This window comes from Phoenix dactylifera, chromosome 3, assembly GCF_051530095.1.
Source record: "Phoenix dactylifera cultivar Ajwa chromosome 3, Ajwa_hap1_PhDact_Kaust_v1.1, whole genome shotgun sequence".
In the NCBI taxonomy this organism is placed as follows: Eukaryota; Viridiplantae; Streptophyta; class Magnoliopsida; order Arecales; family Arecaceae; genus Phoenix; species Phoenix dactylifera.
The window spans coordinates 54744369-55009173 of record NC_143192.1 but is presented as its reverse complement, the minus strand read 5'-3'; the positions used below and the strand labels follow the sequence as shown (position 1 = coordinate 55009173).

The 264805-nt window shown below is 39.8% G+C and overlaps 21 protein-coding genes, 4 long non-coding RNA genes, 1 other non-coding gene and 2 pseudogenes across 90 annotated transcripts; 9 read left to right on the top strand and 19 right to left on the bottom strand.

The window, feature by feature from the left end:
* Positions 1–4030: 4030 nt before the first annotated feature.
* Positions 4031–4651, bottom strand: LOC149768163 (uncharacterized). Its single transcript, XM_089929961.1, has one exon. The coding sequence runs from the start codon at positions 4649–4651 to the stop codon at positions 4031–4033; it is 621 nt and encodes a 206-aa protein (XP_089786087.1).
* Positions 4652–7894: 3243 nt separating this feature from the next.
* On the bottom strand, positions 7895–22696 carry LOC103717599 (casein kinase 1-like). Of its 4 annotated transcripts, none has more exons than XM_039116716.3 (14): positions 21802–22679; positions 21641–21681; positions 20439–20508; positions 20205–20353; positions 19974–20069; positions 14846–14916; positions 11418–11479; positions 11261–11324; positions 11071–11155; positions 10799–10925; positions 10595–10668; positions 10442–10505; positions 10210–10346; positions 7895–8600 (listed from the first exon to the last, which is right to left on the bottom strand). In XM_039116716.3, the coding sequence occupies exons 1-14, from the start codon at positions 21875–21877 to the stop codon at positions 8295–8297; spliced, it is 1422 nt and encodes a 473-aa protein (XP_038972644.2). In that variant the 5' UTR covers positions 21878–22679; the 3' UTR covers positions 7895–8294. The 4 variants fall into 4 exon arrangements, with proteins under 4 accessions (XP_038972644.2, XP_038972646.2, XP_038972647.2 ...); XM_039116718.3 differs by having other exon boundaries at positions 10210–10343; XM_039116719.3 differs by lacking the exon at positions 21641–21681 and having other exon boundaries at positions 21802–22696.
* A 4212-nt stretch (positions 22697–26908) lies between these two features.
* LOC103717598 (Tetratricopeptide repeat (TPR)-like superfamily protein) lies at positions 26909–31179 on the bottom strand. 2 transcript variants are annotated; one of them, XM_088719188.2, is made up of 5 exons: positions 28791–31179; positions 28479–28628; positions 27694–27830; positions 27366–27597; positions 26909–27273 (listed from the first exon to the last, which is right to left on the bottom strand). In XM_088719188.2, the coding sequence occupies exon 1, from the start codon at positions 31052–31054 to the stop codon at positions 28865–28867; it is 2190 nt and encodes a 729-aa protein (XP_088575314.2). In that variant the 5' UTR covers positions 31055–31179; the 3' UTR covers positions 26909–27273; positions 27366–27597; positions 27694–27830; positions 28479–28628; positions 28791–28864. The 2 variants fall into 2 exon arrangements, with proteins under 2 accessions (XP_088575314.2, XP_088575315.2); XM_088719189.2 differs by having other exon boundaries at positions 27366–27435; positions 28791–31151.
* An 897-nt stretch (positions 31180–32076) lies between these two features.
* On the bottom strand, positions 32077–48117 carry LOC103717596 (uncharacterized). Of its 5 annotated transcripts, XR_015976821.2 has the most exons (16): positions 47887–47995; positions 47448–47526; positions 46834–47347; positions 44438–44612; positions 42476–42559; positions 42166–42407; positions 41855–42074; positions 39710–39789; positions 39543–39627; positions 38683–38814; positions 38475–38588; positions 38340–38387; positions 37720–37804; positions 35102–35155; positions 32472–32656; positions 32077–32387 (listed from the first exon to the last, which is right to left on the bottom strand). XR_015976821.2 is itself a non-coding variant. In XM_088719190.2 (15 exons), the coding sequence occupies exons 3-15, from the start codon at positions 47034–47036 to the stop codon at positions 32547–32549; spliced, it is 1632 nt and encodes a 543-aa protein (XP_088575316.1). In that variant the 5' UTR covers positions 47037–47347; positions 47448–47526; positions 47887–47995; the 3' UTR covers positions 32077–32546. The 5 variants fall into 5 exon arrangements, 3 of the variants coding, with proteins under 3 accessions (XP_088575316.1, XP_089785991.1, XP_088575318.1); XR_005507213.3 differs by having other exon boundaries at positions 46834–47526; positions 47887–48117; XM_088719190.2 differs by having other exon boundaries at positions 32077–32656.
* A 2992-nt stretch (positions 48118–51109) lies between these two features.
* On the top strand, positions 51110–52387 carry LOC149768162 (uncharacterized). The gene is made up of 2 exons (XM_089929864.1): positions 51110–51336; positions 51445–52387. Exons 1-2 carry the CDS (start codon positions 51241–51243, stop codon positions 52213–52215), a joined length of 867 nt encoding a protein of 288 aa, XP_089785990.1. The 5' UTR covers positions 51110–51240; the 3' UTR covers positions 52216–52387.
* Positions 52388–63711: 11324 nt separating this feature from the next.
* On the top strand, positions 63712–66176 carry LOC103717613 (subtilisin-like protease 4 pseudogene; annotated as a pseudogene). The gene has a single exon (XR_015976820.2). The product of XR_015976820.2 is annotated as a subtilisin-like protease 4 pseudogene (transcript).
* Positions 66177–67125: 949 nt separating this feature from the next.
* On the bottom strand, positions 67126–75258 carry LOC103717594 (uncharacterized protein At1g03900-like). The gene is made up of 4 exons (XM_008806041.5): positions 74911–75258; positions 74269–74789; positions 68068–68349; positions 67126–67541 (listed from the first exon to the last, which is right to left on the bottom strand). The coding sequence occupies exons 2-4, from the start codon at positions 74755–74757 to the stop codon at positions 67476–67478; spliced, it is 837 nt and encodes a 278-aa protein (XP_008804263.3). The 5' UTR covers positions 74758–74789; positions 74911–75258; the 3' UTR covers positions 67126–67475.
* A 1741-nt stretch (positions 75259–76999) lies between these two features.
* LOC149768161 (uncharacterized) lies at positions 77000–78780 on the bottom strand. The gene is made up of 2 exons (XR_016400041.1): positions 78744–78780; positions 77000–78151 (listed from the first exon to the last, which is right to left on the bottom strand). It is a non-coding gene; the product is annotated as an uncharacterized LOC149768161 (long non-coding RNA).
* Positions 78781–78849: 69 nt separating this feature from the next.
* Positions 78850–83531, bottom strand: LOC149768160 (uncharacterized). Its single transcript, XM_089929862.1, has 2 exons — positions 83495–83531; positions 78850–82902 (listed from the first exon to the last, which is right to left on the bottom strand). Exon 2 carries the CDS (start codon positions 80380–80382, stop codon positions 79018–79020), a length of 1365 nt encoding a protein of 454 aa, XP_089785988.1. The 5' UTR covers positions 80383–82902; positions 83495–83531; the 3' UTR covers positions 78850–79017.
* A 69-nt stretch (positions 83532–83600) lies between these two features.
* LOC149768159 (uncharacterized) lies at positions 83601–88298 on the bottom strand. Its single transcript, XM_089929863.1, has 2 exons — positions 88246–88298; positions 83601–87653 (listed from the first exon to the last, which is right to left on the bottom strand). Exon 2 carries the CDS (start codon positions 85131–85133, stop codon positions 83769–83771), a length of 1365 nt encoding a protein of 454 aa, XP_089785989.1. The 5' UTR covers positions 85134–87653; positions 88246–88298; the 3' UTR covers positions 83601–83768.
* Positions 88299–89943: 1645 nt separating this feature from the next.
* On the top strand, positions 89944–99011 carry LOC103717593 (disease resistance protein RPS2-like). 3 transcript variants are annotated; one of them, XM_088719186.2, is made up of 4 exons: positions 89944–90182; positions 90469–90624; positions 91939–92081; positions 92191–99011. In XM_088719186.2, the coding sequence occupies exon 4, from the start codon at positions 95710–95712 to the stop codon at positions 98548–98550; it is 2841 nt and encodes a 946-aa protein (XP_088575312.2). In that variant the 5' UTR covers positions 89944–90182; positions 90469–90624; positions 91939–92081; positions 92191–95709; the 3' UTR covers positions 98551–99011. The 3 variants fall into 3 exon arrangements, with proteins under 3 accessions (XP_088575312.2, XP_088575311.2, XP_088575310.2); XM_088719185.2 differs by having other exon boundaries at positions 90469–91511; XM_088719184.2 differs by lacking the exon at positions 90469–90624.
* Positions 99012–100228: 1217 nt separating this feature from the next.
* On the top strand, positions 100229–103155 carry LOC103717611 (disease resistance protein RPS2-like). The gene has a single exon (XM_008806066.6). It carries the CDS (start codon positions 100355–100357, stop codon positions 102848–102850), a length of 2496 nt encoding a protein of 831 aa, XP_008804288.6. The 5' UTR covers positions 100229–100354; the 3' UTR covers positions 102851–103155.
* Positions 103156–106248: 3093 nt separating this feature from the next.
* On the top strand, positions 106249–108007 carry LOC120104508 (F-box protein SKIP23-like). Its single transcript, XM_088719393.2, has one exon. The coding sequence runs from the start codon at positions 106576–106578 to the stop codon at positions 107740–107742; it is 1167 nt and encodes a 388-aa protein (XP_088575519.1). The 5' UTR covers positions 106249–106575; the 3' UTR covers positions 107743–108007.
* Positions 108008–111948: 3941 nt separating this feature from the next.
* LOC103717592 (coatomer subunit zeta-2) lies at positions 111949–119544 on the bottom strand. Of its 3 annotated transcripts, XM_008806038.5 has the most exons (7): positions 119437–119544; positions 118974–119015; positions 115561–115720; positions 113803–113950; positions 113643–113720; positions 112372–112456; positions 111949–112247 (listed from the first exon to the last, which is right to left on the bottom strand). In XM_008806038.5, exons 2-7 carry the CDS (start codon positions 119001–119003, stop codon positions 112188–112190), a joined length of 561 nt encoding a protein of 186 aa, XP_008804260.1. In that variant the 5' UTR covers positions 119004–119015; positions 119437–119544; the 3' UTR covers positions 111949–112187. The 3 variants fall into 3 exon arrangements, with proteins under 3 accessions (XP_008804260.1, XP_008804258.2, XP_088575308.1); XM_008806036.5 differs by lacking the exon at positions 119437–119544 and having other exon boundaries at positions 113643–113732; positions 118974–119407; XM_088719182.1 differs by lacking the exon at positions 119437–119544 and having other exon boundaries at positions 118974–119407.
* A 4176-nt stretch (positions 119545–123720) lies between these two features.
* LOC103717610 (long-chain-alcohol oxidase FAO2-like) lies at positions 123721–128641 on the top strand. Its single transcript, XM_008806065.6, has 3 exons — positions 123721–124109; positions 124858–125130; positions 126669–128641. Exons 1-3 carry the CDS (start codon positions 123858–123860, stop codon positions 128421–128423), a joined length of 2280 nt encoding a protein of 759 aa, XP_008804287.4. The 5' UTR covers positions 123721–123857; the 3' UTR covers positions 128424–128641.
* Positions 125049–126855, bottom strand: LOC148714472 (uncharacterized). Its single transcript, XR_015976819.1, has 2 exons — positions 126721–126855; positions 125049–125407 (listed from the first exon to the last, which is right to left on the bottom strand). It is a non-coding gene; the product is annotated as an uncharacterized LOC148714472 (long non-coding RNA).
* A 122-nt stretch (positions 128642–128763) lies between the features above and the next one.
* Positions 128764–141735, bottom strand: LOC103717591 (succinate--CoA ligase [ADP-forming] subunit beta, mitochondrial-like; annotated as a pseudogene). Its single transcript, XR_015976818.2, has 12 exons — positions 141521–141735; positions 141071–141181; positions 139875–139976; positions 136133–136197; positions 133317–133394; positions 131540–131614; positions 131231–131383; positions 130973–131107; positions 130593–130756; positions 130165–130288; positions 129300–129371; positions 128764–129182 (listed from the first exon to the last, which is right to left on the bottom strand). The product of XR_015976818.2 is annotated as a succinate--CoA ligase [ADP-forming] subunit beta, mitochondrial-like (transcript).
* Positions 141736–146329: 4594 nt separating this feature from the next.
* LOC149768158 (uncharacterized) lies at positions 146330–147516 on the bottom strand. The gene is made up of 2 exons (XR_016400040.1): positions 147219–147516; positions 146330–146504 (listed from the first exon to the last, which is right to left on the bottom strand). It is a non-coding gene; the product is annotated as an uncharacterized LOC149768158 (long non-coding RNA).
* Positions 147517–147704: 188 nt separating this feature from the next.
* Positions 147705–148573, bottom strand: LOC149768157 (uncharacterized). Its single transcript, XM_089929960.1, has 2 exons — positions 148561–148573; positions 147705–148396 (listed from the first exon to the last, which is right to left on the bottom strand). The coding sequence occupies exons 1-2, from the start codon at positions 148571–148573 to the stop codon at positions 147705–147707; spliced, it is 705 nt and encodes a 234-aa protein (XP_089786086.1).
* A 1017-nt stretch (positions 148574–149590) lies between these two features.
* On the top strand, positions 149591–150834 carry LOC149768156 (uncharacterized). Its single transcript, XR_016400014.1, has 2 exons — positions 149591–149944; positions 150660–150834. It is a non-coding gene; the product is annotated as an uncharacterized LOC149768156 (long non-coding RNA).
* Positions 150835–154791: 3957 nt separating this feature from the next.
* LOC103715438 (beta-glucosidase 18-like) lies at positions 154792–162213 on the top strand. 2 transcript variants are annotated; one of them, XM_039116793.3, is made up of 13 exons: positions 154792–154933; positions 155025–155223; positions 157403–157469; positions 158388–158446; positions 158831–158906; positions 158997–159071; positions 159230–159317; positions 159565–159817; positions 160103–160218; positions 160394–160643; positions 160854–160956; positions 161341–161449; positions 161792–162213. In XM_039116793.3, exons 2-13 carry the CDS (start codon positions 155095–155097, stop codon positions 162006–162008), a joined length of 1542 nt encoding a protein of 513 aa, XP_038972721.3. In that variant the 5' UTR covers positions 154792–154933; positions 155025–155094; the 3' UTR covers positions 162009–162213. The 2 variants fall into 2 exon arrangements, with proteins under 2 accessions (XP_038972721.3, XP_038972724.3); XM_039116796.3 differs by having other exon boundaries at positions 154815–154933; positions 155037–155223.
* A 743-nt stretch (positions 162214–162956) lies between these two features.
* Positions 162957–255270, top strand: LOC103698924 (UDP-glucose:glycoprotein glucosyltransferase-like). Of its 50 annotated transcripts, XR_016400028.1 has the most exons (11): positions 163399–163760; positions 164048–164135; positions 164633–164788; positions 165710–166147; positions 166271–166425; positions 167469–167636; positions 169110–169183; positions 169276–169371; positions 169500–169612; positions 175674–175935; positions 199312–199807. XR_016400028.1 is itself a non-coding variant. In XM_088719170.2 (10 exons), the coding sequence occupies exons 1-4, from the start codon at positions 194692–194694 to the stop codon at positions 248983–248985; spliced, it is 807 nt and encodes a 268-aa protein (XP_088575296.2). In that variant the 5' UTR covers positions 194369–194691; the 3' UTR covers positions 248986–249109; positions 250123–250301; positions 250592–250664; positions 250757–250849; positions 250978–251090; positions 251184–251283; positions 252776–255270. The 50 variants fall into 50 exon arrangements, 6 of the variants coding, with proteins under 6 accessions (XP_088575296.2, XP_088575293.2, XP_088575294.2 ...); XR_016400021.1 differs by having other exon boundaries at positions 162957–163764; positions 169500–175935; XR_016400038.1 differs by lacking the exon at positions 199312–199807 and having other exon boundaries at positions 162958–163764; positions 165924–166147; positions 166240–166425; positions 175674–176389.
* On the bottom strand, positions 180565–185219 carry LOC120104883 (uncharacterized). The gene is made up of 2 exons (XM_089929846.1): positions 181694–185219; positions 180565–181109 (listed from the first exon to the last, which is right to left on the bottom strand). Exons 1-2 carry the CDS (start codon positions 185025–185027, stop codon positions 180751–180753), a joined length of 3693 nt encoding a protein of 1230 aa, XP_089785972.1. The 5' UTR covers positions 185028–185219; the 3' UTR covers positions 180565–180750.
* On the bottom strand, positions 209061–212754 carry LOC103699429 (MDIS1-interacting receptor like kinase 2-like). Its single transcript, XM_089929848.1, has 2 exons — positions 209995–212754; positions 209061–209607 (listed from the first exon to the last, which is right to left on the bottom strand). The coding sequence occupies exons 1-2, from the start codon at positions 211445–211447 to the stop codon at positions 209249–209251; spliced, it is 1812 nt and encodes a 603-aa protein (XP_089785974.1). The 5' UTR covers positions 211448–212754; the 3' UTR covers positions 209061–209248.
* LOC113461659 (small nucleolar RNA Z247) lies at positions 218952–219090 on the bottom strand. Its single transcript, XR_003383954.4, has one exon. It is a non-coding gene; the product is annotated as a small nucleolar RNA Z247 (small nucleolar RNA).
* On the bottom strand, positions 221426–229736 carry LOC149768155 (uncharacterized). The gene is made up of 4 exons (XM_089929353.1): positions 227726–229736; positions 227103–227442; positions 222414–225762; positions 221426–221911 (listed from the first exon to the last, which is right to left on the bottom strand). Exons 1-4 carry the CDS (start codon positions 229474–229476, stop codon positions 221553–221555), a joined length of 5799 nt encoding a protein of 1932 aa, XP_089785479.1. The 5' UTR covers positions 229477–229736; the 3' UTR covers positions 221426–221552.
* On the bottom strand, positions 233090–238306 carry LOC148714470 (uncharacterized). Its single transcript, XM_089929845.1, has 2 exons — positions 234125–238306; positions 233090–233634 (listed from the first exon to the last, which is right to left on the bottom strand). The coding sequence occupies exons 1-2, from the start codon at positions 238185–238187 to the stop codon at positions 233276–233278; spliced, it is 4422 nt and encodes a 1473-aa protein (XP_089785971.1). The 5' UTR covers positions 238188–238306; the 3' UTR covers positions 233090–233275.
* A 5145-nt stretch (positions 255271–260415) lies between the features above and the next one.
* On the bottom strand, positions 260416–264187 carry LOC103699335 (uncharacterized). The gene is made up of 3 exons (XM_089929959.1): positions 261370–264187; positions 260697–260881; positions 260416–260430 (listed from the first exon to the last, which is right to left on the bottom strand). The coding sequence occupies exons 1-3, from the start codon at positions 264185–264187 to the stop codon at positions 260416–260418; spliced, it is 3018 nt and encodes a 1005-aa protein (XP_089786085.1).
* Between the last annotated feature and the right edge of the window lie 618 nt (positions 264188–264805).

Here is a 264805-nt window from a genome sequence, read left to right as displayed (position 1 = left end):
GTTTTCTCCATGCCGAGTAACTGGTGTTTGGCTGACCTTTTGCTAGTTCTGAGTAAAGGGGATCGGAGCTGCCATGACGAGTTCAGTTTTGGCCACATTCGTTTGGCAGACCCTTGCTAGTTCTGAGTAAAGGGTCTCTCTCTCTCTCTCTCTCTCTCTCTCTCTCTCTCTCTCTCTCTCTCTCTCTCTCTCTCTCTATATATATATATATATATATATATATATATATATATATATATATATATATATATATGTGTGTGTGTGTGTGTGTGTGTGTGTGTGTGTCTCTCTCTCTCTCTCAATCTATATAATTTAGAGTTGTTTTATAAAAATAAAATAAAAGAAATACACCAATCCAAGATTATATTCCCTTTGCAGGGCTTGAAAATTGCGCTTCTTTCTCGGTTTGCCTAGCGTGCCTAAGGGTAGTAGCAATCCCTTCATGCATGACAGCCATTCCTTGCGCTTTTTTTTTTTTTTTTTTTTTTTTGCTAATGCGGGTGGATCAGACCTGACGAGACCGGATACACCCAATAAAGTCAGAAAATAAAATACCTCGGAGTGCCAAAGGCAACTCCCCATCGCCACTCCATAAGGTGTCTCCGGAGTGAGAAGCTACATACGCAGCTACCCAATCCGCAGCACCATTACCTTCACGGTAAATATGCTTGGCCCGAAAGGCCCATCCATCCCTCGCCATAACCCAAATGTCACGGAGCAAGGGATGGTCACACCCGCCACGCCTTGGACCCCCCTGGATCCAACTGACAATGGTGGCTGAGTCACCCTCCAGGATAATGGACCTAGCCCGTAAGACACACCGGGCATGGCGAAGGCCTGCCCAGGCTGCTGTCAGCTCCGCGCTGGGAACTGAAGTGTCAAATAACTGACTGCCACTGGCAGCCACAACCCTGGCACACGGGTCCCGGATAACAAAACCCGCGCCTCCCCGCGTGCCACCATCCAAAACAGACCCATCAAAGTTGACCTTGAGGAAACTCGGGGGTGGGGACTCCCAGGTAAAAAACACCGTACGAGAGGCTGCCGAAGCAGAGTGGGAACCCCAGGTGTCCCGAGCTATCAAGGTCCCTCCAACAGGGATAGTGTAACACAGCTCCGCCGCCTGAGCGCGGGCACTCTCGACAACAAATCGCGGCGACATACGTCGTTCGCTGAAGGTACGAGCATTCCTGGCCAACCAGATCTGGTAGGCAATACAGGTAGCTCGGACAGCCTCCTGACGCAGCACCAAGGACTCCGATCCCTGACGCATGGCCTGTAAGAACAGGTCCCTACATCGCCATATCACCGGTGGAACCCCTGCCAACCGCCAAGTGCCCCTAGCCCATGTGCACCGAAACAGGGCATGGTCCACCGTCTCGGCCACACCACAAGCCCCACACACCAATGGGATCCTCACTCCTCGACCTGCGAGTACAGCTCTCGTAGGAAGACGGTCCCAGGCCACCTTCCAGAGGAACAACGCGACCCTCGGGTGGAGCCCCAATCGCCAGATCCAGGCAAAATCCGGGCCAGGCTCATAATCCTGCCGCAGGATATGGGAGAGATCGCCCATCCTGACCCTGGATCTGGTTGAGGAACCCCACACACGTACATCTGGTCCGCCACTCTGTGGTAACGGTAGTGAGCGAACCCGCTCCGCCAAAGATTGCCCGAACAAACGGGCCAACTGAGTCTCATCCCAACCAGCCACCCCGGGGGTCATGAGATCACAAACCTGTAGACCCTCCCCAGCCTCGACACTAACCATAGTCGGCCAAAGCCGCAGCGGGAGGCCGTCGACCCATGGGTCACCAGCTACATCGATGCTACGTCCGTCGCCTATCAGCCATCGGGTGTGACTCGACACCAATGGCAAGTACGTCGCTATCTCACGCCATAGAAAGGAGCATCTCCGCCCTCCTCGGGCCCAGCCCTCCGGGCTTGCCCCCCCATAGCGGATAGTCATAATCCGGCTCCAGAGCCCCTGCGGCTCCAGGATGAGACGGGAAGCATGCTGGGCAAGAAGTAGCTCTCGTCTCTCCAGGAGAGACACCACCCCTAGACCACCTTCCCTGAGGGGAAGGCAGATGCGCTCCCATGCCACCATGTGCACGCCACGACCCCCTCCATGTGAGCCCCATAAGAAGCCCCGAAGAAGTCGCTCAATCTTCAATAAAACAGACCTTGGCACCACCGTATTTGCCATAAGATAGATGGGCATGGAGCCCAGTACAGCTCGAATCAGCATGACTCTGCCCATCATAGACAGGGACGCTGCCCTCCAGCCCTCTAGTCTGCTCTGAACCCGCTGCACCATCCCGGTGCACTCAGAAACTCGCAGTCTCCTGCCCGAGATCGGAACACCCAGATAGGTCCAGGTCCCATCCTGCTCAGGCATCTCCAGAATCCTCCGAATCCCCCGTCGAACCCTGAGTGATGTGCTAGGGCTAAAGGAGATGGAGGATTTCTGGCCATTCACTCTCTGACCGGATACCGTGCAATAGGCACCCAAAACCCTCCTGATAGCCTGAACATCAGCTACGCGAGCCCGGGTCAGGAGGAGACAGTCATCGGCAAATAGTAAGTGTGATATCGGCTGGGCCCCCAGAGCTGGGACATAGGCCCCCAACTCACCGGCAGCACACGCAGCCCGCAATGCCCGAGACAAGACATCAGAGCAAATAATAAATAGATACGGAGATAACGGGCATCCCTGCCGAAGCCCCATAGTAGAACTGAAGAAAGGAGATGGGGAGCCATTGACCAAGATAGAGAACCTCGGTCCCCGGACACACCCCAGAACCCACCCAATCCAAGTCTCATGGAACCCCAGGCTCTCCAAAGCTAGCCTAAGAAAACTCCACCTGATTCTATTATAAGCTCGTTCCATATCTAGCTTGACGGCCATCAAACTCCGCCGCTGCGAGGCCCGTCGAAGATCCCACATCATCTCCTAGGCCACCATAACGTTGTCGGAGATACTCCGACCCCTCACAAAAGCACCCTGCTCCTGACAGATAATGCCGGAGAGGAGGGGCTTCATACGATCCATCAGTATTCTTGCCACAACTTTGTATAAAGTATTACACAAGCTGATCGGCCTAAAATGACTCGGCTCGGCCGCGTCCTGACGCTTTGGTATAAGCGTGACAAATGTGGCTTTCCAATCGTCGGGCATACCTGCCTGATTGAAAAAACACAAGACCGCTTCCACCACTGCAGTCCGAACGATACCCCAGTATCTCCGGAAAAAGAAAGGTGCGAAACCATCTGGACCAGGGGCCCTATCCGCACCGAGTGCCTAGATAGCCTCACGCACCTCCCCCTCCGTCACTGGACGAACCAACATAGCGTTCTCAGTCGTATTGATTTGGGAAACAGCCCTCGGGAGCTGACCGGCAGGATCGGACTCACAATCCTCCGTCCAACGAGAGCGAAAGAAATCAAGCAGGATATGGGTGATGGCCGAATCGCCTTCAACCCGGTGACCCTGCTCATCCCGCAAGGATCGAATCATGTTCCTCTGCCTCCTGATAATCGTAGAGCGGTGAAAGAAACTAGTGTTTCGATCACCCTCTCTGACCCATTGAATTCTGGATTTTTGCCTCCAGAAGATCTCATGTTGCCGCAAGATCGAGTGGTGAGTGGCGAGGAGACCCCGAAGGCTGACCATATCGGCCTCGGGGAGCGCACCCATCTGGTCTTCTCTACTTTGGTGGTCGGCAATCGCAGCCTCCACCTCCTCCAACCTCCTGAAGATATCCCCCACTACCTCACGGTTCCAACGCCGTAACCGACGCTTAGTCAATTCCAATTTACGTGAAACCCTCTGCATGGGGTCACCACAAACCGGCAGACTCCAAGCTCCTCGGACAATGTCCCAGGATTGAGGGAGAGACAACCAAACCTTCTCAAAGCGGAAGGGGCACTGGTGAGAAGAACCAGATACAGTCGAAATCAACAAAGGACAGTGGTCCGAAGCAATCCAGGGTAGATGACTAACCCTGTAGGACGGAAATCTGGTAAGCTAGTCAGAGGAAGCAATAGCCCTATCGAGCCGCTCCCACACCCTGGCTTGGCCAGACTGGTTATTACACCAAGTAAATTGCGGGCCAGAGAATCCTAGATCCACTAGGCCGTTTCGTGAGAGAAAGTCTCTAAACTCCCTCCTATCCACAGTGTCAGAAAAAGCCCTACCTCCACGTTTCTCACTCCCCTCCAAGATACAATTAAAATCACCCACTATCGCCGTTGGAAGACCCTGAGCGATTAAGTGGGTGAGCTCATCCCACAGGACCCTTCTGGTCCGATGGTCAGTGCTAGCATACACACCACTCAGGACCCATGGTGCGGCGTTAGGTGCCGAAATAATCATCAGGACCTGTTGGGAGCAGTTATGGAACACATCGACTGTAGCCCCACCCCGCTTCCACAGAGCCACAATACCCCCGGACAGCCCCTGGGACTCAACTACATATGACTCCCAGTCGACCTCAAACCGGCGTACTACACGATCCAGTCCACTACCGGATAGTCGTGTTTCATAGAGAAGGCAGATCTCTGGACTATGGATCTGAACCAACCGCCTAAAGGAAGACATGAAGGCCGGCTTAGCCGCCCCTCTACAATTCCACGCAAGAATCCTCATGGGGAAAAATCCGAGAGGTCGGCCACAGGTGCATCCACCCTCTGGGCCGCAGGGTCCATCATCAACTCATGATCAGGGTCGTCTCGCAGACCCTCATCGACGCTAGCCCCGGACACGACTCGTAAGACTGCCGCCTTCACCCGTTGAACAACCGTCGAATGATCAGCGGACCTACTAACCGCCCCCTCAAGGCTACTCGAGTCCCCTACCCCTGGCTCCACGAATGCAGGCGCGTCCCGCCCTGCCAGAGGGTCCCTCGCAGGGCAGTCTCCGCAAACAGGGAGTGCACTAGCCATAGTCGCATCGCCCAAATCGGGCCCACTCGCGACCACAACCCCCTGTCCCACCTCCACCTCTAGAGGGCCCAAAGTAATAGGAACCTCAGACGGCGGAACCACCCCCAGGGCCTGGGCCCTAAACTGGAACCCAGACTCACTGGGCCCCGCCAGCAAAGCCAGCGACTCAGGCCCAACAGCAGGCCCCAAGTGGGCCATGAACAGTGGAAAGCCCCCGTCCACAGGGGCCTTCCCTGAGTCCTCTACGCGTGGCCCAGCCAAACTGGGCCACGCTCTCTCCACCGCGCGACGGGCCTGGGAGCCCGTCGCGCGATTCACCGCGTGAACCACACGGTTCACGCGATCTCGATCTCCCGTGGGTCCCGCGCGCCCCTTACCGGGTTGACGGGCCACATCCAGTAGCGGCCCAGCATTTCTGGGCCGCTTCTTGGACAGGTCCATGTGCGGACCCACCCAACCAGCAGCCGGCCCGGCCTGAACCAACTGGCCGGCCCGGACCTCACACAGCCCACTCGAGCTCGAACTCGCCCCTGTTGCCGAGTCAACACGTCCCATGACCGTGTCAACACGGGAGCCCCCTCTCTGCCCACCGGAAGCCGGGGCCTCTACCACCACCGGCGGGGAGTGGCGACGGGCCACTTTGGTCGGCTTTTGCCAACCTTCTAGGTCCGGTGGTGACACCGGAGGCCTAGGCGAGGCGGCCGGCGAGGAGGGCCGAGAAGGGGGAAGCCCACCGGAGGGCTCCGACACCTTCCCCGCTTGCGTCGGCGGCCCACGCGAGGGCTCCGTCGCCTTCCCCGACCGTGGCACTTGCTCCCGTGGCTGCCGGGCGCGAGATGTCACCAACCACGGGCCATAGATCGGCCCGGGAGCCACCTCCCCCGGTAGGCTCACTCCCGTCGTCGCCGGAACCCCAAATGGGCATCCTAGCTCGAGGTGGCCGATCCTACCACATTGCTCGCAGAAATCCGGGATATTCTCGAAGACGAACGGCTGCCAGAGAGCCTTCGTCCTTCCGAGTATCCGGATTCCGGGGAGGAGGGGGGCGGCGGCGTCAATCGCCACCTTGACACGCGCAAACCCCATGGCACGGCGTCCCTCCATGACACCATCCACTGCCAAAGGCCGCCCTGCCTTGGCAGCTATATCCATGATGGTCGAAGTCGACCAGTATTCTGGAGGAAGCCCGGGCAGCCGGAGCCAGACCACCGCCGTGTTCACCGGATTTTCCCTAGGTAAGAAATCCGGCGACCACGGCTCCAGGGCAAGAAGTTGCCCCGCCACCACCCAGGGCCCCTCCACCAGGGCACGGTCCCGGCCCTCCGGCGACCTAAACCGCAGTGCGAAGTGGTCCTCGGCGAGGGAGACCGCCACCACTTCGCCTGCATTCTTGAGCCGGGCGGCCACGTCCTTGGCCACCCACTCGACCGGCACCCGCCGACCGAGGCTCCGGCCAACCACGGTGAGGCCATCCCACTCCCGGCGTGCCGCCTCGATGGGCTCCCCCGGGAGCTCAAAGACTGACGAGAAGTGGTGGCTCAAGCGAGCCACCTCCGACTCCGTCAGCCGGTGAGTAACCCACGGTCCAGGCCGAGCCCGGTCAGCGGGCCGCTCCCCTTTCCCCCCCAATAGCGTACCTTTCCCTTGAGCAGCGACCTGCGCCCACGTCCTCTTCATCGGCTCCGCGGGCAGCTCCGTCGGACCATTTCCTTCCACCATCGGCGCCCCCGACGCCTGCTCCCCTACCGAGCCCGTCGCTCCCACCAACGGCTGCTTCCCCTTCTTCCGGCCCATTCGCACCTGCAAAGAAAAGAACCCTCGAACCAGGGCAGGCAATAGCTAGCCCGCCTCGTTCTCCGCCACCGAACACCGGCCAGCAGCAGAGCACTCCGACCACCGGTGAAGATAGCTGTTACGGAATTTTCTCTCTCCTCAGAGTTTCTCACTCTAAAGAGTCGTTCGCAGTCCTCCAATTTTTGCCATTCCTTGCGCTTCGCCACAAAAAGCTGCCCCTTAAGTTTCAACGGTAACTTTCTGCTTCATCGAGAAGGAATGCATTTTAAAAAATAAGGCCTGTCTGGTATCATTATTGATATTGTGTTGTATTTCTCTACAAATTAGTGAAACACTATATGCAGTTGATGTTGAAGATAGCACGAAACTCCTGCTATTTCTTGCTTTTGTTTCACTTTTTATAGGAGCAATAAATCTTTGCTACCACATGTTCTAATCTCTAAAGATTTCCCAACCAATTTAGAAATTACAAGGGTTTCATCATACACGTTCAGTCTGCTTCATATTTCTTCTCGGATTTTTGGAAGAAAAAAAGAACAGAACACAGAAAGCAACACCAAACGATGATCCACAGCTCCATCGTTGTCATGGCATAGGGCATGTTGATATTGCACGAATATCCAGCCATCCTTAAATTAGCACTCTTATAAACAATTTTCAAGCAAAGAAATGATCGGTTAGCAGTAACAGTCCGTTTACTCTTGAAATGCTGAGTTTCCAATTCATCTTCATCTCCTACCGATCACCCTCTACTTGCTCGCTAGATATCATTGCTTATTGGCGCTTCATCGCCAGAGAGAGAAAGGAAGAGGGAGACATGTTGGCTGCAAGGTTGCCATCGCCACCACTCACCATAAAAGGAATTATGGCTTCAAGATCATTGACGCTGCCAGTTGAGGCTGAATGGATTCTACCATCTTGCAGTTGAAGTCCCCATTCAAGCCTCTTAATCCTTGGATCCCCTCCAACTTGTATCGAAGTTAGCAGGCATGGTGCATAAGTCACAAATGGATAGACCGGCTAACCACTGGATCAGTGACAAACCGGTTTCAGATAATTCTCACCGGCTTATCAAGATGGGATCAATTTGAAGAGTAGATACAAATGTAATCTGTAGATGTTTACAAAGAAAACTTTCTGAGGAACAGCAAAATACCATGAAACATAAGCAGTATTTTATTGGAATATGTCTCATATATAACGCTCTTGCGGGAACACACACATCCTTGTAGTGAGCCTACAACACACAAGGCCCGAGCAGACTCGGAATGAGAACATACTGCTCCTTTGATCCTTAAGAATAAGCAATGACAATAGTCAACCAATTGAAACGCTTTTAAGCACCTTATGACCACCAATTGGGAATTATATATGCCAATGAGAAGGATATTTTTGCCTATTAGGCAGACCTCGTCCCCAATAGGTAGAAAATGATATGAGCAGACAATTAGTATGACATGCTCATGAAAATGTTGATGGAATGCCAAAGAATATTGAGTCCTTTAAAAGGGCAGCAACGCTTCTTATCAATTGACCTCTTGACCGCTTTCTTCTCACTTCCTCCTATCGCCACTGATCGAGAGGAACTCAAAGCTTCGGTGAGGAGGTTCATCACGGGAAACCCTTCCCGTGGCCTTTCGAGCGAGTGACGAGACCCTTGGCTCAGGTCCCGAATGATGGAGCCTCTGGGTGGCGGATGGACGGCTGCTGGTGCTGCTTGAGACCAACCGGCTTGTGCGACTTAATTGCTGATCATTAGGATCTGCAGAAGAACTTGGCCGGCTACTTGAAATGACCGCCCTTTTTGACATGCTGCCATTTCGAGAAGAGGATGCATGGGTTTTGTCTGAATCATGGACCTAGAAGTCAAAGCATACCTTGTTAATCATACTTCATTGAGAAACAAAAAGTATATAGAGAAGAATTCCATTTGTCATAAAAGCAGAAAAAAGGCAACAAAAATCATGTGATTTCCATTAATTGTGCTGTAATAATTCAAATAATAGCTAAATAAAAGGGAAGAAAAGATACTAGACTATGTATGGCATCCAAAAGTGTCAAAATTTCCATGCAATAGATAGATAAATATACATATGTATATGAGTAAGACTAAGTCAAAAAAATGATAGTTTATCACAAATAAAGAATTAATAGTTACCACATGTAAAGAATATTTATAAACATCTTCCCTCGACTGCAGCCATAAGTTGCTCCAAATGACCAAGCAGAGTTGTTGCATATCTAGCATCAAGACTCCTAAATCAATCTAAGATAGTGCTACCCTACTGCTCTTCATTTCTGCAATGTTTTTCAAGGAAAGAATCATATACATTCCTCCCATTTTTACTATCAAATGTTCTCTTAAAGATCACAAAGGGAAACAAATTTAGATCTCAAAAAGGCCATCCATAAGGTCAATCTTTAAAATTCTAATATTTAATAATTCAAGATAACTGCCCCTATAAAAAAGAGATTAACTTCTAAGAGCACTTCTTTAACACAAAAATAAACTAAACTTCAATATTGTACTTCATGGATGGCAAGGTTGTCAAATGACTCAAATTGCCTAGGCGATCCTAGGTTCTTAACCCTTTAAAGGCCCAGCTGCAAACTTAGGCAGCCAGCTGGTGCCTGAGTTACAAAAAAAATAAAAGTTAATACAATTGTATGGCTTCATATATAGAGTCATATAAAGTTCAGAGAAGACATATTAAAGAAAATCATATTGATAAACAGGATAGTTGTCAACTACATAAGTTATGCAATAGTTAAATCTTTGATTTAATTACTTTAGTTTTACTTAATATTTTTTCTATTAGGTGACTTAAAGAATTTAAAGATTCCCAGAATATAACACATTCAAGCAACAATTACTACCATAGCGAACATGTTAGAACTTCTTAAGATTTAGTGCCTTCAAAAAATCAATGAACAAGGCGCCTGCCTAGGAAAAGCGGCCCTAGGCAGCCAGGCGCCTGCCTAGGTGCCATCTAGGTGCTTCGGTGGCCACCTCACCTAAAGGCCCGGAAAGCATTAGGTGCCCAGGTAGTTGGGTTGTCAAAGTGCCGAGGTTGGACCTCCTAGGCACTTGAGCGGATGCATATGACGAACTTGACAGATTGTACATAAAGATGCTTGTAATAAGCTTGGCATGAGATTGCACATAAGATGATCGCAATATGCTTCTACATAAGATGACTGTACATAGATGTGTAGTAATTATGGCACAAAAAAAGGTGCAATACTTTTAATGGAAGATGAGGTTATGGAAATAAATGCTCAGTAAGCTTCAGTCAAGTATGTAATACACAAATATGCAATATAACAGTGGAGCACATAAATCAAAAACAAATACATGGATATCATAACTCTGCTCATTATTTCTACTCAATCAAGCAGGAGGTTCATGGACAATTTTTGATCCATGGAAGAATGAATAATGTCAGAAACTACAACTATATGACTTACAGCCTCTTTGGGTGATAACAATGAATCCTCCAAAGCTTTGTGCTTCAAATTTTCTCCATGTTGACCAGTACCTGAACCATGTCTCCTAGCAAATGCCTCAACTGCACCAGAGAACCTATCACGAACTTCTTGCCCTGCTGAAAAAAAAAGAGAAAGAAATCTTAATCAGAGATTCTGAGATCACGTGCTGGTCCTTCCCAGCTAATAACTTTACCAAAATTAGAAAACCAACCTGAAGTTCTTTCTACCCTTTCTGCAGATGGTACAACAGTTCCACCTGTTCTTCCACTGGGCTGCTGAAAAATAAGAAACAATGCAATATAAGCACAAGAGAGAAGCAATATAGGCCAAATTCAGAACATGTAAGGCATCTTATAGCACATACTCTCACTCTAGGATTGGAACCAATCTGGGGATACTTCAATACGGTCCAGTCAAATACATAATCAAACTGATAACCTGTGTAGCGCTTTTGTCAGGAACTGGGTAGCATATTTTAGAAAAAAAGCAGACAGAACTTCACTGTTTGAGTGCAACTAATATTGGAAAATATTACAAAATCAACATGAAACATATTAACCAGACCAACCTTCTCGAACAAAGAGGTCACGGAAAAGTCTCTTCAAATAAGAATAATCTGGCTTGTCCTCAAAACGCAATGATCGACAATAGTGGAAGTATGAAATAAACTCTGATGGATATGATTTACACAGCACCTGCCTCACAATGTTTTGCAATATATCTATTAACCTCCCCATGATTCCATTGGAAATGCAATCATAGGATCATCAGACTTAAGATCATTAAATACCTTGATGTAATAGAAAGATACAAAAAACACATGAGAACATTTTGAAGTACCTCAACTGGAGTAAGCATTTTCTTTTCACTAATCTTGTCGTATTTCTGCTTTTTAGTGCCAGCTTTTAAACCCTGCCAGGGAAGGCTGAAGTGCGAATACCGAAAAAGTAATAAGAACAAAAAAGAAGCATAACCATATAAGCATCCATCACATGGTAAAAGAAAAAGAAACAGAAATCACAGAACTAACCTTCCTCTTAGGAAATACATAAGCACATAACCAAGAGACTCCAAATCATCTCTCCTGCTTTGTTCTGCAGGAACATAAAGTAAGAACAAAGAGATGCCGAAATATTGGAGGATATGAAACTGGCAGACAGTTAAAATATGCGAGGCATGACACAGACCAACTCCAAGATGAGTATTGACACTAGCATATCTTGCCGTTCCTGTAAGATTCTTGTTCTCCCTGTAAAAGAGGATTTATTACATCTTCAGTAAATGCACCAGAAGGCAAACATTTACTAACAAGTATCTCATGAAAAATGACTTGCACATATGGTGATATGAATTTTGAAAGAAGGCATATTCTCAAAATTATTGTCAATGAGACAAGCATACACATTAAGGAAAATGGTAGCCAAGGTATAACCATAACGAAACTGAATTACAAGGAACCATAACATGTTTCACACATCAAAGTATGAATAACATCGCATGAAACATATCAAACATGCATATATAAATGCATATGTATACTATACTGATACTTTTGCATAAATGGGATCACAAATATAAATGGGAACCTCATATGTATTAGTGTACCAAAAAAACAATAAAAGATGGCATTGGAACTGTTTCAAATTTTAGACAAACAAACTATCAGAAATAAAAATAACAGTTTAATATAGTTCCATGCATAAGGGAAAATTGGCACCATGGATCAAACCAAGTCTCATACTTGAGAAACTTATGTACTTGAGGCCCCAGTCCAACTAAAGCACAAAAATCTATTGGAACCAGGTCTGGGCAAGCCAACCATACATGCCAAGGCTGAAGCCTGGTCCAAATCAAGATCATCTTATTTCATACTCAAGAGAAGCCATTCCAGAAAAAAAATCGGGCCATTCCTTCATGATCCCTGTGTAATAGCCATCAAGAAGCCATGCGTACATGCATGCATGCACACATGCATGTAATTGATACATTCATGCATGTGTCTGTGATGCACGCGTGCATGCATATGTTTCTGTGATGTTTGCTGCTTTGCAACTTAGCCTCGAACCAAACCAAAGAAGAGTTCAAGCTCTAGCTGCTCCCACAGACTTTAGAGGCTGAGATCCATCTAAGAAGAAAATAATGAGGTCTACTAATTTAGTGAATTCTGGGAGACAAAGGATTCAGTCGAGTAATTAGCTAGAAGAGGGTTTTGCTGTGAAGTTGTGAACCTTTTTATCATCTCCTTTTTGTGTTGCATCTCTCAAAGTAATTTGTGTTGTATCGGGGGGTTCCTTAAAAATGGTCATACGAAATATCTGCCAAGTAATTTATACATAATCAGGATCAGAATTGGGTTGACAGGACCCTGTTAGATTCCAGTGTAGCTTTATTTGGGTTATTTAAATATTAGGAATAAACTAGGGGCAAAATGAAGGAATAGGCTACACAAGTTCAGATTAAACTATTCAACCATTTTCACGAAATAGCTTCATCTGAGTTAAAGTGGAGAAAGTCCCTAAACGGCACTTTCAGCTTTTCTGAAATTCCAAAAGTACCCTTCCTTTAACATGCTTTCTTCTGAAGCCAAAAATGTTGCTTAGCAAAACAAAGCTAGATAAGTGGGTTTTATTCAGGCTTATCCCAGTTTATTGCAAAAAAGTTTGTTGGGAGAACAAAGCTGAAAAGGCAGGGTTTTTCCAGGTTTATTCCAGTTTATTCACAAACCAATAATGGCCTAAGTCAACCAAAGTGTAAGTCACGTTGGTGAGCTTCAAGTGGAAAGGTTGGGTAACCTGCCCAACTTGAGACAGACTCAAAGAATTCCTGCTATGGGCTCCCAACACAAAACACCCTAAAGCCGATGGTTAAGGCCTATTTGAAGGGTCCGACCAGACCCTATCCCTACCCAAACCATACAAATATTTGTCAAAATGGATCTTTTCTGAATCAACCTGTTCCAACCTAACCTTAACGAACGTAATCTGTCATTGAGTTCAAGATTATGGAATAAAAAGTGGGATTTCGGTTTTGGTTCTGAGTTTGCTTTCAGGCTGGGTTTGCGCTGGATATTTTCTTGCTTGGGTCAGGTATGGTCTGGCCTAAACCCACCCAGTCCAACGAAGTTGCAGTCATAAATAACAGTATAGGCAAAGTATGAACAATCTATACACTATAGATAACAGGAAGGGCTTGGAAATTTAAAGACCTTGAAAATAGATGATCAGACCACCGTGCGCATATGATCTGACTATTGTTTTATGCTTTAGATACAAAATACAGAGTATTTCGATATAAAGACCCAAGAAAATCCTATATACACTTCCAAAGATCATTTAAAGTATTAATCCAGAGCGAATGATTTTCCTAGTGACAGAGAAACACAAATGAAATACAAGGTCACTTTATCTAAACTACTTTTCTGGTAATCAAAATCTCATTTCCTCAAGCACAAACTTGACAGCGCTGTGTCAATCTCAGAAAACTCCAGAGATAAATTGATATGATTATTGATAACTCACTGTTCAACTTTTGGTTTTAATTGTTCACATAAGTTAAAGGTACACTTGCCACTACAATGTCTAGAAATCTTCATAAATCCCTCTTCAATGCCTCTGCATTTAATTTCTCCTTAAGAGATAACTAAATATAGTGATGATGCATATGAATCAATAAAGGTAATGGACAATGATGAAGAGAGAGCAAGAAAATTGGTACGCACAAAGACTAGTTGTTAGCCCAAGTAAATAGTGTATGATAACTGAAAAGTAACGCAGTATGAACTACACATCTTCAAACAAATTGCTTATTTAACTTGCCGATTCACAAATTAAGTATTGACTGAACCAACTGGTTCACTTCGTGAAGCAGGTTTAACTCAAGGCTGAATTGAATTAATCTACTTCGAGGAACAGGAGAAACAAGGGGTTTGAGCCAGTCACATATGACTGAAGTCACTGAAGCAATTGGTTCACTTCAAAGCAGGCTGAATTAGGGGCTGAATTCAAGTAGTCTAGCATCAAAAACAAGAGAAACAATGGGCTTAAGAGAATCAATCTAGCAAAATGACCCACCGCCATGTCAATCATCAGACCGTTAATTGAAGTTAGCAACCCATGTTTGACCAACTTCAATAAAGTGGTTCACTTGTTTTTGGAGGATTTAAAGAGTTCTAGAGGGTGAAGGAATATGCCTCTGAAATGACTGTGAAGACTAATCAACTCATCTGAAAAATATCTAGTCTAGCTACTAGAGGTTTGCTAGATATCTGAAATTCGTGTAAGTTAACTAGAATGAAAATTTGAGAAGCTAGGCACCTTCATACAAAGGCTAGAAATAGTGTTTATGGAAGAAACCACCTTGACTCCATTTTAGTTCTTTTGCAGCAATTGATCTTGTGCTTTAAAGAATATGTAGCAACATGTATACAGCTCCTTTTCTTATTCCACAGTATCAAACATGACCTTAAACAAAACTACAAGTTGAATGGCGTAATCAAATTCAAGTTCAGCTCATAAATAAATATAAAAATAAGTACAAAATTAAATTCTTTAATACCAGTATGCAGGAAAGGCAACCTTTAATCTGAAAGTGATATAAGAAGTAAATGACTCTTCACCTGTAAGGTATGTGCCTATGAGTTTGCAGGTCTCTATATTTTTTTGCGAGGCCATAGTCTATAATATAAACCTGATATAGAGAGAAAAATGTCAAATTACCATGAAATGATACTGTCAAATTTTGGGTTGGAATATAAAATATAATACATGAAGGTTCATTTATCCAGCGGCACTAGCAATTTAACATCAAATGAAGATGCATATGCAAAACCTTCAACTCTAAATACATAATCAGAATTCTTGATGTACAACTGATGAAAAGTTGAATAGGTAAAGGCAAACAATGCAACAGTGGGAAACCAGCAGAAACTTATATTGCATATATGGCACTAAATCAGAAAAGAAAAAAGCAAACCTAATTTTTCCCACTATCTGGCTTAGCTTGTTTGACATTCATGATGAATATCCTCTTTACTTTTACCAGTCCATTGCGAACAACAATACTGCAACAAATAATCAAATGCTGGTATTCTCTGATGGTTCTTGTTACAGTGCTCAAGTTTCAAGCATAGTTGTCACGAGCGCCCACCTAGGCGCCTGGGCCAGGCCTGCTTAAACAGCCCATAACATGGGCGATCACCAAGCAATCTAGGTGCCTTCCTGGGCACTCTGGTGTTGCCTAGGCCACCCAATTTTAATAGGCAATCAACTAGCCCAGCACAAATAGACTAACAACTAATAGAAAAGAAAGGAGGTAACTTCCTTCAACCTCATCATTCTTTCATTTGAGATCCAACCTACAGCTGGCTCTCTCCTACCCCTTGGATGATGCCAACACTCCACTCTCCACTCTCTTCCAACCATGAACGGTCTCCGACAAGGCTTGCATGATGGCTGGCAAGTTCTTCACAGTAGTTGACAATGACGCTTCATCTCATCCTCTCACCAATAAGTCTCTTGCTTTCTCTTTCATTCTAACTACCTCCCCTCCTCTATTTCTCCATCTGACTCCCTCTCTGTCTCCTTTTTTCTCTCTCATCTTGTTAAGTCCCCAAAGGATGGGGTTGCCTCAAGCCTCCGATCCTTATTTTGCAATGGCTGCTAGGGAGCAAAAGTCACTATTGGTAGTTGTTACCATTGTTCCTTCTCTTAAAATTACTTGAATGATTCTGTTCAAATATTTAGGGTTTAGGGAGTTAGATGAACCTTTTTTGGGGTGCTCCTGATGCTTCGAATTTTATTGTAAATTTTGCCCAATTAGAATTTTTTTTGGTTAAAATTGTTCTGCTCTGTTTATTCTGAAATTTTTTCTCTGTTTTCATATTTGCTGAATAGCAGTATTTGGTAGAAGAAAGAAAGCTTAAAAATTTCTGTTCAAAGGAGGGAAAGGGAGGTTTTCTTCAAAGCCAGAGAAAATTGAATAATCATGCTCTCCTTTATGTTAGAGATCGTTTTATTTTTATTTTCTGTTAGTCCTGTTCTGTTATGCTCTAGACTCTTACAAAAAATCTTACTTTCTTTTCATCTATCTTCGGTAATTGCTACTAGTGTCACAAAGATTGTCATAGTGGAAAGAAATTTTTTTCAACAATAGTATCCTGATGCTTTTATAATTAAAATCATTCTAAGTGCCTGCTCAATCATTTGAGCTAAGACAATAATGGTGTTGCATACTTGTGTTCTGTAAGTTTAGAATAAACAACAAAATTAGGATAGGCTAGGAAATGCCATGTTTTGAGCAAAACTCATGCACTAATTACTACCAATGTATTTATTGGTCAAGTTTATTAAAAACAATGCAAATCTTAATATTTAAAATAGATGAAGGTATAGATTATCTTGTAAATTTTGTACAAATTTTGTCGTCTGAGTGGTCGCCTAATCAGCTAGCATATAGGAGGGTCCATTGCCTACAGTTGCCTGGCCTATTGGACAACTATGGTTGCAAGAGCAGTTGTCTTTCTTGTAATCAACATTTTTTACAAACAACAGATCAGGCACCCACCATACCAGGTGCACTAGAGGTCCAACCGGATTAAAAGGCACTGTCAAGGTTCCAGCAACAATGAGGATGTGGATGCCACTACCAGCTGCCACTTGTGACTGCCACTCACCGACCTGACATTAAGATGCTCCCATCATAGGATGCTTCGGCAATTAAGTAATTAAATATTTATATTGCATGAAGCATCTGACTTATTCATTATAGTTATGAGAGACATACATACCCCTGCAAAGATACAGGGGTATATACCTCAACATGTCATAGTATCACTATTTTAGGAAATTTACTAAGTCAGAACACTCATAATTGTCTGCAACTAATGTCTTATGTGACACCTCAAGGAAAGCATCTCCTCCAACAGAAAATAACCTTTCTTTGTCCTAAATAAGTATGTGAGCGAATATTGATATGTTGTTGAGTCAGCGATGGGTAAGTGCTGGAGATGGTACCTGAAGTTTGGAGGAAAATTAGAATTACCAATAAAAATAAATGAAATATCTCCTATCACTTATCAATCATATTATATATATAATAGAATCATTTAATCTGAAATGCAATTATTTTTTTTAAAACTCAACAATACATAGAAAATGAAGAAAAAATGCAGATCAGTTCAAATTGTGGAAGGCCTTTATGGGATAAGATGACTAAAAAATGATGAATAGGGTTTGACACTAATCACGGGCCATACCGTCCATAATTAGAACACATAGTCAAAGGGTCAAACTTTTAAAGGCAATTAGGCTTTCTACAAGGTGTTGGGACTTCATAAGGTGCGGTGTCATGCCAATTAGCAAAAGATAGTCTAAAACGATGGTGACTCTTTTCTGAACTGATCTGAGGGGAAGGTGGACCTAGGCTTAGAACACCAAATGGCGGGCCATCACACAAGTCTAGTAGCTCCTGGTGTGCCCCACATCATTCCTTTATCTTTGGAGAAGCCTATCATTGTCCAGGTGAAGTGATTTACTCAATCTATTGGACTGTTTGCCCATTGGGATAGAGTCATGATAGGGATGGGCTGCCCATCCAATACGAAGAGTCCTCTAATATAACTATTTCCCAAATCATACTTTGTGGGACGCCTTCACGCGTGACCTGATCTTACTGAGTATGGCCCAAGACTCTAAGGTATGGTATGCTATACAATACTGAACCAGATGGTACGAAACATACAGTACCATACCGGTAAACAATATGGAAGGCATACCGACATTCGGTATGCCAAACCGGCCTCCGTACCGAACGTAACAACACAGTTGCACAATCTGTTGTCTCTTGTTAACTGTCGATGTTTTCTCCTCATATCTCCTTAATTCTTATCTCCAAATGTTATTAGGGATCGAAGACAAAGAGTTAAGGGTGAATTGACCTTTAAAGCCCACGCAGCCTGCCCCACCAAACCAAACTAGGCCCTACCCATCCCACATTCTCTACTCGATTCATTATTTCTACCCGACCAGCAAACAGCCATGCCACATGTATGAGCCACCTAGGCCTATTCAAGTACCTAAGTAATCACTAAGTGGTCCAGCCATCTACCAAAGCCAGCTAGGCCCAAGGGGCATCTCCACACCTATGCATTCATAGAGGCTGCATACATGGGCAGTGGTTCTGTTCTTAGTAAAGTCAGGAGTGAATATTATATGGGGTAAGCTATCTCCAATATATCACCAATACCACACCTATCTGGCAATCATTTTATTTTATGAATATAAAGCACATCAACAACACAGTTCCATCACTTTTGCATGGGAAAAAATTGTACATCCCTGAAAAAATATATAAGAATCTTACACTTACTAAAAGAACATTGGTGTTGTATCTTGTAGTATTATTGCAAAAATATATTTGTCATTTTCCTCTCGGACATCCTCTTGACCCCTTGAGGTTTTCTTCAAGGTTGATCTAAGTAATCACTCCCTGAGATTGTTGAGTCAAGGAAAGGGTCCTATATTTCTCAAATTTATTTTAAGAATTATGGGCACTTCTCCTTATGATGTGATTGCATTCTTGTCTAAATATTTGCTTATTTTTCACCACATTCGTAACAATCAGATTGATCAAATCAAGGGTCAATATTAGGTAATGTAACTTGGCTTACCTAAATCGGGAAGAGGCCAAAAGAAACATGTTATATTTAATTTTGTTTTGTGCGACGGATTCCAAGTCTTTTCTTCATGATGGATACCATTCTATTTCTTCATCTTGCAGCGCTAAAGCATCAATGGGCAAAATTATAAGCTCTTAGCCACTTGAAAGCTCAAATTTACTTGAACATTGGTTATAGTTTGGGGATGGAAAACATTATCATATGCCAAGAGTAGTATAATCAAGTACCATAATCCTGTTGTTGTTAACCATATATGTCCCACTCCATATTATATAAATGTAAACTCACTCTTCATCACTCAAAGAAGTTATTATGAGTTTTTAATTATTGGTGAATATTAATTCTACTGTTCAGAATGCAATGAATTTAGTGCATATAATATAACATGCTAACAGCAAATGGCTCTTGAATAAGCATAACAACAACATCAGGCTGGTGTGATTATTTGCTCTCAATCAAGGATATGAAACATAATGTCCCCACAAAAAAATGAAGAAATCGATCACACCCTCCATTATGTAATTCACTCCAAATCAAGTATATACTAGCTATATATGATAAGAAATGAATGCATTAAAAAAAGGCATTCAATTTGTTATCCATTTAACTCCTAGCCTGAAATCAATATATGCCACGTTATGAGAATATTATTCAATAACACCATTGACATACTAAGAGAACATCTAATCAACAAGAAGCAATAAGCCAACCTTTTAATTTAACACAATGGAAACGTTAAACAACTCTGACAGTAACCAGAAGTCAAGAGAACAAACATTTCATGTAGACAGCTACAAGTGGCATGAAAATCTGAACTCCTAGAATTCCAATAGGCAATCAAGTCTGGTGGAGACAAATATCTAGATATGCTGTTTAAATAGATAAGCCTATGAACTCGTTTTTCCTGGTTACGAAACTCCAGAAGTAATAATTTCAAGGATAAACCAATGTAAAAAAGATTTTTAAAAAAAAACTACATCATTTTCCTTTAGAAGCTAAAATATGGAAGCCGACTATGTAATTTTCACATTAAACTGGTATCACCTCTAGGAATGAGATAGTCACCAACCTGATTTGCTTTACGACCTAAACCCATGAGGAAATTGTCTGGCTTAATATCACGGTGAAGAAAGCCCCTTGAGTGCATATACTCAACTCGGTTAAGCTGTGTACAAATGTCGTTCAGTAAGAAATAATTTTCAATCAGTAGCCAAGGGTTAAAGTTCTCTCTCTGTTTTGATAAATAGTCATCATCATTAAGAACGTAAAATAGTGGACAATGAGAAACTGATGCACTTACTAATTGATCAGCAAGCATAAGTACTGTTTTCAATGAAAATTTCCGGTTGCAATAATTAAACAGATCTTCCAAGCTTGGTCCAAGAAGATCAATGACCATGACATTGTAATCTCCCTCCACACCAAACCACTTCAAGTGGGGAATTCCAGCTTTGTTTAAATAGCATAAAACAAAGAAATCACCAAGGTTGATCATATAAACAAATGAGTCACATATCCAGAGATTAGAACTTACTTCCGCCCTGAAGCAGCATATACAATTTAGACTCGTAGTGAAGCTGGGGATGTTTTGTCTTCACAGATTCCTGATGATTTTAGTATATAAATGGAAATTAGAAAATAAAATTTATCTGTTGACACTAAAGATATAACATGTGAATAAAGACTATTATGTAGAAAAATTTTGAACAGATGTGAGATGAAGGCATAAATAAAGTTCTGTAGTCATGTTATACTCTCCTTCCCGGTTTCATTGTAACCCACATGATACCACAGCTGTATGGATCCTTTAACAATGTCAGAAAACCATACATAAAAATTTACCAAAATCAATTTTCCATGGATCACTTCCATTACATGTAATCTCAGCTCATTCCTGCGAATTCAATATTGCAAAGACCCTTGTCCATGAACCAAGCCAGAAACACTAACTCAGCTTCTCATTCTACTTAAAGAAAATAAGATTTGACTATAACTTCATGCTCTACTAGGAATCTGCATGTTTTACTCTAAGACTACAACTCTAGGAAGCAGAAACCAGAAAGGCAGAGGGAGGAATTGTTCGATCACAAATCAAGTCACATGGTTAAGTAGGGAGAAAAAACTTCCTTCTCAAAAAGACAGTCAGATCCTTATAGGTGAATACCAGGTCAATTACATTTAAGAAGATATATGGAAGTAACTTGTTGCTTCTCATACTGAACCTATATATAATGCAGCACAATATATATAAACAGTAAAATATGAATGATGAAGAATATTGGCAACATAATTGTAGTAGCCAAATATATATATATATATATATATATATATATATATATATATATATATATATATATATATATATATATATATATATATATATATATATATATATATATATTATAAGCAGCCTGCCTAGTGTCACACCAGCATCCCCCGAGTTGCTTAAATTTTAAGAGGAAAGTACTTTTTCCAAAACCAACAGAATGGTTTACTTTAGAATAACATCAGTACCTATCTTGAAGAAGAAAAAAAAAAGCAAAGAAAGAAAGAAAGAAAAACATGAAAAGTTTTGTAAAGAAATTTAGTCACTCCATTCTTAAACATATGGCATGCCACAGAAATGGAACACTCCCGAGAAATTAAGGAAGGAAACAAACATAAAAGAAGAAAAACTTGAAAAGATCTCTAGACTTTATATGACTTCAGATGTGGAAGAAGACTTTCAGCACATACCAATTTGATGGCCACTTCTTCTCCACTCTGTATATTAACACCTATGCCAAATCAACCCAACAAAAAAAAAATTAAACTTTCTCATCAACGTACAATAATGAAAAACGAACTACAAGAAAGCAAATGAATACCAAAAAAAAAAAAATAGCAATTAAAAATACCTAGATAGAGCTCGCCAAAGGAGCCACTCCCGATTTTCCTCCCGAGCTTAAACTTCCCCCCGATGACATGCTCCATGATAATTTATAAAATAAAAGACAAGATCCAAACAAGAAAACAGACAAAAGGCCAATCCAAGAACCCCAAAAAAGCTGCTTCTTGTAGACAAAGAATCCTCGAATATTTCAGAAAAATTTAAAAGAAAAAAGAAACCTTTTAGTGTATGACCAACCGAGAGACTCCTTAAAGATTCAAGAACTACAATCCCAACGGAACCAAAATTAGAAGGATCAGATAAATGCTCCTCCAATCTTTAAAGATTTAGCGCCACCGCCCCCAACACCGAACCCTAGATCACCACCCCCGTAACTTCTCTCCTCGCATTCCCAATATGTTAGGGACCTACATTACCACCGAATCGAAACCCCAATCACCAGACCCTCCGCATTCCGATTCCCGCACCACCAGATTCCAGAATGCAACATCCCGAATCAGAACCCTAAGGATCCCCACCGCGGAAGCCGCCGGGCCCCACGAATCGATCCACATTACCGTGGAAACAACGCGCATGCCATCGATCCGACCCGGACACCCTAGAATCCCCCACCGCCGGCGCGAATCACGCCGTGAGATCGGATTAACGAGTAAGAAGGGGAAATCTGCTCCTCCGATCGAGGAGGAAGATCGAACGCAGCGAACGAGGGCGAGGAAAAAAGATCTTTCGGAGATCGTCGGGGGGCAGGGGAAGCGGGGGAAATTCCCAAATTTGTGAACGGTCGGTCGGTTCAGAGAGACAAAAAGAGAGGGGGAGAAGAGACGGAGGCGGAAAAGGAGGGAGTTGGAGAGGAGGAAAAGAATGCGATAATGCCCAAAAAGGGACAAAAGGCCGCTGGGTTTTTTTATTTTATTTTAATCCATTTTTTTATTCTTTTATTTGCATTTTTAAATATTTTTGTTTATGATATTTCCACCTGGCCCATTTCTTAGGATACACTCCATGAAAGTTCCTGGGGATGGGAGAAACGTGTCGGTTGCAAATTGATAAGAAAGGTTGGGCCACAATTCTTTAGTCCAAGCCATCTAATTCACTAAATTATAATTATCTAATTCACTAAATTTTCCTGGAAAGCAAAATTTATTTAAAAAGAATACATTTATTAATATGGTTCCAATTCTTGATAAGGTATCTGAATTTAGTCTTATTCTTATTTTTTGGTAAATAGTCCAATTTGATTTTACATAGAAAAGTAGCAGGATTTATTCAAATAATTTATCCTATGCTTGAAAATAAAGATAAAATGTGACACTAAATTATATATTTAAAATATTTTTCTAATTTACCGAGAGAACTCTACATGAAAGGATTCTAGACCCAAATGATGAATCGAACCCGTAAAAAACCCAAGCCACATCTTGTAATTAATCAAGCTTGGCACGCGCAAGCAGTTTGGTAAATATTTTAACATGATTAGTTTGATCACTAAATTGCTTTCTCTAAAATATTATTATGGAGCACCTAGGATGATACAAGATTCCCTTTCCCTATAGCATGGCCCATGTTTACCATGCAATCACATAAATTATTGAGCAGGTATGCATAGATATGTTTGTTTGTAGGTTTCTTAGTGTACGACCGATGCTTATTGTACGAGCATGTAACTTATGAAGCAGGCATGCATAGATATGTTATTTTTGGTCCATCAATCATGTTGATTTAAGTGGCTATCTAGTCACTAAACTATTAAATAAAGGTTGATTAAGCTTAAACTGAACCATGAACATCCATTCAATTGCTCATGTTCATAAGCAAATGCTAAACAAAATTTTTGGAGATTACTTAGCCAATCATAATGGGAGCTGATGTGGTCATATATATATATATATATATATATATATATATATATATATATATATATATATATATATATATATATATATATATATATATATATTGATAACTTAGTTAACATGAAATAAAGAAAATGCAATTTTTTCACTAGTGTTATAATTTCTTGGATACATCAAACAATGCAGAAATAAGAAACAATAACATGTTGTATTAACATAACAATCTGCAAAGTATTAGGTCTTTTATGAAGAGATAGTAGCATGAGAGCTTCAAAAACAAGGCTATGAAGTCTTTCTTGAATCAGTTGTGATGATCAACAAATGCATTTTGCATCATAAGCAGTGCAACTAACTAGAAAAATTAAGTTTGTTACCCAACAGTAATTACAGTTGGTGCATCACAATAAAGTTTTCTTTATTTGCTTATCATCAATAAGCCCTGGTCAACTACATTTTACTAAAACAAGTTTTCCATGGTTAACTAAATCTAAATATAGTGCAACTTTCTTTCTACACATAGCTAAGTTTAGTGTAGGTTGGCCATGTTTAGTTTTAAGAGCATTGGGTCATGTTGGCCAAGTTTATCCATATTTGGGGTATGACAATTGAGTTCGCTATAGTTGACCAAGAACAAGTACCACATACATGAGCATCATTTGCTCTCTTTTTTAATATTTTGCTATTGACTAACTATAGTTGACTATCAAATAAGATTTGTAATAATGATACTGGATAGAATGAACAAGAATATAATGAGGAATGAATATGAGGGAAAAAAAACTCGAATCAATCGAGGATGAAAAATTGATAACAATCAATTGACATTATATGAGCATACACATAAGGTCAAGAAAAGGTATTGATATGGTAAGATGCTTGAATTTATATTGAAGTGGTTAAAAACAAGAGTCAAAAAAACTAAGTTTACATGGATGTTTTTTTTTTTTCGATTTTATTTGTTTGCCAAACTTGGACATAGAAATCTGAATGAGTATCAAAGAGAGTGAGAGATCAAACCCAGGTTTCAGGTTATAATATAAGAGACTTTACCAACTTAGCCAGTTAGCACCCCTCCCAACCTGGCTAATATAGATGATAGTTCTAAGAAAGCATTTTTCAAATGTATATGGGATATGCTATTGTATGTTTGGATGGATAGAAAATCGGGCTGCTCACTTTCAAACTAAATGATATAGGCCATCCAAATTCAAGATTCAAATTATTAAACATGATGTACACTAAAAAAATACTTGGAAATAAAAATTCACATATTCTTAGTTGTCTCTAACCTGTACATTAAACTGGTAAAAAAATAGATGGTGTCAATCGTACTAGTAAAATACATGATAAAACATTTAATTTGATATCCACTTTATGAATTATGATCTACATATCTTAAAACTAAGGTAGATTTAAGTTCACCAAGTTTTGATATTTTTTTGAGATGTACTGGATTTTAATGATTAGATCCTAGAATCATGTTGTTAAAATCGTTCATTTTGGCACCTGCTTGATTATTATTAGAGAGCACTAAATATACAAATTTTGGTGTCTAGACATTTTTTATAATATAGATGATATTCAATAATTTGGATATATATATATATATATATATATATATATATATATATATATATATATATATATATATATATATATATATATATATAGACACACATACACACGTATATATGTATGGATATGGTATATGCTATTATGTCCTCAAGTGGACCGGAAATTGGTTTGCTCACCTTGAAGATAAAATGATGGGCCATCCAAATTCAAGATCCAAATCATGGAATATAATTTATTAAAAAAAAAGTCTCTAAATCAAAGTTCATATATTTTAGTAGTTTCTAGAATCTGCATCAAGTTGGGAACAAAATGAATTGCACTAATATAGCAAAATACATGATAAAACACATAAATTAAAATTCTGCTTTATGGATCATTATTTATGCATTTTAAAATATAGATAGATTTAAATTCACTATGTTTCAATAGTTTGATCATAGTAAAATATATTATCGTGCTATAAAAACCATCTATTTTGATACCCGATGATTTGGTTAAAGACTACCAAAATAAATGAATTTTGGTTTCTTGGCCTTTTTAGATATAGATCATTTTCAATAGTTGTATCAAGAATTTGGACAACCTATTATTGATTTTGAAAGTGCACATACTGATTGCCCAATCTACTGAAGTACATAATAGCATCTTCAATCCGATAGCATTTGAATACCTATAGTTGGGAAATGCATCTTTGTAAGCACATTTCTAATGTTTGGTTTAGTGGATTTGTAGTTGCAGTAAAATAAGATTTGTGTATTTGTCTGTAAGCTTTGGTTGTATTTAAAATAGTATTAATTATGTCTTGACAAACCATTGTCCTTTTTTAGGATATAAATTCATTATAAAATATTTTCTAGTTGTATTAGTTTGTCCTGCAACATTTTGGCTGTAAGACAAAAAGACTGCAAAGGGCTCTGATATGGAGTTTGCTTGTAGAATTTTGGCCAACATATAACAATCCAAACACTGGAAAAGAGCCACCTCCTACAACTAGGATTCACTTGTATACCCAGTTATAAATATCAAAAAGCACCATATATGTGGTGTGTCTGCATCTGTACAACACAAACACATACATACATCGGTTTGTGTGTGTGTACACATATATAAAGAATTGCTAGTAAAATCAAAAGTCCCCCATTGCTGGAGCAAGGGTTGATGGATGTTGTTATAGATGTGAGGAACATCATTCAATCATATCTGATCTAGTTTTCTCTTGGTAGACCATGTTTAACTACAATCTGATATCTAAGTATGCTTGATAATGGCAGTTCATGGGTTGGACACTGTGATCCAAATAGGTTACAAAATTGGTTTAAAACAAGCCATAACAAATATTGTTAACAACCAGACAACTTTGTTGGAAAAAAAAAACAATTTCAGAACCTCAAATACTAACATGGTTGGAAAGACACATGTATAAGCATCATTAGGAAAAGAAAAAGGGCACTAGAGAATTACATGCCCCTCTTACTCATGGGACAGCCATCGATCATAGTAACCAGTAAAGTAACATAACATGAGCACATGTAAGAACATCCATCTAATACCCAGAAATATGTCTCCATTATTATTTACTTCATAACAATCTCACAGCCCCCTGCATACAAACATCTGTGACATAAATTACACAACTGGACTGCTTTTATTAATGATATGAATGGAACTGTAGATTAAGAAATCAGATAGCCCACAGAAATGGTATCAAATGTATTTCACTTGCCAAACAATTTCATACATAAGAAAACATGATCATATGATACATGAACTTGCCTATGAAATTGAATAAACTCAGAACAATCACAACTCTCCATGCTGGGAGGATGACAGTAGTTGATAAACTGGTTGAGAAGGATTCAGCTTTGTCACTTTTGCTGCTGCTTTCTTCCAATACAAGCTCTCTCATGGTCATGATGTTTTTTATCGGGAAGCTTTGTTACAATTAAATGCTCGTAATTAAGCTGAACATTTCTCCTCCCCATTTGGAATTGCTCCAATACAAACTGTGGTCACGGCAAGACATACCTAGAAGCCTGTGGCTCAACCAAACTCTGACGAAAACAAAGCTTGGAAACGTAAGCAGTTTAATTGCACTAATAACAAAGACCCATTCACGAACTAAGAGTGCTAGAGTGAAACTTACAATGAGTATTAGTGAAAATGCAAAATATGGGATAACTTGACGACGTCTTCTGCAATCTCAACGAAAGCCACTGCTAATTCAGTTGCACATTAAACACTCACGTCATTAGATCTAAGGCCAGAGAAAAAGGGAAAGAACAGTCTTCTATAGTTTTCTTTTTCATTAGAGGTATTTCTTTTCTTCAATACCATAGACAGTTCGTAAAATGAAAAGTCCCAGATGCTTGTGCATGCTGTTAGGGAAGGGGTTGGCTTAATGGTTAGAGATATGGTTATAGCGAGAATTAATTGAATATACCAAGAAAAAAGGTATGAGATTCAACACTTACTGTTCCCACAAATCTGATGGGAGTAGATATCTAGATGGCGTAAGCTCAGGAACTAAAATGGAAATTTCAGAGCTCAACTGCTTGCAGTTAGCTGATCACGCAGAAAATTGATCACTGATAAAAAGCCAATCAGGTCCCTGTACAGACATGCACAACATGTTACTTAACCTATACCTACACTAAAAATTGATTAAGCAACCTATGCAACCTTTTTTAGTTGAAAGATACATTGTTATTACATTGTTAAAGAGCAACCAGATGTAGTTCTCCATTAGCAACATCCAGTACAGATATGGAAATATTTTTTTATGAAACATGTACACCATTTCCTTCTAAATATGTTCCAAGTGTGAAAGGAAAACAGCAAAGGTGCCAAGAAAATATGTTGGTTAAAATTTATCAAGAAGACAGACTAGAAAAGATGAGACAAACAGCCAGTAATATATTTGAAATCTAGAATATGGGCCCTTTTATGTCATCAAGTAAGGTCACTTTTAGTGAACAAATTACTATTAGTAGAGAAGGCAAAAGATGATAATAAACAGAAGAAGGATACTAGTTAGATAATGCAGTCATTAAGCTACCAGATTTCAACACTCCTACGATTGATAAATCAGCATATGAAAGAAAGGTTCCATTAAAGAAATTCAGAATGCATGTAAATTACTGCATAAATCCAGTGTTGAAGATCGAGCATTCTTATATATAATAGTTATCGACGAATCTAACAGAGCATGACTGAATAGATTGCAGTACAAGAATTCTGAAAGACAATGAGTCTTTACCTGAGGTTTAGCACAAGGGCCATGTTGTAAAATAGAAAATACCACCCTTTGCTGATTCTCGATGAATATATTTAAGCATTTTGAACAGATAATTCTCTAGCAATCTGATTGGTGAAAGCTCAGAAACAAGTCGCTGTTCTAGTTTCCAGTCTGCCCTTGTTTTTTCAGAACAAAAAAAGGAAAGACATTAAGAAATGGAAGAAGAACCTTCGAAAGGGAGTGTCTTCCTTTGAAGCAAAGCTTGACCATCCACTGACTATTCATGAAGTGATGAAATGTGGAAATTTGATGAATAGCTCGAAGATTGTTCACCTTGTAGCACAACACCAACTTGCTGCTCAGAGCAACCTCAGGTTGAATCTGGACTTTCTTTTTCCCCTTGAATCTTACCAATAATCGCCACATGAACACATCCCATCCTTGAAGTGGTGGAAGCGGTTCACATCTCTCACAACTATCTCCCTCCCAACAATCTTTGATATAAACTTTGTAGCAGTGTGACAATCTACACATACTCGAAGGTTCTTTGTCACTCGAATGGTAGTTCCAGGAGGAGTACTTATGATGCCAAATGCATTTGCAAGCCTCTCGCTATGACCACATAATGCATATCTCTTCTGCTCTTCTTCTATGTCATGGAGCACATCCTCCGTGTTGGGTACATATCCTTCCCGTTCCATCTGCTCTGAAAAAACTTCCAGAGCTTCGCTTATCTTATCATAAAATGGATGGGATTTATCATGTGCCACAAATGCATGTACCTTGTTTTTTATTTCAACCCAGCTACAAGCTGGTTGCTTCCTCATCCCTTTGTCCTTCATAGCCATCCTTAACTTTGCTGCTTCTTTCCACTTACCAGCAGCTGAATAAATATTTGACATGAGAACATGAGCTCCCATGTTCTTGGGTTCAAGCTCAAATATTTTCTCAGCTACTTTCTCAGCCAATTTAATATTTTTATGGACCCTGCAAGCACCCAACAATGTGGACCAAACACTAGCAGTTGGTTTTACGTGCATGGTGGAAATGAAGTCATATGCCTCCTCTAACTTGCCTGCTCGGCCAAGAAGGTCAGCAACAGCCGCATAATGCTCCAAACAGGGAATGATCCCATAGTCCTTAGACATACTATTGAAATACTTCCAGGCCTCATCTACCAATCCAGCATGGCTACATGCTGTTAGAATTGCCACGAAGGCAACATAGTTTGGCTTCCCATTCTCCTCCTCCATCCGCTGGAACAAAGCAAGAGCTTCTTCTGCTGGCCCATGCAAGGCATGCCCCATGATCATGGCTGTCCATGACACCATATCAGGTGACTGCATCCCCTCAAAGACCTGCCGGGCAACACGAATATTACCACACTTGGCATACATGTCAACGAGAGAACTTGCTATGAACACGTTGCTATCAAACCCACCTCGGATCACATACCCATGGAGCTGCTTCCCAAGATGCAATGTCGTTAAGTGAGAGCAAGCCGGCATGATGCTCGAAAATGCGACTGGCATAGGCTTTACTTTGGCATGCAGCATCTGACGAAACAATCTTAGGCCCTCATCAAACATGCCATTCTGCACGGACCCTGCAATTATAGAATTCCACGAGATGGCATCAGGTTTTGGTAAAAGATCAAAAACCCGACGTGAATATTCCACTCTGGTGCACTTTGCATACATATCAATCAAGCTACTCCCAATGAATACATCTGAATCAAACATGTGTCTTATTGCAAAACCATGGATCTCCATCCCCTTGCGCACATCCACGAACTCAGCAAAAATAGGAAGCACGCTGGATAGAGTGAAGGAGTCGGGCTTCAAAGCATCTAGTCCCATCTCCCTAACCATCTCAAGAGCATCCCCGTACATTCCATTCTCAGCACAACCTGCAATCAACGTGTTCCATGACACCACATCTCGTTCAGTCATCTCATCAAACACCTTCCTCACTTTCTCGATCGAGGCCACCCGATCAAAATATGCATCATTCTTCGCAGGTTTGCATTCCAAGTGAAAAGAATCAGCGAAAGATCCAAACTTTCTCGAATTCCTGCCATCAAAATCTCTGCTTGACATCCGGGTGTACGAAACCGCGCCATTATTCGAATCGACCAACTTGCAGTACATGTTCATGAGGGCGTTGGCGGTGAAGAGGTCGGAACCTGAGCCCGAACGGACCACGTAACCATGAATTGATTCCCCGAGCTTCGAGTCTCTGAGGGCGGCGCAGGACTTGAGGACGGAAGGGAGGACGTCTCCGTCCGGGGGAGTCCCGGAGGCCCGCATTTGGACGAACAGAGAGACGGAACGGTGGAAGAGGCCGTGGGAGGCGGAGCAGCGGATGACGGATTTCCAGGCGAGTGGGGGACGGGAGGGGAGGGAGGTGAAGGCGTGGAGGGCTTCGTGGAGGAGGCCGAGGGCGGAGTAGATGGGGATGATGGCGGCGGCGGCGGCCGCGGGGCAGCATTTGAGGAGCTGGGCATGGAGTTGCTGGGCGTGGGATTTTTTTCGGATGGAGGAGGGGTTGTGGAGGAGAGATTTGAGAACAGCTGTGCTCGTGGAGGTGGGAAGCATCGAAGGTTGAAAGAAATTTGAAGAGGGCAGCGAGGCTTTCCGAACCAGTATTAACGATAAACGTTCTCGGCAATTCGGATGACGGGACTTGTTCAAATTAGCGCTACCTCAAGATAGAGGAGTTTTCTGTAATTCTAAAAACTAGAACACCTTCTGAATTATATAACATGGGAGGGTGCCTTTGATAATAGTGTCTAAATAAAAAGTTTAAGCTAGTCTCGGCAAGTGCAATGACGGGGTTATGTCAAGTAAATACGAGTCTTATGATATGGGATGTTTTAAGTAATACTTGAAATCGGCAAGTGGAGTGACGGAACTTGTTGGAACTAGTTCAAAGCCGTGTAGGCATTACGTGGACCATGGAGATCCTCTCAGCACGCTGTTTGAAAGTATAGTTCTTTTTTTTTTTTTGCTGTCAGTAAATATAACTTTTTCAGCCAGACAGGGAAAAACCAAGCCTTGCTGATCCAAAACAAGCTTTAATTATTTTTCTGCTATGCTATTTAGGAAACTTGTGCTATATTCTGGAGAGTAGGAAGAAAAGAGAACGAAGTTAAGGGTAACAATCATGAATTAAATCCAAGGAGGACATTCAGTAATGCAAGAAAGTTGGGATCTAAAATTTCAGTCCTTATTTAAGGAAACAACCTGTTGTGAGAGAAGGTTATATGTTGATTCCACATCTTGAATTTGACCTCGGTGGATTGGTTGCGATAACATATAAGGTCACCAGGTTTGAACAAAATTTCAACCCATGCCTGCAGAACAATGAGTGCTAAAATTGTTGTGTAAAAATCATTCATCAGTTTTAACGGTTTCTTCGGGCATCGACCAAGAAGGGTAGACTTGTTCTTTCCATAGCGGAGTTGCCTTCGCAAGGTCAAACCAGAAAATGGTACATGTCCCTCCTGCTAAATCACTAGCCCATGGCATGAGTCCAAAACAGAACATACTTGGCCAAACCACCAATGCTGGCAATATCCCTCAAGTTGATCTAAACAGTCTCAACCAAACACATCTTATGATAAAGATATAACATCTGACGATTTAATCAAAATGACCAATTTACTCCGAGAGCTCCTACTAGGTTTTCCGACAATAAGCTATCCCACGTACAATTATACATGAAGTATGTGGAATATTCTATATACAAATAACAGATTGACAAAGAATACAGAAAAATTGGTTGTATTCGTAAAACGAAAAATTGATATTTGCTTTCACAAGGATAAACTTTACAACTTTCTGATACAATCAGGAACATATGCCTCATGGAAGAAGCATGACTCAACCTCCAACTTCCTCTGATTTCTCCGCTGCTTTAACCATTTCACTGCATGCCATAAAGCTCAATCTCTTGTGCAAATAGTTGCCTCAAGTATACCACCTTAAATAGTTCAATAAGAACTGTACTTACTGAGATGTATGTGTTACTCTTGATGATGATTATTAAAGTCCTTGAGCCACATGATGCCATAGAGATCAACAGGACTTACGGAGATGACAACTTCTGGCTCTTTGAGACTTCTAGCTGAGAAGGTAAAAGACTGAGGAAGCTCCCTTGAACACATTGCCCAGGTTGATCCTCTGTTTCTGAAGATTCTGGAACAATTAATGACATGATAGGTCAGCAAAACAAGTCATAGCAAACTAGACATCTATGCTTGAAAATGCTCCTGAAAAAATTCCTGCTCAGTAATTTGAAAAATAAAGCCTTGTAGCATCCAATCTACTTTGCATCAATAACCCAGTCACCAAAAAATGAGATCAGATTTCTCCCAAGCAATCACATAGGTCCATTACTTCCATTATTGCTGCTAGTAAATGAAACAATCTCTGTAGATATTATTCATGGTTTGCGATTAAGACTCCATCCGTTCACAAACCAGAGTCATTTTATCTCAAAATGCATTCTGCCTTCTCGGTAAATCCTTTATGAGACTCACAATTTAAAAGATCAAAAGAAGCTATGATAGGCAGGAGGGCCTAGCTACGAAAATGCTCTCTCTCTCTCTCTCTCTCTCTCTCTCTCATCAATAAGGGTGTTTGGTTGCCAAGATAGAGAGACTGAGACCATTTTTCTCAATACTTTTTTTCTTTTGAGGAAAATACAGAATTCAGAAAATAAAATCCTTATGTTCTGAAACGATAGATACTTGTTCTCCAAGATCAAACCAGAAAATAAAAACTTCAAGTTTACCAAAGCTTAGAGGTTGTTTTTCCCTCATAGGAACCAACAGATTTTCAGCAAATGAAAGTAGAAAACTAATGTTGTGCCAGGCATTATTTCCAATCTTCTCTTTTCATCTATTATTTATGTTACCATCTGTTCTATTTCTGATATTCTCAAAACAAGAAAACATTTGGTAGTCAGACTTTTTATTATTAAATTAGTAAGAGTTAGAACATGTTTGGTGGTGGCAGCGGCAGCAGAGATGTGGATCAGCAATGGTGCTGGCGGTGGTGGTCAGATTGGTGCTAGAAACTATGGCAGTGATCGTGGAGGTGGAGGCAGCATTTGCCATTGTGGTGGCAGATAGCGGACAGAGGCAGCTAAATGGTGTTAGTGTTGATGGCAGGTGGCAGGCAGTCATAGATTGGCAGTGGTAGTGGTCATGGATAGTTCCATTATCGAAACTGAGACCTCGTCGCCGGAGGGGGAGAAGAAGGGAAAAGAGGAAAAGCCTCTCTTCCTTCCTCTCCCTATCCCTTCCCCCCCCCCCCCCTCTCTCTCTCTCTCTCTTCCACTTTTTCCTTCTCCCTCTCCTCCACCTCTACTGTATCGGTATTGGGCTGGCATGGCACGACGCAGGGCCGTACCAACCCGTGCTGCCGGGTAACCAGTACACAGCCCAGTACCGGCACAATAGATGTTGGTAGTGGTGATAGCAGTAGTAGGATGGTGCAGATGGTGGTGGTAACTATTACCACTGTGATCAAGGTAGTAATCACAACATGGAAGATTGATGGCTGTGGTAGCTGGTGGTTATAGGTATGGCCAAGGTGGTGACGGCAACACCAGAAGGTGATGGTAGTAGTAGTGGAAACAATGGTGATAATAGCCGCAACAATTTTTTGGTGGCGGTGGTGGTGGCAGTTATTATAGTGGTGATGTTGATGGAAGTAGTGATGGCTGTAGTTGTAATAGCAATGCTGATGAAAGTAGTGGTGGTGGTAGCAGTAGGGGGGGGCGGCGGCAGTTGTGGTGGAGAGTAGTGACACTATGGCAATAAAGAATTGGAGGCGACTTATATTCTAATTTTTGTTTGCAAAATATCGAAAGTGAAAATTTTTTACTTCAAAAGGAATTCAATTTCAAAAGAGAAATCATTTATATGAGCAAAAGTTAAAAAACCAACCTAGCATACATATTCTCAGCCTTGAATTCTGTTTTTCTGTTTTTAAAAACAGGGAAAAAAGAAGAAGAAAAGGAAGTAGTACCAAGCATGCCTAAAATTCCTTGTCCAAGGAAAATATTTCCCCCATTTATTCCCACAAGTTCCCTTACAACGAAAGAGACCATAATAAATAACTCCTAAAAATATGGAATAAGAGATCCCTAATATTAAAAAAAAAATTGTTTCACTAACATGTCCAATCAAAAGGTTAAAAATCATGGCAGCAGAGATTCAGAGGGACATATATACTCCTGACATATGGACCCCCGGCCCCAAACCCAAAACACACACACACACACACGCACGCACACACACACACAAATAGGACATCTTGCATAGGAAAATGGTAGCAATTAAATAGTGCATTTTCTACAATAAGTTATTGGATCTAGTATTAAATATATTAATGACAGAAATTTAAAAATAATCAAAGATGTAGTTAGAAGTGCAATTCTAAATAAACTTGTTATGGAAATAGAATTATATAATGAACATAATTGAGCCCTGATGCTCATTTTCCTCCAATATAAAAGCATTGTTCATGGATTGCATGAAGTTTGAGTGAGTTTTCCTCAAATGTCAATGGATGACCTAAACACCAGCAAGGGTGATAAATTATGTCTAAGATGTAAGGAAAAGCAGATGATACCAAAGAGAGACTTGATAGTTGGCCTCTTTGACTTGCTCTTCTTCTTCAATTCAGCTGCAAGAGAAAATGATGTTAATAGTCAGAGATACTGATAAGCAGGGATATGCTGCTCTATCACTCAAAAAGTATTCAGTTGCAATACAATATACAGTTTCTCAAAACTATCCATTGTCCGTTAAACTGATGCAGATCAGAAGAACAATTTCTCAAGGGGCCGACTTGAAGGGTGAAAAATCTTAACCAAGTGGAAAGCTATGTACCTAAGCATCTCCTTCAGTGTTGTTAGTGTTTAAATTTTATGCAATGGAATTTATAAGCAGAAAAGAAAACAAATTAAGATAGGAGCTTAAAGAAGTAAACCACTACTGAATTTTTATACTAAATATTGCTTCTTTGCTAGTTGGCAACTCCTTGAGTAGTTAAAATTCTATCAGGACCCTCAAAATAATGCCAAAGCAACTTCTTATGGTCAGAGCAGAAAACATTTTCACTAATTCATCTTCCAAGAGGTTCTAGAATTTTATCTGCCAACCAGCAGAACCTTTCCAAACTACAGGTAGCTGCTAGTTGATCCCTACCCTGATAATTATAGAAACACCATTAATAACTGGTTACATAAGAGAAACCAAGACAAGTCTTCTTGATCGTAAAACTTTACATTAAACATCCTAAAACTGTAAATTAAGACATTTAAACAAGGACTGCTGTGCCAAAACCGGGGTCCAGACTAGTTGCTTGGCGGCACATGTTGGTACGCCCCCGTGTCGTCTCGTGTCAGGCCTGTATCGACATGTAGAGGTGGTAGGAAAAAGCAAGAATGGGAGAGAAGAAAAGAGAGAGAGAGAAGGGGGAGAGAGGGAGGGAGAAAGAAGGTTGGTGGAGGCTAGTGAGTCGCAAGGAGGAGGGGCTCCATCTCCGGTTTCCTATTTCGAACGAAATAGAAAAACTGGAGCGGCTCGAAATAGGAAAACCGGAGGCAGAACCCCTCCTCCACCTCTCCGCACGACTCCCTAGCCCTCCACAACCCTTTGCCGGCCGACCTCCATCTCCCTCTCGCTTCCTTCCTCTCTCTCTCCCTCCCCTGCTCTCTCTCTCTCTCTCTCTTTTCCTCTCTTTCTTTCTCCTTCTCCCTCTCTGTTACCAATTTCTTATTTTGGTTGCCAGAACCGTCCTAGTTTGCCGTCGGTACGTCTCGAACCGAACGGTTCAGGACGGTTCCACCGACCATGCATTTAAAAGAACTCCCGTTTTATTACAATTCTAATCAAAATATGACAGCGAGATCACGTACTACACTAATTTTGATGCTCCTGGTGACCTAAACTGTAGATCCACCATTATTTACCATCTATTCACATAGTTTCATGATCAAGCCCATGTTAGTTCTTCAGAACAAAGTAGACTCATCATCAAGTTGATGGTTCATATGCTTCACTGTCACCCTTCTCACATGTTCCATGTTTATATACCTAAGTCAACTACAGAATATGCATCTCTCTCTCTCTCTCTGAATCCCGAATAAATCAGCCTGATTTTGGTGCTCAAATGCTTACCTTTGTTCACCCTGACTAAATTGAGCTGATTCTCATATTCAAATTCTCACCCTGTATAGCTGTCAATTTTCAAAGGCTTAAAATAATCTACTTAGCAAGGACATGTTCTAGAAAGAGAATACAAACTTGTTGCCATAGAGAGTCTAAGGCTGTAAAGTTAGGTCCAACAAAATTGAAAACTGCTAGCCAAGGCACTAACAATAAGAATTGCATCTAAATAAATGAACTAAGAAAATCTACTCTCATGAATATTTTGCTTGTTTCATTCCAGAGCAGAAGTATATTTTCCTATACCATTTGAGTGATTTCTCTTTGATTATTCTACAATTCCTCTCCCAAAATAAAGCATAGAAACTGGCAGCATCAAGTGATTCTGCCAATTTCCTGGACCTTAACACAATCCAAGCTATCATAATTAATATCTAGTTAAATTATTCTCCATTTTTGGTTGATTTCAAGCTACCCATGATCATTATCACTCCAGGAAGTACTCTTAATTGCATTCTACTCCATCAGTTAATAGGCCCTTAAGGCTCATTGATGCCACCTAAAGCATCCTACAGTGTTTAAACTTTTATGCTAACATTAGGAAAAAGGGAACTGATTCCTGAATTACATACTCAGGAAGGAGCAGACCTGAGCATCAGCTCTCAAATTTGTAATTTGAGCTATGTATGCATTGAAAAACTATATTTTTTTGCCTGTTATATACTTCATTTTGTCATGTGTTCTCCTTTTCCTGATCATGGATCACTTATTTGCTGGAAAGGTAATGTATCAAAAATAATGATCTGCAAACTTCTATAGGAATAATCTCAAAAATCTCAAGTTATTGATAATAGTAATCAACATAGCAATTAGGTCAGGTGCTTCCAGTCGGCATGTAGTCCTTGCACAGAGTGTTTGCAACTATTGCATCAATAATAGCAATAACACAAGTATAACAGCGCAAAACCTGACACGAGCCACATAATAAGGGGGAACAAGGTGAAGTGAAACATTTTTTAAGCTAGGACAGTAGGGATATGCACAAAGTAAAATACTGTTAAAGATAAACAGGCATACCTATCTCAGTCACTTCATGATCGTTGACAATTTCGAAATTTTTGTATGTATAACCCACAAAATTCAAATCCTTTGAAGAAAGCATCTGAAGGAATTAAAGAGAAGTCACGATAAGTGTTACTTGAAATATCAAAATGGATAACATCAACAAAACATGAAGTTCAGCATCATTAAATCTGAGATAACACAAACTATGCTTCGGCACTCAATACGATGATGAAGGGCTAGCATTACACCCACTTGGGGACTAACAAACTGTGTCAATATGCTATTTTGCAAATTAATCCGATATTATATATTCATCCGCTAAACCTCTAAGATGAGGGGGGAACTCTAAGCATACTAATTCACAGTTTTATGACAAACCTTTTTCTGAGTTCTGAGTCACAATATCAAATATTCTATGATCATAACTAAGCCACTTTTTCATCCTTAAAATTGTGCATCCATATTGCAATTGTGACATATATTTAATGAATACTTTTCAAAATCCTGAAAACTAGAATGAATGAATAGATATATATGATATATGCATCAAGAAAAATGTTGAACAAAGTCTGAAAGCAAAGAATGCAAGCAGCTAACATAAAAAAAAAATAAATCCCTATAAATATATTTACCTTTCTCCATGGGCCTGACTTTGATGAAGTCTGAATCTGATCTCCAGACTGCAATGCACACAGGATAAAAATCAATGCTCTATATTGATTGCTTAAGACTATCAGACAAATGAGCCATTTAGGTAGACACTTTACCTCTTCGAACTTTTCAAAGTTTTGTGTATCCAACTCATCCTTAACCTCAGGTATAAATGCAGCCTCCATTTGGTACAATCTGTCCCACTTAATGTCTTTAAACCAAGAGTGAGCCTAAGATTGCCAGAAAAATTAAGGTAAGCACAAAGACCCTTTGTAGAGACCCCACTTGGACAGGTCCAGAATTAAAAGAAAGCACAATAACAACCTTTATTTCATTGGCACCTTTTGTGCCAAGCCGTTGGTCGACATTGCATAAGAGTTTTCTGATAAGATCTTTCGCTTCTACAGATAGCTTTGCTTCTTCTGGAAACTTTAGGTGCATTCTCCAATTTACTATCTGTATGAATCATTAGAAATAGAGCAAAATAAATTTATTATGGAAAAGAAGGAGATTGTGCTAACAAGATCTGTATAGGTAAAATGATCTTTGATGTCCAATTACTTCGTCGATAAACTTCTGATATCATACCACTACTTATAAAAGATATGTTACAAAAGTTTTTTTTCTAAAAAAGAAACTTCAGTAACTAGAAAATCTCATTAGAGCTGATATAGATAAGTCATAAGAGAATATGGATTAAAACATGATACACATACATACGTATATATATTCTGGTAGGGTGTAGAGTGTAGACAATGGATATATTCAAGGTTTATGCATGAGAACAACACTAAATTACTATATTCATCTAAAGATTCAAGATTCAAACATGAGGGCAGTTCAACTCAAGTATGATAGACGCTTCCACCTTATAACATTTTTATTTCCAAAATGTAATGCCTCAAAAATATAATGAGTCACTGACTCATCATAGGGGTTTAAAAATTTCTGAAAACAGAAAGTGGTCTTTCACGAAAACATGAGGAATTGATAGGTAAATACCCAATTCAAACCATTAGCTATTACAACAATAATAAATAGAAGGAAATAAACTTTTCAGTGACTTATTAGTATATAAAACAACAATCATGATACTTAAATTCAACAGATATTGAATCTTTTTTCAAAACAACATATATGAGCATCAATATTTTTATTAGTATAGTAGTATAAATTCACATTACCTTCCTACATGTTGCCATAGGCTCATCAGAATAAAATGGAGGATAACCCACAAGCATTTCATACATGATGGCTCCAAGCGACCACCTATATAAGAAAAAACATTGTTTCTACCTTAAAGATATCCAATGCCCTGGAATGAATAGTAAATGCCAAAAACAAGACTTACCAATCACATTCCATCCCATAACCCTTCTTCAATAAAACTTCTGGAGCAATATAATCAGGTGTACCGACAGTAGAGTATGCCTGTAGATTTCCAGTGGAAATTTCAGGGAAACAAGATAATGGAAGAAAATTCAGATCCTAGGCACCCGTAAAACCACAAAATTGTACAGTTAACAACAGCTTTTGAAAATACACATACCATATGTACATAATTTTTTCTACTTGAAAATCTGAGTGTGATTTCTGCTCTCTCTCTCTCTCTCTCTCTCTCTCTCTCTCTCTCTCTCTCTCTCTCTATATATATATATATATATATATATATATATATATATATATATATATATCTGAGCATCCCTGAGTCGTCGTCATAATTTGGATGGCTATAGGCTGGAAGAGTTATTTTTGACATGGAATATTGATTCATAATTTGAATGGCTCTAAGTTGGCAGAGATATTTTTGACATGGAAGACTGATACCAAATTAACTGATTATAGAGGGTTAAGGATACAAAATATAGGATTAACTTTGTGTCAGTTTTTAATGAGGAATTTTCCTTATTGATCACCGATCCTCCCAGCTGCTAGATAAAAAGGTGGGCCGCTTTGCTGGACAATTATCTGGCTACATGTCAATGGCTGCCTGTTGTTGACATTAAAATCAATGGGCGGTTTAAGGGGAATCTGTTGTTGTTGTGCCTGCCACTGCTCCCTCAATCATTGCATGCAAGTCTGAGTTCAGTCAAAGTCAATTCTGCACACCAGACCTATGAGCACGTGTCTGAGTTGATAGTTGAGACCTGATCCAACAGGCTGGACTAACCTAAGATGATTGACTCAGGCAAAACTGGTCCAGAAAACCAATACAGGCCTAAAGCACATAGGTCTGACCAGACCAAAACATATCGGAGATGCTGACAAGATCAACCGGCCTAAATCAGTCCATAAGAAGGCCGGTCCAAATATTTCAGACAAACACAGCTAGTCAATGAGAACTGGAAATCTGTAATAAACACTTATCAGGAAATAGTTCAGAAGGGCATGAAGATCAAATTATATGGCATATATATGTTGCTAATTCTGTTTCATAAAGATTGGGACCAAGGTTCGCTGTACCGGTCGGTACCGAGCGTACCGTATCCGTACCGATGGGTACCAGTATCGGTACACCAATGTCGGTATGGTCGGTTCCGAGCGTACGGTACCGTACCGACACTCGGTACGCCTATACTAGTGCGGCACCGGTACGGGGTTCGGTACCGGTACGGCGAACCTTGATTGGGACCATTGGGTGAATGTGATTGAAAATGGCTTGATTCAGTAAATAAGATAAATGTCATGCCATAATGTTTGGAATTTGTGGTGTAACAAATCTGTGATCTTTTGCATGTTTAACAAAATTTGGGTTAGCAATTCAATTTTAAATTGAATAATTTACTGACATATTGCTAGATGGCAACATATTAGCACAATAAAGGCATACACTGAGAAGACAGGTACATGGTAGCTGCCACCCATCTTTCTATGCTCAGCAGTATATGGCATAGTTATGAAGTTAAAAGATCGACACATGATAAAATTTATAATTAAAATCATCAATGATTGAAATGCTTTAAGCAAATCAAAATATATCGGGCCAATTATTTGTTCCATACATGTCTTAGAGATAAAAAGAAGCATAGATTGATGCTATCATGTATTGAATTGGTTGATTAAAATTTAATGAAATACACATTTTCTGTCTCTCATTCTGCATTTATGATTCCATGTGCATACGCAGGTGTGTTCTTAAATATGTAAGCATCAATCATATACATGAGCATATAATACTTTTGATAGCATGTCTCCAATCAAAACTGACAAACTTTACCCAACTATAAAAGAAGCATGCCAGCATAACTGTAACCAACAAGCCGTACCTTAAAAATTTGAATGCCATATCTAGCTATGCAGATGCCTTAAAAATGGCATGTACCAAGGGAGGGAAAAAAGTAGAATTACAAGTTATGGAAACCATTAGATAAGTTGTATTTGTGGTTTGCATGACAAAAACCTTATTCTTTATCACAGAACTTATACTGCAGATTATTTGATTGGAGAAGTTATTTGTTATGCAAATAATCTAATCACATGATGGTAAGAAGTTTACCAATGTCCTTCTATTCCTTTGCCAATGCTCTAATTGTTCCTGTTGTGTGCGCTTTGGTAAAGAAGGACTTTGTAAAGAACCACTATAGCTCTTTCCTAGTGTAATATCCTTTTCTTGTAAATCTGGAAAGTTACTGCAATCTAAAGGTTTACATAGTCCAAAATCTGACAACTTCAGGTGACCATATCTATCGAGTAACAGATTATCAGGCTTGATATCCCTGAATCACACAAAAGAAAAGGTTACCATCTCCAGAAAATTTAAAAGGGCAATGAAGGCTCCAAAGCATATTCGCTGCAAGTTAAGCAAACCTGTGAATGTAGTTGTGTTTGTGGATAGATTCAATAGCAAGAACAGCCTCACCAATGTAAAATCTAGCTTCATCCTCAGTGAGTGTATCCTTCCGCATAAGCAATGTCATCATGTCCCCACCAGGTAGGTACTCCATAATAAGATATAGATACTCATTATCTTGGAAGGAACAATAAAGTTTCACTATGCAATTGCTATCAACCTCCGCAAGGAGATTCCTTTCGGCTTTAACATGCTCGACCTGGACAAAATTTTGATATGAAATTGTAAAGATGAACATTGAGAAATCATGCTCAAAATATGCCAAACCTGGCCTCGACGTAGCATCTCTGATTTCTTAAGCTTCTTCATTGCATATACATTACCAGTTGTCTTCTCCCTACAGATCCTGACCTGCACTACAAAGTTCATATAAGATCAAAATCTTAATGAGTCAAAAGGGATGCCTGATTGTGAAAGATACAACAGAAGGAAAGAATGATATGTAGCAGTATTGACATTGGTTTCATTGTAGCATGAGTGTTGAACTTCATACAAGGAAGAGACTCTTGTAACAGGAAATTATACCAGTACAAGTCAGATTAGTTAATTTCAAGGTTAGCTGGACTAGTACCGGTCGGCTACCAGTTCGGTACAGGGTGAACCGTGCAGTTCATCCCGATTCAGCAAACTATATTTCAAGCCTTTTGAAAAGAAAAGGGGGGGGGGGAGGTGAACCGGTTCAAACTAGTGCGAGCTGAGCGATTTGCACCGATTCTGCCCCAAAGGTTTGGAGCTGTTCACGGCATTCTCCAAAAATACTGGTTGAGCCGTGCCGGTTCCGCACTGGTTTGGTCGGTACGGACTGAATTGGGCGGTTCGGCAAACCATGGTTAATTTCCTTTAACATCCAAAAATCCTAGACAATACAAGGCATGGCTTATCGGTGCTGGTTCTGTAATCATGTTCTAGGAGTTCAACTGCAGTGGCACTTTACACACTACATAGTAGTACATTCACCCAACAGCCTCCAGTAAATCATGCATTAAGATCTATACAAACAGAAAAATTTCAAATATGGGAAAAGAATCAATCTTTATAATAGATGAATAAGTCATATAGCATCAAGATGTCAATAAAACACATCCTTAATGGTTATATTGAATTCAAAGGTAAATATTCATTCCGATATTGATGTCTGTGGGAAGAAAGAAAACACATTGCACTATGGAAACATGTAAATATGTAAACAAAGGACAATAGTGAGGCACAGAACCATGGGTAAAATAGTTATAAAGGATGTAGTCATTTGGTAAAACTGTCCCTATAATGTCACAATAGCACATGCCTGCATATGCATGTTCAAGTTTATTCACATATGATACACACAATTGGAGGAGGAGGAGGAGGAGGAGGAGGGGGGGGCAGAGATAGAGACTAAAGCTAAATAAGAAAATCAAATGAAGCACAGTAGGTTTTTTCTTTTTTTTTAAAAAAAAAAAGAAGATACAAACAGCAGCACCACCTTAGGAAGATATAAAGTGAATTAACTGATAGTCTAGATAAAATCCTACTTGTTCTACCTGGAACTTTTTTCTAAATAAGATGCAAACAGTTAAAAACCACAGCCATCAACCCAATGCTCTAACATATATGGCACAATTCTCTTACTTGAGTGCATGTGCCTCTGCATGTTGGCACAGGCATGCATGTTTGTGCAAGTGCCAACATGTCAGCATTCTGATCATGTTTATAGAAGTATCAGAAGCATAAATTATTAACAATCCATCAACATCATGTTTATCGAACTATACTCACATGAATAACTAACATCCACATAACTAGGAGATGATACTAGAGAAAACCATCAAATATTTAACAAGCATGTCAAGGATAACATACAAATCCCACCTTCCTCCACAAATATGTTTTCATTTGCATGAAATCTGGATGCATGACATATCGCAGTTAATGTTGGATTAAATTAACTGCTTTCATTCAGAATACAATGATTTATGCTACAATTTTGTGAACAAGGCTTGAATAACATTTGAAAGGAAAAAGAACTCTTACAAAGAAATTTACTCTTTTCCGATAAACTAATCCTACTAACATACTAATGAAATTTACTCTTGGCTTTTTTCAACCACCAGTTATAAGATGAAATGCTTACAAAAGTAATGTTCTGTCAGAAGAAAAAGAGAGAGTTTGATGAATTTCTAAGACAACAAAAGTGAAACAAAAAATCTGATATACATGACCATATCTCATATAAGCTCTAAAGGGATATACCTCACCAAAAGCACCTTTTCCAATCATTGTCAGTAGTTCAAAATCGTCAACTCCCATTTTATGCCTCTGAAGGCGCATGTATTCTGTTTCCTTTTTCTCCAAATGTTTTAGAATATTGCTGTGCTCTTCTTCAGACAGATCAGCATCTGCTAGCTTCTTCTCCAAATTGTAACGTCTAATGACATAGTATATTTAGTTAGCTCACAACACAGCAAGAATATTTTAATCAGCAGATGATTAATTAAGATTAGTGTGTAATCCTTGTTCTTACTTCTCATAGCATTTACAAACAGTATGATATTGTCAAACTAAATTCGAGCTGCTAAAATGATTATGTATAAAATCCTAATTCTCAACAACGAAATATTATTTTTATGGAAAAAAACACTTCACCATCCACACAGATATCAGTAGCTATCTAAACCACCTTGAGCCAACTAAATGTCTTCTACCCCAGAATTAAATGTCTATTGATCTGTTCTAGGCAAAATTGCAGAATCTTTACACTGTTATTACCTTCTATTGTTTTCTATTCTACTATGGATATGTATTAAAAAGAATTAAAATTTTACTTCAAAAATAATTTGCCCATTTCATGGATCGATGTTGAGCATTAGAATCCAAGCGTTTTAGGTTAAGTAGGACCAAGACGGAATACATGGAATGCAATCTTTGTAAAATTAGAAATTGAGATAAAGGTCATGAGAAAATTTAGGAGTGATCATTTTCGATATTTAGGATTGATTCTTCATAATAAAGAAGTATAGTGGATAAAATAAAGAAGTACAACCGGGATATTATATGATCATAAAATACACGCCAAATTCAAGAAAAAATTTAACAGAATAGCCATACAACTAGTTATGCTTGATAGTATAGAATGTAGTTAGAAAACAATATGTACATAAGATGAGTATCGACAAAATGAGAATGGTGTGATAGATGTGTGGTAATACAAGAAACAATAGAATAAGAAATAAAGTCATTTGTAAAAAGATGGAGCTAGTACCAAATGAGGACAAATTGAGAGAAAGACGACTTAGCTGGTTTGGACACGTATAATATAGGCCGAGAGATGCACCGGTATGAAAGAGTGATATGATACATGCAAAAGAAAAGCAGGGTAGCGGTAGACTGAAAATCGCATAGAAGAAGTAGTAAGGAAGAACTTGATATCTCAATATCTCTCAAAAGTATGATCCTAAACCAAGCGGAATGGAGGAAAAGGATTTATATCGCTGATTCCTAGCTAGTTTCGAACTAAGGCTTAGTTGAGTTGACTTGAGAATTTTATTTTAAGAAAAATAACAACTTACTGATTTGGAGGAAATGTAATATGTTGAGACTTATAATAAAATAATACATATTATTTGACCATTTATTTTATTTATTTCTAGATTATTTTCTACCTTTACCTTTAAAAATACCTTTTCCTATGTTATTTTCTTCTTCCAACAATTTACCAACATAAAGTGGTGGCGGTGGTGGGGGGATGATGGTAAAGAGCAAAATGAATTATAATTTCATCTTTCATGAAAGTTAAGGAATATTAATCTGACCATGACATCTTTTTCAAAATGCAACATACTCGTCTAATACATGTTCTACGATCATGAATGCCCAAATGGGAGCCTTTACAATCAAGTTGATAAATCAAAGTGCTTTTCTTTATTCAAAGAAAGGTTTTTATCAAACTTTTTGAAGCAACTCGTAGTTGTTCAATAGATTCCAGAACAGTACATTGTTATTTAAAATTGAAAGTAAATAATAACTAAGACAAGGTTGCTCTAAAGTTCATAGATTCCCAAATAATACTTCTTGGCTTTTTGGGGCAATTGCAGGGTCACAAAGAAGAGAACCAGATTTATTCAGAAATTGGTGGGATCAAAACCTAGCTTATGGGGTACGTTTCTTATCCGTTCCCAATCAAATAGATATATGGTCCAGAATTGTAGGCAGACCACATATTGATGCTCATCCAAAGCCAGCACTCTCACAGGCTAATTGCCTTCCCTTTTTCTAACTCTCGAGCATTCTCTTTACTCCATAATTTTAATATGACTTCAGTTAACATACTGCTTGTCACATTTTACATCATGACATCATTCCTTGGTCTAAATAGCTCACAAGAAGAACACAGACATGAGAATAAAAATGTATTCGTATATACTGACAAAAATTTTCTTTTTTAAAATTAATCCTTGCACTTTAAAATAAATGTATTAGTATAGCTGTTCTGATCATGATTTTTGTTTAATTTGCAATTTGTAATTCCCCAACAATCATGGAACACTCAATATCCATGAGATAGATAAATAAAAGGAAAGGTCATATTATTATTTACATTGCTTTCAAAATAATAGATTGAAAAACATGTATAGTCTTAGAAGCCATACCGCACTTTACGCTCCTGCAGGTTCTTCATCTGCTCTTTGTAATGATTTTCTATATATTGCTTAGCAGCAGCAACTCTCTGCTTGGTAGCATTTGAAGGTGCTTCATCACTCCCTTCCTTTCCATCGGTTGTCGTGTCTTTCTTCTTGGTTGCAGATTTATCTCTAGGCTGAAACTTATGAAGCCAACTCCTTGCTGAATCCATCAGGCCTCACAAGAAAATAAACTCAGATGACTGACAGTTTAGAAAACCAAGATTCCCAATAGTAATAAATTTCCACGATAATTCTGTTGTGGCCGCAAACCCAAGCTACACGAACAACAAACTCTAGGCATGGAGTATTAATAGAACAAAGAATCTAAATTCCAACCACAATCTTGCAATCTTGGTTCCTCTCTTCATTCCCAACTACCATCCAACTACCAAGCAAACCAATTCAGTTTCCAGGAACAGAAAAAAGGATCTTGAGCTGTCAAACCATCGAACCTCAACTTCCCTTCTGCAAACTCCCGTGCCTGGCGAATAAAATCTTGAATTTTGCCAATCAAATGCTCCAAAAATTCAATCCCAGTATCAGAAGTCAAATCAATTACTGAACCAGAAAGCTTTAAATACCGCAGCAAATCAAAATGCCAATGCTACGGGCAACACCAAATCAACAGAGCAAACCCACTTCGAACGCGAAGCACAAGCCCTTCAAGAAATCAAACACCAAAACCGAATCCAATGAGAATCCAAACCGACACGCTATCCCGACCAAATCAACTAATCCATCTCACCAAACGCAACAAACCAACCAAAATCACAGGCAGCATCAGATCAAATCTTAGAAAAAAGTAAAAAAAAAAAAAAAAAACTAAAAAGAAACCGATACAATGTCACCCATCCCAATTCCCAACAAGAAGGGAGACGGAGGACAAGAAATAGCCTAAACTTGGAGAAGTCATGGGAGGTGAAAACTGAGAAAGGAAAACTTTTGGAGGAATCCCTCCAAGATCGGAGAGGGATTCGGGTCACCGCAAGAATGGGAGAGGGGAGAAGGAGAGCACCGAACCTAAGAAGAAAACCCTAGAAACGGGGCGCAGAGACTCGTCGGAGAGCGCCATTCCCGCTCCATCGAAGCCAACGGCTACTGGTCGCAGCCCGTAGTAACCGGATCCCCCTTTATTTAAAAATTATTTAAATAAAATAAATAAAAACTTTTATAGATTATTATCCCTAGCTCAAGATTTAAACTCAAAAAAAAAAAAAAAAAACCGCCTGCAAGGGCGTACCGTCTTACCGCACGATCTGAAATGATAAACCGTAAAGTTATAACGGCTCCTTGCAGATATTAGTAACGGATAAATAAATAACAGCTAACATTGTCTATTTACGGCTATTAGCCTATTATAGACGGGAAGAATGGGTGACATTTAATAATTTTTTAAAATTCAAAAATTTCGGACCAACTTTTGGAATACATTAGTTTCAATTATTTTATATTACAGTATCAATATATTATTATTATTATTATTATAAATATTTAATATTTGATCACTTAAATTATATAGATTGCATCAAATAATTATTGTTGGAGTCAAGAATTTTATTCGGAGCTCCCTTATATGCAAGCTGTTGCTGGAAATTGGACCCGAGGGCAATCTTCGGTCGAAGAGAGGGAGCGGATGTGAGTCCTCACGGCGGGGCGGTGGTCCGTCGGCGGGCGGCATCCTCTGTCTGGGTGCCTGCACACGAACCGGTGGCCGGGTTTTCCGGCGCCGGCCCTCCGACGGTCAAGTCAGTGAGGGGGGCAAATAGTATGGAGAAGGAAGATAAACAGTGAATTTTTGGGGTACCAATGTTCCTCCCTCTTGAGAGGCCAAGGCTCCCTTTTATATGCGGGGGTCGGTTTACCTGTGATGTAACAGGGAGAGGCCGTAGTATGGCTCGGCATGTTGTTCAGGTCGGTGCTCGGTCAGGCGAATCATTGCACTGATGTTGGCGGTATGGCCGAGATCAGAGACTTATCATAGTCGACTAGACCCTGCTGGGTCGATTTGCCGTGGAGAGCTGGGGATCCGTAGATGTCAGGAGCCACGCGCATTTATTATGGAGTAAGCCGGAGATCCGCATTAATGGTGGAGTAAGCCGGAGATCCGCATTTATTGTTGAGTGTGCCGGAAGATTACAGCGGCCATGCGCAATAAATGCCGGAGGGATGTTAGAGTACGGTCCTCGGACATCGGGGTTTCTCTTAGGTCAGAGGTCTCGGGGTCGGTCGTCTCGTGGCCGAGCGTTCCGAGGTCGGACGCCGACTTCTGCTGTCCGGGGTCGGAGGTTGTACGGCTTCTCTGGGGCATTTATGTCATTTGGGGGGAAACTTTATTCCCCCCAACACTACCCCCCGACTTCCGAGTTCGAGCGGCTTGTGGGGCTCGGACGTGGGAAGTAAAATCTGTCACTAAGGTTGGGGGGAAGGTCTCGCCCGCCCCCTTGTGCTTTCCGGAGTCTTCATGGTGAGATATGCGCCCTCGTCTCGAGGCTGCTTTATTCGGTGAGCTAATGATGGGGCTCGTATCATCATGCTTCTTGAATCGCCAGGATCATTTTACGGCGGATTAATGAGGGGGGACCTCGAGCTCGTCGAGGCGATGTCTCGATTCCGTAATCGACGCTTCTGGCTCATTAATGAGTGTGCCGTTACGGGGTTTGGCGCGACCCGGGGTCGGACGCTTTCGATTTCATGTTACTGGATCACAATTCCGAAGAAGTGGAGGCCTCATCGGGGCTCCACGTGTCCCAGATCTTATTAAACGAGGGGAGCGGGGGTTACGTCCGCTCGTTCCTCAGGACGATTTGATTCTGTGGACCCATGATGAGGCCCCGAGATCCGATGGGACAACGCTTCGATTTCGTATCCGATTTATTAAACCGGAGTGAATACGGTGCCTCGGCTTCCGAGGTCGACACGTGGCGCAACTCAGTCGGGGGGATGAGAACCGACCCCGTCGATCTGGGCCGTCAGGGGGGTCCATATAAATCCCACGAGTCTGCCCTAAAGGTCTTGCTTGGCTGCCTCTTATTTTCGTCGTCTTTCCCCCCTGCTTCCTCCCTCAGCTGAATCTTGCTGGTGGTGCCCGGAGCGATTTCCGGCAATGTCCAGTAGGTTTTCTTCCTGTTTTCACTAGGGTTTCCTCTTTTTTCCTTCTCGTCAACTTCCATTTTCTACTCTTAATTTTTGCTCCACTCTTCCGTGAGAATGGGTTCCAGTCCCGAAGAGGTTGGGTCGAGTCTGTCGGGAGAGGAGCTGGAGTTAATCCGCTCCCGTTTTTTCTTCCAGCCCGGGTTTCGCCTTGAAACCGCAGGGCCGGAAGACAGGGTGACGCAGCCGCCCCCAGGTCGGATCGCGGTCTACCGCGAGACACTTTGGGCGGGCCTGCGTTTTCCTGCCCATGAGTTCGTGAGCGACTTACTGGCCGAGTACCAGCTCGTCCCGGCGCAGTTAGCTCCGAACTCATGGAGGACCATAATCGGGTTTTTATCCCTGTGCCTCGGGCACGGGATCCCGATTTTGGTAGGCCTTTTTCGTCGGTGTTTTCTGTTAAAGAAAAACCCGGCGGACGTAGGGTGGTTGTACTTCGCCTTCCGGGGCGGTATGTCACTCTTCCGGGGCGCCCCTTCCTCGATCCACGAGTGGAAGAGGAAGTTTTTCTTTCTGGCGTCTGTGGCGCCTTGGGGGTTTGAGCCGAGGTGGGGACACCCACGGCTGAAGGCCCTCAACAGACTCTCCGAGCCCACGGGGAGGGAGCTGAGGATCCTAGACTCTGTGCGAGCCCTCGGGAGGGACAACGACCTGACCGAGCTCCTGCGGGAGGACGCCCTGGCGAGCGTGGGTCTGAGCTCGGCGCGCCCCGAGGGTAAGGGCGGCTACATTATTTTCATTCTTTGTCTTTCGCTTTTACTGCCACTGGCCTGACACTTAACAAAATTTTCGATTTCAGATATTCCCCGTATGCCGACCAGTAACACGTCGCTTTTTTCCCGCCTGAGGAGGCGGAAGGCCGGGGGGGCTAATCCCCAGCCTCGGAGGAGGGCGAGGACAGACGGCGCTTCCTCGTCGGCCGGGACGAGTGGCCCCGAGGCGGGGGCCCCTGCGGCCGACCCGAGGCGGGAGCGGGTGGTCAGTGGTGCGGGCCCATCGGCCCCTCCTTGCCCTGCCCCCCTTGCCCGGCGGGGGGAGTCGTCCGCGGCCCGGCCGCAGCAGCCAGGACCCGGGCCCGCCCGAGGCCCCGAGGCGAGCGGCTCCGGGACCTCGGGTTCGATCGTGCCGAGTTCTTCCCGAGCTTTCCGAGAAGAGTCGGTTGAGCCGGACTCTTCCATTCCTGAGGGGAGCTCGGCCTTTCAGGACGCCGAGGTCGCACGCTCCATGTTGCGGCGTGCAGTGCTTCCAGCGGACCGGGCCGTGTTCCGGGGGATTTCGCTGGAGGAGGTCGCCGGCAGTGCTTACTGCAGCACGGCCCGGGTAAGTTCCCTTCTTAATTTTCCGGAGTTATTAGCGTGCATACGTGCCTTTCAACTCACAATACCCTCGCTTCTTCTTCTCTTTTTTTTTTTCTTTTTTTTTTTTCAGCATATTCTCGAGCTCGACACCATGGCGTTCCTCGCCCACGGGTATCGGGAAGAAGTTCGGCAGCTCGGCCAGCAGCTGGAGCCGGCCAAGAAAAGAATCGCCGAGCTAGAAGCGGTGTCGGCCGCTGCCGAGGCTCGGTGGGCGGCCACCGAGGCCGAGCGTCTTGCCGTGGTGGGGGCGCTTGAGGAGGAGAAGGCGGCTCACGCCATGACCAAGGCAACCATGCGCGGCACGGAGGCGCGCTTGGGGGAGGTCCAGGCCAGGGTCGCGGCCCTCGAGTATGAGGAGAGGGCCCTTCGCCTCCGACTCGAGCAACTTGAGGCCCGGGAGAGGAGGGCTCTCGAACGAGCCGAGCACGCCGTGGAGCTCTTCAAAGAGTCGCAAGAGTTCCGCGACATGTTGGAGGAGGAGACGGTCGACGGTTTCCTTCGAGGCTTCGAGAACTTCCGAGAGCAGGTGCGCCTGTACTGCCCTCAGTACGACTTCTCGACGGTCCGTCCGAGGGAGGACCGGGGCTGGGGGTCCGACGTGCGAGCCCTTCCCACCATCCTGACATCCGAGGCGGGAATATATGAGCAAGACCCCGCCGAGCCTTCGACGGGGGTAGCCGAGGCGGACGGTGTCATGGAGGTGGCTCTGGCGGCCGAGACGGACGCTGTCCCGGAGGTGGTGCCCGAAGCTCCTGCTCCCGACCCCGAGCCTGTTCCGGAGGAAGGTCTTGAGGTCATCAATGTGCCGGACGACCCCCCGGATGTGGCTCCCGCCGCTTAGGACTTAGCATATTTTTCTTTTCTTTTTCATTGTATCCGGGGTCGGCCCTTGAGCGGCCGACTTCCAATTTTGTAATTGGCCTTCCGGCCCTTTGTTAATGAAAAAGTATTTTTGCCATTCCGTGTTCATCTTTCCCTCTGTTGTCATGACCGAGGTCAGGGCCTTAGCGAACCGCCTCGATGGCCTAGCTTCGCATTTTAATTTCCGGGCTGCTTAACGAAGTTGTCCTTCTTCCCGGGCTACGTCTTAGCCTTCTCGGGTTCCAGTCATCCCGACGAAGAGGAGCTCCGAGTCTTGAGTTTTTTAGAAAATTTCTCTAAGTCCTATAGCTCGGATTTGGGAGTCGTGGAGGTCATTGCGTTTAGCCTTTAGGGGAGTCCCAAGGCGTCGAGGTCGGGCCTTAGCCCTTTAACTAAGACCGGACTAGGTCTGTGCGTGCCGCTAATCGGGGAGTTTAGTCGGGTCTCCGAACTTAACTCCAAACCCCTCAGAGGGAGCGCGGGCCAATAGGCAGGTTATTACCGACGGTTTTCGTAGTTATTGTTCTCGGACTCTGCCGAGGCTTCGGTGAGCAAGGCTGGGTTTCCAGAGATTGCCTTGGTACCCGCGTTTGGCTGGCACATTCGTGGCCGGGACCACTTTTTCAGCCGGACGTAGGAGTTTACGTCGAAGAGCCGAGTTGGGCACTAATTTATGAAATCCTCTGTACCAGTTTTGGAGGCTTGACGAACGGTGCATGCATAATGTAATTAGGAGGTCGATCCTAAGCCGACCCGTTAGAGAGGCCCGACTTTGGGGCGAGATAAGGCTCCAACATTAAGATTCCGCTCAGTAATATGTAAATAAAATTTGACAAGGAGGGCGTTCAGTTGAATGTACCTCTTTCATTCTCAGAGTTATGCTTCGCATGGTGGAGTAGGCTGCTTCCCTTCCTCGTCGACCTGCGGAGTCATTTTTGACTTTAAGGGGGCTCGGGCTTCTCACGGACCCGACAGCACCCGCCGAGGTTGAGAGGGCTTGGGGAGACTTTATTGATTTGTAGCTCTTTGCGAGGTCGAGGGAGTTTGAGACCCTGTGGTCGGACCTCAGGGCACCTCAACCTTGGTCGAGGGGTCTTGTGTCAGGTCGGCGGGTCTGCGGACGCTTTGCTGACCTGTGGTACCTCCCGAAGTCGAGGGAGTCTGATTCTCTACGGTCGACCCTCGGGGCATCCCGACCTTAGTCGAGGGGGCGCTACGGGGGGCCGCGAAGGTACTACCCCGTTGTTGATGATGAGCGCCACGGGGGGCCGCGAAGGTACTACCCCGTCTTCCCGAAGTGTCGAGGGGTCTGGGTACGCACTGTCGACACTCGGGGCATCTCGACCTTAGTCGAGGGATCGCTCGCTTCGGGGATCGGGGATCGTCGACCGCTCCTGGGGGTCCACTTCGTGGCGCCCCAGGTGGAGCCACCCTTTCCACCCCTCACGGCGCCTTCCCGAGGTCGAGGGAGTCTGGTTCTCTACGGTCGACCCTCGGGGCATCCCGACCTTAGTCGAGGGGGCGCTACGGGGGGCCGCGAAGGTACTACCCCGTTGTTGGTGATGAGCGCCAGGGGGGGCCGCGAAGGTACTACCCCGTCTTCCCGAAGTGTCGAGGGGTCTGGGTACGCACTGTCGACACTCGGGGCATCTCGACCTTAGTCGAGGGATCCTCCTCCATTCCACGTCTCATCGTCTTGCGATTCTTCCCGAGGTCGAGGGAGTTTGGGACTCTACGGTCGAGCCTCGAGGCATCCCGATTTTGGCCGGGGAATCTGAGGATCACAGACGACCCAATATTAAAAGAAGATTACAGTTATCAAGGTGAGAGAAATATTTGCAGAAAAAGGAGCTGAGTCCATTGTCCTGATTGTTTTGAACCCCTTAGGGTTTCATTGGTAATACATCCGTAGATTCTCGGAGTTCCAGCTTCGTGGGATCAGAGTCCCCTCCAGGGACTTCAATTTGTACGCCCCTGGTCGTTGTACCCGGGCGATTTGATACGGCCCTTCCCAATTTGGGGCGAGCTTTCCTTGCTCGGTCGGTTGAGAAGCCTCGGCTCTCCTGAGGACGAGGTCCCCTACTTTGAAGAGCTTGGGCTTGACTCTGGAGTTGTAGTATTGGGCCGTTCGCTGTTGGTATCTCGCCATGCGAACCCGGGCGATCTCTCTCGTTTCTTCGACAAGGTCCAAGTTGCTCCTTAGCTGGGAAGAGTTGGTGTCGGGGTCGTAATGCTCCACTCTGGGAGAAGGCAGGCCGATCTCCAACGGGATGACGGCCTCAGTGCCGTATGCTAGGTTGAAGGGGGTCTCTCCCGTGGGTAGTCGGAACGTGGTCCGGTACGCCCAAAGAACATTGTACAAGTCCTCGACCCACTGTCCTTTGGACCGATCAAGCCTAGCTTTAAGTCCCTGCAAAATAGTTCGGTTAGTTACCTCAGTTTCTCCGTTTGTCTGGGGGTGAGCGACCGAGGTGAAACGGTGATCAATGCCGAGTTCAGAGCAAAATTCCCTGAAATGAACATTGTCAAATTGTCGACCATTGTCAGATATAAGGATACGGGGTAGTCCGAATCTGCAGATTATGGACTTCCACACGAAGTCCCGCATCTTTTGCTCGGTGATCCGGGCGATGGGTTCGGCCTCGACCCATTTGGTGAAGTAGTCGATGGAGACGACCAGGAACTTTCTCTGTCCGGTGGCCAGGGGAAAGGGCCCCAGGATGTCGATCCCCCATTGGGCAAACGGCCAGGGGGCGATGATGGAGGTCAGCAGAGCTGAAGGTCGGCGCTGGATATTGGCGTTTCGTTGGCACCGATCGCACTTGCGGACGAAATCTGTTGCGTCCTTCTGGAGTGTGGGCCAGTAGTATCCCTGCCGCAGGATCTTATGGGCCAAGGCTCGACCCCCTAAGTGATTTCCGCAGATCCCTTCATGGACTTCTCGGAGGGCGTAGTCCGCCTCGGAGGGGCGGAGGCATCTGAGAAGGGGAGAAGTAAATGATTGTCGATAGAGTTTATTCTCGTACAAGACATACCGGGGAGCCTGGCGCTTGATTCGACGAGCCTCCGTCTCGTCATGAGGTAGGGTTCCGTCCTGAAGGTAGCAGATGAGCCCATCGATCCAACTTGGCTCGGAGTCGACGTACATGGTAGGCTCGGGTTCCTCCGTGCTGGGGGTCTGAAGATACTCGAGCGCTGTTCCCTTGGGAAGCTCGCTCATGCGGGAGGTGGCCAGTTTGGATAGCTGGTCTGCCCTGAGGTTTTCCGCTCTGGGAATGTACCGAATATTAAAAGAATTCAGGGCAGATGTGAGTTCCCGCACCTTTTGGAGATACTTTTGCATGGATGGCCCTTTAGCTTCAAAATCTCCTTGGACCTGGTTCACCACCAGCTGGGAGTCGCTGAAGGCCGTCAGATCTCCCACTTTTAGTTCTCTCGCCAGCTTGAGCCCGGCGATGAGAGCCTCATACTCGGCCTCATTGTTCGAGGCCGGGAACTCGAGGCGCAGAGCTTGCTCAGCCACCACTCCATCTGGACTGGTGAGGATAAGTCCGGCCCCGCTGCCCCCCGGGGTCGAAGACCCATCCGAGTGCAGGACCCATGGCTGCTTCGGGGTCTCCTCCACGGACTCAGATGGCAGCTCGGGGTCGTCCGGAAGAGTGCACTCCACGATGAAGTCGGCGAGTATCTGAGCTTTGATAGCCGGCCTGGGCCGATATTCGAGGTCGAATTCCCCGAGCTCGACCGCCCATTTGGCGACCCTCCCCGCACGATCCGACCTCTGCAATATTTGCTTCATGGGCTGGTCGGTCAATATAGTTATCGTGTGGGCTTGGAAGTAAGGCCTGAGTCTCCGAGCCGAGATGATGAGAGCGAAGATGGTCTTCTCAAGTTTAGAATATCGGGTCTCGGCATCCCTGAGAACCCGGCTGGTGTAATAGACCGGCTTTTGGAGCTTGTCCTCTTCCCGGATGAGAACTGAGCTCACTGCGGCTGGGGAGACGGCCAGATATAAGTAAAGGACCTCGCCTTTCCGGGGCTTGGTGAGCAGCGGGGGAGAAGCTAGAAGGCTCCGAAGCTCTTCAAAGGCCTGCTGGCATTCTTCTGTCCACCGGAAATCTTTCGGCCGTTTGAGGCTCTTGAAGAAGGGGAGGCAACGCTCGGCCGACCGAGAGACGAACCTTCCCAGGGCGGCTACCCGCCCCGCAAGCCGCTGCACCTCCTTAATTGTCTTTGGAGGCGACATCTCTTGCAGTGCCCGGATTTTCTCCGGGTTGGCCTCAATTCCGCGCTGGGTCACTATGAAACCCAGGAACTTGCCCGAGGTGACCCCAAACGCGCACTTCGCCGGATTGAGTTTCATTTGATATTTTCTGAGCTTGGCGAACGTCTCGTCGAGATCGGCTATGTGGTGTTCCGCCGCTCGGCTCTTCACCAACATGTCGTCCACGTAGACTTCCATGTTCCGGCCGATCTGGTTTTTAAAAATCTGGCTGACCAGCCTCTGATAGGTGGCCCCAGCGTTTTTCAGGCCAAAGGGCATCACCTTATAGCAGTAGGTGCCCTTGTCGGTGATGAAGGCCGTCTTCTCCTCGTCTTCTGGCGCCATTCGGATTTGATTGTATCCTGAAAAGGCGTCCATAAAAGTTAGCAGTTGGTGTCCCGAGGTGGAGTCGACGAGTTGGTCGATGCTCGGGAGGGGGAAACTGTCTTTTGGGCAGGCCTTGTTCAGGTCGGTGTAGTCCACACACATACGCCATTTTCCGTTGGCCTTCTTTACGAGGACTATGTTGGCGAGCCAGTCCGGGTAGAAGACCTCCCGGATGAAGCCGGCTCCGAGGAGTTTGTCCACCTCCTCGGCCGCAGCTCGTTGTCGCTCGGGGGCGGAGCCTCTTTTCTTCTGCTTTACAGGCTTGCTGGTTGGTTTCACCTGAAGTCGGTGGACCATGACCTCAGGGTCAATTCCTGGCACGTCCGCGGGCAACCAGGCGAAGACGTCGGCATTATCCCGCAGGAAGCTGACGAGGCGATCCCTCTCATGGGCGCCGAGGCCGGAGCCAACCTGCACAGTTAGCTCGGGAAAATTTTCTCGTAGTGGGATTTGAATAAGGAGCTCACCGGGCTCTACTTGCTTCTTCCAGGGGGTGTCCCTCGCATCGAGGGTTTCTATGGGGAGTGAAGGGCGCGTCGGGCGGTCTGGCGCCTCAGCTGGTTGTTTCACTGTGTGGGCCGCCATGTAGCATTGCTTGGCGACCAGTTGGTCTCCGCGGACCTCGCCTACTCCTTGGTCGGTGGGGAACCGCATGAGTAAATGGCGAGTTGAAACCACGGCTCGAAGGGTGTTTAACCCTGGGCGCCCAAGGATGGCGTTGTAGACCGAGGGCAGACGGACCACCAGAAAGTCCATCCTCACAGTGCTCTCCCGGGGGGCGAGGCCAACTGTGACAAGGAAGCTAGCCTCACCTTCAACCGAGACCGCATCTCCGGTAAACCCGACTAGCGGGGCACTGATTCTCCGGAGATGTCCTTCTGTCAACCCCATTTTTTGGTAGGCGTGGTAGTACAAAATATTGGCTGAACTTCCATTGTCAACTAGGACACGCTTTACATCAAACCTATTTACAATCATTGAGATGACCACAGCGTCATCGTGAGGGGTCTCGACCCCTTCTAAGTCCTCGTCCGAGAACGAGATGACTTCATCGGTACGTGGGCGCTTCGGGGGTGTTCCCTGGGCGGCCGTTCCTGCCGAGGCCCGCCCGATCATGTTGATGGTGCCGGCGATGGGCCTGTTGTCGCCTGGATTTTCGGTTGGTGCGACATTCTCCGCCGGCCTTCTTTCCTCAGGTCGATTCCTCACGAACCGGTTGAGTACTCCCCGTCGGATGAGCGCTTCTATCTCGTCCCGGAGTTGGAAGCAGTCCTCCGTGTCGTGCCCACGGTCTCGGTGGAAGCGGCAATACTTCCTGGTATTTCGGGGAAATCCCGTGTCTCGCATAGGAGGCGGGGGTCGGAAGAAGTCCCGACCCTCAATTTCCATCAGGATCTCGGCCCGGGGAGCATTAACGGGTGTATAGTTCTCGTACCTCGCCTGGTACATCCGGGGCCGTGGTGGAGACCTCGGACGAGGAGGTGTCCTCTGCTGAGGTCGCCCCTGCTGACGGGGCGGACTCCTCAGTCTGGGGAGATTTTTCTCTCTGCGGGGCGACCGGCTCCTTTGTCGGCCGCGTTCCTCGCGGCGTTTCTTCTGTTTCTTCGAGGCGGGCTCAATTGCTCCCCGCCTGGAGGCGACTGCCTCCTCGGCCTTGGCGTACTTCCGGGCTCGGGCCAGCATTTCGGTGAAGTCGGCCGGGAAGCTCTTCTCGATGGAGAAGAGGAATCGGTAAGAGCGAACCCCAGTCTTCAAAGCCGACATGGCTATCGACTGGTCTAGCTCGCGAACCTCCCATGTGGCGGCGGTAAAGCGGTCCAGGTACTCTTTGAGGGACTCCCCCTCCTTCTGCTTGATGTCCAGGAGGGAGTCTGATGTCCGTCGCTGGCGCCGGCTGGCAGCAAAGTTGGTGGCGAACTGCCTGCCGAGCTGCTCAAAAGAGGACACCGTGTTCGGCTTCAGTCCAGAAAACCAAAGCCGGGCGGTCCCTCGGAGGGTTGCTGGGAAGGCCTTGCAGAGTATGGCCTCCGAGGACCCTTGTAGGGCCATGAGGGCCCGATAACTCTCCAGGTGGTCAAGGGGGTCGGTGATTCCGCTGTAGGGCTCCACCTGAGGCATTTTGAACCTCGCGGGAACCGGCTCGTCCTCGATCTGGCGGGAGAAGGGGGACTTGGTAGTGAACTCAAAGTCCCCTTCCTGTCTTGCCTTCTTGCTGTGGAGTGCCGCGATCTGGCGCTCCAGATGCTCAACTTTTCGGTCAAGCTCCCCCACCCGTGGGATTGTCGCTGTGGTTTGCGCCAGCCCACGGCGGTCCGGGGCTGACTCCGCCTCAGAGAGTTGGGGTCTCCGGTCGAAACCTTCTCCCGGTGACTCTCTCTGGGGAGAAGCTCGTTCTCCATTGTTGGCTCTGGAGGAGCCATGCAAATTTTGGCTGGGGAGAACCGGGCCGTTGGGGAGACACTCCGGCGGGGCCTGGGCCTGCGGGGGAAGTGAGGGTAAAACCTCCTCGCGCCGTAGACCTTGAACGACGGCGGCCAGGGCCTGGACTTGCTGCTCCAGGGCGTTAAACTGTTCCGGCTGGACCTGAGGAACTGGATCAGCTGGAGTTGGAGAATTCTGGATGGAGTGTCCAGGACTTTGCGGGGGACGCCGGGAGATGTTAGAGGCTCCCTTACTTCTCAACTTCATGACTGCTACTCGGGCCCTTCCTCTAGCGCCAACTGTTGCTGGAAATTGGACCCGGGGGCAATCTTCGGTCGAAGAGAGGGAGCGGATGTGAGTCCTCACGGCGGGGCGGTGGTCCGTCGGCGGGCGGCGTCCTCTGTCTGGGTGCCTGCACACGAACCGGTGGCCGGGTTTTCCGGCGCCGGCCCTCCGACGGTCAAGTCAGTGAGGGGGGCAAATAGTATGGAGAAGGAAGATAAACAGTGAATTTTTGGGGGTACCAATGTTCCTCCCTCTTGAGAGGCCAAGGCTCCCTTTTATATGCGGGGGTCGGTTTACCTGTGATGTAACAGGGAGAGGCCGTAGTATGGCTCGGCATGTTGTTCAGGTCGGTGCTCGGTCAGGCGAATCATTGCACTGATGTTGGCGGTATGGCCGAGATCAGAGACTTATCATAGTCGACTAGACCCTGCTGGGTCGATTTGCCGTGGAGAGCTGGGGATCCGTAGATGTCAGGAGCCACGCGCATTTATTATGGAGTAAGCCGGAGATCCGCATTAATGGTGGAGTAAGCCGGAGATCCGCATTTATTGTTGAGTGTGCCGGAAGATTACAGCGGCCATGCGCAATAAATGCCGGAGGGATGTTAGAGTACGGTCCTCGGACATCGGGGTTTCTCTTAGGTCGGAGGTCTCGGGGTCGGTCGTCTCGTGGCCGAGCGTTCCGAGGTCGGACGTCGACTTCTGCTGTCCGGGGTCGGAGGTTGTACGGCTTCTCTGGGGCATTTATGTCATTTGGGGGGAAACTTTATTCCCCCCAACACAAGCTAATAACTATTGGTATATAGCTCCACATCTTAGGGCTCTCATCTTTTGAAATTGTACTTTTTATCTCGTCCATATGAGAGAATATCCCACTAAATGATGTTATTTACTTATATAGTTTGCATATTGGATAAGAAATTTTACCTTTGTAGTGGCCTCAAGATATTTGATTTATTTTAAAACTATTTTTATTTTACTTATATGAAACTGTTATAATGGTTGTTATATTAAATCTTGCTTGAAATTTAGACAACTATCAAGTCAATAGTAAGGTTTGGGAATAATAGAAACACCAGTACATGTCTCCGTGTTGAGGTTTATGAACCTGAGAAATAATGGCAGTAACAATAAATTCTGATTCTTGAAGAAAGGTGTGCTTGAATAGTTAGTTAAGCTAAATGAGTTTTTTTTGAGAATCAGCAAAATAGTGCTTGAATGCAGATTCCAAATGTTTGTATAGTTAAACCCTTAAATTATTTTAAATAAGTTGCAATGTTATATAAAATAATCAATTCTTTTTCTTTTTGGTAGAAAATTAAAAAAAAGCTTCATTTCATTCTCTAGAACATCTTCCAAAATTTATTTTCAATAATAATTAAAGATATAAATAAGTTCTACATATTTTTAATATTATATATATATATATATTATAAATACCATAGAAAGATCGCATAATCCATTATTATTTCTCATGTATATTATAATTAAAAACCGATATTTAAAGAAAAGTCTACCAAAAAAAATGCATATGTTTTACATCAAGTTTATTTTTAAATTTCTAAAATTTGAATATGTTTTCAATCAAGACTTGTTTGTACCGCTTAACTTTGGGTGGTTGGACCAGAGAACTAGGCCATGTCTACATCATTTTTTGTGCAATTTTTAGTTTGGTTAGATTCAACATTGAATTGGTGGGTTAATCTAACCATGAAACGGTACCCACAATCTTTTTCTTTCATCCATCGTTGCATGTTTTCGATCGATTGGGCGGTGGACCTGGTCCAATAAATAACCACTCATAGCTTTTAGAGCGCCGACATTTCCATAGCAAAGGCTCTAGAAGGCTCTAGAAGGCATTTGAGCGTGTAACTGTTACTTTTGACATGCTATTAGTCGGACACGTGGCAGACAAAATGCTGTTGTCGGCTGTTTTTTTTGTAAGAATTTTTATAGAATTTATCTCCTGTTTTTCGAATCGAAGAGGAACACCATGATGCCATGCAACGTAAAAAAAACCTCCATGAGAGGATGGGTGTAATTCATGGGTGGTGCAATATTGGTCCCTCGCAAGAAAAGCTTCTCCTGCCGTCGCATCAACTAAAGTGGTAAGATGAGAGTGATCGAATACTAAATTGCCGATTGGATCTGAGAAATTTTTTATGTGCAATCACTGATTCTTCCAAGCACTCAAAACCTCACCCTTAATCATGGTGGGTCCCTTGATTAGGTTCAGCTTAATATGAGGCTCACCTAAGTTTGTTCGACTGGAAATAAAGGCCCAATTTGTAATTAGCAAGCCAACATAGTGCCTCTTGTTCCATTAGAAAATGTACCAAAGGCTGAACATGGTTGAGCTTAGGCATGCAACCTTACACCAGGAGGCATCACTTGGACCTACATTGGATTCCACATGCAACAAAACACAGAAGGACTTCATTGTTTTATAGTTCTTTCCTGCATCAGTTTACGTACGTATCGATTTCTCCAAGAGCCTCGGTTGGCCAATAATTAAATCATTCATATATATATATATATATATATATATATATATATATATATATATATTATGGTGGAATCATTGTGGTTTAGTTTGCCCTCCAAGAGATCTCAAGGACAAGCTCATGTGCCATGCGTTCGAGCAATATAATTCCCTGCCTTTGATTAATTATTCCCAACTCATCAACCACCCTCACTCTCCGCCGATCTTTCATTGGTTTCATGGAGAAACAGAGGTGGCCTTTCGACCTGGTTCTCGCTTCTATTTTCTAGGGAGAGAGAGAAAGAGAGAGAAGTTTATAGAGTTAGGTTTATGGCAATCTTATGTTGAGGGCTCCAAAACATAGAATTGTATTACGTGTCCAACAAGAAAAGGTTTAGATTTAGGAACTCTATAAATATGCATCTAAGCCTATGGTGGAGGTTTGTGAGAAAGATTTGTAAGGGGAGTGTGAGAGTTTCACAGATTTGTAGAGAGGTGAGGACGAGAGGGGACACTACCAGCAAGGATAATTGTTTTCCCTACTCCTTATAATTCTCTATGAATAGCGGAGCATCTATTCTCTTCCATGGATTTCTAAGGAGGGTTTTGCCGAACCATGATAAATATTTTCATTATTTCCTATACTATTTATTTTATTGGATATTGGTGTGGGTACGCTTTTGACGTAATAAATGCTATTGAAAAGATGGCTGATCTTTTATAACTCTTAAAGCGATAGAGGTGCTGAAATTGGTAGCTCTATGGTAATATGCTGACCAAGTGGATGTGGCAAATAAATTTAATGGAGCAAGGTGCTGGATTTGAGTGTATGCTCGGGTATGGTTTTTGGAAGAGCAAACATTTTTTATAGTATGGTAAAACCTGGCTGTTATTTAGTAGATGATTCTTGGCTTAAGTAGTAATTAACACAATGCGATGAAATTATAACTGTTAAAAATGGGCTCTTGAACTGGCCAAACGATAATAGATGGTGCACGCAAAAAATATAATTGGATGCGGAGCTTGTTCAGAGAGTGTTGGATTAGATTTCAGGAAAAGTTATTATGGCCTCATGCACGAAGAAGAATATTGTGGAGGATCCTTCACGTATGAGAATTAATTTGCATGGAATAATTAGTAAGGATGAAGAACTGACATAGATAATTGAGCCCGAAACTTAGTTAGCTTGATTGGTTTGGAATAATTAGTGGGTCTATTCCTAACTCTATAAACTCTAATTCTTTCCTTGATAACAGGGGGCATAGCTTCTCTACCTCTCATATACTTTCAAAAAAAAAAGTGTTCCAAGGATTGGAACATATAAATATTTTATCAAACCCTTCGCTCCACTAGCTTCTTCATTGAGGTTTTTGATAAACTAAACATCATCCTGTAACTAGGAAAAAATATTATAGCTAGGAAACTTCTTTGAGAACTATTACATTGGATCCCAAGGGATCCAAGGCGGTGGTGCGCCGTGCTACTTTTCGTTTCCTGGCCTGTCTTTGGCATTGATTCAGATGGAGACATCCAATTTGCCCATTATCAAGAACACCCATCAATGATTGGTCTCACGGCCATTTCTACGTAATTTCCTTTATTCTGGATCTAGGAGACCCGCCCATATGTTCTACGTGCAAAGAGTATCCTCCCTCTCTCTCTACCTTCTTTCTCAGCGCTCCATTGGATCCTAATGGAGAAAAGCAAGTCTGTCTTCTTTTCCTTCGCCTTCCTCTTCTTCTCTTTCTCCGGACCTTCTCCTCACGTTACTTTCGGCCAGCTCTTGCCCATCGTCGAAGACCAAGAAGGCAACGCTAGCCGGATTCAGACCTACATCATTCATGTACAAAGGCCGGCGGGCACCAAGCTCCTCAGCGATGCGGACAGGGAGAATTGGCACAAATCCTTCTTGCCAAACACCACCCTGGACACCGGCGAGCCGCGGTTGGTCTACTCCTACCGCAACGTGATCGGCGGATTCGCCGCAAGGCTAACCCATGATGAAGTGACGGCCATGGCGTCCGTCGATGGATTCTTGCATGCTCACCGGGATGAGAGGCTTCCACTCCTGACCACCTACACACCCGCCTTCCTGGGTCTAAGCGAGCGAGACGGTATTTGGTACGCCAGTTGCTCCGGCAAGGGCGCCATCATCGGCGTACTAGACACCGGGATCTCTCCCACCCACCCATCTTTCGACGACAAGGGAATGCCGCCTCCGCCGCATGAATGGCGGGGGCACTGCGATTTCCGCGAGCCCCTCTGCAACGACAAGCTCGTCGGCGCGGCTGCGTTCCGAGGCGGCAGGCCGGTGCCGGTCGAAACCGACGACAGTGGTCACGGGACTCACGTCGCCGGCGTCGCGGCAGGGAGCTTCGTCGATGGCGCCGCAGTCCTCGGCGATGCCAATGGCACGTCAGCCGGGATGGCTCCTAGAGCTCACCTGGCGATCTACAAGGTGTGCTCCAAAGATGGCTGCGACGACAGCGATATACTTGCAGGTATAGACCAGGCCATCCATGATGGAGTCGACGTGCTCTCCATCTCCATTGGCTCTCGGCCTCGATCATCCATTGCTGGCTCTCAGCCTAGGCCTTTCTATGAGGATAGTATCGCCATTGGCTCGTATGCAGCAACGAGGCATCGAATCCTGACGTGCGTTGCGGCAGGCAATGACGGGCCGTACCAAGGCAAGGTGGTCGGCGATGCCCCATGGATTCTGACGGTCGGAGCGAGCTCCACCGATAGGAGACTAAGGGCGACCGTGAGGCTCGGCAATGGAACGGAGCTCGATGGAGAGTCCGCCTACCAGCCAAGCTCGTTCGATTCAACCCTGCTGCCAATTGCATTCCCAGGATACGATGATCAGGGTGGGCGTAGAGGTTGTAGAAACGACTCGTTCGGTGGTATTGATGTGAAAGGAAAGATGGTGCTGTGCGAGACCGGATACAACGTTAGCAACATCGAGAAGGGTGAGTTTGTGAAGAAGGCTGGGGGGGCCGCCATGATAGTATTGAACCAACGAGAACAAGGTTTCACCACATTTTCTGAAGCTCATGTCCTTCCAGCAGCACATTTGAGCTTCTCCGATGCACTCGTAATTGAATCTTATTTCGATTCATCCACAAATAATACTCCCATGGCAACCATAATATTCAAAGGAACGCAATTTGGATCGCGTCCGTCACCTGCCGTTGCCTCCTTTTCTTCGAGAGGGCCGAGCCTGAACAACGGTGGCATCCTGAAGCCTGACATTATTGGCCCCGGTGTGAACATTTTAGCAGCTTGGCCTCCAAATGTTGCACCAACCAACCAAGTTAGCACTTCAACTTCTACGTTTAATTTTCTAAGTGGTACCTCCGCGGCCACACCTCACCTCTCTGGGATCGCAGCACTGCTCAAGAACACACACCCACATTGGTCGCCTGCTGAAATTAAATCGGCGATAATGACAACAGCCGATAGGGTAGACCGTGATTGGAAGCCGATCGCCGATGAGTACAATGGCGGCACTGCTAGCCTCTTTGCCATGGGTGCAGGACAAGTGAATGCATCAACAGCCAACAATCCGGGACTTGTCTATGAGCTTCATTCGCATCATTACATTCGTTATCTTTGTGGGTTAGGGTACACAGAGCAACAAATTATGGCTATCACCCAACATCAGATCATGTGTTCGAATCACCATGATATCGGCATCGAACGATTGAACTACCCTTCGATATCGGTATCCCTTGGATCCCCTGCAAGGAAGACCATCAGAAGGAAGGTGAAAAATGTAGGGCAAGACAATGCAGTTTACTTTGCTGAGATTGAAGAGCCAGCAGGAGTTGAGGTGGAAGTATCTCCTTACAGACTAGAGTTTGATAGATTGTATGAGAGAAGGCATTTTTATGTCATACTAACTACCAATGGCACGACTCCAGGCAAAGGTCAGGTATCAGAAGGACAACTATCATGGGTTTCTAGCAAACATGTTGTGAGAAGTCCAATCTCTGTTGTCTTCAGCTAAAATTCCATTCTTGGTTTCTATTTCTTGGTGTAACATGCACATTTTCCAACTCTTTGGCAAGAGAATGAAATGAAAGTCGGATCTTTATTCACTGAACTTTTTTTTGGGTAAATTCCTCGGCCCATAGGCTAAGAATGGGCAGTACAACTGGGGCTTGATCTTTGACATAGGCTCTAACCACCAATGCTGCAGAAAGAAGAAAGTACAAGGAACAAAAAGAGAAAAAGAGGAAGAAAATTTAATAAAAATTCTATTGATTGATCAAAAATAATTCTTCTGCAAATTAAATCCTAAGCTGTGTTGTACAGAAGAGCTTTATAAAGTCCTACAAAAAATAGGCAAGTCGATCCAAAAATAAAAGGAAACATGCTAAAAATATTCCACTAGGAAATATAAAAATTCAGTCTCACCGCACAAGAAACATAATAATATTAGGAAAAAGAAAATCTGAATGATATATAGTTGATTAATGCTCTCAGTGTTGCAGAGCCATAATAAGTGCAGCCTATATAGACTAATTTAAAAAAAAGTGTATGCTGTAAATAACTGAGGTTCGACTTCTTTTGTACTTGGATCAAATTGTGATATCGAATTGAGCATAATTTTGCTGGACTTGGTGAGACTCAAAGAATTTATAGATCCACACTCTAAACTCATGCCTACTCTCTGTCTTCTCTCACTTGCCATATCCCCTGCTCCAATCTATCCACCCACCATCCCTGCTACTTGCCTCCATTCTTATACCAACTTCCTCTTCTCCATTCTTCCATTAGTTGCAGAAGGTGATTTACACCCACCCATCTCCTCTACTTTTTCTTTCTCCTGATCTCCTCCTTCTCGCATTGTTTGGGACGAGATTTGTTCTGATGGAAATCACCTTGAAGCATATTTTCAGTCCAAACTATCAAAATTTCCTTTTAGGAAATAGCAATTAAATTCCACAAAAGATAGAAAAAGAAAACAAAACAAATTAAACTATAAGGAAATATTGTAAGATGTAATGAGGATTTTAAATTTTAATTATGGCGGCAAATCAGTTCGGGCAAATTGAAACCAGTATAAAATGACTTTGAAATAGTAATACGGCTTACAGATGTAAGTCATTGTTCACATGGAAAAGAACAAGGAATGTTTTGATAGTCATTCAGCAAGAAAATGACGAAAAACATTTACATCATGTATCCAAAGTTTCCAACTCCTGTCACCTCAAAAAAGTAAAATATTTTGTAAAAAAATTACTTGAGTATATAGAGGAATGCAATTCCACCAACATACCATCTGTTTTTTTTTAAGAAAAAAAGGATGAGAACAAGCGTTTGCATTCTTCTGCTAGAAATGTCTCTCTTTCTCATTGAATGGAAGACTGCATGCAGCGAACACTCCTGGGAACTCAAAATGCTGCCCAACCAGATGCAGTACTCTTTGCTGACCCGGACCCACTTGAAGGTAGGCTCCTCTGAAATCCAAAATGATCGGTCTCAAGTATAAAAACAGAAACATTGAAACATAGCATTTTCATGGATAAGTTGACAAACAATGTAATTAATGCCATACATTTGTCCCAAAAAAACAACTAGAAGTGATGTTTCTTGGCAATTAGTGGGAAATGTTCATAGAACACTTCACTTAGAACATTTCAGTTACACCGGTGAAATTCTCTTCAAAGACCAAGTTTGCATGACTAAGCAGTCAAGCAAACAACTGTCCAAAGAGGCGGTGAAGGGGAATACTCTTTGAGTAATCAGGAAGCCAAACCCACTTGTATTCCAAACTCTGTTAACTAACTAGTGAAGGTTATATAGATGTGTCAAAACCAAATGGGACCTTGTCTTTCACATTCCAAATATCCGAGCTATTAGCTCATAAAATATCCTCGCACACCAGACAACAGGTTATAGTGCACTTTCACATGCATTCCACTAGGTTGCACAAACGAAAAAAAAACAGAACTTTGCAGATGTATGTAGAGGATAGAAACATACCTCAATTGCAGAAAGATCTGCAAGAGGATTAGCAGGATGCCTTGCTGAATCTTTGGGAGCCTTATGTCCAGTGTTGTGATCTGAGGTCATCCTAGCAACTGCAGGGTCATTAGGCGGGGGTGGAAGAGGAGATCTGATCTTTCCGGCTCCACCAGGCGGTGGTGCAAGAATTGTACTTGCTTTTTGTTTGCCAAAAGCCCCTCCCGATAGGCCAGCAGATGAAAGCATGCCACTTGCACTAGATGACTTGTTCTTCACATTTATACGGATGGTTTCTCCTTCCTAAAGTTAGAATCCCCCAAGAGTGGGAGGAAAAAAGAAACATGACTCAAGAAATATAGGAAACAGGTAAGGTTATAGGCATTCTGTAACAAATAATGGTAGATGACTGCAAGGGCAGTAGAAAACCAACTCCATGGTTATGTTCAATAAAAGGAGATGACTGAAAGGAGAAGCTACAAAATCAGGCTGACAAGGAGCATGGTTTTGGTATTGAAAACAGTCATACAATCTCTTGCAATCACAACACTAAGAACACCAAAAAAAAATATAACAAAGAAAAGAGGATTTGATAAACAAAAATGAGGTTGCATGCTTAAAGAAGAATGTAACTAACAGAAATTGCAAAAAGAAAAACATATCCGTGTTTATGACAAAGTCGAATTTAGTTTCCTGAGATACCATTCAGATCTTCTCTGTGGCTATTGGCTAGATGCAGCAAATCTTCTTTCAAATGTTTATTTCAAGATATTGAAAAACATTTCATCATAGAACAAGAAATATGGCATCATCCAATCATGTCTCATTCAAAGAAAAAGGAAAAAAAAAGATTATATATTGATGCTCACTGCACTAAATAATTAATTCTAAATATGATTAAAGAGAAAAAATAATAACTTCAAGACATGATGCTGAGGTCGCATAAATAAGCTATATCTATTAGTAGATATGCATAGATTAGCATTTTATATTTGATTTAGTCCTTCACTTGTAGACATGATTCGCCAAAAAAGAGTAATTCACTCCATCATAAGTACTATTTTAAGGTCTAGTTAAAATAACTCAACTACGAAGATACTAATAAATAAGGTATGAAAGTTTTCTGATTGGCAGATAGCTACAAGAGGCATAATAATAGAGTGCATGAAACTTAAAAGCACGAGCAAAGAAGGAGCCATACGAAATAAATGCAAATATAGGGTAATATTATATGAAATAATTAGAGGGCAATGTATTGGAGGTAGCACAGGAGTTGGACCAATTGAGGAAAAAATAATGGATTGAGAGAGATGTTGTGTGCGAGTGCAACAAAGATCAAAGGAGGCCCATATAAGGAATTATGCATGAAACTACGAAGAAAGAGAGCAAGACCTGACAGCAACATGGATGGAATTTGTGAGGATGGATTTACAAAAGCTTGCAATGATACCAAAGTTGAATCTTAAAAGGAATAAACCACAAATAAGGATAACAAACAGGATACACAGACCTTCACATTGCACCCATGGCTGTTACCAATATGTATTGAATACCTGATAAGCATTGAAAATGTCTCGGATGCATGCCAGACACATATATTTTCAGTATCCCAATTCTAAATTTTGATAAGTGCTCTAAATACTTCCTGCATTCCAGACAGTTTCTAGACATGCCTAGGGATGAGCTTCTTTTTTCACATGTCGTAATTTTAACTGATATATTAATCCTCCTTTCTCAGCCCGATCCCAATATAGTTTCCTTTTTTATAAAAAATGCTCAGGACCTAACTTACTTATATGTGAGACAAAATAGTCCATGTTACTAAGCCTCCTTTCTCAGCCCAATCCCAATATAGTTCAGTTCTCCTTTTAATAAGACGTGACTTACTTACAAATGAGACAAAATAGTCCATGTCGTCTAATTTATTATATATATATCTAAAATGAAGGCTCAGCTTATGCAGAATCCTCCATTTGCCGCGTAGAAACCATATTAATGACAGGTACTCAATGTTCTAGTTGGCTTGAAATTGATTGTGGCATATCTTGTAAACAGATGTTAAAAAACATGATAGATAAAATATGTTGCTTTTTGCCATTAATATCTACATTACTTTTTATGTGGATGAGTAAAAATAAAGATCAAGTTTTCTTGGGATTATGTCGAAAATGATTTAATTATGAATCGTAGTTAACATAGAAATCTTTATGGGAGCTAGGGCGGTTGAGTGAAGAAAGCAATCCGAGGCGTCGATGCTTCAGTGAAGCACCCGGCGCGCTATATGTTAGCATAAGAATTTTTATGAGAACTGGGAATGGGTAATCGAGTGAAGAGAGGGATTTGAGCATTTCAATTCTCCAGCAAAGCACCCAGCACATTCCATGGGATCGGGTCACAAGATAGCAATCCAAAGTGCCAACATTTCACTTCAAGAGAAGGTACACGAAATGTCGATCAGCAAGTGCCGACTAATTTTTGTCCAAATTAGATAAGAGATTAAGAATAGGATGATACATTCATATGGGATGAGTGTATCTTTTTTTGGCATACTCGATCAGATGATCTCGACCATAGGATTAAGAAAACTGTACCCCATGCATCATGTAGGTTATATGCTAGTTAGTAACTAATTCTGTTGATCCTTCATATCTAAGTGATAATTAACCGTAACCTATTCTGCCAATATAATTTAAAACAAGGAGAGTGGAGATGCAGATCAATGGAAAAGTTTATATTTTTATATCAGAAAAAAAACTCAACATTATATTGTCTTATTTAATATAAAGATATTAAGGGAGTTAATCGCTAATTAGACAAGAACGATTATTTTGTCCCATGTATAATAAACTACAGTCTTAATTGTCCTTTTATGAAAAAAAGAGGGCCGTCATGAAATTGGGTTGAAGAAAACCGACTAGTCCATCAAAATCCCTTTTAAAATTTTATATGCTCTAGATACTTCCTGCATCCTAGACAGTTTCTAGATATGCTTAAGGATGAAAGATTTTTTTTTTGGAGGGGCAGGGTGATGATTATTAACCTTTGGTTGGGCATAATAAATGGTGAAATTTAGATTTTGTGATGTTGATTGTATTGTGTAAAGTATGGAGCATGATCAAAGGATATGAATAATGGCTATGTAAATAGAGCTTCTGTGTTTTGATGGTATTATATGGACTCCAGACTATGGAGTATGGACCATGGATTGAGGTGTCCCATGTCCATGCCCATGACATGCCAGCTTAGTACAAGCATTTTACCATGTTGTATTTGACATTTCCTTTTCGTGCACTGAGTCCCTGACACGACTGCATGCCAAGAGCTAGTCAATACTCTGCAAATGTTGAATGCCGCTAAGGCACTAGCATGATATGCATCATGTCTTATCATGCATGCTAAGTAGTGCCTTTGATCTCCTTTCATCAATCCTATTCAAGATTGACCAAACCATAGACCGTACTATTAAAATAACCCATCATGCTTTATGGAATAATCCATATTTATATGAAACAAATGTCATATTCCTAACCTTGTCACATCCTATTTTCCAAGATATGCCATATTGGCATATCCCTCTCTTGCTACATCCATGTCAATGCTTCATAGAACCAAAGCCAATCCCAAATAGTTGGGTCAAGACTGAACGAATATGGTTATGAATTTATGATTGTGTCCTAAGATGCACGGGTCATAATCAAATTATGTGGATCCTTACTTGTATATAAAGTTGTCAAAGGCTCGAGGCACACTAAGGTGCTAAGGCATCTTGGGGGCTAGCTACAAGGTGCAAAGCAAGGCACATGCCATATATTGTATATCTATACATCACCTTAACCTTGGTTTGGTTATGACAAACTTAAGGTAAGGAGACTTGTTGAAGCAATTGGCCTCCTTAGGGGCTTAACTCAGGGTTTAAGGTGCATTGAGAACAATTTAAGGCACCTTCATTCCTAAAGTCCTCGCTCTCTATCAGTTGAAGAAAGCGTGTAACTGGCCTATAGCTTGCAACTTGCACAATATACATCAAATTTGGAAGACTTACTGAAAAATGTGCCTACTCAGCATTAGAAATCATAGAAAATTGATGCATATGATCCGGATAGAGCAACACATATCTAGATAAGTTCATGATTGTTTGGCTATCTAAAAGTAGATGTCTAAATGAGGGATGGCCCCATTGGTTTCAACAAATATGTGCAAAGTCAATAATTGATATCAGTCGAACAAAACCAGAGTCTGCGATGGAGACAAGCTTCACATTAGAGGAAATAAGATCATTCGACATCTCAGCCATGGTAAGATGAGTCTAAATATTGACAAACCTATGAATCCAAGATGTTCACTATGAAGTTGATGATATCGCATAGAGATAGTAGTAAGATGCATTATAGTCTGATGGGCCAAACATGAGGTCAAGTTAAAGCATGTGAAGAAGAATACTGAATGCAGGTATTGTAAATTTATAAATAAAGAGGACAAAGGAGCCTTCCAACACTCAAAAATACTAATAAGTGAGAAAAAAAATAGTAAATGTAAAGTTAAATAAATCTAGGCAAATCAAAAGATAAGGGGTAACTAGATAAAAAAATTATAGTTCCGCTGGAATAGAAAAGAATTTGAAATGTTTCAAAACTCAACGGACAATTGAAATGAGCAATGTTAGAAGAAAGACTTGAGGAAAGACGGGAAGGTTATTTGGAGGTGCAGAAAAAGGAATTAAAAAGAATGTAAGAAGAAACCAAGCTCAATTGACAAGGAAAACTGAACTAGCACCCAGATTTTTGCAGAGAAAAACTCACAGCAGATCCCACCTTAAATCATAGTTAATTAGGACAATATCAACTCAGAGTACGACTGTCTAGGTGGACATCAGGATGATGGTGATATTAAGAGCATGCTATGAATCCTTGCAAGTGGCTGACAACATCACGTAGAGGTGTTGGGCTCAGGCTTCATATTTTAATCATGGCTTTTAATGAGGATTAGAATGCTTACAGGAATGTGCTTCAGGCTGCATGCACAAGGAAAATGATGATGCAATGATATCAGTGGTTCACAAGATCAATTGGAGATATGATGGCCATTTTGGAAACAGACATGAGGGAAACTACCAGAGAAATATTTATGCATGAGAACTTTTCCAACTACCACAAGATCCAGTCACTGAAGTCCAGCAACAGCCAGCTATTTCATCGAAGAAGAGACCACCATTACATGATTGTCAAGGCAGATGGATCCAACAGTGGTTAGCTCAAAGAAATGTAAATTTATGATGGAATTGCATATTATTTGGCTTCTTATGTCCAATAAATGGAAAAATGTAGAAGTTAATGATTGTTCATGATTTCAACTAAGCAGAATCATTTTGTTAAGTAAACTTGTGTATGAAGATGCAGATGCTGCAGAAGGAGAGGCGATTCTTGGAAAACAAATTTAAGAGAAAACAAAAACAAATTTTGAACATTCAACGATTACCTACTATTTATACAATAGATGTCAGAGCATGGTACACAACTAGAAGCAAATTAATGGTGTAAATGTAACAAAGGAATCACTATGTGACAGTCTGGTAAGTGCAGCCAAAGGGTCCAATCATCGTATCATTAAAAGGAATAGCAGGCTAGAAATCACAATAACAGCATTACATTGGTGTAGCTTAACTCAATCCTCAAGTACCAATATAACATAACCTAGTATTAAGGTGGCTAAACAAACTGCACAAGAACAGGAATCATTAACAACATACGGTGATACAAAAATGAGCTGCAAAGCTAGAATCCTTTGACCTGACTAAACAAAAATTTTTCTCTCATAACAATGTATAAACAACAATAAGGATAAACAATTTAACCAACAGTTACTATCCTCCGGGCAAAATTAATTTGCCAAAACAAAATAGTTCTGCCAAATACATCATCAAACTAATGGTCACACAATATTTCTCATACTAAACTTAACACCCCATGAATATGACTTATAGTTATAGTTCTATTGTTAAAAAACTTTAAAACAAAAAAAAACTCCTAAAGCTCAATCTACAATTTATGACAATAAACCAACAAGAGAAGCAGGCCCAAATTTTAGCAAAAAAAAAAAAAAAAAAGCAGGCCCAAAAACATGGATACACTCAGAGAACAAACATTGCTGCTGCTAATTCATGAGCTACAGATCAACAAGATTAGATGCAGTCTGACGAATCTATAATGCAGTCTACTTGGATACCTTCAGCCGATGATTCACTGCAGGATGGATATCAATGTGACTTTCCTCGCTCTCCTCACCCGTCTCCTTCTCGTGCTCCCTCCTCACATACTTTTCGTGGTCAGACAGCGCCACATTGAAATCGAACGCCTCGTTGCGCTCATTGAAGCCGAGGCCGATGAACGCGTGCTTGCCCTGTCCGTCCTCGATCTTGAGCACGAAGTAGCGGGAGGAGTCGAGCACGGTCTCGACCGAGCTCTCGCGCTGACCCGGCTGGACAAAGCAGGCGGCGAAGAGCTCCCCGGAGTTGGGGTCCTCGAGCCGGATCTCGCAGCGCTCCCGGCAGGACACCACCCGGAGGCGGCCCGACCAGATCTTGTCGGACTGGAGCCACTCCCCGCACTTGTACCCGCCGCTCGTGCTCCGCGGCGGGATCTTGTACACCGACACCTCCCGCACCACCAACAACGTGTGTTCGAATGCCTCCTCCTCCTCCTCGAAGGACGACATCGTCGATTATGGATCCAAATCTCGCTCGCTCCCTCAATCGCAAGAAAAACAAGAAAAGATTAGTTTTTTTTTCTTTTTCAAAGAAACGCGATGAATATCGAATCGAATTGGGGCTTTTCTCAAGAATTGGACGGATCGGACATCGAATCTTACTGAAATCGGGTGCTTTCTCCCGAATTTGGCGAGATTTCAATGGTTTCTGGGGATCAAGAAGTGAGTCTTGGAGGAGATTTGTGTGGGATTTCTCAAGAGAAACAGGCCCAGGGAAAGACTAGTTGATGATGTATGAAGATTTGGACTGGAGGTATTGAAGAGAAAGGAAGGGCCGTGGAGCCCGTGGGGAATTTCAAGGATTCCGGCCGGTGAAAATCTAACAGAGAGACGTGGGCTTGAAGGGAGAGAGAAGGGAGTGGGAACCAGGAATGAGATGAATGAAATTACGAGTCTGCCCCGAGGTTTCCAAAGATCATCTTCCCTGTAACCGTTAATATTTTATGCTCTGTTGTACTCTAAGCCCTACCTCGCTTCTTGTATTTTTAATGGCAGCTCATTCGCAACGGGTATAAGTGCAGCAAACAATATAAAAAAAAAAAAATTACATAGCAGCTCAATAAAATTATGCCACAAAAGAGGCAGCTCAGTTCATAACGTCGTTGATCTCTCTATGTGTAACTTAATAGGAGCCACGCTCTCTCAATAATTTACGGATATCACCGAGTAGGGGTTTTTCACAATCAGTGCTACCTTAACCCTAGATCTAGCCGATTATCGTAGTTGAATCCCCCTTGAGGAAAATGTGATCAATACTCAGGATAAGTCTTGTATAGGTGATGTCCTCTCATGCGGCTCTAAATTCCGCGCTGACGATGGAAGTATCAAAGATCCTCCGATCCTCTGTCGCCATTAGTCTGTTTTTTTTTCAAAAATTTCTCATCATATCTAAAAATTTAAATTTTATTAAAAACTTGATGACATCATATTTATAAACTGACCTGGCCGCCAATATTTATTTCTCGTCTTTATATATTTTATTAGACAATAAGACCTGAAAACTTAATTTATTTTTTTATCAATATGAATATAAAGAAGCAAAGCCAGATAGTCTCATTGTATTGTCACGACCCCCGCCCCGTTCCCGGCGGGCCGCCGCGACGGTCCTAGGGTGCGGGTAGGCATAAGGCCACCAGCCACCGCGTAGAACCCTACTACCTATCAATCATCAATAAATCTTGAAAATTTTGGCATGATACATGCACAAAATGATCACCTTTCCTATGGTGACCTGTCAGGATTATCTCATTACATACAACAATGCTACCTGTCAGAGCAGCAATCACATAATCTGTCACATAATGAACCTGGACAATATATATCAATACATCATCTCAGGCATATAACTCATCTATATAAAAATCTGGTTTCCATTTCATCCATGGTCAAACCCATATCCACAACAGGATCTATGACTGTAACTATACACTAAATACAACAGAAGGTTTATAATACACCAAAAGGGGATAAACCTCTATCTACATTATACTATGCTACACTATGGAGCGGCACAGCTAGCAGGCAATCTCTAACCCTGCTCTTCTCTATACAATACCTGCCCTGCAATCAAAAACACCAAACTGGGGAGTGAGTATATAAATACTCAGTGAGTGGAGTAGAGAGTACTATGCACATGAGACAGAATATAATCATGGCTCGAGATGAAATCTCAAGATCAATAACAAGATGAACATGATCTCAACATAGAGAATATGGAGTAAATCATCAATATCACCACAATCAATATCAACTCATCTGAAGCATATATGGAATAATCAAGTAAACATATATGCTACTCATGAATATGCTCAACAGATCATAATGCTGGAACATACAAATCAGGTGTCAATATGCTGAAATCATCACTAGACAGCTATCGGGAGGTGGGTTTTACGCCCCAGGCGAACCAGCAACAACTTCCTACTGCCATATGCATATATCGAATATGACACCACACCAATATGTAAATCATCACTAGACAGCTGTCGGAAGGTGGGTTTTACGCCCCAGGCGAACCAGCAACAACTTCCTACTGTCACATGCATATGCAGGATAAGACACCATACCGATAACATAAATGCTAGACAGCTATCGGGAGGTGGGTTTTACGCCCCAGGCGAACCAGCAACAACTCCCTACTGTCACATGCATATGCAGGATAAGACACCATACCGATAACATAAATGCTAGACAGCTATCGGGAGGTGGGTTTTACGCCCCAGGCGAACCAGCAACAACTCCCTACTGTCACATGCATATGCAGGATAAGACACCACACTGATCATATAAATGCTGGCCAGTATCCAGAACAGAAATCCATCTCACATCTACATACTAAACGGCACCTCGCGGGAATTCTACATCCGCGGAAAGCCATACTGCACCTCGCGGGGTCTTACTATGCCCGGCGGCAAGCAGAATATAAGTCGTAGGACCGGCCGATCCTACGCCTAGGGCCGTGTCCCCCCCTAGGAAGGGACTGGGCTCCGCCCACCCAGAAGGCTACTATGTGCACAAAGGCCGATGTTCAACCCCCATCGACTATAGGTGTCCTGCAGATACTGCCAAGCCATGCATAAATGCCATAATGCACCCTCCCAATACTCTACTAAAAAGGAGTATGATCAAGACTACCACTCACTCGATCATGACCCAATCATAAACTAACATCAGGGTTGGGAGTGAGGAATCACGGGAGTACAATGCAACTCAATATACCATGAGAAGGGCTCTACAAGTCTTTGAAATAGAGAAAATGAAATCAATTTACAAAAGAAGTCATTTCACAATTCGGAATCAATTTGATTACTCATCAACCCCTCGTAATTCCTCTCAATGTTCCCTCACATGCATGTACAGAATAATCAAGCATGGAGAATCAAGATTATAGAGGAATCTACTACAATATCAATCAATATGCTCAAGTGGAATCAATTCACACTTGGCGACATTCATGAAAATGAATTAAGAATGCTCATAGTGCAAAGTACATGACTCCCACTCACAAGTCTTTGAAATAGATGAAATGAAATCACTTTACAAAAGATGTCATTTCCCAATTCAGATCCATCGTAATTCCTCTCAATGTTCCCTCGAATGCATGTACAGAATAATCAAGTATGAAGAACAAAATATAGAGGAATCTACAACAACAATTAATCAATAGGCTTAGGTGGAATCAAGTCACACTGGCAACATTCATGAAAATGAATAAGGAATGCTCATGGTGCAAAGTACATGACTCCCACTCACCTGTCAATCTGGCACAGCCCTGATACGCCTCCAAAAATCTACAGCTGGCAGTGGGGAACTTCTTCTTCTTGCTCTCTAACTTCTTGCCCAACTGTGACATGCATTTATAATACATTTAGTCCTGTATCAAGGGCTATAATCTACGTGCCATTTATAACATAGGGAACTTTAATTGATTCAACTCCCCTGTTCCCTAAATCTTTTCTTTTCTTTCTTCTTTTCCTTTTTAATTAATTAACTCACCATTTATGTGTATTAGGGACTCCTTTGCATGAGTACAAGGTCCCTTTTAGCTTGATCTAGGCTTAATACTCTATTATAGCATGAAATCCCCTATTTTCCACCCGGATAAACAGTAACCCGAACTGACAGTGGGTTACTTCATCCCGGTTTTGATCCACTTTCAGGACTCCAAAATTGATGAAATTTTTACCTAACATTCTACACTCATAGAGGATTCCAAAGAGATAACATGCATCATCATCGGAGGCCGTTTGACCCTCTAAATAATTCGCCGAAGTTGGGACTTCGACACAGTTTTTCCGTAGTGCCGGAAAAATTTGTCAAAATCCGATTCTTCCTCTTTTAACCGCCTCTACAACCCTTATCCGACCCCTCTAGACTATATCCACCCTTTGTATAGCCTAATGTCATCAAAAGACTAGATAGGGATGGATATTTACCTTTTTCTTTTTGGAAATCGAGGTCCTTGCGTAGAGGGGAAGGAGATCTACACTTTTTCCTTCAGCTGGAAGTGCAACCGAGATCTCCTACCTTTTCTTTTTCTTCTTCTTTTAACCACTTCAATGCATCTACAACTATGCCATTATCTTTTGATTCCTTCCAATTTTACCCCTTATATTAATTTTAAAGGACTATTCTATCCCTTTTTATATATAAAAAAAAAATTTGGGGTTATTACATCCTCCCCCCCTTATATAAAATTCGTCCTCGAATTTAAAAGAGTAAATTACCTGTCATAGCTGCATTCGATGTCTGTGCCTCCTGTGGATTTACCGTGAACACCCTTCCTTGCCCTCTGCCTACTGGAGCTGACAGTTGAGATGGTCCAGCACTCTGCTGTGATGTTTGTGCTTGACCTCTACCTCTGCCTACAGGCTCCCTACTACTAGGCATGTCCATCTGCACAGAAGGATAGGATGCCAAAGGCACAAACTGCTGGGTGGCACCCTGCGGGCATTCTCTGACAAAATGACCCGGCTGTCCACATCTGTAGCACACTCCCTGACCCATTCTACATCTGCCAGGGTGCTGCTTCCCACATATGCCACATACTGGCCATGATTGGAACCTAGATTCAGTTCTGGCCATAGTGACTGGAGGACGAGGTACTGATGGTAGAAAAGTATCTTGTGATTGACCTCTTTTCCTCCATTTCCTCTTACGTGGGGCAGGTGGAGCTGAGCGTACAGACTGCTCCATCGGGCCCTCCGAGAGATCTACTCCCTCAGATCTATCTCTACTGCTTTGCCCTTTCCCCATACTCATTTTCCTCTGTTCTCTTTCAGCTCTTTCCTCTTTGTTTCTGGTCTCCCACTGTTTTGCTTTATCTATCAGCCTAGACAAGGTGGGGACCTCTACTGCCAGTACTGCATTATAAAGTGGGGAAATCAGACCTCGCCTGAATCTTTCTATCCTGGCAGCTTCAGTGGGGATGATGTAAGGAGCATACTTCCCCAATCTAGTGAACTCACGAGCGTACTCAGATACGCTCATTCCGGGCATCTGCTTCAGCCTCTCAAACTGAAAAGCCCGATTCTGCCTCTCAGCTGGAGACAAGAACTCATCCATCACTGCTTGCCTGAACTCTTCCCAGGTTGGAGGATTCCTACTGTACAATCTGTCCTCCACGTGCCTCTGGTACCAGCCCCAGGCATCTTCTTTCATTGTGAGCCTTACAAGTTCTATAGCTCTTGCATCAGAACAGGGCAGTCTCTGTATCATCTTTTCAGTCTCCTCCAGAAATCTCTGAGGATCTTCACCTTCTTCCCCCTTAAACTCCGGGGTTCTGAGCCTAAGAAATTCCTGTACAGTAATCCCCTCATCATCTAGAGCCCGCCTGGCCAAACTTCTTGGCACACGTACAGGAGGTGAGATGGATACTACTGACGGGGCAGGAGGTTTCCCCCGAGCAATCTGCTCTCTCAGAGCCTGATTCTTCGTCAGTAACTGTTCCATCAATGCATCTCTATTTCCTACCTCCCCTTGATCATCAACTCTCCGCCTGTCTGCAGGAGGAGATTTTTCTCTTTGGGGCTCGACATGTGCAGAACCCGCATCCAATGCTATATCTGGCTCCATCCTCCTTCCAGGACGAGCAGGTCCTCTCCTTAGAGGTATTCTTTATATCTCTCTAAAAAAGTCAAAAAGAGAGGATGGTCGTTACACACTGAGTCATGATATATTTTACTGAGTTGTAAATGACTCATAAAATAACATACAGAAAAATCCTATGCTCCATAGTATAATCCTATACTTAATCCTGACTCATCCTATTGCTCTGACAGGACTCTTCTTAACCTTTGCTCTGATACCACCTCTGTCACGACCCCCGCCCCGTTCCCGGCGGGCCGCCGCGACGGTCCTAGGGTGCGGGTAGGCATAAGGCCACCAGCCACCGCGTAGAACCCTACTACCTATCAATCATCAATAAATCTTGAAAATTTTGGCATGATACATGCACAAAATGATCACCTTTCCTATGGTGACCTGTCAGGATTATCTCATTACATACAACAATGCTACCTGTCAGAGCAGCAATCACATAATCTGTCACATAATGAACCTGGACAATATATATCAATACATCATCTCAGGCATATAACTCATCTATATAAAAATCTGGTTTCCATTTCATCCATGGTCAAACCCATATCCACAACAGGATCTATGACTGTAACTATACACTAAATACAACAGAAGGTTTATAATACACCAAAAGGGGATAAACCTCTATCTACATTATACTATGCTACACTATGGAGCGGCACAGCTAGCAGGCAATCTCTAACCCTGCTCTTCTCTATACAATACCTGCCCTGCAATCAAAAACACCAAACTGGGGAGTGAGTATATAAATACTCAGTGAGTGGAGTAGAGAGTACTATGCACATGAGACAGAATATAATCATGGCTCGAGATGAAATCTCAAGATCAATAACAAGATGAACATGATCTCAACATAGAGAATATGGAGTAAATCATCAATATCACCACAATCAATATCAACTCATCTGAAGCATATATGGAATAATCAAGTAAACATATATGCTACTCATGAATATGCTCAACAGATCATAATGCTGGAACATACAAATCAGGTGTCAATATGCTGAAATCATCACTAGACAGCTATCGGGAGGTGGGTTTTACGCCCCAGGCGAACCAGCAACAACTTCCTACTGCCATATGCATATATCGAATATGACACCACACCAATATGTAAATCATCACTAGACAGCTGTCGGAAGGTGGGTTTTACGCCCCAGGCGAACCAGCAACAACTTCCTACTGTCACATGCATATGCAGGATAAGACACCATACCGATAACATAAATGCTAGACAGCTATCGGGAGGTGGGTTTTACGCCCCAGGCGAACCAGCAACAACTCCCTACTGTCACATGCATATGCAGGATAAGACACCATACCGATAACATAAATGCTAGACAGCTATCGGGAGGTGGGTTTTACGCCCCAGGCGAACCAGCAACAACTCCCTACTGTCACATGCATATGCAGGATAAGACACCACACTGATCATATAAATGCTGGCCAGTATCCAGAACAGAAATCCATCTCACATCTACATACTAAACGGCACCTCGCGGGAATTCTACATCCGCGGAAAGCCATACTGCACCTCGCGGGGTCTTACTATGCCCGGCGGCAAGCAGAATATAAGTCGTAGGACCGGCCGATCCTACGCCTAGGGCCGTGTCTCCCCCTAGGAAGGGACTGGGCTCCGCCCACCCAGAAGGCTACTATGTGCACAAAGGCCGATGTTCAACCCCCATCGACTATAGGTGTCCTGCAGATACTGCCAAGCCATGCATAAATGCCATAATGCACCCTCCCAATACTCTACTAAAAAGGAGTATGATCAAGACTACCACTCACTCGATCATGACCCAATCATAAACTAACATCAGGGTTGGGAGTGAGGAATCACGGGAGTACAATGCAACTCAATATACCATGAGAAGGGCTCTACAAGTCTTTGAAATAGAGAAAATGAAATCAATTTACAAAAGAAGTCATTTCACAATTCGGAATCAATTTGATTACTCATCAACCCCTCGTAATTCCTCTCAATGTTCCCTCACATGCATGTACAGAATAATCAAGCATGGAGAATCAAGATTATAGAGGAATCTACTACAATATCAATCAATATGCTCAAGTGGAATCAATTCACACTTGGCGACATTCATGAAAATGAATTAAGAATGCTCATAGTGCAAAGTACATGACTCCCACTCACAAGTCTTTGAAATAGATGAAATGAAATCACTTTACAAAAGATGTCATTTCCCAATTCAGATCCATCGTAATTCCTCTCAATGTTCCCTCGAATGCATGTACAGAATAATCAAGTATGAAGAACAAAATATAGAGGAATCTACAACAACAATTAATCAATAGGCTTAGGTGGAATCAAGTCACACTGGCAACATTCATGAAAATGAATAAGGAATGCTCATGGTGCAAAGTACATGACTCCCACTCACCTGTCAATCTGGCACAGCCCTGATACGCCTCCAAAAATCTACAGCTGGCAGTGGGGAACTTCTTCTTCTTGCTCTCTAACTTCTTGCCCAACTGTGACATGCATTTATAATACATTTAGTCCTGTATCAAGGGCTATAATCTACGTGCCATTTATAACATAGGGAACTTTAATTGATTCAACTCCCCTGTTCCCTAAATCTTTTCTTTTCTTTCTTCTTTTCCTTTTTAATTAATTAACTCACCATTTATGTGTATTAGGGACTCCTTTGCATGAGTACAAGGTCCCTTTTAGCTTGATCTAGGCTTAATACTCTATTATAGCATGAAATCCCCTATTTTCCACCCGGATAAACAGTAACCCGAACTGACAGTGGGTTACTTCATCCCGGTTTTGATCCACTTTCAGGACTCCAAAATTGATGAAATTTTTACCTAACATTCTACACTCATAGAGGATTCCAAAGAGATAACATGCATCATCATCGGAGGCCGTTTGACCCTCTAAATAATTCGCCGAAGTTGGGACTTCGACACAGTTTTTCCGTAGTGCCGGAAAAATTTGTCAAAATCCGATTCTTCCTCTTTTAACCGCCTCTACAACCCTTATCCGACCCCTCTAGACTATATCCACCCTTTGTATAGCCTAATGTCATCAAAAGACTAGATAGGGATGGATATTTACCTTTTTCTTTTTGGAAATCGAGGTCCTTGCGTAGAGGGGAAGGAGATCTACACTTTTTCCTTCAGCTGGAAGTGCAACCGAGATCTCCTACCTTTTCTTTTTCTTCTTCTTTTAACCACTTCAATGCATCTACAACTATGCCATTATCTTTTGATTCCTTCCAATTTTACCCCTTATATTAATTTTAAAGGACTATTCTATCCCTTTTTATATATAAAAAAAAAATTTGGGGTTATTACATCCTCCCCCCCTTATATAAAATTCGTCCTCGAATTTAAAAGAGTAAATTACCTGTCATAGCTGCATTCGATGTCTGTGCCTCCTGTGGATTTACCGTGAACACCCTTCCTTGCCCTCTGCCTACTGGAGCTGACAGTTGAGATGGTCCAGCACTCTGCTGTGATGTTTGTGCTTGACCTCTACCTCTGCCTACAGGCTCCCTACTACTAGGCATGTCCATCTGCACAGAAGGATAGGATGCCAAAGGCACAAACTGCTGGGTGGCACCCTGCGGGCATTCTCTGACAAAATGACCCGGCTGTCCACATCTGTAGCACACTCCCTGACCCATTCTACATCTGCCAGGGTGCTGCTTCCCACATATGCCACATACTGGCCATGATTGGAACCTAGATTCAGTTCTGGCCATAGTGACTGGAGGACGAGGTACTGATGGTAGAAAAGTATCTTGTGATTGACCTCTTTTCCTCCATTTCCTCTTACGTGGGGCAGGTGGAGCTGAGCGTACAGACTGCTCCATCGGGCCCTCCGAGAGATCTACTCCCTCAGATCTATCTCTACTGCTTTGCCCTTTCCCCATACTCATTTTCCTCTGTTCTCTTTCAGCTCTTTCCTCTTTGTTTCTGGTCTCCCACTGTTTTGCTTTATCTATCAGCCTAGACAAGGTGGGGACCTCTACTGCCAGTACTGCATTATAAAGTGGGGAAATCAGACCTCGCCTGAATCTTTCTATCCTGGCAGCTTCAGTGGGGATGATGTAAGGAGCATACTTCCCCAATCTAGTGAACTCACGAGCGTACTCAGATACGCTCATTCCGGGCATCTGCTTCAGCCTCTCAAACTGAAAAGCCCGATTCTGCCTCTCAGCTGGAGACAAGAACTCATCCATCACTGCTTGCCTGAACTCTTCCCAGGTTGGAGGATTCCTACTGTACAATCTGTCCTCCACGTGCCTCTGGTACCAGCCCCAGGCATCTTCTTTCATTGTGAGCCTTACAAGTTCTATAGCTCTTGCATCAGAACAGGGCAGTCTCTGTATCATCTTTTCAGTCTCCTCCAGAAATCTCTGAGGATCTTCACCTTCTTCCCCCTTAAACTCCGGGGTTCTGAGCCTAAGAAATTCCTGTACAGTAATCCCCTCATCATCTAGAGCCCGCCTGGCCAAACTTCTTGGCACACGTACAGGAGGTGAGATGGATACTACTGACGGGGCAGGAGGTTTCCCCCGAGCAATCTGCTCTCTCAGAGCCTGATTCTTCGTCAGTAACTGTTCCATCAATGCATCTCTATTTCCTACCTCCCCTTGATCATCAACTCTCCGCCTGTCTGCAGGAGGAGATTTTTCTCTTTGGGGCTCGACATGTGCAGAACCCGCATCCAATGCTATATCTGGCTCCATCCTCCTTCCAGGACGAGCAGGTCCTCTCCTTAGAGGTATTCTTTATATCTCTCTAAAAAAGTCAAAAAGAGAGGATGGTCGTTACACACTGAGTCATGATATATTTTACTGAGTTGTAAATGACTCATAAAATAACATACAGAAAAATCCTATGCTCCATAGTATAATCCTATACTTAATCCTGACTCATCCTATTGCTCTGACAGGACTCTTCTTAACCTTTGCTCTGATACCACCTCTGTCACGACCCCCGCCCCGTTCCCGGCGGGCCGCCGCGACGGTCCTAGGGTGCGGGTAGGCATAAGGCCACCAGCCACCGCGTAGAACCCTACTACCTATCAATCATCAATAAATCTTGAAAATTTTGGCATGATACATGCACAAAATGATCACCTTTCCTATGGTGACCTGTCAGGATTATCTCATTACATACAACAATGCTACCTGTCAGAGCAGCAATCACATAATCTGTCACATAATGAACCTGGACAATATATATCAATACATCATCTCAGGCATATAACTCATCTATATAAAAATCTGGTTTCCATTTCATCCATGGTCAAACCCATATCCACAACAGGATCTATGACTGTAACTATACACTAAATACAACAGAAGGTTTATAATACACCAAAAGGGGATAAACCTCTATCTACATTATACTATGCTACACTATGGAGCGGCACAGCTAGCAGGCAATCTCTAACCCTGCTCTTCTCTATACAATACCTGCCCTGCAATCAAAAACACCAAACTGGGGAGTGAGTATATAAATACTCAGTGAGTGGAGTAGAGAGTACTATGCACATGAGACAGAATATAATCATGGCTCGAGATGAAATCTCAAGATCAATAACAAGATGAACATGATCTCAACATAGAGAATATGGAGTAAATCATCAATATCACCACAATCAATATCAACTCATCTGAAGCATATATGGAATAATCAAGTAAACATATATGCTACTCATGAATATGCTCAACAGATCATAATGCTGGAACATACAAATCAGGTGTCAATATGCTGAAATCATCACTAGACAGCTATCGGGAGGTGGGTTTTACGCCCCAGGCGAACCAGCAACAACTTCCTACTGCCATATGCATATATCGAATATGACACCACACCAATATGTAAATCATCACTAGACAGCTGTCGGAAGGTGGGTTTTACGCCCCAGGCGAACCAGCAACAACTTCCTACTGTCACATGCATATGCAGGATAAGACACCATACCGATAACATAAATGCTAGACAGCTATCGGGAGGTGGGTTTTACGCCCCAGGCGAACCAGCAACAACTCCCTACTGTCACATGCATATGCAGGATAAGACACCATACCGATAACATAAATGCTAGACAGCTATCGGGAGGTGGGTTTTACGCCCCAGGCGAACCAGCAACAACTCCCTACTGTCACATGCATATGCAGGATAAGACACCACACTGATCATATAAATGCTGGCCAGTATCCAGAACAGAAATCCATCTCACATCTACATACTAAACGGCACCTCGCGGGAATTCTACATCCGCGGAAAGCCATACTGCACCTCGCGGGGTCTTACTATGCCCGGCGGCAAGCAGAATATAAGTCGTAGGACCGGCCGATCCTACGCCTAGGGCCGTGTCCCCCCCTAGGAAGGGACTGGGCTCCGCCCACCCAGAAGGCTACTATGTGCACAAAGGCCGATGTTCAACCCCCATCGACTATAGGTGTCCTGCAGATACTGCCAAGCCATGCATAAATGCCATAATGCACCCTCCCAATACTCTACTAAAAAGGAGTATGATCAAGACTACCACTCACTCGATCATGACCCAATCATAAACTAACATCAGGGTTGGGAGTGAGGAATCACGGGAGTACAATGCAACTCAATATACCATGAGAAGGGCTCTACAAGTCTTTGAAATAGAGAAAATGAAATCAATTTACAAAAGAAGTCATTTCACAATTCGGAATCAATTTGATTACTCATCAACCCCTCGTAATTCCTCTCAATGTTCCCTCACATGCATGTACAGAATAATCAAGCATGGAGAATCAAGATTATAGAGGAATCTACTACAATATCAATCAATATGCTCAAGTGGAATCAATTCACACTTGGCGACATTCATGAAAATGAATTAAGAATGCTCATAGTGCAAAGTACATGACTCCCACTCACAAGTCTTTGAAATAGATGAAATGAAATCACTTTACAAAAGATGTCATTTTCCAATTCAGATCCATCGTAATTCCTCTCAATGTTCCCTCGAATGCATGTACAGAATAATCAAGTATGAAGAACAAAATATAGAGGAATCTACAACAACAATTAATCAATAGGCTTAGGTGGAATCAAGTCACACTGGCAACATTCATGAAAATGAATAAGGAATGCTCATGGTGCAAAGTACATGACTCCCACTCACCTGTCAATCTGGCACAGCCCTGATACGCCTCCAAAAATCTACAGCTGGCAGTGGGGAACTTCTTCTTCTTGCTCTCTAACTTCTTGCCCAACTGTGACATGCATTTATAATACATTTAGTCCTGTATCAAGGGCTATAATCTACGTGCCATTTATAACATAGGGAACTTTAATTGATTCAACTCCCCTGTTCCCTAAATCTTTTCTTTTCTTTCTTCTTTTCCTTTTTAATTAATTAACTCACCATTTATGTGTATTAGGGACTCCTTTGCATGAGTACAAGGTCCCTTTTAGCTTGATCTAGGCTTAATACTCTATTATAGCATGAAATCCCCTATTTTCCACCCGGATAAACAGTAACCCGAACTGACAGTGGGTTACTTCATCCCGGTTTTGATCCACTTTCAGGACTCCAAAATTGATGAAATTTTTACCTAACATTCTACACTCATAGAGGATTCCAAAGAGATAACATGCATCATCATCGGAGGCCGTTTGACCCTCTAAATAATTCGCCGAAGTTGGGACTTCGACACAGTTTTTCCGTAGTGCCGGAAAAATTTGTCAAAATCCGATTCTTCCTCTTTTAACCGCCTCTACAACCCTTATCCGACCCCTCTAGACTATATCCACCCTTTGTATAGCCTAATGTCATCAAAAGACTAGATAGGGATGGATATTTACCTTTTTCTTTTTGGAAATCGAGGTCCTTGCGTAGAGGGGAAGGAGATCTACACTTTTCCCTTCAGCTGGAAGTGCAACCGAGATCTCCTACCTTTTCTTTTTCTTCTTCTTTTAACCACTTCAATGCATCTACAACTATGCCATTATCTTTTGATTCCTTCCAATTTTACCCCTTATATTAATTTTAAAGGACTATTCTATCCCTTTTTATATATAAAAAAAAAATTTGGGGTTATTACATGTATCCACTGTAAATCATTCCATTAGTTGCAATGCTCTTTACACACCTATGTCCCTTATTGACTCATAGTTAGAAATATATTTATTAAAGTAATTTTTATTAAAAGTATTTAATTATTTGTTTTGCTAGAAAAATTCAGATTTATTTTATTTTTGCAAAATGATACTTATTGAGGATTTTTAAGATAACTTTACCTTTGTGCCCAAGGGTTTGATAAATGATGCACAAATTTAAAAGCCTAATATGCATAGCTTGAATGTTTGATGTATAGTTAAAGAATCTGGTACTAGGACGATAGAGTAAAATCATTTAAGACTATCATTTTGTAAAGAAATGGATGTAATATGTTTTGAAAACAAAATAATTTTTTTTTGAGGCAATTTTCAAAGTTGCTAGGGTTCAATGAAGAGCAATACTACCGTAATTCAAAAAAATTACTCATAAAAGTGATTGAGGTGCTTGCAATAACAATTCACTGTACTAATACTAGATGACCTTTTGAAATACTCAAGCATTTTAGTTAAATATTTTTTTATGCAAAACTCATTTTATTGAAACTTAGGAGTGGGGTTGCAAACAAGCATGCTTGATATTAATCCAACCTAATTTCATATTTGGGTCATGATTTTGGACCCAACTTCAATTCTTTAGTTTATCGGATCAAGTCAATATGGATCCATGTAAAGCATATTAGATCCAACAAGTTATTTGGGTCCGATTAGGGTCAAATATGAATTGGACACCATTCAATAGAGTGGTTTTGTAGTTCGAGACAAGCATTTAACTATTTTTTAAAAATAAAATATAATAATTGATAATTAAATATATAATCACTAAAAAGGTTAAAGAAAATTAAAAAAGAGCCAGCTAAAACTTGAATTTTCATTCAAAATTTTTTAATTTCTTCCAAATAATGGATCTTTTCTTGTTCAAAATTATAATTTATTAAATATATATTCACATTCGAGGATATTATAGTAAGATTCTACCAAACAAATATTTAAATATAAAATAATTAAATATAAGTACATAAAAATAGATGAGAGGATATGTAATTGTTGATATAAAAAAAAGCGAAATTAATTAAAATAAGAGTTTATTCAATGAATTGATAAAGGTATTTAGAGCGAAGAAAAAGGAGGTTTATATGGTTGGATTTTTCGATCAGATTAGATTAGGTTTGGTTTAGGTTAGACCTATTTTTTGTTGACACAAATTTGACTAAAATATTGTACCGGGTGAGCCATGTCACGCTAGATTGGGTTGAAAAATATAAGATGGAGGCTCAACCTGAGATTTAGATTATGTCCAATTTTTTAATCCAAATATGAGTCGGGTCCGATCTAATCGGATTAGGATCAGATCGGGTCAACCCCGCCAGCCTTGTAAACCCAAACCCGAATCCTCGTTTATAAAATACAGTGTTCGGAATCTTCGGATATAAACATATCGGTGCATACCGGATCGGACTCATATCCGGCCCGTTTACTAAAGCCCTGGAGGCACCCTATCCGATCCATGTTCGCCAAAATCGACCTCATCGAGGTCGGAGAAGCGAGCGGAGAGATGCAGGAGAGGGGCACGTTCGGAAGCACCACCACCGACGGCGCCACTGCTTCCGCCTCCGCCGGCAGCGATTCGGCTGCTTCGGCCTCTTTCCTCGGCCATTCTCTCCAAGTCTCCGGATCCTTTTCGGGTTAGCTTCTCGATCTATTTCCCGTCCCCTCTCTTTCTTCCTTAAAACGCATGCCTCGTATTTTTTATTCAAATAGGAGAGCTAGGCGTTGATGTTCATCTCTTTTCTTGTCATTCTTTACATTTTTTTTGGCAATTAATCAGCGCTAAGACTTACTTAGATTTTGAATTTCCAACGCACTGTGACTCGATTAATTCCAAGTGTTTAATTATCGTTCTTTTTTTTTTCTTGCAATAAAATTTAGAGCTTTTGGGACTGTCTTGTATAATTTTGGGTGTTTTTGCAGGGAAATCTTGGAAACAAAAGTCATGGAGTTGATGATTGTGTTAAATGTGCAAGTGAACACAGTTTCAACTTTCTTTTAGATTTTGATTGTTTGATGTCGTTGAAAGAAGATAGCACTGGGATGTCGCTGCAAATCTTTGTCTTCTCTCATATGGATGTATTGAACTGCACTTTAATTTTTTGATTTGGAATTATTTTGCTGGAATAAGAACGTTAGGTATTTGTAGACTTTCTTGGTCGAGCAAAATTAGGTGGCTGAAGTGGGGAAGAAAAATAGGATGAGAAGTAACTTTGTCTAGTAATATTGGGAGGCTAATTCATGGTGCTTGCGGTCATGCAAGTCGGACACGGGTTGCAGGATTTTAGTCGTTAACCAAACTCTGGGAGTTTCCACTTTCTTGAGTTACATTACTTTCAGCTTGATCTATGTACCGGCAAACAAACCCTGTCAAGCCTTACGGTCTTAGGTCTCTAGATTGTAGGGTGACTCAGCACTATGGTTTTTCTTGTCTTCTATTTGGTCTTTGTTGAACCAAAATTGTGGATCTTGTAGTTGGGCTCGACCATTCTCGTTTCATCTTAGATACTGTTACCTTATGTCTAGGGATGATACCTTGTTTCTCGTTTTCTTATATGTTTCTGAAATACTTCATATTACTGTGAATAAGATGGTTGCTGCATGTTTAGGGAATCCTATGTAATTATGTACTTATAGCTAAATAAAATTTATGCTGAGCAGAAATGGAACTTATAAATGTTAATTTGTGACTCACTTGTTGCTTACCATACTTGTACTAAGCAGAAGTGGAACCAATAGATGTTAATGTGTGACTCCCTTGTTGATTGCTGTGCTTGTTTACTTTCCCATATATCAAAACCATTAGAGGATTGCCTTAGCTTTGGAAAGCGGGTTAAGGAGTCAGCTGACATGGGACTTGAACATGCTTATGTTGCTCTCTTTTAAAGAGAAGGATGACCCCCATAGAGATGCAACACCCCTTGCTAAGATATCTGGACTACTAGATGCTCTCTTTCAAGTTGCAGGTGCTGTTATCTTTTATTTATCTTCTATATTTTACCTAATCTTTTGAACTATTTAATTCTTCTTGATGCATTTGCTGCATTATGCACTTGAAAGCTTTAATTCCTATTACATATATTGGTCAATTTGTCGATAACGAGCGACTTTCTTACCTAAAGTGACATTTGCTCAGTGGTTTTCCTTTGAGAGAAATTTTGTGATTGGTTATAATTTACCAATAAATGTTGACATTTTTTGACCTGCATATTATTCTCAAATTTCGAGAATGCTTTAGAATTTCCCTTCTTCAAGTACTTTGAGTATATTTTTAGTGCTTTTAATATGGTTTAAATATGTCAAATTGAATATTTTACTAGAATCTAGCACACCTCTGGCGATTTTAAATGCATTTAGAGCAATGTGATCATGTCATATGTTTTCATGTCACAGATTGATGGCTGGCATGACATAGCTCTTTCTTGGGACTATACAAAGCCACCAAGAGTAAGAATATTGAGAGCAAATTCTGTGGTTACAGATTTTCGGAACGAGTATGAAACATTAAGCTGGACTGATGCCCTCTTCTCACCAGGGTATGTTGTATTGGTTCTGTCTCTCCTTTCATGCCAACTTATCATGCTCAGGCACCTTTTATTTACATTGACAATTTAAAAGTTCAAAATTGGATTATTTTAATGGCAGTCTTGGAAGTGGTCCATCCAATACAAAGGCTTCTAACTGCAAAAAGCAGCAGTCTGTGGAATGATGGTTTGATGAAGATGGCATATTTAATTTGGATGAAGGGTGAGAAGAAAAGCAACAATGTGCTATTGCTGTGTCTAATATCATCCATAACTTCTCTTTCATGCCAGATAAGGAGGTTATTATGGCTCAACATAGACATGGCTTGGAAGCAGTATCTCAACGCATACAAGATCACAATACAATTGAAAAAATATTCAATTTATTGTATATCTGATTCTTCATTTACTAGCTTGCTTCAACCTGTTTAAGATCTTTGTCAGATGTTGTCTCTTGTTCTCTTCCCATAGTTTTGAAAGGTGAACGGTTATTTTTTCTTATGATTATTGATACGGCGACCTTCATGTTTCAGTTGTCCATAGTCTTGATGGTAGTGTATATATGCATACTTTCTACAGAGATATTGCCTGTTATAAATTGAAGTTCATATTACTACATAGGTTCAGCAAGACAATAACAAGATGCCTTGGCTCTTCTGGGGATTGAGGGCAATGCTTCATTCGATAGGATTATGTTTTGCTGCAATCTTGTGTTAGTAATATTTTGTAAACTACAATAATAACAACAATAATGATAGTAATATTTTTTTTGGATGGATGATAACAATATTAATAACAATTACAACCAGCAATTAGTGTTTATTGCTTGGTACCTAATACCTAATAGCAATAATTATAAAAAAATTAGCACTACTAGTACCCTCAAGCCCACATCTGAAACCTACATTAATCCTAACAATTAGCTTGAACTTGCTTCCCCTGTTAGGGTCCACATAAGAGTGGGTTGTATATGTGGCTCCAGAATGCTGACAGGCTCACTTAATTACAATGATGTGTAACTTTTGAATTGCTTAATATCAAAATGCATTTGAAGCATTAGTGTGAAAAGTAATAACATTTTGGGTCAATAGTATAAACATTAGAAACCCTTGTTATAATATATATAAACGTTGTAGTACATATGCAAATAGAAGTTGATATTTCTTTTGAGCAAGAAGCATCGAGTTAGGTGCGAACCATGGTCTTCATTTAGATGCTTGGTACTGACATCATTCTGCTTGTTTTAATTGAGCAGAAGATGAGGAGCTTATAACTAATGCATTTGAGACATTTAGCACCATTACTGGATCTGTGGATATTCAGCTCGTCCAAACCATCATTTATCTCAAATGATGCAAAAAATCATGTAATCTGGAAACCTCTACTCTATTCATCAAATAGTTAAAAATTAGATAATTTAAATAAACAAAATAATAGATTTTTTTTGACCATTTGTTATATAGATTAGGAATCTTCAAATCACATAGATTTTGGTATATAAGTAGTTTAAAGATAGTAGATCATATCCAATAGTTTGGATTGTCAGTGTGAGACCCACATCATCTGATCTATACTTGACTGAATCCGAGTAGAGATATACTCGAGTATATATGCGTGTGTGTACACACACACATATGTCAATGAGATATGATTGGCTGATGTCAACCAATATTTGGACTAATCTGAAATGCTAATACTCGTATTTGCAAAAGGATTTAATTTTTTTTTTTTTGTTTTCTTTTCTTTTATGTTCGCCTAATACCTCGTACGATATAAAAATATGCAATCCCAAAGCAATCTAATAAGGTATCTTTGAAGTAAATGTAACCAATTCCAACATTCAGATAGAGCATTTACAATTTATTGGAAAAAGTTAAATTTAAATTAATCGATTTTTTTCGGACTATTTCATCTGTTAACATACTTGCACAATCTTTAATATGCCCTTGACAGACTCATTTGCATGAATTATTTAGAAGATTATTTTTTTACGTTCTCTTCAAAATGTGTGCGGTTCCTGCATTTCCACAGTCCAGCTCCCATGATCTTTTGGGCGAGAAAAAGAATCCTGTTTCATTACTTCTGGTCCAGTATGTTCCCTCTGTCCTCTTTCTTCACGATATGAAGAGCTAAGAAACAAACAAAAGAGAAAAGATAGAGAAGAATAAAATTAGGTTCAACAGAAAAGTAGAAAATAAGGGTGTTTAATTTTTTTAATCCTATCTATGAGTTTTCTTGCAATACATTAATCATTCCATAGGCACTTACTTCCTAATCGAGCATATAATTGTTAAATTTTTCCTTCTTTATTATTTAAAGATCTTATACATACCCAAGCTAGCCAAACATTCTCCCTTCTGAGGATGTAACATTTTTTTATAAGCTAGGAGATTAGACTTGCACATGAAAAAAAAAAAGGAAGTATATTAGAACATAAAATTGACTTATATTAATCTTTATGAACCTCTCCACTATCTACAAAAGAATAAAGAAATAAAATAATATCCTGGGCCAGCTGTTAGGCTGCCTCAAACCTTTCACTATCACTGGTAATTGATTTGCTTTGCCTCCAAACTTGTTCTGGCTTTTGCATTTGGGATGAACGGCTCAATGGATGAGCAAGTCTTCCTTCTTGACTATTTCTGCTACATCAACTGCTTCCATGAAGTTGCCTTTGGCTTCTTTTTGTAACTTTCTTTCTGTGATTCATCTTTATCCTTGCTATGTACGTTTTGACATTATTTAGGGATAGATACCTCTGTGTTGGTCTGAGGCATCTACTTCAATAGCCAAGGCTAATCACATATGTACATGATGCAGCCATCTAATTGAGTCACCAAAACTTATCGATCATTTATGAAGCCATTTATTCAGGCCGAAGAAGATAATTAACCACATGTTCTTTATGAAGCCATTTCCATATAATGTTCTTTGTTCAAGATTCAACTAGGCAAATTCATGTGCACATAAGACTGAATATTCAATGAAATGATTGCAACATTTTCACCTTATTTTTAATAAAAGATGGAATGTTATATGGAAATGGGAAATGGACTGTAACATTTTTTTTAAGTACTCGTCCTTTCATTAAAGATGCTATTAACCAGTAGTATTCTGTGGAGACCTGTACATTTTGTCGAAGGACCTGAACATAAGTCATTGTACATCCAGGGACTTGAAAATAAAGGAAAGGAAAAATGATTGTTCTGAAATCTGAAAACCAATGGGCCTGAAAAATAAGTCCTCGTAAATCCAGGGACCTGATGATAAGTTTTCATTATTATAAACTCGATGGATCTTCATTCTGGAAATACGCTTTGACTTGAATTAATTTATCTTTTAACCAGGTCAACTCAACCTCAGTCCATGCACATGTATTGACGGACAGAGGAAGGTAGGCCGTGAGGCTGATGGCAATGAACGACTTGGTCTTGGTAGAGAAGAAGAACAAGTCCATGACCATGAACCTAAGAACAAGTCCTTACACAAGTAAAAACCTTCTTTTTTTTAAAAAAAAAAAAATCTTTAGTTCCCCACATTTACAGGCCGTAGAGTGCACAGCATTGCTTATAAGAACAGCCCCTCCATCATTTAGTTTGTTCAATCTGCCAATCAAACAGTCCTTCATTCATTTATTTGGATGGGGGATCCTTCTGCCATTTGCCTCCTTTGTGAAGGCCTGCAATGCATCTGCCCAACCGTCTGGTCCCATTTAGAGGAACCCTTGGCTGAAGAGATCCGCTCTTTCCTTTGCCTGGAAAAAAATTGGTCCTCCCTTGAAACAGAGACAGATAATTTACAGGCCACACAGAAGGACGTTGATGCAAAGGTGCAAGCAATTCTGGTTCAGCAGAAGGTTCCTTCAGCTAAAGTCTCATTGTGGCAGGAGAGGGCTAAAAACCTCCCACAACAAAGTCCTACTCGCGAGGACTATGAAAACTTGGGGAGATGCCTCTGCCGCTGCACCCCAAATCTTCTCCATCGCTACCGGTTCGGCAGGAAGGTCAACAAGAAGCTGCAGGAGGTGCTTCGCTTAGATGAAGAAGGGAATGGTCTCACTTCGGTAGCCAACGACCCACAGCAGCCTTTCATCGTGGAGCGTCCCAGAAGACCGACCTTTGGCTTGGCTTCGGTTCTGAAGCGGCTCCGGGACTACTTCGACAACGAGGATAACAGCATCATTGGCATCTGGGGGCTGGGGGGAGTTGGGAAGACAACACTTCTCAACGAATTCAACAATGCGTTGGGGACAAAAAGTGACGATTACCATGTTGTGATCAACATCGAAGTGTCCAACTCTGAGACACTGAATGTGGTGGATATCCAGCAGATGATCGCTGATAGGTGGGGTCTTCCATGGAATGACAACGAAAGCGAGATTTTACGAGCTAAGGTGCTGCTGAGGGCCTTGAAAGAGAAGAAGTTTGTGCTCCTCTTGGACGACGTGCGGGAGGAATTCAGCCTGGAGGCTGTGGGAATCCCCACCCCCAGCAGGGAGAACCACTGCAAGCTGATCATCGCCTCGCGGTCAAAGGATGTGTGCATCGCCATGGGTGCCCATCAATGCTTGATCAAGATGCAATGCTTGGAGGAAGCAGAAGCAAGGAAGCTGTTCCTCAGCAATTTGACCAGTACAGCGAAGAGCGTGGTTGAGGAACCTGCTGTAAAAGAACACGCCATGGCTATCGTCCGCAGCTGCGGGGGCCTGCCGCTTGCTCTCAATGTCGTTGGAAGGGCTGTGGCAGGCTTGAAGCACCCCAGGGAGTGGAGACATGCCGCGAGAGCAATGAAGGCATTTCCAGAAAGGATTCCTGGTGTTGATGATCTTGTGTTTGCTAAATTAAAATACAGCTACGACAAGCTCGACCACACGTTGCAGCAATGCTTCCTGTACTGCACCCTCTTCCCGGACTATGGCTCCATCAAGAAAGATCAACTTGTGGATTACTGGATAGCTGAAGGGCTCATTGAACCTGCCGCACTATCAGACGGAGGGCGTCCCACCCACCGTGATCTATCTGATGAAGGGTACTTCATCATACGTAGTCTAATTTCTAAAAGCTTGCTGCAGAGCAGTGACACGGAGAAAGTAAAGATGCATGACATAATCCGGAAGCTGGGCCGCCGGTTGCTCGATCCGGGGAAGTTTCTGGTGCAAGCAGGTCAGGGTTTGGAGGAAGCGCCGGAAGTTGACTGGAAAGGTTTCACGAGGATATCTCTAATGTCCAATGATCTCATCAAGCTCCCTGTCTCACCAAGCTGTGGAAATCTCCTCACCTTGCTGATCCAACACAACCCAAATTTGGAGAAACTCAGCACACAGTTCTTCAGATCCATGTCTAGTCTCAGGGTCCTTGATCTTTCTTACACTTCTATCGCTAGGCTTCCGGAGATTGATGCATTGGCCAACCTGGAGCACCTCAATCTATGTTACACGCGCATCACTGCACTGCCCAAGCGACTATGGGTTCTGAAGCAACTGAGGCACCTGAATTTGAGCAAAACCTCTGCCCTGAAGGAGATTCCTAATGGCACCATATCGAAGCTCGACAAGCTTAGAGTTCTGAACCTTTACAAGAGTAATTATGGAATGTGGGAAGTGGAAGACCTGAATCTAGATAATCTGAGAGAGCTGGATATCCTCGGAATCACCATATATTCAGAAGCAGTTCTTAGGAAGTTAAAGGGGACCGATCCACTTGCGAAATCAACACACCTTCTGAGTCTGAAATACTGCGAAGGCATGGAGTCCATCCTTCTCTCCGGCTTGAAGCATATGGTGCATCTTGAAGAGCTCTCTGTGGACTCCTGCAATGAGTTGAAGGAGCTGACAGCTGACGACAACGAACAGGAACCTTCTTGTCTGAAGGTGCTCACGCTGGCCATTCTTCCAAACCTCGAGAAAGTATTGGTGAGTTCAGCCGGCCTTCACCTTCAGAATCTTTGCAAATTAACTATCCACTCATGTCCCAAATTGGAGGGAGTTACCTGGGTCCTACATCTAGAATCCCTTGAAAGGCTCATTATATCTAATTGCCATGGGATGGAAAGCATTGTAGAAGAGAGGATCAATGGGAAGCAGACAACGAGACCAACTCTTATGACTGGAGACGATGGAATAGAAGGAAAGAAGAAAGAAGGCTATGATGCACTGAATGCCATGTCCGAAAGCGATAAAATAGAGCAAGTGAAAGAAGAGCAGACTGGTGGACCAATGCGCTGCAAGGATCCCTTTTCTAGACTCAAAACAATAATCCTGAACGACCTACCGAAGCTGGAGAGCATCTGTCCTGCAAGGGACTTTCCTTGTCTAGAGAGCATCAGAGTGGAAGCATGTCCAAATCTGAAAGAACTTCCATTGCTCCACAGCTGCAAAGCAAAGAAACTGAAACAGATATGTGGTTCTCGAGTTTGGTGGAATAATCTGGTGTGGGAAGAGAACTCAAAAGCAATTTTCTGTGCCCACTTTACCCCAATCTGATGGAAAAAATGGTTGTCCAATTCGGCCACCAAAGTAGGACAATTATGAGGTACATGAGTTGTTCCTCCATAGAGGTGCTTCCCTGGGCATTTCCATGCGTTTGTTCTTTCAGTCTTTATGCTTTGGCTTTTTGTTGAGTTCTCCATTTTTCTATTACATGAACATGTATTTTGGGATTTTGTGAGACATAAACATTGAAGTTTATGAATTGTGATGTTCGATTTGCGCTTACATAAAGCTCCGCAATAATCCATTTGTAGGAAGCTATATAAACCGTAAGTTTGGATTCTACTAGAGTTTTATTTCTTTTAGAGATTGGATTTCCTTCTATCGACATGTTTGATACCAAGGAAGAGATTGAGGTTATAATAAGTTGTGACCTAAACTGGTTCCAACTTGTAACTGAGATCTCTCATGAAAGGAGCTGAGCTAATAATGGTTGGCATTAAATATCAAAATGTTGTTTAAGATGGAGAGTAAAATATGCAAAAAAAAAAAAAAAGGATGATGCGTGGCCTTCACGAAGTTGCCCTCGTTTACACCACAACCACCACCTCCCACCATTTTTCCTTTCTTCTGACATGGAAAGGTTGAGGAAAATCAATTTTTTATGGCAATTCAACTTAATTTTAGAAAGTCAACTCTACCTTGAGAATCTTGTAACCAATTCATTCTAATATATATATATATATATATATATATATTAATTTATATGATCATCCTATGAAAAGGATTTTTTCCAACTACATCAATTCTATAACAGTAGAACTTCTCGAGGGTGGAAATGGAAGATTAAACCAAAAGAAACACTGCCTTCCAGCACGCAGGAGCAGCAGATTTATCCACCGAGCTCCCACGGTTTTAAGCCCACAGTGCGCACGCAACGTCTTCCCGAGACGAAGGAATCGTTTGAAATGTCATTATGTGGATTTGAGAGTAAAAGGTAAATTATCACTGTCAGCTTCTTTATACATCTAGTCTCAAGTGCTGCCATACAACCTGCGATTGGCTGCTTGTGGTGTAAAGGGGCAGCACTTCAGCCAATCCTAAATGAGTTCCAAAAATAATTAACTTGAGGAATGATGTTCTTAACTTCAGCCATCAGTGAATTTGTTTCTTAAAGTTTTTTGATGGAGAAAATGGAGTTCTTCCATGATAAGACAACAAGTTCTTATAAGAAGGAAATGATATAAGTAAATTACTTAACTAGCCTTGCTTCAGCTATTTGGCAACTCTCCCATTTCACTTGTCCAAGACTGCTCACCAAATTTTCTTTGAAAAGAAAAAAAAAGAAGAGAAAAAAACGTAGGGAATTCCAGCTGATTTGTGGGGGCACGCGTAACATCATTCTATCCGATCACGGCATTTCTCGTTAAATGATTTCTTTATGTGCACGGTTGAAAAGGTCCTCCTTTGAATTTTCTTCAAGTCTCATTCAACAAAATATTTAAAGGAAACAAGATTTCCGTAGTACACCAAGTAAGGAGCTGAATTATTCACTGGTCCCTAATTAATATTACTGTCGCTTAACAATCAGAGCCCGGTCTTCTTCCTTTAACATGTAGCACCCCCATATAATTCTTTTTCGCGATCCATAAAATTAATAGTCCCTTGGGTAATATTACACAGCACGTTTACTCGTTCTTGTTTCTTCCCAGAAATCAAAGGTCGAAAAGAATTGACTTCAAAACAATGGACAGGATACTAAATTTTTGATCCATGGGTATGATTTAGAAAAGTTCCATACAAGATAAACTCTATCGGTCGACACGGTGCAGAGTATTGCAAGCTCTGCCGTCGAGCCATGGGAGAAACCAAGGCGGAGTCTGGGTGCTTCCCATTCCTTCGCAAGCACAGCATCACTAAATTCTGCAACAAGAAGGCAGCATCCGTCGCGTTTCCGGAAGGAAACTTAGCCTCGGGCGGTCCAAATCCTCGTAAGACCACTAGATCATCGACGAGTCACCGTGGCCACCCCATCGATCCAAACGACAGACGGGACCTGCCGACCGTCGTCAGCATTCCTGTCATGGCTCTGGGCGCAGAGCCCAGGTTGAAGGAGCTGGAGACTTACCTGAACGACCAAAGAGCTCAAATAATCGGCATATCGGGCCCGGCAGGAGTTGGCAAGACAACTCTCTTGAAAGCATTCAACAACACCTTCCTCAGCAGCGAGCATGGTTTCGACGTGGTCGTCTTTGCCTCGGCTTCCCTCGATTCCGACGTGGGGCGGCTGCAGGTGGCCATTTCAAAGAGGCTGGGCTTGCCGTGGCAGGCGAATGAGAGCAAAGAGCGAAAAGCTGCACGCATATCGCTCGCACTCGAGAAGAAGAGATACTTGCTCATGCTGGATGATATCTGGAGTAGGTTGGACCTCGACGAGGTCGGGATTCCCCTCCCCGATGGCAGAAACAGATGCAAGGTGCTCTTCGCCACGAGATACCAACAAGTTTGCAGAGATATGGGCGCTACTTTGACTATAGGGGTGGATCCCTTGGAGCTAGAGGTGGCATGGCAGCTATTCCAGAGATTTGCCGGCAAGGCGTCCTCGAGCCCTGAAATAATAGATGTGGCCCGGGACGTAGCCTGTGAGTGCGACGGCTTGCCGCTTGGGCTGATGACGGTCGGACGTTCCATGGCGACGGCGACGAGCAGAGAGGAGTGGATTGAAGGGCTAGCAATGCTGAGGCAATCAAAGGAGGAGCTCCAACAAGGAAAACACGAGATTTTTCCAGGTATGGAACCGGTGCTCTTCCACTTTGACTGCAGCCACAGAAGACTAGCCCCCAAGGAATTGAGAGATTGCATCGCCTATTGTTCCCTCTTTCCTAGAAACCATTCCATCAAGAAGAAAGAACTTGTTAGCTACTGGCTGGGAGAAGGCTTCTTGGACGACTCCTGTGGCACGGACAGAGCCTGTCGGCAGGCAGAGGACTATATGGAGGAGCTGAAGGCCATGGGCATGTTGAAGGACGGCGACAAACCTGATTTGGAGGTGATGATGCACGACATACTTCGCGAACTCATCTTGGACATAAAGAAGAATGAGTTCCTGGTTCAAGCAGGGACTGGGCTGGCCTATGTTCCTAAGGTGCAGAATTCTGCAGAGGCTGAGAAATTATCTCTGATGTGCAACTACATCCATGACCCTGGTGCAGCAGCAAGCAACCCCAAGCTTGGAACGCTCATACTCAAACGGAATTTTCGTTTGAAAAAGCTAGCAGATGATTCATTCACGGATGCAACAGCTCTCAGGCTGGTGGATTTCTCATACACGGGCATGAAAGCAATCCCGAGCAGCATCGGCCGATTGGTCCAATTGAGGCATCTTGATCTATCGTTCACCAAGATCAAGTCACTCCCCAAAGAGATTGGTGAGCTGGTGAATTTGATGCAGCTTCTTCTCGAGGGAACGAATAAGCTCTCTGTGATTAGTGAAAACGTGATATCCAAGCTCTCCAAGTTGGTAGTGCTGAATATGTATGGAAGCTACGGGGATTGGGAAGTCGAAGGCAGAGAAGTCGACGTCAAGAGTCGTGGAGCGAGCATTGAGGAACTTGAGTGTTTGAACCGACTGAGCGATCTGGGAATCACCATTTGCAACACCATGGCTTGGGAAAGGTTCTTGAGGTCCCATACACTATCTAAATCCACTGGCCTGCTGAATCTGAAGGGCTGCGGAGATCTGAATTCTGTGCACCTGTCCTCCAGTCTCGAGAACCTGAGAAAAGTCACCATCTCTGACTGCATCCTCTTACAAGAACTCAAGATTGGGGGTTATGGCAAAGAGATTGATGAAGAAACTTGGCAGCTCCCGCACCTTGAGGTCCTCTGTCTCAAGGCTCTGTATGAAGCAGAGATCGTCTGGTCCGGAGCAATTACTCCTAAATGCCTTCCAATGCTTCGCAAGCTAGACATAAGCTTCTGCCATCGACTGAAAGACATCAGCTGGGTTCTACTACTCGAGCATATGGAGCATATAAACATAGATACCTGCAAGACAATGGAGGAGATGATAGGTGGAGAAAGAGATGTTCATGTGCCTGGCCATCTGCCAAGGCTGAAGACTCTCACACTCCGAAACCTGCCAAAATTAAAGAGCCTTTGTGAGCAGCCACTATCTGTTCCTTCTCTGGAGTACATCAAGGTGTTGGAGTGCCCCCAGCTGACTCTGCCGCATTTAACTGGTGGTTCCATTCCAGGGGTCATTCATGGTGAGAAAGAATGGTGGAATGCTTTGGATATGAAGACTAGCATGCAAGAATTTAGTTCATTCTGGTTTTTCCAAGTAGCAGAGTGAAGTTGGCAGATTATCTCTGTTCCTGCTTTTGGAGAAAAAATAATTATCTGTGCTCGATTCGACAGTATGCTAGCTTTCTTCTCCTCCTCCTTCCTCTTCTTTTTCTTGTCACATATTGCTTGGCTTGATGTTTCCTCAGTAGAATTGAGTGTTGTTCTTACTTCATGTAACTTATGTTCTTCAAAAAGAACAATCAAGTGTGTGACATGGAAACTATAATTACTTCAAGGAGCCTTTCTAGATGAGAAGGCTGTCCAGCTGTGACGAACTTCATGAGTTAGTGAGGCTAGAAGTAGTTTGGATTTGATACTGGTTATTTCCCCCTTCACCTTACAATACTTTTCTCTTGTAGTTAGCTAAGAAACTCTCTTTTTTTGCTTCCAGAATTCCTCCTCTCAGAGCTGTATGTCAAAATTCCTCTTACCTCGTGAAGAATCGCCCTAGAGGGTGAATATCGGATGAAATATTTCAACGTACACAATAATACAAATTCCCTATTTCTAAATGCTGCGGATGAGTTTGTAAATCAAAACCAAGAATGAACTCAGCAAAACCATAGAATAAACTCGATTTAATCGCGTGTCTGTACCATTTACTTTGCTGTTGCTCTCATATGTACTGGAAAGCATGAAAGCACGCCTTCTTGCAGCAGGCTAGCTAAGTATCAATCCTTGCCGTGGAAATTACCATACATAGCAATAGTCGAGTGGATGAATGAATCTTCAATAATACATATGAACACCCATTATGAACGTCGTCCCAGGTAACGGCAATTCAAAAAGCCATAATCCTCGTAGACATTTCGTCAAACACCTTTAATTGTAGCAGCAGGGTATACAATTAATCGATGCCTCCCTTTTACAGCAGGGTATACAATTCATTGACCAATGGATCGAACCCTTACTCTAAACCCTAAACCAATGTTTTATAAAAGTGATTTCTCAAATTCAATTTTTTCTTTTGTCTTCCCCGGATTAGGTGACGCAATTCTACAAGGAGTCGGTGACCCAATAGTACAAGGAGTCCTCCCCGGACTAGGTATCGTAATACTAAAAGGAGAGGAAATCCGAGCGAATTACATGATATAACCCCAACCCAACCCCCCCTTCCTCCCTCAAACTACAAGCTCGATCCTTGTTCAACCATAGAGTTTTGAAGACTTGGATATTTAAATGGCCATAGGTACAATTCGCTGGCATCCAAGAAGAATTTAATCATCAGCAAGCGCTTTTAAACTCGGTTACTCCCAACCAAAATTCAGATCAGCTAATGTGGAAGTTGGAAAGCAAAAAGGTAGTCTCTACTTCATCCTTCTACCAATTTCTAAATTCCTAACATGTCAAATACTAATCTGCTAGTTCTCTTTGGAATCTCACTGTCCCACTAAAAAGCAGATATTTCTTGTGACCATGCTGGACAAAGAAACTAAATGCTAGAGATAATCTTGGGAGGAAGATGAACAAATATCTGGATGAATGTGTACCTTGCAATCATCTGAGTGAAACAATGGATCATCTCTTCTCAACGTGCCATTTTTTCTCTACTATAGGGAAGTTAATTTGTTTATCATTTGGAATTCTTCATCCATAATCAATTTTTGAAGACCTGTGCTTGGATTAGAGGTGTGGATGTTTTTCTAAATCAACCCAACCCATTATTTTTTTATTCTAACGTTATGTGCCGTAATTTGCTGGGCTTGTTGGAAGAAAAGAGATGAAAGAATCTTGCTTAACAAGTATGGTTTTTTTGTTTTTGCTGAAATGGATAATTTATACAGTTCTAGTACGGATACATCTAATAAGATAAAAAAAAACATTAAGTCTCGGAACGCTCTAGGTAGCTCTCTTTTTCCAATCTATAAAGTGCCCTCGGAGTGACTAGCCACATACGAAGCTACCTAGTCCGCGGCCCCATTTACCTCTCAAAAAATATGTTTGGCCTGGAAAGCTCCACCACCACTAAATATAGTCTGAATGTCCCAAAGCAATGGGTGGCCCCCTCCACCGCCGCAACAAGCATGGTTCAATACTATCGGTAGCTACTAGAAGCAATATTCAATAATTGGTCAATATTATGTAGTCAGAATCACCTTCCAGATTTTCTAAGAGCTTGGAACAAAGGAAAAACTAACCCTTCGCAGTTATTCAATGGATAGAGATTCCCGTTTCTTATCAACCTTCAGATTTGAAGAATATAATTGTTGGGAGCTAACACCAGTCTAAAATCTATATTTTCCTTGTAGTTCACTTTTTATGTATATTTATCAATTTATATATTATTTTTTTAAAACAAAATTTAGGTGATCTAGTCTTCCTTTTTCTCAAAAAAAGAAAGAAAAACAAAAAAAAAAAGGCCGCCCTACTAATTTTAAAAAAGGTATTGAAGATAATCCTAAGTTAAAAACCGAACAATGATGGTTCATGAGACATAAAAATTGGCCGGCTCAGGAATTATAATGTACTAAAGTACAGTTGACATTATTAGGTTTCAGCTTCATTTTACAACTGCTCATGAAAATTACAGTTTTAGACAAGAATTATGGGTGTTGTGGATCACAAGCGATTAACATCGAGAATGGTGCTGCATGAGCTCGAGTATCTCCCGGTGAGTGACCCCATTGTAGGAGGAGTCAAATTGGTAATGTGTTCGGAGTCTTTCTCCCTTCTCCGCATTTTCATTATTGGTTGGTACGTGATCTACGGGATCGCTGTGGTTTGGTCATGCATTCGATTGACCACCTATTTGTTCGGAAAAGTTGAATGGCTAAAAAAGAAAGCATCGTGATGGATGAAGCCGCGTTATAGGGATGGGAGCTGCCACGGCTGTAAAAGCATAGGTATAGTGGTTGTTGCCTTTGTAATTGTAGTATTTACTGTTGTGGTCTTCATTCTGCCCATCCTGTCACTTTTATACGGTTGTAAAACATATCTATCTTTTAGATTATTACTCATATTACCTAAAAAGTGTCAAAATCAATACTTATGCACTACTCTGTTATTATATAAGCCGATATTAACTACACATATTGACTTAATCAATTTATCAAGTCGTTGAAGCTCTTCGTACTTGAACTTAGTGATCAGGAATTGAATCTCACCTTTTCCAAGATTTGAAGAATTAGAGAGTATTTGGGAGAGGCCTACCTACCATTCATGAACTTTCGTTTATGTATTTTTTCAAGAAGTTATGCTGCAACAACTTAAATGAAGCTGGATTTGTATTTGGGAGAGGGCTAAACCACAGTTGGCGAACTTTTTTGTGTTTTTTTTTTTCAACGTATAGGACAATAACCGTGCCCCAACTGTATTTGTAAATGAGTTAGTGATGAGAAGGCTTTCTGGATAAACTATAATAACTTCAAGGAGCCTTTCTGGATGATAAGGCTGTCCAGCTGTGACGAACTTCATGAGTCAGGCTGGAAGTGGTTTGGATTTGATACTAGTTGTTTCTCTTGTAGTTAGCTGAAGAAACCGTCTTTTTTTGTCTTCCCAATTCTACAAGGAGTCGGTGACCCAAGGAGAGGAAATCCGAGCTTATCCCAACGTTTTGGATGGGTGTTTGTTCCGATTCTCAAGCCCTCAATCTTATCACTCCATGTTACGTGGCTTGAGATCGGATGGTGTTTCCCTAATATATATAACCCCAACCCCAACCCTTCCTTCCTCCCTCAAACTACAAGCTCGATCCTTGTTCATCGATCTTCTGCGTCCCGAAAAGAGTTAGAGATGGGTTGCTGGTCCGAGGACCTTCCTCTGGACGTGCTCTCGCTCATCTCCACTTTCCTCACCAAAAACTCCGACTACATCCGGTTCCGATCCGTCTGCGTCTGGTGGCGACGCGCAGCAGCAGCCGAGCCCCGCCATCTCCCTCTCCAGCAGCTACTGCTGATCCGTCCCAACATCCGTCCCAACACCGTCAACAGTGCGAATCGAGGCTTCTACAGCCTCTCCACCAAAAAAACCCACTGGATCCAGCTCCCGGAAACCCTCCAGAAGCGGTGCTGCGGCTCCTCCCATGGCTGGCTGGCCTTCGTCGACCGCAGCCCCGACGTTTTCCTCTTCAATCCACTCACCAGAGCTCGGATCGACCTCCCGGCCATAACGACCCTCGACTGCGTGGACCAAGCTTCTAAACGTCGGGACGAGTACCGTGTTCGATACCGAACCGGCCGCGAGGAGGTCCGTTGCTCAACATGGATGCGCGACTACTGCATTGGAAAGATCGTTCTATCCTCGAGTCCGCATGCAGGTGTTCCTTGGACCGCCATGGCCCTTCTCGGTTTAACAGGCGATATCATGCTCTGGAGGCCTGGGGACGCGAATTGGACCGTCATCGTTCGAAGAGCGCCTACACTTGATATCGCTTGCTGCAACGGGCTGTTTTATTCTTTCGACCGCGCCGGAAAACTTGCGGCGGTGGATGCTGATCCCTCCGCCGATGCCAAAGCGACCGACGTCATGGGTGGCTTGTCCGCCTCAATCTGGTACAAGAACTACCTGGTGGAGTCCGGTGGCGAGCTCTTGTTGGCCGTCCGGCATGAATATGATTTGGACGCCCGGCCCGGTTGCAAGACCTGTTGTTTTGACGTTTGCAAGCTGCTCGATCTGAAGGGAAAGCCCAAGCGCTCGATGGTGAAGAGTTTGGGCGACCGAGCATTGTTCCTGGGAAAAAACCATTCCTTCTCCCTGTCCTCCGCCGATATTCCTGGATGCAGAGGAAATTGCATCTACTTCACCGACGACTTGCTGGGCTACGTGCATGGCCACATCCGAGGACATGATTCACGCAGATGCAGCATAGAAGATGATAGCATACGGCCATCGCCATGCCCCCCTATTGCTTCCTGCGAGCTTTGGTCGCCACCTGTTTGGATTACCCCTAATTTGCGCTAGACGTTATCGAGGCTTCGGAATTTCAGTTAGAGTTATACTTTTTTTCTTTTTATCTTAGAGAGAGAGAGAGAGAGAGAGAGAGAGATAGAGAGAGAGAGAGAGAGAGAGAGAGAGATGAATATTTTGTTTTGAATTTAATTGTTTGATTTTATCGTGTGATCTGCAGTAAATAAACGACTTTCAATTTAGAATCTCATTGTCCCACTAAAAATCAGATGTTTCTTACGGCTGTGTTGGAAAAAACGAACCAAATACTATGGATAATCTTGGGAGGAAAATGAACAAATATATGGGTGGATGTGTACTTTACCATCTTCTGAGTGAAACAATGGATCATCTCTTCTCAAAGTGCTATTTTTTCTCCACCATATGGAAGTAAATTTGCTTGTCATTTAGAACTCTTCATCCACAATCAACCTTTGAACACTTGTGCTTATATTGGAGGTGTAGATGTTTTTCTAAATCAGCCCAAACCTTTATTATTTTTAATTCTAATGTTATTTGTAACAATTTGCTGAGCTTGTTGGAAGGAAAGAGATGAAAGAATCTTTTAATTCTAATGTTATTTGCATCAATTGCTAGGCTTGTTGAAAGGAAAGAGATGAAACAATCTTTCTTAACAAGCATGGTGCAGTATAATTAGTAGCTACAAGAGGCATGATACATTATTCAATGATTGGTCCGGTCAGAATCACCATCTAGATTTCTTAAAAGTTTGGAACAAAGTAAAAAATATCCCACCATAATTATCCGATGGATAAAGATTCCCGTGCCTTGTCAACTTTTAGAGTTGAAAAATATCCGAGCCGAGGATGGCTCTTGTCCGATGGCGGGAAAGGTGTGAGGCCCAATAGTTCCAGATCCTAGGCATATGAGGCGGGTGTCTCCATATCCTGCAGATGCATTTTGGATGGAAAACAAAATCGGAGAGAAGTCTCAGCGGCGCGTGCGGGCCCCAGAACAAGACAATATCTAGTAGGAAAGTCCCATGTTCCCCCCTCATGTGGCCCCCATGTGGGCACTGGGTGCCGCACGTGCCCCGCAGAGGCAGGGGCATCCGTAATTGCCATTATTCATGCTTTGAAATCTGTACTTGGCATTATTCATACTTTGAAATCCGTAATCATCATTATTCATGTTTTAAAATCCGTACTCGCCATTATCCATTCTTTGTTTTAAAATATCCCTTCGTAGGTATTTGATAGATAGAGATTCCCATGCCTTATTAACCTTCGGAGTTGAAGAATATAATTGTTGGGAGCTAAACCAGTCTAAAATCTAGATTTTCTTTTTAGTTCTCTCTTTATGTAGATTTATCAATTTATATATTATTTTTTTAAAACAAATTTAGGTGATCTAGTTTTTCTTTTCCTCAAAAAAAGAAAGAAAAATAAGAAAAAAAAAAGGCCGCCCAACTAATTAAAAAAAAGGTATTGAAGATAATCCTAAGTTAGAAACTGAACAATGATGAATCATGAGACATAAAAATTGGCCGGCTCAGAAATTATGAAGTACTAATAGGTTTATTAGGTTCTGCTTCACTTTACCACCTGCTCATAAAATTACAGTTTTAGGCATGAAGCAAGGGTGTTGTGGATCACAAGCGATTAACATGGAGAATGGTATTGCATGAGCTCGAGTCTCTCCCGGTGACCCCATGGTAAGACGAGTAAAATTGGTAATGTGCCCGGTGTCTCTCCCCCTTCTCCGCACTTTCATTGTAGGTTGGTACGTGATCTATGGGATCGCGGTGGTTTCGTTATGCATTAGATTCACTATCTATTTGTTCAGGAAAGCCTGATGGCTAAAAAAGAAAGCATCGTGATGGATGAAGTCGCATTATACGGATGGGAGCTGCCACGGCTGTAAAAGCATAGGTCTAGTGGTTGTTGCCTTTGTAATTGTAGTTTTTACTGTTGTGGTCTTCATTCTACCCACCCTATCATTTTTCTAAGGTTGTAAAACATATCTAATCTTTTAGATTATTACTCATATTACCTAAAAAGTGTCAAAATCAATCCTTATGCACTACTCTGTTATTATATAAGAAGATATTAACTAAATATATTGAGTTAATCAATTTATCAAGTCGGTGAAGCTCTTCGTACTTGAACTTAGTGATCAGGAATTGAATCTCACCTTTACCAAGATTTGGAGAATTAGAGAGTATTTGGGAGAGGCTTACCTACCATTCCATGAACTTTCGTTTATGTATTTTTTTAAGAAGTTATGCTGCCACAACTTAAACAAGCTGGTTTTGTATTTGGGAGAGGGCTAAACGACAGTCTGTGAACTTTTTTGTGTTCTCTTTTTTTCAAAGTAATCTGTCTCCATTATGTAGATTGCTGTCTTCCACACAGCAACTGTATTTGTAAATGCCCCAATGCAATCTGTCCTCGGCCTTCCACCATTACCAACGTTTTCATGACCTGTTGGGCTGCGATCTTACAAATCACCACAACTTGGGCATGCATGCCGTTCATCATAACGTTCAAGTCGGAAGCGGTCGAACTGCTAAAGGAGTTCCAACTGCTATGAAGGTGATTGCAGTTCATACTGTTGTGGCCCTCATAAATATGACAATAATGTGGCAGTTCTGGGACTAAGTCATTAATTTTGAGAAAACACAGCAGTATAAACAAACATGTCATATATTGTTCTCCATTTCCGTTTGGAGAGCGTAAAATCAAGTATACCAAGACACTGCAGGAATTCCTAAACAAGCTCAGCACACCCACACCATGAATCAACATGCAATTCCAAATAGGTAACATAAAATTTTCTAAAAGGACATTTTCTCCTGTCGGTTTTAGTCAAATTTTTGAAGGGTTACTTTAGAAACTTTGAAAAACCAATTGCAATTTCAAATGCCCCTTGGCATAATCTGTCTTCTTGGTGTTTCATTTTCCTCTGAAACATGACTTTGGATAACACCCTAATCTGGGCAGCATTTGATTCATTTATAATATTTGCCGAGGCAAGGTGGATGATAAGAACCATATCAACTCTCGAAAGAGTTTTGGCTGCTACGGTGTCACAGCCGTTCTTCTTCCTAAGTAATTTCACAAAAACATAACAAAATTATGATTTTGTTACATGACAAAATTATGATTTTGCTTTTTCTCTTTGCTCTTCAGACGGCATAAAACCTGGAAAACAGAGGAGGTCCTAAACAATCACAGGTACACCCACGATATGAATCAACAAGCAATTACTCGTAATGAAAAAAATTACTATATGGAGCATTTTCTCCGGTCTAAGCTGAATTTAAAAGATCCCCTTCGAAACTTTGCAAGCTGATTTTAGACTTGATTCAATTCCCAAAGAATGTAGAAATTTTGCCTACCGAGTTCTCTTGAAATAATATGTCAGTTTGTTATCATGTCAGTCCACTCCCAATTGGCTTCCATAGAGGCATACCCAGCATTACAAAGAGGCAACGAGTTCAATCTCTTCAGCCTGGCTTACTCTGATTCTCATGTGGCCATTAAGCTGTTACAATCTATACGATTGAGATCAGTTCATTGGTACGGCATGTCTAAGAACACAAGTTTCTACCCCTTCATGACATATCTAAAGGGTATACATAGCTTATATACAAAGTGAAAAAGATATGTCCAAAACAATGTATAATTCACCCACAGGATGCATCACTACAAACACATCATTACCTAGAACTTTCCTCTGACCCATGATCCATCTTAGTCAACACTAGAACATCCTTTACAAACCTTCGCAAGTCAAATTACAACCTATAAATGGCATACCACATATATGATATCCTTCATGTTAGACCATATGCACCTCTTCAATTTAATTCTTTTTAATTTAGCAGCAAACTTTAATGTCAATTCCTGGTCTCTAGATATATTAAGACTTAACTCACTAAACATCAAAGATTACCATTTTAAACGTCGCAACAAGAAATTCATTGATGGAGACCTATCATCATCATTTATAGCACAAATTTGAGTATTGACTATGCTCCTGGTATACAGATTTACTGCTAGGAACTAGACTATACAAAGCTGAAGGAACCGACCCCCAAGCTTCCAAGAGAAAGTTCATCATCTATTTGAGTTCTGCAATTTTATTTTGATAAAGAGCTTTTCAAGAATACCTCATTATGTTTGAAAAATAAGTTTCTCCGAACCAAAATAATTATAGCATCATTGGTGCAAGAAAGTTACCATTCTTCTCTTCATATGTTTAGAAATTCCCACATATTAGATCTCTAGCCATATCTAAACTTTCCACAATGTTCATTACATGCTTCAATTTAAACACTAATATTGAAGCAGTTCTAGATATAGGCTCATAAGAATAATGAAAAACATGTTCAACCAGAGCCAGGAAAAAAATACAAAATATATATATGAGTATATGGAATACAATACAACTAATACAATCCAAGGGATAAAAAAGAACAGGAAAATGCTGACCCATCATTTCAGAAGAGATCTTGCTAGATGCTCTCTTGCTGTAGCGAGAGCTTGAGTTATCGTCTGGCAGGGGAAGATCAGGCAAAACACAAAGCATTTCATGTAAGTGTAGAAAATACTGAATTAGAGTAGGGTTCAGAATACAAGAAATGATGGATCAATTCTCCGAACTGATCAAACAAATTACCTGCTCAGAAAATGGAACAGCACCATCAACAGCATTGGCGGCAACCTTTCCAGCAATGGTGTTTGCATCTGTTTCCAAGATAATCCTGAAATTGTGCAGAAAAACCTGAGTCTAAACACTACTCATATGCTTAACGGTTTCAAGATTGATGTAACAAGGATAATGCGATAAGCTATAAAATCAATCTTTTATTATCAATTTAGTTTACAATCACATGTGTGTTATCTATTCAAATATATAGTTCTTTGGACATGAATGCATAATACTATCCACCATGAGCAAGTAAAATAGGTCTCGATTTGGCCTATTTTCTATGGTTATTCTACTTACCAAGAACAGGATGATTTGTGAGGAATGTTTCAGGAAACTCAATAGATGACAGAGCATTTTCTGTGGGCAAAGCCACAGCGGCAGTTTATCATTTAAGAGAGAGAGGGAGAGAGGGAGTAGGAAACTCCTGGAGGAAAAGAGGTGGCTAGTTAAATTGGTGGAGATGAAGCCTTACTTACCTAAAGCAGGAGCGGACTCTGTCACAGCTGTAAGGGCTGTGGGTTTCTCAAATAATATAGAATAAGGAGTCACTCAGAAAGCAGGTACATGAATGAGTTTCCAGAGAGAATACAAAGCAGATACATACCCTAGTAGAAATTTGCAACTACTCAATATCAACCAAGGTATGCTATCTCGGTGCCAGACCCTATAGTGGTATCAATCTATTACTGTCAGTATGCCCAACATGGGGGCCGGTTAGGCATACCAATACTTGGTATACCCCCTGTACTGCACACCAATTTAGTACTAGTATGATACGGGTCGGCACGCACCAATACTGACTGGTATAGCATTCCTCGGTACTATGAACACATCACCATCTTAGCCATTTGACAGCCAAGAAATTCATTCACAGCTAATAGAGGTTTGATCCCAACCTTAATTTTGCAAAATCAACCTAGGTAAATTGAACAAAATTGCCACTGAACAACAACTTCCATCATATGGTGCCCAAGCTAATATCTGCTAACTGGAACAAGTAATCTATGTAAAGCAGTAAACCAGAAACAGCCAACTAATCTTTCCATGGAAACCAAACCCTCCCCAAGAATTAGTTGTAAGGACAGTAATCGCATCAAGAAACCATGCTCTTTCCATGAAACAATCTGTGTCAATGCTTAACTTCTATCATGCCCTTTATTTAGTTCACTTTCCTTACAAACCAGAAACAGATGTAAAACTATACAAAGTAACAAGGTCTCAAAGCATAACATCCATACCCTCCATCAACAATTTCATCAATGCAAAGAAGTATCAAATCCAAGTTCTCAAGAGCAGTCCTCTTCTCTACGTCGTTCCTGGAAAAAGGGCTTTCAAACCATGATAAAATTGGCAAAAGAATCAAAACCAGGATATACAACAAGTAATAAGCAAACAGACCTGAGAAGAAGTCCAACTGCATCACAGAAGCCCTGAAGAACAGATGCTAAGATGAGCTCATTCTCATCATCTCCCGCGGTGACAAAAAAGTGCAGGTCATGAACAAACTTATAGACAACAACATAACCGTCAAACATTGTTATCTCCACTGCATATGACAAACAATATCCATATAATGCAGCACTGTGAATATCAGGCCCCAGGTAATCTCGTTGAAAAGGTAGAAATTATAGCAGAATACAGCAAACACCAATCTGAAGTTTTCACACAATGCTTCCAGACTGTAAAGTATCATTTGTAAAGACTAAGTATGTCATATCAAAGGCATTTTAGAGGCCAGCACCAAAAATCAAAAGTATGGCTATTACAGTTTCCTAAATATAATTTCATCAAGAGCATGAAGAAAACATAGTTTGGGAGTCTTTCGTAAGATGACTTCTTCAGCTCCTTGCATAGACACCAGAATTACATCAATGATTAGGATTATGAAGAGAAAATATTTACTTTGGAAAAAGTAACAACAACTACTTGTGTTACATATGAACAGATCAGAATTCATAGTTCAACAGATCAGCTGGCTTAATCATTTGTTCTCCTTACGTCCACCAGCTCTATCAGTAAATCTGAACATACAGTACTTCTCGTATATGTACTCATACACTGAAGGAGTACATTAATCATTCATCCCTTTAATCACTAACCATGCAGATGATATTGTGATGATTCATAGTGATATTGATGCATACCAATGCAATCCCACTTTAAACCTATGCATTTCATAGCTCTTCTTGGGGTTCGTTTTTTCTTTTAGGGTTGGGGGCTTGGGGGGGAGGGGTGGGGGCATGGATGAGTTGGGGGAGTTCCATGAAGTTCTAAAAGCGCAATCAATTGAGAAAGCAAACAATGTTGATTATAAAAAAATGCAGAAACCATTGTTCTACATTGCATAAAGGCTGCAATCATTGTAAGACATCCATGAGTTTCCTGCAATGCCTGACACATAAGCTTCCTATCATACTAGCAGCACATGCATTGCAATTATAATATATAGCATACGGCATAATTATGCATCTGCCAATTTATTTTAAACTTCTTTCTGTTCCAAATATGCAAAAACAATCGTGTAATTTTAGCTTGTAGAGTAGATTACTTAAGCACATATCAACCAGCAATAAGTAGATACTTAGGATGCTAAATTTTAGAGATTGCCAAAAGTTACACTCTGTCTACCTAAAAATGATATATGTAATAAAAAAAGATCAACGCATTAACCTCAGCATGTCCACTGTTAATACATTTTATATCGAATTGTGTAGCAGCCCTTCATTAGTATAAGGGGATAGGCATGATTTGAACTACTTGAATTGTTGGTATAAGGAGCAAGAATGAAAACAACAAGATTATTTATGCACTTAGAATCTACAAGATTACTTTTTTTGCTTGTATTACCATTTAAAAAAATAATATTCACACAATATCAAGGGAAATGGTTTTAATCTGGCAATGTCAAATGGGATATGTTTTATGAATTTTGATTCTCAGCATGAGTTAAACTCAGTAATATAATGATTACCTAAGGTCTCGTGCAACTTGTACAAGCCAATTGTTAAGCAACCACATTCAAAAGTACATTTAAACCACCGCGATAGTTTTGGATCATGTACATAACAACATTGACATGCTTAATTGCGATTGTGGCAGAGGAATGCATATATCAATCTAATCCAATTCTGAAGCATCAAATTGGATATGTATCACCTTCCGAGCGTGCATTTGTCTTCAGAGTTTTAGCAAACACAGATTTCTCAAATGCTAGCTTTGCACTGTGAGTAGGCCAATCATCTGAGAAGTATTTGACAGCCACACGCTTCCCTTCAGAGTCTAAAAGTAGAATGTTCTTCACTGAAGGGCAAGATTCCTGTGTAGCAAAACATACTGGATTACCATCTCAAGGGAAAAGTAACAAATGAAATTAGCATAAGTTTAAATGTGTTTCAGTAAGATTATTGCAATATATTTTGATCAAGGAAGCCTTCATAGATGCTGTCTTATATTGCTGAAGTGTAATATGCTTTATTCTACAATGTTACATCAAATAAATCACATATAGGCAAATCTCAAAATATGTTTTATTGCACTGTCTACAAATGAATGCACCATGATCTTTAGTGCTAGCCGGATAAAGTTACCTATGCTTCAAGGACCCAAATATCCAAGCTTTTGTTCTGGCCACATAATTCATTTCCCAACTTGCAACAATCAAGCAGCTCAACGCACAAGCTGGACTACTACTAAGCACAGCATTTGAGAACGAAGGAAACGAACCCCAAAAAAAACTAATTTATTGAACATAACCAAAACAGAAGATGGCACTTCTTAGATGGTAGAAATTCTGCTTGACAAGCAAATATTTTAGTTCCATCTGAAAACAAATAGAGAACACAGCCTCTACTTTTCTTTTAGTTTTCTGTCAAAAGCCTCAAGTATCGGTTCATATTATCAGATCAAAGTTAATCAAGGAGCCTGAAATTGCTCAACCCAATTATGAAATTTTTAATGTTCTAAAAGTGAAATGCGAGTGAGCAAAGGAAACGATAATTCACCACAAATAGCAAGATAAAATTGTAAAAATGTTTAACCTACTGATCAACAGTATACGGTTGACATCACCATCATCCAAACCTTTCCCCATAAAACATGGAATTGAGCAAACTTTATTACAAAGAGTCGACCGGACAAGAACCTTGTATAAGTTGATGCCAAATTTCTTGGCAAAGCAAAATTAGGCAGGAGAAGGGCCTGCCAGGAAATCTTATTCCTTTGTTTCAACTCATGCAATCAAGAAGCAAGTGTACAAAATTTTCATAGACTTGGGAAAAATTTAAACTAGGAAAAGATGATAAAAATGGCAGCTCAATGCACGAGGCTTCCACCATTATGAGGTCTAAGGATGGTTAGATAACACGGCCTTACCCAACATTCGAACCCGTGACCTGCATGTCACAATGGAGCAACCGTACTGTTGCACTAAGGCTCTCTTTGAACTAGAAAAGATAATAATTTTTGATATATCAGACTGTGATCATCTAAAAAGTATGAGATTTGTCAAATAAATTATTCATAAATTATATATTTTTTTAAAGATATCCTGCACAACTCTGGTGTACAGCGCTTCTCTTAGCATTGGTAAGAGATCGCGGCTCGGGTACGGTGGAGGGGGAGGGGAGGGTGAAGTATCGGTTCGATGAGTTAAACGGGGAGAATTTGAGGGAGGGCCTGCGGAGGGCGCCGCGGATTTTGGTGGCGGCAGGTGCGGTGGAAGTGGGGACGCACCAGAGCGACGAGCAAAGGATGAAATGCAAGGGGATCGAGGAGGAGGACTTGGAGTTTTTGGATGGGATTTCTGCGGTGGGAGGTCCAATGTCTAGGAGAGAATTGTGGACCATCTATGGCTCTGCTCATCAGATGGGGAGTTGCAGGATGGGAGCGACCAAGGAGGAAGGTGGGGTGGATGAGAGGGGGGAGAGTTGGGAGGCGCAGGGGTTGTTTGTGTGCAACGGAAGTGTGCTCCCAAGTGCTGTTGGGATTAATCCTATGATCACCATCCAGTCCGTTGCCTACTGTCTCTCCAAGGGGATTGCAGAATCCTTGAAGAGAGGGTCTGAATGAGAGAGATATTGTTATGGATTGATTTGGTTGTCCAAGACCACATCATTTACTAGTAACCTTTGACAACTACAGGACAATCTATATATGATAGATTTAAAATATCTATCATGGTTACTGTCTCTTGTTATTACCCTCCAAAATATTGAACCTGGAGTAGGTTTGGGTTTTAATATATTCCATATAGTCCCTTCCATCCGTAAAACCACAACTTCTATTACGACTGCGAATACTGCTCCTCAAAAATCTTGAAATCTTTTCGAATTCTGTTGCACGTCAAAGCCTTTATAGATCATTTTCTTTTTCTTTTCTTTTCTCCTTTATTTCTCTTCTTTCCCTATTTTCTTTTTTTCTTTTTCTTTTTTTTGCAGTGTTCGTCTGAAACATAATGTTTTGCCTTTCCCCTCATCTTTCAATATGAAGAAAAATAATTATATTTGGAGAATAAAGAAAAGTTGCATGACCAATAACATCGAAGAGGAGCCACGGCATCCCGATTCAGCCGTGGCCCATGAACTCCTCCGTCGGTCAGCATATTTGGGATGCACCATCAGACTAACGGAATGATCAAGAATAGCTATTGCACATAGCAAACTTGTTCTCAAATGTCAGCAATTCATTTAAAGGAATTGACTTGGTAAATATTACAAAGGACATGCTGATATCTACGAGTAAGTTATTGACACAATGACAGGTATTTAGACTCCTATAGATATTCACCAGAGTCTATATGGCGTAAGGATTAAAATTCAAATGTCACTAAATTATAGCATTGAATTATGCTCCAGCTCCAATTTCTCATGCCAAATAATATTGTGTAAAACATACAATACTCATTTCCCCCTTATAAGTTCATTTTTACTGTCAATCCTGGCTTCTAAGGGAGAGTACCATGTAGGTTGTGGGCCTGGGATCAAGATTCCGACAGATGGGTGGTGTGAAATGTAATAGTTTCTCTTATTGTAACAATGGCACTTGTTTGTTATTTATCCGAAGGCCAGGAGGGTTTGGGAGGTGGGGGGACAGGGAAGCTGGTAGACTCCCAAGTTTACAATGATCAGAAAGTAAAGTTTGAAGCGGATTGCTTGTAATCAGAGCAAAAGACAGTGTTATGTTTATGCAGTTCCTTTGCCAACAGCAATAAAATTGGTAGCTAGCATACGAACTCGAACTGCCATCTAAAATACAACCCTTTTTATCTGATCTAAATTGGGTTGCATCAGTGCATCAAAGTGTTGAATTGGTGATTACAATCAGCTCAGCCACAAAAGCAATTTCAACCGAACGATGTATCATGTCTCTCGCCATATATTATAAATATTAATCTCATCTTAACATAAAACCTACAGACCGAAGAATACAGAATAGAAGCTAATGGACTTTGATAAGCCATTTATTGAGCAAAATTTCAACACAGGATTCACAAAGGAGCATCAAAATCCTTGAAATAAAATATAAGAAACACGAAAATTACTAGGGAACTTAGTAAAGTTACAGTGTCAGACCTTGGAGTAATCTTTGTACTCATGCCCCATGATCTCCGATTTCTGGAAAGAAAAAATAATAAACATAAAACAGTACTCAGAATCAACATCAAAATTATCCAAATATCAACCAGATTCTCGATGCCTGGAGTGGCAATCAAGAACCCCTATGGGAAAATACAAAAAAACTGCAGATCGAAACCCTAGATCCGTATCCATTAACTACACTTGTATGGATCTGGCACTGGAGAGTACTGAAGAAAGAATTAGATCAAAAATGTCCCGGATCGGATGAAATCCAATATCCATAAACTACACTTGTATGGATCTGGCACTGGAGAGTACTGAAGAAAGAATTAGATCAAAAATGTTCGGATCGGATGAAATCCAAGGCAGTCGAACAAAACGTAAAACAACAATCGAGAACGCGAGACTCAAAACGATCATTCTAATATACAAGATCAAGAAAGAGAGAGATGCGTACATGGAATTCAAGGGTTTCCGAGAGAGAGAGAGAGAGAGCGCAGACGCCGAGGAATGGTGGGTGAGGCAGGCCGCTGAAAATGGATCCGATACGGATCAATATCCGTTCGGATATAGATCCGGGTTGGGCTGCAAGGACTCAAATCCAGCCCATAGTTGAACCAGATCAAAAAATTCGAATCCAAAACCTAGTCTAATTTCTTTGAAATTGCATGTTATCAGATTTAATATTAATTTGATCAAGTCATTAAATTTCTCACATCAAATCGGGTAAAGAATAATTCAAACATAAATCATAATGCATATTTAAAAATAATTATCTAATCATATTATACGCATACACTGAATATGTAAATATCGCCAAGATTATATTTTACCTAAATTCTTATATTCAACAAGGGTTTTGAGATATACAACATACTAGTTTTGAAATGGTTTGGGTTCGGATTGAGAATTTAAAGATCCAAATACAATCCAAGTTCCAGACAGGTCATGGGTTTGAATCCGCACATAATCTAAATAGTTTTGGTTTGAGTTGGACCAGATTAATTTCAAATCAGTTTCAAATTGAAAGTTACAACCCTAAATGCAAGTATTAGTCCAATACTGAATTTTATCTTCATATTTTATTTAGATAGATATGGATACAAATTGGATATTAAGTTTATGGATATAGATGTACATATAAATTAGATAGTTAATTTTTTGAACCACCAAATCAAAATTATCTTGAAAGAAAGATAAATAAAATTAAAATCATGTTAATATCATTATTTTCTGAATTCACAAGAGCATATATAAAACTTCATGTATGTTATATATAATATTTATATTTTATATAGACTACTTATTATGTAGGTATATTTTTATCTTCTTAGTTTATGTGTTAGTGCAGCATCCAGATTGATCAATGGTTGAGGTCTCCATCTTAGAAATATTAATCTCATAAAAACTTCTTAAAACTTTTTTCCTTATCTTAAAATTTTTATTCAACTTGATCTAACCTAATTAATGCGATGCACGGAATTTAGTTTAAGATTGGGTTGGGTTCAGTTGAGTTGGGTTAGAGAAACCCTAATCAGGATAGGGATGAGTTAGACTAAAGCTGCCAGATTTAGAAGTAGGATTGGCTAGAGTCTATCTACAACCTTACCCCACTCAAGTTGCATGAATGAGACTTGCTTGCTTGAACATGAAGTAAAACAATAATAATTTAGATATTCAACATATGATTCTTATAACAATTTATTTCCATGATCATCATCAAAGTTACCAGCTTATTATTCACCAAAATCTGCGTCGCATGATCTAATTTGGAAATAAAAAAATGGATACTATAAAAGTTGCTACCTTTATTTTAACGGTATATTAAAATTCCAAGAATGAGTGAGGCTTAAAATCCCTCCTCAAAGAGAAAACCTAGTATATACTACCTGGTGAATAGCCGTAAGTGTAGTTTACATCCATGCAGCTGCGTTGCCCATTGGCCAGCATGGATCCATATCAGAATTATAATTGATACCCTTATATGCTAAAGTAATGTAATTTTCGTAAGACCGAAGGGTTATAATTGATTCATGCTTTAATCCATTCCTAACAGTCCATCCCTTCATCTTCCATATCAGAATGAATGACTCCTTTAGCATTAGCAGTTTTGCCGCAAGTATGATTAAACTTTTATCAATGCTTTCATATAAGGAAGTATTATCTACATCAATTTTTTGACGCCATAATTTCTTAGGGAACGTACAGTTAGGTGGCGGCAAAATATAACCCGATCCGCCAATCCAACTCGTGTTCGACCCGCCATAAACAGGTTTGGATTTGGCCTAAATAGGTTCGGATCATAAATAGGTTGACCCGTTTAACCTGTTTACTAATTGGGTCAGATATATATTTTAGATGTCTGACCCGTTTAACCCATTTAATATATGGGTCGGGTTGGACCTTTTCCTTGTTGGCGATTAAGATTAGGATTTTTCCAACTTCTTTCCTCCTCAAAGATCTAGGGTTTGAACCTTTGAGGGCAGGGGAGGAGAGGCGGGAGAGGGCGAGGGCGAGGGCATGGTCGACTGGGATGGGGAGGGGGAGAGGAAGGGTCGGAGCTTGTCGAGGAGGTTCACGAAGAGAGGGTAGGAGAGGCCGTAGAGGGAGCGCCACCGAGCATCGCGGGCAGCGGGGTCCATGGACCAGATGCGATCCGAGTTCAGAAGAGAGAAGAAGGCGGTGGCGGAGGAGGACGAGGAAGATCGGCGGGGCGAGGAGGAGAAGAGGAGGAGGAACTTGCGTCGTCCTCATCCTCGTCGGAGTAGGAGGAGGAGGAACGGCCGCAGCAGTGTTTGTGGCGCCGGCGGAGGGAGGAGGAGGCGTAGAATTCAAGTTGTAATTCTTGACCTATTTAATAAACATGTTAGGTTCAAAATTATGATTTTCTGATCCGACCTGTATATGACCCGACCTGTTTATGTTTGACCCAACCCGATTGCCACCCCTACGTACAGTCTACCGACTTACTAGTATGTTTGATCAATCCGAGCAAGGTAAGTTAGTGATCTTGTGCAGTACCTTTTATAGATGCCCTCATTTGAGATGAAAAGGTTAAGGACTTTCACATGTGTAGTTAAATCTTTTTGTTCTCAGTGTTGGAATTTCTCATTTGATCTTTGACTCAAGATATCATGAATGTTAAAAAAAACAAAGAAAAAAGAAAAAGGAGATCAATGATGAGTTTACAATTCTATGCTCTTATCTCACAATTCTCTGGTTGCCATCCTTATTTTGGATTTTTTATATATATATAATCTACCCTGTGAAAGGTCATATTATATTTGGAAACCCAAGGAAGCGAGAAGAGAAAAGAAGGAAATTAAAAGGAAAAAAAAAAGATAACAGGAAGTAAGTATTGCTTTCTTGTAGGAACCAGGCATGTGCAATGCATATTCATGGTAAAAGAATATAAATACAAAATTTTGAATTATGAGAGCGAGACTACTAAGAAAAATATTACGATATTTGGATGGAAGGTTCCAAATTGCATAACCCCATGAATAAAAACTTTTGAATTTAGTTATTAGTTGATTTTGAATGCTTTCATTGATTTGAAATTGGATAAAGATGAATGAATCAAGAGATGAAGATAGAAAAAAGAAGGCATTTTTATGACTAGCCTAAAATCTGTTTAGCTAAAATCTAGGATTCAATGAAAGAGAGATCAGTAATTTTGGAAAGTACAGTATATATTAATTGCAGATTAGGAGCTTCGAAGTAGGCAGAGGAATTAAAGCAAATGAATCGAACAACACACAAGGCACCTATTCTTTTCTCTCCGAATATCTCTGCTTTTAAAGCGATTAGAAAAGTGGGCCTGAAGAGAAGTCACCTCTTCTTCTCTGTATTCAATTATCTTGTTTCAAATGGTGTAAAAGAAGTATTGGAAGCAAGCTAAACCATGGACATCCAGCAGTTTGCCTGTCACACGCCTTTCTATGTGTCAAATATCGAGAACACCATAAGAAAATATAAAATATATAAATAAATCTATCTCATCCTATTAGCTTAAGCTTTTGGGATAAGTGGTGATTTCAACATGGTATCAAAGCAGAAGTCCTGAGTTCGAACCCTGTCTCCGCACTCTTTAACCCCATTATTAAAAATTTCACATATTAGGCTCACTCATTAAAGAAAAGTCCAACCCATATGTGAGGAGAAGTGTAAGAAAATATAAAATATATAAATAAATTTACCTCATTCTATTAGCTTAAACTTTTGGGATAAGTGGTGATTTCAACAAACACTAGTTTTAATGTCCAACGAATCCCGTCAGAATCTGCCTATGATCTTGTTAACGAGTCCCTAGGTGCAACTCATTTAGTGCTTTCACTTCCCTATAAAATCCTAATCAAACTGAAAGTCTTAAAAGATGGCAATGAATCCGATAGGCCATTATCCATACTTCTCTCGTACTTGCTTTGGAGCAGAGCAGGACGGGTCGAATTATGGAGCAAAATGGAGCAGATAAAGTTAAATAAAACAAATTGGATGGGTCAGACTGAATAAAATTATATAAATCATTTTTTCAGATATATAAATCAATTTTTTTATTTTAGAAAAAAAATTGTGAAGAAATATATATATTCGGAGCGAGTTTTGCCGGTATCCATCTTGGATCCTTGCGGTTTGGATAAAATATATCCTCATTTGAATTGGATCGGGTGGAGTAAATTGCGGTCTCTACGTAGCCTATAGCCTATAGCCTATCGATCTCTCAATTTTTCCACCAAAGTCGAAAGTCTATCTCTCAACTTTTCCACCAAAGCCGAAAGTCTACAAAGACTTCGTCGCGGTCGCGGTCGCGGTCCCAAAGTGCCGACTCCCACAGGCTCTTTTGTTAGTTTCTACTTTCTACCAGAGAAAAATACATATATGGAAGGAGGAGGAGAAGGGAGGAGGCAAGGCCACCCCCGGCTCAGGGGAGGGAGGAGGACCGAGAAGGGAGGCCACAGCCATGGATTCTCTCCCTCCCAGATCCAATCGCTGGCTGCCATGTGCGAGGCTTTCATACCATCTCTTCCAATGGAAGAGCTCCACGTCAGCAGTGGCAAGGAGGACCCACCCACCAAGAGCCTCCAGGCCTTCTACCTGGCTTCCGGGTCTGAATCCCCAATACCAGATGAGGTGCTTCTTTTTATTTATTTTTTTCCCAAGTATTTCTCTCCACAAATGCTTTTGAGGTGCTTCTTGTTTGGCTTTGTTTTTTGTTTTTTTGGTCCTTTTCCTCTTTGAATACATCATGCATGGATAGTCGTGGGTCAGTATGCAATGGCTGCTTTTTCTCATACTTATTTTGTTTCTCAGTTAAGGTGGTTGATCTATTACTTTCTTCTTCTCCTTTCTGTGACATTTTTCATAAGAAATTTTTGAAGAGCATCATGATGTTTTTGGTTTGCTTTTATAATTTTATGATTAACTTTTTCTTTCTCCTTTGAGCACATTAACCATCTTGCATTACCTCCATATACAATTTTAATATAAAATTATAAGTGACGCTACTAGATTTTAAAGTCAACACGGGTGAATTTGAAAAAGATATAAACAAATTAGATTTGTAGTAGTTTATATGGTCGACTGTTGTTTATCTGTTGCAGTTGTTATCAAGGAGTTTAAATAACTTTCTGTGCTAATACCAGAACCTTCTTTTGTCATAGATATTTCCCGTACTGGGGACCCTATTTTCTGTCCCAATGTGATGTTTTATTCTTTTTTCAAGGAAAACCCACTGTGTTTTCAAAACATTAGCAAGTATTTTACCATTAGCTATTTCTGTTTGCTGTTCTATTTTATTGGCTATTTATATCTGGCCTTTTGTTCTTGTTTTTTTTTTCTAAATAGCAGATATAACTTAACTCCTTTTTTTTTGGAGTAGGTTGCAGAGTTGTTGGTCAAGAGGGGCATGAAAGAGGCTTTACTTTTGGTCAAATTGGTATTATGGCTCCTTGCTACCAAGTTGGGCACACTTGTCCTCTGTAGGTCCTTGAGCCTATGTGGGCGATTCCCATTCATCAACAAGTTCTCAGACATGCCCATAGAGAAGAGGGAAGAAGTTCTTAAGAGATGGAACAAGGAAAAAAATTTTGTACCTTTAAGGATGGTATTTGTCATGGTGAAGATCTTCTGCCTTTACATCTTTTACTCCATGGTAACTTCCCTATAACTCCTTTTTACTTTGTTTTCTTCTGAAGAAAGAGCTACATCAGTTTTTGGCATTCAAATACCACTTCTTCAATATTTTATCCTTCATGACTGCAACTGATGTGTCCTTGGAATTTAAAATTGTATCATGTTGTTTTTTTCTTCTATGTTCTAGAATTCAAGGTTCTTCTTATCTTTTGACATTCTTCCTTTATTTTTGTCTTTTTCATTAAGGTATGGACCAAGCCAGGGTTCAAGAGTGCAATCAACGAATCCAAAATAACCTGAAATGATAATAAATAAATTTGAATAAGTATATCAAAACGTAAGAAGTGAAACACACACACACACACACACACACAAAGTTATATGGGATAAAATTGGGTTCACATAGCTTTTCAGATAACTCGTACAGGGTTCTACTAATGCTAGAAATAAGTCAACAACCAAAAAACATGTGCTCTTTCAGAGTTGCAATAAATTCAAAGACAAAGTTTTAAATAACTCAACTGGGTTGCACTAAAATTTATATGGGACAAAATTGTTGGTGCTGGTCATGGTCATGACTTAATTTCATGTCCAAAGTAGGCCCAAGTTCACACCCTCTAGCAACTTTATTTGTACTACCATGCAGCACACATGTTTTCTATGAACCAGATTATCGTCAAACTTTAATCATGCTGAAATGACCCAATTTTCCCATTCTCTAGATAAATTGAGCAGTTAGGGTGGTTGTGTTTATTGGAACATGATGCTCGTCATACATTTAGTGTGTGCAGTCTAATTTGATGAAACAAAAACTCTACCCTTGCATTATTGAGAAAGCAAGGGTATGTTTTATTATCTATGCTTTATTTTACTACTAAGAGCATTAGATCATCACTTAACTGTTTTGATCTTCTATGTTACTTTCTCTTTCTCAATTATCATTTCCAATTGGCACTTGCTGTAGATTGATAGGAACCTATAAGTTCTTCAAATACCAGTCTTAAGGAGAACATAGAACTGTTTAATGCTCTAAATTGTCTTCTATATCAGAAAAACCAAAATATTGAAGGAATGCTTGCTCACAACTGGTATAACTTCTGTGCTCATGATGCAAAAGATTACCCAATTAGAAAATATGCTTTCTATTTTGCCCCCCTTAAAACTGACTTTATCTATAATAAAGTCGGATCTATGAAGTCATAGAGAAAACTTGTATGATTCAGAAGAAATAAATGTGAACTTATTACACTAGATTGTAATAGCAATAAACTACCATAAAGTAATGTTGGCAGCTAATTAGGAGAAGCAATACTATCAACTTATTAGTTTCCTAGTCTTGTTTATATTTGATAGCAGTAACTGAAGAATTGCAGTTAATGCTCTCAATTAGCGGATTCGTTATTTTTTTTTTTTTGTGGGTGTACTTGTTCTTCTTCAAGAGAAATTCTTCTTCTCTACAGTTTCCTGTGGGGGATTAAATGACTCCTAACATTTTTCAATTTCTTAGAGGACCAAAGATGAGACCTAACATAGATCCGTTCTCTTTTTTCGCTACAGACTAATGAAAACTCTGAGAACCAGTCATGGAATGCCATTGGATATAGCTTACCCACTGAGGAAAAGCCACCAAAATCCCAATCAGAGAGGCCTCTTGAGAAGGGTATCATAGAAACCATGGATCAAACTGATTCATCCCTCCTCCAGTCCCTCACTATGAAAGGCCTGGCAGTCTCCCAAGACCCAAACCAAAACTTGTACGAAATTAAATGCGACGTTGCCATAGTTGGTTCCGGCTGCGGAGGAGGAGTCGCTGCCGCAGTGCTCGCAAGCGCCGGTCGCAAGGTTGTAGTCATTGAGAAGGGCAACTACTTCACATCGGAAGACTACACCTCCATCGAAGCCCCCTCCATGAACGAAATGTACGAGTCCGGCGGAATTCTTAGCACTCTCGACGGGAAGATTATGCTCCTAGCCGGATCCACGGTCGGGGGTGGCTCTGCTGTGAACTGGTCAGCTTGCATCAAGACACCAGACCACGTCCTCAAGGAATGGGCAGGAGAACGTCGGCTTCGTCTCTTCGGGAGCACAGACTATCTCTCAGCAATGGACGCAGTCTGTCGAAGACTTGGAGTCACGGAGAATTGCACTGAAGAAGGATTTCAGAACAAGGTTCTTCGCAAAGGCTGTGAGAATCTTGGTCTTCAAGTAGATTCCGTGCCAAGAAATACCTCGGAAAGACATTTCTGTGGCAGCTGCTGTTATGGCTGTCGAGAAGGAGATAAACGTGGGACTGATACTACTTGGCTGGTCGACGCTGTTAACCATGGCGCCGTGATCATAACCGGATGCAAAGCTGAGAGATTTGTATTCAAAGAGAATGAGCCAGGGAAGAAGAAGAGGAACAAGTGCGTGGGATTGATTACCAAGTCTTTGAGCCGTATGGTGACGAAGAAACTAAGAATCCAAGCCAAAGTAACCATTTCAGCATGCGGTTCTCTCTTGACACCCCCGCTGATGATTTCTAGCGGGCTGACAAATTCAAACATAGGCAGGAACCTGCACCTTCACCCAGTAGTTTTCGCATGGGGTTACTTCCCGGATTCGGCATCGGACCACCACCACCGAGGCAGAGCTTTCGAGGGAGGGATCATCACATCGTTGCACAAAGTGAAAGCGGTGGAGAATTCGGATTCGAGCTTGCGGGCGATCATCGAGGCGCCGGCGATGGGGCCCGCGTCCTTTGCTTCGCTGGTCCCCTGGGTGTCGGGGCAGGACTCGAAGGAGAGGATGGCGAGATACAGCCGGACGGCGCTTCTCTTTGCATTAGTAAGAGATCGCGGCTCGGGGACAGTGGAGGGGGAGGGGAGGGTGAAGTATCGGTTCGATGCGTTGGACAGGGAGAATTTGAGGGAGGGGCTGCGGAGGGCGCTGCGGATTCTGGTGGCGGCGGGTGCGGTGGAAGTGGGGACGCACCGGAGCGACGGGCAGAGGATGAAATGCAAGGGGATCGAGGAGAAGGACTTGGAGGAGTTTTTGGATGGGATTTCTGCGGTGGGAGGTCCGATGTCTAGGAGAGAATTGTGGACCTTGCATGCCTCTGCTCATCAGATAGGGAGTTGCAGGATTGGAGCGAGCGAGGAGGAGGGTGGGGTGGATGAGAGCGGGGAGAGTTGGGAGGCGCAGGGGTTGTTTGTGTGCGACGCAAGTGTGCTTCCAAGTGCTGTTGGGATTAATCCTATGATCACCATCCAGTCCGTTGCCTACTGTCTCTCCAAGGGGATTGCAGAATCCTTGAAGAGAGGTTCTGAATGAGAGAGAGATATTGTTATGGATTGATTTGGTTGTCCAAGACCGCATCATTTACTAGTAACCTTTGACAACTACGGTACAATCTATATATGATAGATTTAAAATATCTATCATGGTTACTGTCTCTCGTTATTACCCTCCAAAATATTGGACCTGGAGAAGGTTTGGGTTTTAATATATTCCATGTAGTCCCTTCCATCCGTAAAAACAACTACTTCTATTATGACTGCCAATACTGCTCCTGAAAAATCTTGAAATCTTTTCGAATTCTGTTGCACGTCAAAGCCTTTACAGATCATTTTCTTTTTCTTTTCCTTTCTCCTTTATTTCTCTTCTTTCCCTCTTTTCTTTTTTTTGTTCAAATTTCCAAACACATTCGATCCCACACGCACGTCTGAAACACAACGTTTTGCCTTTCCCCTCATCTTTCAATATGAAGAAAAATAATTATATTTGGAGAATAAAGAAAAGTTGCATGACCAATAACATCGAAGAGGAGCCACGATTCAGCCGTGGCCCATGAACTCCTCCGTCAGTCAGCTTTGAGAATTGGTAGAAGCAAACCACTCTATTTCAAAGGGTTCGCCCAAAAATTCAGTTGCCCAAAAATGTAGCGAGTGCTCCTGGCAAATCATCAGAGCACCGGGTTTCTTTCTTATCCAAAAAAATTAGTCTTCATAACTCTTAGCTTGAAGCAGCTTGTACGGCTTTTTCTGCAGCATCGTCCAAATCTTCTGCCGCGATCAAGGTCATCCCACTCTCCTACAAATTGTAACACCACCACTCTCAATGTTATATTGGTTTCTTTACAACAGACAACAGAACAAAAAGGAGAAAAGAAAGTAGACAACAAAAAGATCTAAACTTATTGTTGGATACCTTGAGAATTCTCTTCCCCTGATCAACATTGGTTCCTTCTAAACGAACCACCACAGGTACTTTCAGTGAAACCTGGCAATTACAGGGGGAAAAAAAAGGTTTAGTTCACTTCAGACTGCAAATATAAGCATGAAAACAAATATTTATTCATGTCTCAGAAAGGTGGAAAGTAAATACGTGATTCAACTAGCCTCTGGTATCAACTAAAGCTATCCAATGACGAGTATCCATGAACAAGATAACTAGATCCAGCAAAATTTTACGTTCTTAAAATGTTGTCACAGGATGGCTCCTTTGAGAAGAGTACGTTTCCTCATGGTGGAATCAAGTTCAAGTGCAGCAGATATGGTGAATAATCTTAAGGTCCAGTTTTGAATGGAAAACTAATCAAATACAGATCAAGTGCAAATTCATTGATACAAGAATTTTCAGGAAAAATTAGGAGCATGAAGAAATAGGTAAAAGATTTTCTTTTTACCTTGAAAATTAGATAATGATCCTCTCAGTTTACATTTCTTATGACAAAAAAGTATAGTCCACGGGAAGCCATTATGACCCAGGACTTTAACAACATTTTGAGGATTTCTCAAATCAATCATCACAATCTAAATCTGCATCTTTCATAATCAATTCTGTTGAGTAACGTTTCAAATAAAGGAATAAGTTTCTACCACAATCATTTAAATAAAGCAAAGCATATTTTATTAGGAGCATATGTTAGGTTGCCTTCTGATCTTAAGGACTGCATAGCCTCAAGAATAAGGGTGCTCTCACTAACACAGTTACAGATCTACTTGGCATAAAGGGAAGCAAAATATTAGTGCAAAAGTTAAAAAAAAAAAAGAGCGTTTAACAGAAAAGATACCTGTTTGGCTGCATTGACAATTCCACTTGCTATCACATCACATTTCATGATTCCACCAAATATGTTGACCAAAATTGCCTTCACTTTATCATCAGATGTTAATATTTTGAATGCTTCCACCACCAGAAGAACAACTTATCAAGTTAGGCATATCAATAGGAAATGAATCTTAAATGATGCATAAGCATGTTTATAATTAACAGAAAGATGAAGCACATACATATTAATGTGAATTACCATCTTAAAAATAAAAAAGAAAATACTCCATCAAGAAATCTGGTTACCATACTCGTAACCACCAGCCAATAATAGATCTACAAATATTTGTTTCTTCATTTTATCTTCTCAAGTTAAGGATAGATACTTAAAACATTGATTAGGCAGCTTTGCAGCTAAATAACTATAGTTGTTGAACTATTATTTGCACCTGGCCTTCTGAAGCATTTCCACCAACATCAAGAAAATTGGCAGGAGTACCACCATGCAATTTTATTATATCCATCGTAGCCATAGCCAGTCCTGCACCATTAACCATACAACCAATTTCTCCATCTAACCCGATATAGTTCAAATCTGCTTTCGCAGCAGCAACCTGAAATAGAAAAGAGAATTTACGAAAATAAAATGCAAGGAACACAAGGCTATGGTATGTTTCTTTGACAAGCAACGATATTAAATTAGTAAACCAGAATTTTTAGGCTTGTATATGTAGAAAGACTAAATGCTTAGTTCAATCATATCCATCAGGCATTTTTTTTATAAACAGTTTAACAACTTCACACCAAAATGACTAGAACATGTGTTACACCTCTCTAGGATCTTCCTGGGATGAATCACGGAGAGCAAATATCTCCTTCCGACGGAAAGCAGCATTGTCATCAAAGTTCAACTTTGCATCAGCTGCTACTAGCTGGTTATCAGATGTCTCGGCAATTGGATTTATCTAACCAGCAGAAGTATTCAAATGTTAAAATAGGAATGATAGCTAAAGAGTCGAAAGAGCATTAAAATTGACAAAATTCACAAAGAATTTTGCAGCTAGGTCAAAATTCTGTGACTAAGTTACCTCCAACAATGTGCAATCACATTCACAAAAGAGTTTGTAAAGCTTCTTCACTTGTTCTATGGAAGCATTTCTATCTGCTACCTTAGGTGCTAAACCATCAACAACTTTAGCTGCAGCTTCATCTGTGATTCCCTTGAAAACATCAACCGGAACCTTGCCATTGGAAGAAATGAGGTTTAGTATACCACTATACCAACCCAGAATCACTAAATTGTGAAATTAAAAAAAGACCTACATAGAAATAACAAACCAAACCTACTAATCATCTCCGAACAGTACTCTGATAAACAAGAATAGAAATGAGATGACCTTAATGATCATGTCAGGAAATTTTTCTGCGAGGTCCTCAATGCTAGTTCCTCCCTTTCTACAAGCTATGATGAGCTGAAAAGAATGATAACAAGTAAGACGAGCAGAAGATCCATATCTTGATTGGATAGTGCAGCTTAATATGAAGACCACATGAAAGTAAATAAACAAGTGACCAATCAAAAGGAATAAACAATTCCAGCTATATAGATTATTTAACATTATCAGTTCGATTTATGCATATGTATATTTATGATGTTTGTTAGTTTGCCCACAAAATCCACCTAGGTGTCTGCCTAAGTAGCCACCTTCTAACTCAGCACTAGGCAACACCCCAGCAGCGTACATAATGCAACTTACTTCCAAAACACTACTTAAGCCAAAGTTCATGATTGCTATAACCCATGCTATTGAACAACTAACCAGAATGCACTCAAAGATCACATACACATAAAAAAACTCAAATCAAATATTTCAAGTTGAGCATGGACTTGCATAGAAAGAATATTATTTAGCCATTTACAAATTGTAGCTGCCATATATGAGAATGTGTAATATGGAATAAATCAACCATTACCCTAGTAAATAGTTAACGCTTAGCACAAGAAGAGACTAAGACTCCCCTTGCATGAACGCTCCTTCAGCTCCTCCAGATAGCTCATATCTTTTGTCACACACCAGATTTTAAAAACTTAATTTGTCCATATTTTTTTTCTCCAAAGGGACAGGAAGTAAGACTAAAGTTACTAGCAGACGATTCCCAAATGCCTATACATGCTTTGAACAAACACCTTCCAAAAACTTTTTCAAAAAGTTTTTTTTTAAGAAAACATGATTTGTACAAAAAATGGATTAAGGCAGCATAAGGTTTCCATGAAAAGTGATTTCATTTTTTATTTACATGTTTTTCAGGAGTAAAAATGGTGAAAAAATCTTTTTACCAAATATTTGGCAACCTATACAAACTTAAAGTTATCTACTTTTGGCAAAATCATATATGCCACTTATTTTTTTGAGAAGCTTCATAGAAAGGAAACCTAAAATATGATATTTAATTTTTATTATTTAAATGTTGTTTCTGAATTGTAATTGAACAAGTCGCATGCACCAGTGTACTGTGCCCATGATCAAATATCACACTACATGCCATATGGCACACACCAACATGGCCAGGTTCAAGTCCATGTTTTAAAGGATACAAAATCCTTTCTTTCATCATCTCCTTGATTTCAATCTTCTTCCTGAAATAAAGATTGTTGAGTTGTATAGAGCCTACTTGTGTCTGAGAATGAATGTGTGACTGTGTCCTTGTGTTGGAGGGAGGGGGGGAGGGGGGGGGGGGGGGGGGGGGGGGGGGGGGGGTATGTGGGGTGTGTGTGTGTGAGAGAGAGAGAAAGAGAGAGGAGGAGGGGGGGAGCCAGGAGGAGTGGGGCCAGATGAATTAAGTAAACAAAGCACCTAGGATTTTAAAATTTTGCATTGATTTTTTTTCTAGAATTTCGATCATGAAACATGGCTCTGATTGGAGACAATATAGAAGTGCTTCTCTTGAACATTCACCTTCCAAAAGAGAAAAATATTGATAACTTTGAGTTAAAATAGTAATTTTATGTAGCAAAAACCAAACGAAAAAAATCAAAAATAAATATCTGGTGACAAATGAAACATGTAAATACACAATTAAAATTTCAGGTCAATAGATGAAAATGTCTTATAGATCATGCAAAAGAGAACTGAACAGGGTACCAGAAACTTCCAACATGATTGGAGGACATACCGGACCAGCAGTTTTACGGTCAAGGGTGATGGCAAAGTACATCTCATTAACAAGTGATAGCTTCTCACACAAGTACACCTGTGACAAAATAAGGTGTTATTAACATTTTTAATGCCAAAAAAATATCTACAACAATTTCAGTGAAATGGATTAACTTCTATATCTATTAAGAATGCAGCATATGACAAAGTGAGTTCGAGATTCCACCCTCAGTCTCTAGAAAACAAATTTAAATATGTTTAGTGTTTACAAATATGAATCTGGTATAATGATTATGATCATGACCAGAAACCAGTACCACGATATATATTACAATTTTAAAATTTGAATTTAAGACTAAAAATTCCTTTCAGTTCATCTAGCTATCTATAAGACTCGATGTAAGATCTCAAAAGTTGGGGCCCAAATCTTCCTTTGGTCCTTTTATTTTTCTTTCCCTTTTTCCCATTTTACTTTTCTTTTTTTTGTGTGTGTATGGAGTTGGGGGTGAATGGGTTGGGCGGGCATTCTTAGCGACATTAGACTAGGTTCATCACTCATGAGTAGGCTAGCAATCTAGGCAATTAATTGTTCAAATCTTGAAATAAATTATTTATTTTTGTCAAATGCTTAACATTCTGAATAGATCAATACATAATAGCCATGACTTTCTCATCTTTTCTTTTTAATCTGTTTGTTCTCTGATATTTTCATTACTTTGAAATTTAACAGATTGAAGTTCACACTTTCCAAGACTTACGAGGATGGATCTATTGAATTATGTACGATAAATATATGATTAATTTATAAGGCCTACAAAGTCCAAAAATTGCTTGAATGAAATATTCGCATAGATAAGAAATGCTACCACGTGAACCAAGAACCACTCTTTTAACTCAAAATTTGAAAATCAATACTAAAGTGACACTAAATACCAAAAAAAAAAAGAAAGATCACACAATGACATTAAAGAGATAAACAATGGATAAATACAGTGTTTATGCTCAGTTTTTGTCAATTTCCATCAAAACTGACCGAAACAACTGAAAATGGCTTAGTGGACCAAAGCTTGTCGGTTTCGGCCAAAATTGCCTATAATCAGAAAATAACATATTTCAGTTGCAATGAATTGGGTTTAGGCTGAAACTAGAACCTTGATATGCAGATAGCATCAAATCTGGGGAAGGGTTTGAATAGCTTTCATGTCCTTCGCAACTCTTATTCAGAAAGACTAATATAAACAAATAGGTGCTGACACTTATTCATAAATAAAGTGCACATGTTACCTTTACTCACTTTCCATTTTGTTTTCTCAGTTTTGTATTTCTAGTTAATATTTTTTTTGCTTCTACTTAGTTATGTTCCGTATCTCCTTAATTCAATTTATTTATGTATTTTTTTTTGCATTTTTAGTTTAGTTTTAGTTTTGACTTTAATTTTATATATCTTCTATTATTTAATATTTTTTCCTAAAGTGCATTGCACATGTCTATTGGCTCAGTAGAACCTATTTGGATAAGGAGGATCTAAAACCATCTGACCAACTGTGCTTCACAATTTGCCATGCAGTCCATTTTTTCTTAACATGCAAATAATAGAGTTTTGCTTTCTCTTGTTACAAATTCTTGCAAGAAATATACACAATAACAAAGTAATATGATACAAAGCCACGACCTCCAAATAATATGTTTCACATGTCCCAACTAACAATGAAATGTGTTGTTAGAGGAAGATGATTTACAATAGAGAAAAGGAAGAATGTTTTATATAACTACATTCTAAAACCTTGTTTATGAAATCAAAATTTTTTTATGAGTCCTCATCCACATGATTGATATTTGCATGCATCCTTTTATCATAGTCAATTTTACTATAACAATTAAAGCTGCAAGAATTTGTTTATGTGCATCAAAGTTTAATGCTTAAACATCTGCTAGCATAAGAAGGCTGTCTTATATGCAGTCTAATTCAAACTGAGGCAAGCTAGTTGGGTACTTAGCTTTAGTTGGTTGTTATAGATTTTTAACTAATGTAGCCCAAACTTAGGTTCTTCTAGGATGAATGATGCTTTCAAGAGAAAATAAAGGAATCAACTGTGGTGTTATCAATATAAATTATTCAGTGACATCAAATGATCAGTAAACTTAAATTATTTGATGCATTCCACTGTTAAAGCTTAAAAGACTTAGATTTACATACCAAAACCATACTTTACAAAACTTAACACATACTCTATGAATCCTTTTTCATCACCCATTCCTATCACCTGCAATAGTACCTATTATTTATTATTCATTTATAGTGGCTAGAATTACAATCCTATAGACAAAGTAGCAAAAAAAAGTTGATTGCATCCAAATCAAGAACTTACAAGAACATAACTGGCAAGTTATAGTTTCACATTGTATTTCCAATGAGGCAGAAGATTTGAGGGAACCAAAAAAGAGAACACTCTAGGTGGGCATCTTGCTTTCCAACTGCTGAAAAGTAAGCAGGAAAGGACTCAAAACTAAGTATAATTTTATGCACCCCTTAAATATCTCAACTGAACATAGAAACCAGAGAGACTAAAACAGCTTCTATATAGACTGAATCCACCTCTAAACCAGGGCCATGAATAAGACCATGAACTTCAGGAAGTGTATGTCCCATTTAACATATAATTAAGAATATAGAATGAATAGACAATAACACGAAAGACTGTAATGAAGAGACATTATATTACCACTGATCATTGAGCATACAGCAAGAATAGAAAAGTTACCATGGAAATACCAAATTTAAGGTAAGGAACTGACTAATATACAAAGCTGTCTTAATCAGAAGTATTCCCTAACCTTGCTCACAATCTTTCCTTGGGGGCCAGTTTGTTTGGTGACCAGAATCTGGCCAAGCATTTTACCTGCAAAGAATGAGTGCATTCAGTTGAAACATAGAAGAATCCTGAAATGAGAATTAAATGACATATCATGAAATATATTCCAATAAATGTTCTAATCGTTTTATAAAAGCAAGCTCAGTAAACATCCTATTTTAACTGCTCCACAACATTCACCGTCTGCTAGGTGAATGCATCTCCCATCGGGCCTCTCATGTCTACGGAGAAGGCAACAGTGAAGCAGATTGGGTGGCCTCCTATGCGGTTCATCATTCAGGAGACTTCATCTGGGTGGACCAGGCTTATGTCCCGTCTTCCCTGCAGTCTATTTTACTTTCTGACTTTTTGGGCACTGCTCACACCCATTATGTGTGAGCCGCCGATGTACCAAAAAAAAAGCAATACCAAACGAGCCCTTATTTTTCTTTATTTGCCAATTTAAAAATCTTTGCAACTTCGAACTAATAACATGTTTGTAAACTTGGGGAAAAGAAAACAAACTACAATTTTTGTATCTCAAGAGATGGATTTGACCCTCCATGTAGACTGGCTAGAAAAGAAGCAAACCGTTCCTTGACTCATGCATTCCAAAACTCGAATCTCTACTTGCATCTGTATGCTGCATGATAGCAGTCGGCAAATTTACAGCGAGGGAACCAGACGGAGATGTATATATGTTTTACAGTTCTAGCTCTTCTACCATCCTTCTCCTATATGTTAACTTTATCCCTGCAAATCGTTAGTGTTTGTCTCATATATGGTACAGGCATTTGTTTTACATTAACTCATAATTTGCTGCAACCATTAAGCCTCCTTTCCCCTATGTTTTGCAATCTCTATGTTCATGTGTATTGCATACATTTTTCTATCATAACCATCAATGGTCAATACATATAGCTGATTGCGCCAAATGAGTAAATCTTTACAAATATATGGTACAAAATTAATGAGTGCATGAAAAAGCCAGCATCCAGATTTCAAAATTTTAACTTAGTTATCATGAATTCCTGTCATATATAGTGCTTGGGCAGTGTTAATGGTATGTCACATGAGTATGAATTTGTGTTAGAATCCAACATACACAAGATGTTGGATTGTAGACACCTAAGAAAAAAAGTAGGAAATAAATATATGACACAATTTCGCTGGATTTTTTAAAGAAACGTCAAATGGGTCATAACTCAGATTTCATATTTCTTTTCTTCTTCTTTTTTGTTTGGGGGGGCGGGGGGGCTTAAGATTTCAGAAAAATATATATTAACTTGCTGATATAGTGAAGAAATAAAGCAAGACTCTTGGCCATTAAAGGCCAAATTCCTGAAAAGATATGCTCAGTTGTATGGAATCTTACATACAGGTGAAAGATGCAGCTCCTCCCTGCCAAATGGCACACTAGGTCATGACAAGCCTCTGTCTTCCTGAAAACTTGCCTTTCCTGGGAATTTGCTTTGGAGAAAGTTAAGTGAGGTTAAGTTGAGATCCAGTCCTTGAACATTCCCATATTTTTGGAATGGATCATATATCTTGATCTCTAAAGTAGAGAGCATACAAAAGGGTTAAGGCTGGTAGGTTAAGTACAACTGTAACAACTCAGAACCTCACCCAAAATGGCTAGCCGGAAATTATTATTTGGGCTCCTTGATCCTGTATAAGTACTCAAGATCTACCCAGCGAATAACCGATGTGGGACTAAACACACGCCCGCACGGGTCCTTACATACTCCCCCCATTCTTGCCCTGACGTCCTTGTCAGGCTAAGGGTTCATATCCATTCAAATCTAATCACAAACACCACGATTGGCCCGTGGTCAGCCCCAATGGATCCATGCTGCAGGTCCCCTAGTCCACATAGGTTATGGGCCGGGTCCGCTCTGATACCATTTGTAACAACTCAGAACCTCACCCAAAATGGCTAGCCGGAAGGTATTATTTGGGTTCCTTGATCTTGTATAAGTACCCAAGATCTACCCAGCGAATAACCGATGTGGGACTAAACACACGCCCGCACGGGTCCTCACAACAACAAAAGTTGAAATTACATATTGTCAATGAACAAAAACTAGGGTTGGCTTATTTTGTGGTTTTATAGTTATATATGTTTAGAACAAACTCAAGGTTAACAAAATAATTTGTTGTAACCTGACAATTGACAGATGGTCCATCCATAAGAGAGCAAGTACAAAACAGAACAAGATGTATCTAACAATAGCTGAATCTGAGCCTAACTTAACCCATTCCATCCGCTTGCATACAACAGTCTAAGCTGGCAACATTTTTTTGTGGGGATTTAAATCATTTAAGTATCGGATAGATAACTTAAACTCTGGCTTCAATTTCAAGAAACATGCTAAATTCACAGGAGAGTTATTAAGAACAAAGTGACATGAGCGTACACTTACACACTGAAGGGCATAGTATTATCAAAAACATGATTAACTTGTCTTCTTATTCCTACTCCATGTGCAGTGCATGCACGCTGTTACAATATCCTATCTACACTCTATATGCATAAGAAGAAAGGGCATTTGCATCAAATATATTTCATTCATCTTCTTATCTTCATCTGGGTGCATTTCCCTGGAGATCTTATTGTATAATATGGCATAGGTCTTGCCAGGCTTCACCACCATTATATACGTCCCATATCCTTCAGGCAATGTATCAACCTAGTACCAATTATCATCTATCTCTATGCATCATAACCTATCAACAAGCAGGGTCTGAAACACAACAATGCATAGAAAGATGTATCAATACAATCAGTTCTTTTGTACACAAATTTTACTCAAAGTGTGTTTCTTGTAATATTCTTTCCAAAACAAAGTATTGTTATTATTAATTTGGTCGTAGTGTCTTTCTGTTGATACATGTCATCTATCACAATGCATAACCTAGTTGTATTTGTTACATTTATAAAACAAGTAGTTTTATGTATAATATTTTCCTCTTATAATCTTATCATAGAGCTGTCCAAAAAATTACATGTTCAAATTTGTCACATATTTTTGTGTGCTTTAGAGTATGCATCTATAGGGGTTGAGTACTGAATATAGCAGTGCTAGTGCATCCAGCATTGCGTACCTTGCAAGACCCACCTAGAATGAACACGATATACAACATTCCTGTCCTGGATATGTGGTACCTAAAATGTACTCTTCCTTTTTAAGTAACAATTCCCAAATAACTTCAAATAGGTTGTAGTTTTATCATTAAAAGAATGAGGCAGAGAGTTAGGCCTATTTAAAAAATGTAGAAAAGTGACTCTGGCTAGTCTCTATGATAGAAAAGAAAAAAGACTTACTCTAGCCTTCTTTAATATGAGAAGATTGCAAATATTAAAATTCTTATTTTGATGAGGAATGAGAGATGAATGAAGATTCCAAAAGCCCAACAGATATTGATTTCATATCATCAGCCAGCAGCCTAATGTGAGGTGCTTACACATACAATATAATACATCCTATCCCTGAATTTTCTTCCATCAGGGATCCTAATCTATATATTCCATTACCTCCATACAAGATCATGATTCCTAAGCCTTTTCCAGTATCAGAAAAACAAACACTATCAGATTGTCTAATTTATAGATCCAGACAGGCAGGCTTAAATGGTCATCCCATCTTTCCACAATTATACTGATAATAAACATATTATTAAACAAAAATAGAGATGAAAATATAGAATAGAATTATCCCTCATACCAGCCAAATCTTCTGCCTCGTCAATTTTAACAATATGCACTCCACCCTTAAGTCCACTCTTAAAGGTTCCCAAGCCTCAAGAATTTGACTTTTCACAACCACCTGCAGCAACAACGTTGGCATTGTTTAAGATTCATAGATTAGTTCAATTAGGGTAACCAGCATGTTGAGTATTGGCGCAAGAAAACCTGAAACAACGTCAGTGGATCCAGTAATCCATTCAACATACCAAAATAGATAAATGCAAAGAGACATTGCGGACAAAAGTTGTAACAACCCAGAACCTCACCTAAAATAGCTAGCCGGAAATTATTATTTGGATTTCTTGATCCTGTATAAGTACCCAAGATCTACCCAGCGAATAACCAATGTGGGACTAAATACACGCCCGCACGGGTCCTCACATACTCCCTCCGTTCAAGCCTTGACGTCCTCGTTAGGCTAAGGATTCAAATCTATTCAAATATAATCACAAACACCACGATCGGCCCATGGTCAGCCCCAATGGATCTGTACTGCAGTGTCTCTTAGTCCACATAAGTTATGGCCCGGGTCCGCTCTGATACTATTTGTAACAACCCAGGACCTCACCCAAAATGGCTAACCGAAAGGTATTATTTGGGTTTCTTGATCCAGTATAAGTACCTAAGATCTACCCAACGAATAACCGATGTGGGACTAAATACAAGCCCGCATGGGTCCTCACAAAAGTACTAATAACACCATAACAATATACAACACATCTTAGTATTGCCAGTGGCAGAGCATATAGAAAATGCTTCCTTGTCCCACATCAAATGCTCATATTTTAAAGCTGGCATGATAGCAGTGGTAAACCATATCTGGCAACACCATATGATGCTACAGAGTTTCATATGTCTTGCAAATAAGATGATGTCTTGTCCAAATTACTTAATGCTGATTACATATTTGTCATCATTTTTTCTTGAACTTTTGTTTCCATTAATTACTGATGCATCATTAAAAGATTACCATAGCGCATTTTCTATGCTTGCAGAGATTTATATAAAGAACACACAATATACAAACAATCGGAAAATGTTTCAAGAATCACCATGAATGGCATTCAGAGAGTCTCGTCACTAAAAAGGACAGAAGTGGCGGCTATCATTTGAAAAATCCTACACAGAACAGATCAAGAACCTGATATGCTATATACTAAAGAATAACTATACCTCCTTTTCATTGGGGAAAACATCTTTGATGGCCTTTTTCGCCTCCTCGGCAGAGCCAACAGCAACTCCCCTTGGAACATTTATTCCATGCTTTGACATCAATTCAGCGCCCTGCACGATACCAGTATTAGATTCCCAACAGAAAAACAGATCCAACTTAAAGATGAAGGTCATTAAAAGAATACACAGCACTGAAAGAATGAAACAAAGAAAGAAAGAAAGCAGTGAAAATATGCCAACAATAATTTAAAAAAAATATGAATTCTTTGCATGATAGCGAAAATTCTCGAACAAGACTTAAGGTATTGCCAGATCGAATAAAGATAAAAGCCAGTACGCATAAGAAAATCATACATCTTTCTCCTTTTTCTCTGATAATAACACAGACCATCGAAGTAAGATCTAAAGAAAAAACACAGAAAGGAAACACGAGGAGGATGGAATCTTGACCTGGTATTCATGGATGTTGAGGCGCCGGAGCTGTTGCTGCTGCCATCTACCGGCAAACGCGAGAGACCGGGACACGAGCTTTCCAAGCGATCCCCCGACCATTCTTCCCAAGAGCAAACCTTGGAATCGTATAAAACGTAGCGGAAGGAATAAGAGGAAGCGAAGAGGGAAGGAAGAAAAGATGCAACCTTTTATTTTCTTTTATTTTCCTTGGTTTTTTCCTTGTAATGAGGCCTCGATGTCGGAGTGCAAGGATTTTTAGCTGTACCGCCGGTGCAGCATAAATTAAGGTGGGCAGGCGCTGCCTTAGCCAGTCTGGAGCATGCCGACGGCCAATGTCATCCACCTCGAAGAGTCGAAGTTGATTTGGCTACCGGAACTGAGCGTGTATGGGTGCTGCCACCACATACTTCGGAATATCTCTGGTGAGTATCCATACGGATATATGTTTATCTTTACATCGATTATTTATTGAATAGATATTAATATTTATATAAGATTATAAAATCCAAATAATATATATTGACTAGTTTTTTTGAGTAAGATTCTGAATTATGACAAATGGTATCAGAGTAGATCCGGCTCATAATCTATATAAACTAGAAGATATTGCAGTATGGTTTCATTGAAGCTGATTGTAGTGCTTATGATTAGATTTGAATGGATTTAAATAGTTAGCTTGACGATGACGTTGAAGCTTAAACAGCGCGCTCCACGGCTTGTTATATATTCACTTTTTTGAATATATTTATACTAAATTTATATTTTGATTTTTTTATATATTTAAACTAATTTTTTTTTTAGCTTTAGGTTTATACTAAATTTGTATAAGCCATTCGGTACAGCGATATATATATATATATATATATATATATATATATATATATATATAATTTTTTAAAAATTACATAATAGAATGAAAACAAATATGCTGAATTTTGTGCACTGTTGTTCATTTAGTATTAGAGCAGATCCAGCTCATAACCTATACAAACTAGAAGACACTGTCGTACGAATTTATTGGGGCTGATCGTGGTGCTTATGATTAAATTTGAATGGATTTAAATCGTTAGCTTAATGAGGAAGTCGGAACTTAAACGGTGCTCTGCAACTTGTTATATTTTTATTTTTTAAAATATTATACTAAATTTATATTTTTTATTTTTTTAATATATTTCTATTAGATTTGCAGCAATATATATATTAAACTTTTTAAAAATTACATGATAGAAAAAAAAAAACAAAAAAAAAGGTGCTGGATTTTGTGCACGGCTGCCCATTTGCCATGACCTATCATTTTGGTGCACATAAAAAATATATTTTCTAAAAATCACATGATGAACAAAAAAACAAAAAACCGTGCTGAATTTAGCGCACTAGTGCCCATTTGTCATGACCTATCATTTTGGTGTACATAAAAAATATATATTTTTAAAAAATCTATTTTCCAAAAATCGTATGATGAACGAAAAAACAAAAAAAACGTGCTGGCTTTTGTGCACAACTGCCCATTTGTCAAGACCTATCATTTTGGTGCACATATAACAGGCACCTACCATAGTTTCAACTTTCTAGATCATAATATCGCCGTTTGACAACCATTAAGGGTAGGTTGCAATCCAAATCGTAGGACGCAAGCAAGAATTATTGTATGGAGACAAACTGAGTATATATAGTATGCTCATCTATTTTTCCTTTATATCATTTCTACCACATGCCTACACATGAACCATAATAATTTTGATAGAGAATGATTTGATAGATTGATGGTGCACATATCTGTGCTTGGCACACCTCCACTTCTACTTCTCATTTATTTTTTTTTTTTTGTTTAACCAAAAAATTCATACAGATAGTACGAATACATCCAACAAAATCAAAATTTGATACACCTATTTAAGGTACAGCCTTACCCACAAGTGACTACATGGTATAATTCAATACACTAGTATAATTCAGATAAAATCATCATTTCATATGAATTTAATTAACTGTAATACAATGGATGATTTTAAAAGTAATGTTCTAAATTCTGGTAGGATGAGAAGAATCTAGCCATCCGTTCCAGTTTCTGTGAAAGGATGAAAGTGAGACGAGGGCAGGACTTCGAAACATATCCTCGTGGGAAAGAAAGATGAAAGAGAAAAAAAAATAAAAAAAGGAAAGGATAAAAAAACGAAGCGAGAAGAAAAAAATTAAAGAAAAGAAGAAGGAAGGAAAGGAAAGAAAATCAAAACAAAAGAAATAAATGAAGAAAGAAATAAAGAAAAGGAAGAAGAAAGAAACAAAGGAGAGGCGGTGATGCTGAGCAGGATAGTCAGTGAGTGGGACAGAGGGCTACTCTTTCAGTGGAGAAACCGGGATGACTCGTCTCAAGGGATTGAAAGCGAGATTTATAAGTTTTCTACTGTGATGAAGTCATTGGATGTTATGTGGGAGGAATTGTCTGGGATGCAATGCTCGATGGCCATCTACAGAATGGGCAACCACAAGAAGTAATTGTATTGTTTTCTGCCATGAAGGGACTTGGATTTGAGCCTGATGAATTCACTTGTGTCAGCATTTTTGGTGCTTGTGCTTGTTTGGAGAATATAAATTTAGGCAAGAAATTGCATTCTGCTGTAATCAAGAGCAATCTTGAGGTCAGTCTCTTTTAGGAGTTTATGCTGACTTAGATGCTTTGGGAGATGGCAAGGAAGTCCACAGCCTCTTAGTATGCGAGCAGTGCTCTTATATAAGCGCTTCCCTTCAAGTCTTTAAGGCTTGGAATGTAAAGGAGACATGAGCTCATGGAACTCTATGACTTTTGGATTAGCAAAGAATGGGTATGCTGTAGGAGCATTCATGCTCTTCCTAGTGATGGATGAATCACAAGCAAAGCTGATGGTGTCACATTCCTCGGCGTCCGTCCGATGAGTTGATTGACGAGCTACACCCTGAAACTGATGGTGTGATCTGGGCCACATTGCTTGCAGCTTGCAGAATTCATGGGGATGGAATGAGAGGGAATGAGCAGCTGAGAAGCTTATGGAATTGGACTCACATAAGTCTTCTCCTTGTGTGTTGCTCTCTAGTATATATGCTGCATTTGGTAATGAAAGAAAAAACCTTGGTTGATTTGGCAGTTGTAATGAAAGAAGATTGTTATGTTGCTGAACTTGATCAGCTTTTCCTGGATGAAGAGTTTGGATGAGGTCCCCTTGTATGTTCTTTCATGAATCTCAACATGTAAACTGTAAAGAGACCAAGGCCGTGGATATCAATTGGACTTTTTTTTTTTTTTGAGGAAATATCGTTTGGATTTTAAATTACCCAAGGGATACTTGGTTACCACATCCTAAGAAGCTTGCTATTTATGTAGGAAGGTATTGCTTCCTCCTACCTTGGACTGTCTCTGAAAAATTGTAGTTCCAAATCTCATGACAGGAGAATTTGATCTAATTCACTAGCATTGCTTGCAGCTTATCAAAATCATAAAATGTATGGATGGCAGGTTCTTACATCTGACATTGCTTGAGGATCTGCTCAGGTTGGAATTATAGAACAGCTGCAGGAAAATTAATCATCTTCTCTTTCTCTCTCTTGAATTCTCATGTTCAATGAAATGGAAGTGCTATTTGAGCCCTGAAATTAGTCCCCTAAGGGGGCGTTTGGTAACCCCAGCAGGATCACCACGGTGATCTAAGATCCCTGGTGATTCGAATACTGGGGTGATTTGATTCCTAGTGATCTAAGATCAATGTGTTTGGTAGGCTATGGTCCAGTGATTAAAAATCCCTGGGTATCCATGAGTAACTTGTTTGGTATGGTACGGGGATCCAAGATCACCGACCACATAATACCACAAATACCTCTGATATACCTTAGATGGATTTTTTATGTATTTTTAATTCTCATGAATCAAAAATATAAGTCAATATACTAAATTGTTACAACATTGTTCTTTTTATTCTATTAAGACTACCATGACTCGGCCTAATTACCAAAACTTTGTAGTCGTTTTAAACCCAAGTTTCTTTCCACTTGCTCATCATTTTTCATTTTTATTTATTTATTATTTTATTTCTTTTTTTCCTTTCTTTTCTTTTTTCTTTTTTCTTTTCCTTTCTTTTCTTTTCTTTTCTTTCCTTTCTTTTCTTTTTTTCTTTTTTTTTCCTTCCTTTTCTCTTCTTTTTCTTTTCTTTTCTTTTTCTTTCCTTTTCTTTTCTTCTCTTCTTCCTGTTTCTTCCCGAAGCTTCTCCTCTTCTTTCTTCTTTTTGTTTCTCCTCTTCTCCTCCATTTCTTCTTCTCTTCTCCTTCTTCTTTCCAGAACTCCTTCCGACTTCTTCTCCTTCTTTCTTTCTTCTCCTTTCTTCTTCCACGAAGAAAGGAAGGCGAGCTCGGGAGGGAGGCTAGCGGGAGCCCACCCCATCGTGGGGAGCACAGGAAGGGCCTCCGACCAAGGATCGGCGGCGCTACGGCCATGGATCCACCGGTAAGTGGCCATTCCCTCCTCCTTCTTCTCTTCTTTTTCTTCTTTTTTTATTCTTCTTTTCTTCTTCCTCTTCTTTCTTCTTCTTTCCTCTTATCCTTTTTCTTCTTGTTTTTTTTCTTCTTTTCCTTTCCCGATTCATCAGATCTCCCCTCTTTTCCCACGAAGCAAGGGGGAGATCTCCCTGTCAGATCGCTCGGGAGGAGCTGGGCCGAGGCCGACGATGCCCGCGACCGGCTAGCAGTGTCACGCCCCGGATCCGGATCCGTGACACGGCCGTGCTATTGCCGACTACCGCCCACAATAGCACGCAGCCTCATACCTGGGAAATAGGGTAGTCAAACCAACCAAATCTTTTCATGTGTATTCATCTAGTACAACATGCTGGTCAGTACCCAAATACAGAGCTTCTACGTAGTTTATATACACAAAAGTATATACTTGCTTTACCCCAAAAGAAAGAAGCGCTAATACCAAATTAACGTGTCTCTGGCAGCTATCAGTGGTGAGGATCTAAAAAAAAAGTAAATAAACGGATATGAGCTACACGGCTCAGTAAGTAATCCTGCATAATCCTACCGGATCAACCAGTAGACTAAACATGTAAATCAGGGTTTTGAGAAGCTGACATGCATGTTTATCTAATAATCATCATGGCATAATAAGTATGCGATTTAAACAAAGCAGTAGTGCAAATCACAACAATTTTCATAATATATGCATATGAAACCGTGCCCCCCGGCATGCCGTAGTCCTTTTTCTCTCGGATGCTACTACGAAGTCCATTCGGCCACTGGCGGGGCCAGCTAGTCATTCTCGGCCACTAGCAAGGCCAGCGAAGTTATTCTCGGCCACTAGCAAGGCCAGCTCAGTTGCATTCGATCAGTAGCATCTTTGAGCCCGTTACAGTGCCTCTTGGCTAACTAAGACTTTATAAACTTACATGCATGATTAAAATATCAGTATCATCATGTCGCATACATAGCCATAGCTTCTGGGATCATGCAAGTTACTTATGCATTGTAACATATCAGGCATGAAACATATATACTTAAAATAAATGCTTAGGAAACATTAATAACATAATATGATCCATAACAGGATTAGGACAGGTTACTTACATTCTTCACTAATCATGCATACAATTCAAATTGTATAAAAAAAACACTGGTTCATCTTATAAAACGTATTACAAGATCTACGATAGGATTAAGACAGATTACTTACCTCAATTCGCTTTCCAAATTGCTCAAGTCCAGGTGACTAATCCTCAATCACCTAAAACAACATCATAGGGATTACATTATTCCCCCTTCATTTATTATAAAATTTCTTAGTTCATCATACTATGAACTTACTTGCTTGGGTCCTATCCAAGGATTTAGCCCAAGTCCAATTTGAAGCCTTTGGGATTCGATTTAAAACCAGATTGGGTTTTTAATTAAAGGATTGGGCCTCGTTTATAATTGGGTCCAACCTTTTCTAGCCAATTGGGTCCTCTGATTTGGTCAACGTGGCTCATTTGGGTCTGAGTCAGAATTAGCCCAAGGTCAATTCGACCTTCTGTCAGTTAAATTGGGCTTGAATTGGGCTTTAATTGAGCCGATTTCCATTAGTTTGGTCTGTTAGGACCAATTCCAGCTGAATTGGGTTTGGGCCTCATCCAATTTGGGCTTAATTTTGATTAAATTCATAGTCTGGGCTCGTCCAGACTTAGCCCAATTTAATTGGGCTCGGATTCAGGTTCAATTCCCGGTAATCGATGCATAGCCGCATACTCCCGTCTTTCTTTTTCACAAATAGGACAGGAGCTCCCCATGGCGACGCACTGGGCTGGATGAACTTTTTATCCAGGAGTTCTTGTAGTTGTACCTTCAATTCCCTTAACTCAGCAGGGGCCATCCGGTAAGGAGCCTTGGAGACTGGCCCCTCTCCTGGTGCGAGGTCGATTGTGAATTCGATCTCTTGGTCTGGGGGTAATCCTGGTAATTCCTCCGGAAAGACATCCGGATATTCTCTGACTACTGGAATATCTTCCAGTTTGGTCTCTTTCTGGGTATCCATTACACAGGCCAGATAGGCCTTACACCCTTTTCTCACAGCCTTTCCAGCTTTCAAGGCGGAAATAAAGTGTAGTGTAGGAGCATCTTGAAGGGGTATATCGCCCTGAAAGAAAAATTCTTGCTCCCCAGGTATCCGAAATACCACCCTCTTGTGGTAACAATCAATGTGGGCGTGATACCGTGACATCCAGTCCATGCCCAAGATAATATCAAAGTCTTGCATGTCAAGCTGTAAAAGATTTGTCTCTAATTCTTTTTCCCCTATCTGAATTATGCAATCTTTATATTTCGTGTCAACAATTGCGGTTTTCTGAAGAGGTGTAGCAACATGCCATGGTTCCACTTTATATCAGTCAAAATATACTTTAATCATAATCCAAAATACAAATTACTCCATCGAGAAATCTCCAAACTAGCTTATTTTTATTTTGGCATGGCTCGCTACCATTCTGTCTGAAAACACCAAAATTTTTGGTAGTCTTAAATCTTGAATTCTGATACCATACCTGTCATAACCATGCCCCTAGAATGGCTTTGTATTAGCCCTAGCTTCTTTCTTTTTGTTGCTCATTATCACCTATCAAAATATTTGTGTTTTCAGACAGAATGGTAGCGAGCCATGCCAAAATAAAAATAAGCTAGTTTGGAGATTTCTCGATGGAGTAATTTGTATTTTGGATTATGATTAAAGTATATTTTGACTGATATAAAGTGGAACCATGGCATGTTGCTACACCCCTTCAGAAAACCGCAATTGTTGACACGAAATATAAAGATTGCATAATTCAGATAGGGGAAAAAGAATTAGAGACAAATCTTTTACAGCTTGACATGCAAGACTTTGATATTATCTTGGGCATGGACTGGATGTCACGGTATCACGCCCACATTGATTGTTACCACAAGAGGGTGGTATTTCGGATACCTGGGGAGCAAGAATTTTTCTTTCAGGGCGATATACCCCTTCAAGATGCTCCTACACTACACTTTATTTCCGCCTTGAAAGCTGGAAAGGCTGTGAGAAAAGGGTGTAAGGCCTATCTGGCCTGTGTAATGGATACCCAGAAAGAGACCAAACTGGAAGATATTCCAGTAGTCAGAGAATATCCGGATGTCTTTCCGGAGGAATTACCAGGATTACCCCCAGACCGAGAGATCGAATTCACAATCGACCTCGCACCAGGAGAGGGGCCAGTCTCCAAGGCTCCTTACCGGATGGCCCCTGTTGAGTTAAGGGAATTGAAGGTACAACTACAAGAACTCCTGGATAAAAAGTTCATCCAGCCCAGTGCGTCGCCATGGGGAGCTCCTGTCCTATTTGTGAAAAAGAAAGACGGGAGTATGCGGCTATGCATCGATTACCGGGAATTGAACCTGAATCCGAGCCCAATTAAATTGGGCTAAGTCTGGACGAGCCCAGACTATGAATTTAATCAAAATTAAGCCCAAATTGGATGAGGCCCAAACCCAATTCAGCTGGAATTGGTCCTAACAGACCAAACTAATGGAAATCGGCTCAATTAAAGCCCAATTCAAGCCCAATTTAACTGACAGAAGGTCGAATTGACCTTGGGCTAATCCTGACTCAGACCCAAATGAGCCACGTTGACCAAATCAGAGGACCCAATTGGCTAGAAAAGGTTGGACCCAATTATAAACGAGGCCCAATCCTTTAATTAAAAACCCAATCTGGTTTTAAATCGAATCCCAAAGGCTTCAAATTGGACTTGGGCTAAATCCTTGGATAGGACCCAAGCAAGTAAGTTCATAGTATGATGAACTAAGAAATTTTATAATAAATGAAGGGGGAATAATGTAATCCCTATGATGTTGTTTTAGGTGATTGAGGATTAGTCACCTGGACTTGAGCAATTTGGAAAGCGAATTGAGGTAAGTAATCTGTCTTAATCCTATCGTAGATCTTGTAATACGTTTTATAAGATGAACCAGTGTTTTTTTTATACAATTTGAATTGTATGCATGATTAGTGAAGAATGTAAGTAACCTGTCCTAATCCTGTTATGGATCATATTATGTTATTAATGTTTCCTAAGCATTTATTTTAAGTATATATGTTTCATGCCTGATATGTTACAATGCATAAGTAACTTGCATGATCCCAGAAGCTATGGCTATGTATGCGACATGATGATACTGATATTTTAATCATGCATGTAAGTTTATAAAGTCTTAGTTAGCCAAGAGGCACTGTAACGGGCTCAAAGATGCTACTGATCGAATGCAACTGAGCTGGCCTTGCTAGTGGCCGAGAATAACTTCGCTGGCCTTGCTAGTGGCCGAGAATGACTAGCTGGCCCCGCCAGTGGCCGAATGGACTTCGTAGTAGCATCCGAGAGAAAAAGGACCACGGCATGCCGGGGGGCACGGTTTCATATGCATATATTATGAAAATTGTTGTGATTTGCACTACTGCTTTGTTTAAATCGCATACTTATTATGCCATGATGATTATTAGATAAACATGCATGTCAGCTTCTCAAAACCCTGATTTACATGTTTAGTCTACTGGTTGATCCGGTAGGATTATGCAGGATTACTTACTGAGCCGTGTAGCTCATATCCGTTTATTTACTTTTTTTTTTAGATCCTCACCACTGATAGCTGCCAGAGACACGTTAATTTGGTATTAGCGCTTCTTTCTTTTGGGGTAAAGCAAGTATATACTTTTGTGTATATAAACTACGTAGAAGCTCTGTATTTGGGTACTGACCAGCATGTTGTACTAGATGAATACACATGAAAAGATTTGGTTGGTTTGACTACCCTATTTCCCAGGTATGAGGCTGCGTGCTATTGTGGGCGGTAGTCGGCAATAGCACGGCCGTGTCACGGATCCGGATCCGGGGCGTGACATCTAGTGGTATCAGAGCAATAGGTTAACCATGAGTAAAAATTTTAAGCTTTAATAAGGAAATGGGTAGTTAAGTCTCATTTAGTGAGATTCCGCATAACCGGAAAGGAAAGAAAAGATTTTATTGGTCGTATCATCGGTCAGTCACGAAAATTGCTTGACACCTAGTGGTATCAGAGCTTCGTATTTTTGGAGAAGCTTATATACTTCTGTACATATGAATAGCCTAGAAGTTCTGTATTTTTGGTTTTCAAACTTGAAGGTTGTACTGCAAACTTTTAATATATATATATAAGGATAAATCCTTTTGGCTACCTGTTACCCTGTATGAGGCTGCGTGCTACTGTGGGCGATAGTCGGCAATAGCACGGCCGTGTCACGGAACCGGATCCGGGGCGTGACAAGCAGCGCCCGCGGGACGGCTGCGGTGAAGGATAGTTTGGTCAACATCAGATCACCGCGCTTTGGTGATGTTGGAAACCCGTCCTCAAGGACGGGTATCCGATCACTGGACTGGACGGTGATCTAAAAAGTGGGGTGATCCGATATCACCGCGATGAAACCAAACACGGTGATTTTATCACTTCATCCGGATCACTCTTGATCCTGCGGTTATCACCCCATACCAAACGCCCCCTTAAAAGAAATACAGCTGACATCCTCTATAAGCCGCTTTTCCAAACTCTGCAATTTTGACAGAAGTTATATTCTTTTGAAGAAATGTAATTCTTGACCTATTTTACACCATGATTATCTTAAAGCTGATTGTATTTTCCCTTTCAATAAATAGTTTGTTAATATCCTTGCTTTGGTGATGCAGTCATATGAATTTTATAAGAAGCCTTTGATAAAGAAACACGGCGAGCAATTAAATGAAAGGCTAAAAGTAATCCTCCGTATTTTGCATGAATTTGCAAACACTTTTCCGCATCTCCAATTGCAAATAACTTGCCACGCATGTGAGAACCCATGCGAGCGTATATTTAGTCCCATATCGGTTATTCGTCGAGAAGATCTTGGGTACTTATACAGGATCAAAGAATCCAAATAAAATATTTTGGCTAGCCATTTTGGATAAGGTTCTGGATTGTTACAAATGGTATCAGAGCGAACTCAGCCCATAGCCTATGTGGACTATAAGACACTGCAGCTAAGTTTATAGAGGCTGATCACGTTGAATCCTTAGCTTGACGAGGACGTCAGGGTTTGATCGAGAGGAGTATGTGAGGATCCATGTGGGCATGTATTTAGTCCCATATTGATTATTCGCCGAAGAGATTTTCGGTACTTATGTAGGATCAAGGAACCCACATAATACCTTCCGGCTAGCCATGTTGAGTGAGGTCCTGGGTTGTTACAACGTATGCACAAGTGACAAGCTCTAACCCAATCGAAAGGTCGGTGGGTAACATTGCAACATTCTGAAAAAATGAACAATGGTTATTACAACAATTGAAGATGGAGAAGGATATTCGCAAAATCATGCAAAATGTAGAGGATTATTTTTTTTTAGCCTAAATGAAAATAGAGCGAACATATGAAACAAAAGACAATTGTGAGAGGATATTTTACTATGTTGTTCCATATTTGGTTAATCGGTCCCATTACATTCTGCAAAATGAATAGAAAAGTTGTTCAATATATCAGCCACCATTCAAAAGATTTGCAAGTTTGCTGTTAAAAAAGGCAACAACTTTTATGCACGGTAGAGAATGTCAACTCAAGGAGACCCAGAGTTCTGAAAATATTAATGCAAGTATAATGAAAGATTTCACAATAGTGAGAAATTTATAGCTAACAAAACCGTTTGTTGCTTCAATGACAATCCAAATCATAACTTATATAACACACAGAGACAATCTAAATGGTTGGCTGTAGATCATCTTTAGTGCACGTTTATAGCCAACAAAGACAGCAGTATGATCCTTTGCAGCTAGCCGAACCATCTCCCGTTCTGGTGATAGTCCAAACTCCAAAACATGGTCAATAGAAGACAACTGCAAAAATACGGGGCATGCTATCTATTTCTCATCTTATTGGAGAGTGTCATGATATATTTGGTCGGGTAGAGTTAGGCTCTAAAATAAAAATGGAAATAAGTGATTTCTACTCTTTCCGTTTAGTTGGGAGAAGTTTCATTTCTATTCTCATTCCCATTTTGGGAGAAATGAGAATACTCCGATCCCTCAAAACCCAATCCCAAGCCTCCCGGCTCTCCCTCTAGTATTCAAAATCCATTCAACTAGGTTTACTTAAAAACATTGAGGATGCATTTAGTTTGCGCTCCGAATCGGAATTAGAAGTCGAATGGTTAGAACCGGAATGGTCATATTTCCTGGTACAATGTTAAAATCACCATTTATCCCAAAAGCTTAAGCTATTAGGATAAAGTAGATTTATTTATATATTTTATATTTTCTTACAACATTTAGTTCATGGCTGAAATCAAAATCGAAATCATATGTGAATATTGGGGGAGAGTTGGGATTGGGTTTTGGAGAATTAGATCATTTCTATTTTTCTCTAGAATCGGAATGAGATTAGGATTTCTTCTAACTAAATAGTTGGAATAGGAGTCACTTATTCTCATTTCTATTCTAGAGCCTAGCTCCCCCGACCAAACATGGCTTGATTTTCCAAAAATACGTTTATGTTTAATTGATTTTCTAACAATACCTCATCTCGCTATTCTGATTCCAATTTCAGTTACGAACCATGCTTATTGGAAAATATGACCATTTTGATTTCCATTTTAATCCATTCCGATTTCGACTTTGATTCTTGTTGCAAGCCAAACACACCCATAGGACCTGTTTGAGCATTCTTAAATGATTGAGCTGAAAATCCAATAGAAATAAGCTTGTTAGCCTATCTATCTTTTATTTTCTAAGAGCCTATTCAAACCCACTCTAGATCCCAACATTTGGGTTGCAAAAAAAAAAAAAAAAATCCAATAGAATTTGGGTTGGGTGATATTTAGTTGATACAAGATCGTGCTCAAATAAATAGCCTGATCAAGCAGTTTTACAGAATTTTCAGCCTAATCCTATATAAATATGCAATCAGGCTCTTAATTGAATTTTCTTTCTCTTTTCCTATCTTACATGATTGACTCAAACATGGCGTTAACCATCTTTCATTAGGAGGGAACTAATGCTAATCCATAAGTTTGTGGATAAGAATATAAAAATTACACATCAGATTAGAGGGGACAAATGCTTTTTTTTTTTTTTTTTGTCAACCGCTATCCTCTTTTTTTGATACACTACTAATGTTATCCTTTAGAAGATAAATACTTCCTCGATAGGGAAACCGTAGGAGCTACGTAGGATGGCCACGTAGCGTGTCAGACTCCCTTACCACCTCCGACCCGGCGACCGGTCCACCATTTCCTAATCTGTACTCCACCACTCCTTGGCCGTCGGATCAGTGGTTTCGCACAGGAGCCGGATGGATCATCCAATACGCGGTTCACTCGGCCTCGGTCCAAGCTGACTCGGACCGTTATCCATTGCGCCGGGAACTTGGAAACATAAACCACAGAACAAAAGAAAGAAAAAAAACGTAGACTTTAGATCAGGTTTGGAAATTTATTCTGTATCTTTTCTATGCACCAAATGAGGATAATTAGATATTGGAGGAAGGGATTGTTATTTATTTTTAAACCATTATTCTTGTCCTTCACCAATAATAACATTTGGGATAAACTAATCATAGGCTTTAGCTTAGCTTGTCCTTCCCCTCTAGTTTAAGCTCAAATCATGGTGAATGAGGCCTGTTTTGAGAACATGTTTAACATGGACGGACTTTTGGTCTAATAACTTTCTCTAGTGCACAATGTAGGTACCCAATATAAAATTGTCTTCAAATACTCTGAAATAGAGATCCCAACAACTCTGTACTATTAGATGGTCCACGTCCTTGCATTCATATCTGCTGTTCTACATGGGAAAATTCGTACAGAAGCAAAGGGGAAAATTAGTAGCATCACGGTCGAGCACGTCAAGGTCAGGATTTTTCTCTTCTTTTCTTGCGTGTGACAGTTTCTAATTTAGAACACCCAATCCCTCCGCTGTCTCTATATATACTCTTAACCAGGTGAATTCCCAGAACACAATCTTTCCCGCTCCTTACTCGTATCCACCCTGGATAAGTTTGGTCCTGAAGCATGGAGAAGAAGAAAAGCTCGGGGTTGGCATTTGCTCTGTTTCTTCAGCTGCTCTGCTCGGTTGCCGGGCTGGACCGGAGCCAGTTCCCTTCATCATTTCTCTTTGGAACTTCGACTTCTTCTTACCAGGTAACATCCATTAACTTGTATCTTTTGGTGGTCAAGCTTTTCGCCATAATTTAAAAAATGGCCGTTGAAATGACTTCAGAGGCCACTCATATAAGTATTCCTCTGTTTGCAGCAGTTTTTATAATCATCCTATTGTTCATATTAATGACTAACCTCCATAACAGCCATTATTTTCATTATATTCTTCTCTTTTTTGAAAGGATTTTTTTCATTTTAATCATCGATAATGGTCTTGAAGGACTTGTTCTTTTTTTTTTCTCAGTAAGGAATATGAGCAAGGAATAGGTGGGCAGAAATCAACTGCATAAGAGTTGAATATCTTTTTATAAAAATATTTGTTGGCATCCATTCACAGACTGATTTTCCCCCCTACCTCTTAAAAACTTTTCATGCTCGGAGTAGAAGCAAGCAAACTAGAATATACTGCTTATTTTTGTAACAAGACCGAAATTACGATAAAAGTGTAAATGCTAAAAAGCTGCAAGCAAAGATCTTCTTTTTACTGCAGAAAAGATTAACAGGCTCATTAAAATGATAATTTTTTCAGTTTTCTATATTTAGTGGATTTAATTTGGGTGGTAAAAGAGTTGTTAATCACTCAATCTCTTCAAAGATTATTCAAGGAGAGATGGGAAGAAAAGGAGCACTCTTTTTAGGGTTTCACATAAACCAGATATATGGTGGACTTCTGGAAGAGGATGTGAGGAAGTTAAAAGAAAAGCTATAGTGTCTCAACCTGCTCCAAGAAAAAGTTTCAGGCTCACGAAAAGGTTGGTGATTTGCATCATAGATGCCCTGTCAAAAACATTGACATCCCAAATGAGGCCAATCTCTTGTACATCCAATTGCGGTATTTGACATGACGCTGGATTCAAACAATCTCTCTATCCATCCATCTGTTTGATTGATTTGGGTCCACAGCAGTACTTGTATAAAATTCTTCACGGGACTTTGCCGAGTTTAGGGAGGCCGTCGGTCCCACGCCTACTCGCCTAGTTCTATTAGACCGTACCTAGTGGTCGGTGAAAAGGGCATCACAGCACAACAATGGCTCTGACCAAATCTTTTTACTAGATTCTTATTTTCAAACATCATATTTATTTGCGACGTCACGTCCTGCGAGGTGGGATGAAAATAAGGGAAAGCAATTGAAAAGGTACGAGGGGTTACATGAGATTTTGTACGTGGAGAAATTACAATCGCATGTATCATACGCCAATCACAGACGTTCATTTTATAAACCTCCTTCATCATACACTCATCTTGATAATTGACCAAAAAAAAATAAACATTTGTCATTGGCATGATGCATCATCACATATGGTATAAGATATAATTTCTCAGACTTATATAGGCCCTGCAGTTATTTTCCTCTCATGCCCCTCAAATGCGACACAGACAAGCTAAATACGGATAAATTCTCGATCCGAAAGCAAGCCTACTGCATGAGTATCTATTGTTTAAGTTGGTAAAATCTTTTATTTTGGTCTCACTCTTACTTTCGTGTTTGATCATGCTTCTCCCTACCCTTCCTCCCCTTCGGTACTTACTCATGATGGCTCAATCTAATCCAAAACAGCATGAAACCCTGTATAACGGTCAATAGCTGAAGTTGATATTAACTGCTACAACAGTTGCAGTAGTCTTCATTTGCTCATCTTGCCTGAGCCCAAGGGAATGGGAAAAGATGCTCAACAATAAGAAACAACAGCATTGTTTGACCAATCACCATTCACGAGACAAATAAGTTGAATTTGATATTATTGTTTCATTTAGATAAGCAAAATAAAAGTTAAGTAACAGCCATTATTTAATTAACACAAACTGTAACTTTACATTCTCATTTTTTTAATATATATAATGTAGTAGATGCCTGTCAAAATCATTAGAATGGCCATTAATATTATAATGGCTGTTATTCTAAATCTTGAAATTCATCTATTTTTAATCTAAAAGAATTACCTGGATAGGTCTAGCCTAGGCTTGCTTCAGCCAGAACAAGCAAAATGAACCAAAACCAGAAGTGTTGGGTTCCTGGTGTGATGACAAATAATGAATACATAAAAAGAATTTTTAGATAAATTTAAAGGAGTTCAGTGAATTATAGGACCAATTATGATATTTGATATATTTCATAACTTGTTCAAAGGCTTTTTGGTGACTCACAATTATCTTTCAGATTGAAGGTGCATACCTAGAAGGTAACAAAAGCTTAAGCAATTGGGATGTATTCACTCATGTACCAGGTAAGTTATTTCCTTTTCCAAACTTCAGAAATGCTTGCAGTGCTTAATTGAGCTTCAGAGGATGGATAAAAAGGATTTTGGAAAGAAGAAATGGATATAAAGCTTCTAGCTTAGGGCTTTGGCATAGTATTCCACAAAATCTATGTGAACCAAAATTAGTTGAACAAGACTTTATGCCATTTGTGCCTCACCTCAAATGCCCCAACTAGTGGTCCATGAATTTATTTCATTCATTAAATCCATAAGCCGGTGCCCACTTCATGAAGCTCATGAGGTATGGCTAGCCACTTGCAGTCTAAGCGACAAGGACTTTACCTGCTTGAAAAGCTGACATTTTCAGTCAATTCTTCTTTTAAAAGAGAAAAAAAAATTAGAATTCACATTTCAAAAATCGAGAGTATATTATTAAGTTAGATAAACAATAAAAGGATGGTTATTTAAGTTGGAGGATCAGAAGTTTAGAACCATCCATTGTAGCTATTACATGCAAGTCTAGTATTAAAAACTGGGAATCTAGGAGCACCTTGGCCAGACTAGAACTCAGGAACTCCTCCAAACTAAGGAGCCAACCTGCTACTCAGGCTACAAATTGATTAGCTCAATTATCTGGTTTTACTTTATTTGCATTCCCTTGCGCCCTTTATAAAGATATAACATTTGAACTTGTAAGATTTTAATGTGTATGACATGTCAAACTTGTGGTGATGGCACAAGCAATCCCAACTCACGGCAATGGAAGAGCACAATTTGTTAGCTCATAGTTTTGTATTCTCTTAAAAATATTGAGGCATCATATATTTCTCAGAGATTAAAAATTCACGAAGAAAGATTTTTTTTCTCTTCCCTTTTCTGCAAAGATTTACTGTTCTAGATGGATCTTCAATATTTTTTTTTTTTGCTTTTTGGTGTTTTATTCAGGTCATATCGAGGACAGCAGTGATGGAGACATTGCTGATGATCATTACCATCTCTACATGGTGAGTTTTTTGGAGGCTTCGATTATCAGAATATTATCCACCACAATTCTTACATAACATTTATATGCTTAATAAGACCGACCACACAAACTATACAGATTTAGAATAGTTGCACCAAAAGATGATGCGGATAGGCAGGAATATATGGTGAAATGTTCATAACTACTGTTATTAGTTACTTAGGCTTATGAGACATTAAGTCATTACTATTGTTATTAGTTACTTTGGCTTATAGAGCCATTAAGTCATTGTATAAATTGAGAATTCGCTATTATGTGAGTTGTTATGCAATGGTTACTTAATAATAGTATTAAATATTGAAAGATTTTTTTCTCTCAAAATAATACCATAAGATTTGACTTACTGGAGTGTTGTTTCAAACAGGAGGATATCGAACTGATGCACCATCTTGGTGTCAACTCTTACAGATTCTCTATATCTTGGTCAAGGATTTTACCGCGTGAGTCCTAGTCTAATGATGGTACTTTAACATGTTCGCATTGACTGATGATTTAGTTTCACTAAGGAAATTTTGTCTATTTGACAACAGGAGGTAGGTTTGGGAAGGTTAATTCAGCAGGCATCGCATTTTACAACAGACTTATTGATGCTCTGCTACTTAAAGGTATTACCTCTTTTTTTTCCCCTTTTTTTTTGGCTGCTTTCCTTGTTTCATAGCATGAAATATGAATCTAAATTGCAAGTAAACTGAACGTTTGTCTATATAACAATTGATTTTGTAATATTAACATAGCTGATATTCCTTTTTTATTATTGATGCAGGGATGCAGCCATTTGTTACATTAAATCACTATGATATTCCTCAAGAACTTGAAGATCGATATGGTGCATGGCTGAATCCCCAAATACAGTATAATCTCTTTCCTTCACTACAAATCATCTTTCACTTCTCGCTTTTTTTTGGACAAATAATAAAAATATCCCAAGTATGTAAGCATTTAAGTGGGAGGATAATCCAGAAAATATGATACACCTTGCACACTGACACATACCAAGTGCTTGAGCTAAGTAGCACCTCATCAAACAATCTTGGTAGATCTAACTTAGCTTGTGACTGTTCTAGTTTCTTTCTTTTTTCTGTTTGTTTTCAAATGCAGGAAAGACTTCGGACATTATGCAGATGTTTGTTTCAGAGCATTTGGGAAGAAAGTTAAATATTGGAGTACATTCAATGAGCCAAACGTTGTTGCGACAAAAGGTTTTATGACTGGAGAATATCCTCCTCAACATTGCTCGAAGCCGTTTGGTGATTGCCTCTCTGGTGACTCAAATATAGAACCATATATTGCTGCACATAACATCATACTAGCCCATGCAACTGCAGTCGAAATATACAAAAAGAAATATCAGGTAGTAGTCATAGCAATAGAATCAAAGTGATTTTGCTTAGCTTTATAATGAGAAATAGAGGAAATAAGACAAGACAGAACATGTCTTTTAGAGAGATTTTGGGCCAGTGTATTTTGCAACATTTAACAGCAGCAACATAATCTCAAAAAAAATGCATATATATATATATATATATATATATATATATATATATATATATATATATATATATATATATATTCTTCAAATCTATATTTATGTGATGGTGGACAGAATTTTACTTTATCTATCTTGTTTCTCTTCTAGGCAAAGCAAGGAGGTTCTATTGGCATTGTAATATCCTCAAGTTGGTTTGAACCACTTAGGGATATTCCAGCAGATCGTTTGGCAGTTCAACGGGCTTTAGCATTTGAGACTGCATGGTAAATTGATGGGTATTAGAAGAATACACTAAGCACTTAAACTATTCATTTGCGTATTCTTTGAAATACATTATGCTCCATTTACTTAAATGAGAGTTCCCATCATTTGCTGGTGCATTACATAAATTTACCTTAGTATTCATGATATCTGAGATATAATAACTCATGTTTGCAGGTTCCTCGATCCTATCGTATTTGGTGAATATCCTCCTGAAATGCGCCAGATCCTAGGTTTAAGATTACCAACATTTTCATCTGAGGATAGAAGAAAATTGCAATATAAATTGGATTTCATTGGTATCAATCATTACACAAGTCACTATGCAAAAGACTGCATGTTTTCTCCATGTGAGGAAGGCAGCACAGGGTCAACTGCATTTGTGATCAGCACTTCAGAAAGAAATGGCATTCCAATTGGAACTCCGGTAAGAACAGAAGAACAACAGTACATTTCTTATGCAATAGAATTAATCAGACTAGGAGAACTAGAATAATCTTATGTAATGCGAGCTTTAAGTGACAATATAAAGCTTTTAGAACTCTAGCATCTCGCACCATTAAGACAAAACCATTTGATTTAGGACTTTTTTGACATGTCCCGCAAAGTCACTTACCCATTGAATCTTTTCTTGCAGACTTCAATGCCATCTAATTATGTGGTTCCAGAGGGTATGGAGAAGATAGTCATGTACGCTATGCAAAGATACAATAACATCACCATGGTCGTTACTGAAAATGGTAAGTAATGAAAAAGCGGAAGGGTCAAATGTCATCGATATGGATTTCCTATTATTGCTTATATCTTCATCGATGCAAATTTGCATTTCCCATCATTTAAAAATTGACGATAGTTTTATGATTGATTAATTGATCATCTAGACCCACGAACACAGCTACTCTTTTTTAATGAGTGGGGAAGTCTTGTTCTTCTGGTTAGCTAAACTATGGTGTAGCCAAATATTTTGGTATGCAAATAGTCAAACATTTAGTCATGGTGCGAAAAGAAAAGTGTTGCATTTTCATCCTCTCCTCCTCTCTTTCCCCTCCACTTCTAACTCATAAACTCTGATTATTCCAATATCTATTTTAGTTTCATGTGGATACTAATATAGATCTGCACAGGTTGCGCACAAGGGAGTACTCGTAATGATCCAACAACAAATATGCTGAATGACAAGGACAGAGTGGAATTTTTGCATAGCTACCTTACTGCTTTGACTAGAGCCATGAGGTGATTAATAATTATTAGGCTGTTTCATTAAAGAATATTTTTATCTTTAGACAAAAAAATAAGATATTTATAAACATTGATGTTACATCCATAAGGAGACTTGTCAAATGCAATGAAACTACAATGTGTATAAGAAATTAAGGACATAATAAACATGAATGACTTCATAAAGAACAACATTTTGTAATGCAATCCATCTCTCTGATTTATAAAATAAAGAAAGTACTTCTTTCAACTTTGCTAACCAACTGCAAGTTATTTTCTGAATGTCATATACATAGAGAATTATTTTATTTTAAGTATAAATGCAAAATATTTTGATACATGTTTGTGTGGTTGCAGGCAAGGAGCTGATGTAAGGGGCTACTTCATATGGTCTCTCCTCGACAATTTTGAGTGGCTCTATGGCTATACTCAAAGGTTTGGGCTCTATCATGTGAATTTCGAGACACAAGAAAGGACTCCAAAACTATCTGCAAAATGGTTCAAAGAATTCCTAGAAGGTCCAGAAGTAATTGAAAGCTCCACGATCGATATACTAGTCGATATGGAGTGTTGATGTCTTATAATGTAATATCATATGGAGATATGGAGTTAAAGATGGTTTGTCCATTCATAATCCAATCACTTTGCTTCCCTCAACCAAGTGAAACTTGTCAACCCTTGATTCTCACTGCTGGCATATTTTTGATGGCTTGGCACTATATATTTGTTATGCTGTAACAATATTGCTTTCATAAATAACATAGTTTTATGTTAGACAGTGATATGCAACCACACCTTTTATGCTAGAGGGAATGACTGAGAGGGAGAGAATCAAGCAGTTCTTGATAGGTATTGGTTGTTTACTCAACTGGAGAAGAACGGCAATCTGAGCTTTGTCCTTAACAGCTCAAATTTACGTGGTTCCAAGAAAATCTTGCTTTAAGTCATGACCGGCAATTATATACCAACAATTGGATGGAAGCCTACAATTCGCATTGAATGGATTGGTGATTTTGCACGACTTCTTGTCTGTTCTTCCCTCTGGAGAAAGATTCTCAAAATCATATCTACCATCTTGAGTCTCTTATCAATATTATGCATAATAATACTTTCACCTTAAGAATTTAAAGATGCATAAGAAGGTTGTGAACTGAAAATGAAGCCAAGGGATTTGATCCGACAGGTTTTTACGTATAACATTTGTAAGATGAATGATTTGCTAAAATAAAGTCGTATGACAAGATCAGATATAAAATCACAAGGCATAAACATTACAAAACCCTGGACAGTTCCTTACCTTGATAGATGGAAGTCTTTGGAAGAAATACTATCAGCTAGTAGCTATATCAAGAGTTTGATCTAATAATTTCATAGTTTATCAGAGGTGGATCTTGGCACCTTCCTTGATTAGGAAGCTAAAACAAAACACAAAACACAGAAAAAAGAACGTAATAGTTGATAAAGAAAACATATAGAAATTATATAATGAACCTTTCTCCATCTTCACCGCCGCAAATTAAACAACAGCAGATTTATATCGAGCAATTTATTGTGTCACTTGGAATCACATCTCAAGACATTTATTAGCATTATAAGAATGTTTGGACTACAATCTGCCTACTCAATTCAGTTTTGAAAAGTAATGGAATTAAATATAGGTCTAAACTCTCTTGAAATTCACACTCTTGAACAGCATACCCTCCAATAGAATTGGTAAAGTCATTGGAGGTTGATATCAATGGGTTGGGTTCAGGTCCCACCCTCACCCAAACTTTAATCGGGTTTCCATCTTAATTCTCAAAAAGAAAAAGAAAAAAAAAAAGTACATATAAGCTATTTAAGAAAGCATTCTAAAAAAAATCATTAATCTTCACTTGGTTCTTTTTCCGTAGTCGAGCAACCAATTCTGGAGAATAAGAGCAGGGCATGAGAAGGCCGAGAACGGCTATAGCATTGCCAAGATTAACCGATGCAATTATGATACAAATTCAGCTACTTTCGGTGGTTGCTTACTAAAAAAAAAAAAAATTAGTGTCAAAAGAATAAATTTTTACCAAACCTAATTGCACAATATTAATTTATATAGAAGTTCAAAATAAAGAGATGCATAATTCTCTTAAGGACAACTTGGGAAATTCGAAATAATTTTCTCTTAACCTTTTGAAATCGGAATCTGACAAGAAAGGGCTAGGATTCCGTAGCCTCCTCCAGCTTTCTTGTCGTCGCCTTCTCCCTTGCTTCTTTTTCTCGAGTCCATCCATGGTGGCTGTCGTTACACCCAAATTGGAGTCCTCTCAAAAGCTTAGGAGTTTCTCTCTTCTTGAAAGTAGGTAACTTATTAAACCTTAGCTCTTCTCAATTCCAATCTACATCTATATCTCTTCGGAGACACCCGATAAAATTGAACGACACACTACGTTTATATGATCTTGTTGCCATTTTCTTCCTCGATCTAGGGCTCAATTTCACTCTTCTTTTTCCACTTTCTTGACAAAAAAATTGATAATTTCTTCATATGATTCTTTTATTTAGTGCTCCTTAAAGATTTCATAGGTTTTAATGTAAGATTTTGTTTCCTTTCTACTTTCTTTCACCATTCACCCCCTACCACAGCGGGCCCCCAACACCCACCTTCTCGGTCGTCTTCTTCGATGCCCCCGAGTCAGATATTTGGAGCTATCAATTAAAGAGGGCCAGGATGGTAACTTCTAGCTTCACCTGTTCTTATGGGAGTTTTCCAAGAATTTTAGTTTAGTGAAGTTAGAATTATGCATCTATTGTTTAGATGACCCATATCCTAGCTTAATCCCAAGTCAAGATTATGGTTCATCTTTGGAAAATAATAATTCGAAATTACCAAAAATCTGATGCGATCTAGCTTCTCAAGATTCATATTTACCTGATTTCTATACCAATAATCTTGATTTTTTAAAAAAATAATTAGAAATATTTATACACACTCAAGTGTACAACACTGCTCTTGTATACATAAATTATCATTATCAAACTACTTGGCTTCTCCCTGTCATAGCATCTCTCTCGTGGCATCGTTTAAACTTCAAAATAATGGCTGTTAATTGTTTTATTTTTATAGTGACTGCCATAGCACTTTTGGATCTCTTGCATTACATACCATGTCTGAAAACAGAAATATAAAAAATAATGAACGCGTTAGAATGTTGTCATAATGTTCACCAGGACACGATCTAGGGTTTCTGTGGCATTCTTGATCTCTCTCCTCCTCATCCCGAGCTTCAACGGAGAGTTGTGTTTCGCCGAGAACTGTTGGCCGAAGAACATCCAGGTCTCGCTCCAGGCTAAGTGGGTCGACACTCCATTGCTGTTGGAAGCCGGGTAGCCTTCTTCTTGAATCTTTTTTACATTAATGCGTTACTTTTCTGGATTCCTTTTGGATATAATATGCACGATGAACTTTCGTAATTTGGAAAGTGAGGTATCTGATTAGATGTGTAAATCTTGAGTGTTACTTTGATCTATTCTTTGTTCTTTTTTCGCTAAATAATTGAATTCATGACATTGTCAAGATCTTGTTGATTTTTTATTTGGAAGAAAGGATTGGTGCTCGCTGGGTATGAACATACTTGATCTTCTTTTATTGTTAGGGAGCGATTGGCCTGCCCTCCATTATTTAGTTATAAAATTCATATGCTACTTTTATTTGATCCTCTATTGATGTTTTCCCCTCTTAACTGTAAGTTGTGTCGCCAACAATAAACTTAATCTTGCCTATAAGATGGAATTTTTCTGATTTTGTAAAGAAAGTCAAGGAGTTGGTACTGAACTTATGTATCTCTGATTGCAAATGGTGTTAGTGATAATCTGGCATTGAGAATATCCCTTTATTTTAGGAAGAAGGCTTGGGAAATCTGCTGGTACAAGTGTAATAATTAACTTATCAAAAAGTAGGGGACTAAGATTTTCTTTTCCCCTTCCTGAACAAATGAAATTCCAAAGAAATTCAAAAGTAGGCTTACCTGATGGAATCTGGATGCTTGCCCTAGCCAAGAACTGTCTGTTGGTGGTAAGTAAAGGTGTGAGTAACTGAGAAATCAGTGACTGTGTTGTTCTCTTGCATGATAATTTTTGTTTCTGCTTTCAGTTTATAGTTGCATTGTTGGCACTGGTGTATGACGCATTGTTGGCATTGAAGTATTATTTTGCTTGTTATTTGTCTTTTAAGTTTATACCTTCTTTGATTAAGGAGCACTTCAGTTTGATAGGTTACTAAAGAATTATTACAACATATATCAACAGAGAATTGCTCTCTAAGGAACAGAAAAACCTGTTTTGGGAGTTTACTGATCTCTGGTTAGAACCAGATAAAGGCTCAGATTGTTTGACAGCCAAATGCTGCATTCACAAAATTGTGCATGATGGGCGCTTTTTTCTAAGTGAACCCTTGGGATCAGTTTTTGAATTTTCTCTTATGCTTCGGTTAGCATCTCCTACACTAGTGCTCTACTGGCAGTTGGCGGAGGATTCTTTATCTTCTTATCCTTCTGACGATGAAACCAACTCAGAACATGTTATGGGAGACTTGTCAGAGCCAATTTCAAGAGTCAAGGCAGAGCCTTTTCTCATATGCAGAAACCTGTGAAGCCCTGGAGGAAGTAGTTGCTGGGTAGATACTGGTAGTGCACTATTGTTCAATGTTACTGATCTTCTTTCATGGCTTGACACTTCAGCCAAACTGTAAGTCATATCCACCTTTTCTGTGTCTTTGTTGTATTTCTATTTCTGTTATTGCAAATCTTGTTGATCTTTTTTGCCTCCTTGTTATATAGTGAGGTTTTATGTTTATTTGGATTTCATCAGAGCTGTGGGATCTGCTGAGTAGGCTGAACTTTTTGATTTTGATCACATATATTTTGGTTCAAGTATTGCCAGTCCAGTTGCTATTCTATATGGAGCTCTTGGACCAGAATGCTTTAAAGAGTTTCATGTTACCTTGGTGGAAGCATCAAAAAAAGGTATTAACTAATGAATCGTTATTTATTTTATATGAACAACAGTGAACACAGTCCTGTCCCAGTTAGAATGAGATGGCATATTGCAATTAACAAGGCACATACACATTCCTGTCTCAGTTAGATTAAGATGGCATGTTGTTAAGAAAAAAACTGCAAAACCAATCTCTTTCCTTGCATGAAATATGATCACTCAATAAAATTTAAACTCACTGATTGTTCCATTGATTTGTCCTTAACATGCTCATTAGTTTTTTACATCAAATTTTAATGAAATTTAGCACATCTAGTGTTATCATGGAAGATTTACAATTACTTGATCAAATGAAACTTTTGATGTTTGTTTGGTTGAAGTGACTGCATAGGATGATTAACTCACAGAAATTTATGGGAAATAGAGAGGGAAAGAAGTACCGATGAGGAAGAGATAGGGGTGGAGGGAAACTTTTGATGCATGTTTGATCAAGGACATGAAATCAATGTTTGAGCTGAAATGGGTAGTCAAAGCCTGGACCAAGGAAGCAAGCCAGGTTTCCTGGATTGGACCAGTGAGGTACCAGTGCCTGGGATGCCCTTGGTACCTGGGTCTTTTTGAAGAAGTTGCAACCTGGTTGGTACGATTCTATGCTGACCAGCACCAACCAGGACAGGACCAGCACCAGCTGGTTCTGCCTGTTACTGGGTTGTACTGACTCAAAATGTTCTTTTTTACTCTCGATTTGTTCTCCTTTAGTTTACTCATAGATATCATATATCATGTCTTGCAATGCCTTTTTAGTATAATAATTACGGCATTCTTATCTATTTGTTTGAGGCCCAACCTTCAGATTTGCCATTATGTGGACTTGAAACTTATTTTTTATTAGTAATTTCAATCTTACTAAATGAAAACAACTTAACTTACAGTTTCATTTATTATGTTGGTAACTTTTTTCAGTTTGTCTGCTCTTAGCCATTATATTTACTCTCTTTCTAGATTCACTGTCAGAACTTTGCTGCCCTGTTCTTTTTATTTTTTGTTTAAATGTGTTTTCTGTTGTTCTTAGGGAAAAATTAAATATGAAGTGAGACCTGTATTGCCTTATGGATGTCAAGCAGCGAGCAGCTATTGTAGTGCTGTTGGTTCTTCGGACGTAGTAGGGTTGGGTATGGTGTGGAACTTGCTTTGAAGAGCATGGAGTACAAAGCTATGGATGATAGCACAGTAAAGAAAGGTCATTGCAGGACTTTCAGTAAAATGCTATATGCCTAATTTTCAAATGAAGGCTTTTTCCTTCCTTATCAGTGTTATCCAGAATTCGCAACAACTGACTTTTTTTATGACATTGAAGTTTCATAGGTTTTTTCTTGTATATCTGTTTGCAGACTTGATGATAGATATACTTTAATTTGTACTCTTCTATGCACCAGTTCAACCTGCTACTCCAACTGATGTGCCACTTTGGACCAATCATTTGTTTTTTGTTAGGCTTTCATTTGGATTACATTTTAGCTGATGTCATTGATTGCTCACTTCTTGTATATGTTGTGCCTAAGTTTTTGGAAAACTCTCAAGAAACAGTGCCTTGACCTTGTTGCCTATCACATTTGTACTCTATCATTTCTTTACTCGCTTTATTTAGGATGGTCGTGTTACTTTTGTTAAATATACTTTTTAATTCACCCATAAGTCACAGTAGAATTTTGATTTCTACAAACTAGCCAAAATGCTGTGCTTCCATTGAAGTCATAATATCTATTATGGAATAAGTACACTAATGGGTGTCAATATGAATTGCTGTATGTGAAGCTTTAATTCACCAAAGTGATGGCAATTTCAGAGATAATACTAGAAATTTAAATGCTGTAGCATCTCTTAGTAAAATCTGCTCATGGTCTACGTTGAATTGTTATTATTTAAGCCTAAAAGCTGCCATTAACAAAGCCACAGAATAAACAGTCTCTAATTGAATGGTTTCCCTAGTTGTTTAAGTCTGTTTTATGCTGCTTAAATATGTTGAAATGATCTAATGGCCTAGAAGTTGCAGGTGTGTAATTGGTGATTATCTTTTGAGAATTATTTTGCAAAAAATTAATTTTATGTTATAGAATGAAGAAAATATATTTAGAAGAATTCAAGAATTGCCACTTTTACTCTTTAGTTTATTACTCAAAAATTGTTAGCAGTCTTGTTTTTTGGTCAGCCAAACACCATTGACAGCCCACTGGAACCCACTGTCTTGCAGTGACATTTAGGCAAAGCTCTGCCCTGTGGGAAGTGGTGTCTCTATCACCAGACTGACCAGCTTGAGACTATGAATCCTGTGCCATGCAACTAATGCATCTGAAAGAGCTCCATGCTTGCATGCATTATTTGATAGGTGTGCTTATACCCGCATGTGGGCCTATGTGCATACGCAGATATGTACGTGTGTATGTATGTATTAATGTATATATGTACACATATATGTATATGTGTGTATGTATGTATTGTGTATATTCCGTATAGACGACATGCACAGACATGTGCCTTAGCGCATGCATGCATACTTGTCTGTATGTGTGCCTGTGTGCATTGACAACACTGGCTATTATCATGCCAACCATTAAGAAATGGAGCTTTTTCTTTTGTATTTTTATTATTTTTTGAAAATCTTGCTTCCTTTTTGTATCAAGAAAAGATTCATATAATTATGTCTGTATTGCAGGTTTTACTGTAGAAGATCATAGGACCGAGGATCTCAGTCCTGAAGTTAGAGGATTTATATTTTCCAAAATCTTGGTTTGTTCCCAAAGGCTCACACGTAGATGAGACTTAACGCTGTAATTTAATCTATTCTTACATTCTGTTTTACTTTATCTTTGCAATTGCAGGAACGCAAGCCAGAGGTGACTACTGAGTAATGGCTTTCTGGGATTATTTATTATCATCAACAATATCAGACACGCTGGAAGTTTGAGAATTGAAGGGTATTGGTTGTGATGATTGGTGCATGATAATAGCTGTATACAGCATCTCATCTGTGCTTGGTTGGTTTGATTTTTAGTTGATGATCTTTTATGCCCTCTTTTGACCAGTTTGGTTATCTTTTCTGCAGTTTTAGGACATCAAACAGCACAAAGGATAGTGCATACATCAGACCCTCTATGGTCAATGCAAGAAATCAATCAAAATTTTCCTAGTATAGTTTCTTCATTATCTTGCATGAAGGTACAAGCTTCTGTTAGACACTCGTTAAATTTGTAGGCATATATGATATCTTTGTTATTTCTGTCAGCTAACATATGCTTAAGCTATATGCAGCTTAATGATTCTGTTAAGGATGAAATACTTGTGAATCAGCAAATGGTTCCTCTTGGCAAGTCTTTAATGGCTTTGAATGGTGCTTTAATCAATATTGAAGATATTGATCTTTACCTATAATGTTTTCTTCCTCCACCATTAGCTCTGATATCTCACCTTATTCTTAGAGAACAAACTGGGTTATATCAACTGAGTGGTTGTACCTTATACCTTGGTTTCTCATTCTGCAACCTTTTTGTATTTTTGCTATGCCTTTATTTCACACACTTTTGCATTAAACTCCAGTTGATCAAAGCTTAGCAAAATAAATAATATTTTAGTTCTTTACCTATTGGTCCTAACTATTCTATTCTGGAGTACCATTTCGGCTTGGTGATTCTAGACTTATAAGATGTCATATGACAAATAATCAATCAAAACATTCAGTCGTTTTGTTTTTGTGGTCATCATGGTCACTTGCACATGTGCATAGTACATAAGTTCTTACTCAAACACAATATTTGAATAACATGTTTAGCCTTGCTGATTTACTTGCCCTTTATGTATTATTCATGTTTCTTGGCAGCCAATGGTCTTCCTAATCTATGGTGGGGTATAAATGAGCCGAGCAGCTCGACTTGGGTCCAAGCTTGGCTCGACTCGACTATTACCAAGCTCAAGTAGCTCAACTAGTTTTTCGAGTCAAGCTTGAGTCGCAAAATACTCGACTCATCATTAGTAATTAATATTTTAAATATAATATTTATATATTTTTTAATCTGACCTAACTCCCTAAATTTTAACAATATTTTTTTAATTATCACCAAGGCTCGAATTCAAGCTCGAACTCAAGCTTGAGCATGGCTCGGCTGATATTCGAGTCGAGTCGAGTCGATCTCGAGTGTTCCTTTTTTTTGATCAAGTTGAGTTCGAGCTTGAATATTAAGGCTCAATTGATCTTGAGTTGAGTTTCGAGCCTGAGTATTTTGAATTGAGTTGAGCTCGAGCCTCTAGCTACTCAACTCAGCTTGGTTCGATTGTACCCCTAATTTATGTTATGTTTTTTTACCTTCATCGAGACTGTTATTGTACTAGATATCACATTTGGCAACTATTTCAGTAATATATGTTTGATTATATTAAGCTATGTATACTATATGGTCTGGTATTTGATACTATGGTGCGGTGTTACTGTTTTTAAATGTTTTAACCATCCATTTGGGTCTTATAGGTTAATGGATCTGGTTAGTGAAGAGTTATCATTGGCCGATCAATTTTCAGAATTTAAGATGATCTATGCTGATCAAGGTTCGCCGGACCGACTGTACCGGCGTACCGGTGAGCACCGGCACCGGTACGGTTCCGGTTTGGTACCGGCTTGGAATCGGTACCGAACCGGAGCCGCGCGCGTGGCCACGAGCGCGCAGACTTCAAAAAAAAAAAAAATACGTCCGCGGACGCGTCAAATGCTGCCACTCTGTGGCATTTAATGCCCCCACGCGGGTTGGCAGCCCGCGTGGGCACGGTGCCCCGCGCGGGGAACCGCGCTCGGGCGCGGTTCCCTGCGTGGGGAAACGCGCACGGGCGCGCGTTCTCCGCTTGCGCGTCCATGCGCGTTTCCCAAAAAAATTCGCCGCGTCCATGCGTCCACGCGCGGGGAAAGACCGGCTTGTACCGGGCCGGTTCGCACCGGTTCCGGCTTGTACTGGCTCGAACCGGCTCGGTTCGCACCGGTCCAAGCACGGAACCAATCGATTCCGACCCAGTTTGGGTCGGAACCGTTTTTATATGCTGTACCGTACCGGTGCCTGTCGGCACCGGTTCGGTACAGGCTGAACCGACCGGTTCCGGTCGGTTCAGCATACCTTGATGCTGATTGACATCTTTCTTTATGGCTTATGCATCATAGCCAATTTCCTGGTAAATTGTTTGCTGGTTAATTGATAATGCGCCCTTCTCCTTATTTCTTTTTCACTTTTTTTTCTTTTCTTAACCTTTTTCTCTGCAAGCCTGTTAAATTTCAGTAATAATGTAAGTAGAGCTTTCTGAAATTGTCTCCTATGAACATTTTGGCTAAATGAATTATAAAATTAAATTATTGCTATCAAAGATGCTTACACCATTCAGTTTTCTTTTTTTTTTCTGTTTCTTATCACATTTTTAAGAGACTGCTTTTACTGCCTGTCTGCTTCAACTTAAATTATTTTGAAACTAATTGTACCAGGATCTCTCTCTGGAGAACCCTGATGTGATCATCCAGTTCTATTGTCTCTTTATATAAACAACACCTCTCTATTGACTCAACTGGCTATCTTTAGGGTCTTCTAAGACCACCTGCTGCCTATAATTGGCTAGATCAGCTGTTAGCTATATCAAGAGTTTGATCTAATAATTTCATAATTTATTAGTGGTGGATCTTGGCACCTTCCTTAATTAGGAATCTCAAACAAAGCACAGTATACAGAAAAAAGAACGTAATATCTGACCAAGAAAATTGGATAGAAATTGATTTGGACTACAATCTACCTACTCCATTCAGTTCTGGAAAATAATGGAATTGGATATGGGCCTAAACTCTCTTGGAATTCACACCTTTCAAGAGCATACCCTCCAATAGAGTTGATAAAGTCATTGGAGGTTGATATCAATGACTTGGGTTCACGTCCCACCCTCACCCAAACTTTAATCTGGTTTCTTGCCTTAATTCTCAAAAAAAGGGAAAAAGAGAAAAAAAGTGCATACAAGCTATTTAAGAAAGCATTCCAAAAAAATTTCGTAAATCTTAACTTGGTTTTGTTTCTATAGTCCGGCAACCAATCTTAGAGAATTGGAGCAGGGCATGGGAAGGCTCGGAACAGCTGTAGCATTGCAAAGATTAACTGATGCAATCATGATATAAATTCAGTTGTCTCTCTGTGGTTGCTTACCAAAGAAAATGATGTCAAAAGAATGAATTTTTACCAAATCGAATTGAACAACATCAACTTATATAGAAGTTCAAAACAAGGAGATCGAGACATTAATGCATCACAGAACACCTTAGATATGCTCCATGCCTTCAGGTTACAAAAGCTTATGGCAAATATATAACTTAATAATACCAAATCAAAAAAAGGGAAAAGAACACGATCAAAGGGGAAAAGTTAGTAAGTACAAAGAATTAGATGACTTGCCTCAGCATAAATATTTAAAAGAATGACAATTGATCTTGAAACAGAGAGGTGATAAGGAGAGGGGAAAATTCCAATTTTTAGTTCATGGACCGGCAAAGCAGCTAATTGCCTGAATAAAAAGCACGGACAAAATTAATGGAGGTAAAAATAAATTGATATAAAATTTGTCTTTCTTTCACCTCTGGATGATCAATGGATGCTTAGGATTATTCATCCAACTGCACAGATCTTAAAGCGACCAGTGGATGATCAGAATTATTCATCCAATTGCATAGATCTCAAAGCGACCTAAATATTCATTCATGTGCATGGATCTCCAAGCAACCACATGATGATCCAAATTTTCATCCACATGCACAGATCTCAAAGTGATCAGTGGATGATCGGATCATTATCCACCTACATAAATATCGAAGCAATCTAAATATTCTATCTGCATAGATCTCCTAGCAACTATGTAGATGTTCCAAATATTCATTCGCCTGCATAGATCTCAATGCGATTAGCGGATAATCAAAATTATTCATCCATTTGCACATATATCAAAGTTGACTGAGTGGATGATATGAATTATTCATCCTCCTGCACAAACCTTAAAAAGATGTTGGAATAGGCTAAAAGAGGGAGAGAGCATTTTTGTCAATTGAAATGGCCGGCTAACACCATCCACTAGTCGGAAAGTCGATGGACGATTTTGGAACAGTTTGAAAACGTGAATGATCCATTTGAAACTTTTTAAAGTTGAGGATGTCTTTGAGATTGGCCCAAACTTGTGTTGCTTAATCCAAAATTACCAATGAACACCGTAGCAATTTTAATATTATATAATTATTATGAAGGTTGTTCACAAAACAATCCATCTCTAGTTTGCAACTAAAATTTGGCAAATTATTTGTTGAGATTAGTTGAAAAAACCACGTTACATCACTGCAAAATACTTCCCATAGAAATAATATTCTTGCAAGTTTCTCATGTTCTATTCTTCTGAGCCATTCTTGGCAAACAAGCCCTTTAATATTAAGCTAATTTACGTAATACAATGGGTTATGTGCAAATAACCCGCTATGGACTTTAATATAGTTCTGGGAACCTATGCGTAGTTACAACTCAACTTAGGGGACCTCAAAATAGTTCTCTCTTAATCTACGGTAATCCAGAGTCGGACAAGAAAGGGCAGAGTTTCCGTCGCCTCTTCCTGCTTCCTCCTTGTCGCCTTCTCCTTCGCTTCTTCTCGAATCTGTCCATGGGGACTGTTGTTACTCCTAAATTGGAGTCCTCTCAAAGGCTTAGGAGTTTTTGTCTTCTTGGAAGCAGGTAACCTATCAAACCCTATCTCTTCTCAATTCCACTCTATGTCTATATCTCTTCAGGGACATCCGATAAAATTGGAACGACACTCTACATCTATATGATCTTGTTGCAATTTTCTTCCTCGATGTAAGGCTCAATTTCACTCTTCTTTTTCTACTTTCTTGACACAAAAAGTTGATAATTATTTATATGATTTTTTATTTAGTGTTCCTCGATGATTTCATAGGTTTTAATGCAAGATTTTTTTTTTTCCTTTTTACTTTCTTTCACCATGCCCCCCCACCCCAACACCCACCTTCTTGATTGTCTTCTTTGATGCCCCTGGGTTGTGAGATATTTGGAGCTATCAATTGAAGAGGGCCGGGGCGGTAACTTCGAGCTTCGCTAGCTCTTATGGGAGTTTCCAAAGAATTTTGGTTTGGTGAAATTAGAATCATTTATCTATTGTTAAGATGACCCATATCCTAGCCTAATCCCAAGACCAGATTTTGGTCCATCTCTGGAAAATAATAATTGAAAATTACCAAAAATGTATATAACTAAGGATGCGATTTAGCTTCAAGATACATATTTACCTGCCTCAAGTGTGTTCTTGAGTCATAACTCCTGAAAGGAAACTGACACTGTTTAGTTGAAATTTGAATAATTAATTATGTCTTAAATAGCACAGCTGAAACAAAACAAACTGTTAATCTAGCTTCAATATTAGATTAGAACTATGTAGAATTTATTCATAAGAAAACATAATGAACAGGTGCCATACAATTTATGTGATAATGACCTTTAACCAAGTGAGCTGGCCATGAGGAACCATTACCATAAGGAAGACTCTCATTATGGATACTAGGAAAAGAGTAGAACCTAAAGGATGTATCGAGAAATTGAGGGCAAGCATGATAGGGTTATCGGTTACTTAGATGTCAAAAGAAGATAGATGCAACATCATAGCATCATCCAGATTTTCCCTGCGTTCCCCATGCAGAAATGTGGTCACCATATGCTTGTACAAAATTTAGGCAAAGCTCACCCTGTGGGAAGTGGTGTCTCTATCACCAGACTGACCAGCTTGAGACTATGAATCCTGTGCCATGCAACTAATGCATCTGAAAGAGCTCCATGCATGCATGCATGCATTATTTGATAGGTTGGCTTATACCTGCATGTGGGCCTATATGGATACGCAGATATGTACGTACGTATGTGTGTATGTATGTATTAATGTATATATGTATGCATACATATATATATATATATACACACACACATACATACGTGTGTATGTATGTATTGTGTATATTCCGTATAGACGACATGCACAGACATGTGGCTTAGCACATGCATGCAAACTTGTCTGTATGTGTACCTTTGTGCATGGACAACACTGGCTATTATCATGCCAACCATTAAGAAATGGAGCTTTTTCGTTTGTATTTTTATTATTTTTTGAAAATCTTGCTTCCTTTATGTACCAAGAAAAGATTCATATAATTATGTCTGTATTGCAGGTGTTACTGTAGAAGATCCTAGGACCGAGGATCTCAGTCAAGAAGTCAGAGGATTTATATTTTCCAAAATCTTAGTTTGTTCCCAAAGCCTCACGCGTAGATAAGACTTAACCTTGTAAGTTAATCTATTCTTACATTCTGTTTTACTTTATCTTTGCAACTGCAGGAATGCAAGCCAGAGGTGACTACTGAGTAATGGCTTTCAGGGATTATTTATTATCATCAACAATATCAGACACACTGGAAGTTTGGGAATTGAAGGGTATTGGTTGTGATGATTGGTGCATGATAATAGCTGTATACAGCATCTCATTTGTGCTTGGTTGGTTTGATTATTAGTTGAAGATCTTTTATGCTGACTTTTGCCCAGTTTGGTTATCTTTTCTGCTGATTTAAGACATCAAACAGAACAAAGGATAGTGAGTGCATCAGACCCTCTACAGTCAATGCAAGAAATCAATCAAAATTTTCCTGGTATGGTTTTTTCATTTTCTCTCCTGAAGGTACAGGCTTCTGTTAGACACTCGTTAAATTTGTAGGCATATATGATATCTTTGTTATTTCTGTCAGAAAACATATGCTTAAGCTATATGCAGCTTAATGATTCTGTTAAGGATGAAATACTTGTGAATCAGCAAATGGTTCCTCTTGGCAAGTCTTTAATGGCTTTGAATGGTGCTTTAATCAATATTGAACATATCGATCTTTACCTATAATGTTTTCTTCCTCCACCATTAGCTCTGATATCTCACCTTATTCTTTGAGAACAAACTGTGTTATGTCAACTGTGGGATTTGAGTGGTTGTACCTTATACCTTGGTTTCTCATTTCTGCAACCTTCTTTGCATTTTTGTTATGCCTTTATTTCACACTCTTTTACATTGAACTCCAGTTGATCAAAGTTTAGCAAAATAGATAACATTTTAGTTCTTTACCTATTGGTCCTAATTAATCTATTCTGGAGCACCACTGCGGCTTGGTGATTCTAGACTTATAAGATGTCATATGACAAATGATCCGTCAAGACATTGTCTTTTTGTTTTTGAGGTCATTGTAGTCGCTTGCATATGTGCATAGTGCATAAGTTCTATAGCCTTGCTGATTTACTTGCCCTTTACCGGTCGGGATGTTGATGGAAGAATTTGGAACAGTTTGAAAACATGAATAATACGTTTGAAACTTTTTAAAGTTGAGGATGTCTTTGAGATTGGCCCACACTTGTGTTGTGTTGCTTAATCCAAAATTACCAATGAACACCTTGGCAATTTTAATATTATATAATTATTATGAAAGTTGTTCATAAAACAATCCATCTCTAGTTTGAAACTAAAATTTGGCAAACTATTTGCTCAGATTAGTTGAAAAAACCATGTTACATCACTACAAAGTACTACCCATAGAAATAATATTCTTGCAAGTTTTTCATGTTCTATTCTTATGAGCTGTTCTTGGCAAACAAGCCCTCTAATATTAAGCTAATTTCTGTAATACAATGGGTTATTTGCAAATATCCCATCCATGGACTTTAATATAGTTATGGGAACCTATGCGTAGTTACAACACAACTTAAGGGACCTCAAAATAGTTCTCTTAATCTACGAGTCGGACAAGAAAGGGCAGAGTTTCCGTCGCGTCTTCCTGCTTCCTCCTTGTCGCCTTCTCCTTTGCTTCTTCTTCTCAAATCCATCCATGGCGATTGCTGTTACTCCCATATTGAAGTCCTCTCAAAGGCTTAGGAGTTTCTGTCTTCTTGGAAGTAGGTAACTTATCAAACCCTAGCTCTTCTCAATTCCACTCTATGTCTATATCTCTTCAGGGACATCCGATAAAATTGGAACGACACTCTACGTCTATATGATCTTGTTGCAATTTTCTTCCTTAATCTAAGGCTCAATTTCACTCTTCTTTTTCCACTTTCTTGACACAAAAAGTTGATAATTCCTTTATATGATCTTTTATTTAGTGTTTCTCAATGATTTTGTAGATTTTAATGCAAGATTTTTTTTTTCTTTTTACTTTCTTTCACCATGCCCCCCACCCCCAACACCCACCTTCTTGATTGTCTTCTTTGATGCCCGAGTCGAGAGATATTTGGAGCTATCAATTGAAGAGGGCTAGGGAGGTTACATCGAGCTTCGCCGGCTCTTATGGGAGTTTCCTAAGAATTTTGGTTTGGCAAAATTAGAATTATTTATCTATTGTTAAGATGGCCCATATCCTAGCCTAATCCCAAGACCAGATTTTGGTCCATCTGTATAAAATAATAATTCAAAATTACTAAAAATCTATGTAACTAAGAATGTGATTTAGCTTTAAGACATATATTTACCTGCCTCAAGTGTGTGTTTTTGAGTCATAACTCCTGAAAGGAAACTGACTTTGTTTATTTGAAATTTGAATAGTCAGTTATGTCTTAATAGCACAGCTGAGACAAAACATACTGTTAATCTAGCTTCAATATTAGATTAGAACTATGTACAATTTATTCATAAGAAAACATAACGAACGGGTACCATAAAATTTATGTGATAATGACCTTTAACCAAGTGATCTGGCCATGAGGAACCATTACCATGAGGAAGACTCTCATTATGGATACTATGAAAAGAGTAGAAACTAAAGGATGTATCGAGAAATTAAGGGTAAGCGTGATAGGGTTATTGGTTACTTAGATGTCAAAAGATGATAGATGAAACATCATAGCATCATCCAGATTTTCCCCGCATTCCTCATGCAGAAATCTGGTCACCATATGCTTGTACAAAAAGGAAGTTTAACCACTGATACCTAAGGCTTTCATAGTCTCAGTAGCATTTTCTGAGAAATTATTTGACATTTTCTGAAGCTTTTTTTTTTGCTATTTATTTTGGTGGTGGCAGATGCTTAAGTTGGTTTGAAGACATGGTGGTTAGCTAAATGTGATCGCTAGTTTCTTCGTATGCACCATTGTGGTCTGCTACCTTTACGTGGCAATGCCTTTTGCTGTGAAATGGCTATCACATTTTATCAGTTGTTTTTTTTTTTTTTTTTTCTTTTTGTGCTAAAGAAAAGGGGTAGGGGGGAGGAAGGGACAAGCCCACCCCCACGTAGCAGCCCCCACTGGGCCTCCGCCCCGCCAGGAGAATGTTCGATACGGGCAGAAATGGCTGTGTGTTGGGCACCCCGACCGGTTTTACTCATGTCTTCCCCACCCATGGGCCCGGCTCAGCTACCCCTCTGGGCTCTAGCTCGAGTTCCAAGTGTGAGTACGTCACACCTGGCACCACCCCGGCTACTAGCGGTCCAAGAGCGGTCCTATACCTCATGTCCAAGCAGTGGCCGAAGCTACATTTTAATCGTCGCCGCAGCGATTCGAACTTGGGACTATGAGGTTAGAATCCCCGTCCAGTACCACTAGGCTATCACCTTGATCGCTAAAGCTGTGCTTTGTGTCACCAAGGGCCTAATCTTACTTTCAAATGGTCAAGTCATTAGAGAAAACATTACAGTGCCCGAGGAATCTTGAATGAGAACATGGGCATATCAATATTGAAAAGCTTTCTTTAATGTCCCGATATCAATAATGAGAACGAGAGATGGTCACATGTCTTGAGATATAAAAAGTGGGGCTAAATAGGCTTTCTTTAAGGTAGTATAGTCGCAAAAAAATACTGCTCCAGTTGAAAAGGCCTTTTTAGGCTCACATCATCATGTATTTTGAATGGCTTCCAAATTTGCAGAAGGATATGGTAGGCATATACTTGCTCCTAAGTAACATCTTTAGAAAATCCTTACGGGACTTAGATACAGCTGCTGAGCTGCCTGTATCATTTACTGGCTACGATATTGGTATTACAGTCTATATATAGCTGCCAGTGTAAAGTCTATTTTGTTTGAGATCATAACCCGACAAATTTCAGCATTTGTGTTCAATTAATTCGCTCTGAAGGGAGCTTAAAAATTCACTTTTGATGGCTTCATTTTCATGAAACATTTCATTAGAATATTAGCAAGTAAAAGTAATTACGAACTTTTTTATATTTAAATGCATTGCTGCCAAGGTGCAAATATAATGCATCAGTTGGTGAATCTGATGGATTGTGAAGTGCTGGGTCAAGCTTGAAATAGTGAAGTGAAAAATGACCAGCAGCAGTAATGCGACGAGTAGACTCGTTGGCCTTAACCAACCTTTACGTTGGACCAAAGAGAGTTAAGAATGAGCCTGCAAAACTATTATTTTCTACGTAGAGTTTGAATAGTTTAAAATTCATACTTAAATTAGGAATATTTCTAGTTCAGAGTATTTATCAGAGAAATTACTTTGGGTGGCTTTTGTCTGGAAGACTTTGATTCCATGAGGAAGTTTTGGCATCATGACGCTATTTTCTAGGATTTTTACATGTCTGTTGACATGTCTTCCGTGTCCTAATAATTTAGTTATATCTTTTATTGGCAAAGGATTGTTTTGTCTTCTTTATAGATTCCTCAAATCTTTCTCTTTCCTTTTTCTTTCTTATTTTTTTTTCAATATTTATCCAACGTTTAAGATTCAGAATTTTTTTTAAAAAAAAATCAATTAAAATACACAAATTGCTTATTCTTCTCTCGAGAGTCATACTAGAAGTCTATCTCGCTAGTCCTGCTCGACCACTTCTGTCAATTTGATAACTGGCTGTGACTATGCATACAATTCTAAAAAGAAGTCTCCTTTGTATTTATAATTTTCTGAATGCTGCCATGGTTATATCACAATGATCCATCACAGTCTTTTGCCTCCCCCCTCCCCCTCCCCCTCTTTTGATACTCATGGATCCATAAAAAAAATCATTCTGCTTGAAACTACCACATGGATCATGGCATCATAGGCCATCATGACACTACATATAAAAAGAAAGGTGAAGAAAACAATCTATTTTGGAAAAATGGAGGAAGTGAGACGCTTCCCTTAAATTTGTTGAAAAGAGTAGCGAATGGGAACAATAGAGTGGAGGTTCATATAATGGTGTTTCTAGAAGGTAAAAATAGAAAAGAGTTACAATAACTTATTACATTCAACATGAAAGAACTACATAAGATTTGTGGCTTTTAAGCACGACATCTATGTTAAAAACTCTACTAATTGACATAATTTAATTGAGTTGAACGGCTCGTGAATGGTTGGAATGTTGCCACTTATGAATAAGTGAGATATCCTTTGCATGGTTGGTCGTGCTTGTGGTAAAATGCGGATGCATGAAAATGCTATAATAGCCAGCAACAACACTTCTTTGACCATATAAGCTGCAGGAGGTGAGATGCGTTGATCTAGCACATCACTGAATAGCATCTGCTGGACGTCTGATGAAGATAGGGAGGAGACAAGATCACCTGGATGCCTTCCCATTATTACTTCTAATATTACTATACCAAAGCTGTATACATCACATTTCTCATTCGCCCTTGTCATGTACGAAAGCTCTACAAAAAAATAGAGAAAGGAATAACGTTATTCCAATTTAAGTAAATTTTTTTCAAACTTAACAAAAATGCTAATATATTGTCTTCAAATTTAATTTATATATTAACTTTTGGAAATACTTTGATATTTGTAAAATAAATGTTATTATCGATTAATTAAAGTTTATGCTTAGTAATAGTTTTTATTTTTTATTTTATTTAAATGATTACCAGTTAAATAATATAATCATCATAAGAAAATATTAATTATCTATAGGCACTAGTTTGCTTTTATTTAAATGTCTAAGCTCTCATATGGATAGATTCACAAATGAAATATCTAACCATTACCATAGGTTTACTGAAAAATCTCTATTTAGCAAATATGTACTAATCCTATTTTTCAAATGCATGGTAAGCCACATAAGACATCGAAATAGAAAGATAAAGCAAAGTATAAATATATATATATATATATATATATATATATATATATATATATATATATATATATATATATATATATATATATATATATATATATATATATATCACAAATAGAATAGCTACAATAATAAGAAGGACAAATTGGAAGAATGACTTACCTGGGGCAGTATATCCAAATGTGCCTGCTACTGTGCTCCAATTTGATAAATCAGATTTTAGAATTCTTGCAGTGCCAAAGTCTGAAAGATAAGCCTTGAAATCAGAGTCTAATAATATATTATTACTGGAGATGTCTCGATGCACTATGGATGGATTGCAGTCATGGTGTATATATGATAAAGCATGGGTAATATCTTTGATGATATGAGCTCTTCTCTCCCAATTCAATTCCTGTGCTGTTTCTTGATTACGAAGGATGCTAGCTAAACTTCCCTTCTCAATGTACTCATATATAAGAAATTTACAACCTGAACTGGAGCAAAATCCATGAAGTTTTACAATGTTACGATGTCGAATTCTGGTTAATGCTTGAATCTCGTTCTGGAAGCTTTTCTCATCAAATACTCCTTCCTCCAGCGGATGAAGTTTTTTAACAGCCACCACTTGTTCCATTGGAAGTTCTACTTTGTATACTTTGCCATATGTTCCACTCCCGATGCAATATTTCTCATCAAAATTTTCGGAGGCATTGATGATATAGTCATAAGCAACTCTTCCATCAAAATTCAATATCGAAAACAGATCGCCAATAACAACATCAATATCTTTTTTCTCTGTAGTGTTTCCTCTCCTACGAAGAGCAGCAATGATGATAGTAGACAAACCTAAAAGAGCCAAGCTGCCCAATATAGGAGTGATAATAAAGAGTATAATGTGGTTTTTAGTTGAATGATGAGTGCTTACAGTGGTTGAACCACAAGAAGGCAAACTCGGCACCTCACCACATAATCCCTTGTTATGGATTAACCACAGTGCTGGAGCATTTTGAAACAATTTGCTTCTCGGAACTGGGCCCTCCAAATTGTTGTACGATACATCTATTGATGACAAACTCAACATGCTTCCAAAAGATGAAGGAATGGCACCTGACAGATTATTGTGGGACAAGTTCAAAGATATTAAATTTGTCAAACTTGCCAATTGTGATGGTATCTCTCCTCCAAAAAGATTATGGCTCAGATCAAGTAAATCTTGCAATCCTTTTAACTCTCCAAGTTGAGACGGAATGATCCCATCAAATTTATTTTTGCTCAAATTCAAGATGCGCAGTTTAATACAACCCTTTAATTGTGGTGGTATTGGGCTGTTGATGTCGTTGTTAGATAAATCAAGAATTTCCAGATTGGATAATTTTCCAAACTCCGAGGGAATTATTCTAGATATTTTGTTATTGCTCAAATTCAAGTTGAATAATAAGCTCATGGTATCTAACTCTCTTGGTATTTCTCCTGCAAGTTGATTTGAAGAAAGATCCAGTAATCCTAATTGAAGCAACTTTCCGAATTCGGGGGGTACATTCCCAGTAAGTAGGTTTCCTGAAATCCTGAAGCTTTTCAAATTTTGACAATGTGCCCAACTTGGTGAGATCTGGCCATATAATTGGTTGTAGCTCATGTCAATGTAGTCTAGATTCGTGTATGTCCCAAAGTCTTCAGAGATGTTTCCTTTAAGCTTGTTTCCTTCAAGGCGGACTCTCAGTAAGCTAGAGCAGTTTTTTAAACTTCTTGGAATAGGGCCCTCAAAGTAGTTGTTTTGCACAGTAAGATATTGAAGCGCACCTCCTTTACAGATCTCTGAAGGTAAGTAACCTGAGAAATTGTTGTCAAATAGCTCTAGGTAGATGAGGTTGGTGTGATTACCTAGTTCTTGGGGCAAAGAGCCAGATAAATGATTGGTGTAGAGGTACAAGGTGTCAAGCATGGTGAGATTTGCTAAAGTGGAAGGGATGGAGCCTGATAGTTGATTTTCATAAATAACTAGAGAATGTAAGTTCACTAGGTTGCCTAATTCATGAGGGATGGTGCCAGATAAATTATTGGTGAAGAGGTCTAAGGTGTCCAGCATGGTGAGGTTTCCTAAAGTGGAAGGGATGGAGCCTGATAGTTTATTTTTTGAGATTTTTAGATCACGTAAGTTCACTAGGTTGCCTAATTCACGAGGGATTGTGCCAGATAAATTATTGGTGTAGAGATGCAAGGTGTCAAGCATGGTGAGGTTTCCTAAAGTGGAAGGGATGGAGCCTGATAATTGATTTTTATTGATATCTAGAAAATGTAAGTTCACTAGTTTGCCTAATTCACGAGGAATTGTGCCAGATAATTTATTGATGTAGAGGTACAAGGCGTCAAGCATGGTGAGGTTTCCTAAAGTGGAAGGGATGGAGCCTGATAGTTGATTTTCATAGATTGTTAGAGAATGTAAGTTCACTAGTTTGCCTAATTCGTGAGGGATTGTGCCAGAGAAATTATTGGTGTCGAGGAACAAGGTGTCGAGCATGGTGAGGTTTCCTAAAGTGGAAGGGATGGATCCCGATAGTTGAGTTTCCCAAATTTCTAGATCACGTAAGTTCACTAAATTGCCTAATTCATGAGGAATGGTGCCCAATATATTATTTGAGCCAAGGAACAAGTTCTTGAGTTTGATGAGATTGCCTAAACTGGAAGGGATGGAACCTGTTAAATAATTGTATGAGATTTCTAGATCCAAGAGGTTAACTAAATTGCCTAGTTCATGGGGAATATTACCAGAGAACTGATTTCTGTAAACTTTGAGGAATCTTAGGTTGGTCAAGTTACCAAGGGTCGAAGGGATGGGACCGCCGAGATTGTTTTCGTATAAATTAAGCAAACGTAGACTTTTGAGCTGGCCAATCTCTGGAGGCAGTGTGCCGCCAAGTAAATTTTGCTGGAATTTGAGGGAGGTTAGCTCGGTCCAGTTGGCGAAGAAACAAGGAGGAATCTCACCAGTGAATTTGTTCGAAGAAAGGTCGATCTCAGTCAGGTTAGAGAGGCTGGCGAGAGCGAGGGGCAGATTGCCGGAAAGACGATTTAGCGAGAGATCGAGGGAGGTGAGAGCGGGAAGCGTACGTATGCTAGGCGGGATTGTTCCAAATAAGTAGTTGCGTCGGAGGTAGAGGCGAGTGAGAGATGGGAGGGCGGAGAAGTTGAGGCCCTTGAGCTTACCTACCAAGCCCGCATGAGGTAGGCTGATAGCCGTGATCACAGCTCGGCCTTCATTCTCCATGCAGGTGATGCCATGCCACATGCACGCGTTGTTGGAGAGAGACCAAGAACCGAGTTGCTGGGCGTGTGAATTTTGTAGGGTGGATTTCCAATGGAGCAGAACTCTCGCTTGGGATTCAACGATTGAAGAAGCAGCAGTTGCAGCAACTGCCGTTGCTGATGAGTAGGGAAGAAGGAAGAAGGATAGTAGGAGAAGGCTGATTGACAGATGATTCAGAGGAAGAAGGATTTCTCTACGACTAAGATCCATAATTAATATGGCTCTCTAGGTGTTCCGTACGTGGTTATTTAGTTCTGCTGGTTGGTACCCAAATGGGGATTCGAGAGCCCTATTTATAGATCCGGAGAGCGTGTGTTAATTAATTTGGATTGGAAGAAGGGCAATTAGTTATTGTTTAATTTTTCAAATCTGTGTCACGACGACTTCGACTCTTGATTACGGAACACTAGTGCCGTGTGAACCAAGAAGGGCAATCGGTTCCCCACCGACCAAGAAAAGGCCAGGGATCGTGACTTCAGCTTTCAAGATTCTCCTCTGCCTCAAAAGTGAATGTTTACTAGACCAACCCAGGCCTTGCAAGGAAACAACCTATGAAGTGTATGAGGTTTTTCTACCCTCATCTTTTTCCCCTTCTCCTCCTGGGTGCAGTGAACCGACGCCACGTGCACCAAATGACGGTGCATGATGCCATTCAGAGCCCGCTCCTATCTAACGGCTTGATTTTCTTTAGGTTGTCCGGAGTGCATGAAGATTATAAGGCCAGCCATTGAGATTTAGACCGGTGGTTAAAGAAGACCATATGCCTCTAGTAAATGGGATCTTCTAGAAAAGATGAGATGGTTGGCTTCGCTCTTGTGCCAGATGAGGCCATCTGGCAGATAAAGACAGATCAACATGTCCTTGCTTCGAATATCAGATAAGAAGAGATTTTGACGTCTGAGATTGCGCTCTTTTTAGAGAGACACTTGCCGGTGTGTAACGTCGACACTTTAACTTTCTCCGATATAGCTACCTGCTCCATTCAATCCTAGGAAATAATGGAATTCATTTGGACTACAATCTACCTACTCCATTCAGTTCTAGGAAGTAATGGAATTGAATATGGGCCTAAACTCAGTTGGAATTTACACCCTCCAAGAGCATGCCCTCCTCTTTTTTTTTTCTTTTTACTTTTTTTTTGTGTGCTGAAAACGGGAGTATTATACATAACGTATACGGATACAGCCAAGAAAGTTAAAAAATAGTACATCACGGAGTGCATGGGGCAACTTCGTCTCTCCCACCCAAAGGTGGTCTTCCGAATGGTTGGCAACAAAAGAGGCCACCCAATCTGCGGCCTCGTTGGCCTCTCTAAACACGTGCTTCGCCTGAAGCACCAACCCATCAGAAACCATGATCCGAATATCTCTCAGTAGCGGGTGGTAATCTCCGACCTCCCGAATACTTGCTGGATCCAACCAATGATCGTCCCAGAGTCGCCCTCTAGTAAGACCTCTCCCCCACGCTAGGCACGCCTAACGTAGCACCAACCCTCCCAGGCCACTCACAGCTCCGCCCCAGGTACCGAGGTATCAAACAAGTGGCAGCCCCCGATAGCAATCACCCTGGAGTCTGGGCTCCTAATGATAAAGCCCGCGTCACCCCTCCTACTTCCCTTCAGGACGCATTCATCAACCTTGAGGAAACTCGGGGATGGGAGCTCCCAAGTGAAAAACACCAAATGAGACGCTCTACGAGCAGATGAGCCCCAAATATCCCGAGTTGTCAAAGGTCTATCTGACCGAATCGCCTGTAAGGCCTCCACCGACAGCAGTCGTGCCCTCTCCCCACCACCCTTGGAGAGGGGCAGCCCTCCTTTAGAGTCAGTAATGTTATTGGAGGTTGATATCGATGACTTGGGTTCAGGTCCCATCCTCACCCAAACATTAATTTGGTTTCCTATCCTAATTTTCAAAAAAAAAAAGCGAAAAGGAGAAAAAGTGCATATAAACTCTTTAAGTGCACCATCTGCTTCCACTTCTCGCTTGCATGTCATGACTTGCTTATTCTTTTTTTTTTTGCTTGAAAAAAGGGGAGGAAGGGACAAGCCCACCCCCGCATAGCAGCCCCCACTGGGCCCCCATCTCGCTAGGAGAATGTTCGATGCGGGCAGAAATGACCGTGTGTTGGGCACCCCGGCCGGTTTTACTCATACCCTCCCCACCCATGGGCCTGGCTCGGTTACCCCTGTAGGCTTCGGCACGAATACCACGTGTGAGTACGTCACACCTGGCACCACCGAGGCTACTAGCAGAGCGATACGCCCTTCCAAATCCCATGTCCGAGCAGGGAGTATCCGGTCTTTACAATTTAATCGACGCCCGTGCATTTCGAACTCGGAACCACTTGGTTGGAAGTAAGGCCACGCTCCCACTAGGCTACCACCTCAGTGGCAACTTGCTTATTCTTTACCCGGTCTATTACGGTGGGGTGTGGGGCCTCATGAACTCCACCACGTGGAAAACTTTTGGGGTTTGACGGGGCCAGATATCAGCCCTGGCAACACGGGTTCTTTGCTAACCGTGTCTTTACGAAAAGCTTGCTACCTGCTCGCTTTATATTTCCAACTGATCTTCTAGAATTCTATTAGATTACAAGTCTTCCTTCTTGAGTTGAAATTTTCTGTATCCATTTTTTTAATTTAGAACTAATCTTCTCTAACTTAAGAATTTCCTGGATTATTGTTATTTTTACACTTTATTTTGCACTCAAACAAGGAGAGAAAAGTTCATGGATTAAAAAAAAATCTAAATTGCCATCCTAAAATTTATATAAGTATGAAATAACTTAGATGAAAACTTCCATGTTTCTCATTGTAAAAATAAGTATGCCCGATTGAACGTGTCAACTATGCTATGATGGTTAGCTGGGGTCTCATTGGTCCGCGCATTTGACAGCGGTGATTGCGATCACAAACGCCTTTGAGATCAGAGAATCAAGGTATTGACCAGATTAACATTAATTGGGAGTAGGAAACTTGGTACGCATGTATGCACACAAAAATACAATGCATAAACGCCTGAGTTGATGACAACTCAGTGTGGCTTGGGTGAGCTCTGGGTTGGAAAATGTAAGAGAGAACTATGAGCTCGTTTGGTTAGCGGGAAGCATTTTCCTCTTAGGAATATGGTTCCTGAAAAGAAGATTCTTAGGAAAAGAATACCTAGGAATGTACTTTTGGTATATTTGGTTAAAATGGAAAAGTGACAGATTTTTAGAGTGTTTTTTTTGAGAAAGTTATGTATAATTTCTATTATACTTTTAATAAAAATTAGGTCTTTAATGCTAAGGCCTTTTTGGGAAAAAATAAAGATGGAGTGAGTCCCGCCTCATGGAAAAGTAACTTTTCTATGTTTCTCATGGGAAATACTTTCTCATGAAATGTGAGAATCATATTTCCATGGGAATACAACTTTTCCATCTCTCTCGTTTGAAAACCCTAACCAAACAAGAGGCATCTTATTACTTTTTTGTTGACCATATTTTTTTCCTTTCTTTTTCTGTGAACCAAACGAGCCCTATAGCTCTGATGACTTGGTGCGGGCCATGTGGCAACTCAACCTTTAACTATGGTTTACAAAATTATTTTTTAAAAAAAACCTCACTTAAAATACATTGATTACTTAAAGTACAAATTCATCCGGTTAGTCTTTGTTCAATTTGACGATTGGATGTGACTATATATACTATTTAGAAGAGAAACCCTATATTTTTTTTAACTGGATGTGACAATTCAACCTTTAACTAAGATTTAGAAATTTATTTTTGTATTTAAAAAAAAATGTCACTTACAATATATTTAATTGCTAATTCTTCTTCCAAGAGTCATGCTAGGAATTTATAATGTTGGTCTTGCTCAAACATACTTTTGTTCAATTTGACGACTGTATGCGACTGTATGTACTATTTTCAAAAGAAAACCCTATATTTATAATGTTGCCTTTGCATTTAGAATTTTCTAAACGCTGCTATGGTTATATCATAATGATCCATCGAAGTATCAAACAGACTTTTGCTTTTTCTTTTCTTATTTTTAACTCATAGATCCATCGAATAATAAATCCACTTGAAACTATCACATGGTTTAAACTTCAAAATATTATACACACTGGTTTGATAAAATAGAGAGGGGAATGCACATAATCTTAGTTCTTTTAGAAAGAATAATGATAAATATTTATACGCACTCAATTGTACAACTCTGATATTGTATTCAAAAAATTATCATTATCAAATTACTTGGCTTCTCCCTATCATGGCATCTCAGCAGTAGTATCGTTTAAAACTTCAAAATAATGGTTATTAATTGTTTTAATTTTATAGTGACTGCCATAGCAATTTTGTATCCCATGCATTACATCATATGTCTAATAACGAAAATTTAAAAAATAATGACCGTTATGATCGATTATCTAGAAATGGGTGCGATTCTACATGCCAACGCGATACCGCGGATCTCCACATATTGTCATCCGATTTGACCGTTCACAAAGCATGCGAATCATTTCAGCCTTCCGATTGGCTCAAAAGCGAGAAAAGAAAGCAAACACCCAAATCGAGGTATCAACATCCAACGGCTCATATAAACCAGATTGTCTTATCTCGCACCAGATATTCCCTCCAGCGATTAGAGACATGATGAAGCTTATTACCTGAGCAACAGGTCCACCGATTGGACGGTCCCTTGAGTCTCGAATTTGTAAAAATAACTTGATTGGCAATAGAGTCAACTGCATTTGTGATCAGCACTTCAGAAAGAAATGGCATTCCAGTTGCAACTCCGGTAAGAACAGCAGAACAACAACACATTTCTTGTGCAATAGAATTAATCAGACTAGGAGAACAAGAATAATCTTATGTAATGCGAGCTTTAAATAATAATATAAAGCTTTTAGAACTCTAGCATCTCGCACCAATAAGACAACCATTTGTTTAAGGATTTTTTTTTTATTTTACATAGAGATTATAAAGCTATAAGTTACTTTCTAAATGTCATATACGTAGAGAATTATTTTATTTTAAGTAATTATTTTATTTTAAGTATATATGCAAAATAATTTGATATATGTTTGTGTGGTTGCTGGCAAGGAGATGATGTAAAGGGCTACTTCATATAGTCTCTCCTCAGACAATTTTGGGTGGCTATATGGCTATACTCAAAGGTTTGGGCTCTATCATATGAATTTTGAGACACAAGAAAGGACTCCAAAACTATCTCCAAAATGGTTTAAAGAATTTCTAGAAGGTCCAGAAGTAATTGAAAGGATGAACAGAGATCTGGAATCTCTACGATCTATATACTAGTCGATATGGAGTGCTGATGTCTTATAATGTAATATCGTAATTAATGGGGAGCATAAGGAGATATGGAGATAAAGATGGTTTTCTCCATTTATAATCCAATCACTTTGCTTCCCTCAACCAAGTGAAACCTATCAACCCTTGATTCTTTTTTTTTCTTTGTTTTTTTTTTTTGGTAAAAACGGCTACTCATCTCATAAAGATCGAACGTAAGTACAGCCCTCCAGATCATAGGAAAGTAAAAAGTACAAATAGGGGGGGCGTCTGATGCAGACGTCCAAAGAAAACCACCGGAATGCCGGGCGACAAAGGAGGCGACCCAGTCTGCTGCCCGGTTCGCCTCCTTGAACACATGTACCGCTTGAAAATCAGCCATCATCTGAGTCATCCTGCGAGACTTTCGGATGAGGGGATGACTATCCCCAAACCGATCCACCTTCCGAATCCAGTCGATCACCACAGATGAATCACCCTCGAGGTACACCCGCTCGGCCCCAAGTACTTGCCTCGCATAGGATATACCCTCCCAGGCTGCTTGCAGCTCTGCCCCAACCACTGTAAGTCCTGACGTACGCCGCCCTACTGATGCTATCATTCTACCGAGATGGTCCCTGATCCACAGACCTACTGCCGTCGAAGTTCACTGCTGCTATCAACCCTTGATTCTCACTGCTGGCATATTTTCGATGGGTTGGCAGTATATATTTATTATGCTGTAACAAAATTACTTTCATAAATAACATAGTTTAATGTTAGACAGAGATATGCAACCACACTTTTTATGTTAGAGGGAATGACTGAGAGAGAGAGAATCAAGCAGTTCTTGAAACTTGAAAGGTATTGGTTGTTTACTCAAACAGGAGAAGAACGACAATCTGAGCTTTATCCTTAACAGCTCAAATTTACGTCGTTCCAAGAAAATCTTGCTTTAAGCTATGACTGGCAATTATATACCAACAATTGGGTGGAAGCCTACAATTCGCATTGAATGGATCGGTGATTTTGGATGACTTCTTGTTTGTTCTTCCCTCTAGAGAAAGATTTTCAAAATAATTATCTACCATCTTGAGTCTCTTATCAATATTATGTATAATAATACTTTCACCTAAAGAATTTAAAGATGCATAAGAAGGTTGTGAATTGAAAATGAAGCCAAGGGATTTGATCCGACAGGTTTTACATATAACATTTCTAAGATAAATGATTTGCTAAAACAAAGTCGTATGACAAGATCAGATATAAAATCACAAGGCATAAACATTACAAAACCCTGGTCAGTTCCTTACCCCGATGGATGGAAGTCTTTGGAAGAACTATTATCAGCTAGTAGCTATATCAAGAGTTTGATCTAATAATTTCATAGTTTATCAGAGGTGGATCTTGGCATCTTCCTTGATTAGGAAGCTCAAACAAAACACAGCACATAGAAAAAATAACTTAATAGTTGACTAAGGAAACAAATAGAAATTATATAATGAACCTTTCTCTATCTTTATTGCCAGCAACTCTATCAGGTTAAACAATAGCAGATTTATATCGGGCAATTTATTGTGTCCCTTGGAATCACATCTCGAGACACTTATTAGCATTATAAGAATGTCTGGACTACAACCCACCTACTCAAATTCAGTTTTGGAAAGTAATGGAATTGGATATGGGTCTAAACTCTCCTGCATTTCACACCCTCCAAGAGCATACCCTCCAATAGAGTTAGCAAAGTCATCGGATGGGTTGGGTTCTGGTCCCACCCTCGCCCAAACTTTAATCGGATTTTCTGTCCTAATTCTCAAAAAAAAAAGGAAAAAGAGAACAAGTTCATATAAGCTATTTAAAAAAGCCTTCTAAAAAAAATTCATAAATCTTCACTTGGTTCTGTTTCCGTAGTCTAGCAACCAATCCTGGAGAATGAGAGCAGGGCGTGGGAAGGCTGGGAACTACTGTAGCATCGCCAAGATTAACTAATGCAATTATGATATATATTCACCTGTCTCTTTATGGCTGCTTACCAAAGAAAATGATGTCAAAAGAATAAATTTTTACCAAACCAAATTGTACAACATCAATTTATATAGAAGTTCAAAACAAGGAGATCGAGACATTAATGCAATACAGAACACCTCAGATATGTTCCATGCCTTCAGGTTAGAAAGTTGATGGAAAATGTATAACTTAATAATACTAAATCAACAAAAAAAAAGAGAGAAGAAAAGGAGCAAAGGGGAGAAGTTAGTAAGTGTAAAGAATTAGATAACCTGCTCCAGCATTGCAAGAATGGCAATGGAACTTGAAATAGAGAGGTGATAAGAAGAGGGGAAAATTCTATTTTTTAGTTTATGGATTGATAGAGCAGTTAATTGCCTGAATAAAAAGACGAATTTAAAAGAGGTAAAAAGAAATTGAGATGAAAATGAACAAAATTCACATTTTATTTGATAAAACGTTTGATAGAAGAAAAGAAAACCTCCACGAATAACATTAGTTGCAGAAAACATCCAAAAATATAGAGAATACATGAGATATAACTTAGAGAGATTATGTCGAAGAGAATGCCTAAAACAAAGAGAGACAAGAGGGTAATCAAAGTCTTGTATCCGTACTAATAAGCAATAGGTAGAAGGGTTCCAGTAATAAAGTTAAGCTAATGTCGGGGCATGATTTACTAGCTTGTATTGCTTAATCCAAAATTACCAAGAACCCCCTTGCAACTCTAATATTATATAATTATTATGAAGGCTGCTCACAAATAATCCATCTCTAGTTTTAAATTAAAATTTGGCAAATTATTTGTTGAGATTAGTTGAAAAGACCACATCACATCACTGCAAATAACTTCCTATAGAAATAATATTATTATATATTTCTCATTTTTTTTTATTAAGAGCAGTTCCTTGCAAACAAGCCCTGTAATATTAAGGTAGTTTCCCTAAGACAACGGGTTATTTGCAAATGACCCACCATGGACTTTAATATAGTTTTGGAAACCTGTGCATAACTAAAGCACAATTTGGGAAGCTTGAAAAAATTTTCTCTTAACCTTTTGAAATTAGAATCCTACAGAAAGAGTGCTTTCTCGTCGTCGCCTTCTTCTTTGCTCCTTTTTCTCGAATCCATCCATGGTGGCTGCCGTTACACCCAAATTGGAGTCCTCTCAAAAGCTTAGGAGTTTCTTTCTTCTTGGAAGCTAGTAACCTATCAAACCCTAGCTCTTCTCAATTCCAATCTACGTTTATATCTTTTTGGAGACACCTGATAAAATTGAACGGCACACTACGTCTATATGATCTTGTTGCCATTTTCTTTCTTGATCTACGGCTCAATTTCACTCTTCTTGTCCCACTTTCTTGGCAAAAAAAATGATAATTTTTTCACACGATCTTTTATTTAGTGTTCCTCAAAGATTTCATAGGTTTTAATGCAAGATTTTGTTTCTTTTTTGCTTCCTTTCATCATTCACCCCCTATCGTGGCAGGCCCCCAACACCCATCTTCTCGGCCGTCTCCTTTGATGCCGCTAGGTCGTGAGATATTTGCAGCTATCAATTAAAGAGGGCTAGGGTGGTAACTTTGAGCTTCACCCATTCTTAAGGGACTTTTTCAAGAATTTTGGTTTGGTGAAATTAGAATCATGCATCTAGTGTTTAGATGTCCCATAACCTAGCTTAATCCAAAGTCCAGATTTTGGTCCATCTATGAAAAATAATAATTCAAAATTACCAAAAATCTATGTAACTAACGATGCGATCTAGTTTCTAAAGATACATATTTACCTGCCTTGTATACACATAATCTTGATTTTTTTAGAAAGAATAATCAGAAATATTTATACACACTCAAGTGTATAACTCTGCTCTTGTTTACATAAATTATCATTATCGAACTAGTTGGCTTCTCCCAGCCATGGCATCTCACTCGTGGCATCGTTTAAAACTTCAAAATAATAGTTTTTAATTGTTTTAATTTTATACTGACTGCAATAGCAATTTTGGATCCCTTGTATTACATTACATGTCTAATTACGGAAATATAAAAAATAATGACCGTTATGATCGATTATCTAGAAATGGGACGCGTTAGAATGCTATACTGCGGGTTTCTACGTATCGTCATGCGATCTTGACGGTTCATGAAGCATGCGAACCATTTCAGCTTTCCAATTGGCTTAAAAGCGAGAAAAGAAAGCGAACCTCCCGAGTCCCAAATCGAGGTATCAACATCCAAATGGATCAGATAAACCGGATTGTCTTATCCCGCACCGGATGTTACCTAAAAGCAATTATGAACCGGATTGTCCCCCGAGTCTCGAATTTGTGAAAATAACTTGATTGGTTATATTACCCTCGCTGCTCGTATGGCGTTCACCTTCGCTGAGGCCACCGCTCAAGTCCACCAGGGCGTTGGATCCTTTCTCTCTCACGCCCTCCGGTCGGTGGAGACGGAAGGATATAAAATCTGTAACCCTAGATTTCGATTGTTTTCTCGCGAAGAAACCTCGATGAGATCTACCTTACATCGAAGCTAGGATCGGATTTCTCCAAGCGTGTGGGAGCTTTTCTTTCCCAAGATTCGTCCAGCCAATGGAGCTCCGTCGCCGATCTAGGGTTTCTGTGGCGTTCTTGATCTCTCTCCTCCTCGTCCTGAGCTTCGCCGGAGACTTGTGCTTTGCCGAGAACCGTCGGCTGAAGAACGTCCAGGTTTCGCTCCGGGCTAAGTGGACCGGCACTCCGTTGCTGTTGGAAGCCGGGTAGCCTTCTTCTTGAATCTTTTTTACATTGACGCGTTACTTTTCTGGATTCCTTTTGCATATAATATGCACAATGAAATTTCGTAATTGGAAAGTGAGGTATCTAATTAGATGTGTAAATCTTGAATGTTACTTTGATCTATTCTTTGTTCTTTTTTCGCTAAATAATGGAATTCATGACATTGTCAAGATCTTGTTGATTTTTTATTTGGAAGAAAGGATTGGAGCTCGCTGGATATGAACATACTTGATCTTCTTTTGTTATTAGGGAGCGATTGGCCTGCCGGCCCTGCCCTCCATTATTTAGTTATAAAATTCATATGCTGCTTTTATTTGATCCTCTATTGATGTTTTAGGAGGAAGACTTGGGAATACTTGGGAAATCTGCTGGTACGAGTGCAATAGTTAACTTATGAAAAAGTAGGGGACTAAGATTTTCTTTTCCCCTTCCTGAACAAATGAAATTCCAAAGAAATTCAAAAGTAGGCTTGCCTGATGGAATCTGGATGCTTGCCCTAGCCAAGAACTGGCTGTTGGTGGTAAGTAAAGGTATGAGTAACTGAGAAATCAGTGACTGTGTTGTTCTCTTGCATGATAATTTTTGTGTTTGATGCATTGTTGGCATTGATGTATTATTTTGCTTATTATTTGTTTTTTAAGTTTATACCTTCTTTGGTTAAGGAGCACTTCAGTTTGATAGGTTACTAAAGAATTGTTACAACATATTTTAACAGAGAATTGCTCTCTGAAGAATGGAAAACCTGTTTTGGGAGTTTACTGATCTCTGGTTAGAACCAGATAAAGGCTCAGATTGTTTGACAGCCAAATGCTGCATTCACAAAATTGTGCATGATGGGCGCTTTTTTCTAAGTGAACCCTTGGGATCAGTTTTTGAATTTTCTCTTATGCTTCGGTTAGCATCTCCTACACTAGTGCTCTACTGGCAGTTGGCGGAGGATTCTTTATCTTCTTATCCTTCTGACGATGAAACCAACTCAGAACATGTTATGGGAGACTTGTCAGAGCCAATTTCAAGAGTCAAGGCAGAGCCTTTTCTCATAAGCAGAAACCTGAGAAGCCCTGAAGGAAGTTGCTTCTGGGTACATACCGGTAGTGGACTACTGTTCAATGTTACTGAACTTCTTTCATGGCTTGACACTTCAGCCAAACTGTAAGTCATATCCACTTTTCTTGTGTCGTTGTTGTATTTCCATTTCTGTTATTGCAACTCTTGTTGATCTTTTTTGCTTCCTTGTTATATAGGGAGGTTATATGTTTATTTGGATTTCTTCAGAGCTGTGGGATCTGCTGAATAGGCTGAACTTTTTGATTTTGATCACATATATTTTGGTTCAAGTATTGCCAGTCCAGTTGCTATTCTATATGGAGCTCTTGGACCAGAATTCTTTAAAGAGTTTCATGTTACCTTGGTGGAAGCAACAAAAAAAGGTATTAACTAATGGCCATTATTTATTTTATATGAACAACAGTGAACACATTCCTGTCTCAGTTAGAATAAGATGGCATATTGCAATTAACAATGTTGGCACATACACATTGTTAAGAAAAAACTGCAAAACCAATCTCTTTCCTTGCATGAGATATGATCACTCTATAAAATTTAAACTCACTGGTTGTTCCATTGATGTGTCCTTAACATGCTCGTTAGTTTTCTACGTCAAATTTTAATGAAATGTAACACATCTAGTGTTATCATGGAAGATTTACAATTACTTGATTATATGAAAGTTTTGATGTTTGTTTGGTTGGAGTGACTGCATAGGATGACTAACTCACAGAAATTTATGGGAAATAGAGAGGGAAAGAAGTACTGATGGGGAAGAGATAGGGGTGGAGGGAAACTTTTGATGCATGTTTGATCGAGGACATGAAATCAATGTTTGAGCTGAAATGGGTAGTCAAAGCCTGGACCAAGGAAGCAAGCCAGGCTTCCTGGATTGGACCAGTGAGGTACCTGTACCTGGGATGCCCTTGGTACCTGGGTCTTTGTGAAGAAGTTGCAACCTGGTTGGTACGATTCTATGCTGACCGGTACCAACTAGGACAGGACCAGCACCAGCTGGTTCTGCCTGTTACTGGGTTGTACTGACTCAAAATGTTCATTTTTACTTTCTATTTGTTCTCCTTTTGTTTACTCATAGATATCATATATCATGTCTTGCAATGCCTTTTTAGTATAATAATTACGGCATTCTATTAGTTTGAGGCCCAACCTTCAGATTTGCCATTATGTGGACTTGAAACTTATTTTTTATTAGTCATCTCATTCTTACTAAATGAAAACAACTTAACATACAGTTTCCTTTATTATGTTGGTAACTTTTTTCAGTTTGTCTGCTCTTAGCCATTATATTTACTCTCTTTCTAGATTCACTGTCAGAACTTTGCTGCCCTGTTCTTTTTATTTCTTGTTTAAATGTGTTTTCTGTTGTTCTTAAGAAAAAATTAAATACGTAGTCAGACCTGTGTTGCCTTCTGGATGTCAAGCAGCGAGCAGCTATTGTAGTGCTGTTGGTTCTTTGGATGTAGTAGGGTTGGGTATGGTGTGGAACTTGCTTTGAAGAGCATGGAGTACAAAGCTATGGATGATAGCACAGTAAAGAAAGGTCATTTCAGGACTTTCAGTAAAATGCTATATGCCTAATTTTCAAATGCTGGCTTTTTCCTTCCTTATCAGTGGTATCCAAAATTAGCAACAACTGACTTTTTTTATGACATTGAAGTTTCATAGGTTTTTTCTTGTATATCTGTTTGCAGACTTGATGATAGATATACTTTAATTTGCACTCTTTTATGCATCAGTTCAACCTGCTACTCCAACTGATGTGCCACTTTAGACCAATCAATTTTTTTTTGTGGTTAGGCTTTCATTTGGATTACATTTTAGCTGATGTCGTTGGATTGCTCACTTCTCGTATATGTTGTGCTTAAGTTTTTGGAAAACTCTCAAGAAATAGTGCCTTGACCTTGTTGCCTATTACATTTGTACTCTATCATTTCTTTTCTCGCTTTATTTGGAATGGTTGTGTTGCTTTTGTTAAATATACTTTTTAATTCACCCATAAGTCACAGTAGAATTTTGATTTCAACGAACTAGCCAAAATGCTGTACTTCCATTGAAGTCATAATATATATTATGGAATAAGTACACTAATGGGTGTCAATATGAAGTGGTGTATGTGAAGCTTTAATTCACCAAAGTGATGGCAATTTCAGAGATGACACTAGAAATTTAAATGCTGTAGCATCTCTTATTAAAATCTGATCATAGTCTATGTTAAATTGTTATTATTTAAGCCTAAAAGCTGCCATTAACAAAGCCACAGAATAAACAATCTCTAATTGAATGGTTTCCCCTAGTTGTTTAATTCTGTTTTATGCTGCTTAAATATTTTGAAATGATCTAATGGCCTAGAAGTTGCAGGTGTGTAATCGGTGATTAACTTTTGAGAATTATTTTGCAAAAAATTAATTTTATCTTATAGAATGAAGAACATATATTTAGAATAATTTTGGAAATGCCACTTTTACTCTTTAGTTTATTGCTCAAAAATTGTTAACAGTCTTGATTTTTGGTCAGCCAAACACCATTGATAGCCCACTGGAACCCGCTGTCTTTGCTGTGACATTTAGGTGAAGCTCTGCCCTGTGGGAAGTGGTATCTCTATCACCAGACTGACCGGCTTGAGACTTTGAATCCTGTGCCTTGCAACTAATGCATCTGAAAGAGGTCCATGCATGCATGCATTATTTGATAGGTGTGCTTATGCCTGCATGTGGGCCTTTGTGCATATGCAGATATGTACGTACGTACATGTGTATGTATGTATCACTGTATATATGTATGCATATGTATATGTGTGTATGTATGTATTGTGTATGGTCCGTATAGACGACATGCACAGACGTGGGCCTTAGCACATGCATGCACACTCGTTTGACAACACTGGCTATTATCATGCCAACCATTAAGAAATGGAGCTTTTTCTTTTGTATTCTTATTATTTTTTTGAAAATCTTGCTTCCTTTATGTCTGTATTGCAGGTGTTACTGTAGAAGATCCTAGGACTGAGGATCTCAGTCAAGAAGTTAGAGGATTTATATTTTCCAAAATCTTGGTTTGTTTTCAAAGCCTCGCATAGATTAGACTTAACCTTGTAATTTATTCTATTCCTACATTCTGTTTTACTTTGCCTTTGCAACTGCAGGAACGCAAGCCAGAGGTGACTGCTGAGTAATGGCTTTCAGGGATTATTTATTATCATCAACAATATCAGACACGCTGGAAGTTTGGGAATTGAAGGGTATTGGTTGTGATGATTGGTGCATGATAATAGCTGTATACAGCATGTCATCTGTGCTTGGTCAGTTTGAATTTTAGTTGAAGATCTTTTATGCCCACTTTTAACCAGTTTGGTTATCTTTTCTGCAGATGTAGGACATCAAACAGCACAAAGGATAGTGCATGCATCAGACCCTCTACAGTCAATGCAAGAAATCAATCAAAATTTTCCTAGTATAGTTTCTTCATTATCTTGCATGAAGGTACAAGCTTCTGTTAGACACTCGTTAAATTTGTAGGCATATATGATATCTTTGTTATTTCTGTCAGCTAACATATGCTTAAGCTATATGCAGCTTAATGATTCTGTTAAGGATGAAATACTTGTGAATCAGCAAATGGTTCCTCTTGGCAAGTCATTAATGGTTTTGAATGGTGCTTTAATCAATATTGAAGATATCAATCTTTACCTATAATGTTTTCTTCCTCCACCATTAGCTCTGATATCTCACCTTATTCTTAGAGAACAAACTGGGTTATATCAACTTTGGGATTTGAGTGGTTGTACTTTATACCTTGGTTTCTCATTTCTGTGACCTTTTTTGCATTTTTGTTATGCCTTTTTTTGACACTCTTTTGCATTAAACGCCAGTTGATTAAAGCTTATCAAAATAAATAATATTTTAGTTCTTTACCTACTGGCCCTAACTCTTCTATTCTGGAGTACCACTTCGGCTCGATGATTCTATACTTATAAGATGTCATATGACAAATAATCAGTCAAAATATTGTCTTTTTGTTTTTGATTCATCATAGTCACTTGCACATGTGCATAGTGCTTAAGTTCTTACTCAAATACAGTCTTTGAATCCATTACTCGGAAAACCATGTTTAGCCTTGCTGGTTTACTTGCTCTTTATGTATAATTCATGTTTCTTGGTAGCCAATGGTCTTCCCAATGTATGGTAGGGGTACAAATGTACCGAGCAGCTCGAGCTCGACTTGACTATTACCGAGTTCGAGTAGCTCAACTAGTTTTTCGAGTCAAGCTCAAGTAGCAAAATACTTGACTTAATAGCTCATGAGCCTAGACGAGTATATATATTTTTAATAATATTATATTCTAGAGTTTTTTGCATGGATACCCTTCTAAATATCGGATTTTGCATGAATACTCTTCCAAAATTGATATTTGCGTGTATACCCTCGTAAAACTCTATTATTGTTCAAATGCCCTTGATATAACTGTTGTTTTAATGAAATTAAGAAAAATCATTTTTATATTAATTAAAAATAAAATAAAATTTTGAAATTATACTATTGTCCCTGTCTTCTTCCTGCTATCGGGATCGCGATCCCGCGACTCAGACAAGATGGTGCTCATGGACTGGAGGGACTCGCATTTGGGCAATGAGCCTTGCTTGAGGCATCGGAACGATAAGCTCCCGACGTTCCTTTATGCCATGCCCTTCAACTCTGATGCTCCCAACCTCTTCCTTGCTTGGACTGGAGTTGCCTTTGTGCGCTAGACACGACCTCTTCCTTTAAAATGCCCCTAACCTTGCTTCCGAAGAAGGGAGAGAAGGGAAGAGTGTTTGATGGTGGGTTTGAGTGTTCTTTTGGAAGCCCAGAAGAACTTTCAAAGAACACCCAAATCCTCAGCAAGACCTCCGTTCTCCGAAACTCTTCTCTCTCCTCCATTCCATCTCCAATTCCCCCTCCTCCTAATTCCTTCCCCACAAGCCCTTTTCTGGAGTTCTGCTACCTTTGCCGCAGAAGACTCCAAGAAGGGAAGGACATCTATATGTACAGGTGAGCATATCTTCCCACTCAGCCCCCATGTGGGTATTTTGGGAGTACAAACTCCCCTCTCTCTCTTTAGAAGTTTTATTTTTCTTTATTTTTGTTGCAGGGGTGACAGGGCATTCTGCAGCGTGGAGTGCCAGTGCAAGCAGATATGCATGGATGAGGAAAGTGGGAGGAGGGACAACTTTTCCCTCGCCGCTGTAGGGGTCGGAGCGCCGGCGTCACACCAACGGGGGCGGGTGATGGCCGGGGGCTTCGTGTATTAAGGCGAGCGGGGATTGGAGGAGCCCATGGTTTTGTGATTTTGGGGTGTGCTAGCTGCTAGCTTATAGTACAAATATCCAATATGTTGTATGTTGGTGGGAGAAGTAGATTGCTGGATCGAAAAAAAAATGAGACAACATATTTCTGCTGCTGCGAGCTCTGATGATGGTTTTGTTTGGAAGTGGGCGGGATCTTGGAAGGGACAGAGGCGATCTCACTTGCGGCTTACGATTCCAATTCCACTTGTGGCTAGCGATTGCGAGTCGCGAACGTCCACGGGATTGCGATCGCGATCCCAATAGCAGAAAGAAGATAGGGACAATAATGTAATTTCAAAATTTTATTTTATTTTTAATTAATATAAAAATATTTTTTTAATATCGTTAGAACCATCGTTATATTAAGTGCATTTGAACAATAACAAAGTTTTACGAGGGTATATATGCAAATATCAATTTTAAAAGGGTATTCATGCAAAATCCGATATTTAGAAGGGTATCCATCCAAAAAATTCTATATTTTATTTATAATATATTAGTAATATGATATTTTAAAATATAATATTTATATATTTTTTAATCTAACCTAACTTCTAACTTTTAACTATATTTTTTTAATAACCATCGAGGCCTAAATTCGAGCTTGAACTCAAGCTCGAGTATGGCTTGGTTGATATTGGTTTCGAGTTGAGTCGATCTCGATTGTTCCTTTTTTTGATTGAATTGAGTTCGAGCTTGGATATTAAGGCTCGATCGATCTCGAGTTGAGTTTCGAGCTTGAGTATTTTGAATCGAGTTGAGCTCGAGCCTCTAGCTACTTGGCTCAGCTCGGCTCGATTCCACCCCCAATATATGTTATGTTTTTACCTTCATCTAGATTGTTATGGTACTAGATATCACATTTGGGAACTATTTCAGTAATATATGTTTGATTATATTAAGCTATGTACACTATATGGTCTGGTATTTGATACGATGGTGCAGTGTTACTGTTTTTAAATGTTTTAACCATCTATTTTGGGTCTTATAGGTTAATTGATCTCGTTAGTGAAGAGTTATTATTGGCCGATCACTTTTCAAAATTTAAGGTGATCTATGCTTCTTGACATCTTTCTTTATGGCTTATGCATCATAGCCAATTTTCTGGTAAATTGTTTGCTGGTTAATTCATAATGCACCCTTCTCCTCAAGGTCGACGGAACCGGGCTGAACCGGACGGTTCTGGTCGTATGAAGCCGTCTTGGCGGCGGACTGGGATGGTTCTGGCAACGAAAACGAAATCCGTTGTCGGAGGAGGAAAAGAAGGAAAGAGAGGAAAAGAGAGAGCGAGCGGGGGGTGGAGGGAGAGGGAGAGGGAGAGAAGAAGAGAGAGGGAGGGGGAGGCTGGTCGGCGGAGGTAGGCGAGCCGTGCAGGACGCACCTCTGGGCCCGTGACCGGGAAACAAGCTAGGTTCCCTGTTTCGTTCGAAATCGCTTGCCGACTTCATTTAAAAATTGTGAAATTAAAAAGGGGTTCAAGCGATTTGCCGACTTCACTTAAAAATCGCGAAATAAAAAAAGGGGCCGGATTCCTATTTCGAACGAAACAGGGGACCCGAAATTAAAAAGGGGACTCAGCAAGTTTTTCGGCCTCGGAGCCTTCGCCTCCTACCTGGGTTGCCGGCCTCTGTCGGCTCTCCGCTGGCCTCCGCCATCCTCTGCCACCCTCTTCTTTCCACCTTCTCTCTCTTCCTCTCTTCTGTTTGCCCTCTCCTTCGCCTTCTTTATTGTGTCGGTACAAGCCCAGCACGACGCAGGCCTGTATCGACTCGTGCCGCTGGGCAACTGATCCGAGGTCCGGTATCGGCACAATTGACCATGCTTCTTCTTATTTCTTTTTCACTTTCTTTTCTTTTCTTAACTTTTCTCTCGGCAAGTCTGTTAGGTTTTAGTAATAATGTAAGTAGAGCTTTATGAAATTGTCTCCTATGAACATTTTGGCTAAATGAATTATAATATTGAATTATTGCTATCAAAGATGCTTAACCATTCAGTTTTCCTTTTTTTTCTTCTGTTTCTTATCACATTCTTAAGAGACTGCTTTTACTGCCTCTCTGCTTCAACTTAAATTATTTTGAAATAATTGTACCAAGATCTCTCTCTGGAGAACCCTGACATAATCATCCAGTTCTATTGGCTCTGTGTATAAACAACACCTCTCTATTGACTGCTTTTACTGCCTCTCTGCTTCAACTTAAATTACTTTGAAATTAATTGTACCAAGATCTCTCTCTGGAGAACCCTGACATAATCATCCAGTTTTATTGGCTCTGTGTATAAACAACACCTCTCTATTGACTCAACTAGCTATCCTTAGGGTCTTCTAAGACCACCTGCTGCCTATAATTGGCGAGATCAGCAATTAGCTATATCAAGAGTTTGATCTAATAATTTCATAATTTATTAGTGGTGGATCTTGGCATCTTCCTTGATTAGGCATCTCAAACAAAGTGCAGTATACAGAAAAAAGAACGTAATATCTAACCTAGAAAATTAGATAGAAATTGATTTGGACTACAATCTACCTACTCCATTCAGTTCTGGAAAATCATGGAATTGGATATGGGCCTAAACTCTCTTGGAATTCACACCCTTGAAGAGCATACCCTCCCATAGGTTGATATCAATGACTTGGGTTCAAGTCCCACTCTCACTCAAAGTTTAATCCGATTTCCTATCCTAATTCTCACAAAAAAAAAGGGAAAAAGAGAAAAAGTACATATAAGCTATTTAAGAAAGCATTCTAAAAAAAATTCATAAATCTTCACTAGGTTCTGTTTTCATAGTCCAGCAACTAATCTTAGAGAATGGGAGCAGGGCATGGGAAGGCTTGGGACGGTTGCAACATTGCAAAGATTAACTGATGCAATCATGATATAAATTCACTCGTTTCTCTGTGGTTGCTTGCCAAAGAAAATGATGTCAAAGAATGAATTTTTACCAAACCTAATTGAATAACATCAATTTATATAGAATTTCAAAACAAGGAGATCGAGACATTAATGTATCATAGAACACCCTAGATATGCTCCATGCCTTCAGCTTATGAAAGTTGATGGCAAATATATAACTTAATAATACCATATAAAAAAAGAAAAAAGAACAGGATCAAAGGGGAAAAGTAAGTACAAAGACTTAGATAACTTGCCCTAGCATAAATATTTGCAATAATGACAATTGATCTTGAAATAGATATAGGTGATCAGGAGGGGAAAAATTTCAATTTTTAGTTCGTGGAGTGGCAAAGCAGCTAATTGCCTAAATAAAAAACACTGACAAATTTAATGGTGGTAAAAATAAATTGATATAAAATTTGTCTTTCTTTCACCTCTGGATGATCAATGGATGATCAAGATTATTCATCTAGCTGCACAGATCGCAAAGGGATCAGTGGATGATCAGGATTATTTATCCAATTGCATAGATCTCCAAGCAATCTAAATATTCATTCGTGTGCATGGATCTCCAAGCAACCACATAGATGATCCGAATATTCATCCACATGCACAGATCCCAAAGTGATCAGTGGATGATCGGATTATTCATCCACCTACACAAATCTCGAAGCAATCTAAATATTCATGCACCTACACAGATCTCCAAGCAACTATGTGGATGTTCCAAATATTCATTCGCCTGCATAGATCCCAAAGCAATGAGCGGATAATCAAAATTATTCATCCATTTGCACATATATCAAAGTTGACTAAGTGGATGATATGAATTATTCATCCACCTACACAGATCCTAAAAAGATGTTGCAATTGGCTAAAAGAGCGAGAGAGCATTTTTGTCAATTGAAATGGCAGGCTAACACCATCCACTGGTCGGAAAGTCGATGGACGAATTTGGAACAGTTTGAAAACTTGAATGATCCGTTTGAAACTTTTAAAAGTTGAGGATGTCTTTGAGATTGGCCCAAACTTGTGTTGCTTAATCCAAAATTACCAATGAATACCTTAACAATTTTAATATTATATAATTATTACGAAGGTTGTTCACAAAACAATGTATATCTAGTTTGAAACTAAAATTTGGCAAACTATTTGCTGAGATTAGTTAAAAAAACCACGTTACATCACTGCAAAGTACTTCCCATAGAAATAATATTCTTGCAAGTTTCTCATGTTCTATTCTTATGAGCTATTCTTGGCAAACAAGCCCTTTACTATTAAGCTAATTTCCGTAATACAGTGGGTTATTTGCAAATAACCCGCTATGGACTTTAATATAGTTCTGGAAACCTATGCATAGTTACAACACAACTTTGGTGACCTCGAAATAGTTCTCTCTTAATCTACGGTAATCCAGAGTTGGACAAGAAAGGCTAGGGTTTCTGTTGCCTCTTCTTGCTTCCTCCTTGTCCCTTCTTCACTTCTTCTTCTCGAATCCATCCATGGTGACCGTTGTTACTCCGAAACCGGAGTCCTCTCAAAAGATTTCAAGTTTCTCTCTTCTTGGAAGCAGGTAACCTATCAAACTCTAGCTCTTCTCAATTCCACTCTATGTCTATATCTCTTCAGGGACATCGATAAAATTGAAATGACGCTCTACGTCTATATGACCTTGTTGCAATTTTCTTCCTCAATCTAAGGCTCAATTTCACTCTTCTTTTACCACTTTCTTGACACAAAAAGTTGATAATTTTTTTTTATGATCTTTTATTTAGTGTTCCTCAATGATTTCATAGGTTTGAATGCAAGTTTTTTTTTTTTCCTTTTTTACTTTCTTTCACCACCCCCCACACACAAACACACACACAAACACCCACCTTCTTGGTTGTCTTCTTTGATGCCCCCAGGTCGAGAGATATTTGGAGCTATCAATTGAAAAGGGCCAGGGAGGTGACTTCGAGCTTCACCAGCTCTTATGGGAGTTTCTCAAGAAATTTGATTTGGTGAAATTAGAATCATTTATCTATTGTTAAGATGAACCTTATCCTAGCCTAATCCCATGACCAGATTTTGGTCCTCTAGAAAATAATAATTCAAAATTACCAAAAATCTATGTAACTAAGGATGTGATCTAGCTTCAAGACACATATTTACCTGCCTCAAGTGTGTGTTCTTGAGTCATAACTCTTGAAAGGAAACTGACTTTGTTTAGTTGAAATTTGAATAGTCAATTATGTCTTAATGGCACAGCTGAAACAAAACAAATGGTTAATCTAGCCTCAATATTAGATTAGAACTATGTTGAATTTATTCATAAGAAAAACATAACGAGCAGGTGCCATACAATTTATGTGATAATGACCATTAGCCAAGTGAGCTGGCCATAAGGGATTCACTGGACCATTACCATGAGGAAGACTCTCATTATGGATGCTAGGAAAAGAGTAGAACCTAAAGGATGCATCGAGAAATTGAGGGTAAGCATGATAGGATTATCGGTTACTTAGATGTCAAAAAATGATAGATGCAACATTATATCATCATCCAGATTTTCCCTGCGTTCCCCAAGCAGAAATGTGGTCGCCATATGCTTGTACAAAAAGGAAGGAGTTAAGAAGCTGTAAGGCTTCAATTGGATATTTTTAGGATGGGATTAGTTGGATGAAATTTTTCTTGACGGAATGCTGATCCAAAATGAACCACACTCTTCCCTGGAGGCTTAGTCCAATCAATGATAATTTTGCCAATTTCAGTCTGGGTTCAGTTTAACCCAAGCCAATTTGGGCCTCACACTTATGGATTTTCGTATATACCATTGTGGTCTGCTACCCTTACATTGCCATGTCTTTTGCTGTGAAATGGCTATCACATTTTATCAGTTGCTTTCTCTAAAGCTGTGCTTTCTGTCACCAAGGGCCTAATCTTACTTTCAAATGGTCAGGTCATTAGAGAAAACATTACAGTGCATGAGGAATCTTGAATGAGAACATGGGCATATCAATATTGACTGGCCGAAATGATGAGATGGTCACAGATCCGATATATAACAATTGGGGCTTAATAGGCTTTCTTAGACTCACATTATCATGTATTTTGGATGGCTTCCAAATTTGCAGAAGGATATGGTAGGCATCTACTTGCTCCTAAGTAACATCTTTAGAAAATCTTTATGGACTTAGATACAGTTGTTGAGCTGCCTGTCTCATTTACTGGCTACTCTATTGGCATTACAGTCTCTTAGTCGTAGCAAGATCCATAGCTGCTGGTGCAAAGTCTTTTGTTTGTGATCATAACCTGACAAATTCCAGCATTTGTGTTCAATTAATTCGCTCTGGAAGGGGAGCTTAAAAAATCACTTTTGATGGCTTCATCTTCATGAAGCATTTCAATAAAATATTAGCAAGTAAAAGTAATTACGAACTTTTTTATATTTAAATCCATTTCTGCCAAGATGCAAAGGTAATGTATCAGTTGGTCAATCTCATGGATTGTAAAGTGCTGGGACAGCTCGGAGAATATGCTTTTACTTTGTTTTGCTACTAGTAAATTCCTTTAGTTTCTCCACAAACCATGCCAAATTTTAATGCACAACCGATTCACTTATAATCGTTCCTCCTGTTCCTGCACTTCCACAATTTTTATGGTGCTACAGATTCTCTCCCTCCCTCTCTCTCTCTTTCTCTCTTCTAAAAAAATATCAAGTCAAAGAGGCAGATCCCAATCAGCTCGTCTCCAACCAAGTAAAGGCCAGAGCTGATGTTACCTTAACTTTCAAGATTCTCCTCTGCCTCAAAAGTCAACGTTTACTGGATTTACCAAGGTCTTGAAAGGAAACAAGCTATGAAGTGGCTGAGGTTTTCCTGCACTCATCTTTGGTTTCTTTTTCCCCCTTCTCCCAGTTGTATTGGACCTGCTACAAGAGCTCGCAGGCTTCCTACGCAAATAATACATACCAACCTGTTCTCCCCGAACTATTTGACTGCGACCCAAAATCTTCACAGAGTGAACTTGAACCAACTAGAAAAAGTTCTCTCAGATTTTGATTAACTAGCATTGGAACAATGAAATGGGCATTAAAAGGGATCACTGCTGGCAACTGACATCTTAATCTTAGTAGTAAGTCTTTGTCCCGCCGAATCCAAGTAAAGAAACCTTGAAATAGTGAAGTGAAAAATGTCTAGCAGCAGTAATGAGACGAATAGACTCTCTGGCCTTAACCAACCTTTACCTTGGACCTAAGAGAGTTAAGAGCAAGCCTGCAAAACTATTATTTTCTATGTAGAGCTTGAATAGATTAAAATTCATACTTAAATTAGGAATATTTTTAGTTTGGCGTATTTATCAGAGAAATTACTTTGGGCGGCTTTTATCTGGAAGACTTTGATTCCATGGGGAAGTTTTGGCATCATTGATGCTATTTTCTAAGTTTTTTACATGTCTGTTGACATGTCTTCCATGTCGTGTCCTAATGATTTAGTTACATCTATTATTGGCCAAGGATTGTTTTGTCTTCTTTATAGATTCCTCAAATCTTTCTGTTTCCTTTTTCTTTCTTATTTTCTTTTTTAATATTTATCCAACCTTTAAGTAATATTCAGAAATTTATTTTTTTAAAAATCACTTAAAATACATTAATTGCTAATTCTTCTTCCTAGAGTCAATTTGACAACTGGCTGTGGCTATGCATACAATTCTAAAAAGATGTCTCCCTTCTATTTATAATTTTCTGAATGCTGCCATGGTTATATCACAATGATCCATCATGGTCTTTTGTTTTTCCCCCCTCATTTTAATACTCATAGATCCATCAAAAAAATCACTCCACTTGAAAATATCACAAGGATCACGGCATCATAGACACTACATATAAAAATCTTCACTATTTTTTAGCAATCTATTTTGGGAAAATGGAAGAAGTGAGACACTTCTCTTAAATTTGTTGAAAAGCGTAGTGAATGGGAACAATAGAGTGGAGGTTCATATAATGGTGTTTCTAGAAGGCAACAATAGAGAAGAGTTACAATAACTTGTTCCATGCAATAGGAAAGAACTACATAAGATTTTTGTAGCTATTAAGCACTGCATCTATGTTAAGAACTCCAGTAATTGACATAATTTAATTGAGTTGAATGGCTCGTGAATATTTGGAATGTTGCCACTTATGAATAAGTGAGATATCCTTTGCATGGTTGGTCGTGCTTGTGGTATAATACGGATGCATGAAAATGCTATAATAGCCAGCAACAACACTTCTTTTACCATATAAGCTGTAGGAGGTGGGATACGTTGATCTAACACATCACTAAATAACATTTGCTGGACATCTGATGAAGATAGGGAGGAGACAAGATCACCTGGATGCCTTCCCATTATTACTTCTAAAATTACTATGCCAAAGCTGTATACATCGCATTTCTCATTCACCCTTGTCATGTACGAAAGCTCTGCAAAAAATAGAGAAATGAATAATCTTCTTGTTTCCAATTTAAGTAATTCTTCTCAAACTTAACAAAAATGCCAAAATCTTGTGTCCAAACTTAGTTTATGTATTAATATTTTACATTAGAAAATATAATTATCTATATGCACTAGTTTGCTTTTATTTAAATATCTAAGCTCTCGTATGGATAGATTCACAAATGAAAGATATAATCATTATCATAGGTTTACTGAAAAATCTCTATTTGTCAAATATATACTACTCGTGTTTGTCAAATGCATGGTAAGCCACATAAGACATCGAAATAGAACAATAAATCAAAGTATAAGAATATATATAACAAATAGAATTACTATGATAATAAGAAAGACAAATTGGAAGAATGACTTACCTGGGGCAGTATATCCTAATGTGCCTGCTACTGTGCTCCAATTTGATAAATCAGAATTTAGAATTCTTGCAGTGCCAAAATCTGAAAGATAAGCTTTAAAATCATAGTCTAATAATATATTATTATTGGAGATGTCTCGATGCACTATGGATGGATTGCAATCATGGTGCATGTATGATAAAGCATGGGTCACATCTTTGATAATATGAGCTCTTCTCTCCCAATTCAATTCCTCTGCTGTTTCTTGATTGCGAAGGATGCTAGCTAAACTTTCCTTCTCAATATACTCATTTATAAGAAATCTACAACCTGAACTGGAACAAAACCCATGCAGTTTGACAATGTTACGATGTCGAATTCTGGTTAATGCTTGAATCTCGTTCTGGAAACTTTTCTCATCAAATACTCCTTCCATTGCATGAAGTTTTTTAACAGCCACCACTTGTTTCATTGGAAGTTCTACTTTGTAAACTTTGCCATATGCTCCACTCCCGATGCAATATTTCTCATCAAAATTTTCGGAGGCATTAATGATGTAGTCATAAGCAACTCTTCCATCAAAATTCAATATCGAAAACAATTTACCAATAATGACATCAATATTCTTTTTCTCTGTAGGTTTTCCTCTCCTACGAAGAACGGCAATGATGATAGTAGACAAACCTAAAAGAACCAAGCTGCCCAATATTGGAGTGATAACAAAGAGTATAATGTGGTTTTTAGTTGAATGATGAGTGCTTACAGTAGTTGGTCCACAAGAAGACAAATTTGACACCTCACCACATAAACCCTTGTTATGGATAAACCACTCTGCTGGAGCATTTTGAAACAATTTGCTTCTCGGAATTGGGCCCTCCAAATTGTTGTACGATACATCTATTGATGACAAACTCAACATGCTTCCAAAAGATGAAGGAATGGCACCCGACAAATTATTGTGGGACAAGTTCAAAGATATTAAATATGTCAAACTTGCCAGTTGTGATGGTATCTCTCCTCCAAAAAAATTATGGCTCAGATCAAGTAAATCTTGCAATTCTTTTAATTCTCCAAGTTGAGATGGAATGATCCCATCAAATTTATTTTTGCTCAAATTCATGAAGCGAAGTTTAATACAACCCTCTAATTGTGGTGGTATTGGGCTATTGATGTTGTTGTTAGATAAATCCAAAATTTCTAGATTGGATAATTTTCCAAACTCTGAAGGAATTATTCCAGATATTTTGTTATCACTCAAAGTCAGGTTAAACAATAAGCTCATGGTACCCAACTCTCTTGGTATTTCTCCTGCAAGTTGATTTGAAGAAAGGTCCAGGACTTCTAACTGAAGTAACTTTTCGAATTCAGGGGGTATGTTACCAGTAAGTAGGTTTCCTGAAATACTGAAGCGTGTCAAATTTTGACAATGTGCCCAACTTGGTGAGATCTCGCCATATAATTGGTTGTAGCTCATGTCAATGTAGTGTAGATTCGGGTATATCCCAAAGTCTTCGGAGATATTTTCTTTAAGCTTGTTTCCTTCAAGGCGAACTCTGAATAAGCTAGAGCAATTTTTTAAACTTCTTGGAATAGGGCCCTCAAAGTAGTTGTTTTGCACAATAAGATATTGAAGCACACCTCCTTTACAGATCTTTGAAGGTAAGTAACCAGAGAAATTGTTATTATATACCTCTAAAGAGACGAGGCTGGTGTGATTACCCAGTTCTTAGGGCAAAGAGCCTGATAAATGATTGGTGTGGAGGTACAAGGTGTCAAGCATGGTGAGATTTCCTAAAGTGGAAGGGATGGAGCCCGATAGTTGATTTTCTATGATATCTAGATCACGTAAGTTCACTAGGTTTCCTAATTCATGAGGGATGGTGCTAGATAAATTATTTATGCCAAGGTATAAGGTCTTGAGTCTGATGAGATTGCCTAAACTAGAAGGGATGGAGCCTGTTAAATAATTGTATGAGATTGCTAGATCCAAGAGGTTAACTAGATTGCCTAGTTCACGGGGAATATCACCAGAGAACTGATTTCTGTGCAGTTCGAGGAATCTTAGGTTAGTCAAGTTACCAAAGGTCGAAGGGATCGGACCAGCGAGATTGTTTCTGTATAAATAAAGCACACGTAGACTCTTGAGTTGGCCAATCTCGGGAGGCATCTCACCAATGAATTTGTTTGAAGAAAGGTCGATCTCAGTCAAGTTAGAGAGGCTGGCGAGAGCGAGGGGCAGATTGCCGGAAAGGCGATTTTGCGAGAGGTCGAGGGAGGTGAGAGCGGGAAGCGTGCATATACTAGGCGAGATTGTTCCAAACAAGTAGTTGCGTCGGAGGTGGAGACGAGTAAGAGATGGGAGGGCGGAGAAGTTGAGGGCATCGAGCTTACCTACCAAGCCGGCACGAGGTAGGCTGATGCCCGTGATCACAGCTCGGCCTCCATTCTCCATGCAGGTGATGCCATGCCACATACACATGTTGTTGGAGAGAGACCAAGAACCGAGTTGTTGGGCGTGTGAATTTTGAAGGGTGGATTTCCAATGGAGTAGAACTCTTGCTTGGGATTCAACGATTGAAGAAGCAGGGGTTGCAGCAACTGTCGTTGCTGATGAGTGGTGAAGAAGGAAGAAGGATAGCAGGAGAAGGCTGATTGATAGATGATTAAGAGGGAGGGATTGGTATTGGATTTGCCTACGACTAGGATCCATAATTAATAAGGCTCTCTAGGTGTGCCGTATGTGGTTTCTAGTTCTGCTGGTTGGTACCGAAATGGGGATTCGAGAGCCCTATTTATCGACCCAAGGAAGTATTTCTTTATGCGCAAGTCGCCCATGATTGCGAAAGTCGCCCGTGATTGAGAGAGTTGCCCGGATGGGGAGGAGAGGGCGACGAGGTTACCCTCACCTCCAAGTTGATTGAGAGAGTCGCCTGGATGGGGAGGAGAGGGCGACGAGGTTACCCACACCGGTACCTAAGGTATTGCTGATTATAAGAGAACAAAAAGACGTAACCAGCAAATCTAAAAATATAATTAATAACAAATATATTTACATGCAACAAGGAGCCCAATGGAAGCGTCCGAAATATAGACCGTGATAGATGGACTCGTTCCATTATTCTACTAGAAACAAGGATCTGGAGAAATCTTGTATTTTGTCAGAATCTACTGTCAAAGAGCCCGATCAGCATTGGCTTACGGGTGCAAGGGCTTGGATTCCATAGAGCTCTAGGAAACTCCAAAAGTGCCGGGTGATTTTTTTTTTGGCTCGGTTGATTGGTGCCGAGGTGAGGATTGGGTGCCTTTTTACATGCAGGGTCATGGTGATGGAAAAGTCAAGCAGAAGAGCAATTAGCCTAATTTCATACACTCTATTAGATTAGAAAAAAGAAAAGTCAAGCAGGCCATCATCTATTAGATTAGAATTGATGACGCCCACGTCTTTTTCCTCTCCTTTTCTGTGATTAGTCATGTATGGTTTTGGGGCTTTGAAGATTTCTCCCTTATCATTAATGGTCAGATGGCTTCTTTTGCCTCCTTTATCATCACAAAAAAAAAACTCCCTAATTATCATGTGGTGATGGAAAAGACAAGCAAAAGAACAATTAGCCAAATTTCATATATTCTATTAGATTAGAAAAAAGAAAAAAATCAAGCAGGCCATCCTCTATTAGATTAGAATTTATGACACCCACGTCTTTTCCCTCTCCTTTTTTGTGATTATTCATCTTTGGTTTTGGGGTAAAGAACTTTGAAGATTCCTCCCTTATCATTAATGGTCAGATGGCTTCTTTTGCCTTCCTTACCATCATAGAAAAAAACCTCCTAATTATCATGTGGTGATGGAAAAGTCAAGCAGAAGAACAATTAGTCGTTTCACACACTCTATTAGATTAGAAAAAATGTCAAGCAAGGCCATCAACTATTAAATTAGAATTGATGACACCCACCTTTTTTTCCTCTCCTTTTTCTGTGATTACACATGTTCGGTTTTGGGGTAAAGAAGTTTGAAGATTTCTCCCTTGTCATTAATGGTCAGATGGCTTCTTTTGCCTCCCTTACCATCACAAAAAAAAAAGCCTCCTAATTATCATGTGGTGATGGAAAAGTCAAACAGAAGAACAATTAGTCATTTCATACACTCTATTAGATTAGAAAAAAAGTCAAGCAAGGCCATCAACTATTAAGTTAGAATTGATGGCACCCACCTTTTCTTCCTCTCCTTTTCTGTGATTACTCATGTTTGGCTTTGGGGTAAAAATTTTTGAAGATTCCTCCCTTATCATTATGGTCAGATGGCTTCTTTTGCCTTCCTTGCCATCACAAAAAAAAACTCCCAATCAAGAATATTTGGGCCGATTGCAGTCTGGGTTTTTCTTTAACCCAAGCTATTTTGAGCCCCACACCTTGGATTTTGTTTCACGCCATTGGGGTCTGGTATCTTAATTTACATGGCAGCGTCCTCTGCTACGAAATTGCTATCAAACTTTGCCCCTTGCTTTCCCTACAGCTGGGGCTCTTTGTCACCAAGTGGCTAATCTTAATTGCAAACGGCAAAGTTATTAGAGAATCGGTATAGGGCGCGAGGAATCTTGAATAAGAACAGAGGCCTATCAATATTGAATGGCCCCAATGGTGAAATGGCTGTAGGTACCGAGATATTGAAATTAGGACTTGCTTCTTCTTTTCCCGGTCTATCACGGTGGGGTGTGAGGCCTCATGAATTCCTCCGTGAGGTCTGACAGGGGCATATATCAGCCCTTGCAACACGGGTTCTTTGCTTGCCGCGTCTTTACGAAAAGCTTGCTACCTGCTCGCCATTTATTTCCAACTGATAGATAGAAATATTTCCTTCTAGAATTCTATCAAAATACAAGTCTTCCGTCTTGAGTTCAAATTTTCGCTTTTCCATTTTTTTAATTTAAAACTAATCTTCTCTAACTTAAGAATTTTATGGGTTATTCTTATTTTTACACTTTATTTTCCACTCAAAAAAAAAGGAGAAAATTTCATGGATTAAAAAATTCCAAATCGCAATCCTAAAAATTATATAAGTGATGAAATAACTTGGATGAAAACCTTCATCTTTCTCATGGTATCTCTATTTCCTATCCCAAAATATTTTTGTGATGTTTTTAGTTTTTTAGCTATTCTCATTAAAGAAAAGGGAGAGCACGTAATGTTTAATTGGTTTCAACCACACAACTCTTTATTGATTGAATGTATATATATAATATTGTTTACAAAAAAGTTTGTTATCTAAACAAACTCTACAACAAGTTTTGTTATGCTAACAATTATTTGTTAGCATTGCAATCAATTTCAATTCTTTCAGCTGTACTGATCTCCTTTGACTTGGTATTCTCGCCAGAACTTATCTTCTCGTCAATACGCCCCCGCAATCTGAACGAGAGCGAGCGATGTTAAGATTTGCGCACAACGTGAACTGAGTAATGGATAGGGGCTTTGTAAGAGCATTAGCTAATTGATCTTTGCTCAAGATAAAGTGAACATATAATTGATTTTTGGCAACTCTATCACGGACAAAATGAAAGTCAATCTCTATATGCTTTGTTCTAGCATGAAAAACTAGATTAGAGCAAAGATAAGTTGCTCCGATGTTATCACACCAAAGTGTGGGAGTTTTGGACCCCGAGAAACCAAGTTCATGAAGTAGAGATTTAATCCATTGCAGTTTGGCAGTGGCGTTTGCAACAGAACAATATTTAGCTTCTGTGCTGCTACGTGCAATTATTTCTTGGAACTCCAAAAGATTAAGTTCTTACCAAGAAAAATACAGTAGGCACTTGTGGAGCGTTTATCATCGGTGTCGCCGACCCAGTTCGCTTCAGACAAGGCATGTAAATTCAGTGACGAGTCTTTTGCAATGAGAAGGCCATGAGATATGGTGTGCTTCAAGTAACGCAAGATGCATTTCACAGCCTACCAACGAGGAAGTAGTGGGTTATGCATGAATTGACATACCCGATTAACTGAGAAGGCAATATCAGGACGAGTGAAGGATAAGTAGTGTAGTCCACCAACAATACTTCGATATAATGTTGGATTGTCAAATTGTACTCCACTATAAGCAGATAGAGAGCATGTAGTAGACCTTGGTGATGGAGATGGCTTAGCTTTGTCCATATGACTTCGACAAAGAAGATTGGCAATATACTTTCTTTGCATAAGGAACAATCCTTCAGGAACATGAAGTGCTTCAATGCCTAAGAAATAGTTTAGCTGTTCAAGATCCTTAACTTCAAAGTCAGCATTGAGAAGCCATATAATAGAATTAACACTGGTAGCATTTGAACCAGTGACTATGATATCATGCACATAAATTAGGAAGAATATTACTAGTGACTGCTGCCATAAGATAAATAGTGAAGAATCAGCTTTTGAAGCAATGAAGCCAAGTGCCAAGAGACAATTACTCAACTTGAAAAACCAAGCCCGAGGGGCTTGTTTAAGACCATATAATGCCTTGTGCAGTCGACACACATGATTGGGAAATTGTGGATGTCGATCACTAGATGGTTGATCAATATATACTTCCTCGTTGAGAAAATCATGGAGGAAAGCATTTTAAATGTCTATTTGACGGAGGCACCAGTTGTTAGAAATAGCAATTGAAAGTACGGTACGAATTGTCGTTGGCTTCACAACTGGACTGTAAGTCTTTGAGTAGTCGACATCGTGTTGCTGGTAATAACCTTTGGCCACAAGTCGAGCCTTATACCTATCAATAGATCCATCGGCACGACGCTTGACACGAAAAACCCAGCGGCAACCCACTATATTCATGTTAGATTTCGGAGGCACAAGAGATCATGTTCCATTTCGGAGCAAAGCATCAAATGAATTCATAGCTTCTCGCTATTTAATATTCTTGATAACATCAGTATAACATTTAGGCTCGACATCAGCATATTCAGCAATTAATGCTTTTGGTAGAGGATATTTAATGGTACCATCAATAGCAACTTTGGGCTTGAAAATTTGATTTTGAGATATGATGGTCATTGCATGAGTACAATTAGTAGGAACAAGAGCACTTGGAGAGGTATTAGATAGCATATTGGCACTGGACTCATTTGTTGGAGTAGTTGGAGAAGAGTCGGTCATAGGAGCAGCTATGGATTCACATGATCTTTCTAAAGAATCACACATCATGTTAGACTAGCGAGGAAGAGAATTACTAGGTACAGAACATTGAAGTGGCATGGATGAGTTTGACACACGCAAAGTGGATGAGTTTGACAGAGGAGAAATAGATGAGTGGGTGATAGGATAAATAATATGCCTATTTGGATTTGAGTGAGGTGACTGAGCAGGAGAGGAAGAGTACCACGTTGGTCGGAAGGGAAAATGATGCTCATCAAACACCACATTACGAGATATATAGATTCGACCATTAGAGGGATCGAGACATTTGTAACTATGGTGATCTAGACTATAACCTAGAAACACACAAGTCTTGGATCTATAATCAAGTTTATGATGATTATAAGGACAAAGACATGGCCAACATGCGCAACCAAATGCACGCAAGAATTTATATTTTGGTTGATGATGGAAAAGCAATTCATAAGGTTACTTATTTTGTAATATTGGAGTAGGGAGTCTATTAGTCAAATAAATTCAGGTTAAGAAAGCATCCTCCCAAAAGGTTTTTAGCATGAATGACTGAGAAAGAAGAGATAATCCCATTTCGACAATATGACGATGGTGTCGCTCAACTGACCCATTTTGTTGATGGGCGTGAGGACAAGCCAAGCAATGAACAATGCCAGTGTTTTTAAAAAAATTGATTACAACAACGATATTCACCACCCCAATCACTTTGTATGGCATGAATTTTATGATTAAATTGTCGTTCAACAAAGATTTGAAAATAGTGAAAAACGGACTCGACATCAGACTTTAATTTGTTAGGAAATAGCCAAATGAATTTAGTAAAATCATCCACAAAAGATACATAATAACGATTACCATTAGTTGAAAGTATAGATGAAGGGCCCCACACATTTGTAAAGATCAAATCTAAAGGTTGTCAAGACTTTGACTCAGATGATGGAAATGGTAGATTATGACTCTTAGCTAATTGACAGTCAGAACAAACACGTTGTCTTTTATTGGAAGAAACTAGAAGTTGGTGATGAGAAACAACTTTTGAGACTGTTTGAAAAGCAGGATGACCAAGCCTCCTATGCCAATCTTCAATGGATGCACGAACACCAATAAGAGCTAAAGGTGAAGATGGTTGAGATGAGGAAAGCATGGAATAGAGACCCTTGCGGAGCGGCCCGCGGTGAAACATTTTCCCAGAATTGCAATCCTTAATCAAGAAAAAGTTAGCATGAAACTCAAAATAGACATTGTTGTCTCTAGCAAATTGATGAACAGAAAGTAAGTTCATCTGAATCTGGGGAATAAGTAAGATGTTTTTAAGGAGATATGACCAATTAGAAGAAGAAATATGGGAGGAACCAATATGAGAAATGTGCAAACCTTCACCATTGCCAACTTGAATAGTGTCTGTACTAGTGTTTTCATCATCCATATGTTGAGATTGCTCATATCCGCATTGAGATGATGTGTTGCTCCTGTGTCAGGATGCCAATCATAGTCAGAGTGTTGCAGTGGTGCCGCAAGAAGAGTGTGAGACTTTTGTTGAGGTGGATCGCTTTGGTAGGATAAGGCAAAGCGATGAAAGCACTTAATAGCTGAATGTCTAAATTTTCTGCAAACTTGGCAAGTTGGGCGTGAAGAGCTGGTTGCACGAGAGGAACTAGTTTGACCACCATTTGGAAAAGCACCTCGTCCACACGTAGAATTATGCCCCCATGATCGATTGAAGTTGGGGGAGGAATTACCAGAGTGCTGCCCTCTCCCATGATTTGTCTGGTTATGAGAGGCAACATTGACTGAAGATGCAGATATATTAGCAACATTATTTTGTTGCTCAAGTCGTATTTCATGAGTGAGCATATGACTATAGAGTCCTTCAACGCTCATAGGGTCAATGCGAGTTGTCACAAATATGACTAATGGATCATAATCTGATCCTAAACTGGCGAGGAGAAAGGAGATAATTTCATCATCACCCAAAGGATGACCAGCAGCGGCAAGAGTATCACATTACCCAGTCACTCGCTGAAAATAATCAGAGACAGATAAATTACCCTTGCGAAAGTTCGCAAGTTGGGTGCGAATTTGGATAATTCGTGCCCTAGATTGAGATGCATACATATGTTCCAAGGCGAGCCAAACTTCGCAAGATATAGAATATCCAACTACTTGAGAGAGAACACCTTCCGTTAAAGAAGACATAATAGTACTAAGTAGAAGTTGATCTTGTTTAAACCAATGATGATAAGCTGGATTGGGAATAGAAGCAGCTTCACCAGTAGCTGAGTTGGAATCACTAGCATGCTTCAGTGGTGGTGTGATCAACCCATCAAGATAGCCAAAGTCATCTTGGCCACGCAAATACTGGGTCAGTTGAGCTTTCCAGAGAAGAAAATTCTCACGCCCAAGTTTAACTGTGGCAGGATGTGGCAAGGTGGTAAATGTGGGTGAGGTGATAGAAGATGAAGTATTATGAGGAGAGACTTGAGTAATGGACATGTTGACGTTGGTCGAGCAAGGCTCTGATACCATAAAGAAAAGGGAAAGCACGTAATGCTTAATTGGTTTCAACCACATAGCTCTTCATTGATTGAATGCACATATATATAATATTGTTTACAACAAAGTTTGTTATCCAAACAAACTCTACAGCAAATTTTGTTATGCTAACACTTCTTTGTTAGAATTGCAATCAATTTTCCAGCTGTACTGATATCCTTTGACTTGGTATTCTCACCAGAACTTATCTTCTCGTCAATACTCATAATATCCCTAATTCTCTCGCTTCTCGCATCCCAATAATTCGTGTCATCACTCGCTCAAATTTCTTCCACCTTCTGAACTTATAGACTCAAAGCTTCCGAATTAATTCAATGAGACGTAAAGGACTGCCAACCCACGGGGTCGCTCTCAAATCCATGGCATCTCGTGAATAAATCAAAATCTGAGTCATGACTGCGATCACAGGCGCGTTTGAGATAGAAGAATCGCAGCATTGACCAGATTAACATTAACTGGGAGTAGGAAACTCAGTACGCATGTATGCGCACAAAAATACAATGCATAAACGCAAGAGTTGATGACAACTCTGTCTGGCTTGGGTGAGCTCTGGGTTTGAAAATATAAGCAGGCAACTATGGGCCTGACGACTTGGTGCTGGTCATGTGAAGAAACTGGGCCGTGTGACAACTCAACCTTTAACTAGGATTTAGAAATTTATTTTTTTTTGAAAAAATCTCACTTACAATGCATTGATTGCTAATTCTTCTTCCCAGAGTCATACTAGAAATTTAACCAGTTGGTCTTGCTCAAACATACTTTTGGTCAATTAGAATATTAGCAAGTAAAAGTAATTACGAACTTTTTTATATTTAAATGCATTGCTGCCAAGGTGCAAATATAATGCATCAGTTGGTGAATCTCATGGATTGTGAAGTGCTGGGTCAGCTTGAAATAGTGAAGTGAAAAATGACTAGCAGCAGTAATGCGACGAGTAGACTCGTTGGCCTTAACCAACCTTTACGTTGGACCAAAGAGAGTTAAGAATGAGCCTGCAAAACTATTATTTTCTATGTAGGGTTTGAATAGATTAAAATTCATACTTAAATTAGGAATATTTCTAGTTCAGAGTATGTATCAGAGAAATTACTTTGGGTGGCTTTGATCTGGAAGACTTTGATTCCATGAGGAAGTTTTGGCAGCATGACGCTATTTTCTAGGATTTTTACATGTCTGTTGACATGTCTTCCGTGTCGTGTCCTAATAATTTAGTTATATCTATTATTGGCGAAGGATTGTTTTGTCTTCTTTATAGATTCCTCAAATCTTTCTCTTTTCTTTTTCTTTCTTTTTTTTTTCTCAATATTTATCCAACCTTTAAGATTCAGAATTTTTTTAAAAAAAAATCAATTAAAATACACAAATTGCTTATTCTTCTCTCGAGAGTCATACTAGAAGTCTATCTCGCTAGTCCTGCTCGACCATACTTCTGTCAATTTGACAATTGGCTGTGACTATGCATACAATTCTAAAAAGAAGTCTCCTTTGTATTTATAATTTTCTGAATGCTGCCATGGTTATATCACAATGATCCATCACAGTCTTTTGCCTCCCCCCTCTCCCTCCCCCTCCCCCTCCCCCTCTTTTGATACTCATGGATCCATAAAAAAAATCATTCTACTTGAAACTACCACATGGATCATGGCATCATAGGCCATCATGACACTACATATAAAAAGAAAGGTGAAGAAAACAATCTATTTTGGAAAAATGGAGGAAGTGAGACGCTTCCCTTAAATTTGTTGAAAATAATAGTGAATGGGAACAATAGAGTGGAGGTTCATATAATGGTGTTTCTAGAAGGTAAAAATAGAAAAGAGTTACAATAACTTATTACATTCAACATGAAAGAACTACATAAGATTTGTATATTTTAAGCACGACATCTATGTTAAAAACTCTACTAATTGACATAATTTAATTGAGTTGAACGGCTCGTGAATAGTTGGAATGTTGCCACTTATGAATAAGTGAGATATCCTTTGCATGGTTGGTCGTGCTTGTGGTAAAACGCGGATGCATGAAAATGCTATAATAGCCAGCAACAACACTTCTTTGACCATATAAGCTGCAGGAGGTGAGATGCGTTGATCTAGCACATCACTGAATAGCATCTGCTGGACGTCTGATGAAGATAGGGAGGAGACAAGATCACCTGGATGCCTTCCCATTATTACTTCTAATATTACTATACCAAAGCTGTATACATCACATTTCTCATTCGCCCTTGTCATGTACGAAAGCTCTACAAAAAAATAGAGAAAGGAATAACGTTATTCCAATTTAAGTAAATTTTTTTCAAACTTAACAAAAATGCTAATATATTGTCTTCAAATTTAATTTATATATTAACTTTTGGAAATACTTTGATATTTGTAAAATAAATGTTATTATCGATTAATTAAAGTTTATGCTTAGTAATAGTTTTTATTTTTTATTTTCTTTAAATGATTACCAGTTAAATAATATAATCATCATAAGAAAATATTAATTATCTATAGGCACTAGTTTGCTTTTATTTAAATGTCTAAGCTCTCATATGGATAGATTCACAAATGAAATATCTAACCATTACCATAGGTTTATCGAAAAATCTCTATTTAGCAAATATGTACTAATCCTATTTTTCAAATGCATGGTAAGCCACATAAGACATCGAAATAGAAAGATAAAGCAAAGTATATATATATATATCACAAATAGAATAGCTACAATAATAAGAAGAACAAATTGGAAGAATGACTTACCTGGGGCAGTATATCCAAATGTGCCTGCTACTGTGCTCCAATTTGATAAATCAGATTTCAGAATTCTTGCAGTACCAAAGTCTGAAAGATAAGCCTTGAAATCAGAGTCTAATAATATATTATTACTGGAGATGTCTCGATGCACTATGGATGGATTGCAGTCATGGTGTATATATGATAAAGCATGGGTAATATCTTTGATGATATGAGCTCTTCTCTCCCAATTCAATTCCTGTGCTGTTTCTTGATTACGAAGGATGCTAGCTAAACTTCCCTTCTCAATGTACTCATATATAAGAAATTTACAACCTGAACTTGAGCAAAATCCATGAAGTTTTACAATGTTACGATGTCGAATTCTGGTTAATGCTTGAATCTCGTTCTGGAAGCTTTTCTCATCAAATACTCCTTCCTCCAGCGGATGAATTTTTTTAACAGCCACCACTTGTTCCATTGGAAGTTCTACTTTGTATACTTTGCCATATGTTCCACTCCCGATGCAATATTTCTCATCAAAATTTTCGGAGGCATTGATGATATAGTCATAAGCAACTCTTCCATCAAAATTCAATATAGAAAACAGATCGCCAATAACAACATCAATATCTTTTTTCTCTGTAGTGTTTCCTCTCCTACGAAGAGCAGCAATAATGATAGTAGACAAACCTAAAAGAGCCAAGCTGCCCAATATAGGAGTGATAATAAAGAGTATAATGTGGTTTTTAGTTGAATGATGAGTGCTTACAGTGGTTGATCCACAAGAAGGCAAACTCGGCACCTCACCACATAATCCCTTGTTATGGTTTAACCACAATGCTGGAGCATTTTGAAACAATTTGCTTCTCGGAACTGGGCCCTCCAAATTGTTGTACGATACATCTATTGATGACAAACTCAACATGCTTCCAAAAGATGAAGGAATGGCACCTGACAAATTATTGTGGGACAAGTTCAAAGATATTAAATTTGTCAAACTTGCCAATTGTGATGGTATCTCTCCTCCAAAAAGATTATGGCTCAGATCAAGTAAATCTTGCAATCCTTTTAACTCTCCAAGTTGAGACAGAATGATCCCATCAAATTTATTTTTGCTCAAATTCAAGATGCGCAGTTTAATACAACCCTTTAATTGTGGTGGTATTGGGCTGTTGATGTCGTTGTTAGATAAATCAAGAATTTCCAGATTGGATAATTTTCCAAACTCCGAGGGAATTATTCCAGATATTTTGTTATTGCTCAAATTCAAGTTGAATAATAAGCTCATGGTATCTAACTCTCTTGGTATTTCTCCTGCAAGTTGATTTGAAGAAAGATCCAGTAATCCTAATTGAAGCAACTTTCCGAATTCAGGGGGTACATTCCCAGTAAGTAGGTTTCCTGAAATCCTGAAGCTTTTCAAATTTTGACAATGTGCCCAACTTGGTGAGATCTGGCCATATAATTGGTTGTAGCTCATGTCAATGTAGTCTAGATTCGTGTATGTCCCAAAGTCTTCAGAGATGTTTCCTTTAAGCTTGTTTCCTTCAAGGCGGACTCTCAATAAGCTAGAGCAGTTTTTTAAACTTCTTGGAATAGGGCCCTCAAAGTAGTTGTTTTGCACAGTAAGATATTGAAGCGCACCTCCTTTACAGATCTCTGAAGGTAAGTAACCTGAGAAATTGTTGTCAAATAGCTCTAGGTAGATGAGGTTGGTGTGATTACCTAGTTCTTGGGGCAAAGAGCCAGATAAATGATTGGTGTAGAGGTACAAGGTGTCAAGCATGGTGAGATTTGCTAAAGTGGAAGGGATGGAGCCTGATAGTTGATTTTCATAAATAACTAGAGAATGTAAGTTCACTAGGTTGCCTAATTCATGAGGGATGGTGCCAGATAAATTATTGGTGAAGAGGTCTAAGGTGTCCAGCATGGTGAGGTTTCCTAAAGTGGAAGGGATGGAGCCTGATAGTTTATTTTTTGAGATTTTTAGATCACGTAAGTTCACTAGGTTGCCTAATTCACGAGGGATGGTGCCAGATAAATTATTGGTGTAGAGATGCAAGGTGTCAAGCATGGTGAGGTTTCCTAAAGTGGAAGGGATGGAGCCTGATAGTTGATTTTTATTGATATCTAGAAAATGTAAGTTCACTAGTTTGCCTAATTCACGAGGAATTGTGCCAGATAATTTATTGATGTAGAGGTACAAGGCGTCAAGCATGGTGAGGTTTCCTAAAGTGGAAGGGATGGAGCCTGATAGTTGATTTTCATAGATTGTTAGAGAATGTAAGTTCACTAGTTTGCCTAATTCGTGAGGGATTGTGCCAGAGAAATTATTGGTGTCGAGGAACAAGGTGTCGAGCATGGTGAGGTTTCCTAAAGTGAAAGGGATGGATCCCGATAGTTGAGTTTCCCAAATTTCTAGATCACGTAAGTTCACTAAATTGCCTAATTCATGAGGAATGGTGCCCAATATATTATTTGAGCCAAGGAACAAGTTCTTGAGTTTGATGAGATTGCCTAAACTGGAAGGGATGGAACCTGTTAAATAATTGTATGAGATTTCTAGATCCAAGAGGTTAACTAAATTGCCTAGTTCATGGGGAATATTACCAGAGAACTGATTTCTGTAAACTTTGAGGAATCTTAGGTTGGTCAAGTTACCAAGGGTCGAAGGGATGGGACCGCCGAGATTGTTTTCGTATAAATTAAGCAAACGTAGACTTTTGAGCTGGCCAATCTCTGGAGGCAGTGTGCCGCCAAGTAAATTTTGCTGGAATTTGAGGGAGGTTAGCTCGGTCCAGTTGGCGAAGAAACAAGGAGGAATCTCACCAGTGAATTTGTTCGAAGAAAGGTCGATCTCAGTTAGGTTAGAGAGGCTGGCGAGAGCGAGGGGCAGATTGCCGGAAAGACGATTTAGCGAGAGATCGAGGGAGGTGAGAGCGGGAAGCGTACGTATGCTAGGCGGGATTGTTCCAAATAAGTAGTTGCGTCGGAGGTAGAGGCGAGTGAGAGATGGGAGGGCGGAGAAGTTGAGGCCCTTGAGCTTACCTACCAAGCCCGCATGAGGTAGGCTGATAGCCGTGATCACAGCTCGGCCTTCATTCTCCATGCAGGTGATGCCATGCCACATGCACGCGTTGTTGGAGAGAGACCAAGAACCGAGTTGCTGGGCGTGTGAATTTTGTAGGGTGGATTTCCAATGGAGCAGAACTCTCGCTTGGGATTCAACGATTGAAGAAGCAGCAGTTGCAGCAACTGCCGTTGCTGATGAGTAGGGAAGAAGGAAGAAGGATAGTAGGAGAAGGCTGATTGACAGATGATTCAGAGGAAGAAGGATTTCTCTACGACTAAGATCCATAATTAATATGGCTCTCTAGGTGTTCCGTACGTGGTTATTTAGTTCTGCTGGTTGGTACCCAAATGGGGATTCGAGAGCCCTATTTATAGATCCGGAGAGCGTGTGTTAATTAATTTGGATTGGAAGAAGGGCAATTAGTTATTGTTTAATTTTTCAAATCTGTGTCACGACGACTTCGACTCTTGATTACGGAACACTAGTGCCGTGTGAACCAAGAAGGGCAATCGGTTCCCCACCGACCAAGAAAAGGCCAGGGATCGTGACTTCAGCTTTCAAGATTCTCCTCTGCCTCAAAAGTGAATGTTTACTAGACCAACCCAGGCCTTGCAAGGAAACAACCTATGAAGTGTATGAGGTTTTTCTACCCTCATCTTTTTCCCCTTCTCCTCCTGGGTGCAGTGAACCGACGCCACGTGCACCAAATGACGGTGCATGATGCCATTCAGAGCCCGCTCCTATCTAACGGCTTGATTTTCTTTAGGTTGTCCGGAGTGCATGAAGATTATAAGGCCAGCCATTGAGATTTAGACCGGTGGTTAAAGAAGACCATATGCCTCTAGTAAATGGGATCTTCTAGAAAAGATGAGATGGTTGGCTTCGCTCTTGTGCCAGATGAGGCCATCTGGCAGATAAAGACAGATCAACATGTCCTTGCTTCGAATATCAGATAAGAAGAGATTTTGACGTCTGAGATTGCGCTCTTTTTAGAGAGACACTTGCCGGTGTGTAACGTCGACACTTTAACTTTCTCCGATATAGCTACCTGCTCCATTCAATCCTAGGAAATAATGGAATTCATTTGGACTACAATCTACCTACTCCATTCAGTTCTAGGAAGTAATGGAATTGAATATGGGCCTAAACTCAGTTGGAATTTACACCCTCCAAGAGCATGCCCTCCTCTTTTTTTTTTCTTTTTACTTTTTTTTTTGTGTGCTGAAAACGGGAGTATTATACATAACGTATACGGATACAGCCAAGAAAGTTAAAAAACAGTACATCACGGAGTGCATGGGGCAACTTCGTCTCTCCCACCCAAAGGTGGTCTTCCGAATGGTTGGCAACAAAAGAGGCCACCCAATCTGCGGCCTCGTTGGCCTCTCTAAACACGTGCTTCGCCTGAAGCACCAACCCATCAGAAACCATGATCCGAATATCTCTCAGTAGCGGGTGGTAATCTCCGACCTCCCGAATACTTACTGGATCCAACCAATGATCGTCACAGAGACGCCCTCTAGTAAGACCTCTCCCCCACGCTAGGCACGCCTAACGTAGCACCAACCCTCCCAGGCCACTCACAGCTCCGCCCCAGGTACCGAGGTATCAAACAAGTGGCAGCCCCCGATAGCAATCACCCTGGAGTCTGGGCTCCTAATGATAAAGCCCGCGTCACCCCTCCTACTTCCCTTCAGGACGCATTCATCAACCTTGAGGAAACTCGGGGATGGGAGCTTCCAGGTGAAAAACACCAAATGAGACGCTCCACGAGCAGATGAGCCCCAGATATCCCGAGTTGTCAAAGGTCTATCTGACCGAATCGCCTGTAGGGCCTCCACCGACAGCAGTCGTGCCCTCTCCCCACCACCCTTGGAGAGGGGCAGCCCTCCTTTAGAGTCAGTAATGTTATTGGAGGTTGATATCGATGACTTGGGTTCATGTCCCATCCTCACCCAAACATTAATTTGGTTTCCTATCCTAATTTTCAAAAAAAAAAAGCGAAAGGAGAAAAAGTGCATATAAACTCTTTAAGTGCACCATCTGCTTCCACTTCTCGCTTGCATGTCATGACTTGCTTATTCTTTTTTTTTTTTGCTCGAAAAAAGAGGAGGAAGGGACAAACCCACCCCCGCATAGCAGCCCCCACTGGGCCCCCATCTCGCTAGGAGAATGTTCGATGCGGGCAGAAATGACCGTGTGTTGGGCACCCCGGCCGGTTTTACTCATACCCTCCCCACCCATGGGCCTGGCTCGGTTACACCTGTAGGCTTCGGCACGAATACCACCTTGAAGCGCACCTCCTTTACAGATCTCTGAAGGTAAGTAACCTGAGAAATTGTTGTCAAATAGCTCTAGGTAGATGAGGTTGGTGTGATTACCCAGTTCTTGGGGCAAAGAGCCAGATAAATGATTGGTGTAGAGGTACAAGGTGTCAAGCATGGTGAGATTTTCTAAAGTGGAAGGGATGGAGCCTGATAGTTGATTTTCATAAATAACTAGAGAATGTAAGTTCACTAGGTTGCCTAATTCATGAGGGATGGTGCCAGATAAATTATTGGTGAAGAGGCCTAAGGTGTCAAGCATGGTGAGGTTTCCTAAAGTGGAAGGGATGGAGCCTGATAGTTTATTTTTTGAGATTTTTAGATCACGTAAATTCACTAGGTTGCCTAATTCACGAGGGATGGTGCCAGATAAATTATTGGTGTAGAGATGCATGGTGTCAAGCATGGTGAGATTTCCTAAAGTGGAAGGGATGGAGCCTGATAGTTGATTTTTATTGATATCTAGAAAATGTAAGTTCACTAGTTTGCCTAATTCACGGGGGATTGTGCCAGATAATTTATTGATGTAGAGGTACAAGGCGTCAAGCATGGTGAGGTTTCCTAAAGTGGAAGGGATGGAGCCTGATAGTTGATTTTCATAGATTGTTAGAGAATGTAAGTTCACTAGTTTGCCTAATTCGTGAGGGATTGTGCCAGAAAAATTATTGGTGTCGAGGAACAAAATGTCGAGCATGGTGAGGTTTCCTAAAGTGGAAGGGATGGATTCCGATAGTTGAGTTTCCCAGATTTCTAGATCACGTAAGTTCACTAAATTGCCTAATTCATGAGGAATGGTGCCCAATATATTATTTGAGCCAAGGTACAAGGTTTTGAGTTTGATGAGATTGCCTAAACTGGAAGGGATGGAACCTGTTAAATAATTGTATGAGATTTCTAGATCCAAGAGGTTAACTAAATTGCCTAGTTCATGGGGAATATTGCCAGAGAACTGATTTTTGCTAAGGGAGAGGAATTTTAGGTTGGTCAAGTTATCAAGGGTCGAAGGGATGGGACCAGCGAGATTGTTTTCGTATAAATTAAGCACATGTAGACTTTTGAGCTGGCCAATCTCTGGAGGCAGTGCGCCACCAAGTAAATTTTGCTGGAATTTGAGGGAGGTTAGCTCAGTCCAGTTGGCGAAGAAACAAGGAGGAATCTCACCAATGAAATTGTTTGAAGAAAGGTCGATCTCAGTCAGGCTAGAGAGGCTAGCGAGAGCGAGGGGCAGATTGCCGGAAAGGCGATTTAGCGAGAGATCGAGGGAGGTGAGAGAGTGAAGCGTGCGTATGCTAGGCGGAATTGTTCCAAACAAGTAGTTGCATCGGAGGTGGAGGCGAGTGAGAGATGGGAGGGCGGAGAAGTTGAGGCTGTTGAGCTTACCTACTAAGCTCGCACGAGGTAGGCTGATGCCCGTGATCACAACTTGGCCTCCATTCTCCATGCAGGTGATGCCATACCACATGCACGTGTTGCTGGGGAGAGACCAAGAACGGAGTTGTTGGGCATGTGAATTTTGAAGGGTGGATTTCCAATGGAGCAGAACTCTCGCTTGGGATTCAATGATTGAAGAAGCAACGGTCGCAGCAACTGCCGTTTCTGATGAGTAGGGAAGAAGGAAGAAGGATAGCAGGAGAAGGCTGATTGATAGATGATTCAGAGGAAGAAGGATTTGCCTACGACTAGCATCCATAATCAATATGGCTCTCTTGGTGCTTGGTGTTCCGTACGTGGTTTTTTAGTTCTGCTGGTTGGTACCCAAGTGGGGATTCGAGAACCCTATTTATAGATCCGGAAAGCGTTCATTATTTAATTTGGATTGGAAGAAGGCCAATTAGTTATTGTTTAATTTTTCAAATCTGCGTCGCGAGTGCGGTGTGAACAAAGAAAAAGGGTTTACCCAACAACCAAGAAAAGTCTAGGGCATCATGACTTTCTAACTTTCAAGATTCTCCTCTGCATCATGACAAGCCAATAGAGTTTGCCCAAGTCAATGCCTGCACAACCCAATCGGTTTCCACCCCACCAACCAAGAAAAGGCCAGGGCATCTTGACTTCAACTTTCAGGATTCTCCTGTGTCTCCTCTGCATCGTGACCTATGAAGTGGACGAGGTTTTTCTGCCCTCATCCTTTTCCCCTTTCTCCTCCTGGGTGTAATTTGTTTTCACATGGCATGACTTGCTTTTTCTTTACCAGGTCTATCACAACTTCAACTTCTGGGGTTTGACAGGGCCAGATATCAGCTCTTGCAACGCCGGTTCTTTGCTTGCCTTGTCTTTACGAAAAGCTTGCTACCTGCTCCCCCTATATTTCCAACTGATAGATAAAAATATTTCCTTCTAGAATTCTATTAGATTACAAGTCTTCCTTCTTGAGTTAAAATTTTCGCTTATCCATTTTTTAATTTAGAACTAATCTTCTCTAACTTAAGAATTTCATGGATTATTCTTATTTTTACACTTTATTTTCCACTCAAAAGAGAGAGAGAGAAGTTCATGGATTAAAAAAAAAAATTCTAAATCGCAATCCTAAAATTTATATGAGTATGAAATAACTTAGATGGAAACTTTCATCTTTCTCATTGTACCTCTATTTCCTATCCCAAAATATTTTTGTGATGTTTAAAGTTTTTTAGATATTCTCATAATATCCCTACCAAACCTAATTCTCTTGCTTCTCACATCCCAGCAGTTCGTGTCATCTCTCGCTCAAATTTCTTCCACCTTCTGGACTTATAGACTCAAAGCTCACGAATTAATTCAATGTGACGTAGAGGATTGCCGACCCGGGTTACTCTCAAATCCATGGCATCTCGTGAACAAGTCAAAATCTGACAGTGGTGATTGCGATCACAGACGCGTTTGAGATCGAAGAATCGCGGTATTGACCAAATTAACATTAATTGGGAGTAGGAAACTCGGTACATAAGCGCAAGAGTAGATGACAACTCAGTCTGGCTTGGGTGAGCTCTGGGTTTGAAAATGTGAGCAGCGAACTATGGGCCTGACGACTTGGTGCGGGCCATGTGACAATTCAACCTTTCACTAAGATTTAGAAATTTATTTTTTTTAAAACAAAATCTCACTTATAATACATTAATTGCTAAATATCCTCGGTAGTAAATAGAATCCTCCAAAAGCCTGAAGTGGGTCTTCCAGCCAGGTCAGCTAACATGAGAGGGTCTTAGGTTCAACACAATAGCATCAATCAATTGAAGCGCAATGACTTGATGAAGAACCGCAAAAATAAATTTGAAGAATGGTTGGCCAGTTTGTTATTGTTACATTTATTACTGAAGAAGAACAAGGGCTTTGAAAGAAGCATCGAGGTTTGGTGTGAGCATACCATTTCTCATGATAGAATACTAGCGGTGGGTGAAGAGTCACCGTCAATGTGGACAGATAAAAAGTTCCAAGAACAGCCACAGGGAAACCTTGCTTCTCAGGGTAGTGCCCTTCTATGATCTGATTAAATGCTTTCAACCCAGATCTTATTTATTTGGAAGACAGGTTGGTCTAGTTCAGGAATGGTCTATTTGTCTTATCAACTATATGGTCTGCTGCTCTCACAGGTTTTTTCTTGGGTTCAATTGGATATTTTCTAAGTAACATCTTTAGGAAATCCTTACGGACTTAGATACAGCTGCTGAACTGCCTGTCTCATTTACGGGCTACTATATTGCCATTACAGTCTTTTAGTCATAGCGAGATCTATAGTTGCTGGTGCAAAGTTTATTTTGTTTGAGATCATAGCATGACAAATTTGAGCATTCATGTTCAATTAATTCACTCCGGAAGGGGAGCTTAAAAATTCACTTTTGATGGCTTCATCTTCATGAAACATTTCATCAGATTGTTATCAAGTAAAATTAATTACGAACTGTTTTATATTCAAATGCATTTCTGCCAAGATGCAAAGGTAATGTATCAGTTGGTGATTCTCATGGATTGTGAAGTGCTCAGACAGCTTGGAGAATGAGCTTTTACTTTGTTTTACTGCTAGTAAATTCCTTTAATTTCTCTTCAAAACGATGACAAATTTTGATGTATGGTAGTGAACTGAAAAAGCAGTTCCTATTCCTGCACCACCACAATTTTTGTTGCGCTACAGATGCTCTCTCTCTCTCTCTCTCTCTCTCTCTCTCTCTCCCCTTTAAATATCAAGTCAAAGGGCAGATCCCAATCAGCTACCCTCCAGCCAAGAAAAGGCCACAGCTGATATGACTTTAACTCTCAAGATTCTCCTCCGCCTCAAGAGAACGTTTACTGGATTTACCAAGGTCTTGGAAGGAAGCAAGCTATGAGGTGGCTGCAAGTCCTCGTAGGCTTCCTACTCAAATACTACATACCGACCTGTTCTACCCGAGCTATTTGATTGCGACCCAAAATCTTTACAGAGTGAACCTGAACCAGTTAGAAAAAGCTCTATCAGTCAACTAGCGTTAGAATAATGAAATGGGCATCAAAATGGATCACTGCCGAATCCAAGTAAAGCAAAAGACAAGTTTAAGTCATTCGCATGGTCAAGCAAGACCCGATGGCCTAAACAAACCTTGAAATAGTGAAGTGAAGACTAGCAGTGGTAATGCGACGAATAGACTTGTTGGCCTTAACCAACCTTGAACCATGGACCTAAGACAGTTAAGAGCGAGCCTGCAAAATTATTATTTTCTATGTAGAGTTTAAAAAGATTAAAATTCATACTTAAATTAGGAATATTTCTAGTTTAGAGTATTTATCAGAGAAATTACTTTGGGTGGCTTTGATCTGGAAGACTTTGATTCCATGGGGCAATTTTGGCATCAGGATTTTTACATGTCGCTTGGCATGTCTTCCATGTCGTGTCCTAACGATTTAGCCATATCTATTATTGACTAAGCATTGTTTTGTCTTCTTTATAGATTCCTCAAATCTCTCTCTTTCCATTGTCATTCTTATTTTCTTTTTCAATATTTATCCTACCTTAAAGAAAGATTCAAAAATTTATTTTTTTTAAAAAATCATTTAAAATACATTAATTGCTAATTCTTCTTCCGAGAGTCATGTCAACTTGACAACGGGCTGTGACTATGCGTACAATTCTAAAATGAAGTCTCCTTGGTATTTAGAATTTTCTGAATGCTGCCATGGTTATATATATCACAATGATCCATCACGGTCTTTTATTTTTTCCCCCTCTTTTTAATACTCATAGATCTATCAAAAAATCATTTCACTTCAAACTGTCACATGGATCACGGCATCATAGGCCATCTATTAAGTGATGACACTACATATAAAAAGAAAGGTAAAAAAAACAATCTATGTTGGGAAAATGGAGGAAGTGAGACACTTCCCTTAAATTTGTTGAAAAGAGTAGTGAATGGGAACAATAGAGTGGAGGTTCATATAATGGTGTTTCTAGAAGGTAAAAATAGAAAAGAGTTACAATAACTTGTTCCATGCAACATGAAAGAACTACATAACATTTTTGTAGCTTTTAAGCACTGCATCTATGTTAAAAACTCCACTAATCGACATAATTTAATTGAGTTGAATGGCTCGTGAATAGTTGGAATGTTGCCACTTATGAATAAGTGAGATATCCTTTGCATGGTTGGACGTGCTTGTGGTACAACACGGATGCATGAAAATGCTATAATAGCCAGCAACAACACTTCTTTTACCAGATAAGCTGGAGGAGGTGAGATACGTTGATCTAACACATCATTGAATAGCATCTGCTGGACCTCTGATGAAGATAGGTAGGAGACAAAATCACCTGGATGCCTTCCCATTATTACTTCTAATATTACTATGCCAAAACTGTATACATCACATTTCTCATTTACCCTTGTCATGTACGAAAGCTCTGCAAAAAAAAAAAAAGAGAAAGGAATAATCTTTTTGTTTCCAATTTAAGTAATTTTTCTCAAACTTAACAAAAAGGCCAAAATCTTGTATCCAAACGTAATTTATATATTAATTTTTGGAAATACTTTGTTATTTGTAAAATAAATGTTATTATTGATTAATTAAAGTTTATGCTTAGTAATAGTTTTTATTTTTTTATTTTCTTTAAATGATTACCAGTTAAATAATATAACCATCATTAGAAAATATTAATTATCTATAGGCACTAGTTTGTTTTTTTTAAAATAACTAAGCTCTGGTATGGATAGATTCACACATAGGTCTATTGAAAAATCTCTATTTGGCAAATATGTACTAATCTTGTTTTTCAAAGCATGGAAAGCCTCATAAGACATCGAAATATAAAGATAAAGCAAAGTTTAAGAATATATTTATAACCAATAGAATAACTATAATAATACGAAGGACAAATTGGAAGAATGACTTACCTGGGGCAGCATATCCAAATGTGCCTGCTAGTGTGCTCCAATTTGATGAATCATATTTTAGAATTCTTGCAGTGCCAAAGTCTGAAAGATAAGCCTTAAAATCAGAGTCTAATAATATATTATTGCTGGAGATGTCTCGATGCACTATGGATGGATTGCGATCATGGTGTATGTATGATAAAGCATGGGCCACATCTTTGATGATATGAGCTCTTCTCTCCCAATTCAATTCCTCTATTGTTTCTTGATTACGAAGGACGCTAGCCAAACTTTCCTTCTCAATGTACTCATATATAAGAAATTTACAACCTAAACTGGAGCAATAACCATGAAGTTTTACAATGTTACGATGTCGAATTCTGGTTAATGCTTGAATCTCATTCTGAAAACTTTTCTCATCAGATACTCCTTCCTCCATCGAATGAAATTTTTTAACAGCCACCACTTGTTCCATTGGAAGTTCTACTTTGTAAACTTTGCCATATGTTCCACTCCCGATGCAATATTTCTCATCAAAATTTTCGGAGGCATTGATGATGTAGTCATAAGCAACTCTTCCATCAAAATTCAATATCGAAAATAGATCGCCAATAACAACACCAGTATCCTTTTTCTCTGTAGGTTTTCCTCTCCTATGAAGAGCGGCAATGCTAATAGTAGACACACCTAAAAGAACCAAACTGCCCAATATAGGACTGATAACAAAGAGTATAATGTGGTTTTTAGTTGAATGATGAGTGCTTACAGTGGTTGATCCACAAGAAGGCAAACTTGGCGCCTCACCGCATAATCCCTTGTTATAGATAAACCACTCTGTTGGAGCATTTTGAAACAATTTGCTTCTAGGAACTGGGCCCTCCAGATTGTTGTACGATACATCTATTGTTGACAAACTTAACATGCTTCCAAAAGATAAAGGAATGGCACCTGACAGATTATTGTGGGACAAGTTCAAAGATATTAAATATATCAAACTTGCCAGTTGTGATGGTATCTCTCCTCCAAAAAAATTATGGCTCAGATCAAGTAAATCTTGCAATCCTTTTAACTCTCCAAGTTGAGATGGAATGATCCCATCGAATTTATTTTTGCTCAAATTCAAGATGCGCAGTTTAATACAAGCCTCTAATTGTGGTGGTATTGGACTGCTGATGTCATTGTTAGATAAATCAAGAATTTCCAAATTGGATAATTTTCCAAACTCCGAAGGAATTATTCCAGATATTTTGTTATCACTCAAAGTCAAGTTGTACAACAAGCTCATGGTACCTAACTCTCTTGGTATTTCTCCTGCAAGTTGATTTGAAGAAAGGTCCAGGACTTCTAACTGAAGCAACTTTCCGAATTCAGGAGGTATGTTCCCAGTAAGTAGGTTTCCTGAAATCTTGAAGATTGTCAAATTTTGACAATGTGCCCAACTTGGTGAGATCTGGCCATATAATTGGTTGTGGCTCATGTCAAGGTAGTGTAGATTCGGGTATATCCCAAAGTCTTTCGAGATATTTCCTTGAAGCCTATTTCCTTCAAGGCGAACTCTAAATAAGCTAGAGCAATTTTTTAAACTTCTTGGAATAGGGCCCTCAAAGTAGTTGTTTTCCACAGTAAGATTTTGAAGCGCGCCTCCTTTACAGATCTCTGATGGTAAGTAACCAAAGAAATTGTTATTAGATACCTCTAGAGAGATGAGGCTGGTGTGATTACCCAGTTCTTGGGGCAAAGAGCCTGATAAATGATTGGTATGGAGGTATAAGGTGTTAAGCATGGTGAGGTTTCCTAAAGCAGAAGGAATGGAGCCAGATAATTGATTTTCTGAGATTTTTAGATCACGTAAGTTCACTAGGTTGCCTAATTCATGAGGGATCGTGCCAGATAAATTATTGGTACGAAGGTACAAGGTTTCAAGCATGGTGAGGTTTCCTAAAGTAGAAGGGATGGAGCCTGATAGTTGATTTTCTGCGATTTCTAGATGACGTAAGTTGACTAGGTTGCCTAATTCATAAGGGATCGTGCTAGATAAATTATTCGTGTAGAGGTACAAGGTGTCAAGCATGGTGAGGTTTCCTAAAGTGGAAGGGATGGAGCCTGATAGTTGATTTTCTGTGATTTCTAGATAACATAAGTTCACTAGGTTGCCTAATTCATGAGGGATGGTGCCAAATAAATTATTGGTGTAGAGGTACAAGGTGTCAAGCATGGTGAGGTTTCCTAAAGTGGAAGGGATGGAGCCTGATAGTTGATTTTCTGCGATTCCTAAATAACGTAAGTTGACTAGGTTGCCTAATTCATGAGGGATGGTGCCAGATAAATTATTGGTGTAGAGGTACAAGGTGTCAAGCATGGTGAGGTTTCCTAAAGTAGAAGGGATGGAGCCTGATAGTTGATTTTCTGCGATTCCTAGATGACGTAAGTTGACTAGGTTGCCTAATTTATGAGGGATTGTGCCAGATAAATTATTGGTGTAGAGATACAATGTGTCAAGCATGGCGAGGTTTCCCAAAGTGGAAGGGATGGAGCCCGATAGTTGATTTTCTGCGATTTCTAGATGACGTAAGTTGACTAGGTTGCCTAATTCATGAGGGATCGTGCCAGATAAATTATTGGTGTAGAGGTACAAAGTGTCAAGCATGGTGAGGTTTTCTAAAGTGGAAGGGATGGAGCCTGATAGTTGATTTTTTGCGATTTCTAGATGACGTAAGTTGACTAGGTTGCCTAATTCATGAGGGATTGTGCCACATAAATTATTGGTATAGAGGTACAAGGTGTCAAGCATGGTGAGGTTTCCTAAAGTGGAAGGGATGGGGCCCGATAGTTGATTTTCTGCGATTTCTAGATGGCGTAAGTTGACTAGGTTGCCTAATTCATGAGGGATTGTGCCAGATAAATTATTAGTGTAGAGGTACAAGGTGTCAAGCATGGTAAGATTTCCTAAAGTGGATGGGATGGAGCCTGATAGTTGATTTTCTGCGATTCCTAGATGACATAAGTTGACTAAGTTGCCTAATTCATGAGGAATGGTGCTAGATAAATTATTAGTGAAGAGGTATAAAGTGTCAAGCATGGTGAGATTTCCTAAAGTGGAAGGGATGGAGCCTGATAGTTGATTTTTTGAGATTTCTAGATCACGTAAGTTTAATAGGTTGCCTAATTCATGAGGGATGGTGCTAGATAAATTATTGGTGAAGAGGTACAAGGTCTTGAGTTTGATGAGATTTCCTAAACTAGAGGGGATAGAACCTGTTAAATTATTGTGTGAGATTTCTAAAACCAAGAGGTTAACTAGATTGCCCAATTCGTGGGGAATATTACCAGAGAACTGATTTCTGTAAAGGAAGAGGAATCTTAGGTTGGTCAAATTACCAAGGGTCGAAGGGATGGGACCAGCGAGATTGTTTCTGTTTAAATAAAGCGCACGTAGACTCATGAGCTGGCCAATCTCTGGAGGCAATGTGCCACCAAGTAAATTTTGTTGGAATTTTAGGGAGGTTAGCTTGGTCCAGTTGGCAAAGAAACAAGGAGGAATCTCACCAATGAATTTGTTTGAAGAAAGGTCGATCTCAGTCAGTTTAGAGAGGCTGGCGAGAGCGAGGGGCAGATTGCCAGAAAGGCGATTATGCGAGAGATCGAGGGAGGTGAGAACAGGAAGCGTGCATATGCTAGGTGGGATTGTTCCAAATAAGTAGTTGCGTCGGAGGTGGAGACGAGTGAGAGATGGGAGGGCAAAAAAGTTGAGGCCATCGAGCTTACCGACCAAGCCCGCACGAGGTAGGCTGATGCCCGTGATCACAGGTTGGCCTCCATTCTCCATGCAGGTGATGCCTTGCCACACGCACGCATTGTTGGAGAGAGACCAAGAACCGAGTTGTTGGGCATGTGAATTTTGAAGAGTGGATTTCCAATGGAGCAGAAGTCTCGCTTGGGATTCAACAATTGAAGAAGCAGCGATCGCAGCAACTGTCGTTGCTGATGAGTAGTGAAGAAGAAAGAAGGATAGCAGGAGAAGGCTGATTGATAGATGATTCAAAGGGAGGGATAGGTATTGGATTTGCCAAAGACTAGGATCCATAATTAATATGGCTCTCTAGGTGTTCCGTACGTGGTTTTTTAGCTCTGCTGGTTGGTACCGAAATGGGGATTCAAGAGCCCTATTTATAGACCCGGAGAGCATGTGTTTGGATTCGATCCTTCTATTCCTGTTTCTATATGGGCATTAGTCATTGTTTAATTTTTCAAATCTGTGTCACGACGACTCTTGGGCTGTTCGCCAGTGCTGTTCCTTTTTTGAGCACTAGTGCTGTCTTTTATTTGATTCCAGAACACTAGTGCTGTGTGAGCCAGCTACCAAGAAGAAGGGTTTCCCCAAGTCAATGCGCCACAACCCAATCGTTCCAAGCCTTCCTATCTAACGGCTTGATTTTCTTTAGGTTGTCCAGAGTGCATAAAGATTAGAAGGCCAGCCATTGAGATTTAGACTGGTGGTTAGAGAAAACCCTCTGCCTCTAGTAAATGGGATCTTTTAGAATAAAGCCTAAAAGAGTTCGCAATGTCCTACAACTTTAGTAATAAAAAGTGGCCGGTTAACTTGCCGGTCTACTTCACTCCTAAGTAACATCTTTAGTAATAAAATCTACGACTGTTGGTGCAAAACCTATTTTGTTTGAGATCATAACCTGACAAATTCCAGAATTTGTGTTTGCTTAATTGGCTCCATTAGGAAAACTTGAAAATTCATTTTTTGACGGCTTCATCGTACCTTTCATTAGAATATATAGTAGCAAGTAAAAATAATAGCAAACTTTTTTATTATAATGTGTTTATGCCAAGATGCAAAGATAGTGTATCTGTTGGTGATTCTCGTGGATTATGAAGGGTTAGATAGCTTGGAGAACATGATTGTAATTTGTTTTGGTAAACTATCTATTACTATTGCTCCTGTGTTACAAAACAGTATGCAGTGCAAGTCCGCCATCTACTTGTAATTCTCCCTTGCATTCCATCACGAGGACAACGTCTGAGTCTTTTTTTTTTTTGGTACATTCAACGTCTGAGACTTTGACGGGGGCGATATATCAGCCCTTGTGACATGGTTTCTTTGTTTTCCGTATCCTTCCAAAAAGCTTGCCACCTCTTCGCCATATATTTCTCCAAGTCAAAGTCTCCCCTCCAAACAAGAAAAGACCAGAGCATCATGACTTTAATCTTTATGGGGCCATGAGAGTCCCCCGTGATTTGCGAAAGTCGCCCATGATTTTGAAAGTAACCAGACAAATCTGAAAATAGAATTTATAAAAAAATATATTTACATGCAGCAAGGAGCAATGAATGGAAGCCTCCGAAATATAGACCGCAGGAGATGGACTCGTTCCATTGCTCTACTGGAAACAGGGATCTGGAGAAATCTTGTATTTTTTAGAAGAAGCTACTGTCAAAGAGCCCGATCAGCATTGGCTTGGAATCCATAAAGCTCTAGAAAACACCAAGAGTGCCGGGTGATTTTTTTTTTGGCTTGGTTGATTGGTGCTGAGGTGAGGATTGGGTGCCTTTTTACATGCAGGGGCATGCGGATCTAGCTTTAGTGATTTCCATGAGATACATTCCCTGATTAGCTTTAGTGATTGCGCAGGGGCATGTTGCTCGGTTGATTAGCTTCAATTGACTTTGATATGAAGCATGTTTAATTTCCATGCGATACTTGTCCTGCACAATTGCTTGCTTTGCTGTCCTACCCTTTTCTTTATTTAGTGATTTTGAGACCCAACACGATGGTTGGCCCGTGGTAGTTTCATTTCATCAAGATGATGAAATGATTTGGAGCTTTTTAATTCAAATGATTGACAAAATCAACTTACACATAAGCAACTACCTTTTTTTCAATCCATACCAAAGTCAAGAAACAAGTCTATATTATTCTTTTTTTGATAATCAGTCAAAAATCATGCATACCATTTTGATTAATAAATTTGACGGGATGTGTCTCACTTCCTCCGTTATTCCTCAGAAGAGGAATAATGGGATAATGCCTTTTTTTGGTTACATATCTTATTCATTTTTTTTGGTACAAATATCTTATTCAATTGGAGGACAGGTTGCTTTGGGTCAGGTCTAGCTTATTTGTCTGATCAACCATTTGGTCGTCCACTCTCAATGAGTTTTTGCTTGAAGGAATGCTAATCGAAGATGAGTCATACCTTCCCACGGAGGTTTAGTCCAATCAAGAATAATTGAGCCGATTGCAGTCTGGGTCTTTCTTTAACCCGAGCTATTTTGAGCCCCACACCTTGGATTTTGTTTCACGCCATTGCTATCACACTTTGCCGGTTGCTTTCCCTACAGCTGGGGCTTTTTGTCACCAAGAGGCTAATCTTAATTTCAAACGGCAAAGTTATTAGAGAAACCAGGGCACGAGGAATCTTGAATAAGAACATGGGCATATCAATATTGAATGGCCCCAATGGTGAAATGGCTGTAGGTCCCGAGATATAGAAATTAGGGCTAAATAGTCTTTTTTTAAGCTAGTAGAATCACAAAAGAATCCTGAATCTCTTGAATTAAATAGCTCTTTGCGACCATCTTAGATTCGCATCATCTTGTATTCTAGATTTTAGATGGTTTGGCTATATCTATATATATATATATATATATATATATATATATATATATATATATATATATATATATATATATATATATATATATATATATATATCAGCCCTTGTAACACGGTTTCTTTGCTTTCCGTATCCTTCCAAAAAGCTTGCCACCTGCTCGCCATATATTTCCAACTGAGGTTCTCCAATTCAAAGTCTCCCCTCCAACCAAAAAAAGACCAGAGCTTCATGACTTTAAGTCTTTAACTTTCAAGATTCTCCTGTGCCTCAAAAATGAATATATACTGGATTTACCCAGGTCTTGAAAGGAAACAAGCCATGAAGTGGTTGAGGTTTTCCTGCTCTCATCTTTGGTTCATTTTTTGCCCCTTCTCTTCCAGCTGTAGTGAACCTGCTGCAAGAGCTCGGAGGCTTCCTACACTAATGATTCTTTTCCTTTTTTTTCGTGGGATGATAGACACAAATAATAAATACAGACCTGCTCCGATCCTAGAATGGCGTTGGAGATGAGCATGCTTGTGGAGGCATATGTCGTATTAGTTTTGCACGTCATAATGTTCTGTAATTTTTTTTATAGAAATTACTAAGTATGAGTTGGTTGAGGTAGTATATGAAATCTATATGAAGCATTTCCAACATAATGATTTGGATGAAGGCATAAAACATATTTATTTGAATAATCAGTAGTTGTATCACCGCCATCCATGAAATTTTCCTGCAATTTTGATCATTTATTTGTTTTGCATATAATGGGATGGCAGCGACACTCATCCTTTTGGTATGTGCAACAATAATCAGATCCTGGGGACCAAAAAACCCTCAATCCAAAAATTTCAATAGCCATCGTAGGCGTATGAAGTAGTTGCGTTTATTTGGATTGCTACTATCAAATAATTGTTCCATGCAAACAGAGCACAGTATGCAGAAAAAAAAAATGTAATATCTAACCAAAAAAATTATATAGAAATTGATTTGCACTAAAATCTATCTACTACATTCAGTTCTGGGAAATAATGGACTTGGATATGGGCCTAAACTCTCTTGGAATTCATACCTTCTAAGAGCGTACCCTCCATTAGAGTTGGTAAAGTTATTAGAGGTTGGTATCGATGACTTGAAAATAGATGAAAAGTTCCAAGATTAGCCATAGGGAAACGGTGCTTCTTAGGATAGTGCCTTTTATGTTCTGATTAAATACTTTCTTAGTGTTCGTAATGAGATCTACAGTTGCTGGTGCAAAGTCTATTTTGTTTGAGATCATGACCGGACAAATTTCTGCATTTGTGTTGATTAATTCGCTCCAGGAGGGGAGCTTAAAAATTCACTTTGGAAGGCTACATCGAACCTTTCATTAGAATATATAGTAGCAAGTAAAAATAATAAGAAGTTTTTTTAGATTTAAATGCATCCTTTCCAGATGAAGAGATAGTGCATCTCTTGGTGATTTTCATGGATTATGAAGAGTTTAGATAGCTTGGAGAACATGATTGTAATTTGTTTTGGTAAACTAACTATTACCATTGCTCATGCATCGCAAAAAAGTATGCAGTGCAAGTACACCATCTACTTACAATTCTCTCTTGCATGGCATGACTTGCTTATTCTTTACCCGATCTATCTATCACGGTGAGGTGTGGGCCTCATGAATTCCACCATGAGTCCTAACTTCTGGGGTTTGACAGGGGCAGAAATAACTTAGATGAAAACTTTCATCTTTCTCATAGTACCTCTATTTCCTATCCCAAAATATTTTTGTAATGTTATACAGTTTTGAGCTATCCTCATGATATCCCTACCAGACCACCTCTCGCTTCTGACATCCCAAAAACTCGCGTGGTCTCTCACTCAAATTTCTTCCACCTTCTGGACTTACAGACTCAAAGCTCCCGAATTAATTCAACGAGACGTAAAGGATTGCTAACCCGGGTTGCTCTCAAATCCATGGCATCTCGTGAATACATCAAAATCCGACAGTGGTGATTGCGATCACAGATTAACATTAACTGGGAGTAGGAAACTCAGAACGCATGTATGCGCCCAAAAATACAATGCATAAACGCAAGAGTTGATGACAACTGAGTCTGGCTTGGGTGGGCTCTGGGTTTGAAATTGTAAAGCAGGGAACTATGGGCCTGGCGACTTGGTGCGGGGCCGGGCCATGTGACAACTCAACCTTTAACTAAGATTTACAAATTTATTTTTTAAAAAAAAAACCTCACTTAAAATACATTGATTGCTAATTCTTCTTCCCAGAGTCATACTAGAAATTTATCCCCGGAATTGGATGCTCTCCCTATTTCCCAGTTTGAAGCAGTATGTTCTGTCCCGCCTCTTACTAGAAGTCGAGAAGTTTAGCTCATGATTGCATATCTTATGATAGACTCGACATAACTTCTCCAAGGACAAATATTTGATAGAGTGAAGTAATAGAAGAATTAATATCATTTATACGTGCAACATTGAAGAACAACATACGATATTTCTAGTTCTTAAACACTAAATCTATGTTAAAAAATCCACCAATTGACATAATCTAATTGAATTGAATGGCTTATGAATAGTTGGATGTTGCTACTTATGAATAAGTGAGATAACTTTTGCATGCTTGGTCGTGCTTATGGTAGAATAATTATGCATGCAAATGTTATCATAGCCGGCAACAACATTTCTTTTACCATATAAGTTGTAGAAGATGGGAAACGTTGATTTAACATCCGGTAGACATCTAATGATGATAAAGAGGATACCAGATCACCCGGATGCCTTTCTTTTATGCCTTCTAATATTACAATACCAAAGCTAACCGGAACTATTGTAGCTCCGAGAGGTATGGCTGTTCTGGCCCAAGGGAAAACATAAGAAAGAGGGAAAACTGGGGATGTTTGGCCCTATGTCAACCATTAAGAAGAGAGAGAAAGAGGAAGGCTGATCACACCCGACCATTGAGAAGAAAGAGGGAGAGATTGGCAGCAATGAGGTTGAATGGTTAGGAAGAAATGAGGGGAGGAGAGAGAAAGCTAAAGAAGGGTGTGGGTCAGTGACTTCAAACCAGAGGAGGGGTAGGAGAAATCGGGGTGCCTCGCCTCTTGATTACATTGATGCTCGGGTGGCGAATCCGCAGGGATGCCATCTCAAAGCTACGGGGTTGTTGGGGGCAAAGTGGTGGCTCTGTTTACACTGTTTGCCTCATGATTGTCTCATCGTGCCAGTTTGGATGGACCAGCTTAGGCTGATTAATTTTTACAGTGCAATACTGTAACAACTCGGAGCCTCACTCAAAGAACTAGTTGGAAGGTGTTATTTGAGTTTATTGGTTATATATAAGTACCCAAGATCTTTCGAGCATATAATCGATATGTAACTAAACACACGCTTGCGTTGTTGCAAAAGTCCATATTACTCTTTCCATTTAGGACATAGCATCCTTGGTAACCTAGGGTCCAAATTCAATCAAATTTAATTACAAATATAATAATCAACCTGTGATGAGCTCCAAAAGGGTCGATGTTGCAGCATCCCAAGTTCATGTGGGTTATGGCCTAAGTCCCTAGGATCTCATTCCAAAAAAGTAGAAAAGTATTATTTTATTTTCTTTGTCTTATATAAATATTTAAAATCTCTTCAACACATAATCAATGTAGAACTAATCACATCCTCGTATGGGTTTTTACTGGTACATGATATAGAGCTAGTACGTACTATGATCATCTATGCCAAAACCTTGTAGGAGCCAACAGAAATACCAATATAGATTACATCAACAATTAGTGAGCAATGAGGTCAGTTTCTCTTCATAGACTAGATATTGGATTTACTTGAAACAAAATTGTCCCCATCCCTAGTGACTAACTTCTTATAGTTTTATTCAAAAACTAATTATAACCATAATTTTGCTATTATTATAAAAAAATTTCTGGAATAAACACTTCACTTTCTACTCTTCTTTCATATAAAAGAGGTTGTATTATATTAATAAAAAAATTACTATTGAACAAAAGATGATCACCGAAATTACACATATGTCAAATGGCAAAAATTGAGTGGACAAAAGGAAATTGCAGATTGGAAGATAATGTCCAACTAAACTACTTCATGTGCATCTCATGTGCCAAAGACGGTATGGATGGTTGTTAACGGTTTATTTAGATATAATTACTCGTTTGATAAAATAAAAAGAGGAATGCACGTAATCTTTATTTTTTTAGAAAAAATAATTAAAAATATTTGTGCACACTGAATTGTACAACTCTACTCTTTGTGTTTATAAATTATCATTATCAAACTCTTTGGCTTCTCCTTGTCATTGGCATCTCACCCGTAGCATCGTTTAAACTTCAAAATAATGGTCGTTACTTGTTTTATGGCTCGTTTGGTTCGCGGAAAGCATTTTCCTTCCTAGGAATATGATTCCTGGGAAACAAATTCCTAGGAAAATGATGCCTAGGAAAGTACTTTTGGCATGTTTGGTTGACCATGGGAAAGTGACAAATTTCCAAGGTGCTTATGTTTGGTTGGCCATCCACTTTCCTAGGAAAGTTATATATAATTCCTATTATGCCCTTAATAAAAATTAGGTTTTTAATGCCTCTTTAATGCATCTTTAATGCTGAAGGGACTTTTTGGAAAAAAGTAAAAATGGAGTGATTCCCGCCTCATGGGAAAGTAACTTTCCCATGTTTCTCATGGGAAAGACTTTCCCATGAAATGTGGGAATCACATTCCCATGGGAATACAACTTTTCCTTCTCTCTCCTTCGAAAACTCCAACCAAACAAGAGGCATTTCATTACTTTCCCGTTGACCACACTTTCTCCCCTTCTTTTTCCGCGAACTAAACGAGCCCTTAGTTTTATAGTGACTGCCATAGCAATTTTAGATCGCTTGCATTACATCACATGTCTAATAATGGAAATATGAAAAAAAAATGACCGTTATGATGGATTATCTAGAAATGGGACACGTTAGAATGTTGTCGTAAAGAACTTCGACCACGTGTCGTAATGCGACCTTGACGGTTCACGAAGCATGCGAACCATTTCAGCCTTCTGATTGGCTTAAAAGCCAGAAAAGAAAGCAAACCCCCCGAATCCCCCTCCATCGATTGGGGACATGATGAAGATAAAGCAATGGGTCCGCCGATTGGACGATCGCCTGAGTCTCGAATTTGTGAAAATAACGATTGGTTATATACCGTTCACCTTCGCGGAGGCCAGCCACCGAGTCCACGGCCATGTCCACCAGAGCGTTGGATCCTCTCTCTCTCTCTCTCTCTCCCCCTCCGATCGGTGGAGACGGGAGGATATAAAATCTCTAACCCTAGATTTTGATTGTTTTCTCGCGAAGAAACCTACATTTCTCCACGCGTGTGGGAGCCTTTCTTTCCCAAGATTCATCCGGCCATGGAGCTCCGTCGCCGATCTAGGGTTTCTGTGGCGTTCTTGATCTCTCTCCTCCTCGTCCTGAGCTTCGCCGGAGACTTGTGCTTCGCCGAGAACTGTCGGCCGAAGAACGTCCAGGTTTCACTCCGTTGCTGTTGGAAGCCGGGTAGCCTTCTTCTTGAATCTTTTTTACATTGATGCGTTACTTTTCTGGATTCCTTTTGGATTTAACAGGCACAATGAAATTTCGTAATTTGGAAAGTGAGGTATCTGATTAGATGTGTAAATCTTGAATGTTACTTTGATCTATTCTTTGTTCTTTTTTCGCTAAATAATTGAATTCATGACATTGTCAAGATCTTGTTGATTTTTTATTTGGAAGAAAGGATTGGAGCTCGCTGGATATGAACATACTTGATCTTCTTTGATTATTAGGGAGCGATTGGCCTGCCCTCCATTATTTAGTTATAAAATTCATATGCTACTTTTATTTGATCCTCTATTGATGTTTTCCCCTCTTAACTGTAAGTTGTGTCGCCAACGATAAACTTAATCTTGCCTACAAGATGGAGTTTTTCTGATTTTGTAAAGAAAGTCAAGGAGTTGGAACTGATCTTATGTATCTCTGATTGCAAATGGTGTTAGTGATAATCTGGCATCGAGAATATCCCTTTATTTTAGGAAGAAGGCTTGGGAAATCTGCTGGTACAAGTGTAATAATTTACTTATCAAAAAGTAGGGGACTAAGATTTTCTTTTCCCCTTCCTGAACAAATGAAATTCCAAAGAAATTCAAAAGTAGGCTTGCCTGATGGAATCTGGATGCTTGACCTAGCCAAGAACTGTCTGTTGGTGGTAAGTAAAGGTGTGAGTAACTGAGAAATCAGTGACTGTGTTGTTCTGTTGCATGATAATTTTTGTTTCTGCTTTCAGTTTATAGTTGCATTGTTGGCACTGGTGTATGACGCATTGTTGGCATTGAAGTATTATTTTGCTTGTTATTTGTCTTTTAAGTTTATACCTTCTTTGATTAAGGAGCACTTCAGTTTGATAGGTTACTAAAGAATTATTACAACATATATCAACAGAGAATTGCTCTCTAAAGAATGGAAAAACCTGTTTTGGGAGTTTACTGATCTCTGGCTAGAACCAGATAAAGGCTCAGATTGTTTGACAGCCAAATGCTGTATTCACAAAATTGTCGTTGATGGGCGCTCGGTTCTAAGTAAACCCTTGGGATCAGTTTTTGAATTTTCTCGTATGCTTCGGTCAGCATCTCCTAGACTAGTGCTCTACCGGCAGTTGCCGGATGATTCTTTATCTTCTTATCCTTCTGACGACGAAACCGACTCAGAACATTTTATGGGAGACTTGTCTGGGCCAATTTCAAGAGTCAAGGCAGAGCCTTTTCTCATAAGCAGAAACCCGAGAAGCCCTGGAGGAAGTTGTTGCTGGGTAGATACTGGTAGTGCACTACTGTTCAATGTTACTGAACTTCTTTCATGGCTTGACACTTCAGCCAAACTGTAAGTCACATCCACCTTTTCTGTGGCTTTGTTGTATTTCTATTTCTGTCATTGCAATTCTTGTTGATCTTTTTTGCTTCCTTGTTATATAGTGAGGTTATATGTTTATTTGGATTTTGCCAGAGCTGTGGGATTTGCTGAGCAGCCTGAACTTTTTGATTTTGATCACATATATTTTGGTTCAAGTATTGCCAGTCCAGTTGCTATTCTATATGGAGCTCTTGGAACAGAATGCTTCAAAAAGTTTCATGTTACCTTGGTGGAAACATCCAAAAAGGTATTAACTAATGAGCCATTATTTATTTTATATGAGGAACAGTGAACACATTCCTGTCTCTCAGTTAGAATAACATGGCTTATTGCAATTAACAATGTTGGCACATAGCCACATACATATTGTTAAGAAAAAACTGCAAAACAAATCTCTTTCCTTGCATGAGATGTGATTACTCAATAAAATTTAAACTCACTGGTTGTTCCATTTGATGTGTCCTTAACAAGCTTATTAGTTTTACTACTTCAAATTTTAATGAAATGTAGCACACCTAGTGTTATCATGGAAGATTTACAATTACTTGATTGATGAAACTTTTGATGTTTGTTTGGTTGGAGTGACTGCATAGGATGACTAACTCACAGAAATTTGTGGGAAATAGAGAGGGAAAGAAGTACCGATGAGGAAGAGATAGTGGTGGAGGGAAACTTTTGTTGCATGTTTGATTGAGGACATGAAATCAATGTTTGAGCTGAAATGGGTAGTCAAAGCCTGGACCAAGGAAGCAAGCCAGGCTTCCTGGATTGGACCAGTGAGGTACGAATACCTGGAATGCCCTTGGTACCTGGGTCTTTGCGAAGACTTTGCAGCCTGGTTGGTATGATTCTATGCTGACCGGTACCCACCAGGACAGGACCAGCGTCAGCTGGTTTGGCCTGTTACTGGATTGTACCAACTCAAAATGTCTTTTGTACTTTCTATTTGTTCTCCTTTTGGTTACTCATAGATATCATATATCATGTCTTGGAATGCCATTTTAGTATAATAATTATGGCATTCTTATCTATTAGTTTGAGGCCTAACCTCCATATTTGCCATTATGTGGACTTGAAACTTATTTTTTATTAGTCATTTCTTTCTTACTAAATGAAAACAACTTAACATACAGTTTCTTCCTTTATTATGTTGGTAACTTTTTTCAGTTTGTCTGCTCTTAGCCATTATATTTACTCTCTTTCTAGATTCACTGTCATAACTTTGCTGCCCTGTTCTTTTTATTTTTTGTTTAAATGTGTTTTCTGTTGTTCTTAGGGAAAAATTAAATACGTAGTGAGACCTGTATTGCCTTCTGGATGTTAAGCAGCGAGCAGCTATTGTAGTGCTGTTGGTTCTTCAGATGTAGTAAATTTGGGTGGGTGTGGTGTGGAATTTGCTTTGAAGAACATGGAGTACAAAGCTATGGATGATAGCACAGTAAAGAAAGGTCATTGCAGGACTTTCAGTAAAATGCTATATGCATAATTTTCAATTGTTGGCTTTTCCTTCCTTATCAGTGTTATCCAAAATTCGCAACAACTGACTTTTTTTTATGACATTGAAGTTTCATAGTTTTTTCTTGTATATCTGTTTGCAGACTTGATGATAGATATACTTTAATTTGTTCTCTTTTGTGCACCAGTTCAACCTGCTACTCCAACTGATGTGCCACTTTAGACCAATTTTTGTTTTTTTGGTTAGGCTTTCATTTGGATTACATTTTAGCTGATGTTATTGGATTGCTCACTTCTCGTATACGTTGTGCTTAAGTTTTTGGAAAACTCTCAAGAAACAGTGCCTTGACCTTGTTGCCTATCACATTTGTACTCTATCATTTCTTTACTCGCTTTATTTAGAATGGTTGTGTTACTTTTGTTAAATATAGTTTTTAATTCACCCATAAGTCACAGTAGAATTTTGATTTCTACAAACCAGCCAAAATGCTGTACTTCCATTGAAGTCATAATATATACTATGGAATAAGTACACTAACGGGTGTCAATATGAATTGGTGTATGTGAAGCTTTAATTCACCAAAGTGATGTCAATTTCAGAGATAATACTAGAAATTTAATTGCTCTAGCATCTCTTAGTAAAATCTGCTCATGGTCTATGTTAAATTGTTATTATTTATGCCTAAAAGCTGCCATTAACAAGGCCACAGAATAAACAGTCTCTAATTGAATGGTTTCCCCTTGTTGTGTAAGTCTGTTTTATGCTGCTTAAATATGTTGAAACGATCTAATGGCCTAGAAGTTGCAGGTTTGTAATAGATGATTAACTTTTGAGAATTATTTTGCTAAAATTAATTTTATATTATAGAATGAAAAAAAATATATTTAGAAGAATTCAGGAAAAGCCACTTTTACTCTTTTGTTTATTGCTTAAAAATTGTTAGCAGTCTTGATTTTTGGTCTGCCAAACACCATTGATAGCCCACTGGAACCCACTGTCCTGCAGTGACATTTAGGCAAAACTCTGCCCTGTGGGAAGCGGCATCTCTATCACCAGACTGATCAGCTTGAGACTATGAATCCCATGCCATGCAACTAATGCATCTGAACGAGCTCCATGGATGCAAGCATTATTTCATTGGTGTGCTCATACCTGCATGTGGGCCTATGTGCATACGCAGATATGTATGTACGTGTGTGTGTGTGTATATGTATTAATGTATATATGTACTCATATATGCATATGTGTGTATGTATTTTGTATATTCCGTATAGACGACATGCTCAGACATGTGCCTTAGCACATGCATGCACACCCGTCTGTATGTGTGCCTATGTGCATGTACAACACTGGCTATAATCATGGCAACCATTAAGAAATGGAGCTTTTTCTTTTGTATTTTTATTATTTTTTGAAAATCTTGCTTCTTTTATGTATCAAGAAAAGAATCATATAATTATGTCTGTGTTGCAAGTGTTACTGTGGAAGATCCTAGGACCGAGGATCTCAGTCAAGAAGTTAGAGGATTTATATTTTCCAAAATCTTGGTTTGTTCCCAAAGCCTTACTTGTAGATGAGACTTAACCTTGTAATTTAATCTATTCTTACATTCTGTTTTACTTTATCTTTGCAACTGCAGGAACGCAAGCCAGAGGTTACTGAGTAATGGCTTTCAGGGATTATTTATTATCAACAACAATATCAGACACACTGGAAGTTTGGGAATTGAAGGGTATTGGTTGTGATGATTGGTGCATGATAATAACTGTATACCGCATCTCATCTGTGCTTGGTTGGTTTGATTTTTAGTTGAAGATCTTTTATGCCCACTTTTGACCAGTTAGGTTATCTTTTCTACAGATTTAGGACATCAAACAGCACAAAGAATAGTGCATGCATCAGACCATTTACAGTCAATGCAAGAAATCAATCAAAAGTTTCCCAGTATAGTTTCTTCATTATCTCGCATGAAGGTACAAGGTTCTGTTAGTCACTTGTTAAATTTGTTGGCATATATCATATCTTTGTTATTTCTGTCAGCTTACATATGCTTAAGCTATATGCAGCTTAATGATTCTGTTAAGGATGAAATACTTGTGAATCAGCAAATGGTTCCTCTTGGGAAGTCTTTAATGGCTTTGAATGGTGCTTTAATCAATATTGAAGGTATCGATCTTTACCTATAATGTTTTCTTCCTCCACCATTAGCTCTGATATCTCACTTTATTCTTAGAGAACAAATTGGTTTATATCAACTGTGGGATTTGAGTGGTTGTACCTTATACCTTGGTTTCCCATTTCTGCAACCCTTTTTGCATTTTTGTTATGCCTTCATTTGACACTCTTTTGCATTAAACGTCAGTTGATCAAAGCTTAGCAAAATAAATAATATTTTAGTTCTTTACCTAATGGTCCTGACTATTTATTCTGGAGTACCACTTCGGCTTGGTGATTCTAGACTTCTAAGATGTCATATGACAAATAATCAGTCAAAACATTCTTTCTTTTTGTTTTTGAGGTCATCATAGTCACTTGCACATGTGCATAGTACATAAGTTCTTACTCAAACACAACCTTTGAATCTATGACCTGGAAAAACATATTTAGCCTAGCTGATTTACTTGCCCTTTATGTATAATTCATGTTTCTTGGCAGCCAATTGTCTTCCTAATGTATGGTAGGGGTACAAATGAGCCGAGCAGCTCGAGCTCGACTTGGGTCCAAGCTCGGCTCGACTCGACTATTATCAGCTATGACCTGGAAAAACATATTTAGCCTAGCTGATTTACTTGCCCTTTATGTATAATTCATGTTTCTTGGCAGCCAATTGTCTTCCTAATGTATGGTAGGGGTACAAATGAGCCGAGCAGCTCGAGCTCGACTTGGGTCCAAGCTCGGCTCGACTCGACTATTATCGAGCTCGAGTGGCTCAACTAGTTTTTTGAGTTAAGATCGAGTAGCAAAATACTCGACTCAATGGCTCACGAGCCTAGTCAAGTATACAAATGAGCCGAGCAGCTCGAGCTCGACTTGGGTCCAAGCTCGGCTCGACTATTATCGAGCTCGAGTGGCTCAACTAGTTTTTTGAGTTAAGATCGAGTAGCAAAATACTCGACTCAATGGCTCACGAGCCTAGTCAAGTATATATATTTTTAATAATATTATATTTTATTTATAATATATATTAATAATTTAATATTTTAAAATATAATATTTATATATTTTTTATTCTGACCTAACTCCTAACTTTTAACTATATTTTTTAAATTATCACCAAGGCTCAAATTCAAGCTTGAACTCAAGCTCGAGTATGGCTCGGTTGATATTCGAGTCGAGTTGATCTTGAGTGTTCTTTTTTTTTTATCGAGTTGAGTTCGAGCTTGAATATTAAGGCTCGATCGATCCCGAATATTTTGAATCGGTTCGATCTCGAGTCTCTAACTACTCGACTCAGCTCGGCTAGATTGCACCCCTAATTTAGGTTATGTTTTTACCTTTATCTAGACTGTTATGATACTAGATATCACATTTGGCAACTATTTCAGTAATATATGTTTGATTATATTAAGCTATGTATACTATATGGTCTGGTATTTGATACTATGGTGCAGTGTTACCATTTTTAAATGTTTTAACCATCTAGTTTTGTGTCTTATAGGTTAATGGATCTGGTTAGTGAAGAGTTATCATTGGTCGATCAATTTTCAAAACTTAAGGTGATCTGTGCTTATTGACATCTTTTTTTATGGCATATGCATCATAGCCAATTTCCTGGTAAATTGTTTGCTGGTTAATTGATAATGCACCCTTTTCCTTATTTCTTTTTCACTTTCTTTTCTTTTGTTAACCTTTTTCCCTGCAAGTCTGTTAAGTTTCAGTAATAATGTAAGTAGAGCTTTATGAAATTGTCTCCTATGAACATTTTGGCTATATGAATTATAAAATTGAATTATTGCTATCAAAGATGCTTACACCATTCAGTTTTCATTTTGTTTTCCTCTGTTTCTTATCGCATTTTTAAGAGACTGCTTTTACTGCCCCTCTGCTTCAACTTATATTATTTTGAAATTTATTGTACCAGGATCTCTCTCTGGAGAACCCTGAAATGATCATCTAGTTCTATTGGCTCTTTATATAAACAACACCTCTCTATTGACTCAACTAGCTATCCTTAGGGTCTTCTAAGACCACCTACTGCCTATAATTGGCTAGATCAGCTATTAGCTTTATCAAGAGTTTGATCTAATAATTTCATAATTTATTAGTGGTGGATCTTGGCGCCTTCCTTGATTAGGAATCTCAAACAAAGCATAGTATACAGAAAAAGGAACGTAACATCTGACCAAGAAAATTCAATTGATTTGGATTACAATCTACGAACTCCATTTAGTTCTGGAGAATAATGGAATGGGATATGGGCCTAAACTCTTTTGGAATTCACACCTTTGAAGAACATTCCCTCCAATAGAGTTGCTAAAGCCATTGGAGGTTGATATCAATGATTTGGGTTCAGGTCCCACCCTCACCCAATCTTTAATTTGGTTTTCTGTCCTAATTCTCAAAAAAAGGGAAAAAGAGTAAAAGTGCAAATAAGCTATTTAAGAAAGCATTCCAAAAAAAATCATAAATCTTCACTTGTTTCTATAGTCCAGCAACCAATCTTAGAGAATGGGAGCGGGGCATGGTAAGGCTCAGAACAATTATAGCATCTCAAAGGTTAACTGATGCAATCATAATATAATTCACTTGTCTCTCTGACTTCCAAAACTATCACTACCTAGATTGCTTAAAAAATGATATTATGCAAATTACTGAACTTTTGATGTTGGTCTTCGTTCTAAAAAGTAATGAATTTTTAAGGCTAATGATTCGGAACTATGTCGGTTACTTCCCGCTTCATTCCCAAGTTCTTGCATAAACTACTGAACGAGCCGTACTCTTTATGCTCCCAGTGAACACTCTTTATGCTCCCAGTAAACACGTAATCATTTCTCCCAAGGGCACATAAGCAGTCATTGGACTCTAAGAACTGGTAGGATCCTAGAATGGCGTTGGAGATGAGTATGCTTGTGGAGGCACGTCGTATTAGTTTTGCACGTCATAATGTTCTGTATTTTTTTCTATAGAAATAACTAATTATGAGTTGGTTGAGGTGGTGTATGAAATCTATATGAAGCATTTCCAACATAATGCTTTGGATAAAGGCATAAAACATATTTATTTTAATAATTAGTACTTGTATCACAGCCATCCATCAAATTCTCCTGCCATTTTGATCATTTATTTGTTTTGCATATAATGGGATGGCAGCGGCACTTATCCTTTTGGTATGTGCAACAATAATCAGATCTTGGGGAGAAAAAAACTCTCAATCCCAAAAATTTCAATGGCCATCGTAGGCATATGAAGTAGTTGCATTAATTTGGATTGCTACTTTCAAATAATTGTACCATGCATTGATTAGGAATCTCAAACATAGCACAGTATTATACAAAAAAAAGCATGGAATATCTGACCAAGAAAATTATATAGAAATTGATTTGGACTACAATCCACCAACTCCATTAAGTTCTGGGAAATAATGGAATTGGATGTGGGCCTAAACTCTCTTGGAATTCACACCTTCCAAACAGCATACCCTCCATTGGAGTTGGTGAAGTCATTGGAGGTTGATATCGATGAGTTGGGTTCAGGTCCCACCCTCACCCAAACATTAATTTGGTTTCCTATCCTAATTCTTCGAAAAAAAGGGAAAAACAGAAAAACTGCATATAACCTGTTTAAGAAAGCATTCCAAAAAAAATTCAAAAATCTTCACGTGGTCCTGTTTCCATAGCCTAGCAACCAATCTTAGACAATGGGAGCAGGGCATGGGAAGGCTCCGAATGGCTATAGCATCGCAAAGATTAACTGATGCAATCATGATATAAATTCACTCGTCTCTCTATGGTTGCTTACCAAAGAAAATGATGTCAAAAGAATGAATTTTTACCAAACTTAATTGAACATCAATTTATATAGAAGTTCAAAACAAGGAAATCGAGACATTAATGCATCACAAAACATACTCAGATATGCTCCATGCCTTCAGGTTACGAAAGCTGATGGCAAATATATAACTAAATAATGCCAAATCAAAAAAAGAAAAAATAATAGGATCAAAGGGGAAAAGTTAGGAAGTACAAAGAATTAGATAACTTGCCCCAGCATCAATATTTGCAAGAATAACAATTGATCTTGAAATAGAGAGGTGATAATGAGAGGGGAAAATTTCAATTTTTAGTTTGTGGACCGGTAAAGCAGGTAATTGCCTGAATAAAAAGCCCCGACAAATTTAATGGAGGTAAAAATAAATTAATATAAAATTTATCGTTCTTTCATCTTTGGATGATCAGGATTATTCATCCAGTTGCACAGATATCAAATCGATCAATGGATGATTAAGATTATTCATCCAACTACATAGATCTCGAAGTAATCTATATATTCATTCATGTGCACGGATCTCCAAGCAGCCACGTGGATCATCCACATGCACAGATCCCAAAGTGATCAGTGGATGACCGGATTATTCATCCACCTACACCAATCTCGAAGCAATCTAAATATTCATGTACCTGCACAGATCTCCAAGCAACTATGTGGATGTTCCAAATATTCATTCGCCTGCAAAGATCTCAAGGCGATTAGCAGATAATCAAAATTATTCATCCATTTGCATATATATCAAAGTTGACTGAGTGGATGATATGAATTGTTCATCCACCAGATCTTAAAAAGATGTTGGAATAGGTTAGAAAGGGGAGAGAGCATTTTTGTCAATTGAAATGGCAGGCTAACACCATCCAATGGTCGGAAAGTGGATAGACAAATTTGGAACAGTTTAAAAACTTGAATGATCCATTTGAAACTTTTAAAGTTGAGGATGTCTTCAAGATTGGCCCAAACTTGTGTTGCATAATCCAAAATTACCAATGAACACCTTAGCAATTTTAATATTATATAATTATTATGGAGGTTGTTTACGAAACAATCCATCTCTAGTTTGAAACTAAAATTTAACAAACTATTTGCTGAGATTAGTTAAAAAAATCACGTTACATCACTGCAAAGTACTTCCTATAGAAATAATATTCTTGCAAGTTAGTTGTGTTCTATTCTCATGAGTTGTTCTTGGCACACAAGCCCTCTAATATTAAGCTAATTTTCGTAATACAATGGGTTATTTGCAAATAACCCGCTGTGGACTTTAATATAGTTCTGGGAACTTATGCATAGTTACAGCATAAATTAGGGGACCTCAAAATAGTTCTCTCTTAATCTACGATAATCCAGAGCCGGACAAGAAGGGCAGGGTTTCCGACGCCTCTTCTTGCTTCTTCCTTGTCGCCTTCTCCTTCACTTCTTCTCGAATCCATCCATGGTGGCCGCTATTACTCCCAAATAGGAGTCCTCTCAAAGTCTTAGGAGTTTCTGTCTTCTTGGAAGCAGATAACCTATCAAACTCTATCTCTTCTCAATTCCACTCTATATCTATATCTCTTTAGGGACATCCGATAAAATTGGAGCGACACTCTACATCTATATTACATCTATATGATCTTGTTGCAATTTTCTTCCTCGATCTAAAGCTCAATTTCACTCTTTTTTTCCACTTTCTTGACACAAAGTTGATAATTTCTTTATATGATCTTTTATTTAGTGTTTCTCAATGATTTCTTAGGTTTTAATGCAAGATCTCTTTTTTCCTTTTTACGTTTTTTCAACACTCCCCCCCACCCCGCCCCGCCCCGCCCCGCACCGCATTGTCTTCTTTGATGCCCCTGAGTCAGAGGGATATTTGGAGCTATCAATTGAAGAGGGCTAGGGAGGTAACTTCGAGCTTCACCGGCTCTTATGGGAGTTTTCCAAGAATTTGGTTTGGTGAAATTAGAATTATTTATCTATTGTTAAGATGACCCATATCCTAGCCTAATCCCAAGACCAGTTTTTGGTACATATCTGGAAAATAATAATTCAAAATTACCGAAAATCTATGTAACTAAGGATGCAATCTAGCTTCAAGACACATATTTACCTGCCTCAAGTGTGTGTTCTCGAGTCATAACTCCTGAAAGGACACTGACTTTGTTTAGTTGAAATTTGAATAGTCAATTATGTCTTAATAGCATGGCTGAAACAAAATAACTGTTAATCTAGCTTCAATATTGGATTAGAACTATGTAGAATTTGTTCATAAGAAAACATAACGAGCAGGTGCCATACAATTTATGTGATAATGACCTTTAACCAAGTGAGCCGGCTATGAGGAACCATTACCATGAGGAAGACTCTCATTATGGATACTAGGAAAAGAGTAGAACCTAAAGGATGTATCGAGAAATAGAATCCTCCAAAAGCCTGAAGAGGCTCTTCCAGCCAGGTCAGCTGACATGAGAGGGTCTTAGAGTGACAGGAATCATCTACGTGGCGTTCAACACAATAGCATCAATCAATTGAAGAACAATGACTTAATGAAGAACTGCAAAAACAAATTTGAAGAATGGTTGGCCAGTTTGTTATTGTTACATTTATTTCTGAAAAAGAAGAAGGGCTTTGAAAGAAGTGTTGAGGTTTGGTGTGAGCATACCAATTCTCGTGATAGAATACCAGCGGCGGGTGAAGAGTCTCTGAGAATGTGGACAGATAAAAAGTTCCAAGAACACCCACAGGGAAACCTTGCTTCTCAGGGTAGTGCCTTTTTCGATCTGATTAAATGCTTTCAACCCAGATCTTATTTATTTGGAAGACAGGTTGGTCTAGGTCAGGTACGGTCTATTTGTCTTATCAGCTATTTTGGTCGGCTGCTCTCGCTGGTTTTTTCTTGGGTTCAATTGGATATTTTTAGGATGGGATTAGTTGGATGGAATTTTTCTTGATGGAATGCTGATCCAAAATGAACCACACTCTTCCCTGGAGGCTTAGTCCAATCAATGACAATTCAGCCAATTTCAGTCTGGGTTCAGTTTAACCCAAGTCATTATGAGCCCCACACTAATGGATTTTCGTATACACCATTGTGGTCTGCTACCTTTACATTGCAATGTCTTGCTGTGAAATGGCTATCATATTTTATCAGTTGCTTTCTCTAAAGCTGTGCTTTCTGTCACCAAGGGCCTAATCTTACTTTCAAATGGTCAAGTCATTAGAGAAAGCATTACAGTGCATGAGGAATCTTGAATGAGAACATGGGCATATCAATATTGACTGGCCGAAACGATGAGATGGTCACAGATCCGATATATAAAAATTGGGGCTAAATATGCTTTTTGTAAGGTAGTATGGTCGCAAAAGAATACTATTCTAGTTGAAAAGCTCTATATGGCCTTCTTAGACTTGCATCATCATGTATTTTAGATGGCTTCCAAATTTGCAAAAGGATGTTGTAGGCGTCTCCTTGTACCTAAGTAACATCTTTAGAAAATCAGTCCCATTTACTAGCTACTATATTGGCATTACAATTTCTTAGCCGTAGCAAAATCTGTAGCTGCAGGTGCAAAGTCTATTTTGTTTGAGATCATATCCTGACAAATTTCAACATTTGTGTTTAATTAATTTGGATCCTAATTTTGGATCCAAATCCGACCCATTTGAAGATTGGGTCAGATCGGGTCGGATCCATGGCTACAATTTTTGATCCAACGGATCATTCGGGTCGAGTCGGATCCATGTATAATCTGGACCCGATCCAAAAAATTCAGGTTCGGATCGGGTCTGGTTCTGGTCCGGGCCTGGTCCGGGTCGGGTCCGAGTTCGGTCCGGACTTGCTGCTTTAATTTATGAGCCTGAGCGACGAAGAAGGAAGGGTCCGGAAGAAGAAGGAAAAAGGCTTGAGTGACGATCGGTTGTTGCCCTGGGAAGGCATGATCAAGGTTGAGATCGCGGCAGAGGAGGCGAAGGCAAAGGGGCTTGGAGGGGGAGGAGAGGGCAAGCCGGTGGCGGAGGTGGGAGAGGATGAGCTGGATGGCGAGATAGGTGGAAAGGGTGGGAGAGGATGAGCCGGCACCACACTACCGAGGAAGGGGACGATAAAGTAGGGACTGGGTCTGGGGAGGGGCTCTTTTTTTTGGAGGTAGGAGAGCTGCCCCAGAAGAACCAAGAGGACAAGGCAGCAGAGGAGGTAGGGGCCTGAGCCCACAAGGGCTCGCCGGATGGTGTCCCCATTCACCTGAATTGCATCCATCGCCTTGAGGCAAGTACTGATCGAGCACCCACACCCCCCCCCCCCCCCCCCCCCCCCCTTCTTTAAATATCAAGTCAAAGAGGCAGATCCCAATCAGCTCCCCTCCAACCAAGAAAAGGCCACAGCTGATATGACTTCAAGTTTCAAGATTCTCCTCCGCCTCAAAAGTGAACGTTTACTGAATTTAGCAAGGTCTCGAAAGGAAACAAGCTATGAAGTGGCTGAGGTTTTCCTGCACTCATCTTTGGTTACTTTTATCCCTCTCCCAGTTGTATTGGACCCGCTGCAAGAGCTTCGCAGGCTTCCTACGCAAATAATATATACCGACCTGTTCTACCCGAGCTAGTTGACTGCAACCCAAAATTTTCAGAGAGTGAACCTGAACCAACTAGATAAAGTTCTCTTAGATTTGGATTAACTAGAAGACTTTGATTACATGGGAGGTTTTGGCATCAGGATTTTTACATGTCTGTTGACATATCTTACATGCCGTGTCCTAATGATTTAGCCATATCTATTATTGACTAAGAACTGTTTTATCTTCTTTATAGATTCCTCAAATCTTTCTCTTTCCTTTGGTCTTTCTTATTTTCTTTTTCAATATTTATACAACCTTTAAGTAAGATTCAGAAATTTATTTTTTTAAAAAAAATCATTTAAAATACATTAATTGCTAATTCTTCTTCCGAGAGTCATACTAGAAGTTTATCTCACTAGTTCTGCTCGGCCATACTTCTGTCAACTTGACAACGGGCTGTGACTATGCATACAATTATAAAAAGAAGTCTCCTTTGTATTTAGAATTTTCTGAATGCTGCCATGGTTATATCACAATGATCCCTCACAGTCTTTTGTTTCCCCCCTCCCTCTTTTTACTACTTATAGATCCATCAAAAAAATCATTCCACTTGAAACTATCACAGGGACCATGGCATCATAGGCCATCTATCAAGTGATGACACTACATATAAAAAGAAAGGTAAAGAAATCAATCTATTTTGGGAAAATGGAGGAAGTGAGACACTTCCCTTAAATTTGTTGAAAAGAGTAGCGAATGGGAACAATAGAGTGGAGGTTCATATAATGGTTTTCTAAAAGGTAAAAATAGAAAAGAGTTACAATAACTTATTCTATGCAACATGAAAGAACAACATAAAATTTTTGTAGCTATTAAGCACTGCATCTATGTTAAAAACTCCACTAATTGGCATAATTTAATTGAGTTGAACGGCTCGTGAATAGTTGGAATATTGCCACTTATGAATAAGTGAGATATCCTTTGCATGGTTGGCCGTGCTTGTGGTATAACACGGATGCATGAAAATGCTATAATAGCTAGCAACAACACTTCTTTTACCATATAAGCTGCAGGAGGTGAGATACGTTGATCTAACACATCAATAAATAGCATCTGCTGGACGTCTGATGAAGATAGGGAGGAGACAAGATCACCTGGATGCCTTCCCATTATTACTTCTAATATTACAATGCCAAAGCTGTATACATCACATTTCTTATTTGTCCTTATCGTGTACGAAAGCTCTGCAAAAAAATAGAGAAGGAATAATCTTTTAGTTTCCAATTTAGGTAATTTTTCTCAAACTTAACAACAATGCCAAAATCTTGTCTCCAAACTTAATTTATATATCAATTTTTGGAAATATTTTGATGTTTGTAAAATAAATGTTATTATTGATTAATTAAAGTTTATGCTTAGTAATAGTTTTAATTTTTTATTTTCTTTAAATGATTACTAGTTAAAAAATATAATCATCATTGGAAAATATTAATTATCTATAGGCACTAGTTTGCTTTTATTTAAATATCTAAGCTCTGGTACGGATAGATTCACAAATGAAAGATACAACCATCATCATAGGTTTACTGAAAAATCTCTATTTGGCAGATATATACTACTGTTTTTCAAATGCACAAGACATTGAAATAGAAAAATAAAGCAAAGTATAAGAATATATATACAACAAATAGAATAACTACGATAATAAGGACAAATGGGAAGAATGACTTACCTGGGGCGGCATATCCAAATGTGACTGCTAGTGTGCTCCAATTTGATAAATCAGATTTCAAAATTCTTGCAGTGCCAAAGTCTGATAGATAAGCCTTAAAATCAGAGTCTAATAATATATTATTACTGGAGATGTCTCGATGCACTATGGATGGATTGCAATCATGGTGTATGTATGATAAAGCATGGGTCACATCTTTGATGATATGAGCTCTTCTCTCCCAATTCAATTCCTCTGCTGTTTCTTGATTACGAAGGATGCTAGCTAAACTTCCCTTTTCAATGTACTCATATATAAGAAATTTACAACCTGAACTGGAGCAAAACCCATGAAGTTTTATAATGTTACGATGTCGAATTCTGGTTAATGCTTGAATCTCGTTCTGGAAACTTTTCTCATCAAATACTCCTTCTTCCACTAGATGAAGTCTTTTAACAGCCACCATTTGTTCCATTGGAAGTTCTACTTTGTAAACTTTCCCATATGTTCCACTCCCGATGCAATATTTCTCATCAAAATTTTCGGAGGCATTGATGATATAGTCATAAGCAACTCTTCCATCAAAATTCAATATCGAAAACAGATCGCCAATAATAACATTAGTATCCTTTTTCTCTGTAGGCTTTCCTCTCCCACGAGGAGCAGCAATGATGACAGCAGACAAACCTAAAAGAACCAAGCTGCCCAATATAGGAGTGAAAACAAAGAGTATAATGTGGTTTTTAGTTGAATGATGAGTGCTTACAGTGGTTGATTCACAAGAAGGCAAATTTACCACCACACCACATAAACCCTTGTTATGGATAAACCACTCTGCTGGAGCATTTTGAAACAATTTGCTTCTTGGAACTGGGCCCTCCAAATTATTGTATGATACATCTATTAATGACAAACTCAACATGCTTCCAAAAGATGAAGGAATGGCACCTGACAGATTATTGTGGGACAAGTTCAAAGATATTAAATATGTCAAACTTGCCAATTGTGATGGTATCTCTCCTCCAAAAAAATTATGGCTCAAATCTAGTAAATCTTGCAATCCTTTTAACTCTCCAAGTTGAGACGGAATGATCCCATCAAATTTATTTTTGCTCAAATTCAAGATGCGCAGTTTAATACAACCCTCTAATTGTGGTGGTATTGGGCTGCTGATGTTGTTGTTTGATAAATCAAGAATTTCCAGATTGGATAATTTTCCAAACTCCGAGGGAATTATTCCAGATATTTTGTTTTCACTCAAAGTCAAGTTGAACAACAAGCTCATGGCACCTAACTCTCTTGGTATTTCTCCTGCAAGTTGATTTGAAGAAAGGTCCAGTACTTCTAACTGAAGCAATTTTCCGAATTCAGGGGGTATATTCCCAGTAAGTAGGTTTCCTGAAATCCTGAAGCATGTCAAATTTTGACAATGTGTCCAACTTGGTGAGATTTGGCCATATAATTGGTTGTAGCTCATGTCAATGTAGTCTAGATTCGGGTATATCCCAAAGTCTTCGGAGATATTTCCTTCAAGCTTATTTCCTTCGAGGCGAACTCTAAATAAGCTAGAGCAATTTTTTAAACTTCTTGGAATGGGGCCCTCAAAGTAGTTGTTTTGTGCAATAAGATTTTGAAGCGCACCTCCTTTACAGATCATTGGAGGAATGTAACCAAAAAAATTGTTGTCACTTATCTCTAGGTAGATCAGGTTGGTGTGATTACCCAGTTCTTGAGGCAAAGAGCCTGATAAATGATTGGTGTGGAACAATAAGGCATCAAGCATTGTGAGGTTTTCTAAAGTGGAAGGGATGGAGCCCGATAGTTGATTTTCTGAGATATCTAGATCATGTAAGTTCACTAGGTTGCCTAATTCATGAGGGATGGTGCCAGATAAATTATTGATGAAGAGGTCTAAGATGCCAAGCATGGTGAGGTTTCCTAAAGTAGAAGGGATGGAGCCCGAAAGTTGATTTTTCGCAATTTCTAGATCATGTAAGTTTACCAAGTTGCCTAATTCATGAGGAACAGTGCCTAATAAATTATTGGTGTAAAGGTACAAGGTCTGAAGCATGGTGAGGTTTCCTAAAGTGGAAGGCATGAAGCCTGATAATTGATTTTCTGAGATTTCTAGATCACGTAAGTTCACTAGGTTGCCTAATTCACGAGGAATGGTGCCCAATAAATTATTTGTGCCAAGGTACAAGGTCTGGAGTTTGATGAGATTGCCTAAATTGGAAGGGATGGATCCTGTTAAATAATTGTATGAGATTACTAGCTCCAAGAGGTTAACTAGATTGCCCAATTCGTGGGGCATATTACCAAAGAACTGATTTTCATAAAGGTTGAGGAATCTTAGGTTGGTCAAGTTACCAAGGGTCGAAGGGATGGAACCAGCAAGATTGTTTTCGTATAAATAAAGCACACGTAGATTTTTGAGCTGGCCAATCTCTGGAGGCAGTGTGCCACCAAGTAAATTTTGTTGGAATTTGAGGGAGGTTAGCTCGGTCCAGTTGGCGAAGAAACAAGGAGGAATGTCACCAATGAATTTGTTTGAAGAAAGGTCGATCTCCGTCAGGTTAGAGAGGCTGGCGAGAGCGAGGGGCAGATTGCCGGAAAGGCGATTTAGTGAGAGATCGAGGGAGGTGAGAGCGGGAAGCGTACGTATGCTAGGCGGGATTGTTCCAAACAAGTAGTTGTGTCGGAGGTGGAGGCGAGTGAGAGATGGGAGGGCGGAGAAGTTGAGGCTGTCGAGCTTACCTACCAAGCCCGTACGAGGTAGGCTGATGCCTGTGATCACAGCTCGGCCTCCATTCTCCATGCAGGTGATGCCATGCCACATGCACGCGTTGTTGAAGAGAGACCAAGAACCGAGTTGTTGCGCATGTGAAGTTTGAAGGGTGGATTTCCAATAGAGCAGAACTCTCGCTTGGGATTCAATGATTGAAGCAGCAGCGGCCCTAGCAACTGCCGTTGCTGATGAGTGGTGAAGAAGGAGGAAGGATAGCAGGAGAAGGCTAATTGATAGATGATTCAGAGGGAGGGATTGGTATTGAATTTGCCTACGATTAGGATCCATAATTAATACGGCTCTCTAGGTGTTCCGTACGTACGTGGTTTCTAGTTCTGGTGGTTGGTACCGAAATGGGGATTCAAGAGCCCTATTTATAGACCCGAAAAGCGAGCATTTGGATTGGATAGGAAGAAGGCCAATTCAATCCTTCTAATCCTGTTTTTATCTGGTCATTAGTTATTGTTTAATTTTTCGAATCTGTGTCACGACTATTGTTGGGCTGTTCGCTAGTGCTGTTCCTTTTTTGAGCACTAGTGCTGTCTTTTATTTGATTACAGAACACTAGTGCTGTGTGAACCAAGAAAAAGGGTTTACCCAAGTCAATGCGGCACAACCCAATCGGTTCCCCTCCTACCAAGAAAAGGACAGGGCATCATGACTTCAACT

What these genes read in the sequence shown, in the direction of transcription:
- LOC149768163 (XM_089929961.1), bottom strand. Translation starts at nt 4,651, where the DNA reads ATGAGGATTCTTGCGTGGAATTGTAGAGGGGCGGCTAAGCCGGCCTTC.
- LOC103717599 (XM_039116716.3), bottom strand. Translation starts at nt 21,877, where the DNA reads ATGGAGCATGTCATCGGGGGGAAGTTTAAGCTCGGGAGGAAAATCGGG. An exon ending in AAGAAGTGGCCATCAAATTG is followed by an intron (nt 20,509 to 21,640) that starts GTATGTGCTGAA and finishes TAAAATCATCAG; the next exon opens with GAATCTGTGAAGACAAAACA. An exon ending in GTTCCAATCCTAGAGTGAGA is followed by an intron (nt 10,506 to 10,594) that starts GTATGTGCTATA and finishes CTTATTTTTCAG; the next exon opens with CAGCCCAGTGGAAGAACAGG.
- LOC103717598 (XM_088719188.2), bottom strand. Translation starts at nt 31,054, where the DNA reads ATGCTTCCCACCTCCACGAGCACAGCTGTTCTCAAATCTCTCCTCCAC.
- LOC103717596 (XM_089929865.1), bottom strand. Translation starts at nt 47,036, where the DNA reads ATGGATTCAGCAAGGAGTTGGCTTCATAAGTTTCAGCCTAGAGATAAA. An exon ending in GAAAAGGTGCTTTTGGTGAG is followed by an intron (nt 42,560 to 44,437) that starts GTATATCCCTTT and finishes TTTGTAGTGCAG; the next exon opens with GTCAGGATCTGTAGGGAGAA. An exon ending in AAGGTGCCAATGAAATAAAG is followed by an intron (nt 38,589 to 38,682) that starts GTTGTTATTGTG and finishes TGGCAATCTTAG; the next exon opens with GCTCACTCTTGGTTTAAAGA.
- LOC149768162 (XM_089929864.1), top strand. Translation starts at nt 51,241, where the DNA reads ATGTTGCGGCGTGCAGTGCTTCCAGCGGACCGGGCCGTGTTCCGGGGG. An exon ending in CTTACTGCAGCACGGCCCGG is followed by an intron (nt 51,337 to 51,444) that starts GTAAGTTCCCTT and finishes TTTTTTTTTCAG; the next exon opens with CATATTCTCGAGCTCGACAC.
- LOC103717594 (XM_008806041.5), bottom strand. Translation starts at nt 74,757, where the DNA reads ATGTCGTCCTTCGAGGAGGAGGAGGAGGCATTCGAACACACGTTGTTG. An exon ending in CAGTGAATCATCGGCTGAAG is followed by an intron (nt 68,350 to 74,268) that starts GTATCCAAGTAG and finishes TTCTAACTTTAG; the next exon opens with GAAGGAGAAACCATCCGTAT. An exon ending in CAGATCTTTCTGCAATTGAG is followed by an intron (nt 67,542 to 68,067) that starts GTATGTTTCTAT and finishes TTTGGATTTCAG; the next exon opens with AGGAGCCTACCTTCAAGTGG.
- LOC149768160 (XM_089929862.1), bottom strand. Translation starts at nt 80,382, where the DNA reads ATGGAGCCAGATATAGCATTGGATGCGGGTTCTGCACATGTCGAGCCC.
- LOC149768159 (XM_089929863.1), bottom strand. Translation starts at nt 85,133, where the DNA reads ATGGAGCCAGATATAGCATTGGATGCGGGTTCTGCACATGTCGAGCCC.
- LOC103717593 (XM_088719184.2), top strand. Translation starts at nt 95,710, where the DNA reads ATGGGGGATCCTTCTGCCATTTGCCTCCTTTGTGAAGGCCTGCAATGC.
- LOC103717611 (XM_008806066.6), top strand. Translation starts at nt 100,355, where the DNA reads ATGGGAGAAACCAAGGCGGAGTCTGGGTGCTTCCCATTCCTTCGCAAG.
- LOC120104508 (XM_088719393.2), top strand. Translation starts at nt 106,576, where the DNA reads ATGGGTTGCTGGTCCGAGGACCTTCCTCTGGACGTGCTCTCGCTCATC.
- LOC103717592 (XM_008806036.5), bottom strand. Translation starts at nt 119,039, where the DNA reads ATGTTTATTATTTTTTCTTTCCAGAAATCGGAGATCATGGGGCATGAG. An exon ending in GCAGTTGGACTTCTTCTCAG is followed by an intron (nt 113,733 to 113,802) that starts GTCTGTTTGCTT and finishes ATGGTTTGAAAG; the next exon opens with CCCTTTTTCCAGGAACGACG. An exon ending in CTGTTCCATTTTCTGAGCAG is followed by an intron (nt 112,248 to 112,371) that starts GTAATTTGTTTG and finishes TTCCCCTGCCAG; the next exon opens with ACGATAACTCAAGCTCTCGC.
- LOC103717610 (XM_008806065.6), top strand. Translation starts at nt 123,858, where the DNA reads ATGGAAGGAGGAGGAGAAGGGAGGAGGCAAGGCCACCCCCGGCTCAGG. An exon ending in AATCCCCAATACCAGATGAG is followed by an intron (nt 124,110 to 124,857) that starts GTGCTTCTTTTT and finishes TTTTTGGAGTAG; the next exon opens with GTTGCAGAGTTGTTGGTCAA. An exon ending in TTTACATCTTTTACTCCATG is followed by an intron (nt 125,131 to 126,668) that starts GTAACTTCCCTA and finishes TTTTCGCTACAG; the next exon opens with ACTAATGAAAACTCTGAGAA.
- LOC103715438 (XM_039116793.3), top strand. Translation starts at nt 155,095, where the DNA reads ATGGAGAAGAAGAAAAGCTCGGGGTTGGCATTTGCTCTGTTTCTTCAG. An exon ending in TGTATTCACTCATGTACCAG is followed by an intron (nt 157,470 to 158,387) that starts GTAAGTTATTTC and finishes TGTTTTATTCAG; the next exon opens with GTCATATCGAGGACAGCAGT. An exon ending in TTAGCATTTGAGACTGCATG is followed by an intron (nt 160,219 to 160,393) that starts GTAAATTGATGG and finishes TCATGTTTGCAG; the next exon opens with GTTCCTCGATCCTATCGTAT.
- LOC120104883 (XM_089929846.1), bottom strand. Translation starts at nt 185,027, where the DNA reads ATGGATCTTAGTCGTAGAGAAATCCTTCTTCCTCTGAATCATCTGTCA. An exon ending in ATTTGGATATACTGCCCCAG is followed by an intron (nt 181,110 to 181,693) that starts GTAAGTCATTCT and finishes ATTTTTTTGTAG; the next exon opens with AGCTTTCGTACATGACAAGG.
- LOC103698924 (XM_088719170.2), top strand. Translation starts at nt 194,692, where the DNA reads ATGGAGCTCCGTCGCCGATCTAGGGTTTCTGTGGCGTTCTTGATCTCT. An exon ending in CCGTTGCTGTTGGAAGCCGG is followed by an intron (nt 194,859 to 247,193) that starts GTAGCCTTCTTC and finishes ATATATCAACAG; the next exon opens with AGAATTGCTCTCTAAAGAAT. An exon ending in TGGTGGAAACATCCAAAAAG is followed by an intron (nt 247,909 to 248,937) that starts GTATTAACTAAT and finishes TGTTGTTCTTAG; the next exon opens with GGAAAAATTAAATACGTAGT.
- LOC103699429 (XM_089929848.1), bottom strand. Translation starts at nt 211,447, where the DNA reads ATGAGCTACAACCAATTATATGGCGAGATCTCACCAAGTTGGGCACAT. An exon ending in ATTAGGATATACTGCCCCAG is followed by an intron (nt 209,608 to 209,994) that starts GTAAGTCATTCT and finishes TATTTTTTGCAG; the next exon opens with AGCTTTCGTACATGACAAGG.
- LOC149768155 (XM_089929353.1), bottom strand. Translation starts at nt 229,476, where the DNA reads ATGGATGCTAGTCGTAGGCAAATCCTTCTTCCTCTGAATCATCTATCA. An exon ending in ATTCGTGCCGAAGCCTACAG is followed by an intron (nt 227,443 to 227,725) that starts GTGTAACCGAGC and finishes TTTGAAAATTAG; the next exon opens with GATAGGAAACCAAATTAATG. An exon ending in ATTTGGATATACTGCCCCAG is followed by an intron (nt 221,912 to 222,413) that starts GTAAGTCATTCT and finishes ATTTTTTTGTAG; the next exon opens with AGCTTTCGTACATGACAAGG.
- LOC148714470 (XM_089929845.1), bottom strand. Translation starts at nt 238,187, where the DNA reads ATGGATCCTAGTCTTTGGCAAATCCAATACCTATCCCTCCCTTTGAAT. An exon ending in ATTTGGATATGCTGCCCCAG is followed by an intron (nt 233,635 to 234,124) that starts GTAAGTCATTCT and finishes TTTTTTTTGCAG; the next exon opens with AGCTTTCGTACATGACAAGG.
- LOC103699335 (XM_089929959.1), bottom strand. Translation starts at nt 264,187, where the DNA reads ATGTGGCATGGCATCACCTGCATGGAGAATGGAGGCCGAGCTGTGATC. An exon ending in ATTTGGATATGCCGCCCCAG is followed by an intron (nt 260,882 to 261,369) that starts GTAAGTCATTCT and finishes ATTTTTTTGCAG; the next exon opens with AGCTTTCGTACACGATAAGG.